Below are 253970 nucleotides of genomic sequence, written 5' to 3' on the forward strand. Positions count from 1 at the left end.
CCGCCACCGCTTAGGTGGTGGACGACCGCTGTAGCGGCGTGCGTCTTTCTCTCCGCCCCGCCGGGGTGATGCTGTGGTAAGACGCCCGACTACTGTCTGGAATACCCGGGTTCGAACCTGACCTCGGCTGCTGCGTTTCGATGGAGGCGAAACGAAGAGGCGTTCGTGTGCTGTGCGATGTCAGCGCACGTTAAAGTTCCCCAGGTGGTCTAAATTTCCGGAGGCCTCCCACTATGGCGTCTCTCATAGCCTCAGTCGCTTTGGGACGTTAAACCCCACAAACCAACCAACCAAGCGTCTTTCTCTCCCTCTTCTTTTCTTTCTTCTCTATTTTCTCTCTTCTGTCGCACGAGGCAGAGGATGTGTGCCCCGCCGGGGTGGTGCAGTGGTAAGACGCCCGACTACTGTGCCGGAGTACCCGGGTTCGAACCCGACCTCGGCGGCTGCGTTTCGATGGAGGCGAAACGGAGAGGCGTCGTGTGCTGTGCGATGTCAGCGCACGTTAAAGATCCCCAGGTGGTCGAAATTACTCCGTAGCCCTCCACTACGGCTCCTCTTTCTCTCTTTCTACTTTCACTCCCATCTTCCTCCCTTCCCTTACGGTGCGGTTGCGGTGTCCACAGAAATCAAGTGAGACAGTTACCGCGCCTTTCCCTTCCTATAAATAAATCAGTTTAAATAAATCAGGCAGAGGATGTGGCTCAGCTACAGAGCCAGTCGTAGGCCAGTGCATTTTGTTTTCCGTCTTCCCGTAGCCACAACAACAGCAGCAGTTATGGTATTTTGCCGGCTTTCTGCTCGTGAATATTGCTGCGAAATAATAATAATAATTATTATTATTAATTCGCAGCAATTTTCACAAGCAGAAAGCCTCCAAAATACTATAACTGCTGCTGTTGTTGTGGCTGTATTATATTTGGGTTTTGTGAGGGACGCGAACTATAATCTACAGTATTGCGAACGCCAACCGCACGCGGACGAGTGTCCCTATGTGCTCCGTACTGCTCAAATGAAATCGACAGGCGCATTCATGCCCTCCGTGCTCATTCGTGACCGGGACGGCTATTAAACATCCCGGTTCGATATTATTCGTGGCTGAAATTATAAAAACGTAACCCAGTAGGCCGAAATTACTGCGTAGCCTTCCACTAAGGCACCTTTTTCTCTCTTTCCAATTTCAATCCCCCCTCCCTCCTTCCAGCGTGATCAGGAACGGTAACGGAACAGGTAACGGAACAAATGCTACAGATACTCCTTTCATCATTATCATCTTCATCGTCATATTCATTCCTTTCCTGTGAACCAATTTGCAGCTGTAAGAAACTTGGATGTTGCTGTGGACGTCACGAGTCCCCTGAGGTGTTGAGGCAACGAAAACGCCATTTACGTCAGAAAGGAACCTATAGCAGCTTATGCTGCGAACGATCCATTTTACATACTTGTAATTGTTTCTTTCTAGACGAATTATTTGCATAATATAGTTTCACCATGCGAGAGGAGAACATAACCACTTCCTCTTCCCGTACTCGATCTGTATGTGTTCCATATCCGCAGCAGGAACCCCGTTGGCAACTCCTTTACTCGGCAAGGAGAGACCTGGGAGTGGCCGACCTGACCACGGCCTCTATGGCGAAGTTAGCTCATCAGATATCCCGCTCACCGCACCTGTTGTCACGATACATCAGTCTCAGCTCGTCCCTCAAGGACTCCGGACCATGCGATAGCGCCTGCCGGCAGACCATGCTCTGCGCCATTCTGGGTTCCCGCCGTGCTTCACATGCGGCTTGCCTCGCCATGGGTGAAGGCAGCAGGGTAGAAGGCATGCGGCCTCATGGTCTGTGGCACAGCGACCCCGCTAAACCCGGCCCAGATCTGCGAGACCTGATCGTCGGACTATCCATATCTGCGGGAGTGGTCGCAGGAATCGTAATGCTCGCGCGCGCCAAGAGATCTCGAATGATGCAAGGCCCCCGCTACGGACGCTTCTAGTGATCGGTGGCTTGCAGTGGATGGTTGGGGAGTGCAAGATATGATTTTGCCACGCTTCATGCACGAATACTAATATACTCACGTTTAATATCAAAAAGATGTAATTTACCAACGTCCTACATTCATGCTTGTCTAATTACTGTCCGCTGATTAATCGACTCGTTGTGTGCTGTGGGTGGTTTCATGATGGAGCGCCTTTGTTTGTGCTGTTAAATAAATGAGTACTTTTTATGTTACCTTGATATTTTTGGGTATTTGGTTTGGTGATGGGATGAGAATTAAAGGCAGTGCGGCAGTATTATGGTTTCCGTTGCGCAGTAAATGTTTTTTTTTTTTTTTTTTTAACACAAATATGCGACACTCGTGACGGTCAGCTTATTTAGTTGTTGGCTCGCTTCAAGCGCACTATTGCATAGAATCTATCTCTTTACCGTTTTAACTTCGTTATTAGAGGTCACATAAATGCAGTGTATTGCGGAGGGAGGCGTATGGGGCGTAATTTCTATCACCGTCGCCACAAAATAGAATTAAATTTGCGAATACATAGGTAAATACAACTGAGGCATATTTTAGGAAGCTTTCGATTTTATGAAATCAACACCGATACTCATAAGCTTTCAACAATATCAGGTAAAGTGTCATTGAACATAAATTTTCAGATATTGTGGAACTGCAAAATATATGTGGATAATTTGAAGATCCTCCCTCTGAAGCATGTATTTTGTTAGTTGGTCATTCCATACGAAACGTCCCACACACCAAAATCTACCGCCGCCTATTCTTCCGAGAAAGTAGCAATTGTGTGACATGTCTTTCGCCGAAGCATTTTTCTCAAGCAAAGTTTTTGCTAATATTTCACATTTTCTACAGTCATTGAAAATTCATGAAATGTAGCGTTTTAGAGACATTTCACAGTAGGCTCATTGCCACTTGAGCCAAACCAATTTCTTGCGTTTTTTTTCAGGCTTCTGTAGCAAATGTTAAATTAAATTAAGCTTTCTGAAAGAAGTTTTCAAACCAATTTGTTCCAAGTTCCAAAATAAGGGACTTTTTCGTAATATTCAGTCCTATATAGGGAATCAAGGCACTTCAGACAAAAACGCTTGAGATGGCTTCTAATGCACATCAGCGTCGTAGATTTAATTAGAAGGTTTTATTCGCGTAAATCTTGTTTGACGGGAGAAATTATTTCTTCAAGTCCGAAACTAGCAGCAGTGGCAGGCATCGCCAAATTGTGATCACTGCAAAGCTCGTACATGTGAACGAATAATATCAAGGTTCTGATATTTAGTTAGAGCCAGTTTCTACAAGTCGTGAGTCCACAGATAAAAAGGCTCAAGAGGAGGCTAATTTCTCGCTGATTTAAAATTTTATACGTTATGTATATTAATATTTCTGAGACCAATACTCGCGGGCCAACGGAAACAACAATTTCCGAAATCTAAGCAACTTATTATTTTTTTACAGGGCTACATCAAAACAAACTACAAAGAGTAATTTTGTAACTTCAACTTGACGAAAGGTAATAGCGCTCGAGAAGACACACACATTAAAGAATGAACGACACAGGACAGCGTGTGTCCGGTGTCGTTCATTCTTTAATGTGTGTGTGTCTATTACCTTTCGTCAAGTCGCAATGCAGCATGTAGCCCGACTTCAAGTTTTGTTAAACTATCTTTGACCTCTGTTGTCATGAAGGCAACCGCAATTTATTGGCAGAATAGAAGTTCTTCAGCCCCGACGAAGTGGAGCAGTGGTTACGGCGTTCGAATACTGTACCCAAGGATGCGGGATCGAATCCCGGCCTCGGCGGCCACTTTTCAGCGGAGGCGAAAGGCAAGGCGCCCGTGTGCTGTGCGATGTCAGTGCTCGGTAAAGAGCCCCAGGTGGTCAAAATTTCTGGAGCCCTCCACTACGGCGTTTCTCATAGCGTGAATCGCTTTGAGACGTTTAAACCTCACAAATGAAATCAGAATTTATTTAGAATTTCATGAAACAAAGGGCACTGGACGTTTTCTGCTGCAACTTGAAAGGTGTGGCAATAAGTGCAAGCTTGCACAGGTAATATCATTACTGGTCTAAATCACAAGAGAGTGTGTTTGCTTGAGCCAGAAATTATGCAAAGCAAATTACAGTCCTAGCTGCAAAAAATAAGAAAAGAGTGTTGCCTTCCACATTCGGTGCGGTGATTGCAGTCATAGTTCGCACCAGTTCATCCACTTCAGACCAGCTGCCATTTAATACTTTATTCTGTAATTCTATAGTACTAAATTGCTCAAGACATTCGTAAAGAAGCTTACACGAGTGCTTGGGTGGCCTTACTTTGTATGTCGCTAACGATATAGGCGTTGTAAGGTTCAAACTTGAGTTGGTGAGAAAACGGAAGGCTAAGGAGACGAGCATCATAAAAATCAAGTTTGTAGGCAATGATTGCCTGCTATAGTCCACCGTGAACCCCATGAAGCACGGCATTACTTCTGCTTTGAAGCAGGTGCGAAATTATTCTGCCTCCACATCATGCAAAATTTATAAAGGCTTCAAACCACTAGAAAATGCTCACGCCAACGCTGCGCTGACTTAACACAGCGCCTCGAGCCTTGGAAATGAGGTGTGGCAACCTGACAAAAATATGTCGCTTGGGACGCATTTGCATTGATGTGAAGTGACACAGCCACTCTTTCATTACGTAAACAGCACGAGTGCATTAAATGCGAAGCATAATAGTGATCAGTGAAATGTACGTGTTCTCAAATGAGGTCATATATAGTTCGGCACTGCCTGCTAATTTGGCTGGTTGAGGACCTGAACAAATACCTTTTCCCACCAATTATAATTTACTGTCATTAAATCTTCTAGATAAATACTAAGACCTTCATGTGTAATACGAGCCTTCTCAAGTGTTTTTAATCTAGAGAATCTTCATTCCTATACACGCCTCAATATCAAGAAAAAAAAATAGTTTTTTTGGAGTTTGGAACAAAGTGTTTTAAAACCTGCTACCTTCAAGAAGGTAAAATGAATTTTAGATTGAAGTAAAGAAATACGTGAAAGAAAAAAGAAAATAGGCTGAAACGTTAATGCGGCTAAAGTAAAAAAAAAAAAACCTCAAATACCCCATCTTTTGCAATTTTACTCGCCCAAGAAAATGCAAAAAAAAGTCGCACTAATTACTCGTGAACTCACTTGATATAACAACGCAAATGAAATATTCCAAAATAATAACTATCATTGCATCTTTTTTCACGCATGATCTAAACATTCCTTTTTTTTTTTCTTGAATCAACTTCGTGGGAACTTGAGAGCGCTTACGTCAGCAAATTATTTCTCTTGAGAAAAATATTACCACGTGTGACCTTTCGCGCAATATTCAACACGCTAAATTTGTTTTGCTAGGATTGAAGGTGGTTGCTTTTGGAATCTGGAACGTCTTGCATAGAATAATCCTATTGTCATAAACGCGCCACGTTTGTTTTTCTCTGCCAGTCCTACGTATGCGCTCTGAGTACCGGGAAAAGTTAAGGAGCGAAATTTTTTCTATGCTTTCGAACAGTAGTCCTATACCCTTACTATGTTCACAATGGTTACAACTTCCTCCGGCTACCTGAGTATTTTAGTGCCAAAGACCTCCTCCGTTGGTTTTCAATGGAATTTCTGACTACTTGACGCTGGCGCAGGAACATAATAGGGCCGTAATAGGAGCATAATAGGGAAGGAACATAATACGAACATGATAGGGAGTAATTACTCTCTTAGAAGAATTAAAAAGCACATTTTGCTACCCATTGGGAACCCAACCCATTCCCATCCCCTTATGCATAACAGTATTTCACAATGTTCTCACAATTATTAGGCCTACGAGGGAAGCTATCGCCCACACATTTAAAGGTAAAAAGTTACGGTATTAATGGCTGCCGTCTTCAGCTGCCCCTGCTGATCTCCATTCGAGAACATGCATTTGTCCGTTCGCTTAATCATTAATCTGTTGCCTTCTGTTCCTATTATGGGAAGCACATAGACTGTAGCATACAACTTTAACAAACACATTAGAACCATTTTGTAACCTACACCCACTACACTAGTGTAGAAAAAAATACATTGGAGGTGTAGCTACATCTGCTGCACTGGTGTAGCTGGCGTTGGTTAAAAAAGGGTCCTATTATGTAAAATATCGCCCCTAGATTGATATATTAAACAAGCCGTACAAATATCCATTCGTGGAATAGGGTTAGCTTGTCCGACTCGCGATCTAAGTGCCCCGGGTTCGTTTCTCATCTGATCATGCCAATCCAAATAAGTTACACGATTGGCGGCTCTTGCTAACGCAGCCATCTCGTATGACCGCATGATGTCACACACATCTTCGACCAATCAGTTCCGGCGGCCATGTCACAGCTGTCAGAAGCATGTTCGTGATTTTGCGGCCACAACTTCGACAACAAAAACGGCGCCGAAGCAGGGTATTCTGCATAACGCTGCCTTAACGTTATCGCCTTAAGATGTGTGGAGAGCGTTCACAGGAATGGGGTCGTCGACTTCCTTTGATTCAGTATGTTAACGGTATGACTTCAATGTGCTCATGTGCACATCTGTATAGCAGAGGACTGGTGCTTTGCACGTCTCGGCATGTTTCTAGCAAACGTTGCGGATGTTTGTTCTGTTCACCTCATCAGTCCTACTTGGGAAGTTTGTCAATCTTAGCGCGCGCGAAGGCCTACTAACGTACGAGTGAGAGTGTTGCGAGTGGGCGTAAACCAATAAAGCTCGCCCCATCATCTTGCCATCGGTCGAGCTCTGCACTAAATGGGTTGCGTTGCATTAGACGCGTTCCGTTATAAATCAATTGACGCAGTAGGTCACGGAGGGGAAGCGGCGCGTCCTGTTCGTAGCACACCACTATTTCACAATCTCCTGGGGCGTCTAACGACCCAAGATACGGTTTGCTCAATGCGAACGGTGAACCATACTCTAAGCTCGCTAGCGATAGCGGCGCCTATCCTTGAAGCCTACGAAAGAGTACTCAGCGTCTCAGCGGCAATACTTTCCAAAGAACTGTTTATCACGCATTCCCCCTTTCCGGCGTCGCAGCTCGACGTTTCTGCAATAAATGTAGCTGAGGGTGCTGAATTGGAGGAGAAGGGGTGCTACTGCAGTGTAGTTGTCCGTTTCACATGGAGTAATCTTTGCTTTCTGAACGGCCGATTTCCATCTGCCAACGACTAGATAGAGAGAACATCGATCTATTCGCGTAGCGCTTGCGACGCGTATCCGTTAGGTTAGTCGTTAGTCTCTACGCTTCTGTGCACGGTATCTTTGCGGCTGTCTGATGGGTGGATTGGTGCCATCGTATCTAGGGCACGTGAATTGCACCTAATTTGCAGCCAAATCGGATAAAATCAAATAGTGAAAAGACAGAGCTGGATCGCACGTGAACCTAATATTTTCGTCAGCGGGGTGGCGCAATGGTTACGGCACTCGACTACTATTCTCCAGGATGCGGGATCGAATCCCGGCCTCGGCGGCCGCTTTTCAAGGGAGGCGAAATGCAAGGTGCCTGTGTGCTGTGCGACGTCAGTACACGTTAAAGAACCCCAGGTGGTCGAAATTTCTGGAGTCCTCCACTACGGCGTCTCTCATAGCCTTAGTCGCTTTGGGACGTTAAATCCCACAAACCAAACCAAACCAAACCATTATCTGCTGCCTACGCGAAGGCTGTTTCGAAAAGAATATTATTTAGAATCGACCAAGATGTTAAAGGAGATTCTATACTTTATGGCATTAAAATTGTAGCCATCAAAAGACGCAATAGGGATGTTCATTAGAAGGCAGTAAGCATGAAGTCCATGCAATACTCATTCTTATATATTGCCATTTTTCGGCTTCACTGACGGCACTGGCGAAAGAAGCGTCACTTATCAGTTCATGAGAGAAATAACTGCTACAAGTTAAAAACCGCTTGGCCTCCGATATGAGGCCCGAAGCTGTACATGATTTGCTGCATCTTTTCAGTTAGTCTTAGAGGTCATGCGTTTGAGAATTATGAAAGGTGCTACACGAATTGGAAGCGTCGAAGGACTTAACTCTTTCACCAATTGTGGCAGAGTATATTGAGGCGCCACAGTTGTACCTGTTATCATAACAGTCGTCGAAACTTCGCGTCTCTTATTGGGAAACTATTCCGAAACTTGAGACCACATTTGATTCGTTTTGAATAATATTTAAAACGTACTATTTGATTCGTTCAGATATTGTTTTGCAAGACATTCATTTTGATATATGAATATTTAGAATGGTAGCATGCTGTAAGTCATTTCACGTGCGGTCACGTGGAAGTTCATGGCAAGTGCAGCGCCGTGTGGCAAAACTCGCATAGTATGTAGCTGCACCTGCGTGTCATTCTCACTGAAATAGCAGAGCATGCATTGCATGTTTAAGCCTCATTGCAAAAGCACTTTTATACTATGCTACGGCGGGTTTAAATCTTTCGGAGATAGACGTAATGTCCCTTCATCTTCTCCCCTTCTTCGTTGTTTCTGAGTGTTTTATTACTCCTGCATGTCTTCCTTCTCCTCTTCATCATGCGTATCTCTCCCATCTCGGATTATGTTTTCATCGCATTTCTCTTCTTCTTTCGTTTGGCTACACATTTTTCTTGTTCATCTTCTTTTACTCTTTCTCAACTTCGCTGGTTTCCTCCCTATTGTAACAGTTTGTTATACCAGGTTCGAAAAAATATCGATCATCCAGCTAGTCCGCTGGTCAGCTGTCGCTAGCGGAGCCTTAGACTAAAGGCATCGGCCAGTCAACAACTGCAAATTCTTCTTTTCACCAATAAATCCCTCCCTCCCTCCCTCCCTCCCTCCCTCCCTCCCTCTTTGTTCGTGTCCGTTTTTCTCTTCTCCAGCTGCCTTTATTGTCTTGTCTTGGCTCTCGGTCTGACTTTCTTTGGCTTGACCGAACTTGTTTACATGCAAGGGGGGTAGAAGCTAAGCTTAGTCTTGCTATGTCATTATGATAATGATTATGGCTTTTTGGGGGCGAAAGGGCAGCTCCGGCTAAAGAGCGCCATGTCACAACTTATTGATGTAAATACCACTCTGTGCAAAGCCAATTATTTCTTCGCTGCTCTTTTGGCTTGGCTCTAGGATTGGCTTGCTTTGGTCTGGGAATTTCCACGCCATGTACATGTTAAATGGACTTCTCTTGCCCGCTTACTAAAGGCGGGACTCTACAAAGAGCTTTCGCTAGGAAATCGTAATCTGAGATCAGCGAGTGCACCGCTCTATTATTTTTTGTTTCGCTATGATCTCATTATCCTAAACGCCTTCACATGGCGGAGGGCGAGACCCTTTTTGGAGATGGCTCCTGTTTCGCCAAAAAGGCCGTTTAAGACTTGAAAGTACGCGTATGGCCTTCGTGGTAAAATATTTCGGGCTGTATTATTCAAACTGTCGTTTCAGATCACTACATTTGGGGGCGGGGTTTACACTGACGAAAGCGCCAGGCCAGGGATAGGCCGTATGATCTCGGCTCCATCATTATCACCCTACAACCGCGGCATCCCATCTGGACGAATCACGTCGTCGTTAATCTCCAAAGGCATCGTACTACGATTGCGCAGTTTGCTTGCCGAGACGCGCAACAGCTGCTAAAACTCGTGGCGCGTAAACAACACCACGATTGTTGGTGTTGTTTACGCGCCACGAGGTTTAGCAGCTCTTGCGCGTCTCGGCAAGCAACAACGAAGCGACATATGACAAAGGGTTGTTCGGGGGCAGACGCGCTGCTGCTAAGTGCTTAATTCTCGTCGGTTTTTATGCCGGGAAAACCAACGAGGGGGGAATATATGCCTCTGCATTTTGGGAGTTGCAGGAGTGAGGGTAACCCAGACCTGGATCCTACGAGACAACCTTTTCTTCAGGGGTAAGACCGCGGAGGAGAGTTACCGAACAATGAGGGACAACAGCAACAGAATTGACAAAGATTTGCGCACTCAGCTGGTCATGTGGGGCCCACTCAAACCGAATGAGTTGCGAGGTGCGAGCCGCCAGTCAATGTATGATCTGGCACACTCTGGGCTGTGACTGATGTGTCGGAGTAGGCGCGTTGAAAATGAAGGGAGTGGATGATAATGTGGACCGTAGGAAGCAAAGCAAAGCCGGTTACAGAACGAAGCGCTTCTTGGACAGTAACCAGCTCAGCACAGAAGGAAGAAGGAGATTACGCGAATTGAAGCCTGGACGTCTTATTAGGTGCAAGCATGCCAGCTGCAAGCATGCATGCAAGCTTCAGTTGTCGTTCGCCAGCTCTAGATGTTGACATCTATATATGCAATAATCGAGTCGCGGGGCAGGCGGTATCTTGTTTCGTCAATCGCCCGCGAAGCGAAGATGGCGCGTATGATGACGTTGGTCTACAAAGATGGGCAGGTTTGTTGCTCAGTTGGAAAATATTAGATGAAGGAAGAACTGACGGTTGCGGCAACCATATAAGCAAATGCCCGGAGTGCTCGTAGAGAATGCAAAAGGGTGGCCTTAAGGCTACAAATATAATGGTGCTGCTCAACTAGGTCATCGAATGTGCCAAGCTGAGCGTTGTCTGGAAGTGCCGCTGTCGGTCTCATGGGGGAAGGCAAGCTATGGTTCTCATAGCCTGGCTTTCAGACGAAGCGGAATCCATTTAGCTGTGCTAAGTAGAGTGTGCTAAGTGCTGGAACTGTGCTTGATAAACGAGGCGCTGTTGCAGAACTGCTCTCGCCGACTGTCGTGTGACGTGAGAATGGGCGCCACCGGTACTAGGAGCAATGCTTCTCAGTAGCCTCAAGGTCTGGGTCGCGTATACGTCTTAGCCTGGGAAAGCCAGGCAGTCGCCGTTCCCGGAGGATGGAGTGAAACATCGAATTTTTAATCTTGATCATTCTTAAAGTGGGGTTTCAGATAGTTGGAGACGTATTGGCATAGCAGCAAGCTTAGAGCAACTCCAGGTGTTAGCGACTGACGTGAACATAGTTTTACGAAGCTGTAAGCCAGTAGGTATAGCATAAGTGGTAGTAATAAACAAGGCTAACTTTTGGGCTGCCACATAATTGTGCAAATCATCGTGAGTGCTCCACTCCATGATATCATTATCATATAGTGATCACTGAACGTAATGCCGCTGAAGAGAAGTGAGGGCGATATTAAATAACGTTGCTGACATCACGGAGCCCTAGGGTGCACCATGAAGAGGAAACGATATGTGATGGAGTCGCCACTGAGGCGTATTGCAGATCTTCTACCCTCTTCTACATTTTGCTGGTATTCTCGCGCGTATATGCAATTCTAGGAGAACTAACAAGCACATACATTATGCTTTATTTTCCTTCCGAACGAAGAGTACTAAATGCTGACCGATCGCGCTCTCAAAGGCTCGGATAGCATACGATAAAAGGCAGCGCTTTCAGAGATTATTGCTCGGCATTGAATTTGTTCCACTCTTGGAGGCCATGTTAAAGGAGCTCGTTCTCCCACAAGGCGGCTCTCAAGGTCATGGCAGCGGCATTGTCGCTCAAGTACAGCGGCATCCGTAGACGGAATCGTACTATAGCGATTTCAAAGGCTGTCGTGTCACAATCGAAAATTTGTTTCACTGCAATCACTTATGTGCACTTATGGATATTTGTTCGCCTTGCATGAATATTGGTATGTGGTAGAAAGCACGCTTTGTTACTTTCCATACCACGGGACCCATTCGCATGGTATCGCTCGCAGTGGGCGAAATTCAAGCTTCCTTGTAACACAGTTTAGGTGACTGAATTACACTAATATGCAGAAATAATTCCTTCCTGTACACTCACCACCTATAAAGTAAGAATAAAATAATTTTTCTGTCTGACTGAACATAATACAGACTAAAAATGTGTGCACTTGGGAGGGAATCATCCAGCTGTGTACGAAGCTCGCGTATAGGCTGCTGTTTACGCTCACAGCTGCATATGCTTCGTTGGGCTCAGCAGTGGATTTTGTGAAAAATATTTTGCAAAAGAAAACGAAAAACATAAACAATGCCTGTAGTAAGTATGCACTACCCCTTTTTCAGCATGCTTAAGTAATATGCGCTCCAAGCGCTTGGTAGTATTTTAGGTCGTCCGCAAGGGGCCATGCCAGGTTATATGGAAGATAAATATAATTGCGTATTTACTGAGGGTGACAATTTTTTGAAGGTAAGAATAATGGGTACGAATACTAAATAGTGCTGCATATCGTGCTGGATCTGCATATGGCTAAAGCACGAATTGAAGCAAAAACTGCACAGAAACGGGCAGCTCCCCAACGATTCCTATAGTAGAGAGCCCGGCTGGAAAGGACGCTTTTGCCCACCAAGCCTGTTTTACTACGGTGCGCCCCCCTCGTCAAGTGCCTCCTTGACGTCACATTGTTTGCAAACTGGAAGAGGGCTATTGGTTATATGGTGCCATTCGAGACATTTCATGTGCTTATACCTCTTAGGAGCAATTTGGTCCGTACATTGACTGTGGCAAAGACATCAAGGTAGCTCTTTTAAATCGCGAAGAATCCTTTGAAGGCACATAGGCTCCACCTTCAAGGATCTGGGAAAACAGGTTAATAGCTTCCGTTTGCCAGCGCACCTTACGGACCTTCGTTCGCATGTATGTCCTTCACTATTAGCTTAGTCACTAATCCCTAAATTTGCCCTTCCGTTACCTCACACATACATACCACGCAGTCGTAAGCTAACACGTTATATCAAAGTCTAAGTGACTTAGCTATAAAGCCATGCTTTAACTAAGGGCAACAAACTTGACTGCGAGGTCTACGAGTAGTGTGCTTCAATCGGAATCGAATTCTTGAAGGGTTACATTCCCATTTTAAATTATTTCACGCCAAATCATCCGTGCCACGGGGCACCGTGACGTCACAGAACCCATAGACGAATCAGTGCCACACTTTGTGACCGGCCTACGATCTTTGGCGAGAGAAATGCTAGGAAGGTTTCTGTCAGCGCTGACAGCAATGATGCGTGAGTTTCTTGAGAACGGAAACTAGACGGTTATTCTGTTTCAGGTGGGAGCTGGGGCTGAAATATTATTTTCTGAAGCTCTGGCCTATCCTGAATTGGCCGCAGTCATATATCATTGGAAATGAGTGGCTGCAACGATCGCGCTTTCACTGCGTTAGCAGTTTGAACGACATCCGTTCCCCCCATTCGGCGAAGTGGCTAACTTCTTTTCAGAAGGTCGGCGCACAGACCTACCCACTCTAACCCTGGAATATCCTTCAACCAAATGAAGTGGACATTGCGAATCCGAAGCTTCAGTGAAAAAGCCAGAGTAGCCCATACGCTACCATGCACCACTCACATTCGAGAAGTCTCCACAGGAATTTTATACAGCAGTGGAACAGAACAGTAACGGTGAAATGCATTCAGAGACACAATGGAATGACAATGCGTTACTGATAATGTATATTTCGCTGATCTTATTGCACAATTTAAATTACTTTTGCTCTTTTCCTTCGTTACAACTTTGTAAAGCGCTGGTTGTTGAGAGCATCCTTTGTATTACTGCGCTAAAAAAAAAAAAATAAAAAATACGCTTTTGGCTTTATGCAATAAGGTCTGCCTTATGGAACTGCCACCTGCGGGCCAGTCCGCTTGTCTAATCTAGAACAAGACGGCTTAAGAACACAGGCGTAATTGACTCATTACAGCTCGAGCCGGTTACCACGCCGCCGAGCAGACACCATAGTCCAGTGCGTTTAAGGATATTCCCCGGGATAGAGCAAGATTGAAATAATGGGATCCTTAATAGGGAAGAATTGGAGTAAGGGAGTAATAGTGATGGACTATTTTATGTAATAAGGCGATGATACTGGGCTCAAGTGTTTGACGAAGTAAAAGTTATTTCAGTATTTCAGTCCTGTATTCCTGCAGTGGTGAATGTATGTCAGTGCGCTAAAAGGTCTCTCTGGAAGCCTAAAGGAACCAGCAATGACATCCTGTAATCACCCAGCTGTTTATAACTTGTGCCTCAAAACATTCGTAAATATGTTTTTTTGCATTTATATTTGGTAGCCCTTGGAAAGGTAGAAGAAGAAAACGAAGATGGCTGTTCTGACTCGGCTTCCTGTACCTCAGCTCAGCTTCGTGTAAGTAACCACGAAACCACGAATAACGGAATCAAAGCTAGGGATTACTGAGCTAGCTTCCAAGTCCCCATACCTGCCACATATATAGCAGCACTTTTGGGGTCTTTTTCCTATCGGCCGGTGCACGGCACTTTCACACTGTTTCTGCATCATTTTGAGTAAACCATGTAACTCTAGGTTGTTGCTACATGCCAGCTCACCTGTGAAACTCGCTGAGTGAGAATTGTACCGACACGCAGTCCACTGCTTCGCTGGAAAGCAGTACTGGTCCTTGCCCTGCTGCTCTGTGCTCGGACGTCCCTTGCCCAGGACGAAGGAGACGACCTAAGGAAGCCAATGTCTCACACAGGTTCGTGGACCAGCGCGTACTCGTCGCCACAGAAGCGAAATAAATCTTTTATAAAACCTAACATATGTTACCACTAACACTAATGCTGATGCAAATGCTACTATTCCTACTCTCTTTAGCGTATATACAGAAAAGTTACGACAGGTGGTATTGCAGCATTCAGTTACGGACTGAAGCGTAACTGCTTCCCGAAATTGCGTCCACTACTATACAAAGTAAGAAAATTATAACGGTGGACTTAACTGATACAATACACCTTCATTTCCAACTCATTGTACGGTTATATGATCCGCGTAATACTCTAATCTGCACGACCGGTGCCATTTATATTAATTATTGTTGCATAATATAGGTACCAAGATTGTCGGAAGCTTTAGTACCACAATAGCTGGCACCTCCAGAATTCTTCTTTCCTTGATTAGTGCACTATTGATGCTACCACTGATTGAGTGTCTGTACAGTGTTTGCCCGGCCACCCTCTGGCAGCTGTTTCTTTACTACTGCAATGTCATTATTGCCATTAGTATTGCCGCAACACATTGTGTACCATACTTTTGCTGTTCAATATTGTTTCGCCTTTCGTGCATGCAAAATGCTAATGCCGTATTAGATATTGTGCTACATTAAACAGCATGCTTTTGTTGTGAAAATGGCATTGTCACTACTTCTCCTTATGCCAAAGATCCTGATGGCTTTGTTCCGTTATACTACGACTAATCCTTACAGAAGCTAATAATCTGCCGTCTCTAAGAGGTTAATTTGCGCTACTTATGTCCCATATTCTTGCGCGGACATATTAGTTGCTGCTGGCTTTTCTGTGTGAATGCGCGCAGGACATGGAGCAGACAAAACGGAAGCCCGTTGAACTGTGGCTTGCTTCCTTTGCGAGGGTTTTGCATTGCCAACGGTGTGGCGCCGATAAGCATGCGCAAACGAGCAAAGACCTCGGCGTGTTGCCGCGACTGTCTCGCCTATTTGTCATTGACGAGGCCGGCCAGATACTGTGAAAGCAGATACTGCGCCCTCGAACCTCTCTTTAAATATTTCTCTCTTATGTGCACTCGCTACAATTAACAAATCAAGACGAAAAATGAAGAATCTAAAAGCGTCGTGAGTTGGGGTCCTAGCTGCGCTCATTTAGCAGCTGATATTGCTAAGAACTGCGAGGAAAGAAAAGACAGCGCTTATAAAACGCGGGAGCTGTTCTGAATAAATTGTGTATCTGCCGCGAAGTGCTCTTCGGGGTTGAAAATTAGCACACTCGTGACCATTTGCGCACACTACAGCGTCCACAACGTGTCCCGAGAAGATCCCCGTGTGGCAGTGCCTACGCCTCAGCTGGTCAGCGCCTCCGTGCCGCACAAACTTCGACTGCGCCATGCCGTTCCCCTGCTGCGTCACCTGGTGCCGGAATTTCTGCGCCAACGACTTCCGCGCCTGACGAAGGGTCCTCTACACCCACCGAACACTAGCCCCATAATCGCCTCGACACCGGGTGGCAAACACCGCGCCGCGACTTTGAATCAGGAGCCCAGTGTGGTGCCTGCTCCGGGATTTACTGAACCTTGCGTTTGCATTTTTATCCGCTGTACGTTGTCGCTCAGAACAAATGACCAGATAAATGAGAAATTACCAGAGGCTTATGTCACGACTACAGCTTCGGGTTACCATGTGTAAAGCCTTTGTGAAAAATAGGCAGCAGGGGTGGATTTTTTTTAAAATCTTGCTACCAGGTGCCCGTTAACGCCCTGTAGATGAGAAGGGCGGTATTTATTATTCCCTCCAAGGAAATTACAGAAAGCCGGGGCTTGGAAAGGCGTCCCATTGCATTCTCCAGAGGAAAAACATCTGGGTTGTGTATTTTTGACGAAGGCATTTCTTGAATACTGGTGTAATGCGGCATCGTGTTTCGTGTGACGAAAGCTACTTTCTGAAGTACCTCACAAAATAAGCAGCATGTACAAATTCCTGTATATGTTCGATTGTGTGTCAAGGGTTTGGAGTGTGTTAACATTGCTTCATCTCTGTCATCCTCACCGGCAGTAACATCTGTTGCATGACGAGAATAATACATTAATTTACTGTTTATGAGTGGCTCCTCTAACTTTCAAATTGACTGTAATTCTGACGGGATGGGCGGCAAACTGTAGTGGAAGAGAACTGCTCTTTATAGCTAATGCTGCTGCAGCTTCACCCCAGTGTGGTGTATATGTGTCTGAGTGGTCTTTCTCCCTTTGGTTAAAAGTATACAACTAACGTTCTGTCAAAGAAACACTGTAATGAAGAATTGAATGGAAATGTGTTAACACTTATTTACCTTGAAGTGGGTCCAAAGTTTTAAAGATAACGCACGTCAAACGTTTTAATGGGGGGACGGAAAACTTGCTTTTTGTTGTAAAATGGTTCCATTAGCCCCAACACCTGCTTGCAATTGCCAACATTGTGTAGGTAAGAAACGCATGGGCATGTTATGCTGGTAAATACATGAAATACTAAAGCCTAAATTCAAACTATAACGAATAAGTGTTAAGGGGGAGCCTGAACCCACTAGCCAGTGCTTCGGCAAGTGGACGTTTCTTCATGTGGGACAAATTGTCTTTTAGTAACGACAGATGACGGCTTTGAATTAAAATGTTCTGCAAGTTAGACGTCGAAATGCTTTGAGACAAACTACTGGTGTGCTCAGAGAAATCTCCGTAAACTCTTGCTACCAATAGTATATACAAATCAAGCTCATTAAACGCATTCAGGTAACATTTAATACGAATGCACAACAGCATGCAATGTTTCTGCGGTTCGCTTAGTGAATAACGAACGCTTAAATTTAAAAATAAGCAAGCAATTGAGGAGGTTCCGAGACTTGGTCAGATTGTCTCTTGGGCGCGTCGTTCTATGCTGGACTACAATTTCATAAATGAGCTAGCTGTGTGCCCTGTCTCCCCCACTTTTCGCTCCTTAGCACAACACGTATTTGCTAGTGTGAACTCAATTTATTTACATGTCTATGTTTTTATCACGTGTAATGTAATGTTGCTTCAGACTGGTATTCTTTAAAGCTTCGTCGAGAAAAATTGCCGTTACAGATTCAGTAAAATATCAGAGATTCACCCCCGAAAGAATCCACTGTGTCCAGAGCAGTTTGCGGCTCAGTGTCGGGTGGGTTCCAAAGAAACGTAATTGAAATAGACAACGATTCGACGAGTTCACAATGAATGTCTCATAGCACAGTGACACAGAGAATACAAAATATGGACCGTTCGCAATACGGGATGCAATCATGCCTTCTAAATTATGTAAAAGGGGTTTGCGAGACCAGATATGGCGGCATATGTGGTTGCCTACAATTGTCTCTTACGGTGTAACCGGCGCACTGCATGGGCATTTTATATTTAACCGTGAATGGGAGCTGTACATCTTCCGGCAATCATGACGGCCTCTGCACAGTTTCTCGATGTTACTTGTAACCTGCAATGAAAAGTGGTGCCTACCACAATTCATTCATTCTCTAAGTAGGGGCACAGTAGTGCTAGAAAAATACATTTTAACGTTTAGTTTGGTTGCGTAAGCGCGAATCCCGCAGCAGTGCAGATGTCGTCGAAGGAAGGCTTAAATAAAAGCTATAAAAGTTTTGATAAAAACCTAAAGCAAAGATTTCACTTGCATTAGATTTGTAAAACTGAAAAATACACTTCTATGTAATTGGTTCACAGGAAGGGAAAGGCGCAGTCTCTGTCACACTTGCTCTGTGGACGCCTGCACCGCGCCGTAACGGAAGGGAGGAATGTGGGAGTGAAAGGGGAAAGAGAGAAAGGGGAGCCGTAGTTAAAATTAAATTGGTTCACAGGAAGGGAAGGGCGCAGTAACTGTCACACTTGCTCTGTGGACACCCGAACCGCGCCGTAAGGGAAGGGAGGAAGGTGGGAATGAAAGTGGACAGAGAGAAAGAGGAGCCGTAGTGGAGGGCTACGGAGTAATTTCGACCACCTGGGGATCTTTAACGTGCGCTGACATCGCACAGCACACGGACGCCTCTTCGTTTCGCCTCCATCGAAACGCAGCCGCCGAGGCCGGGATTCGATCCCGGGAACTCCGGCACAGTAGTCGGGCGTCTTACCACTGCGCCACCCCGGCGGGGCGGGAGCCGTAGTGGAGGCTACGGAGTAATTTCGACCACCTGGGGATCTTTAAGTGCGCTGCCATCGCACAGCACACGGACGCCTCTTCGTTTCGCCTCCATTGAAACGCAGCAGCCGAGGTCGGGATCGAGCCCGGGTACTCCGGTATGGTAGTCGGGCGCCTTACCACTGCACCACCTCGGCATGCACGCGATTTTTCACTCACTAGGCCGCCAGTGCAGAACAGCGCCGGATATTCTGCAGGAGGAGGTCTTTAACGATATATTGTAAAAATGGGGAGCCTTGCGACTGTAGGCTAACAACTAGGTGTCAGAAATGGGAGGCAGAAATAACTTTTCTATTTCGACATAAAACATAATGCTAAGGATGCACGCAAAAAAAGGATACGACTGGCTTAACAGAGGCGTACATCTCTAAATACTGAGAAAGCGGCAGTAACGGAGCAAGGGAGGAACAACAACCTAAGATAAAGTCAAAATAAAAATAAAACAATTGGACAATCTAAATGCTACCACTGAATTCTCTCGCAAGGAACTAAATAAGTTATAATGATAAAAATACGGAAGTACGTAAAGGCGGAATATACACATTTAGTCTCTGACGAAAATGCGCAGGAGGCGAAATTGCTTTGCGGATATTTAGTGTACGTCCTATTTTCATTCTATTATGAGGGCAAGGCTGGTCGACGAACACTTCATTTCAAGGCAAAGTCAGTCTGCTCGTCTGTAATTCTCTATGCCGTTGTCCCTGACTATCTGCTATTACTGTATCTCGCGTTGAATGCGGGTGGTATGGAAAACTAATTCATCATCCAAGACGTATATGTCTAGCTCTTGGTTGAGTCTATTGTCTGGCGCTCATGCCGCATATAATATTGGAAAGAAGTTAAGTCATGCTTTGTTGACACTGCAGTTTTGTACCGTGCTTAATGGGGCTGCCCCAACATGCTCAATCCCGTGATATTTGCAGTGTTCTAGGATGCATCCAAACATAGTATGTTGGCTTATCTTTTGAATGCACATGAGATATTTAAAATTGAGAATTATGGTTTTAGCCTTCCTTTGACAATGATTACGGAATTGGCAGCGCATGTTTAGGGTGACACAACATGCACGATGATTGAGGAAGTTCTGCACAGACGTTGCGAATGTCTTCCCAAAGAGCAAGATTTGGAGAAGCTGCGCGGTACTGCATTGCATATTTCATACGTGAACTGGGGATATATCCCCTATGGGTTTAGTCAGTGTGCCAGTTAAGAACCAAGCCGTCGACCCCTATAGTAAGTGTCAGGTACCTTGCGCTTTCTCTGTTCGAAAGCTCATTTGGGCACACGGTTCGTTAGTGGGGTAGAAGACGGCAGCGAATGACACAAGAAATCTTTAGTCTTGTATTGGGAAGCACGTCCCCAACCAAGAACGCTTGTAGCTTTTGCTCAAACTGGTAACTTGATACGATGCGAAGTATCTTTTGGGCCGATTATCTTTTCATCTTACACCTGAGATTAGGGTATCTGGATAAATAGAATGGTATTCATAAATGGCATGTAACTCACTCTAACAGTTAGCAGCAGTGCGCCAGTCGTCGTTGAGCAATGATAGCTATAGCATAAAAAAAAGGTCAGGGGACATTTAAGCTCGCCCCGCCGGGGTGGTGCAGTGGTAAGACGCCCGACCACTGTGCCGGAGTTCCCGGGATCGAATCCCGGCCTCGGCGGCTGCGTTTCGATGGAGGCGAAACGAAGAGGCGTCCGTGTGCTGTGCGATGTCAGCGCACGTTAAAGATCCCCAGGTGGTCGAAATTACTCCGTAGCCCTCCACTACACCCCCCCCCCCTTCTCTCTCTATCCACTTTCACTCCCACCTTCATCCCTTCCCTTACGGCGTGGTTCAGGTGTCCACAGAGCAAGTGTGACAGATACTGCGCCTTTCCCTTCCTATGAACCAACCAACCATTTAAGCTCCCTCTTCAAAGGAGTGACTGTTAATGACCCCCGACTAAGAGTCCTCTTGAGGATCCACATTTACGCACAGGGTCGTGCATTCTTAGTGCAAACAAGCGTGCTCTCTTCAGGCCGCCATTGCCTTCGATTTGGCTAGTCATTGAGGCAAAGTCATTAACTATACGAAGCTCCGCCTACTGGTCGCTTTGAGTCTGCGCCGCGTTGCTTCGATCTGCGGCCGCCTCGGAGCTGTGAAGTAAGCATGCTTGTTCCAACTAAGAGTGGACGACCTTGTACATGAATTCTGTCATGCGCCTAATCAGTAACTCATTCATTTGAGCATCTATTGTATCGTACATTATAATTTGCCAGCAATCGAAACTTCGTTGGACATGCTAAAAACAGGGATTTATGTCTATATCGTGCGGTCACATATAATGTGGAAACTTACGTTTGGTTTGGTTTGTTTTGTGGGGTTTAACGTCCCAAAGCGACTCAGGCTATGAGAGATGCCATAGTGGAGGACTCCGGAAATTTCGACCACCTGGGGTTCTTTAACGTGCACTGACATTGCACAGCACACGGGCGCCTTGCATTGCGACGTCAGTGCACGTTAAAGAACCCCAGGTGGAAACTTACGGACTTATGCTAAAAAGTATGTATGAGATAGTAGAGAGGACATAATAAATGGTTTGTCAATGAGCGAGTAGCAAATCGAATAGACGCGAACGAGGATACAGAAAGTGAGTGGGCAGACGTGTGCTATTAGTGGTGCCGTCGCGTAACACCATTGGAAGCGGTGCTTTGTGTCCCTCAACTTGTTTGACATCAATTGCTGATATTAATTAAGCTTTCACTCCTGCGCGTATGTGTGTTATAGGAGCCGTACCGTTTCCACGAGTATATGTTAAGCTAGTCGCGCATTGATAGTGAGATTTAGTAGGAAGAAATTGCACCGGTTTTGAAAACTGTTCAAGCCCCTCCGTTGGGGCTTCTGTTTTTTTTTTTTTTTTTTTTTCATAACGCAAAATTATTCATTCAAAGTAGACCCACCGATTTGTTCTTTAAAGATTTGACTAACCAAAACACACTGGCCACTATCGTGATTGTCTTCTCTACGATATTTGCTTTTCCTAATTATTAAATAAAGCAATTAGGAACGGCCTATCAATTTTAATGAAAAGTGAGTGAATGGGAGTTGAATATTTGCGGTTAGATAGCAGCGAAATGACCAGATGCCCTAAGCGGCAGTGCTTTAGAAGTTCTCGATCTTGTATTTAAAGACAGGAGGAAAATGTTGAAAATAACACTAGTTTTTCTATATTTCTAAAGCTATCCAGAAAGAACGGTAGGACTAAAATCTGCTTGCTCATCTTGACACTTTGAACAAAATAAAAAAGAAACCACAAACTTTGGTCTTTAGAAAAAAAAAAGGACATAGTTTGATGCTTTCTGTTTGTATATTTCACCATATTGAAAAGGACTTCGCAGTCTATGAGATTGCCCTTAGTGACAAGCAGACTGTTTTCTAGCTCTTATATTCAATGTGGATAAACACAGTTAGGTTCTTTACAAAATTTGAACCATGTTGTCTAGGTCCGACCAGCGCCAAAGCTCTTGCAAGAAATCAAATTCTTCTCACGCAAATTTTGAATGAGACGATGCACATTTTAAAACACTCGCAAAGTAAATTTTAGCATTCGGGACATAAAAAGGGGCCAGAAAGGAACTTGAAATTTCTTAGCAGTCGAGTTGCTTGGCGAGTATCATTCACTCCAGGATCTACATACGGGTTACAATCTGGGTGTTTTATCTCAGCCGCAGTTTACCAGGCGAGTGTTTGGTCGCGGGTTAAGCAACTCGCTCATTTCGATCTCAGATCTATGCGAAAACATACTGCACGGCGTGTGGGGTAAAAAAAACAACCGCCATCGAGGGCTAACTTTCTTACTCGCGCTTCTGCGAGCGAACAAGCTAGCGTGTGCAACGACAGAGCCGTTCTCAAGTCGCGATAGGCGTCGAGATCCGCATCCGCTCGAAGGAAGTCGGCTGTCCCTGCCGCTCATTATGGTCTCCCGCAGGAAACATGAAAAGGGGCCGATAGGCGAGCACCCGTTGCAGCCATCATGCTCAAAAAACGCTCCAGGATTGCATATAGCGTTAAAACGCGTACGGTACATCAGTGAGAGGAAACAAAAGCGAAAGGAAGGGCAAGACAGAGAGAGTGGTTGTTACGACGATGACGACAACCGCGGACGACGACGTCTTGACACGTGATCGTCGGAGGCGACGGTAGTAGAAGACGTGCCGCCGGCCTCGACCTTGCTGCATTTGAGCCCCGGGCTTCTCTCGGGGAGGTTGTACTTCGGGACAGCTCTTCACTGGAGGCCTGTTGTCCTGCGGTGTTGGGATCGAGTAGCAGAGTGTGCACGCTTCTGGGGAGACATGGCGGCGGCTGCCGTCCCTGGACGGCTGTCCATTGGGGTCATCCTTGTCTTGACCAGCGTCACCTTTGCCGGTACCGAGGCCAGGAAGGGGTAAGCGTCTCAGAGGACGGAAGAAAGCAGTGTACCTAATGCTTGCCTTTTACTTTATTTCTCAAATTCTTGATAGAGGCCGTCATTTGTATTGTAGACCAAGTTTCATCAATGATGAACAACGATTGTTGCTTTATTTAGGGTATAAATTAGAAGGTATTGCAGCGAATAGAACGCTTTCTAGCGACAGCAGGCTTTCATTTCAGATATGTATTTCATCTCGTAGGTGCGCATTAAAATAAATAGATCCTTGCACACTGCATGATATACGGGCAGTCCTATGTTAGCATTTTGGGTTATGCGACTCCAAAAAACGCTCAGCTTTGGAAACAACGTTCGATTCTATGAGTTTCTTGAGGGTATAGCAGGGTGCAGTACACTAAGTTTATTGAAGACTAATATACATTATCTGTTTTCGCCAGGATTCCTTCAACATGGCACAAATTTACCAATTTTGCATAATTCCACAGCAATGTTAAAAAAGAAAATCATGCATCACGTAACCGTCTGAACTTCGACAGTTTTTACTCCAGCTGGACTGGAAATGTGCTTACGTAGCTGCATACATGTGTGTTGAAAACACGAAAGTTGTCTTTATGCATACTTAAGACCGCCTTACTGCCGAAGTCGCAATATCCACTCAAGGAATTGCCAAATGCCCGGAATGTTCGAACTGAGAATGCCTCAAAGCTACGCCGGGCATTCTGATTAAGTAGCATTAGTACAGGAGATTGCCATTCTTTTCTGTTAGTCTTCAGCATGTCGTCCTCCAGGCCTACCGACATTTTTAAGGGGCCCAGATGGCATTGACATACCAGTTTTGACATAACGCGCTTTTCTTTCGATTGGTTCCACGCAACCGTGCTACAAAAATGACATTTCTCTGATAAATCAAATTGTTGAAGTAGCAAGGCCAAATCCTTTCTGCACAACGGTATTTGAGAAATGTGCTCCTTTTCTCCTGTTCAACCCTGCAATATAAGCGTGCTCTACTGGGATGGCAACAGAAAACATTTTATATCTCTTGAGATGCATTTGTCTTCGGTCCAGCTCCAAATATTATTTGACATCATATCAACCAAACGTCTTCGAATAATCTACAGAAAAGAAATTCAAATGGAAGGGAAGTAACCATATCATGCACAGGCAATGTGAGAATTGTAGATAAGATCTGAACTTCAGAAGTGTCAACTCTAATGGTCATTTCACTGCAGAAATTCCAAATACTGAGGCGCACCTTAACGAAAACCATTCATAAAGTTAGGTAACAATGCTTTCTGAATGCATGAAGATCATAAAGCTGCTCATTACTACGCAGGTGCATATGATAAGTCAAAAGAAAAATAAACGCTGTTGAATCATTTGTTGTTGTGGCTGTAGGAAGAAGGAAACGAAAATGCACAGGCCTGCTACTGGCTCTGTAGCTGAGCGACCTTCGCTGCCTCGTGCGGAGAGAAGACGCGCGCCGCAACAACAGCCGTCGTCCACCACAGAAGCAGCGGCGGGTGCGATTACGGCCTGCAACAGATAAAATTCGCTGGCAGGCTAGCCCCGCCGCAGGCGGCTGTGACCTACCTGTCCCAGCCCTATCAGGGCCAGGAGTAGCCAACCTGCTGGCTCCTTATTGCACACCCGAATCATTTTTCAAAATTTCATTACGAGCTAGGTTTTGGGAAAAGGAAAGCGAGTTAGACTTTAGGGCGGACACCATGGCATCGTGGACACCCACACTTAATTAGGTCAATATCACTTGAAGACCAAATTAAGCGCTGCGCGTAGTCCGGCTCTACCTAGTATGGTCAAGTTGTCGCTTCAATTGTAAGTTGGCTTATAAGAAAGGAAAGGCGTAGTATCTGCCAAGGTCACTTGAAGGTCAAATTTTATAACACACAAAGCGTGGCTCTACCTAGCGTAGTGAAGCTTTCGCTTCATCAGCTGCCTGTCGAGGGCTCCAGGATAATTTCGACCATCCGAGGATCTTTAATCTGCACTGACATCATTTCATACGCCCCCGTGTTCGAACGCGACCGCTGCAGCCGCGAGGAACGCAAAGGCATCCGTGTGTTCTGTGATGTCTGTGCAATGGGAGGAGGGTGGCTGCTCCTTGCACTGCAAGGCTGGGACAGGTAGATCACTGCCGCTTAATTGCGGCAGGGGTTGCCTCCTACCAGATTTGTGTCTGTTGTAGGCCGTCATTGCACCCGCCATCGCTTCGGTGGTGGACGACGGCTGTTTCGACACGTGTCTTCACTCCCTCTTCTTTTCCCTTTCTTCTCTACTTTCTCTCTTCAGTCTGTGCGAGGCAGCGGAGGTGGCTCAGCTACAAAGCCAGTAGCACGCCCGTGCATTTTCTTTTCCTCCTTCCTACAGTCGCAATAACAACAACAATGTCTGTACACGTTAATGATTTCCAGGTCGTCGAAAGAATTCGCTAGGCCTCCATTACAGTAGCTCTTTTTATTCTTACATCCCTCCTTACTGCCTTTCCTTACCGCGCGGTCAAGTGACCATCCAGAAGTGTGACAGTTACCTCGCCTTTTCTTCACGTGGTATGCGCTGTTGTTTTGAGATGGAGTCACGCCGTTTCCATAGCGACCGCCATTTGTTTACAATTCCCGGAATAACGCGACCTTGGCGCAGCTGAGCAGAAGAGCTAACGCTCTAAAAGAGATCAAAGGTAGCACGCTCCCTTGTCTCCTGCATCTAGCAATTTATTTTGTCGTTCTGTTCATGTCCTCAATATCATGATTATTAAAATATTCCTGCAACCATAATCGAGTCTTGCTTCGAAATACAAAGACTCTGTCTGTTAACAACGACACTGCGAGCTGTGTGAGAATTTAGGACTCCATGTGCCTTCTCAGAAATCATTCCTCATACGTCCACGCAGCTTTATTGATATTCGGAAATACGTCCTTGGACACTACCGCTCCTTTATCGCCGGGGCGTCCTCCTGTTATCAAGGCGCTCAGCGTGCTGGAACATTTATCGCTACCACATGCCAGTAGCTGAGCGCTTAATCGGATGTGAGTTTTCCGGCGACAATCTAGAGAAAGCGCCTCATAGTAGCGATAACGTTTCTACGTATGGTGACAAAACCGTGAAGAAGTCGAAGACACAGATACGAAAAAACCTGAGCAGTGAATGAGAGTGCGGAAGATGCTTTAAAGCGAATTGAGTGACAATGCTCCAGAATGGGGTTTTAACCAACCCACATGTAACGGATGCAGTGGGTGAAAGGGACCATACCACGTGGATAGATTATAAGAGGACAAGGGACCATACCACGTGGATAGATTATACATGCAGCAGTGACAGCGTGGTGTATCATGGTCCTGTAATTCACCAGTCATTCGAGTTGTATATGTGTCTTAATGTCACACGAGTAAATCGCAACTCTCTCGAACTTCCTTCCTATAATGGACCATTAGAGAGTTCCTCCCAAATGGAGTTGTCGCTGTTTCACACGGCCAACCACAAGCTTTCGAGAGGGGCACAGTACACGCTGATCACATTGTACATGCGCATACACGATTCAGTTGAGAACGTCTCAGATGTTTTACCTACTTTTCTCGAACATCTAAATTTATAAAGGTTTTTTCTTTCAAAATGAAAATTCTTTGCACTCAACTTTACTAATACAGCGCTTTTTGTGGGCTTGGTTGACCACAATCTGCTCCTACTTTCAGTGTGGACCTTAGCCTTTCTATTCTATTTTCTCCCTCTCTTACTTAGAACAATTTATTCGGGATTATATAGTTTATATGTATAATGTGTCGAGGTAAAATATTATACTTTCTATTAAAATAATATAAACGCTAACGCTTAACCTCAAAATTCAGAAGCAACTGTCACTAAGATGAAGAGCATTGCCTTCGCCTGCTCGAGGGAGATGAGCGAACTTTAGATTGAATCTAGGAACCTCGCGAAAATTCCTTTCTTAAATTGCTGTTGTGTAACTCGGCACGCATCTCCATCTGAATACAGTCGATCTTGGCTCACAGGAGTTGAAAGAACTTCAGCTGCTGTGTGTTCGTGTGATTTGGGTATTATATACGAACAATTATTGGTTTCCTCTGACTTATTAAAACTAATGCAATTCTGCTCAGCTGATGATCAGAAACTTGAAGATCTTCTACTCCGTGCGGTAACAGACATCAGGCAGTATCTGCAGTTTTTTTTTTTTGTTTCAGAACAACGTTACAGACAGCTACTTAAAAGAGCGTAGGCGGGCGGTGATGCAGTATACTTCAGGTGGCATTCTGAATATTCTGGATTTACGAGTTGTACACACTAAGACATCGTGGGCGGGCAACTGATAGAAGTGTTGCAAAAGGGTCCGGGTGACAAAGTAAAAAGCTCCTACTGATAACGCGATAGGCAAATTAGTTTTCTGTTTGTGAACTGTCGTTGAGAAAAATAAAAACACAGCAGCGCTTGGCTCGAAGTTCAAATTGCAGCTATAATTATAATGGTTTTCATATCAATCACTTTTTTGCCGACCTGCATGGAGATTTTGCTCCAGGAATATCAGAGGTGGTCACCTGGGCTCAATATTAAGGCCACATGTAACATGTCGTGCTTCCACTCCGATAAAATTCATCATAAATAAAAATTTCTGCAAACATTCCTCTCGTCTCATTACACAGGAATACTGAACTCCAGGGATGTGTGAGAGCGGAGGAATTAATTCATCTTAGGCGACTGATTCCATGAAGCAGCTTCTGAAACGTTTGGCTCCGTGGTGAGGGCTGGGGTCGGGAACAGTTGTCTATCAAATATCCGTTTATCTTGACGAATACTGATGAAAAGAGGGAAACGGATACTGCAGCCAGCTAGAAACATTGTCAGTCAGCGTCACTTTTAGGCTTGACAACTTGACAGTGTGAGAAACAAGTCTTTTCTGAAGTATTTTTATGAGTGTGTCTGCTATTACGCATATTTGGAGAATTCATTGAGATTTGCGTTTGACAGCATTGATGCTACGAACCAACCTAAAGATGCCGGTAAATATGTTTATCTTTTTGCAGGTTGTTCAGGAGTATGAGAAAACTGTCAGGGATTGACCCCGTTTGTTATTTTCAGAGTTCATATCTCTTTCATTGCGAATTTATTTATGCACGATGAAAACAGATCCTTTGGACTAGTTGACATTCCCGCATGAAGTCTGACTAAAGGAATGCAGAAGTGCTCTATATTCTTTAGTCAGCGCTATGCGAGTCTGTTTTCGTTGACTGTGCATTTCGCTTTCTTCTCGCTCCTTCTTTCTCTCTCTCTCTCTCTCTGTCTCTCTGGCGTGTCATCAAAGGCCTGGAGGACTAAGGTCGAAAACGGCAGGAAGTACTAACCTAGCTAGCACCCCGCAATAATCTTAATCTTGTCTCGACGGACAGTCTCAAAAACCTCATGCCAGTCTTGGGGATCGCCCTCAATAACCTCATAATAATTCCGCCTTTGACTTATAGCAAACACGGACTGTCCTGTCTGTGAACCTGCCGAAACTTCAGTGTATTGAATAATTTATAAAGACCTCACGTTATTCACTCTAGTGGATCTTTGGTGAGACCCACTTCGTTGGTGAGACCAACTTCAATCTCTTTCCATTGGTTGCACTAGTGGCTCTCCGCCCCCCCCCCCCCCACTACCGCCCTCCCCCCTCCTTCATCATGTTAGCTCCGCTAGTAACAAGAAAGAACTTCTACCTCCACTGTCGGCTTTCACGTGTGCAAAACATGAATTGATCTCATGCATTTCGAGCTCCTGCGAAATGTGATTCCATTTGTATAATTCAGAAAGTAACTTTGTCATACCACGTGTAATGCAATCTTCAGCTTGCCATTAGAAACCCAAAAAACCTTCAGACACTTTTAGTTTTTGTGGCTGTACGTAACCATGAACAGAGTAACGCTTGAAACTCGGAATCACCGCAGGAACCTGGGATGCTGTGCACGCCGCAGCGTCTTTTCATTGTAGCGGAACAGGCCGACGTGAGCACTCGAGGCATTTTTTCGGTCCCATTTTCTATTCAAGAAATGTGTTCGGAGAATATTTTTTATTTTGTTCGAGCACAATATCGCCGCGCATTTTAAAATTTCTCAAAATGACAAGTTAAAAATATTTCCTTTCAGTTGCATCTTTTGTATAGAGGATGGCATTATGTGGCATTAATTACGGTCGTCAAGGAAAGCTCAGCTTGTGCCCATGCCAGCATCTTTATCTATAGTTGATTTCCCATGTGTGCAAACAATGTTCCAGCTAAAATGTGCGCCAGACTTCTGCTTCTCTCTCCTTCGTATCCGAAATGAAAAGAAAACTGCGTGCCTCTTTCTATGCTCTCAACTTTATCGCTGTATGCGCTTTAAGATTAGTCTAAAAAAGAACGACACTCCCGCCTCGCTCTAGGCTAAGAGAGTCGGCCGGGATTAGAGAAGCTTTCACATCTCGGGTGAAGGCGCTTCATTAATCTGCAGTAACAGAGCTTAGGGGCAAAGAATGTACCGGAGACAAAACCTCTTTGGCGTAATACCCTTAAGATCCGCTTTCTCTCGCTGCTGAAGAGCAGTCACGAGACATGGCGTGGGAGGCGACTTAAGAAGATTGTCTGCTTTTGAATATGAGTGGTTCTTGCTTGTCCTGCCGTTTTATTCCATAATATTCTGGCACGCTTAAAATACTTGGGATGAGAGAAAGCAAAACTGTATTTGTAGAAAACCAAGAACAGGACAGCTATTTCCTTGAATGCTGGTGCCAAGAGAAGTATCTTCTTGAGTCGAGTCAGGTTGAGAGGACACAAAGCCGACAGATGATCAATCCATGCGGGCGAAAGAAGTACCAAAGAATTATCATTCTAAAAAAGGACCTTATAGTTTTATGAATGTAATCCGGAGAGAGAACAGGTGGAATTGTCTAAACGAATTTGTTAAAGCATCCAACATAAATCTCAGGAATGCCGGGATGAGGACGTTTCAAATTTCGCTTGGCGGGCAATAATCCAAAACTTAAATCTGTAGTGGTGTAGGAAAACGTCTAAATAGGCTTTACTTGATGCATGATGAATTCTTGTGACTGCGAACTGCTAATTTCTTTGTTTAATACACTTAACGGCCATTAATATTTGAATATTTGACTCCTATATGATACAACGCAGTATGTGTTGTAGGCAGAACAACAGGAGAAATGAATCATTGTACCTCCGTCCACGTTTTTCCGAACGGGTGGGGGTGGGGGTGGGGGGGGGGGGGGCAATTCGAATAAGGTATCTAAACTCCCTTGCACTTCTGTGCTTGAGCGCGAGCAATAAACTTCCGCAGCATCTCGGTTGCCTTTCTGGTAAGTATAGATATATTCAGGAAACGTACTAAATAAGCCACAACGAAAATAAATAATGCGGGTCTCTTGCGCCTCTTGATAACAGCATGATATTTGTTTCTTTTCCAGCATTAAAACGAACATCTACGGCCCGGGCGTCAAGAGCCCTGTCATGGAAAGGCTGGAAATGAGAAAAAACGGTAATTATTTAGTGCTTTCTCGAAGTTTACCGCGTGGTCACTGCTACAACACACGTCATTACATGAAAATGCGATAAAGTGGAAGTGAACGCTATTGCCTGTCCTCTATACTTACTTGTTTATGTCATTTATGGCCCTTGACTTTTATCTTCAGAATCAACTTATATTAGGACCATCGAAAACTGTTGTCATATCAGCTGAACTGCTATTATTAGCCACCAGCTGTAACGACGAAACTTGTTTGAATGGCTGTTCTCGCAAAACCAAGTGCAAATTTTCTGTGATAAATATAGCCGCGATTCTCTGCAAAATATACTTGATTTCAGCTGTTTTCAATAACGACCGTCAAAGGTGTGGCTATAGATATAAAATTTGAGATCCTTAACTGTGATCTCTTGCCCACCATATCTCGTTGACCGAGGTTCGTTTGGTCTCGCCGTTCTATAGTTTCATTTGGCCCAAACTCCTCCTCTGTGTGCGGTGGCCTTCAAAAGTTGCACATTTCAATCGCTCAGCATCTTGACCAACTTATCAAACGAAGTCAAAAAGAGGCAAGATTAAAATCAACAAGGATTGAGGGAAAACCACAGCTTTTTTAGCCAAAGCTTCAACACGAGTATATTTTGACCAAAAGCAGGTCATCTTATGGAAATGTTGATTTAAAATCTAATCAGCCCCTTCATCTCTGTTGACTTTGTTCGCGTCTTCTGAACATTCTTCTTTCTTTTTTTTTTTCTTGGCCTTTCTTCACGCGGAGGCCATGAGATAAGGGACAAACAGATGGCTAGGGCAGGTTTTGTCTGCCTTCGCTTTCCCTTGACCAATCGCAATAGTAGAGGTGCTACACAATGACAACCAACATTTCAATTTTAGAGGATTGGCTAGTAGTGTTAATTTTCAAATAATATTATCGGTCCCTCACCAGTTTGCATTGCAAATGTTGTTTACTACAATTTGAGCATTTCTTCTATTCTAACATGTTCTCGCTATGTTCATTTTCTGTAGCTAGCGCATGGTGTGACAAGCCACCCAATCCAAATGCGGCGTCCACGAAATGCCAGATGAAGCCAGGCAGCATGTGAGTAGACATTTCTTTCTTCTTTTTTTATTATTATGGAGGAAGTACAAAATTCATTGTTTGAAAAGTGACCTCGATTTCTGTCTCTCGGATTAAAGCAATAATTTTGCTATAATTGGGGCATGCCGGTCTACAGACGTCGTTAAAGTTCGTTTATCAATTCTTGCCTGGTAGCGCTTACAATATCTTGTAAAAGGTATCTTTTTACGAGGCACAGCAAGTCGTAAATTGATATATATATATATGCTTCTTTAGGGGTGGTGCAATGGGCAATCAAAGCAACGCGTGTAAACAGGTTCAGCCACATCATCAACAAGTGTACACCTGTCACAAACTTTGACTTTGGTACCAGAGCTCTTGACTAATATTAGTAAACGAAACTCCTGTTCAGAATTTGCGTACTTATCAAAAACAGTTTTGGAGGAAAAAAGAAACGATTTTTTTTTCAAATCATGGGGTGATTGTTGGATGAAGTCTCTAGTCCGGTATGAACGTGGCTGCCACGTTTGTCCAGGCTCAGCCCACGAGGGCTCGTTTGTCTCCAAGGAGCAATGTGCACAGGACATCCGCACACCTCACTATAGCTGGCGCAGTCATTGTGAGACTTTCAGTTGGCTCGACAGATCCACATCGTACGGTGCAGGTCAGCCATCTGCGCTTATTACATGCATTTCGGGTTGAAGGACCCAACATGATGTGATGAAGTCGTACGAGCTGTTGTATACGCACTGTTTTGTAGGCTTCGTAGACGAACCTTTTCTACTTCAGTCGAGCCCTTCGCAGGGGGCGGACATTTTCTTCCAGATAGTCGCAAGTGTTGTTGTCTTTCCGCATAGGTGGCCAGGGGGCCGGATTGGGATGGAAGTTGAGTTTAGTTAATCCCACCTGTAGCATACAACAACTCAACTCAGTTCAATGGAATGGGTCAGGATGCAGGAGGGGGGGTCCCGGATTCTGGCAACATCGCAGTACGTTACATTCCTCCGATAGGCAAAAAAAAAAAAAAAGACAAGAACTCCAAGGTGGAGAGTGAATACGAAGTTCTAAGGAGCGAAGCAGTCAACGGGAAACGAAGAGATGCCACCTGTCATGTAAGTTAGCATTCACGTATGGCAAAAGCCTTCGGTAGCTAAAGCCCCTAATGCAACGATCATACTCGCCTGGGCTGTGCAGAGTGAAACCATTGGTTCATTCTAGGCACACATTTTTTTTAGCAAATCGAGCCGCGAGGTAGTCAATAGAACGTTTTACAAAATCGGAAAATAGAAGTAAGTTAGGGAAGATCCAGGATGAAAAAGTATAAGTGAGTGGTTGCCGACTATGGAAAAAAAAAAAACAAAATGCGCCTTTGTGAGCCTCAATTGAGCTTGCAACAACAAAAAACGTTTTTTTTTTTCTCATCTTGAAATCAAAGACAGTGAGCTAACGCGGGTATGAAATATGTCTAGCCGTGCTTGACAGAAGCGGGCGCCGAGTGCAGTCGTGGCAAAAGCGAAACCGGTAGCGTACGTAGGCGTGAGTGTGTGTGAAAGAACGTTCACATCGACTCGGTTTCCGACGTGCGGATACGCCATATCTGCGGGAAAGGCATGGCAATACGGAGGAAATCCAGCTGACGGAAGCCGGTTATTTTATAGTGGAAACATTTTTCTGCTCTTCCGTGGTTTTATCGCTACGGAAATAGCAACAGTGGTTGGTGCTCTGGTTGCTTTTGGAAGGACAGCTTATGGATCTTTGAAACGCGTTTTCAACGTCAAAGACAGACGGAAGAAGCAAAGGAGAATAAACGTGGGGCTCTGGTTGCTTTTGGAAGGACAGATTATGGATCTTTGAAACGCGTTATCAACATCAAAGACAGACGGAAGAAGCAAAGGAGAATAAGCGTGGGGCCATTAGAAACCTTTATATTGCCATTTGCTTCTTGTGCTCCAAACGTTTTAGGTACCTGCAGAATTCTCTTATAAAGGGACGATATGAGCAAACTGAAGTTCGTCTATATTTATCGATTACCGCACAGTAAGTACAGACGTAACTTTTAAGGAAAACTGTGGGTATATAGAAGTGGATAAAAATAGAAACGGAGTAGAAATGGATATCCATCAAGGCATGTTTTGAACGTAAACTGCAGTGTTTAAAAATTTGTCCACGCAATCTCGAGATACTTGGGTATCCCACCGTCAATAAAAAAAAAATGTGATTACTGAGTCGTGGTTTGTGGGAGCGATACTAGTTCATAATTAGGCAGAAAAGTTTTAAAATCTTAGTTTTTTTTTTCACTAATATCTGCATTACTTTCTGAGCGAACACATAACGTTGAGGAAGAGCCATAGAATTGATTTTAAATGTGCATATAAACTGCGAATAAATATTTTCTGTGCCGCATTACCCAGCTGACGCGCTCAGATGTAAACATGGTGTAGCATAACTGAAAATCACGTACACAACATGACAGGGGGAAGCCACTCAGCAAGAGCGCTCTCTTCTCTTTGTTCTGCTCTGCGCGGGATTTTAATTTATGCTAAACTAACGAACTATCCCAGCTTCATAATTTGGCGTACATGGTTACCAAGAATTAAGCTTTCGTGAATGGATATTCAGAAGTCCCAAGACCGCCAAGCCTGTGAGCATCTACGTGACGGCGCCACCATGCATGAAATAATCATTCACGTTCCTGTCGGTACCGCGTCGCTTCCGTGACGCCTATATCAGGTGCCCATGAAGAAAGTGTGACATCTGCTGCCACCCTATTTTCCTATAAACCAATTTATCTTTTATTCTTTACTTTCATATAAATGCTTGCTGTTAAGGTATACATAGAAGAAGAGCACGGCCTCCTTGCTTTCTAAGCAGGGCACACCAGCATTATCTTGCACCCAAGAACAGCCGTCCTCATCACAAATAAAAGTCCCACTCGGTGGAAAGAATGATACGACCTAATGCAACATATGCGCATCGTAATGTTGGTTGCGTATTTCGCATCAAGAACTATAGCTATCCTTTTCCATTGGATGTGAGGATTTTATCTTCTAGAGAACTGCTCCTGGAATGTAAAACAATAGTTTCTTTATTGACGTTGCTCTATTGCACTAGTTGCAACTTATTTAGACTGCATTTAAAAGCAGCCTGAGCAGTAGGTTAATATGCAGCGCAATGCGCTCCTTTAGTGAGACATGCAAACAATCGTAGGTGTGCCATTAATGGCTGAGGCAGTGATGACCTTCGGATCTAGCAACCGAAATTAAATATTTAATTCAATGACATGACTCACTCAGCGTGGCTACTCCGCTTTAAATGGCCCATACTAGTTTGTGCCAAGAGTTCAGTTCAACCGTACCTAAAAGGGAATCCAATTTATTTAACTGATTTTTGAAATCCGCCTAAAAAATCTTCTTTCTCTTACCCGCAGGAGCTGCACAGCAAACTGCATGACTGGCTTCCAGTTTCCGGATGGAAAGCGTCACTTAACTTTGCACTGTAACCTCAATACCCGCCAGTGGAGGCCACTAGCGCGTTTTCCGGACTGCGAAGGTACGCAGCCGTTTTCATCCAGTGGGCAGTGGTAGAATGTACAGGCAGCTCCATGATTAAAGGGAACCGTCAGTATTTCAACGTATTTGCCCCCAAAACCTTTGCGGCTTGCGGGAAATGAGGTGATATTTCCTTCGTCACTATCGCAAGTAAGCTGCTATACCTGCTAATAAGTCTGTCCGTTACCAAATTTGTGTGGATGAAAAAAATTTTGAGTGAAAGAACAAAATTATATCTAATCAATCAATGGAAGAACATTTAAGAAGTATTTAGCTTGATGTAGTTTTATAGAAACAAGATATATCAACGTTGTATATTGGTCGTCGCGAATCAATTGTTTTCAGTCGGGGCGTTGATAACCTTTACAAAACATAAATTAGAGACACTCTCCCCTTTTCATGGCTACAGTGCAACATACAGGACGCTGGAGTAACCGCAGAGCCACGGAATACGCGAGCCTACTGAGCTTGCTTCTCTTCCAGACATTTGTTATATAATGCTAAGCTCAGCAGAAAACAACATTATACCACATTTTGTTGATTTACCTCATAATATTAGAAAGTTGACCTCCCAATAGCGAGAGAACCGAAATAAAAAAATAAAAAGGTCATCATGGTTTCTCCGCACTTTTTACAGGCGTGTGCCAACCAGCCTGCCTCCATGGAGGTCGGTGCTACGGCAACAACCACTGCGTCTGCTCGAACCAGTACAGGGGAGACCATTGCCAATACCGTGAGTATGATGGTCTTTGAAGTACTAGCAAGGAGAAAGCGGATGCTGTGAGTGCGGCAGGTGAACGGAATACGGAGAAGATTGAACATAATTTTATAATGACTTGTTAGGTGCTTTTACCATGCCATCCTAGACGTTACCTTGTTGGAGGCGCTAGGCTTCGCTTTCGGGCAACCGCAAGGAGGCGATGCGGCTAACAGGGTAGTGTTGGGGGCGTTGATGTCACGTTAGGACAGACTCCGAAAGTCAGGACTTGGCTAGGACTTTTCATTGTCCACTCGTTATAAAGGGGAAAGCCTCACAACCAATCCAGGTGAAACTTCCAATAGTTTTCTTACAATTTTCTTGCAAGGGCGGCCGTGCATGCAAAGTAGGGAATCGGGTAAATTGTTATTATTCTTTACTGGCAGCTGCTGGCCCCTGATTGTAACCGTCGAGAACGCAGATCTGAAACCGTATTTGCAAACGTAAAATAGAAAAATGTTAATCCTAAACGACGTGACATAAAATAGTTATGCATATCAGTTGCTGCCTTGAACCAAAATGCATGTCTGTGCTAAATTAAATAACATAAACGGGTAGGACTTGCAAATATTTTGATATTACCATTCTGCTGTGGTGTACCCCAGTTTGTAGGGCAAAATAGCTTCCCGACTCGCCTGGTAGAAAAACAAATGATACGAAGCCTGCGGGGCTGTAGTCACGTTCAACTCTGGAGAAAACAAACCGGATTGTAAACAGACGCATTTAATTCGGCTATCCTAAAAACGTGCTAAACAGGAGCTCGAAAAGAGCTCGAAACGCACTTTTTGAGATGGTGGTGGCAGTGATATCAAGGGACAGGAAAAGGTAACCACAGAAGTAGCCCAAGAGACGTAACCTTCTCTTGTGTGCCATGGGCTAAACAAAAATAATGCTCACTCTTGTCATTGCCTTTGAAGGTAAATTCTCTCTAGGAATTCTTGAAGTATAACATTATAGAGAAGGCAGTGTTGCCGACGCGTCACAGATACGCACAGTGCGAGATTGAAGAAACCTGCTGATATTTTCACATCTAGTTTGAAAGATATACTTTAATTTGATAATTTACTGTGCCATATAAATCAATAATCAGTCAATCAATCAAATTAGCGTCATTTCGCAATTTTACAAAGCTGAAAATGTAGCCCGGGAAAAGGTGTGTTGCTGCAGCGTGACTGCGCTCCATCCACCCATCAGCAGCGAAAACTCATTACATTCAACTTCACTACGAGCTATATGCGAACCACTCCCAATTAATCATAACAAATATAAATATACTACACATGACCTGAAATAGTAGAAATGCATACGTATACATAGAACTGAAAAATCGCACGGATGTCGGAATGGAAAATCTAAGTGCTCATGACAGAATTGTCTTTGAAAAAAAAATTAAAAAGTGCACTCATAAAAAATGATTGAAAGGTGACAATCAGGTTCACACGTGACACTGCATAGCTTGATAAAAATACTAGTTCTAATGGCGCTCAAGTCTATATGAAATAATGGTGATCCTAGCCGGCGCATACCACTGTTCTTTGCACCCGCAGCCATAAGTCTCTGCGACACCCACATGCTGGGGGCCGGAGGATCGTCGTGGCAGTGCAACCACACGCACCTGGAGACCCGGTGCGAGGTGTCCTGTCCAGCTGGCTTCGTCTTCCAGGAGCCAGGAGCGGCTCGAATATATCGCTGCAGTATCGAGGGAGTCTGGAACCCGCCGTCTGTACCGCCCTGCATTCCCGGTAAGCTAATCACTTGTCGTTAGGAAAGCGAGTTCATTCATTTCAACCAGCCATGAAAGGGAGGGCTTAGTAGACGTCCTATCCAAATAAATGAAGATTGTAAAGATGCAGCAGATAATAAAAGACGGCTAAAACTCAAAAAAGGAAAATAATAAATGAAAACACAAGGAAATGCTTCTTCTTATTGCTCTTGACCAGCGTGTCTATTTGCGAATAAATGGACGGTTTGTACAAAACTGCATTGTGACACCTAAAAGCATCATGTACTGACATCATGCACTGGCATCCCGTCAGTATTACTAGCTCTCGTGGCTTTGTACCGAAGTTTGCGTTATTCTTTCATGGTTGTGTCTGCGAACCCACGGACGTCTTTTTTGCGAACAAAACAAATGTATTTCGGATATTCGCGTAGTTATAGCTCGTGGTTATCAGCTTCCCCGAACGTATTATGAATTGTCAGTACAAATGTATCAAAGGTACATCGAAACGCGCAATTATCCCCTCTCTGGTTATGTCACTTCTAATCTGATGACGTCCGTTCCCTCTATCCAGTTTAGATTACCAGTCCTCGTGACGTCAATTTCCTCCACTCAATGAAATAATCTTACGACTAACAGCGAGCTCGTTCCTCGATGAGGCTTATAATGCTATAGCACTAAAATCCGAGTGGTGAGTGTTTAGACAGCTGCTGTCACTGTCACCCCTGTCACTATCTGCGCCTTCACCAGTACCATTACCATTATATGTTGTCGTGATGTGCTGCTCCAACGATGCCCATACCACTCTTGGCACCAACTTAGAAACTCAAAACTCCTTCACTGTAAAATGTAGGTTTCCATGCAGTGCAGGCAAGCAAGGATATACAAACTGATTAAGACGATCACCAATTCGATCGCTGAATCGAATCTTATTCATTATCAGAAAGCGCGCATTTTCATTGGCATTTTATTCAGTAACGCATCTTGTGACACACTCGCTCTCTGTGTTGCACTTTGTCGCCTACATCAACAGCCATCTGTGCGTGAAATTCCTAGCACGTACTCCTTAGTTTCACAACGTTAATACTTGCGAATCTTTTTCGAATCACTCCGTTCACGTTTAAAACACAGCAGGTAACGCCGTATTTTGTGTATTGTATGATGGAGGAAGAGTTAAGGCGGCTTTGGTGATTAAAGTCTTTACCTGGAAGAATTATTTTTGACGTTTAGGGTTAAGAATCACATTCCAGAAGAATACAATTTAATAAATGCGTATTTGTCTATTTTCTATTTGGGCGATCCTTCATTTCGCGATATATTATTACGCTTCTAAATTCAAAATACGTTAAGGACGGCAATATGATATCAAGGTCTATAAATATCGATACATTGAATCTGTTCATACCCTGAACGCGATCAATTTTCGCGCGGAAGTTGCGGTGTGGCACAAGGAAAGAATGAGAGAAAATTAATTTAGAATGTCCTCTTCACACTGCACAAGATGCTATTTCGAGGGATTGAAAACGGCTGAACTGAGATTACTTTCCTTCATGCATCACCTACGCTAAGATGATAGCAGACACACAACAAAATGACTAGAGACGTGTAACTTAGTAACGCCATTCATTCCAGCGTATTATAACTTTTTGTACACTATCGAAACTCTTAAAGAGATTAACTTTTCTATGGGACAATCACTCAGCTGCACAAAAAAGAAACTCAAAATTATAAGCGATCCTTCTTCTAGCGGTGTAACACGTAAACAGCTTATATACTAAGTTAGTGAGTTTTTTTTCAAAAACGAAGAAAAGAAAGCATCATTTTCTTTTTTTTTTTTTTCGAAAAACAAACAAGGAAGAAGATATTTTCCAGCCCTCTGCTTAGAAAACAGAGTGTCTAAGCAGAAAGCATGGGTGATTGTGTGACTCTTGTTGGAGAAGCCATTTAAACATCGTGTACTTGCTGGCAGTCATTGAAGAACAGCCATAAAATGCGCTCCTTAATCTGTTAAATTGAAAGAGTGGTTTGGAAGATTTTTGAAAAATTAATACAGGACAACACATGACAGCGATGGAGAAAGAAAGTTAATACGCTTAGAGTTATTTTAAGATACTTCCAGTGATCACTTGGCTGCCGTGGCTAAATTAATACGGTGAATTGCTATGTTATTCCTTTCTTTAACAAAATATTAGCGTGCGCTACATTATCTGCGTTCTATGGGAAATCATTTATTTTCAATGCTGGTATTTTGAATACCACAAATCTTTACAAAAGAATGGATTGTACTCCCAGCACAGTACACATAGTCAATAACAGTCCGCTACGGTGATCTTCGCGCTCCACTGATCAGCTCCAATCGATTTTCGAAGCTAACCGCTGCGAGTGCGTTTCGATGAAGATGTAGAGAAAACCCTTGAACCAATGGTGGTATAATAAGGCGGAGCCTAGCACAGAGGACAGTTGGATATCAAAGGAGACATTCCTGTTTCAGGCTTTCAATAAGTTATTGATTAATTATTACTTCTTTAATTTGTTGATGAACAATTCATTCAATCAACTCTATATTATCTTTGTCAGTTAATCAAAAACAGAAAGCTCGCCAATGCACCCCATAATCACGGTACGGCCCAAGTATTCTATTGTTTTTGAGAAGGTATCTGTCTAGTGGACGAAATGCTGCCCTCAGCGGTTACACTTCAAAGGCCACGAAACTACCATTTTCTGCCCTGTAATAAAACAAAAACGGTATTTATTTCAGCGCACTTACTTCATACGTCATGATGTGTTTCCATTGAGTCTTACTCGCCACCGACAATGTAGAATGATACATAGAGGAAGCTTTGACTAGTTGGAAACTAGCAACCACCTGAAGCAGTTGAAGAGTTATAAGAAGGTTCTACATCTGTGGCTGAGCTTCTCAAGTGAGGAATATTTGGGCCTTGGAGCGTTTTTTTTTTATATAAAAATCAGAGTTTTTCTTCCTTTTGATAAGTAAACGTTGTGTAAGAACTCCTCGAAATGAATGTTCAGGTAAGTTTAGCTAATCTGAACAAAACCTGTTTCTAGTTTTCTTTCATTATTACATGCTTTACATCTTCATATTCCCGTGTACACATCCGCCAAGATTCTCATAAAGTTTGTCGCTCCTCATATCTTCCTCTAGCTAATATAACGTTTATAAAATTTTTAAACTGCATTACAAAACAGCGTCTCCTTATTCGAGAGGCTTCTGTAGTTCAGAAGGATAAAAATATGGAAGCTTACCGCGCACCAATTTTGCTCACAGCCATCCTTCAAGATACGATTTTACAGGTTGACAACCTTGTGACATAATCAGCTTATAAAGGATTGCACGGTAAGTAGCTAAGGCGATTTCGCCCGCGCCTCTTCAGGCTTCGCGAATCAGGGTCCGCGAGTTCTCATATAGCGCCAGCGCCTAAGTCTCCCACCGTTACTTTTCCAACTTTTAGCTTTCGGAAACTAGTCTGTGACAAAAATGCCACCTGTGCACCCCCATAACGTTTTGTTCGTTGATTGTGTGAAAGTAAGGTAAGAATAAAGCACGTGGAACAGGTAGCTCTTTGTACGGACTTGCAGTAGTTCAAGCGGCCGGGATTAGGCTTTTCCGCTCAAAAATGTTTATATAGTATTGACTAGATCTTTAAAAAATAATTTCAACTTGAGAAGAAGCGACGAGTTGAAAACGTGCTGAGTTGAAATGATCGAAAATGTATTTTTATTTGTATCCCTCGTTGAAACGGTGGCCGTGTTTCGATGGAGGCGAAATTCAAAACGCGCACACGAGCTTTACATCAGTGCGCGGTAAAAACCTGCAGGTTCAACAATTCCCTCCTTATTTCTTCCACGCCATCATTTTTTCTCGAACAGCACGGTTCAGATGTTCAGAGAGAAGTCGGACAGTTCCTGAACAAAGTTTTATCTTCAATCATTATTTGCTGCGAATTTTGTGCGGCAAATGGTCGGTTAAACTACGCGGTATTCTCAAACAGAAGAGATTAGGTAGGCGGCTGCTCCGGACTTAGCTGATGCACCCGATGCCGCGGAGGCTCCTGGCCACTAGGGTGTCTCTTTTGCATACCGTCATCGCACTCGCCGCCGCATCGATGGAAGATGACGGCAGTTGCGACGCGCGTTCTCCCCTGTCAGCCTCTCTTCTCGCATCTATTTAAACGCTTCTCTGTTCACATGAGGCAGCGGTGGTGGCTCAGATGGAGCCAGTTGGCAGTCCCGTGCACATTCTGCTCCTTCTTTCTTCAGTCAGGACAACAATAACAACAATCTCAAACTGGCGCAAAATCGCAACGCCTTTTTGCGGAATTGCTGACGTATGGGTATAGTGACCGTAAAACATAGTGCTCGCCGGTTTCTCGTGCCACAAATATTGATTTCATGTATATATGCAACAGGATATAGCGCGGGAAGTATTTGTCGTTCACAACAAATATGTGTCATATATTTGTTTATTCTCATTGCAACGACAAATTCCTATTTGCACATTAATACAGAACAGGACGACATTTGCGCACAAGGTCTATTCGTTGTTTTTTTTTTTTGTTGTTGTTTCTACAAGCTCTCCCTTTATATATTTAGTTCTTACAGCCAAATGCTATGGCACAGTGGCTAAAACGCTAGCTATATTACTGAATCTGGGAACCTTGCTGTGTCGTCCAGTTTCAAAAGTTACATGTGAAAATGCTGCGAATATTGAGAATTGAATGAACCGTCCGGCGGTGCTGAATCTTCCTTTCCGTGCAGAGCGATCGTGGCAGCGCAGGCGCTGCTTCTAAGCAGTCGACGAAGTAGCCGCAGCTCACCTGATTCGCGCGTCATGGAAGTTATTTGAACGGCGTTCGAAATCACTGGTTTAATAAAATGAACATTTGCTTTGTTATTCGTTTGAAGGATCGGTTAAAAGAATATTGAAGTCGTTGATCAAAGTTTTCAGATAGCGCCACGCACCCCCTTTTGTGAAATCTGGGTATTCGATTCGTCAGTAATTAATAAACAAATTTTCGTTGAGCGCTGTAAAAGGACTTAAATCAGTGCCTTATTGTGCAGAAAGAGGATGTCTCACTGAAATTTGTAAGGGAAATAACTGATAGAACTGCTGAAAAAGTTCATTTAGAGATAAGTTGGGCACCTTATCACTGGATTCTTGAACCATAGCGTGGGTGACCACGTCGTCTCATTCATGATTGCAGCGATGGAGTCATCCATGAACGGTCGCTGTGGTCAGATCCCAACATTCGGGGCACTTCTGCATTGTTTACAGCGTTCGTACCTTGAAGGGAGAAACCTGCTTAACCAAGCAACTATCTAGAACCGTACTACGACTGAACAACTGTATCCTGGGAGGCGATGCTTGGGAGTGAGGTAATAGCCTGTTTGATTGCAGGAGCTTGTATACGGCAAAGCCTCAAGATTCGCATCCAAGCTAGTAATCAGACAGTACTTAATAGCCATTTAAATACAGCGCGCATGTCAATAGTGCTGTCCTTTCTTTTCAACAGAAAATTAGTTTCTACACTTTTTGTCGCTTTTTGTTGGTTTAAATCAAAATGCCCACGCACTAGGTTTAACAAATTCATTCTCTCTTCCGTGCCTCTTTTCTTTGACGCGCAGACCACTCGGGTGCCTCTCAGCGGAACGCGACGCATGGCGATTACCACCAGGGACAGCAGACCATTACGGAAGTGGACGAACATGGTGGGCAGCAGCCGGTGGACGTCGGCGATCACGTCATCGAGGTCACGGCCCCGAAGAACGTCACCAGCGGCTCGCTTGTCCACAACGGAGCCGACCTACCGCCTCAGCAGGTGTGTGCACTCGTCACAGGCAGAGCTATCATGATGCCTACTCTGAATTGGAAAACTGATTTCACAGCAGGAGCAGGCTGTATGTGGCCCTGTGGAGTTTCATCTTTACCTTTCTTTGCTGTGCTTTTTCACAGCTCTGTCAATTGTAATTAAAAAGTCCTGGGGGGTGACAAGATTCAGCTATCGGTTAATGAATTAAGATTCTGCTGTTATTCCTCATGTTTCTGCCTGATGTTTCTGAAGGTTTCGTTTCTCTTGACAGACGTACACTTCAGACATCCAGACCTTTTTGTCTGGATGTCTGGATGGCTGCCTGATCACCGCATTGAAATGAATGCCCTCGCATTGAATCCTAAGCGATAAACGCTAAAGATCGGTCGAGGATGTCGATGCACTATTTACGGTTTCGGTCTTTCGCAGCTAGTTGTGAAGCCTATACACAGAATACGTACAGCTTGCCTACATCAGTAACCCATAGATGGACTGTATAGTGTGACAAAATGTGATAGTGCTACTCGCAGCGGGTCTCTTTTCCTTTTTCATTTCCCCATTCCTTCTCCCCTGTAAAAGGCACAAACCGTGACAGCCTTACAGTTACCATCTTTGTTTCCTCCTTGTCTATCTTTCTCTGCCTATCTTGGTTTGTTGCATGGTGTGTGAATGGTATAGCGGCTCTATTGTAGACATAATCGGAGAATGGTGATAGAATTGCATATAATAAGCTCAGTAGAATTTGTTGCATGAATCCTGGCTGTTATTAACCGAGGGTTTTTTTTTTTCCTCTCCATTTTCCAGATTCCTGGAGAGAATGGTAAGTGGCCGCGCTTTATATACTTTCTATTTCCTGAATAACGTTTAAAAATTAGGACGAATGTTCCAACTTACAATAAAACAAATCAAATGAGAAATTATGTATTAGCAGGTGCCTGAGCACTAGCATACAGTTTCAAATAAACGCCACGCAGATTTCTGATTTTTGTCGAAGTTGAACAAAAATTAATCCATGTCAGATCTAAGAATCATTTCTCTGTCTACAAAAATGCTTGGAGAGCTACATGCAAACTTTTAACCCCCTGCTCATGCTTAAATTCATATATTTTCAACTTTAAAATATTAAACTTAATACGAAAACTTTTTCAGGACCATAAGAAGCTCCTGATTTCTAAAGATCAACGCTGATGTTCACGAATGCAATTTTTCATCCGTCCTTCAAAAACTTGAGTGCTCGTCATTACTGAAAGCTTTCACAGGCTGTAAACAGTATTTATACAAACATGCAAAGCATACACCAGAGACCGAATTCGAACGTGGTAAGTATGCGCCGTACTGAATTAGAAGGTTAATGTTTTATGTGTGAGTCAGGGTTCTAAAAAAATTTAAATATCCTTATTCTGGAAACTGCGGCAATGACTGATCGACCTTTGATTTGCAGAAAAATTAGTTGACAGTTCTGAGCGAACTTCTTCAACAAAAACATAAACGTCTCCTCTCTTATAAACATAGGAGAAAAAAAAACAACACAATATTTGGCTGAAATTCTAATACTGTGCAAAAGTAGCTTTGCGTATTTGTCGCGTACCTATGTGCAGTTGCCTAGAATAATACACACATTCTTAACTAATAAGATATCTTCCTTTATCGATTGGCTGCGTGACTGCAGCGCCATGGTGCTGGCTTTGCCGTTGCCTCGGCAATGTTTTGGCATGGAGCTGTTTCGTAGTTGCTGTGCTTAGCCACGCTTTGCTAAACAGTTTTTGACCAATTACAGGCGCCTCATAAGCAAGACAAAATTTTGGTCGGGTTAGTTGCCTCCGGGTTAGTGCTCTAGCATAAAATTTGTAAACCAGTTCAGCGGCTAATAGCAAACCACCAAAACCACGATGCCTGAAAAGAAACTAAAAAGAAAGAACGTTATTTCTAAAAAACAAGTTGGTCAGTGAGCAAGCGCGGCGTTTTTCGCAAGCAGAATGAACCGGTCAAGGAGTTAGAACATCGGCCCACGCGGCTTGCGTATTGGTTTCGCAGAGCTTTCGCCCCCGTCGACCGGCGTTTGCAGCACTTGGGGGCGGTTCCAGTTCAAGAGCTTCGACGGCACGCTGTTCCGCTTCGCCGGTGCCTGCACCTACATCCTGCTCAAGGACTGCGCCCTCTCGGAGTCCTCCTCTTCGGCGCGCTTCTCCCTGGAGCTACGGCACTCGGAGGGCTGCCCCGACTCGGCCAACTGCTCACGCACCCTGGAGCTGGTCGAAACGGGCTCCGCGGGAGTCGGTTCTAATGGCGCGACCGACCGCGTCAGCCTGCCACTTGGAAGGCCACTTCCCCAGGACCCCCAGCCACTGACGGATGCCATTCCAGGACTGAGCGCCCAGTACGCTGGAAAGTACCTGGTACTCCAGAGTCCGAAGGGGTACACTGTGTGGATTGATGAGGTGCGTGGCGCGCTATTATCATCACTGCGCGTCATTATCATAATCATCTGCACATTTACGCTCTATGGAGGTCAAATTATTTTCACTTTGACCAGCAATTAACACAGTTCGTTGCCAAGTGAAGTCACATTACCATCGTCAGTTCTATATTCTCATCCATTCACGTGAACATCCGCCATCTTTGCCTTGGCTGCATTTCCTTGAATCTACATCGTTAACCACCGGCTATCTTGCCTTCGCATTACACAACGTTCCCATGTACAAAATGTCACCGCACATCTCCTATTGTTGCTTCTGATCGGGACATCCATTGAAAGGGCAAACAATGCGGGGATGAATTGTCGTAGACTTCTAATCGATTCTACCTTGGGTATCATTAGGTACACGCCCCATCCTGCGCTCAGCGGCTACAAAATGACTCTCGTTTATTCTCTAGCCATGAAAATCTAGCTGTGTTCCAAGACGCCACGTTGCTGAAGAAGATCTGTTTAGTAGTATGGCAGGGATCATGATATTCAATATAACATAATGGTCAAGAAATAACGTCCTACAGCCTTTCTATAGTAAAAGCCTGCTTAGGTAAATGCCATAATGCACGAATAAGTAGATGCACGCTCTTTGACGTATGTCGGTAAGTTTTCGTGAAAAGTGAAAAGAGTAGTCCTGGTCATCTGAACATTGATTAGTCGCACGGTGCAGCCAGGCGCTGCTGGGGTAAGTCATAAAGCTGATCTTAAAGGAATCAGAACAGGTTTGGGGTGCCAAAAGGTAATAGGGAATGTCTCTTTCCTGAAAAGGACGATATCCGGATAAATAAGCACTCTATGTTGTTCAAAGGAGAAGCCCAAGAAGAAATACCGGAAACACTGTCGCTGAAGAATGTGCTGAAAGTTTCGTTCGTGACTTGGACCTGTTGTTCGCTAAAGTTTTGCTTAGGACTTCTAGCTCTACAACACATTTAAAGTAAATTTTGGTTTGATTATATGCAGTATGCAGACTACAAATTTCACGAATCCCGGTCTTAGAGATCGGACAGGATATATAAGAGGTCTTCATATAATGCAAGTACGACGGATGCTCTCGAGCGAACAAACCTAAATGATCCCCATTAGAAGCAACAAATAATGATATTTCTGTCATTACACGATAGAATAAAAAGGCGAGAACTTCACTGGAAGGGCTGGTAAAGCGTGTTGAAGTTGAAGTTGAAAGTTTATTTTTACATCAAAAAACAAGGTACAATAATATAAAATGAGAGGTCCCATGGTACAAGACCGCAGGTGGGACCTCCCATGGTCACTCAGCAACGTACACCGATAAAAACCCCGCACAAGCACTCTAAAACAGACAACTTAGTTTCTAAACAAGGACACGGTTTCATTTATTTCATCTCCATAGAATTAAATAGCGCTCAAAGAACCATGTGTCCCAATGAGAGCTACCATAAAGCAATTAGAAAATATCGACGCCTTCTTATGCAGCGCTCAATGATTATCGTTCGATATTGTAATGCCTACCTTTCGCCAATGCTTATAGACTGCCACAGATTTAAGCCCGACAGAGGTCGAGGCAATTTTAGCTGCCACACGATTCCAGCCGAAGAACGTCCACGTGCCTAACGTTGTTCACGAGGTGGCAGGGTTTGGTTGATTAACTGACTGCGAATCCAGCTTCACCAAACGACCCGTGGTTGACGATCTACATTGTGAATTCGTTTAGACGGACACACAACAGCTTCTCATTTAAAAGGGATTTCATTTCCCTGCTTAATTTAGAGAGCTGGCGGTTTTCCTTGTTATTCAGGACGTCTGCACAAATTTGTAATTTCCGCTCTTTATTTTGGCGGTCGCAGGAGTCGGTTCAGATCCGGGTGACGCCCGCTCTTCGAGAGACAGCCTGCGGCCTGTGTGGCCGCTATGATGGAGAGCCGTCAAACGACTTGATGGTTCTGGATGCAAGGACTGCGCTAGCTTCGCGGGACTTTGGAATCTCGTGGGTGGTTGAAAGAGGTAACATGAGTGTACAATGTATTCGTGAGACCACGTGATTTGTACTTCAAAGCGTCTTAATATTTGTGCTGTGCACATAGCTGACCAGTGCGCTGTAAATGTTATTTTAAACACTGCACTATTCGTGATGGCCTCACTGGTCTCTGCGTATTTCATGTGTTAATTTTCACCTACAACGTATCTGAAGTATGCGGCCTTTGCGTTACCGTTGGCACAACCTGCCCACAATGCTGTTATTTTTAAGCATACAGTGGGGGGGGGGGGGGGGGGGGGGGGGGGGGGGGGGGGGCTTCGGTAATGACACCCTTGTAAATAGGTGAACTGAGCGCAACGTACACAATGAAGTTACGAGTCACAATGCAGCAACCTCAAACGTAGTGAAGAAAATTGAAAATGTAAGTAATGGGCAAATGTTATTGTACTTACCATGGTCAACAACTAGCGCTGAATCGCGTGTAATGCATTGGCGCTCGTCATGTGACTTCCTTTTTTTTTTTGTACTACATAATATTTTAAGCTCCGCCTAAAGAACGAACGTCAAATAGGATTAGCTCACTGTTTAGCGAGCTTCAAACCTTGAAAATGCTGCAAAAGGATGCGAGCAAATAAATCACTGTAATCTGCATTTTTATATGTAATTTTTGAAATAAATAATTTATAATTTATATAATCCTGAGTCGTAACAGCGACGAAAAAACCACATGCACAATACCAAAAAACATACAAGGACGGGCACGGCTGTTATGACTCAAAACTTCGAGCAATTCGCCAGTAGGCTAGTTTGACTGATGTTGCGTTTGCGTCTTTAGAATCGCAAATTGTCGCACTCTGTTACTCTGAGACACATGTACCAACAAGTTCGCCTTAATATTGCTCAGCAACCTCACCACTGATACACCTAGTCACTTAGTTGGAGGTAAGCTTTGCCGGCAAACAGCTTACAGACAACATCAAGTCCACACTTCTTGGGGGAGAAAAAAAGCAACAGAACTATGTTAAAAATACAACTGTATCGAAGTTTTGAAATAGCGGCAGATGTTTTCTTGTTTGTTAGTATGGTTTTGTATGACAGTAGTGTATTTTTTCTGTAATCTGTGTTGGTTTTCAGTACAATTATGTGGTTCGTCCTCATATTTATTTGCTTGGTACAAAACTTTCATTCGTTACTGCAGGGTCGCGGCCAGAAACAAAACCAAAATCGTGCTTTGACGACAGAATATTTTTGTGCTATTTTGGATCTAGGAGCTGTGGAATATGACAACGTGCTTTATGGAAGTATTTGTGAAAGGTCTAATCTATTGACGGGTAGAAAAATCTTTCAAGGGTTGCCCTTCGGTCGAATAAAATAATCATGAGCGGCGTACAAAACCGGTGTGGAGCGTTCTTGATGGTAGAAAAAGGTTAATAGTGAAAAATAATGAGGCACACGAGGGCAGACTTGCGGATACATTGACTGTTGTAGTGAATTTTACTATACGCGAAACACTGCATTGATAAATCACATCGCGTTGAAGCAGGACGTCTAGACTTTTGCTATGAAACAGCTACATTGTTCGGTAGATCACTTTGCGTAGACTCTGCATGCGGCCTGTTGGAGTACAATGTAAGTGAGGCATCTCCATTTATCTTCGCAGACTGCATTCACAGCGGCCTTGAGAAGGATGCCTGCGCCATCCAGTCTAGCGCCGACAAGAACGTCTCCTTGACAGCTTTCGACCGCTGCTCCATCATCTTCAACGACATCTATCGAGAGTGTCATACGGTGAGTAAAGATATACACACTGTATTATTTAGCTCTCCTCGGAGTTTAGGGCTGGTGTTATACGTGGAGAAAAATACTCACACGATGAGGCATAGTATTATCTGCATGCGGAGTCAGCTTTTAAAGGAGCAAAAAAAATTAACACACCGGCAGGAAAGTTGTAAAAGTGCTCTGGATTTAAGATTAGGACGCCATGAAAGTGTTTATTACTGCTCCCCGCTCGTTTCTAGGTGCTTAACCCGAAGCGTTTCTTCGAGGCGTGCAAAGAGGACTGCTGTGACAGGAGGTCACCCTCGGGCTGCGAGTGCGCTACGCTGGACGAATACTTCCGAGAGTGTCAGCGTCTCGGCGTTCAGATGGCTGACACCTGGAGAAGAGACACCGTCTGCCGTGAGTTGCAAACATTCGTTCTTATTCATGTTACACGTTATAAATGCAGTCTCAGATATCGAGGATAGTGAAAAGCGGATACCCGGATTTTTTTCTCCTAGTGCACTCCGTGATTTACTCATACCACACTGTAGTTAGGCTCAAAACCAGAGCGAAATTTAAAGACCCTACATTATTGTTTTCTTATGATTTCAAAGACATTTCAACTGAAAGAAGGAGCACAGATGATGCCCAGGGAGACGATAATGGAAATTTACAGTCCAGTGCAAAAAAAGAAAAGCCTCCTCAATTATTACTATAATTAGTCACTAAATTACAGGTATACGTCATATTTTGTGGAAGAAAAGCGAAACTCACCTATCTGCTGTACTCAAACTCTGATTAACTCATATCTAGGTCATGTCTTTTGAACAGATCGTTCAAACGTTTTATAGCCCTTTGCGCGTTGCAAACACAGTGAGATACATTCCCTAAAAGGCAACAGATAATTGTAATTAACAATGAATCTATGAAAAGTAGAGCGTAATGTTTCGCCGAAGGAAAAGACTGGTGCGGCAGTTTTGTAATGTTTTCGCTTTGACAGTAAATTTGTATATCTTTGGAACTTCATAAGAGAGGCAATACTTATCTGTTCAAGGTGTTTCGGTTTCAATTCGGCTTTTGTAGCGACAGATTTGAGGCGACCGTTTCCTGGGTTTCGATTTATTGTAGTAGCAAGAGTACAGCATACCTAGAAGGCTGTTGCCATGATCACCAGTCAAAGCTATGTTAGCGTAAAAGCAGGCTGAGAGTTACTGTGATCTTACAAAACGCATTGTAACTCATTGACAACCTGAAATCTCCAGAGACGTTTGTGATCAATCAGCTTGCAGACATAAAAAAAACCACGTGGTTGTTTTCATCACATCACAGCATGTAAGACGCCATAGTGTAGTTAATATATTGACATCCCTCGCTTTCAGTTACTGGCACATTAGCACACAAATTTCACAAGTTTATTTCATAAACTGCAATATACCTTTCTACAGCCAGAGCCTTCCATCTGCCTCTTCTCACTTTCCGCTTACTTTTTTAGCTCTTTGAATGTACAGTGCCTACATGGTTTCACGGATACTTCTAACCACATTCTGAAAGAATCTGCATGTTTCCGTACTCATTGGATGGCAGCAGTGTAAGTTGAGGCAATTACTAAGAGCGCATTCTAACATTCGAGCATACGCAATTGCCCCTCTTTTATTGTTTTTCGTGTTTCCCTTGGAATTGTTCTTTGATAAATGTCTTGTTATATTTTTCACGCGTTGTTATGTATTTCGATATTCAGTACAAACATATGGAATATGCCGTGCACAAATGTTGAAATGCCTGAACGGCGACCTGTAGTAATCGATGAACATTACTAAGTGTTCGTGGGCCATCCCCCTGGGCTCTTCCATGGTATCATTTTCTCCTTTATTCGTTTAATAAAGCAAGCATATATTCGACCAAGAAAGGTATATTAAAAGTAAGAGTACTCAGCTGTTGCATCATGTAAAATGATTTCATTTCCATTTCATTTTTGTTTATCTTCTCTTCCTCAAGAGCTGAAGCAGCGACATTCAATAAATCTGAATAAGAATACCCAACATATTTGGCGCAAAAACATTACGCACGCAATACGACGTAATCTTTGTACTAAACGTGAAATGTTTTATTGTGACGCTGCGCTTCTTACCATGTAGTAAAATATTTCATTCATCTCACTCTCTTTCTCGCGCTCTCAATGGACGGGTAACTAGAGTAACACAGACCATACTTGGAGGGAGAAAATTGACAGGCTTCCTTCTACTTTGCCTTATGTTGGGCTTCGACAGCGCACACCTGCGACAGTGGAACTGAGTACCGCGAGTGCGGCCCCGCTTGCCGTGCTACGTGCTCCGACCGCGAGCCCACGTGCGCCGTGACCCAGTGCGCATCAGGATGTCACTGCCCAGACGGAACGCTGTGGGACAACGGACGGTGCGTCGCACCCGGAAAATGTGGCTGCACCTACAGGGGGCGCACCTACCAGGCCGGAGAGCAAGTCGACCAGGACTGCAACACATGGTGCGTGTTCGGAAGACATAGAGAAAGAGGGTGGGCGACAGGCGGACTCAGCGACGAGCTTGAACTTAATTGCCAGAGATGTTGCCCAATAACAATCGATCCGTGACGTCATATAACATGGAGTCGCTCAGGATGAGACTCATGGAGCGGCGCTGAAATTCTAAAGAATTCGGGGTGATGTTAGCAGCTTTAACTAACAGTATATAAGTGGGCACATAACCTAGTAAATTGTAGGAATATGGGAGATGACTGTGCCTTGCATTAGGCACAGTCGGGCTGTTGATGATGATAACAGTGAACATCACATACCAACCCTTCAGAGATGATCCCACATATCTGCACGAGTAACTTAATTCGCATAAAAAACTTTGTAACTATCGGCCAACGCAGCAGAATAAAACTAGCGGAAGGGTCGCAGGTGCAAAAGCTTAAAGCTCAATATTTACAAAGAGTACAAACTGTACATCCACGAAGTTATTTATTACCAAAGGTGATAATGAGACGTCGTTGTCCTAAGTGTCCCTTCAAGTGACATCAGCTGTATAAGCGTGTGTGCTGTGTGTCTGACGCAGCGTGTGCGATGACGGTCGGTGGCAGTGTACCAAGGCCATCTGCGACGCCACCTGCTCGGTGCTGCTGGGCAGCATCTACAACACCTTCGATGGTGGCCGCTTCCAGGCGCGCGGGCACTGCGGGTTTATTCTTCTCCAGGCGGAGGGAATCCGAGTTATCCAGAACAGGCGGGCCTGCGCTGGTCTCCCTCCGGACGCTGTCTGCCTGGGAGACGTGCACGTACAGATCGGCGAGAAAGTCCTCGTCTCCATCAACCGGGAGCTTCAGGTGAAGGATTCTGGTAGTGAAAGAGCTGTGACTGTGCGAAGCTGCTTCCTTTATAATGTCCCCATGATTCCCGGAGATTTTATGCGCTGAACCGAAAGTGGAGGGTGGCGCTTTTATCAGGGAAAAAGCACTGCTGTTTCGTACACTGTTGTATAGCTTTATCTGTTAATCCTAGTGCCTCCCTTGTATTTACTTTAGGCATGAGTCTCTTAGCACTGGGATGCTTTAAACTCTTAATTAGAGGATCTGTTGTTAACCGTTGATCCTTTCAAGGTACAACGTTTTGTAGACGTGTGCAACGTTAGTTGTAAAAATTAATTTATTTGATATAAAATGTATTCGTTCAGTCGGCATATGATTCTCTCTCCAAATAAGCAGGTTCACTAAGAAACCGCTCGCGTCACTGCAGAGTCGAAGAAAGCTTTGTATGATAATAACAGCTCTTTTCAAGCCCAAGGAAGTTCGTTGCCTTCTCTGTGCAAAGGCGCTACAAATCATGATAGCAAAGAAGGTGCTTCCCAGATCATAAGAGCCCATCAGAATCACTAGGGCATCGCGAATCGCTGCACATGCTAAAGAAAAAGTGTCCTTGAAAGTCTGCAATTACAGGGCTTCGTTTTTACTCAGCAATCGATATCTCTTATTAGCTCCCGCTTTGTCGTACATTAAGAAACGAGTGAAGTTATGGCTTGTTTCCTTCTGTGTAGACCGGGGCTCAATTCCGTTTAACGTTATTTCGTTCAACTTTATTCCGTTGTTGAATGCATCTTAACGCTGCATCTTCAGGAAAACAAGAAACCTAAATCGGCGAAGCAAAGGTTAACAATGAAGGCACAATGATGTCAGTGACCTCCAGGGCTACCGAGACATTTTTACATCACCTAAGAATTGTCTTTCTCTTTTCAGGTGCTCATCAATGGCCGAGAGCTAACATCGCTCCCAGCCGTGCTTCCCAAAGTGACCATTACAAAGCCAACATCATTCTTCATTGAGGTTGGTGCTTAGATTTCGAGTCTGTAGTCTTTAACTGGGAATGACAAATAATGAAACATATGTGTCTCTGTTTCAGGTGGAAACCGAGGGTATGACACTACTCACAGATGGGAAGAGCCGCCTTGTAATGACAGCCACCGAGGGCCTCTACACAAAGACGATGGGCCTCTGCGGCACCTTCAACCATAACAAGCAGGACGACTTCCTGTGCCCCGGAGGAGATGTTGACTACCAGGTGAACGCGATAACTAACCAATGTAACGAGCAGCAATGGTGACCTCATTCGGTGGTTTGTGGGGTGTAACGTCCCAAAGCAACTCAGGCTATGGTGACCTCATTCGCTTTTTCAGTGTCACTTTTCATAAACGCCGCAGTCTTTGTCACAGTGGCGGGTCCTTCCATCGTGAACTGCCATATAGCGTTCTTTCAGTCATTTTTACACTTCGGCACATCTTTTGACAGTGAATGGAATGCTGTAAAACCGAAACACACTGTATCTTCCTACTCAGTGGGATATAATGTCTTGTTACATTTAAGTGTTTTCTCTTAATAATATGCAATAATAATATTCGCTATTAAAGCATATTTCTATAATAACTGTGTATTTCAGTATTAAAGTGTCACGACAAAAGCATTTAGTTTCATTAGAACCGAGCTTCTGGACTCCTGCGTTAATCAGTCGATATTGTCGACCATAAACCATGACTGCTCATTGGAGCGTCAAATGCTAAAGTTAAAGCTCAGTTACTTTGTTCATGTGATGAGAAGAGAGGAGTCGCTGGAGAAAGATTTGATGTTGGAAAGGTTGAGGGTCGCCGGAGAAGGGGTAGGCAGCGAACGCGATGGTTAGATTGCATCCTCGAGGCACTGCAGATGAAGTTATGTGATGTTAGGAAGATAGTGAGAGACCGGAAAGCGTGGCGTGACATGGTCCATAGCGTCACGAAGAGTCGGACACGACTGAACGACTGAACTGAACTGAACTGAAAGAACGGCAGCGAAAAAGCGAAGCAACCGCCAAGCGAGCAATGTGCTAAACGGCCAGCCGCACCGTCCAAACTCGAACTATGTACGGGCTTTTTGGCCCTGTCGCTTTCTGCTCATCGCCAAACCAAATCGCTGTGCGTAGTACCGCACTTCAAAAAGGAATTGAAGCAGCATTGAAGGCATGTTGCCCGTCTATCAGTTCGGAGAAAGCGGATTAAACGAAAGAAATAAAATGAAATTTTCTACTGCTTGATGGTTGGAAGGCTAGAAAGGTTGGTTGGTTAGAAAGGTAGGCTTGAAAATCAATATGCAGAAGACTAAGGTAATGTTCAACAGCCTCGGGAAGAAACAGCAGTTTACATTAGGTAGCGAAGTACTGGGAGTAGTGGGCGAATATGTCTACTTAGGACAGGTAGTAACCGCAGATGCGGACCATGAAAATGAAATAACAAGAATAAGATTGGGATGGAGCGCATTTGGCAAGCATTCGCAGATTATGACTAGCAGCTTACCAGTATCGCTAAAGAGGAACGTATATAACAGTTACATCTTCCCTGTACTCACCTATGGGGCTGAAACGTGGAGGCTAACCAAGAGAGTTCTGCTTAAGTTGAGGACAACCCAGATGGCTATGGAACGAAAAATGGTAGGGGTAACATTAAGAGATAGGAAGTGTGCAGAGTGGGTCAGAGAAATAACTCAAATTACCGACATTCTAGTGGAAATGAGGAAGAAATGGACATGGGCAGGACATGTAGTGCAAAGAGAGGACAACCGATGGTCGCTGAGGGTAACAAGCTGGATTCCAAGGGAAGGAAAGCGTAGCAGGGGGCGGCAGAAAGTTAGGTGGGCGGATGAGATTAAGAAGTTCGCAGGGGTCAAGTGGATGCAGCTAGCACAGAACCGGGTTAAGTGGAGAAATACGGGAGAGGCATTCGCCCTGCAGTGGGTATAATCAGGCTGATGATGATGATGATGGTTGGAAACAGCTCAGCTACTAAGTCGAAAGAAGGTTAGTATAGGAGCTTTAAGTTACGCAGCCTGCGAGTGAGACTACCCTCATTGCAAAGTGATGATTGATGCCTCTAAACGTAATCTCAATCTGAACCTGTATTTCCTTTCTTTTGCGTGTCCCTCGGACATCACCAGGTGGAGTCGTTCGTGAAGCAGTGGGCGGACGGCGAGTGTGACAGCGTCGAGTTGGTCAACGCTCAGTGCGACCACGACTCCCTCTTGTGGCCGGAAACCAAACACACGTGCAGGCAGCTCTATCAGGGAGCATTCACGGGTGAGTTACACATGCCGCGTGCTTTTCTGTTCCTTCTAAGCTTAGCTGTGGCTGATGACGGAGCACAATAAAAAATATAGCCGGGGATTCACTTCGCTCGTGTCGATGAAGCCGTGGGAATGCATTGTTTGGCATGGTTTTGCTTGTCGATTTACAACTGTGATATTGGCACAAAGGTTGGAAGTGTTAGGCGTCTTTATTGCATGTGGTAGTATGCAATAGGAATTCGAACCAACAACCTATCTGCCTTCAATTGCATGGCATGCAATTGAAGGCAGATAGGTTGTTGGTTCGAATTCCTATTGCATACTACCACCAAAATTGACCAGCAGATAAGGCTAAGTGAAAGCAAAATGGTATGGCACAACCTGAACGCTGCACGCAGAAGAGTTGCGTGACAATTTTGAAGTGAAAGAAGGGAAATGTTGCGTCACTTTGATTAATAATGTCGTACGAGAAAACGGACGCCAGGCGCGATGGGAGGATTGGAGGGGGGCGGGAATGGGATCTAGAACGGGAATATCCGCTGTGCATGTTTTCGGTCCCTGGCCGCTCAACAGCGCTGGGCATCACAGTTGCTGTAGCAACCAGCGAGGCACAAGCATGATTCTTTCTCGGCCCGGACGATCGTTCGTGTGCTTTCAAACTAACAGACAATCATATGTAAAAGCTGAACCACATTTCGCTAACCAGCAATGTTTCTACGGCTGGTCACGTTCTGTGTTAACGTAAAAAATTGTAATTTAGTCTATGGAATGATTTTTGCAATAAATGAGCTAAACTCACTCACTAGGAAGACAGCTGTAAAGCAGTGCGGTGGGAGTTTGTGGCCGCCAGTCTTTTTTAAGTCTTCGCAACGATTACCTGCCTGCTTGCCGCGGCTGCATATATTCTAAAGCGTGTTTCTCAAGCTTCTGCCTAATAAGCTATTGTCGGATTCGTAACAACGGCAAAGGAAGCCGATCGAGAAATTGTGGCACGCCGTCAAGTGCATTTTGCCCAAAGTTCACTCTGTGTCATGTGAAATCTAAAAGTATTGGCGGAATATCGTAATCAGTTGTCACAACATCTCAGGTGTTGTGTCTTCACAACAGTTCAGTGCAATTAATTGACTTTTTCCCCTCAAGGCGGATATAGCGGCTCCCGCTTCAGTTGTCCCCACTTCCTACAACACCACTGCGCACACATTAAGAATGTTTTAAATAAACTTTCCTCTATAAAACAATACCTGTTTGGAATGCCTGCTGTAAGCTTGACGCTTTAGAGCGACACATGACCATAATTTGCTGATACCTCACCTATTTGCACCCATGGATAAAATACATCGAAACTTTTGTCTTTATTTGCGCAGCTTGCCACCATTCGGTGAATCCTGATTCGTATTTCGAGCTCTGCATCCAGGCGTCGTGTAGCTGCCGAGGGGAGTCGGCAGAGTGCCTCTGCCCGGTGTTCTCTCACTACGCGCATGCGTGTTCCGTCAAGGGTCACGTGATTGATTGGAGGCCACAGGTGCCCATCTGCGGTGAGTACGGAACCCACGTGACTGAATGCCAAAGGTCAGGCACTGTGAAAGAATGAACAGTTTGTTGCACATTTAAATCTGCCAAATTAAAGCTTGTATTCAGTCAATATCTCTTCTTTATATTTTCATTAAAATATTTTCTTTTGAATTACATAAAATTGAGCACTCTTGACGACAGCGGAAAAAAATACGCCACGAAATGCCTCATAAGAAAAGACTCAGCTCGGACATCACATTGACTTTCGATCATTTTTTTTTCTTTCCTCACACTTTCGCTGCTATCTATTTACATCGGATCGTGCTTGTTTACTGCAGGCGTGTACTGCGAGCACGGACAGACGTACCAGAGCTGCGCGCCCGTGTGCGACTCGAGCTGCGCCCTCATCGGACGCAACACTTCGTGTGGTGGCCGCTGCGTCGAAGGCTGCGCTTGCGAGCCCGGCTACAGCCTGGACCGTCGTGGCCGATGCGTTCCTGTGAGTCAGTGCGGCTGCCTCTTCGCAGGACACGAGTACCCGGCGGGATTTAAGCAGCGCAGACACGACAAGCACTGGTATACCTTATTTTCTTTTCCTTCCTACCGTCAAGTACAATGGGGTGACTTTGTCTAATCCGATTATTAGTGTGTGCTACGAGAGGTACTGGGATCTATACTCAGCAATAACGCCAAACAAATATGTCATGATACAGAAGAAACAAGCCATCATTCAACACCGTTGCACTTCCGAGACTGCGAGAATTCTCCTTTTCTTTCAAAACGTGATCGTCTCCAGGGGCCACACGATGACACCAGGGGGAAGTACAGCCAATAATCCTAGGGATATGATGACCGATACATGCTAGATGATTCGTGAAGGGATCAAACATAATCCTTACGTCATGTACGACTGCCATTTCCGTATAATGTACAATAAACAAACACAATTGTCTGCTATATCCTACGTGTGATGGGGCGTATTCGGAGCTAAAGGCAGGTAGTACACCTTGCATCATGGTCTGAGATAGGACCTCTGGTTCGAACTAGGTTATGCAAGTTGGCGGTCGGCCGACGATGAGACCAGGATAGAGAGGTCCGTAAAGTACCCCTTCCTGAATAAAATTTTTACATCTATGTCTATAGCTATCTATCAGTATGCAGCGGTCGGAGGCATGTGGACAGGACGCTGACGGCACCGGCAGGACACTAAGAACACAAATCTATGAAACTACGTTAGCACTTCAAGAGGTGAAAATATTTGCAGAAGTAAATTAATCCTCACGTACCATTTCTTTATTTACTTTACATACTACGCCATACCATCTCATTATATACCATTGTATACCATACAATACTCTACCGTAACGTAACATACCGGATACGAATCCATACAAAACCACGCGCAGCAAACCCTACCATAAAATAGCGCACTGAAAAATGGTCTCTTCTCTTAAGCTCATATGAATTTCGGCCGTCAGCTGTCTGTTTCAGGTAGATGGGAAGAATACAACCGAGATACGTTGCTCTGTTGTTCCGTTTCGGTATATAATTTCATCGTTGACAACCAAAGTATTTAGTTACTGAGGTCATTAATGTAAATTACTTTGGCGTGAGTCATGTACCCACATCTTCCATGACTGGCAGTCATGGGAACCTACTTTGTGATAACGTGATTTACTCGGCCGAATTTAGTAAAACCTCAGGGAAAGGACATTTCTGTCTTTAATAACATATTTAGTAAGATATAAGCTGCAAGGCGAGCACCATACAATATGCCAAGTGTTGTGGATTTTATTGACTATTTATTGACCGGTAGTGACATTCTTGCTGTCCTGCACTGTCACTTAGGTGAGCGGCTGTTTCATTCGAAGTCAGGTAATTGTCTAACCTCTTCCTATCAATGCGCCTCGTCGCACTGCGCAGCGAGTGCTTGGCTGGCCAGTGGCAGTGCCGACCGGCCAGTGGCGACGAGGTAATCCTAGTGCCTCCTGTCGGCGAGTGCGGAGCCAACGAGGAGTACACTGAGTGCAAGTCCAACTGCCCGGCGACATGCGCAACCTTACACAGCCCACCGGCACCTGGAAGCTGCGCCGTGGACGTTTGTCAGGCCGGATGTCAGTGAGTGCACTACCGAACATTGCTGACTGATCTATTTTCTTGCAAGCATCAACCAAAGTTCCGTGTTTCGTTGAATGATAACGCGGCATTCAAATTTATTCATGGCAACTTTTGCTTCTTGCGCCAATCATTCGTCTCTGCAGTCATCGTCGCTGTGAACAGCAGATAGCGATGATTTGCTTGTGAATGGTTTAGCGCTGTTTCTGTGTAAAGCGGAAGTAACCTTCTTAGTTAACTGAGTACAAGATGTTAAGCACGTGTTCATTACTTCCGCCGAAAGAACTATTGCAAACTTTATTTCATCGCATGCTCTCTTGAGATACTTATCATGCGCCAATGCATATTAAGTCAAATTCGGATAAAATCGCTCATGCAGTATTGACCATTCTTTTGTTTTCCTTTTGCTACTCCCATTCTGGATCTAATTTAACTAGTCGAGCTCTACACATTACTGATGGTTGCTGTATTCACCATCTGATTTCCCGCAATATGTATTGCAAGCATTAAAATTATCACTTATTTTAAAAATTTCGCATCGTAATTGTTCAACCTCTGTCTCTAAGATACTTCTGACAAGAAGGCTGTAGCGCAATGTTCTGAATAAATATTTCTCTCCGCAGTTTACAGTATATTGAAGAGTATAAAGCAAAAAAAAGAAAAAAAACTTTTGCTGACATACAGACCAACATAACAAATGTATTTATGCCCAAAGTAAAACAAACCGCTTGCTCATGGTTGCTGATTGGTACGTCAACAAATGAGTAATACAACGTTTTGTTTTAAAAATGTGTAGCTTTGTAAACTCTGCTCATGAGCTGCTAGTCTCCAACGAATTTGTACAGTTTAAATGAAGCGCGAATGTAGTAGCAGTGTTCTGTAATAATTGTTTCCAGAATCACAAATCATTCTTTCGCTCATTGGCAACCGCTACATGCGACATATTGGAAAGCAACTTGAGTGGCTAGCTCTCTTTCGATATACAAAGCGCAAACAAGCATCCGGAATAGCAGTCATTGCAAAACATAGCCAGAACGCTAGCCTCCTCACACACTGCCACCCGCGGCGGCAATCATCGAATTGTAATACAGGCCTGCCGGCGTACATAGAAAGAATGTCCAAGCGAATCTGCTCTGAACGCATGTCGGTGTGGCAACAGGCTCTATCAACACGTCTAGGGACGCTGGGAGCAGTGTACGTGACTGGAATGCCTCTCCAACTTCTCACAATTCACGCCTCTGTTCCGCGCAGATGCCGCGCGGGCTTCGTGCGTGACGAGAGGACCGGATCCTGCGTGCCCCCCACCTCGTGTCCGTGTCAGCATGGACTACGCAGCTACGCCGACGGTGACAAGATTGACATCGAATGCAATCAATGGTGCGTAAGCATACACTCTGGCGCGAACTCCTTGCGGGTGACGATGCAGGGACTACTTTTCTGAGCGCATGAAAAACGCCAGCTGCCACTTTTGAATGTCAATATGATGGATGTATGTGTATGCCTGTCAGTGCGAAGTAGTTTTTGCACCAGCTTGTCTGCGCCGGTATTCATGCGTAGTGTTTGCCTGCCTGCCTTATTGCCTGCCGGACAACGACGCATGAAAAAGGACCATGGATAGCTAGCATACTGCAACTAGATGCTGCGATAGAAAAACAAGCTCACATAATCTGAATGTTCTGTTACTGGAGACAACGTGATTTGCTTAGCAGTAATGTATACATTGAGAAACATTTTTTTTTTTTTGTGTGTGTAGGATGAATATTATGATGTCGTTAAGGTGAAAAAAGGTGAAAAATTTTGTCGTAAAGGTGAAATTATTCCTTTCGTCATGTATAATATCCCCTTTACTTCTTACAGCTGGGAACTTTTCAGAATCATGACTTCCTTACGTAACAAAACATTAAGCTGGAGTTGTGGCTCTGTCCCTCGTTCCGTTCGCCGACTTCTTCGTGAGCCAGCAGACCGGAACAAATTCTTTAGGTGGCTGTGTCGTCACAGAAGGTTGTTTAGAAGCCTTGCCTCACTATATTTCCTAAAAGGGGCCTCAGCTTTGTATTCCGGTATCGTACACCAAATAACCGAGCTTGAATCATGAACGACAGAAATATACAAGTACCTTTGTTAGGCTTACTAGGACACAAAAGCTACCACATTATGCAGGCTCCCACGCGCAGTTTCATCGCGAACGAGTCGGCGATAAAGGCGGGACTATTTTTAATTGTCACTAAGATAACGATGTATGACTGGGTATATTTTTATTTACTGGAGCCTCTTCTCCATGCGACTATTTTTGTTTCAACTTTATTACGTGACAAATCTTTTGTTTTGAGTAGTGACGGGTTGGTCGCCTTCTTGCAGCAAATGTGAGCGTGGCCGATGGCTATGCACTCAGTACGAATGCGCCGGCACATGCGTCCTCTGGGGCGACTCCCACGTCCGCACCTTCGACGGGTTGGCGTTCGACTTCAGCGGAACCTGCGACTACGTGCTCGCCAAGGGCCGCCTCTCAGGAAACGAGAGCGTCAGCGTGGTCGTGCAGAACGTGCCCTGCGGTAGCAAGTCTTCGTGCGCCAAGACAGTCACAGTCATCGCAGGTACGCTGTTGTCTATTGCAATTGGGAGACGGGGCTGCTGCCGTTTTCTGTAACAACGTCGTGTGGTTAGACTACTAAGTGCGCGTTACACTTTTATGGCGTTCGGAGGTAGTTTTAGAGGAGTGGACTGCTATATGCAGCGAACATGACCAGTGTAGGACGGTAGATGGCGATGGAAGGCCAAGGTCCCTGAGAGAACTCCTGCACGCTCGAGTGGTGTTGACTGAGCACGGAAAGTTTAGTTCAGCTTTTCCGGCGCTTGATAAATCAAGCAGGTCTAAAGCTCTGAACAAGAACGAGCTAAGTTAATTGGGGCTGCGCAGACATAACGATCGGACATTGGTTGTAAAGTGGTAGTGGCATACGTTTTTATCCGAGGCAAATCTTTGCGAAAACTGTTGCTGAGGTGAAAACGGTGAGGATGGAGTTACTTGTTAGAAAGAGTCTACGTACAGGTACTTGGAGTGTCTTATTGCGCCCACCTTTCTTGCAGCATAAACTACACTTACTGCAATAACAGGGCATAATCCCAGGTAATTAAAATGTCAAATAACGCTAAATTGACCCTGTCGCGTTTCAAAGATCCTACATTGCGTAACTGAATAACAAGTTCAATTTATTGAGACCATTGGCATTACTGAACAAGTGAAATAAGACTTGCTTTCTGAATGTAAAGGTGATAAATTTCCAATACGTCTATGTGCATAAACATAATTACTAAAGTTCGCAATTGCCTTATAAAATCCAGATGAATTAATGCTGCCGTTTAATATTCAGGATGTTTTAAAGGTAACTTTAGGTTTTCTTATCCGGGACTTTTCAACAACACATCTTTATCGCCGACTTGCCTGCAGATCGGAGTTTCAGTGTGACTTGATAAATGAGCTCGAAAGGGTGGTTTCCGCGGAACTGAGAGAATATATGACATGATTCTACGAATGTAAATGAGAACTGTCGGCACTTTTCCAGCTTCTGTCGAGCATGATGTGCCTGGAACTACACTATGAAGGTGATAGCGAAAGCTTAGCAGTTTGAAGCCGTGTCGAGTCTTGTATATTCTACATTGCTTAAATCTGCAGCGCGATCTTGCATAACTGCTTTCGCCATTGCCAATTGTTGTCTCAGTTATCATACGCGCTGTATTAGCGTGTTATAGCTCAACTTTCCGACAGCTATATTTCACGATTATACGGACTTTCACGTCGGAAAATGAGGAGAAAAAGAACCATGATACACTCTCTATCCCCTTCGGTGCAGGTTCGGAAGAGCCTCTGGTGTTGACCGAGGGTCACCCGGTGCCTCCTGTCGCCGAAGGCAGTGCACTGACCGTGCGCACTATCGGCCTGTTTGTTGCCGTCTACGTCCGCGGCAGCCTAAGCGTCTACTGGGACAAGCATACACGCGTCTACGTGGTCGCCGGACCTACCTGGGCTGGAAAGGTGCGGGCAGAAACCAATAACGCCCTCGCGTTTCCCCGATTTGAAGTTTTAACACCCAGAACCTATTCTGGATGGTGTACGCTTGATTCGCGGCTCTGTCCCTCGTTCAGTTCGACGATTTCTTCGTGAGCCAGAACACCGGAACAAATTCTTTAGCTTGCGGCTGTCCTTACTGAGGCTTGTATAGAAGCGTCACTGGTCTGGCCTGAGCTAAAGTGCACTCAAATGTGGTAAACACATGCAGAATCAATCACAGATCGAAGTGCGCAGCCTTATGAAAACGTTTTAACACACATAACACTACAGTCCTGCAAGAAAATTGTATCGCAGAAATAGTTTAGATGACAAACGTCGAAGTGCTCTTTTGACAGTGTACTTTTTAAGCACAGTTCAAGGGATAACACGACCTGGACCATACCAGAGATGTCAGGATTAAATTTATAGTGAAATTAGAGTACTTTATATAGGGTATATATATGGATGCGAGAGCTGGACTGTGGAGAAGACTGACCGCCGAAGAATTGACGCGTTTGAATTGTGGTGCTGGCGGAGACTGTTGAGAGTTTCTTGGACTGCCAGAAGATCAAATCAGGCGATTATGTCGACTATAAACCCTGACAGCTCATTGGAGGGTCAAATTCTGAAGTTAAAACTAAGCTACCTTGGCCATCTGATGAGACCAGAGGAGTCGCTGGAGGAAGATATGTTGGGAAAGGTTGAGGGTCACCGGAGAAGGGGTAGGCAGCAAACTCGATGGTTAGATGGCATCCTCGAGGCGCTGCAGATAAAGTTATGTTATGTTAGGAAGATAGTGAAAGACCGGAAAGCGTGGCGTGATATGGTCTATAGGATCACGAAGAGTCGGACACTACTGAACTGAATTGATATAGGGTGTCAATTAATTATCAGTTTATAAACATACACACTTTTCTTTGCTTTTAAAAATGCGATGAATTGCTTGAATGGAATAAACACAGGAGGTATAAATGTCCGTTTTAGAATTGTTTTTTTGTTTAAAAAGTCACCACTGCTCTTCGCGCTTCCTATACGTCACTAATATGTGAACGCTGAGCAGTTAGAATTTTTCGAACAGCCAAGGTCGAACAACCAAGTTCAGTTTTCATTTATACAGTAAAAATATAGCAACCTAAATACTTAGTTATAGTGGTCCTCGCTATATTTGTTTGTATGCGTGAGCACCAAACGTATCTGAAGATAATTGCATCCCTTGTGACGACAAAGCGCTGTGTGATTTCATTAATTGTATGAGCAGTGATTATTAATATATTGTAAGTACTCTTCAAGGCAATTTCTGGTAGATTATTGGGGAGGGAGCACCGTAATGCCGCGGTCGTGTGGTTTTTTACCCGTCCTCCTCCATGATGGCATGCCCGAAATAAATAAAGACTAAAGTCTAAATATTTATTGTTCTCTCTTCTAATTGTACATGATGGCGGTAGCCACCTTGCAAAAGTAACTAAAAGGACCTCTTAACTTACTTCGAGTTTTTTTAGAAATTGAGCCCTGTTCTCATTCATTTGAATGTGTATCATTTCATTATGACTGCGGCCGAGCCCTACAGTGGACTGAATGGCTGTTTTTATTTTTTGTACCTTTAAAATATTACGCCCTGTTCTGGCCCCTTCCTGTGTAATTAATCCTGCATGCTCTTCTCTGTAGCTGAGCGGTCTGTGCGGAAACTTCAACAACGATGGCACGGACGAGTTGGTTCCTCCTTCTGGCGGTCCCGCGCTGCCAAAGGCCGAGGAATTCGTGGACGCCTGGCGCCTGCACCCGTACTGTGCACCCGCACAGGAACCACAGCACGGATGCGTGGTTAGGCCCGAGCGGCGGGAGTGGGCCGCCGCCCGCTGCGGAGCGCTCATGGAACACCCCTTCCGCGAATGTCACAGTGAAGTCGACGTACAACTCTACTACGACAGGTCAGGAAGCATGCCTTAGAAGACGTTATCTTTACCACTATCACAACGGAATAGTTAAGGTCGCATTCGCAGCATCTAAATCTGTCTAGTGCAGGTAACAACCCAATACAGCGCAACACAATATGACAGGGCGCGTTACCATATTATACGATAGACGACAAGACACAATACTTTACAATACAAAACGATATGATACGATACGACATGGTATAGAAGAATAAGATAAAACATGGTAAAATACAATTTCATGCGTTATCGTACAATTAACCGGAAAACAAAATGATACAATGCGTTTAAATATTTCTTTCGAGTAAAGAAAATATACTAATGTCTGGCCTGCGAAAGACTCCAACAAGTGGCTGACAATGTGCTAAATTAGAAAGAAACAAAATTCCCGCTAACATTCTCGCAAAATACAATTTAAGAGTACACGAAAAGAACAATTTCTCGAAAGTACGAAGGTAAAATTGGCAGAAAAAAGTGTGTCATTCAATTGTAAACCAGGCAAATTTACATATAAACACTTAATGCATACAGCTCGCCAGTACAGGTTCGTTAGGCGATCACTTTGAGGACTACTGACAGGTGAAAGATAGAGAGAAGGAGAAGGGCTGCAGTGGAAGGTGGTGCAGACTGTGAAAACGGTCTGTACCACCGTCAGCAGCAGTAAACGTCATGTCACTTGTGCGAGCTTCACTGGACACGGCTATTGCGACCTGTATTTCTCTTATTTCTTTTTCATACCCAGTGGCATAGGACAACGATTTCTGTTCTATTTCAGTAAAAAAAGGGTAGTATATACTCATTTTCAACAGCACAAGAGGCGCCTGTACACATGGACTTCACCGGACGGTCTGTACAGGAATCAGATCGATTATATTATTTGCCGGCAGAGATGGAGAAGCGCTATACAAGCAGTAAAAACAAGGCCTGGGGCCGATTGTGGCACCGATCATCAGCTTCTTGTTGCCAAGATTAAGCTTCGATTGAGGAAAACGCAGGAAACTAGAAGGCCTTTCAGGTATAATCTGGATCAAGTTCCATTAGAATATGCTGTGGAAGTGAGGAATCGATTTCAAGAATTAGATCTAGAAGACAAAGAGCCCGAAGAGATGTGGTCTGATGTTCGTGATATAATACAAGAAGTTGCTACTAAGGTAGTTCCAAAGCAAAAGAAATGCAAGAAAGCAAACTGGTTATCTGAAGAGGCTTTGCAAATAGCTGAGGAAAGGAGGATGGCAAAAGTTATGGGGGAAAAAGAAAGATACAAGGTTCTCAATGCGGATTTTCAGAAAATAGCAAGGAGAGATAAGAATGCCTTCTTGAACATACAGTGCCAAGCAGTTGAGGACAACAGCCAATTAAGGAACACAAGAGCTCTGTATAAGACAATCAAAGATATCAAAGGAAACTTCTGTGCTAAGATGGGCGTGATAAAGGACAAACGAGGCAAGGACCTCACTGAAGCCGCAGAGATAAAGAAGAGGTGGCAGGAATACACAGAAGAACTGTACAAGAAGGACTCGAATGTGCAAACCCAACATAAGACGGTTGTGATAACTGATCTTGAGCCGGGCATCCTGAAGAGTGAAGTTGAATGGGCCTTAGCCAGCCTTGCTAAGAACAAAGCTAGCGGAATTGATAGCATTCGAGCTGAGTTGCTTCAAAACCTCAACCATGACGCTGTTAACATTCTGCATACATTATGTCAGAAGATTTGGACAACCCTGCAGTGGCCACAGGATTGGAGGAGGTCAGTTTACATCCCCATTCCAAAGAAAGGCAGTGCCAAGGATTGTTCCAACTACCGCACGATCGCGCTTATTTCGCATGCTAGCAAGGTGATGTTGAAAATCCTCCAAGGTAGGCTGCAGCAGTATGTGGATCGGGAGCTTCCGGACGTGCAAGCTGGGTTTCGCAAGGGCAGAGGAACTAGAGACCAAGTTGCCAACCTTCGCTGGATCATGGAAAAAGCAAGAGAGTTCCAGAAACCCATCTACTTCTGCTTTATTGATTATGCGAAAGCGTTTGACTGCGTAGATCACAGCAGATTGTGGCAAGCTCTCCAAGAGATGGGAGTTCCAATTCACCTCATCTGTCTCCTCAGGAACCTGTATGAAGGGCAAGAGGCCACAGTCAGAACTGGGCATGGTCTTACTGATTGGTTTCCGATTGAGAAAGGAGTGAGGCAAGGCTGCATACTGTCGCCCTGCCTATTTAACCTATATGCAGAGTGCATCATGAGGAAGGCCGGTCTGGACGAGTCTTCAGCTGGAGTGAAGATTGCTGGAAAACGTATCAACAACCTTAGATATGCGGATGATACCACTTTAATTGCAGAAAGTGAAGCGGAACTCAAGAGACTTCTGATGCGCGTACAAGAAGAGAGTGAGAAGTTTGGGCTTAAACTGAACATTAAAAAGACAAAGATCATGGCGTCTTGCCCTATCAAGTCCTGGAGCATCAAGGGACAAGAAGTGGAAGCAGTGACAGATTTTCTCTTCTTGGGCTCCAAGATTACCTCGGAAGGAGACTGCAGCCATGAAATTAGGAGACGCCTGCTTCTGGGAAAGAGAGCAATGGTTAGCCTTGACCGCCTAGTAAAGAGCAGAGACATTAGTCTGCCAACCAAGATCCGTATAACTCGTGCTATGGTCTTTCCAGTTGTGATGTATGGATGCGAGAGTTGGACTGTGAAAAAGGCTGACCGCCGAAGAATTGACGCGTTTGAATTGTGGTGCTGGCGAAGACTCTTGAGAGTTCCTTGGACTGCCAGAAGATCAAATCAGTCAATATTGTCGACCATAAACCCTGACTGCTCATTGGAGGGTCAAATTCTAAAGTTAAAGCTCAGCTACTTTGGTCATCTGATGAGAAGAGAGGAGTCGCTGGAGAAAGATTTGATGTTGGGAAAGGTTGAGGGTTGCCGGAGAAGGGGTAGGCAGCGAACGCGATGGTTAGATGGCATCCTCGAGGCACTGCAGATGAAGTTATGTGATGTTAGGAAGATAGTGAGAGACCGGAAAGCGTGGCGTGACATGGTCAATAGGGTCACGAAGAGTCGGACACGACTGAACGACTGAACTGAACTGAACTGATATACTCTCAAATTCCTATCCTCTTATCCTTTTCTAACGTCCTTCTTTCTTCATTCTCTCGAAGCAGGGGGATAAAGCGTAAACGTTTTGAGAACGAAGGCCTTTGAAAGCTGACCGATGTCTTTCTGAATTCAATGAATCGAACTCTTGCGAGAGGAGAATAACATGCAGGGGACATCTGTTGGAGACTGTAGGATGTAACATCCAGGGAGATGAAAGTTTGAATGAAGGCCGTTTTATGAACGAGCTGCTTGTTATGGAAGATAGCCTTACTTATAAAGCGCTAGATTTTTTTTTTTTTACTTCTAAGACGCGCACGTTCCTCGCGGTTTAACACTCTTTGTCGGCTTAAGTCAGTGTGCATTGTTTGATTCATTATGAATGCAAGTGAGCTCACGCGAACAGCTAATTTTATCACTCTGCATTTCGTCATATTGACATCGTACCCTCATCTTCTCCTAATAACCTTACCGGCGCCAATATTTTATTGCGCAATGACGTAGACGTCAGCCATAGCGAGAAATCAGTCTTACAGTTTTGCAAATGATTCGTTCCTGGTTTTTTTTTTTTTTATCCGTGATCGCGTTATTCTCGTCCGCAGGTGTGTATCGGACACCTGTTCCTGCGACACGGGTGGCGACTGCGAGTGTCTCTGCACGTCCCTGTCCGCCTACGCCCACGAGTGCGCACAGAGAGGAGTACGCGTGCTCTGGAGGTCACAAGAACTGTGTCGTGAGTGCATTTCACTCACCGCTAAATGAAGCACGCATCTCTGCCGCTTTCATTCTGTTCGTAGAGGCTTCGAGCTTCCCGCTACCGTCCCCGGTACAAGCTTCACCCCTAGTACCATCGACATCAACATCATCAGCGAGATTCTCAGTACCAACCAAATCCAATGCAATCCAATACAGTGCGTCTTGTCCGCCTATTAACCATTTATGAGCCCTTTATTTGTTCCCTGACTGCTTATCTCTATCAAATTTTCCAATGTATCTGCCCACGTTTGACTCTTTAGAGACAAAGCCTTGGCTCCCTGATTCGCGGAATCGATTGTGTCAACCAACGTACCTTTAGGTACGCTTTTTATGCATATTCTATCCAGGCACACAAATATATTTTGGTCAACGCTTCTCTGCAATACCACTGAATACAGTTTGCAGTGTTGTTCTAGCTGCTGTCGGTTTCTTTCTTATCTTCGCAGGTATACCATTTGCATTCCTCTATAGGTTGGCCGTAGTCAAATTTCAGTGCTTCGAGAATGGAAGCGTATGGAATGTACAAGAAGTTAGAAATGCTTACGAGATCAGTTTTCTTATTTAGCATAAAGAAGGGCATTCAATTTCTCGCCAAGCATATGCAACTGCAGCGGCTGCAGCAGTTGATTCAAAGTAGAGAACAACGAGAAGATTGACGTAAACAGGAACGCTGTTTTTCTCCTTTCCTGCTCGTTGCCACTAGACACCGAAGAACGTGGGATGCTCTGTCCCAGCAAAACAAGCGTACTAAAACAGAAATCTTATCAGAACACGTAATAACATTCAGAATTCGGCACGTAAACTCGTAGAGTCGGCGTATTCCCGTGTATTTTTGGAAAAGTGTCTTTCGTACGCTTCGTCGCAGCACTCTCTATTCCAGCCATGCCCTACAAAAGTTTTTATTGAAGCTTTTTTGAATTTCTCTCTGTCATGAAAAAGCTGCTTTTACAATTTCCCCTGTTCGTATTGTCCAGCAAATGCTAGCGTCGTGGTTCATTCTCTAAAATGTGCACATGTGGTTAGAAAACATTTTGCTTTCATTTTTTATTTATGGTACTCCCTTTCTCTAAATATACAAAGTTGGTGGCGCAAACAAGAAAAGAAGTTTCCTCGTAATGTTTCTGCATTTATTTTTTTTGTATGCAATTCTTCTCTCAGGCTTATTCAAAGGGCTACTGTCCATTAATATGAAAAAAGAGTTGTTGAAATCCGCGAAGTCTAAAACAGTTACTTTGAATATAAAAAGCAGAAACAAAATGACTCCTACGCATCTTTTCGTTAAGTGTCATCGCAAGAATTCGCAATGTAATGGCAATGCAAATGACGCCAACGAAAGATTGCAGTCGCGTCGAAGGCGGGGACAGAAGCGCTAACATTTTAACTCGGCACAGTGTCAATTAGGTTTCACCTCGCGAACAAATAGAGCGATGTCTGTTTCCAAAGTGCTTCGATCGTTTTCTCACATGACTGTAGCCTTGGAAGCTCCGTGAGTGGCGTGTCAGTCGTTTGGACCACAACAAAGAGTTTTGTAGTGTACTCCGAAGATATTTGTAGCTCCAAGCTCTCTCACTTCGTGTCTATGTTCTCTGAACACTTGTATAGCTGGGAAATTTTACTACTTCCCTACGTAGCCCATGCGTAGCATAGATAAGAAGTGCTCGCATTAAGCTGCCCGAAAATCCCATCGTGCGTCAGTTTAGCACAGTTGCCATAGTAACTGCGAATCCTGCCGTTGTCGAACAACCTAATTTGGGAATGAGGCGATTGGATGCCAAACACCCAAAAGCTAATTTAAACAATTGTCTCGTTATCTGTCTGTTACATTTTGTTTCTTCAACAGTTCCACTCCTTGAAATATTCTTAGTAAGTAAGTAAACGTAGTGAGTGGTTAGTGAAGTGACTGGTAGAACCTTTCTCATAAGCCAAATAGTACCCATAGGACTCGGAAGCGTTTAGAAGGGTGGAAGAAATTGAAAGGCACAGTTTCGTAAATGCGTATATTTTTCTGGAAGACTGAATAAAATAGAGACATGCATGATGTTTTCAGCCCGGATATTCTATTGTGCGTCACTTTTTATAGTTAGTGGGCATCGTATCAGCAAACATTATTGGTCTTCGTACTCTCAAAATGTAAGCAATCGCTGTTATTTTGATTTTAACCTTACCAGTTGCTTTCGGCACTTATATGGTCACTGCTTCAAATAATATCCATATATTGAGCATTGTGCTTCCACGTATGGGACAAATAAGTTCAATGGTGGATGCATCATAACTATCCACGACGTGAACAATATCATCGCAGCGTTGAGAACAACATCCAAGATGGCTCGTGTTGTTAGTTTAATGGATTCTTTTCGAAAGCATAGCATGAACATGCAGTAAGCAAGTTTTCATCTCTCTTGTAAACAAAACCTCGACTCCGTTTGTTTGGCATTATATCGGTTGCACCCCAGACTTAATTCCCTCTTCTGGGAGAAACCCAGCTTTATCTGTACTGTCAATATATACGTCATGCCTATTCCAGTTTATTATGGTAGTTCCAGCACAGGCACCGGTTTCCAACACACGCTGCCTTAATGTATAGAAGAGGAGATACCTCTGCCTTTAATAAACAGCATATTTTACTGCTGTTTGTTGTCTACAATTTGACATGCTTCGAACTGAATGTGTGAGTGCTAAGCAGATTGTGATTTCAGGACGAACTATACCTGCTTCTTTCTTAGAAACAAGAAGTTTTTCGCTGGAAGGCTGTTTTTTCAAGAATGTGCGATTTATAATGTGCCTCTTATAATCTTTTTGTATGTCACTCAAAGAGCATCTGTGAAAGATTTCATATTTTTTGCGCAACAAACAATCGCTAATGATCGCTAGTACTAACAGTCACGAATAAGAAAACTGATGCACATATAGAAAGGTCGGAAAAAGAAGTATCTAACGGCACATCACTGAACTAGGAGTTGGACGAAATTCATAGTCCCGTGACCTATGTGTCGCCTCGTTAGACTAGAGCAGATTTTTTCTTTAATGCTTTTTGTTGATGGTTTCTTAGGCAATTCTGTTTGATTCTTTCCTTAAAGTACTGTAGACTTACCAGAAGACGTAACCCGCACAGAAGGGAGGATAAAACAGTCGAAAAGAATAGTTAGAAAGCAAACCGGAGATCGGAAAAGATACGCTTGACAAGAAGAATTCTAAACAAGCTTCATCTTGCCGTCTTTCGCCCACAGCGGTTCAGTGCGCTACCTGCGACGAGTACTCGGCTTGCGTGAGCGGCTGTGAACCGCCCAACTGCTTGCACCCGGCGACCGAGGAGAACTGTCCCGAAGCTGCCCCGGTGTGCCTCGAGGGCTGCTCTCCGGCGCGCTGCCCCACGGGAGAGGTGCATCGCAACGCGACTGATCACCGCTGCGTACCATACGCCGAGTGCGAGGCACCACCTGAGACCGGTTGTAGCGTCGGCGGAGTGTTGTATAAGGAAGGGGCGAGGGTGGCCACTCCCAACCCCTGTCAGTCATGGTGAGTGAGGTAGTCAAAATGAATCAATCAATCAATCAATCAATCAATCAATCAATCAATCAATCAATCAATCAATCAATCAATCAATCAATCAATCAATCGATCGATCGATCGATCGATCAATTAATCAATCAATAGATCGATCGATGGTGATTAAACGGGTCAGTAAGTAATTTATTTGCTAAGGCTCGGTTACTGCATCACCAACTCGATCGGTTTGCAAAGTACCCTAATCAACAAAAAGAAGGAGGCAAAACGTGGAAATGTCCAGGACATTCCTCGTGTCAATGGAAATAAAATGTCGTCCGCCGTAGCCCGTACTGCATAACTTCTGTCTGCTGTCGACCTCAAAACAATATCTGCTAAGAGAGACTGGTCCGAACATCGTGTGGCAAAACTAACACAAAATTTAGGACTTCACCTCAGGTGTACACGCAACAATATCGTTAACATTTATTTGTCCTTCCGCGTTTTTTTATGTATTTTGTTTTCGTGTAAGTTGGTTCTGGGGGAAAGGTATGCATAGTATTTGTCTTACTTCTCGGCGGGCACTTACACTCCTAATTAACGGCACTGAATTCGAGGAACATTCGGTTCGAAGCCCTCAAACTTCTCCCTAAACTGACTAGTAGATGTATGTTAAATTGCAAGCGATGTCTTACGAACGACCCTGAACGCTGCACAAAGAACGCCCGTGTGCTTAGTGATCTCATTGCACGTTATAGAACCGCAGATGGTTGAAATTTCCGGTGCCCTCCACTACGGAGTCTCTCACAGCTTGAGTCGCTTAGGGACGTTAAATCCCTTAAACCATACCTAACTAACCAACCACAATTTCGATACGATTTCACTAGCGTGTTACCTAGTTGAGTTCGCTCTATAACCACGAGAATGGCAATGCCGGCTTGTCGGCGATACGGGGCCCTTACTCTATATAATGCAAAAGACCTCAGAAGTTTGAATTCGAAGTCTTATTTTGGAAGCGCTGCAGTTTTTTTAGCCGCCAAATTGTAGACTAGTTTTCCATATGGCACGCACGCTGTTTTCTTTTCGGAACTAACACTGCCGCGAGCGAACACGCCTCATCTGCCCTTGTTATGGTTAGGAAACACTTCTTTCCATTCTGCGATGCGGCTTAATTTTCCAAGGCGCAATTAAAGATTTAACAAATCTTTCAACTATCTCCACGCTCGTAAAGCAGTGGTGACAATATGTATAGGCGGCCTTGGGCTAGTTATATCTCTCTTTCCAAGCGCCTGTCGAGGGCAGTATAGGTGACTGCAGGAGTTTTTTCTGTTCTGGGAAGGCTTTATGTGAAATAGTTTCACACACATTATTTAAGTTGTGTAGCGCTAAAGGCAATAACGTCCTTTTGAGATGTTTTATGTAAACCCTGACTGCTCATTGGAGGGTCAAATTCTAAAGTTAAAGCTCAGCTACTTTGGTCATCTGTTGAGAAGAGAGGAGTCGCTGGAGAAAGATTTGATGTTGGGAAAGGTTGAGGGCCGCCGGAGAAGGGGTAGGCAGCGAACGCGATGGTTAGATGGCATCCTCGAGGCACTGCAGATGAAGTTATGTGATGTTAGGAAGATAGTGAGAGACCGGAAAGCGTGGCGTGACATAGTCCACAGGGTCACGAAGAGTTGGACACGACTGAACGACTGAACTGAACTGATGCCCTTTCTAAGCGCCTGACACCGGCGGCACCGGATTAACCATGCATTTATGCATGCTCTGTCGTAGGTTTCAACCTTCTTGAATTCCGTTATTTCATCCTGTAGGGCAGCTTTCTTTCGCACAAATTTTCCCCGAGCCCCAAACTTTAAATATATGTAGCATTTTGCTAGAGCCCCTTTCTTTATCCCTGTGGCCACATTGTTGTGTTTCCCTGCCGGAGTGGTGCAGTGGTTACGGCGCTCGACTACTGTTCCCAAGGATGCGGGATCGAATCGCGGCCTCAGCGGCTGCTTTTCGATAGAGGGGAAACAATAAACATTTGTTTGATTAAGCAGAAACATTTGTTTGTGTCGTTAGGCTTCTTTGCAGACGCTTAGAAAACGGTATTTTTGTTCGAAATGATGTGTATGATACACGAAAAATGTCAAAGCGGGGAGAAGGGGGATTGGGAGTGGGGGGGTGGGGGGTCTGAATTAGTGGGACGAGTACAATCTCGCATGCCTGCCAGATATTTTTTCTGAAACACTTGTAGTAAAGTTGGGAATTGCTTTTTGGGAAAGAATCCCATCGAAGCATTGTTCACAAGCGATTAGGGTTATCACATCATTATTAAGGCGACATAATCAAGGTTCTTCGGCGTGGTTCACGCGGACACGAGGCGTAGCTAGTCAGCAACGCTTCCAAAGCTCTTTCATCTCTGGGTACCTGATTACGCTCAAAATCGCTAACAGGGACGCCTTCGTTAACGCATGTACAGGCTTGGAGAATTAGTTTGCTCGTTGGGTATACCTGAGGGCGAGCAAACTTCGAGTGGCGAGAAGGTATACATCGACCGATCTGTTGAGGAAATCTCAGGTGCACTCGGCGTTCCTTCGCACAATGGCCTAGGAGCTCTGCTTTAATTAACCGCTTTTCCATTACCTCGACCCCATGTCCACTTCCATCACAACCTCCACTGCCGAAGAATTCGCTTTATATATGCGAAGAATGAGCCGGGCGCTCTTGATGGCTTTTGAAATCAGTTTCGAAAATTGCCCCCAACCAGCAGCTGCAAGGAGATTAGGAAACAAGAGACTCTTAAGCATCTACCAGGCTTTGCATAGTTCTGATCCGGAGTTTTCTCCTAATTATGCAGCACCTGCAGGGTTTTCAAATCACCCGCCGGTCGCTCAAAGAGAGCATGCGATGAGGAATAATTTTATGATTAGCTGGTTCCTGCGTGAAGCGGGAGAGTACCACGTCGACGACAGATGACGCGGCTGTACACAGCGTATGCAGAGGTTCGATCGATTACCGAAACGTGTCGCGGGTAGTACACCTGTCTTTCTATCAGAGCTGTTCAAGTGTTTTTTCCTCTACGCGATTACCTAACGCAAACGTCCTCCAGGTGATTGTGAAATGTGCCAAGACATCTGAGGCGCCCACTAAATGCGAGACTGCATAGATTCAATTCAGGCGTAAACTTTTAGAAGCTCACTGCTTTACGCACATTGTGAAATTTCTCATTACGATCTTCACCTTTAGTCCTGTTACAACTGCAAAATGAGCCTGCAAAATCAAACTAGGGCTAACATTCTTGGTGGCACAGGTCAGGTTGTTTCCTTGCAATATCTGTTGCCCGAGGTTAACTTTATATTAGGAGAAGAGATCTTCTGTGTTGCTGTGAGAGCAATTCTACTACGACAGTAGTCAGTACTAGGCTGCTGCAGGCATTATTTGTAGCAATACTAGATTAAACACTAACTTCAGTTGACTATGCGCGCCTTTAACAGGAACAAAAGATGAACGCATGTATCAACTGTGTAACGAGGCCTTCATGTGCCCAGTGTATTTTTTCGTCGAATTCCCGATTAAGTTTGGTTTGAAAATGGCACATTAGTAGTACGCCATTGTTGCAGAGCGCATATTGCAAAATTAGAAAGAAAGGAAATTAGAGCCACTTTTTACCGTACCTCCATTTCTCATTTGAGTAAATTAAAATTCAGAAAAAAGCAGCTGAGTCTGTATTCTGCTCGCTACAGCACAGAACTATCAACAAAGACTCTTGAAGTTATAATTCCAGCTATCGCTCTAAGTTAAGCCTACCTACTGCATTGTATCCTGAAACACACCAGGCAACCACTTATCAGGAATGAAAAAATGCCGTGTCGCACTGATTTCAAATCATGGACAATGCAGAGACAGCCTTTCAATTTCATTATCTTTATCTCTCTCTTCCCTCATCGTTTTTTTTTTTTGTGATTCCAGTTTCTGCCAGAGGGGCAAAATTGAGTGCATCGGTCGACCCTGTCCCATTGAATTGAAGACCTGTAACGAAAGCGGCTGGTCTGACTGGTACAGCATGACTACTCCGCAGTTCCAGGTATGCTGCGCCACTCTGTACTTCAACCGCGGAATTAAATAAGACGACAACAGTGTGGTAGTCCTTGCCAAGTTTTGTATGCTTCAGTCGGGGCCATTCTAATCATACATATTTGCCCCCTGCTAATTATTTGCTAACTGTCTCGCAATGCATCACCGACGTCTAACTAATGAGGTAAGACTACTTTCAAAGGAAGGCAGTTATTAAGGGGGCCTCAGTTTGGAAGCAGTTTGGAAGAATTTAGGTATTCTGCCGAACCCGCTATTCTATCAAGTCTCTGCACTTAAATAAACATTGTCCGTGAACTGTTTATACATGACTGATGGCCAACAATCTAAACAAATTTGATACTGCAATGGGATGCCTGCAGCAAACAGTTGTCTGTAAACTGCGCGTGCAGTGTTGAGCTAATGCGAGACTGAGATTTTCTGTCACACAGTGTTCGAAACCGATTCTCTGAGTACAGTTTACGCGCATGCTAATGGACTTCTGAAGTATACAGCTATCTGAAAATTTATTTCGCGCTTAACTACTCCAAAAGAAATGCGCCGAGAAAACCTGGGTAGCTATTATAGAAGTGTAAAATGGCATGACGGTCTTTTAGACATATTATACCGTTCGTGTGGGAATACTTCAGAGAGAGAACGCATAGTCAGGCCATGTTATTGCGCCTAGATTGTGTACTCTGTACCATTGGTGTTAGAACAAAATGCAAATCATCCCTCATTATTTGCGAACGATATGTTTTAACGCTGACTTTTTTTTCTTGCCATTGTACTCAAGTTTGGCCCGTACAAACACACAAAAGATTCAAATAATTTCATGAATATTAACAGAGAGGGTTATTTTGCAGAAACGATGCCATTTGATGACTGGAGCTATAATACCTCTAAAACAAGTTTTTATCTTACTCTTATGAAATCGACTTCTTGTTTAAAACGGTGACAGATCGCCCCGCGTAGTAAGTCTAAAGTGATAACGCCACGTGGTTTGCGGTGATGAACACAGGGGTAAAGAACACAAACATGAGAGATCTCCGCGGCAATACTGATTTATTTATTTATTTATTTATTTATTTATTTATTTATTTATTTATTTATTTATTTATTTATTTATTTATTTATTTATTTATTTATTTATTTATTTATTTATTTATTTATTTATTTATTTATTTATTTATTTATTTATTTATTTATTTATTTATTTATTTATTTATTTATTTACAGATACTGCTAATCACATTCGGGATTGTTGCAGGTGGGCATATGTTAGTACAGAGAAGTGTATATAGAGCATGTCGATGGCGATGGCGATGACAATGGCCGCGACTGTTCTTCTCTAATTTCACCTCGATGTCATAGAATAAATTACAAAGCACTCGCCTTAAAGGCACCTTTCGACTTCTACTTTACTTGATAAGATTTTAAGAACAGCTCGACCGAACTTTCGAGCTAAGTAACCTTAGATACTTGAGATTATCGTGGTTGTGTTTTGAAAAGGTGCATGTTTTTCTTGTCAAGAATTTGTGAGCTCATACATCTTTTTTCTTTTATTCAGTCGCAGTGATTGGAAGTGGTAAATCTTGCGATGCTGTTGAGTGTACAGTAAAGATAAGTGGTGTGGTCCAGCTTCACAGACAGAAAAAAAAAAAAAAGCTGCCCTTGCCTTCGAGCCACTAATTTTGATGAATCAGCCTGTGGAGAAATAACTGTCTTCAACTGTCTTCAACTGTTTATTCGTTTGGAGCATATGAAATAGTGAGATATTTGACCCTTGAAGACGGCATTCACGTGATATAGACCAGCTTTAAAGCTCGCCTTGCGAGCTCCCTTCAGTAGCGTGTTTCGGTCCCAATCCAAGGGACCATGGGTTCTAATCTCGCCTAACACTGGTTAAGTTCTTGAAATTTCCCCTAAATCTCGCCATGGTCGCTCAGTGGTTAGGGTGACTGCTGAATTCAAGAATGAGAGATCGAATCTCGGCCGCGGCAGGCGTTTCCATGGAGGAAAAATTCAAGGCCCCCGAGGGCTATGAGTGCAGACTGTAGAAGCACCTGTGGCCGAAATTCTCGGAACCTTCCCCTACGGCTTTCCTTCTAACATGAGTCATTTGGGGACGTGAAACCCTATAAAACAAAGTAAACTATCTTTTAAGTGGCAGTATATCCTATAAAACAAAAAAGGTGAAGTTGACCTATATCAACAGATTACCATGGTCTAATCACAAAGACATCAATTTTACTTATAACGCATCTTTATTAGGGTATAAAATAACAAAATTTAATTAAATGTTTCACAATTACCGCCCGATTTCTCAAACGAAGTACACTGCCTGCATACATCTTTACCCCTGCCAATCACTGAGCCCAGGCTACGTTACCATTTACTTTCAAATAACGATCACGGAGTCTTTTTCTACGCATACGTTACTACTCTCGATTTAGTGACTGCTAAAACTTTAAATCCAATATTCTTAGAAGCAAGCGTGTCTTTTGTGTCTGGGAAAAACTTAACACGGCCAGAAAGAGCTGGGATAAATTTTTGCTGGGAACGTAAGTTGGATTTCATTTGCTATAACCTTCCATTAATGCTTGCTAGCTGTTCGTTCTGAAACGCTCTTCTCTTGGTATTGCCCAGCGCGGAAACGACTTCGAGATCTTGCTGGCTCACGCGGACCGCTGCCCCACGGACAACATGGTCCGCGTGGAGTGCCGCACTGTGGACACTCACGTTCCGTGGAACGAGACCGGCGACTCGATGCTCTGCTCGCGGGAGACTGGACTGCGCTGCCTCAAGGAGGACCAGGACGACGGACCCTGCTTGGACTACGAGATGCGCGTCTACTGCCACTGCGGTGAGCTGCTTGTTTGCAATCCGGTCGCATTGAGAGCGCCAACGTGAAGGGTTCCGCAGGACAATTCTTACAATCCCTTATGGCGCCCACACAACCAGCACATGACGTGTGGAATTGATTTATAAGCTGTGTGGATTAAATGCACAGACTTTCAATACTATTATAGACGTTTTTCATAAACAGCACAGAAAGCGCACAGACGCTGCTTTCAAAATATGTGGACTGCGTAGTGCGACTTTTGTCTATAACGCGAGCTCCGTATTTTTAAATGCAGTATAAAAATAAAACTTTCCTCATTTTCCCAATATTTTCTGCGTTCAATTATTAGAAAATGATTCAGCAAAAATCCGAAAGAAGCTGCCGGGAATCCTTCTGAACACTTTGATCGTATCCTGTAGTGATGAACTGCACCCTTGTTACAAATCCCTTATAATCATTCTGAAGTTTTAATGTTTCCGCATGGCTTCTCTATAATTGAGAATAGAGTTTTACGATCTGGAATGCTTCGATCCTCCCCTTTTGACAGAGGTTAAGATTCTTGGAACATATCTGAAGGATGTAGCTCCCTCAAAGACTGCATTACATGGTCTTTCCTTTTTTTTTTTTTTTACTACAGGGCGTCAGATATGCATGAAAAATTTATTTGTCCTGTGCTGTTCACCCCTCCCAAGGTGCAGGGAAGCCAACAGGAACACCCTTCTGGTTTATTTGTCAGGTTCCCATTCTGCCCTTCCTGTCTTGCTGTAGGAGGAATTCACTGAAATTTTTTTGCATGGCTCGGAAGAGCAGTCATGAATATATTTTCTGAATGCGCACAACGCGTGTCGAAAAATAATATATATATTCATACAGCGTGCCGCGTGTTGCTTATCCACATAAATGATGCGAACGTTGGGCGCAAATTTACAACGACGCAAATCGTACGACCTGTGGGCCGACATACATGTTATTCATATCTTCTTTTTGTTCTCTTTTTTATGCACAATAGAGGTCCCCGAGACAACCGCTGCTCCATTGGTACCGACCACCGTAACACGTGAGTGCTTTTCGTGCTTCTGATGCACGATCGTAAAGACGAAATAAATGCGAAAAAGATAGCATTGGAAGCAAATGTTGTTCAGTTAACTGCCATAGCATTTTAGTACCGGCTCCTTCCTATCCGTTATGGCGTCCTTTTGTTATTGACTATTCTCAGTACTCTAAGATCTGCTTGCATGGGGGCGTCGAAGTGCGGCCTTCTTACATTGACAGAACCTACTTTCTATTCACTCAGAACAAGCAGAATTTTTTTTAGGTGAAATGAGCATAAGAAGGTGGGGGTAAGAGTTGAAAGTCCATACCGATAATAAGCTCAGTGCACAGATTACACAAGACGTGAATTAAGATGCCCTAAGGTAAACGCGCTCGGAAACGGTGCCAATTTCACTTTTTTCCACGAGCAAATTAAATCCTAATGCAAACTAATGCAAACTAAAGAGTTAAGTTCATAATTGCAGCCTTCGAAAAAAATACGCGTCACCTTTTCAAGCAACAAAGGTCGTGTCACAGCCGGATTTATTTATTGCTTTTATCCCAGCATATACAATGCGAATACGGAACTTTATTCCTGACTTTCGAGCCAACTAATCGCAGCTTGAGGTCCCCTGTTTTAAAAAAAGAAAAGTTCATCTTTGCATCCGAGAACATCGCACACTTCTCACCTCATGTGTAACCACTCAGTATTAAAAAAAGCATCAAAAGAAACAGAAAATATGAAACGATCTCGAAATATAGCGCGGTGCTTGGAGGATTACGCGCTAAGAGGTAGCGCGAAAGAAAAAAACAATTCGTGCTCTAATAGCAGTGATCATCTTTTTGAGCCGGTTGTCAGCCCATACGCAAATACGTAACCTAGTAGAACATAATGGAATCTATCTGTACACTGTTGCTCCGCGCCACTGTCATAAGAAAGGCGTGCGAAGCAGCCAAAACGGCGTCGCCGATGCTACGTTTTCGTTTAAAGTTAACAAGGACCAACATGTGCGCGCGAGTGAAGGCTTCACTAAGAGTTGCTCAATAGGAATAGCTCTGAAGCGGCAAAGTAACACGAAATAAGCGTCTGTAGCAGTTTAGTAGACGACGCTACTCGCTCCAGCCCTACCCCTCTTTTATATTGTTTCTTATCACGTGCTCGCACAAAGCGTTTATTCGTTAGCCAGTTGTCTTGTGTTCGCATTCCACTGTACATTTGCTTCACACCTGCAGTCTGTAGCCGTATTGCATCATTTGAGGGACGGCCTCTAAGCGTCGCCTACTAGGCGTCTTGTATGTTTCCTAGCGGTTCCTGCATGGCAGTGCCATGCCAAAGCACAGGAGGCGGATTGCGTCTGCCAAGATGACACCTATAAGTAGTCATTACGCCTCCATATCGTGGCACATACCCCTCTTTTATAAATAAAACTATAAGGACGCATAAAGAGCCTGTTGAGAAACGCACGCATACCGGCTGCGTAGGCCGTAAGGTAGTAGGAGTGGGGAGGTAGGACACATTTCTTTTTGTGACACTTCATGCCAGAGCTTTGTCGACCGGAGGATGCAGAACAGGAAAACGCTCCCTCGAAAGGCGTGACTCGAAGGTTGCTCGCAAAATGCGGGAGTCGTGTAGCAATTATCTGTGGAGATACGTTGAGTAATGTCATCTGGAGAAGCGCGCTACATCGTCTTCCGCCTGCTACCTATCCCGGCTTTTCCGGATGAGTGATGAGCTTGCTCGCTGAGGTGGGAAATGGAGAAGTGGGATAACGACAAATATGTTGGGCAGGATTTGGAAGAGGAGACAGCAATACAGCACCAAAAGGCCGAAAGCGAACAATGGTAGGAAGTTAGAAAGAAACAATCTGCGGTAAGGGGGTGCAGTTCTTTGGTTTAAGTAATTATCGGTCTGATAAGGCAGTTTTATGAGTGCCCAAATTCATCTAAATTGCATTATGGCGAGCACAGCAGCCTTCTGGCTAGCATACACCAGCGGAACTTCCCGCACTATGTAGCACCGAACGTGATAGTGTGTGTGTCAGATTGCTAAACAAATTGCGGAGACTTTAATTTGTGACTCTAGCTATGAATAGAATAGCGTTTCTACTCGTTAACGTAATATGTGCAGCGCTTGATGTCGAGTCTCATCATAATAGAGAGGCACACCAAGTACATTACTTGGTGGCACTAAACATTTTCTGTATATTTGAGTCATATAGGTTTCCCTTCTTATCCAGTATAGGCCTTGAGGCTTTCAATGCTAGTTTATTATCACATTTGGAGAGAACCATTTGAATTCTCCCGAATAACCACTTATGCCTGCTTGACTTTTGCGTTATCTGTGTATTTTCTTGTGCATATTTTCTTACGCTAGCTTCCTAGCAGACAGTAGAGGAGGTATATGTCTGCACGATCCACGTTGTCACGATAGGTTGACACTATTTTTACAACTGTTATCCTCTATGACAGCAAAAACAGTAAGAATGAAGAAGAACAGATAAGTTTTTATGGTTTGTGGACTTTGAAAATTCGTGTTTGTTTGACTTAAAATGCCAAAGATAATCAGCCAAAACAATGTATGATACCAATTTTCTTTAGTTTTTCTCTGTACAGCACATTGGGCTCTGTGCTTCAATGTCTTCTTTCCGAATTTATTTTCAACGCGCTCTCCTCCGAAGACGTCTTTTCCTTATCATTCGTGTTCTCTTCGCGGCTTCTTACGTCTGCACCCATTAAAACTTTATCTACTAGCTCAAATATCTTAGAATCTAACGAGTCAGCACAGTCGACACCAGTCGACACACGTGCCTCTCGAGAACCCTGAAAGACAGGAAACTAAGGTGGAACCAACGGTGCACACGAAACACAACGTGACCATATCTAGTACGCCCGTAATCTTCTTTACGTGTTATTCTTCCGTACAAGACACACAAATAAGCACTATGGAGGAAGCTAACAGCGATCCCCCTTTTTTCTCCTTGCTTCTGAGCCGGCCACACACGCAAGTTAAGAGAAAGCATATGTGACGTCTCTGACGTGCAGTTACCGGACCTTACTGCGATGCGTGGACGCCCTGGATCAACCAGGACAGCCCGGCGGACGACGGGGGCGACAACGAGCTGCTGGCGAACCTGCCTCGTTTCTCCGAGATTTGTCCCGAGTTGAAAGCTGTCGAGTGCCTGCCGGTGTATTTCTCGCAGAGCGATGAAGTCGAGGAGGACATCGCCAAGTTGGCCGAACCCTGCAACAGGAAGGGACTACTGTGCCTGCCTGGCACCCCTTGCATCGACTACAAAGTTCGAGCCTACTGCACATGTGAGCACAGAGCAGCTTGATAGTAACGCATGTAGTTACCTTCGGGTACTGCGCTCCTGAGCTTTGCAAAAGCAACGAATAACCTGATACGATAATCGTAAACAGAGCGCTCTGCGATGACAAGTTATTTGTTTATTTAATTATTAATTATTAATTAATTATTTAATTAATTAATTTATTTATTAGGGCCTTAAAGACCCACAAGGGGCGTTACATGAGGGGTGGGCTAACAAAAGGGTAATATTATTTTCTTAAATGAATGATTCGAAGCGCCAGCATTCACGATGACCCACAGCTTCGGCAGGCAAACTGTTTCAGTCTTTGACTGTTCATCCAAAAAAGGCTTCAGGTATGGGGATTGACTGTGCTTCTAATTGTTTACACTGACGTGACGATAAGCAGGGGTGATAGCGGAATGACTAGGGGGTGAATGATGGAATCAACGAAATCGGCAGACTAGTTATATTCCGTCGTGACTCTATAGACTGATAAGGTTAGCTTTATTTTTCAATTCGATAGCTCTTATATGATATGAATACTCTAAAAATGCAAAAAGTACTGCTCTGTTTTGGATCAATTCGAAAGCGTCTGTGATGTTAGTTCGCTGCAGGTCCTAGATTGAGCAGATACATTCAATTTACGGGTGTACTAAGGGTGTACTAAAATGGCAAAGATCATGGCGTCTTGCCCTATCAAGTCCTGGAGCATCAAGGGACAAGAAGTGGAAGCTGTGACAGATGTTCTCTTCTTAGGCTCGAAGATTACCTCGGAAGGAGACTGCAGCCATGAAATTAGGAGACGCCTGCTTCTGGGAAAGAGAGCAATGGTTAGCCTTGACCGCCTAGTAAAGAGCAGAGACATTAGTCTGCCAACCAAGATCCGTATAACTTGTGCTATGGTCTTTCCAGTTGTGATGTATGGATGCGAGAGTTGGACTGTGAAAAAGGCTGACCGCCGAAGAATTGACGCGTTTGAATTGTGGTGCTGGCGAAGACTCCTGAGAGCTCCTTGGACTGCCAGAAGATCAAATCAGTCGATATTGTCGACCATAAACCCTGACTGCTCATTGGAGGGTCAAATGTTAAAGTTAAAGCTCAGCTACTTTGGTCATCTGATGAGAAGAGAGGAGTCGCTGGAGAAAGATTTGATGTTGGGAAAGGTTGAGGGTTGCCGGAGAAGGGGTAGGCAGCGAACGCGATGGTTAGATGGCATCCTCGAGGCACTGCAGATGAAGTTATGTGATGTTAGGAAGATAGTGAGAGACCGGAAAGCTTGGCGTGACATGGTCCATAGGGTCACGAAGAGTCGGACACGACTGAACGCCTGAACTGAACTGAAGGCTAAAATATTTTGTTTTGTTTATTTTGCGGGGTTTAACGTCCAAAAGTGACTCAGGCTATGAGAGATACCGTAGTGGAGGACTCCGGAAATTTCGATCACCTGGGGTTCTTTAACGTGCACTGAGATCGCACAGGACACAGACGCCACTCCGTTTCGTCTCCATTGAAACGCAGTCGCCGAGGCCAGGATTCAATCCCGTTTCTTTGGGCACCGTAGTCGAGAGCCGTAACCACTGCGTCACACCGGCGGGGCGTACTAGGGTTAAAGAGTCTAATAGTTTTACATTGGATGGAGCAAGTCTTATGATGTGTTTCAGAAAACCGAAATCCCGAATAGCTCCATTCTTGATATTTGTGACTTGAGTTGGCCAAAAAAGGTCTTTTTTGTAAATGAGATGCCACGGTATTTATAGGTAGTTGAGTTTAGTATTGGAGCACTACCTGTGGTGTAGTTTGTTGTGGGATATGATGAATGGCGATGAAATATAACTAGAGTATAGTCCTATTTGCATTTAACGACATTAGGCAATTAGTGCACCATGTCTCCACAAGTTGTAAATCATATTGCAAACTATATTAATCCATGCTATTAGTGATTTTCCGGTTGAGAACGCAGTCGTCGGCGAATAAATGAACTGAAGATAAGTTTTTAGGAAGGTCATTAATGTAGATTAATGTAGGAACCGCAGGTTGCGGTACACCAGACGGGACATGGGATATCAAAGACGAGTGGTTATTGGCCTCCACAAACTGTTGGCGGTTAGCCAAGAAATTGCGCAGCCACTCAAATACTAGTGGGTTTAGATTTGTGCGCAATAGCTTATGTAAAAGCCTCCGGTAAGCAACTTTATCCAAAGCCTTTCCGAAGACCAAGAATAATGCGTCTACTGGTGTATTAAAATCCAAGCTAGACCTAACGTCATTAGTAAATGAGGCTAGTTGGACAGAGGAGGAAAGATTTTTCAAAAATCTATGTCGGCAGGGGTGAAAAACACTGACAAACTGCAAGAATTTCATGATGTGTGAAAAAATTGTTTCATTAATTTCACAGTAACTTTTGTCATAGAGTTTTAAACTTAAGTTACGTTCTGAGCGCGTGATAATGACTTTAATAGGTTCAGTGGATTATCGAGTAATCGTCGAGGTCGGGAAGGGGCTTAAATGATGGAATTTTATTAGGATGAGACGCAAACATGTGGTCGAAATCATTAGGCATTTTATTATCTCTTCTTGTGATGGTGACGAGCTGTGATGAACCGAATGTGAGGCACGTGTTAAAGAATTCGCTTTCGATGTTTTGTTTATTTACTGTGCCCGCAATATTATTTCAAGATATGGAAGGAAATTTAGCCATCGATCCGTATAATCGAACTGTCCACATAAAGCAAACAAGAGCGGAAAATTTTATTTGGTCTTTATTTTATACGTTTTCTTTATTTTTCGAAAACAGCCTATCTCTGTGCCGCATGCGAATGATCACGATACGGCCTGCCGTTATGCTTAAGTCCTGCTGTTTTTGAACTAAACCTTGTCAGACTTGGTTAGCACCGCTAACCGAACGCACTTTCCCCGAAATGATGTGGAAGATAGTATGTTTTGTCCTTCGCAAATAAGCCATTGGTCTTGTTGTGGTAGCGTAGTGACAAAATGTTTCCTTAAAAAGCTCGAGTTGGCAGCTTTTGACGACACGTTGACATGAATATAGCATTGTTTACACACTTTGGGAACACGATTTCTTTGAGATGAGGCTTTTGTTTGCATCAGAAAGTAATATTGTAGTGTGTGTGGAACAGAAATGAAATCTTAATTTTAGTCAGTGGTAGACAGAGAAATATGAATACCTCGGGAAAACACGCAAGCTTAAACATAATCGAAGAACAGGATGAAAGGCGTTATCTATCACACGCTGGATTTATAATCTAAGAAATAGGGGTTTATGTAAGCGACATAATCAAATAACGCATTCTAGAATAATGTAAAGGCGCTTAACTGTGGCGGCGATTATTTGAGATTAACTTCGTCGCATCACGGAGTGATAAATTCATCCGACAGTGGCTTCGATTATAAACAAAAATACTATAAAGCTGTCAAAAAATATTTTACCGTCTTTACAGTATATCAGTGCCACAAACACATTTTTTCCAGCACAAAATACTAGTGATCGTTTTCAAAGAATATGCAGAGTTTACCGCATTAACGTTATGGCGCAAAAATTGGCCTCATTTGCGTCATGAAGGGTATAATACCAGAAGCAAGAAAATTATGGCACTATTAGAGAAAGTTGAGAGTACTCTTCGTAGAAAATTGCGCACATAATGTGTCATAGGTAAACAGGGAAATCATGTCACTTTCGAAACAGCGCTAAACGTTGGGTTTACGCTCCGTGTTTGCAGTGTGCTAATGGATAACTAACTATGCCCTGGCACATAACTAGTTTGCCTGAATTAAGAGCTGGTAAAGCAGTAATGAGGTTTATTTGCCATGCAGTGATGCCCACAAGCGCGCGTACGCACGCATGAACACACGCAGACACGTGCGTGAGCAAACGTAAGCATGAACACTTATTGCGTTGCCTCAAATTTTTCAGTACTTACATAACTACATCACAGCTACGGACAGATTCCCTTGCTAATTGCATTCCAAATTTACAAAACTCCAAATTTTTGCTTCATATTTTTTCATTCAATAACTTCTGTGATCTTAAAGCTTATGTTTTTGTTTAGTTGTCAATTACTATAATACATTAATTCAGTTTGTGTAGGACATTTGGCAGTCCACACTGAACCCTGGCCAATCCCCCTTCGTGGGTATGTGCCAAATATCAAGGAAGAAGAAGAAGAAGAAGAAGAAGAAGAAGAAGAAGAAGAAGAAGAAGAAGAAGAAGAAGAAGAAGAAGAAGAAGAAGAAGAAGAAGAAGAAGAAGAAGAAGAAGAAGAAGAAGAAGAAGAAGAAGAAGAAGAAGGAGAAGAAGGAGAAGAAGAAGAAGGAGAAGAAGAAGAAGAAGAAGAAGAAGAAGAAGAAGAAGAAGAAGAAGAAGAAGAAGAAGAAGAAGAAGAAGAAGAAGAAGAAGAAGAAGAAGAAGAAGAAGAAGAAGAAGAATGAACACTTATGCAAATATGCATGCGCTCAAACATTTAGCGCTCACACACGCACGCACATGCACACGCAGGCCAATGCAAACGCAATCACGTATAGACAAAAGTGGCCGGAATAAAAGTCAGTTAGGCTTAATTCCGTTTACCTAACATTCTCTCTTATTTTTTCGCAGGTCCAACCGAGGCACCCACTACCCCACGTTATGAAGTGACCACTGAAATAAGTGAGTCGTCTTATTTTTTCTGTGTTTTTACATTTAAAGCACTTTAGGAGCCTTAGGAAGCTTTAAGCGATAGGGCGTGAAGAAACTTTGCGCTAGTAGCAGTTTTCTTGCTGTGTTGTTTATTGTACATATCGTGTTGCTGCTCCGCTCAACGTTTTGTCGTAGAGATCAGTGAGGCGGCGGTACACTACCGTGAAGGCAGACCTGGCCAAGGATTACATAGACTATTTCACAAGCCACGTATTCGAAACTCTTTAAAAGGTGTCCGTGAGACTGGCGCTTCTTAAGTGTTATTACTGACGTCATCAAGACTTTAGTTAAAGTATTTAATTCCGTCAGGCACTGATTTTCTCCCTTGCCGTGATTCAATATTCATAAGAATAGCGATAAATGGACAGCAGAAGACAATTGAGTAGTTCAGTTTGGTATTTAAAATCTTAAGGGTCACTGTATCAAATGCTTTTTGAATATTAAGAAAAGGTAGCTAATTTTATTTGAGTTCAATATGCCCAAGCTTCTCATACAGCTGGATTGTCTTTAATATAGCCAACGATTTCTTGCCCGAAGGAAATAAAATTTGGACGACACTAAAAAACAAACGAGCAATGGGGCGAAAAAAAAAGGAGATTTTTATTTAATGGCAGCTGATTATACTCGGCTTATTCGTCCGTAACGTATGTTCGCTGCTTTAGTTAAGCCATTTAATCCCGTCAGCCACTGATCTTCCCCCTTGCCGTGTTTCAAAATTCGGCATCCTATTTGACGAAAAAGTGTATGATTTACCAAATGCTGTGCTAGGACAAGGCGTTTAAGCGACACTGACTACCAAGTAAAGTCAAGCTGCAACGGTATACCCCCCCCCCCCCCCCGCCCCCTTTTCATAAGACAGTTGTGCAATTTCACACGAAAAGCGAATGTTTATGAGTTGACAAGAAGGCCAGATGTTCAAACACAAGTGTTACGTTTTTCTGCATGGAAGACTCGGTCATGAAGGCAACTATTCTCCCAAAGAATGTCTCTAACTTTTTTCTTGGCTGCAATTAGGTCTAAAAGATGTGCTGTGGTTTACGTACTTTTTTGAACCGGCGGCCAAGCTACGGCGTCAGTCAGCCGCCGTCTGCTTTTTTTTTTTTCTTTCTTACGCAATGTCTCTTTCTTCAGACCAGGACACATCATATGTATTCATCCGCTGTAAATGTGCTGGCCACCATTACATAATCATCAGCAGCAGCGAGACAGCTGATCATGAGACCCGTTCAGCGTAAGGCAACTCTAGCGGAGTCGCTTTCGGTTCTGATGAGGCGATGTTAAATCAAAAGCCAAGACGATGTCTATTTCGAAGCTTCTCGGAGAAAACTTTGTTTTGCTTGCTAGAAAACTTCGGTATAACAACAGAGACCGAGATATTTAATTTTTACTCAGGGCCGAATTTAGATGAAGATGTCCTCACTGCAAGCTTAGAAGTTATGTGAGGTAAGGTCAGAAGAAGTCCCTTTGTCAGCTCACGTTCAGAAAAGCACCCCATATTATCCAACCGTTGTCTCTATCCACTATTTTTCCTCTCCCGCAATTAAGTAGCTGCGGAGCTCGTTATAGTGAAATACGTATGCAGGCGTGTGTCCTCCGGGTACCCGTTGGTCCGACTGTGGCGTCCGCTGCAATGCCACCTGCGACCACTTCCTGCACGCCCTGCAGTTGGAGGGTTTCTGCGTGGGCGAGGACGCGATCTGCGTGCCTGGATGCTTCGGCGCCGGTTCCCACTGCGAACCGGGTAGCCTGCACTTCGACCGAGACAGTTGTGTGCCCGCCCAGCACTGCCCCTGTGCCTTTCCCGGAAGGGAGGCGCCGCTAGCGGTGAGTGCGTGCTCTGTTCTTATGTAGGAAGCAAAACATCGCAAACGTATGGTAATGTATCGTTGTAAAAATGATGAAACTTTGGGAAAATGGTGATAATGATTGAATACTCACTTTCCTTAATAGTGTACGCTTATGGCAAGTGAAGGAAAAGGAGAGCAGTAAATGCAGAATGCTGATTAATATCCAGAGCAGTTCAAAAACATTAATCAGAAAACAGCCAGTAGTTAAAGAAAAACTGTCAGAAAAGCAAGCTCCTAAGCTTATGCAAGTGAAAAACATTTGATATCTTAAAAAAATGTTTCATGAGCTCTTCTAACGAATAAAAAGCCCAACTGAATAAAGCCGGGCGCAAATAAGTTCAAGAAGTGTCAACGTCTGTTTCTTTTTTTTTTCTTATGGGGACACAGTTTCACCGTAACATTACCTTACGATGCCAGAATTTGGCCTTAGTTATGCACACGCGCAGCACACGGATGCGCTGTTCATTGCTGCCTCGTTAGCAGAATAGTAGACGCTTGTAATAGCTATCAAGTGTGACTCATAGGGCGTACAGGGCATGAATAGCATATTATCAGCGTCAAGAAGCACAACTAACCCTTCATGACATGAATGGAATTTAAGTACATGTTTCGTGAGAGACAAAAAGTACACTTAGGCAGCTTGACATCTAGATAAATCTGGGAAATACATATCTAAAGGAACAGTAAAAGTAAAAAAAAAAAAAGAGAAACCGATATTTTGTCTATTTTGCAGAACAAAATGGTTAAATCATCTTTTGAATATTTTATCCGCGTGAAATATTTGTTCAGAAGGATATAGAGATTCCCCTGGTTGGTTGCTTTCGAAGCGTTATCAAAGAACAGTGCCCGAGGTCGCAGTCGTGTAACTACCATGAGAGTACGTAGGCAGTGACAGTACATCCCTGTTTCCGGTTTAGTTCGGAGGAAGTGATTGCTCTGAAACGGTCGTGGTCCCTTATGAGTTGGAACCTCCGCATTGTCCCTGGCTGCGTCATTTGCTGAGAAATATCGCTATTATTTATGAATCTCTCTCTGCATTGTTACACGTTAATAGCGGCTCGCTCACTCGTCTCTGAAGATACAACATCCCTAGCAATTACGCTTGGTCACATTCGTTCCTTTTGAAATCGTAAAACTGCAGTGGCCATGATGAGAACCGAGAGCTATCTTTGGAAAGATTACAACATCATAGGTTGGAAAACTGCTTTCAGTATCATTTCTTTTTTTTCTTTCAACGACGCTACCTGAAAAATGGAAGACAATAATAAAAAAGAATCGCCAGAGTGTTTCGGCCCAAATCTTAGAGCGCTGCTACAGATTTCGGCGGCGGCAATTTTTGCCGGGACCATGAAAGCCCTCGGCGGGCGACTTTCATTACTGTAATATAGGCCTCGTAAGACCGGCATAATTGTTATCTCTTCTGCTGCACTTTAGCAGCCACTCAGGACAAAGAAACCGCTACGCTGTCATTTTTTTTTTCATTGCTTCCCTATTCTCTTTTTGCTGGTCTTTTATGTTACATGCAACTGATTGAGTTCGAGCTGTGTATTTTGCCTTGGCGCCTGCTGGGTATTTCTTCTCTGCAGGAAGGACTCGTCGGAAAAAAAAAAGTTCATAAAAAAAAACGAAACACAAAGATTAGCACAGGCCAGCTTCGTTTATGAAAAGTAAATATAAAGCATATATAAAACGCTTTAATGTGATGAACTGTTCTGCAATGATAGGCTCAAAAACCAATACCTCTGGATTGGTCTTCCTAATTCAAGAAACTATTCGATCCCTCTGGCGTCACAGATGGCGCTACTTTTCAACTCATTTGCCTCTTCCCTCTGCTTCTCCATTGATTACAGCCTGGCGAAGTGGTGGAGATTGACTGCGAGAAATGCCAGTGTGCGAACAACAAAGTGGCTTGCATTAACATCCCAGGCTGCGGCACCACGGCTCAACCCGAGACAACAAGTATGTTCGTAAAGCGATATCACAATCGCTGACTAAAAGGAAATATGTTCGCTCTTATGAAATGCTGCGTTAGAAATCTAATGATGGTGCAATAAATTACTTTATTGACCTTTTGCGCACAAAACAATAACTGTCTATTCACTAACCATTCGTCAGTACCTTTACTGCCATTTGTTTAGTAATTCGTTTAAAGCAATGAAATTATTTTTCGCACATGCATGCATATGTCTGCAGTCACATACAGTTATCACTGTGGGCCTTTCAGAAGAATTGACCATTGTAACCTCATATTTCTTTCTCTGATTGTTTCAGCAACACAAGCTCTAACGACAGTGTGGTCACGTAAGTCGCTCCTTTTGTCTGCCTCACGGAGATAAGACATTGGTCAGCACTTCGCAATCCCCCGAAATTAACTATATTGAAAAATATTCGCTACGTGGCCCATATGGAACGCCCTAATCAACATTTATCGCTACAGCAGTCGTATCCTCGGGCAGCACATATGCACAAAACCTGGAATAACTCTGAACACTAAAAAGAGCAGAATTAGGGATTAAATAGCGAATAAGTAATAAGAACAGTCCTAGGGATGAAATTGCGAAGAATTGATAAGGGCAGTCTTCACTCGTTGACTTAATTCAACAGGTAAAACAAAAACGCAGATAACACAAATATTCAAGCTTAACGCACTTCTACATCAAGTGGCACTTCTTTGCTTCTTCGCTTTGTGGCCTCAAACCCGGTTCCGATGTCGGGGCTGGGGTGCTGCCAAGAGTTCTGCGCATTTACTTTCTTATATCTTAGGCAGTTAACAGTGGGCTAAAGTGTTAACCGGTTTAGGCGTTTTTCCTTTTCTTGTTGATTGCTTCTCACTATTTTTCTGCAGCAGCCTGATAAAAAAAAAAAAAGGCTATAGGGATTAACCTTAGCGTAAGCTTTGACGGCGAAATCAGTGAGAAGGGTGCAACATTCTACTGAAAGAAGCATCACGCGTCCGTTCAGCATAGCTCATACTTTTCCATTTAAAACCTGGCCCGCTTTTGCCTGAGGCACTGGTCCCGCGTGGTGGTTTCTCCGGATACCTTGTCACAATGAGCACCGTGTCCAACGTCATGTACCACCATTTTTAAATCTCCCTCTTTCTGTACTGCAGCATCGCCCCAAGGTGGTTGTTGGACGCCCTGGCTGAACGACGACATTCCCGAGGGACCCGGCGACTTCGAGGACGTCCGCACTATCCAAGCCGAGGGGAAGGCCTGCGTTCAGCCGGCAGCCATCGAGTGCAGAGCCGTGGCAGGTAAGAAGACTTCGATTTGTGGATTCCAGACCCGTTCCTTGTCTGTCATGATGGTTCAGTGGTGGAGGCTATAGCATTGAGATGCTATAGGAGGCGAGCAGCGAAAGCGCTTGCACACCCTTGTCAAATAGACGGTTTATATTGTCGGCGCTAATGCAAACCCCTCCGCAGATGAAGTGCTCCGTAACTTACTGCGTTTCTTTCATATTGAAATGTACGTTAACCATTCATTACCAAAGCATTTCTTGACCGCTTACGAACAACTTTCCTCCGGATACGCTTAACAGGACAGAAGCCAGTAAGGTTCCGCAAATGTCTACACGGATGCAGAACTGAAAAAAAAATAATGTCAAGGATGGCAATACGTTTGAGTGCAAAGCTCTAATTGTAAACGGGACCTAAAAAGAGGGTTTAGTTGGGCTTGTTCTTTCAAGTTGAACGGAACGACCGAACAGCGCTGACAGACAGGACTGTAGAGGAGCGACCGACACAAGTGATGACGCCATAAGGTTTCTTAGCTGAGAATACTTAGTATAAGTCGCGTAATATAGCTCCTCCGCATTATAAGGAGAGCTTCTGTTGATGCATAACTGGTTTGCAGCTTTATTTTAACATTATTAAGAATTTTGGGACCTGTAGTAACACAGAAGTGTTGATAGCGAGCAGCGTTGCCTAAGTAAATATATCATCATCGAATAGGTCAGTATTTATTTTCTATTTTCTCTGTAAGTTCAGGGGCACAAGCTCAGGCGCATTCAAGTACCTACCTTTCTCCAGGACGTAGTTATAAGGGACTCACGTTGTGTGCACAGAGGTCAACGGAGCACTTCGCACGTTTTCACAACTCTTTTTTTTTTTTTTTTCTGGAACCGTCGACGAAGGTCATTTGGTTTATCGAGCTTAACCTTCCAACTCGACTAGGCCATAAAGGGTGTCATAGTAGAGGGTTTCGGAAATTTCAATCGCCTGCTGTTTTTAAAGTGCCCTGACATGGTGCAGTATACATTCAGTGCCTCCACCAAAAAGCGCCTGCCATGGCTCGGATCAAACCCGCATCTTTAGGCTCAGTCGTCGAGCGCCCTAAACTGTAAAGAACAACGGTGGAGCGTCAAGCTTAACAAGAAGCAGATAAACATCAGACATAAAAGAAATTCAGTTCCCAAACCGATGTTCAAATTTCTTCTAGCAAGTTTTTGCGCAAGTAGCTGACCAACAGAGACCTATTTTATTAATTTATTTCATAAAAAAGCATTATCAAATGCGATAATATAAATTCCAAATTGCCTGAATGAGATTTCAAAGCGGTATAATAATGCGTGAAGACGTGTCCTGACGCAGCGTGTACCCTTCATCAGCCACTTAATACCGAGCATGCGGCTATTTATAGTGTTTTAGTCAAAAGCACGTCATCTCTTTGACGAAATATCTAGAACGTTTTAAGTCCACGTTACCACCACAGCGAGTCGGTGGAGTACTTGGAGTCATGTAGTTACAAAACATTGCCCTTAGAAGCATCGTGTGCTTAGTAAGCTCTTTCATGCTCATCGTGAATGATTTCAAGGCTCATATATTCGGTTCAGTCTTCCTCTCAACTTCTGAATGTTGAGAGGAAGACTGAATTACTGCAGTTCTGAATTACTTCTGAATTACTGAAGTTATACGTGTTTGTATACCTTCCAAAATTCTATCTACCTGTGGAACGTTTACTTCTGGAAACCTGTCAAAATATTTTATATTGTCAAATAAACTCAATACACTTTTGTACTTAATTATTATCGAGATGAAACGAAAACGCTAAACCTTTTTTATGGACGTGTACGCGTGTTAAAAAATTCTTCACTGAGCTGATTCTAAGTGTCCACATCCTTTGTTTGCAGACAAGACGCACTGGATGCAGACAGGTCAGAAAGTGGAGTGCTCCTTGAAGCAGGGACTACGCTGCTGGAACAGTGACAACGGGCCACAAGGATGTTTGGACTACGAAGTGCGCCTCTACTGTCCTTGCGGTGAGAGTTTGCAATTGCCGCTTTCCCAGTAGTCTTAGACCGAGAAAAGAATTCTGTTGTCAGTTCACACCTGTATAAGAAAGTGTTTTGACCTGCAGCAGTAAATTTACAAGAGCAACACATTAGCTGCGAAAGAAGGAGAAAAGAAATGCATGCTTCCACGTTTAAAAGCTTATGCTTGGCGCGCGCATTTCAAAATGAGAACGAGTGAGACAAATTAAGCAATTGCGCGTTTCGTTTGAATTGAAAAAGGTACCTCTTGATAGAAAATCAATTCAACAAAAAAAAAAAAAAGGCGTTTCACACAAGTTGTCATTGTTGATAAGTGTCACGCTGCTGTGTCCCAGTACTTTAATTTTCTCGCAAGAGTCACTAAAAGCATCTTTAGATGACGCACTGCTAAGACTCCCAACCTCTCTGCGTCTGCAGCAACAACAGGAGCAATTGCGAACTACATCGCCTATGTCTCTCGTTGAACGGGTGGAATGAGCCGCGACTTCCTGTCAGGGTCGTTGTTGACTCTCGCGTCGTGTGCGAACACTGAGCAGTGCTGCTGTTCTCGCACTGTCGCGAAACTGGTGCCGATCGAACGACACTTAACGTTAACTGCAGCGAGATGCTCTGCGCAAACAAAGACACTTTGGCGATTACTTCCGCAGAAGAGATCGTCCCGACTACGACGGTGAAGGAAGTTGTGACGCCAGAGTGCCGCCAGGGTTGGAGTTCGTGGATCAACAGCCACCCACTATACGAACTTGGAGACCAGGAGAGCCTGCAATCTGTCCGCGATGCTGGGCTGCTGGAGTGCCCCACACCTACTTCGATCGAATGCAGAGAGGCCGGAACGCAGGTTTGTTATGACGGGTTACGACGACTCTATTGAGTACTCGTTCAGTGCTTAGTTTGCGCCACGTGCGCTTCTGCTTTTGTTTAGGTTTCGGGTTTTGTTTCTATACATTCTTACGCAGCACATTTTCTTTCAGCGGTAAAAGCAGCCTGTTGTCTCCAAGTGTCATGGCTGGAACCTTAGAGGAGGGGAGGCAAAATATCCAATAAACAGAGACACACCGCGCCACTTTTTGGCTGCTCATGCGCTTCAGTCATTGTGCTGCAGAGCGCGGAAACACACGGGGGATCACCTGAAGTCTAAAAGATGTGTTGTTACCAACAGTATTGGAGCTTATTTTTGATGGCAAAAAATAATTCTATCGCTTCACTTTTGTGTGCTCCTGTCTTTACCGGATGAAGCAAACTAGCAATAATTTTTCAAAAGCAGTATTGTTAAAATATTTGTATTTACTGACTTTCCCTCTATTCAATTCCAAATCAAGACTACTGCAGCATAAGTAGCTCCCTGGTCACTTTCGAAAAGTGCCAATGTACCTCAGGCACCCGAGATGAAAAAACGGTGTCACATTTCCGTTAACTTGCACAATGTACATACATCAGTCGCGGTGAGACCGATGTTTTGTTTTTTGGCCTTTTTTTTTCATAAGGGAGCTCCGTTTTATGCGAAAGCCGTATATTTGTTGACAATGAGCGGCAATCTGTCAATAGTGAACAGCGTTAATCTGTCCTCACAGACTCGTTCAGCTACGTGGCATGTTTTCCGGCCTACGCCAAAGCTGGGTAGGTAAAAAGAAAGCCGAGGACTAAGAAGAACTCTAAAATTTGATTATACAGCGCACGTCTCCAGTCTACGAAAGCGGGCGTACAATTAGCTCATCGCATGAGTACATTAATGCAAAACCAAAAAAAAAACTTTTTTTTTTTTATACATTGGCATAGCATGGCATATCTAAATAGAGTGCAAGTGCATGCATAGTGGTTTGAGTTTAATGAAAGAATTACTGGGCTTACGCTCACACAGAAATATCATGAACTTTAGCACAGCTTTTATTTAACATTCCCTATTTCCCCAGGATGTTTTTGTTCCTTCCTGTTGACCCTTCCTCTAGTTACTCTCCGCCTCTTTAGTGTCTTCAGCAGGTCTGAAAACGTTTTCTGCATATGAAACCAGGGATTCTACGCAAATTTTATAAAATATTTGAACTGTAAAAAAGACAGAGGCACTGTACTATACATGGGAGATGAAAGCACAGGTTAAATATGCACTACAAGTGCCATTCTAATAAAACAACCTTTTCTTAGGCAAAGTTTACGCTTAGAAAAAAGAACACACACAGAAGAAACTGGAGTTCACTCACGTAATGCAGATAGCGTCATATAGAAATGCATTAGTCAGTGAATACAACTTAGACAGCTGCAAAAAAAAAAAAGAAAAAAAAAGCTCTCTAGAGGCAGAGCACGTGCAGGTTGCGTGGCGACTAAAGGTTCGGCCGCAGTTAGGATAGCAGCATTCAAATAGGCCGTGTTAGTGGTGACTTATCGTTGGCGATAAAAACAATGAGGCGATCGACGCCCCTCTAGCTTCGAAAAGCCGCTTGAAGCTTCCGGTGTCATTCAGCACACGTTATGGGTGAGTGGTCATACTATTATTATGTGTACCTGAGGAATATCTGGGCGGTCTATTCAAAGCTTTACATTCAAAGAAAATGCGGTCTTTAGCTTGGCTTAAGGTTTCTGTCCTGGCTTATAAAGGTGCCACGCGGCGGAAATGGATTCAGCCACTACGACCTTTCTTAATGGCATACTCTGGTTTAAGAACGAAAAAAAAAAACGGGTTTGCATTTCAATGACCTCTGTCGTGGATCCGCGAAAATTGGTCTCCAAACAAGCGGCACCGTGAGCATAAAAGCGGGCAATTTCCTGTTTTTGATGTGCGGTCGGTTCTGCTATGTGGTAATGACTCCCAGGAGCAAAGTAAAGTTTCTTGCTGTTAATCAGCTTAAGAAAAGAAGTGTGGCACAGAGCAAGCCCTAATACCTCAAATTATTTTTTAAGGCGAAATTCTTCAATGGCTCATGCTGTCGTGAAGAAAGTGTGTCCCGCTTTTGCGGCGTTCTGATTGGCCGAGACGAGTTGCGTCCCTGCCATCTGCAATGCCACTTGAACGCACGCTAAGGAACACCACGCGACAAGAGCTATGGTGTACCGTCCAAACTCACACTTGCCGGAGAAAGTGTGATAGATACTGTGCTTTTTCTTTCCTGAAAACCAATTATAATTATATGTAGCACCGCAACGAATGCCGACAAGAGACTAACGATTGGAGGTAAATTATAGAATAGGAAGAGTTGAGGTTCTTAGAATATTATACGATATATAGATAGAAAGGGTAGGCTTTCACCATTCTCCTCTTAAGAGATATCTAAGAGGCCCTCATTTTTTTTCTTCACAGCTTCCTTTTATCTTGAGCAGAAGGCTGGCTTTGCCGCGGTCTTGGTGCTTGTGCGGCGGAGTACCCTTCGCAGTCTCATAGTTCCTCAGCTTGACCTGAAACGCACAGTGCAAAGCAGATTTCAAAACAGTATCCTAGAAACACCAATTAATCAAAAGGTCGTTCACTGTAATAAAAGCGATCACAATACATGTAACAGTCTTTAGAATAAGCTAAACTATGAATATATCAGAGACGCTATCGTTCTAACCCAATACATTTCGCAGTGTTTATATCACTCTTAAATTGTGCATTTCGCTATGGATGAAATGTTGTCTAAAATTGGTCATTGAATCCATCACTAATGAAGGCCTCAAATTGCATTTCTTCCAAGCAAGTATAACGCATTGCACTAACAGCATAGCGTGTTTCAATGTCACAACAAGTAACAGTGTTGAAGCATATCTGTTCTTCATGTACCCGTTTCTGTCGTCCAGAGCGCAGTACAGATTGCATAGATGAACTAAATCTTCAGAAAGACAATTGTGCATTTTTGTGCTTCCTTGACTAGCTATATCATCGAAATGTTTTTGCTTTTTTTTTCACGGCTAACGCCACCAACACCAAAACAAAAAATGCAGGTACCTTGGGATCAGCTCGGCCTAGTGGGCGTGCGGTGCGACTTGTCATCCGGCCTTGTGTGTCGAAGCCGAGACCAGCCCAAAGGCCGAAGCTGCGTCGACTTTGAGGTGCGGTTCTACTGTGACTGTGGTGAAGCAACCGTACTGCCTCCACGCGTGACGACAGCAGTCGCCGTCACCACGACGCCCCTGCCGACCACTGTGGCTGTCGTCACCACCCAAATGCCTTGCGCCCACTGGTCTGACTGGTTCGACACCAGCCGACCTGGCGCCAAGGGCTACGACGGCGACCGCGAGCCAGGTCTTAGTGGCCACCCTGAGCTTCGCAACTTCTGCCAGCATGTAAGTCTGCTTGTCTCTACAATAGATATAACTTATTAGTAGTACGATCCGAGTAAGCGGGGAAGTACCTTTACTTAAGGGAACATTTATGTTCACCAATATAAAGCAGTTAATGAGGCGGTGAATCTTTATTGGCATCTGTTTCCTACTTTTTTTCAGCCCGTGTAGGTGAATGAAGCATGCGGAGCTCGTGTGGTTGGATCTGATGGATGGCGTTTCGCACTTCATTATTTTGTGAAATTGCGCAAACCTAAATTTATGACACAAATAGTTAATCCAACCAAATGCCATCAACTTTACAACCCCTTAACGCGAGCAATGAAGTTTCATGAAAGGATATGTAGAATTCGTATTGCGGAAAGCGATTGCTTTACAAGTTATATACAACAGCAGAATACTGCTGGGCCCCCAGCCGACAAAGTGTTATGCTCGTAACTATTTAATGCCTACACCAACTTTCAATTACGGGACAGCCAGCAATACTTAATGAAAGCTTGGTGGCTTTTAGTGCTCGTCGTGTAGCTTGGGTTGCGTTAGTGCCAATGAGTAATTATTGAGTTATTACAAATTCACTCCACCTTGGTGGCTTTTCATAAAATATTCAGTTAGGCTTGTAATGTGTATCGACTTTTTAATTTCGTTTTTTTTTTTATTTATATATGTCTGAATGTGTCAAGGTATCAATGCATAAAACACTTTTGCGAAGCTTAACCTAAATGAATGCTTAACATCAAGACAGTAAAGATGCATATTTATTTTAGGTAATTTGTTGGTAGCCGATGTAGACAATGGAGCTGCTAAAGAATGCCTCTCTAAATATGTATTGTCCAAACTCTTTCAGGTTTCTTCTAGCGCCTTTAGAACAGAATGAAAAAGTTTTGTGACAAAGAATAAAATGTTCAAAAATCGCGACCATAAATGATAGAAAGCTAGCGACAAAAATGCGCTCATGTCGGGCATTTCTTTAATTTCGCAGGAGAATGTTTTCTGTGTCCCTAACCCCGTGATTGCGCCAACAGCTTAGCTTTGGGATTCAAAAGCAAGCACCTAAGTGTATTTTGTTACACTCATTTTAGCTTCGTACTTCAGCTGTGATAAACCGATTTTCTTAGAATAAAAGAATCACCAGGGCTTGAAATAGCATCACTTGGCCGAGTCTCGCAGCATGAATTCGTCGGCGGTCTGGTATTGAACATAGATATTGTTACGGACGACAAGGAAGAAGAAGCGGGCAGTGGCGCGGGAAGGAGCGCTCGCGCTAGGCCCGCGAACATTCATTAAACGTCATCTACCATCGTCATCGGTCATGTTCTGTCTCCTGTCTTCATCGGCTTGCCGCTTCGTAACATTTGGTTGGAGGTGCGGCGTGCGACATCCCCATCCTCGCCTTGGAGCATCGAGGCCATCTTCAAGCCGGGACCATCACCGAAGGCCCAGGGACATCGCCGAGCAGCTTCGCCCCAGCCCTCCAAGCCCAGACTTGAACAACTACCACCGCCCAGCCCCCAGCCCGGATCTGAAGACAAGGAGAAAGGACATACGAATCAGAACCGAGACGAAGGACCCGAAAGACCCGAATGACCCGAAGGAACCGATAGACACGAACACGCAACTCCCGCCCAAGCTGCCCGACGTGACCTCGAGCCATCGGTCCCATGGACTCTGGTGACGGATGGTTGACAGCTCCAAGGGAGGCGGATCACCCACGCATCAGACATCGTACCGGCAAGCCGTTCTATTCTTCCTTCTTCCTCTTCTTCTTCAAGCATCCAGACACGCCCATCATCATGCCATAAAATCATTAACATCGCTAAACGTCCTCGTCCACGATCGGGACGATCGCTCGGTGGCCCCGGGTCATGTTACGGACGACAAGGAAGAAGAAGCGGGCAGTGGCGCGGGAAGGAGCGCTCGCGCTAGGCCCGCGAACATTCATTAAACGTCATCTACCATCGTCATCGGTCATGTTCTGTCTCCTGTCTTCATCGGCTTGCCGCTTCGTAACAATATTATATTGAAATTTTATGAAACTTTTTTCTCCACGTTTTACGTCTTTATGCAGATGTTTGTTTTTATATTGGTTTCTCTTGACTGCGCTGCTGAATGTAATTTAGCTGGAATTGTTTCCCAACAGTTTTTCTATAAACGCCAGCCTTTCGAGATATGCTTTGCCACTCTAACACTCTTAATGCGGCAAAGCATGCTTCCAAGGAGTTTAATATTCCCATGCAGACTAGCGCATAGGTTTTGTCGCTGAAATGTCAGTGACGCACGATGACCTGCTAATAACATCTAAGACCTTCCAAACACCGGTAGCGCTTTAGGCTGCGTGTTTCATCTTACTACTTTCGCGACAATTTCGCATTAGAAACGTTAGTAGGGTTGCCAAAGCTCACTCGTAAGCCTGAAATTAAAGGCGGTGGTAATCTGGTGAAGAGAGTAAAGCCTCAAGAAGGCAATTGAGGGCGACATCATTAATCGAGAAAAGATGATCCAAGGTATCGTAATACAGCGATAAAGTTACAGGACTAAACTCAAACATCCGACACGCATCCTTGTGCTATCAAAAAATCAAAGAGCTTTTTTTTTTTTTTTTTTTTTTCTATGGGACGGTTGTTAGAGATTAGAAGAAATAGAATCTCAAGCTCCTCTTGCTCCTAAAGCAATCCGCTGGAGAAAGTATAGCATTGCGGTTTACCACATCTTGCTGTATTCAGTGGCGATTGGCATATACCGCCTGGGATTTTTTTTAAAGTGTTGCATAATTCTGTTATGAACGGCTTGACCCTTGAATAATGATAAGTTGATTTGCCAGAACTTTGGCTGGGGGACTCGACCGTCCACCGGACCTCGTTTAGTTTCTGCTGATGCGTAACATAAGCAGGTACGTCATACAGGCGCTTACTTTTGGTTAAGGATGCTAATAGCAGCGCTTTGAAGTGATTGTTTTTGCTTTTGATAAATCGGCGATCGAAGACGCAGACGACCACGGCGCTACAAAAATGAAAATAGTAATAGATTGACCTGTGTTTTTTTTTTTTGTGTGTGTCTGTAAAAGTGGCAACAATCGAATCGACTACATTAAGCGTTTAGCACGCCTCATTTGTGTGTAGTCACAGGGTGACACTTTCAGGTCTCTAGTGATCATCAGCCAAATGATATTTATTTAGGGTAGTATTGCTTATTTCTCATGCATTGCAGGAGGCTATGTGGCAAGCATGATAAATTTACAAAGTAGAATTTTGACCTTGTATAACGCAACGGCTTTTGCATGCTTTCTTCTTTGTTTCTAATCACCTTCCTTGCTCGACGTCAGTTCTTCGTGCTTGGAAAGAAGGGAATGCGGAACAACACTGTGGTAGTCGGGACAATGAATAAAGGTAATAACTGCAGATTTAAAAGTAGTTGCAGTTGGACACTAATATTGAGCCAGCCCTAGCCTCACATTTTATTTTGCAATCACCTGCGTTAGTAAAGTTTTTTTTTAATTCACGTCGGTTTAATCGGCAATAGAAAATAAATTAGAGGCGAGTTCCAGCACAGTAAGAGGTATCATGACAGACAGAGAGCATAGAGAAATAATCATTCTTGGGTTCACGCTTGATCAAACTCTCCCTTCACGTGCTATCGCTACTCATGAATGCTAATTTAAAGGAAGAAATGTATCGACCACACTGCGGTCCCCGCTTACTATTGCAAATTATGTACAGGGTGTGGCGAGTGAGATACTTATAGGCAAGCAAACGAAGCGACAATGTGAGGCTATCTAACAGTGCATGCCAAAAAGAAAATACACTTGCTGAAAAATGCAGAAAGGGGAAACTGCCCAGGCCAGTTTTATCACTGATTAAACGCGCAGATTGGTGCATTAAATCTTGATGATTGTTTATAAGACAACACTTTTGTACACCTTTGGGAGTTGTGCCGGGGTAATGGCACGTGGAATCGAAAACCGCCCACGGAGTTTATGAACAAGCGTTCTTTTTGTTGTTGCTGCTGTAAATTTAGCGACTTTTCCTTCGCAGTCCAACATTTTATTCCCAACTTTATAGTTGTTTAATGGTGCTTCGATAACACATGTTTATAAATACCGTCTTTTGCGACGACGTTTTTATGTTACAAGATACCTCCTTCGGAGTTTCCTCTTTTACCAATGTTTCACAATCCCAACAGCGTATTAAGGCAGGTAGGTAAATATAGACGATATTTCTTGCACGATTACCGCTTCAATAAGCAGATAAACGCGAACTCGCTGAGCAATAAGGAGAGAAGGAAACGAAATAGGATGGTTCGCCATTTGCAGGGCTTCGTGGCTGCAGTGGACTGCCGCAACGACAAGGATGTCGATTTCAGTAAGACTGGCCAGCTGGGACTTACGTGCTCGCTGGAAAACGGATTCGTCTGCAGTGATGCGGAACAGCCTGCCGGACAGCGGTGCGACAACTACAAGATCCGATTCTACTGCTCCTGCGGTGCGCTTCAAATTTCACGCCCTGTTGCATTCGCGAAATTGTTCACACAAGAAAGGAAAAATGTTTAATATTAAGAAACAGAATAGATAGCCTCAATTTATCTCCTCTCTAGATTTCGCGGCTTTTGTTCCTGCTTCTGGCACAATCTCAGGAAGTTAACAACAGTTTTGTAAATTTATCCGAGTTTTTGCCTTGATTGACTTCATTTGCTCTTCATAATTTATATGCATTCTCCTGGTTTTTGTAACGCTAAAATAATATTCTGTGCTCGGTTCAACTTCAAAATCTTGAAAAGGGCTTATAAGAGCTCGTAAGAGCAGCGCTATATGCTTTAACGACTATCATCAGTCTATGATCTGCTGCAAGTCTTTTTAGCTTTCTGAAACGCACTGTGGTATTTTAAAGAGACTATTTTCTGCGAGTGAATCGAAGCGATCTAAGCTTCAGGGCCGTAACAAAACATTATAGCGTTTTCCTGCGCCCACAACGAGTAGGTAAAATTGCCATAAGAATCTGATGGGCTATGTTTTTTAAAATACATTTTAGGCAACTGTGAATGTTTCGCAATATGCCTTATGAACTTACTAATAACTCTTTTTTGAGCCTCAGACGCAGAGCACAGTTTTACTTCTGAATTTTGTCCTGTGTTCACCGCGAGTAGAGAGGACTGTCAGTAAAACCAAATAGGGTCCGGGTTTAAAAATCAATACAAAGAAAGTACAAGCAGATAGACGAAGGATAGGCAGATATATTGACTGCTATGGTTCCGTTTTTGGTATGAGAAGAAAGTAGGTTAAAAAACAAAACACCTTCCTAGACGTCATTCAAACTCTTTAGGTATGAAGAAGCATTTCGGGATTTTCTGGTACTCTGAGCAAATTATTGGTTTCATAAAGAAAGCTCCTTGTGCATCGCATGTGTAGTGTTAAACAACTAGTTTTGCTTTTGCCGCTTGCTACATTTAGTCAGAAATAATAAAAACAAGAATAATACAGAAGCACGGAAGAAGGCACAAAGGGCTTTTTAGGCCATGTCATCAGACAGTAAGCAGCAATTCTGTTTTTAATACAGCGTTATGGATCGCTAAAAAATGCAGTTGTTTCTGAATCCTGATGTCTACTGCGCGTGTGAGCAAGATTATTGAAGCATTAATTACTGTGGAAAAATCGTCAGCCTCTCCAAAACGTTTTGCTGACTTATTGTCGTTTTTTTTTTTTTGCTTAAAGTGCTACTCCAGAGCTCTATAAATTTGATTTAAAGGGAGTGGGAGGGGAAAACCAAGTTATTCTTAAGATGACGGAAACTATACAAGAACATGAGTCAGTTCCTTGTTTCGTCCTGAAAGAAACAAATGACTTGCTTAACGCAACACGGGGCTTGCCGCTCGAGGAATCTTTATATCTTTTTCGTCCTTCTGCTTAAGTAACGGGATTCAAACTTATGATGCGCCCTATTACATAGACGGGTCACGCAGTATGCAAAGAAAATCTAGCGAAGAGGAGAAGGCATAATGATTTCACGATCTGGAACGGAGGAACATTATGGCTGGAATCATGTTTTCTTTATCGTTGATTTTTTTTACAGAACAGCCAGTGACCACTGAAATTGTCATCGTTCCACCAAAACCAACGCCTCACCGTGAGTGTACATCTACTGTTTTATTGCCCCTCTCATTTTCTTCTCCCGGTCTATCTGCTTTATGTATAATAGCGTCTGTCCATGGTCGTGAACGAAGAAATCTTTTTGAAGATGAAGCTATAAGTATTTTTTCTGATCAGTAACAGAGGATAGGTGTTTTATGCAATGGGAAAAACATTACCCAAGTTCAATACCTAAACGCATTAAAATTCACGCATGAAATGAAATAAAGAGAAAGAGAAAGCGATAAAAGGAACGTCAAAGAACAAACGGGATAACAAAGAACGAATGTGATCAGAGAAGTAAGTTAAGAATTGATATTCAGTTTCAACTAACAAGATAAGGAATACCGTTCAGTAAGGACCAGGATCATTCTGCAGTGAAAAATAATTTTTTTTTTTTTTTTCACAAAAACAGATTTAAGCTTCTTGCCTTCACGCCTTAGCCTCACTTTCTAGTCTTTACATAATACGCATCATGAGGTGCTTCCATGGCTGAAAGATAAAGGAAAGAAAAAGGAAGGGAATCCTTGACGATTTGTTTGTGTGCAGATTGAAACGAATGAACGAGATAATAATAATAAAAAGAAACATACGGGAAGTCAGAAAGCCCCTATGCTTGGACCTGTCTGTGCAGATCAATGTACAAAATTGGCTGCTTGAAAAGAAGTTGTATAAGAAATGGCGCGAACGCGTGTTTTTCCTTCGCGCTGCAAAATTTTATGCAAACACGAAATGTTGAAACGATTATAATGGCAGTTGAGATCAGATGCAATGGAGCATGACTGCACCATTTTGAACTCTCAGTGATTCCAGAAAACAGGTGATTAAACAAGAGCATACCTGTGGTAACCAGTATACACTAAGGGTTCATTAGCTGGGCCGCCTCTATTGCAACGATAGTTGCATGCCCCTCTAGTTTCGTAAAAGGAACTCATTTAACGGGGCCGACTATTTGTCGTAATGTGCTGCTACTCGTTGGAAGCAGTAGTTGTTTTCATAGAGCGAGCTAATTGGCTTGACTGACGAATGCTCTGTTTACAGCGCTACCTGAAGAAGAGAATGCAAATACTTATACTTCGCACATATTTATTAGTGTAAAGTTGCTTACGGGGTGTTTTATCTCCTTTTCTCCTTGTTTCGAAATGCACGGCAACCATGAATGCTAGAGAGTAGGAGGCATCTTGATAGGTCAATGCTGGCTTATCTGGCCGCATTGACTGCGATGGGCTACTGTGACATAGGCCTGCGGAATGAGCGCTGTCACCATCAAACTCCTTCATTCGTGTCCAGCCTCATGCAGTTCATTCGTGCGAGTTATCGACGGCCCAGAGCCCTTGAGCGACTCAAATCTGAAGGCCAGCAGCAGCCTGGATGAGCACAGTGGACCGCAAGCAGCCCGCATCCGCAGCCGTAAGTAAAAACTACCCTGTTCCTTTTACTTTATTAAAAAAAAAAAAGTACAGCAGGCGTCTTTTTACAAATACAATGAACTGAAGAAGAAATACGGAACACTTGAGAACAAGCGTATATAGAGAGCTACTTTCATTTGCATCGATTTGAAGTTTAAACAAAATTATAGTACGATTGTCACAAGACTACTGGGAGCTGAAGACGATCAAAAAGAATTACTGGCACAGCTCCTATTTAGCATCTATTTTGACTTTCACCTCGGACTCCTGTCCTAAGTACACCGAAGAGGGCAGGCATAAAACCGCACACTGTTTTTCAACAAAGACAACGATAAAATTTAAGAGGGCAGCATCGGTGACACCGGAAATTCACGTCATCTGCGGTATATATGACACGTTACTGTGAAATAAATATATCAGAGAAGGCAATGCCGGTTACGGGTATCATTTTCTCCAAAGGGGGAGGTTATGTACATTTCAGGAGGGTTTCTCCTCAATGGCCTGTCTTCATTTTTGGTTTGCATTTTCTTACCTGAAACTAGCTTAAACTCGAGTGGTGTGGCTGCATTAACGGAGGCAATGGTGCCTGTTCGTAATTATTTACTTTTTACTTGCGAGAATAAAACGCGATAAGATTTAACTTTTCAGAGAGACTTCTAAAGCTTCAAAGGTTTTTGAAGGTCACGGTCTTAAGCAACGCCAGATTTGGGGCCTCCGATACAAAGCTGTTATTTAGCCACACTCTTTTTTGTTTCTAACATCACAACCCTGCAACTCACACTAAGGTATACAAACCTCAGAAAATTACGCGGAATAGTTTTGTTTGCTTAACTACAACGCAGAGCGTTTCATCACCTGATACACACTTTACCAGTTGAAGCTTAATCAACGCCAGCTCTATGCCTTACGTAACTACCCATACGTTTTGATAATTGCAGTCTCGTTGCAAGAGTTTCGCAATTTTTTTTGCGCTACCACGAGACTTCTTTCATCCCATACTTGGCCTACGTTTTCATTGCATGTGCAAATTGAACCTTGTAACTCGAGGTACCTAATTCATTTGTTTACTAATACAGACACTCGAGTGTGGGACATTTTAGCAAAGGAGTGGAAAACATATGGATGTGCTTAGCATTTCAGAAACTATAGAAACATTAGTCAATATGAATTCTTTGTTTTAATTTTTGCACTGCAAAAACTGAATATTCGCAGTAATAAAGCGCTTGAAAGTTTCTGGCAGGTTTTGATTATTATTTGCAATGCCAATTGCGTTCACGTCTGAGGTAGGTGACCCGGACAGACCCCAGCTACGGATTGGCTACTCTCTGAAAGCTGCCGGAGCAATTTCGCAAACGCGAACAAAAGAAAGCATTGCTTCGTCTGAGGAGAAACATTCGGCCATGCCAGAAAAGGCGTAAGTTTGCACAAGGCGTGCGAAAAACAGAAAAGCTCCCGCATACGGGGGTTCCAAGAAAGCTTACTTATTTCGCTAGAAAAACGTGTTTGTTTTGTCAAGAAATTTTACTTTTAAAAGGTTAGGGGCATTTCGGGGCCTTGGCATCCTTTTCTTGTTCAACCGAATCGATAATAAAAGATTACGCAACGCAAGAAAATTGGCATCAGAGAGGCGAAACCCTTTGCGCGTCGGCATGATGTAAGAACTTTTTTTGATCGGCCGTTGCACCGTAGCTGGATAGCTAATCATAAGTTCTGACAACCTGATATTTAAGCTTGTTAATTTGCTTTTATTTTTCCGAAAAGCCATAAGTCTATTCTACCTAAGACAACTAACTGTCTGCAAATGTGATCTTATATATAAAACGCGATTCCTGAGAGACAAAATTTCATGGGCTCCGAAATCTTGGGCATTAAAGATCACGGGGCATGCAAAAAAAAGTTGTTTTGCCAAATATTTGTACACAGACAGGACACTACATAGAATATCAGATGGAGGCAGTTCCTAATGCTCGTTTTAACCTCGTGCTCTGTATTAACACAGCCAGCTGTAGCATGCATTTTGAATCAAGGAAAAGTGTTATTACCGTGCTCGGTATCTCTAGTTGTTGCAGTTTATGCCCACAAGATTTTTCTGGTGTCAGATAATTTCAATGTCACTTAAAATTTTCCGGCAAGCTTTAGTGATGCCACATCATAGTATGATTTTTTTTCTCATAGACACCACCGGATATCAATTTTTATAAAAATTTTCAGCTTAATTCCAAGAACTGTTAACTCCTCGGGAAACAATTTCAAGTCTGAAGTATAATCCGGGAACGCCCGCACTGTGGTGGAGTGTGATCTGCAGCTAGATCCTGTATATTACTGATTTGCTCCATGTTATTAAAGGTAACACAAAACAAACCTACATTCTTAAACGACTGCCTTTATTCTGGTGGTGATTGGATCTTTACGTACAACGTTGTTGCTTTCTCCTCGCTACACTATCATTTCAAGGCAGTGCCATTCTCTATACCTTATCTTTGTTGTGTTTTGACGGCTGCTTTAAGGCCTTTTTCTTTTTTTGGGAAATGTGATACACTACAATATATGCCGTTAAAGAAAAGAAAGATGAGGTAGGGATTGAGATTGGGATCAGGATAGAAGGGTCTTCTACACCATTCTTTTATAGCAGATTGAGAGAATGCGAAAAGTAGGTTTACCTAGCTTTACTCCACTGCATGCCCCCTTGACCAATCTCATTTCGTCTGCTTTAGACCTAACGAGGGTCAGTACGTCGAAGAATGTACTCCTCGTCTTACTTTCAACTCTGCCCAGGCAATCACTTCTTTTTTGTTTTCAGACACAGCATTGCGAGGAAAGGCGAGGGGCGTGTAAAATTTCGTACGAAGCTTTCAGCGCAAAATTCGTGGACGACTAAGGAAAGAAAAAATAACAAGACAGGAATACGCCCACGCGGTTGTTACTCAATGCAGATGGTGGGTGAAACTTGAGGTAGGAAAGCGAATGGTCGCCACATTTTGGGGCATTTGTTAACTAATTAGCCTCCGACGTTAATATTTGAGAGAGTAACCAAACATGCTGAAAAAAAAAGCTTTCTACAGGCGCTGTATTGCGCAAATATGCAGAACAAGGCCTGTGAACACGACAACCGACTTAGGCGTTTTATGGAATTATTTATGCATTATCAGCTCTCCACGATGTTTCGTGGAAGCCATCCAGGAAGGAGATTAATTATAGTGTTCCCCCTGAGATCCAATTTCACTGAGCAAGCAAAGTAAGAGTTTCTTGTTTTTGTTTTCTTTAGCCATTCAACACATTTTCTAACACTTTGTGTTCCAAGCCATGGCGCTTCGGGTTTTATGACGCCCTGCCTTCTCTCAGTTCCCGAAAGAGAAAACACAAAATTTGATTTTTTTTTAAATTTTGATCACTCACAATCCAGAAGGGCGTCGCGCCGCCCCGAACTGCAGGCTGACGCTAATATATTTCATTATTAAACACTGATTTTTTAAAAAATCTGCATACCTGACATGCTTGAATAATATTCAGTCTTCAATAAGAGCACTTTACAGGGAGGCTCGTGTTTCGTTTTCGTAGAGTGACTCTTGGAAAGGAGAGACCGAAAATGGGCATTGAATGAAGACCCATCAAAAACGCTGAAAACGCCCAATAGAAAGCGTCTCAGATCATACGCAAATACGTTGTTACTCGGCTGCATCATTCAGACAAGACCATGTACTGAAATATAAAGGAGACGCAATTTTTCTATTCATTTTTTCAACAGGCCTATAGGGCACGGCTGCATTTTGCTCTTTTCGGTAGTACTTCCCTCAATTTCAACTTCATCGAATTTGTGTTGGTGGGGAAATTCACTTATATGGCTTTTATTCTTAAAACGCAATGATGTTCGCTCTGTAGTAAAAGGCGAATATTAAGCTTAAAAACTGTATCTCGAGGTTTGGCCCCACACTATTTAGGCTAGTTACGTCCATGTCGGAAAGATCCTCGTCATGTGAATGGTGGCATATCCTGTTCGCTTAAATCCATGTACAAACCTCTGCCCACATAAGAAATTTCAGCTTCCCACATCAAACAGCGATAGCAAAATATGTTCATCTTCGATCTTTTATATCTCAATGTGGTTTGTGATTTCTATGAGAGAAGGGTCGTTGCTGTTCTATAGCGGTATACTATGAATACAGGCTGACTACAGTTCGGTCTTTAGTTTCCATGAGGGGGAGTATGGGCTCTGGCTTCAGTACAACGCACTAGCTGAGTGTTTGGCTCCACTGAATACAACTGCTTCTCTCGCAGCCGGTTCGTGGGTACCGAAACCGGGCACCGAGAAGGAGTTCATCGAAGTCGACATGGGCAAGACAGCCAACCTGTATGGCATCGAGACCAAAGGCGACGCTGCTCTAGGAGCGTGGGTCACTTCGTTCACACTTATGTACAGTTTGGACGGTGTCGGCTACAGCCAATTGTCGAACGCCGATGGGTCACCAAAGGTACGGACTCGAAAAATTTGAAGGCGAAAGGCAAGCAACCGAAAATATTGAATGTCTTTCAGAGTCAAAAGCTATACCACTTACTCTCATCCCACAAAATCTTTACTAGGTCAGGTGAACAGCATGAAGATGTGTGAGGTTCTCTAACCGATCACTAGTTCTCTCAAAGAGCCTTTGTTAATATTTTTTGCAATTATGGCTGGTGGTTGCAGTAAGCGCTGTTTAAAATACAGTCTATGAGCATCTGGTATTATTTATGTGCTGATTTCAAAGTGTGATAAGGCTGCATCAATGGTGGCCAAACTGCTATACCTTTCCCTATCGTACTTGCATTGATGCCAGCTTGGTCAGATTTTACACTCTCTTCCTTTAACCTCAACATTTTATTATTTTTTATTTTCATACCTTAGCAATAATTTCTCATTATTATTGTAACAGAGCCGCTATAAAGTGCTTGTTATTATAGACATTGCTCAACACTCCGTCTAGGTGTAAATCTCTAATTGTTATCACAGAATCATAGAATAACGCCACAAAATCTCAAAGAAACATGATGCTGATGAGGGTGCGAAACGTTTGTATAAGAATATTTGAACAAGTCCTTCTGCCGCATTCTGGAAGGTATTTCATCTCATTTTCTTTGTCATCCAAGCTTTCGTATTACATATGACTCGGGGCTATCCAACATGCAACTCTGTAAACCACAAAGCACGCAATTCAAACAGTGCTACCAATGCAAACCTCAGTGCCGACCTAAATATCGGAAAACGTTCTGTCCGATTTAGCAAAGAGGACGTAATACGTCGGCGACAAGAAAATTTCAATCTTGTCGTTTTTTGAAATCAAATAATCAAACTCGGCTACTGTAAATCCTCCATACTATATAGTAAAATGTCGGCAGCAATGACCTGAAGTCGTTCAGCGAGCCTAATAGGACCGCAGCGGCAGAGCAGATGACGTTGTGAGTGTGGGCATAGATCACTATTGGCAGCTATGGCCTCGTCTTTCTTATAAAATGTTGTCAACAGTCTTTAGAATCTGTACGAACTTCTTATTGACTCTATCAACGTTGTACCTACTATTAGTCTGTATGAACACGTTTAAATAGGAAGATAATAGAAGCTTGCTGCTTTTTATCATCTTTAGTGAATAAAATACTGTACATAAAGTTGATAGGTGGATATGCTTCCTTGTATATAATCGCGTCAATATACAGCACCTGGAAAACCTGGAAACAATTTCAGATGTCAGAAAGAGTTGTCTAATTTGAATTTGGTTCAATTGCTAGACAGGTCTGCTGAAGCGGCAATAACCTCCATTGCCTATCTGTCAGCAGATGGGTAGTGGAGGTTGAGTCGCCCATTTTGAATAGCGCTTCCTTGGTATTGTATAAACATGGGAGATTTTTATTCTTCCTCCCTTTCCTTAAGTGGGGCCTCAATTCAGGTCCCGCCCCATGCGTGCCCGATTACCACAAATGGAATACTTTGCTCGCCCTGCATTTCTTTAGTGGCACATATACCTTGACCACTATTCGTCATTTCAGGTGATGATATTAAATCAGTAAGTAGAACAGCCCTTGATTTACGGTATCCCTATTTTCTGGCTTTGGACAACCACAAAATGTATTGAATTGCAAATACACTAAAAGAAAAGGGGCACCGTTTCATAGCTGCATAAGTAAGCTAAGGCATGACGTCAATGACCTCTTCTTTATTCAGAGAAAATTTCACTATTATAGGTAAATTACACTGACCGAGCATGGAAAGATATGCTTTTGTATTCAGAAAATCTCTTGATCACACTATTATTCTGAAAGAAGACATACCATTAGAGCATTCTCTGTCCCACAAGCAGTCGTGAAATCGCGAACCGAAATCTTTGTTTTCTTCAGACGAAATAGGCACCGTAGTTCCTATGCCGATCGCAGGTCAACCGCGCTTTATATAAAAGCTCTCAACTGCACCCTAAATCCAGCAAAGGATGGTCTCGAGTCTCATCGTTACATAAAGAAAGGCCTCTGCTTATGGTCAACGTTCGAGCAATGCGTGTCAGAAAACTTTTGCCGAGACAAAGAGCAAGCCTCGGAAGAAAGAAGAAACGGCGCCGAAGAACTCTACGTGAGCGCATCTACTTCGTTTCAAGCGAAACCGGATCGCCGTAAAGTGGACGGCGGAATCCCTACCGGAAGTAAAAAATAAACGTAGAACTCCAAACGAACACGCCACTCGAGTTCAGTGGGCCACTTTAGTCTATTCCATGTCTCCCTTATACTTGCTGAAAACGGCGAAAGAACAGTGCATTACTAAGGAAGGCACAGCGTCGGAGTAGACCACATCGGTAGCGAAACAAAATTATAATTTCACGTGCAACTAAATACTCAGACTGGTCCTCTGTTCCTAGGTTATCCTCTGTCCTGCTAACGTGATTGGCTGCATGAAGGGCAACGGTGCATTTACAATACGTCTGCACCAGAGAGGAATTGTTCAAAACACTGAATCGCTTGAGCGCTACTATGCCCTACGTTGCACAGATTTATCTTAGTGGGCCAAGAGGGTCTGGTTACTCTCAACGATAGCCGCCAGAACGATTCGTTGCTGAGCTCGGTTGTCTGAGATGACACAAGGCGCTACAAGCGTGTGGTCTCGTTTCTCTCACTGGAAAGCAAACGTAACAAGAATATCGGAGCGGCACTGCAGGTTCATGGTCTAAAAGAAGGAAGATCCGGCCATTTGAAGTGCACGCGTCCAGGATGAAAAGGATCCCATTTCTCTACGGCGATCAATATTGCATGCGCGCTCGTCCTAGCCCTAAACGATGGAAAAAGAAATGCAACTGAGAGGGAAGTGCAGAAAGACTTCGACATCTGTTTTTAAATGCCAGGATGTTTTCAGTTCACTGATTGCTTCATGTCTTCATCACCAGAAATTTTTCAAAAAATGCAGGTTTACTTGCTGGCCACAAGAATGTCAAAAGCGCGAAATAAATTCACTGAGGCCCTCCTGCATGCATCGTAGAACGACCAGACCTGTTTACGGTGGTGCGTGCAGTGATGTCTGACAGCGCCCTCCGTCGGTTTGAGTGGAAGTGAAGCAAATGAGTGAATGAGTTAGTTGATCTATTTATAGAACATTCTTTTTTTACTTTTCTTCTATCGAAGGCCGCATAAACTGAGGCTTCTGGGTAGTTAGTAGTACCTCACCCAACCTTTCTTCTCAATTTCTTTTTAGCGGTACCTTTACTGCCTTTCAACCGCCGGTTACGATAATGAGGCTCTGTTTCAAACTTGCGCTGTCTCGTCTAGTTAGCAAGCCACCGCTTTTAGAAAAAGTTAAAGGTCACTTCATGTGACTGCCGGTGACCCAGACCATACAAACATAGGACATACAAGCTACGATTTTTATAACCCCTGCCTGATGCATGCATAATGCTTGCGAACGGTCTCCAGAAAAGTCAATGAGTTACCATGTTTTCGAGAGATGTTATAATTTACAAATTTAAACGCCTGCTATGGTAACGATTAAAAAATCGCAACAAGCAAATTTTATTAAAGCACTGCTGTCGTTCGTGCTCGCACCATGTACTCTGATATCAAGACAGGGCACGGAAATGATATTTATAGTAAATGTGCATAGGTGTAACTGACCAACAAAAGTAACCTCTGATGTCCTGACTTTAATGGCGGAAAAATAAAAGGAGACAAAAAGAAGTCTAATTTGTTAAAGTGACACGAATGACAAAATTATGTTAGTTTAAACCAACTTCAACACCAACGAAGATGCTACATTTCTTGACAGCACCAAAGTAAAAAAAGGATCAAAATGCAGGTGTCGCCACCAACATAGATTTTCGTTACCCATCCCACTGATGTTCACTTGAAAGCAGCTATGAAGAATTTCATACGGATTTAGACGTCACGAAGTGGATGATTTTAGAATGCAGTTTTCCCAACGATAAACGCATCTTTCGGCGCAGAGTAAACATCACCACACACGCAGAGAACCACGGAATAAAAGTTCACTAAGAGAAACAAAATAGCAGAGTTATGTAGCTTTATTCATTCTCCCTTTAAGTGACCATCGAAACCAACCTGACATACGCTTCTTAACACACCAAACCTACTAGCTTCAGATTCTAGCAGAAATATGGTTGTACTTGTCCGGATAATGAAGGTCATTGCTCCCTCCTTGCTAAATGTCATCGGTCATAACTTCCAAGCGACTAGTTAAGCCTGACATGCGCTTCTCTTGGCGTCGGTAACGAAGAGGCGCAGTTACTAATTATGGAGCAGCTCGCACTATCTGTGGCTTAACCCAGTTGCCAGCCTCAGCACCCTCTCTCAAACTTTGTCACGTTCTACTATATTTGATGATGCCGTTTTGTAAAACAAAGATGCCTGTAAAATGCTCGTAAAATGCTCGACGTTTTCTGCTGAAATATAACTTTAATACAGCCGTCGGCATCTGAGCTTCAAATATTCGTAACTACATAACGTAAAAGGCTGATATCCGCTCTACCACAGTGGAAAACGCACAGTGAATACAAATATAATAGGAAATGATTGTTATTGTGTGTGGCGTTTCAGCTCCGATTGGCATCATCTTTAACCCTGAAGAAGTGAAAGTTATTTTGTCAGGAATTATGTGGCATTGTTTAATTGCATGTTCAACGTGTCTGGAAGGTTACCTCACCGCCTAAGTATTTAATGCCTATTTTATTACTCCAATCTGGATTCGTTCAAACTCTGAGTTTACCTCTGTATACATGTCTCTAACGCGTCTTATGTCTTCGCTAGAACTTAGTTCTGCACGTCATTAGCACAAAGCAGGTGTCTTTACCAGCACTGTCAGAGTGCACCAATGAGTTAACTCTATTTCTCTCTATCCTAAGCCCACGGTGCTTGTACTTACACTAATGCAACCAAGTTTTCGACATGACCATATGGTGAACGCTTAGTGAGAAGTTCAAGGTTTGCACAGCGGTGGAGTACGAGCTGAGAGTAAAATTTGCTGAAATCGTGATTGAGAACCTGCACGGTCCTGGCAGTGTAGTTTTTGTTCAGAGGAACAACCCATTGTGAAAGGCGCTCCAAAATCTAATTCCCTGGAGCCCTCGGCAAACTTCTGGAACCATTTGTCTCGATTGAGTTCAAAACTCGATTACGCGGATCGGGGAGCTCAGTAAAAGAAGCGATCCTTTCAGGAAATCGAGTATCGTGCATGAACTTTCAGTTACTGCGTTGTTTCAATTAAACTCAGCTGCTACTGGAACTGAATTTTTTTTAGTAAAGGAATAATTCGACGAGGCCGTGTACCGTACTGGTCATCAACTACACGCCATTTTAATTTGCTCTAATTCTGTCGCATGCATAAGTAACACATCGTTTTTTTTTTTTTTTGTAATAGGGAAATAATTTGAACTGAAGTGCATGTGCGGAAAATACGAGGCTGGACAAATAATGAATTTGCAAGGGAAGGGTGTCGGCATTCGCTTTTATTCCTTACCGAGCGAACACATTAAAAAACATCGAAGAGATAGCGCTGCATATTACTGCTACTATAAATACCCCTTAATCTATAATATAAAGCTCTGTTCTTGAAGACACCATGAAATATTTTATGAACGTGTGTTTTTTTTTTTAGTACAAAGTGCTTTTAAGACGAAAGCTTACATAAACAGTTAGCAATGCGGTTCGGCGGTGGTGAAAAATCCGCGTGACGTCATCAGAACAGTCACGTGCTTGCAGTGTTCCTGCAGATAGCAACTGCAGCAATAACACGTTACTGCTGCTAATTCACCTTTATTCACCTCTTAATATATCTCTGGTTTTCGCATTCAGAACATGTAAGCAATTATTTTTCCTTTCCTCCGTAATGTTTCATGTTTCCAACACGCTAAGCTTCTACGGAAATTACAATAGCTTAGCATGCTTTCATAATAACGGAATTGTTGTGTATGAAAAATTTCATTACACATGTCTTTCTCTACCTAAGTAGGCTGTCTGCTAGGAATTTAAAAGCGAATGATTAAGTATAAGTTTCTCAGTTTGCATTTGTGGAAAACTTGTTTCCCGCCTTCGGCGCGAGCTTTCGATCACGGCCGGATTTGCCTGCAATTATACGAACTACTGAACGCATACATATGGTTGACATGTCGCAGGCTGAAACATGTCTATTAATCACTCGGGGCGAGGTATAAGCTTTTCCAGTCGTACAAGTAAAGTACACATATGTGGAGTGAGATTAGAAAGCGAAGATAATTAGCGATATCACTTTTTTAACAATCATGACGGTACATACATTGAATAAAGTGCTTCGCTTGAATTCTGGTCCACTTTAACTATTTATTTAAGAAACCTGCGGGCATACGTGGCCCAGTAAGGCTTTTTCGCTTTTTGCACTGTTTCTTAATCGCATTCATTCACTTGCCATGAATTCATTCACATACTTGGAGACGTGGTCTCATCAGGTGAGCTTTGTAATAGTGGTAGCTTGTTTCTTGTATTCATCGACATAATAAATTATTCATCACCCCATTTAATAAGCGCATAACTAATGGCACCCCACTCACTCACTCACTCACTCACTCACTCACTCACTCACTCACTCACTCACTCACTCACTCACTCACTCACTCACTCACTCACTCACTCACTCACTCACTCACTCACTCACTCACTCACTCACTCACTCACTCACTCACTCACTCACTCACTCATTCACTCATTTGTCATTTTGTTTATTCTTCAGGTTCTGGGCGCCAACCATGACGCATCGTCTCTGCACCTGCAATACTTCGACAAGCCGTTCGAAGCCCGCTTCGTGCGAGTCCAGCCTGTCAGCTGGGAGAATATGGCGGCGTTTAAAATGGACCTCCTCGCCTGCGCCATTGGTAAGCTTTTGTTCTTTCTCTTTATGTCCTATTTTTTGATGCCACACTCATGCTACGCTCAGGCTTCAACTGCGTGGTTTACACCTACACCAGCGTTGCAGAGATAACCTTTATTTTCTGTTTATTTGCGATACCAATAGGGATTTATTTAGGGATTTACATTAGCAGGGCACAAAGTGACGCAATATGTAAACACGAGTATCCAAATAAACAGTCATAAAGAAGACACTTTCAAAATACTGGAATTTCGTATATTTTCAATGAATGAATTTCATGTATCGAAAAAACGGTACTTTTGTGCGACGCTTAAAAGAAGGGGCGAAAATTTAGAAGCTTTTGATCTGCTAAACGGTAAATGCCGTAAATAAGAGTGGGTGCGGAGCGGAGGGGGCGCCAGTCTTGCGAAATACTTAAGCTGAAGGGCGAACTTGCAAGTGTCGATAGGTGTAAGTACAAATGGAAAATGACAAGTTTTATGCACAACAGTAAGCTCGCCAGTAAAGAAAATGAGAAGAAATGTGTTTTTTGTCAATAACAGCTGCCTTCAATTATGCTACGCAAAGAAAAACGACCACACGAAATCTCCGACATCGCATTCGCTGGAATTTCGGAAACAGTTGTATCGGGATGCATTTTCCTGGAAATCATTTTTATGATACCTTCATGCTCTTAGATCCTCGTATCTCGTGCCTCAGCTATATTCATGCACGTCGCAAGGATAACGGGTGCAGGTTCGAAGATCTGAATGCTGTTCCACATTCTTGAGCGTCTCTCAGTTTTGCCCAAGCAGATATTTTTTCAAATGCGAATGACAAAAACATGCTTATGAAACTTCTGCTATATCAGCCCAAATAAAGCAGCACTGCAGTTCTGAAGGGGGAGTAAAGAAGCATTCACCTTTGTCTGTCAGTATTACACACAAATGCTTGCATTTTCGTTTCATTATTTTTTTTTTTCATTTAATTCCCTGCCTTATACCGTCTTTTCTGAATCTCTGACTTCTTTCTTGCAACAAACACAGCAATGCCGTATGAAATATTTTTTTTTTCTAATTTACATTTGCTTTGCAGAGACGTTCACGGTTAAACCCATTGGAACACCAGGGTCGCACGCAGGTAAGTGACGTCTGGTTATTCCCCTCATTTAAATTATTTTGGCCCGAAAAATAAAGAATTCACCGATAGTGAGGATCGATGAACATTTGCTGATCGGCAATTGTTCAATATTTGCAAAGCAAACGTACCACTGCTGCAAGATGGCCAATGGCACGGTGCGTAAATTGCTTTGAAAAAAGTGGCTAATATTGGCGCTGTTTCGTGTAATGCGTTTATATTTCTTTCTATCGTGGCAATTACCCTACCAGTTTCCTTTCTTTATTATCACATTATTGGCTCATTATTCTACCCTTTCCAGTCCGATATATTAAAACAATCTAGAGAAGGAACATTTATGGAACTAGCTGGATTTATAGCAGACCTCTGTAGTGCGCCTCGCTGAACTAGGCCACAGGAGAATTGCGTAGAGTAACGGCACGCTATAAATTACAGACGCCCAACACGAGAGCCTAATTGCCCAACGGAGGATGCCCCTTGTCCAATAGCAGGAGCAGCCTAGAATGCAAATACTGCGGCAGCAGCTGCGGTGTTGAGGGCTTTCCAGCTCCCAACTCTTTGTTCATCTCCATAGCTACCTTTGAAATTTCCTTTATTCTCCTGGTACAAGAGTTGGCTTTTCGTTTGTTACACCTCGACAACCGCAGCTGTAGCGGATGACCGATTTCGAGCTCGTTGAAATTCCAATAAGCTTCTGTACAAACGCGTGATAACAAAACTCAGCGTGAACGGCAGGGATCAAGGATAAGGATGCTTGTTATGAAGCATAATACATAGACTCTCATGGTAAGCAAGAGCTACCACCGTATCAGCAAAAATGAAGGCCGTCAGGGTGTACTCGTTTCGGACATTTTCCCCTTTAATGAATTTATTCCATGATTATATCATGACGATCGTGAAAAAAAAAAAAGAACTGTTGTAGCGGAAATTATTCATCCTGCTGTACATTTTACGTGGCAATGTGTACAACGTGTACGGTCAAAAAAGCATCGCAGATGCCGTCGCCGTACCCTAGTTTTGGGGGAAAAAAGATTGTTTTGAAAAATATGCACGCGATATCGTATAAAAAAATGTAGTGCGACCATTCTTTGTGCAGCGTCCAGCGTAGTGTCGTAGCACTTCGCTTCCCAAGTTGGAGGCTAGTTTGCTATAAGCATCTGAACCGACGAATTTTACCTTTTATGATTTATTTACCTTTATTTTTATTTAGCTCTAATTGTGTGCCGTCCATTATAAGTACACCGGGGATCTGCCGAGAAGTAGGACTCGTACTACGCCTTCCTCTCCCCGAAAGCCAAACCAACTAATGACATTTAACACTTTGCCAAACGCTGTCCCAGTCTCTCAATACGTTGACGCTCACTTCCCCAGAAGTGAAGCGGTTGAATGTATATTAAAGCTATTTAAGTGCCTATAGTCTGGTAAGAGGTCTCAGAAAGTGTAACTATAAACTTCAATTTAAAGCCGACCAAAATGCCTTCGCATTCATTTCAAAAGAAGTAAATACGAAGGCTGATAATCAGAAAAATAATGATCTGCTTGTCACATGTATTAAGTAGTTGAACGGAACACGCCTAGGTCATAAAATGTTATGTGCACATAAAATAAAAGCTCCGAATACAATTAGTCTGTGTCTACTGGCGCTTATATAAAACTCTACATTACACCACTGCACCTCCGGTTTACTGCCTCCGTTTGATGGGACTATAGTCTCCACAAAAGCGTCTATTGTCGTTGGCCGGAGTTTAGGCTACATTGAGATCAGTTTTGTTATTACGGCTTAAATTTGTGAATTTCGGCACCGATTATATAATTTATACGGGAATTGTTGGCCGAGAACGTGCTTATTGTACTCGTCATCTTCATTATCTCTATGACCGCAGTCTGCCAAGAGCCGATGGGATTGGAGAGCGGCCTCCTGGACGATCAAGCCCTGCACGCTTCTTCCGAGAGAGACGAGCAACACGAGGCCAACGAAGGAAGGCTCGGAGCTCGCGGATGGGTGGCCGGAGTCGCCGACAAGTACCAGTACTTGCAGGTGTGCAAAGAGTTTCTTTCTGGGAGCTCTGGCGGCCCATCCAGCCTGTTCCTTCTATGGCTCTTTTTTAGCTGTTGTCATTGTAGCAATAGCGTATTATTCGAAGGACATTAAAAGTGTATCACTGTTTACTTTCGCAAATCAAGGGGCAAGAAACGAAATTGCAAAAAAATTCTTGAGAAAAGCTGAAAGACAAATAACAAGGTTATTCCCTCCCTGCACACAGCGACAATTCCAAGACTAGGAGGTTTTCAACCCCTACGGAGACTCTCCTCCTTTAAAATTGCGGGAAAGAAAGCGCGAAGGCTCCCGATATTTCGCTCAAATACTTAGTTGGTGTGCATCTTGTTGACGTGTATTCTGCATCTCCCCGTAACTTTCAAATGCACACTAGATGCATGAGCTGGATACGCCACAGTGCATGTCACCGCTTCTTTACTAATCCTGCTCGATCGGGACTCGCTTTCTCACACTACGGAGCGCTTACATTGCAGGTGGACTTTGGGCAGCCACGTGAACTCACCGCGGTGGTGACCCAGGGCCGACAGGAGGCTGAGCAGTGGGTCACCTCCTATCTGGTGCAGCACAGCAACAACGCCCACCGATGGAGCACTGTCAAAGACTCGGACGGAGCCGATATGGTGCGACACCGTAATGAATCACTATAGGCCTTAATGGGAACAGTTTGAGATTCTCTGGTTGCTTTCTGTGGAGTTAAAGACGTCAAACTAATGCAGGAAAGCGCATCAAAAATGCAAGAAGGTGCAGTTCTTACAACATGCGATAACGATGGGCGGGGAAGCGAGATAATTATTACGGTATCCAGCGTTTCGACAAAATCTCTCCCCTTGGCTTAAGGCGAGCCCTTTTCACAAAGTCGGATAGCGAACAGACCGAAACATTTTCTTCGGACAGGACGTATAAGCGCAGCTGCTGAGATTTTTGTTTTTTTGACGTAGCAGATACCGTTCACTGTTCCACTGCATGCGTGGGACGCAATTTTCAGGGGATAGAATGAATAATTAGCGTTTTATCTTTGGCTACAAGTCAATGGCACTCTTTTGGGCAAAGGACACTTCGGCGTAACAAACTGCACAACAAGGAAAGTATGCGAGAGATTCCTTGTCTTCATCGTACGCCTCACAAACCTAAGCTGGCAGGCTTTATGCTCCTCGATGCGTAATTTTATTTCGCCATTCAACAATAAGCAGCAAATTTTTAGTCCGGTATCTTTCCTGCGAATTGTTGATTTACTGTCATCGGCTATTGCAACGCGAGCAAAAAAAGAAGATTCTATAGGAAAGTGCTACCTGTTGGCGCGAAAATACAGTCTGAATTTATGAACACTTTCACGTATTGCGGGTTTTAATTGACAGAAATAAATATCACTCATGTTAAAATGTTTTGTCATTTTGTTGTTCACCTTCCTAACAGCCTAAATCCGATCAGGGATACCTTGGTAATTTGTTTCTTCGCTGTTTCACTCGTTTCTAAAGTAATATGTAGGTAAATTATTTCGACTGAGATTGCAAGCACGCCTTGAAACCACAAACTCGCATACGTCAGCCAGTCTGAGCTCACTTTATCCTTTTGTGCACGGCAGAAATTACCTGGTAATTTCGTTCAATCAAGAAGTAAATGACACGAAGAAAAAAAAAAGAAATCGCATTTATTGCTCATTTCCTTTAAGCCTACAGTGAACAATAAGAGCGAACTGTGTTGTGATATATCAGCAAAGATGATCCACTAGCGGCTCAAACAATGATCCTGCAGACTGATTTGTTTAATCTTGTTTGTTCTATTTCACGACTCCTCGGAAACCTTATTTCACAACATCTCGGTGCGACACAGGTATTTACCGGCAACTTCGACGCCAGCACACGGGTAACGCGTGTGTTCCCGCGGGCGGTCAGCGCACGGTACCTTCGCATCGTGCCCGTCACCTGGAAGAACTGGATTGCCCTCCAACTCGAAGTCCTTGGTTGCGAGCCTGAGCCGAGGCCAACACGTAAGCGTAACGCCATTTCCGTTTCCTCTCCCCTGCCTTCTAGCGGTGGTTCGATTTAAGTTTGGATTACGGGGTCTAACGTCTAAAAGCGATTATGGCCATGACATACACGATAGTGAGGGCTCCAGATAATTTATACGATGTGGTGTTCTTTAACCTGCGGTGGCACCACACAGGACTAGGGCTCTTGGAGTGACGACTCTGTCGCAACGCGGCCGCTGCAGCTGGTATCGAATCCAGGTCACCCTACTGATTAACGAGCGCCCTAACTAACCAGTCACCACAACGGAGCCCACGTGATGCATGTTAGGAGTACACCAAAATTGTGAAGCTTGCTGCGCATTCGTTCGTGTTGAAAACTTCGGCAAAAAAAAAAAAAGGACAAAATTCATGCGCATGCGCGCCTTTGACGTCATGTCCGGGACATGTACGTTACGGTTGGCATGTGTGAGCAGTGTGATAATAAAGCAATAAAGAAATTTTGAAAAGCTATTCAAATACATCTATAATTCAGCTATCCAGAGCCAGATAAAAAAATAGCTCTTTAACGTAAGGTCGCTCGACGACTGGCTGTGTCACGAGAGTCAATCAATCGTAATTGTAAAGAGACAAATGGAAATTTTCACGGACTATGATAAACATAGCGAAATGGAGTACGTGTTTGCCTTAGAGAATATTTTTAAATCCTCATCAACCTGACTATACCCACTGCAGGGCGAAGGCCTCTCCCATATTTCTCCAATTAACCCGGTTCTGTGCTAGCTGCATCCACTTGACCCCTGCAAATTTCTTAACCTCATATTTTTAAATGTAACTTGTTAATCCTCGCGATGCCTTTCAATGCTGCGGCTGCGGTTGAATCCTTCTTTTTTTATTTCAATCAAATATCAGTCACTAATCGTAAAACATGAAGAATAGGGAAATGTTTATTGATTAAGGGTCAGAATAGATGGAGATATGACACATTTTTTTGCGGAGAACTAAATGAAAACATACGTGTGAGAATCCGAAAATGAAAATAACTTGATGAGGGCCTTCGGTTCTCCATGGATATTTATCTCTGTAAATAGTAGGTGCTATTGTTTATCTCAACTACTAAACAGAAAAAAAAAATGGAGTACAGCGAAACATTGATTTATCAAAGGCCGGACTCCTGTATAGTCGTATGACACCTTAATTCACTGGAGAAGAACACGAATAAATTGATTCGTAGGAGAGACCGAAAAATGAAAATTAATTTGACGAGGGCTTTCACTCCACCGTGGCAATTTCTCTGTCTGTAACAGAGAATCTACTTCATAAATAAACTGCTAGCAGTGACGATGATGACAATGACGGTGATAATTACCGCGATCGCGAAGAGACATCGATTGGTTACTATGGCAATAATTTTTCGAAACGCACGTGGACGAAATAAAGGCGGTCGCTTAGTATAACTGCCACCCCGAATTTTTCAATGTGCCCCTTTGGCAGAGGCGATCAGAGGACCTAACTAGGTGAAAAGGTTTAGGGAAATGCGCAGAGAGAGAGCGCTTATTATTCTTATTTTGAGACGCATTCAGTATATGTAGAACGTTTATAATGCCAGAGCTAACCTCCTTTACGAAATAATTACCGTGCGCCGTTAAAACAAATGGTATGCAAGCTATTATCGCTGAACTGCCTGAAGGGAAAGCAAACTGTGAGCACGGTAACATAGTTGAGCCCATTCCTTTCAAGCGAACTCGCCTTCGCGCGTTGTGAAATATCGCTGAAATGCATACCATAAAGTAAACCCACAAGCTCACACTCATTATTCAAACTTTTTCCGGCGGTCGGTACTCCGGTGGTCGGAGAAAACTTCCGGCCATAAATAGATCAAGCTACGCTGTCTGCTCCCGAGCAGTAATGATGTGTTCTTTTCTGCTTTAATCCACGTTTGCTCTGTCTGTTCGCTGCAATTACGGGCTACGGTTATGGACCTTGGAATAGAATGCAAGCTCTCCGAAATTAATGACTTCGCTCTGTAATTAGTCATTTCGCGAAATATCTACGTTGTTATATTCTCGTTAGGGGAAGGATAAACGCTTATATCACGTTTTTCACTCGATAATTTTATAACCGAATAAAAAAAAGAAAGTAGCCAAAAACATCTTAAAAAAGATGGCCTCGAAGAACAGTTTGCATTAATCTGGTTTCATGCTGCCGGTTGTAATTATCACCAAGGGAGCTATGACGATAATCATAGTAATTGGCGGAATGAAAGAGTATAGCGTCACTGCGCTCGTTCAAAGAAGAGTTGTCCCCTTTTTTTATTCAATTTGTCCCTTCACTACGTTAAATGGACGGTTTGCTACTCTCTGCTTGTTCACAGTATACGATTTTATAATGGAGATTAATGACTGCACCTCGCTTTGGATACATCAATTTACTGTGTGCAATTTGAAGTATTTATGCCCAATATATACAGCCCAATCCCACGGTAATGTGTACAAAAAGTAGTATACTTTTAGAAATTTATGCGATCTAGATGTGGAGACTGTTGCGGTATGCGCTCTCTAACGAAACACTAAAACCCGCAATAAATGTCTCATCAATTTTATCACTACCAAGAAAGCTCCAAAAGGAAAACTTGCGTCTTCCTGAGATGATCACAAAATAAATAAATAAATGAGGAAATAGTGAGCGTAAGTGGCGGGATCAATTATTTGACAAAAACGAAGGACGTAGGGGATGTATAGTACATGTTTTTGGCTGATGTAATCATTACTCTCGAAAGAGGTAAAAGATGCCACGATGAAACGCTTTTAATCTTGATTTCATTTACGTTTAAGCTACAACTATGTCGCCCACAGTTAAAATTTACAACTATTACACTCTTACGTCTACTTCCCTGTGACGCTTCACTAAAGCGTGTCTGTGCTGATGGAAATGATTGCAGTAAGCATCAGGTGAGAATCGGCAATCGGCTTAGCCAAACTGGTGCGAAATAGAAAAAAATGTTTTTTTTTTTTTTTTTTTTTTTTTTATTGCTGTTCTGCACTAAACCGTTTTTTAGAAACCAGGGTCAGACGAAGCGTCTAATTCATGGAAGACAGTACCGCTTGAGGAAGCTGGTCGTACAGATTTGAAACCATTGCGAACAAAATCTTATGGAAAATACGCGGGGGGAGAGGAAGGAGGATGAGTAGACGGTCATGGTTGGATAAACAGATGTCTAGAGTTCTATTCTGCATAAACGGCTATAAGTACACATACCCACCCCTAGAGCAGATATTCGTGATATTCGTTAATGAAGACATATTCAGTTTTCGTGGTTGAACATTCGAAATTTACGCAGTTCTCCACTACGGCATCTCTCATACCTTGAGTTTTTTGGGGGGCCGTTAAACCATATAATCCAATCCGTCCAAATTTGGCTTCATGTATTTTCTTGTGCATTTCCACCCGAATGGCGGATAGCCCTAACTGTGAAAGATGCGGCTGCGAAGAGACCACACAGCATCTCCTTTGCGAGTGCCCTGCTTTTTTAAGCGAAAAGTATGCGCTGCGTTCGGCTCAGGACCATCTTGACAGCCGTCCTTTCACAGAGGAGAAAATCCTCGGCCCATGGCCACAGAAGGCGTCTAACGGCAAAGCCTTCAAAGCACTTATGTGTTTTATGAGAGACACAAACTTGATTGAGAAACTGTGACTGTGCTCCTCGCCGCCTTACCTTTCCTATCATTCTCTTCTATCTTTCTCCTTTAAACTCCTCATTCCCCTTCCCTAGTGCAGGGTAGCAAACCGGAAGCTTTCCTGGTTAACCTCTCTGCCTTCTCTCTCTTTCTCTCTCTCTCTCTCCACCCGGTTGTGCTCGCTGGCCTTTCATCACCCGTTTCTACAAATTGTAGCATGAATAATTTATCATCTTTGCAATGTTTAAGCGCATAGCAGGGAACAAAATTTCACATCCATACAAAATAAGATCTCTTCATTGACCCATCGCCACCGAGCGCACCTCATAAGCCCTTTAGAGCTTCGTACTTAAATGCGATTGAGTTCTGGAGAATCCTTGGTTTATTTGTTCTTTACCTAACCTAATGCGCCTTGGAAAACGGCGAGCCACTCTCAATTCTAGACTTCTCTTTGCACAATCTTTCGCGCTTGAAACACTATAGCCTGACTCATGGAGACCAAGCTGTTTTTTTTTATTGCCATGAGAGTGTAGCGCAAAAGGACGAATGACACAGAAAGGGTACACAACACAGCGCCTGTGTTGTGTACCCTTTCTGTGTCATTCGTCCTTACGCGCTCCACTGTCATGTCATGGGTGACCGTTACCCACTAGCACACGCTCCCATCCTTCTGAATTACTTTTTCTTGCACATTTATAAAAGGAATACTTTTCTTACGTTGACTCTTCTCTGGTGTGTATACTATACTAACTGCAGTTTCTTAGGTGTGGTAGTTTTGTTTTTAAACTTAAGTTAGGTGAACCATACTGGCTAAATCTACTGGGACCTCTGGTCCAATATATGCTGTCCAGCAAGAATTTTCTGATGGTGCCCAAGTCCACCTGAAGCTCCACGCTGATGAAAGTTAATTCAAACATCTATAATCTCTCATGAAAAAACGGTGCGAGATTGGAAGACACTCCTGTTATCGGAAGGTGGGACTACCATCGCTGCCGTGGTCAGATACGAGATCCTATCGCTAACCTCATTTTTGGGCAGGCGGCTCTTTCATGGCTTGCCTGTCATTAAGTGGAACCAGCAGTAACTTGCATATCATTGGTGCAATCATTTGTCACCGATATCCAACGCCATTATTGGTTGTTGTTAAGCCCACTCTATTTCGTAGCTTCCCTTACGAATCTGTATCTCTGTGAACAAGCACGAGATACTGCTATCTCGATTCCAGTCCACGAGTGCTTTGACTTAAACGATGCACTATGGACGTAAAATGTGCGTTAAGGCGACTTTCTTACATATGGTACCGGATTGCCCAAAATCAATACAATACTTTAAATATTTTGAAGGAAAACTTTTCCCGCCTTCGGGATGAGACTCGAACTATTAATTCAGCACATCAGCAAATTTTTTCTTAGTCATAAAAATGAACCAGTGCAACTAAATCACCACTAAAATACCCTATAGGTCTAACTACTCATGAAATTTGCATTTAGAAAGGAAGTTGTATTTCTCTTTGGTCAAGAAACTCTGCTTTAGAGTTATCAAAATGATAAGTAGAGAGGTCAGTACCTTGATTGCTGGTTATGAAATTTTTATACTACAAGAGCTCGTGAGTTCTGAAGAAGCATTTTGGTGTGGAAACAAAAAACGCTTTTTGTTTTATTTTATGCTTCCTTAGCGACAACACCAGTGCCAACAACGGTGACCGCGGGGATCCGGGTGCTGGAGTTCCTTTGCCCTGAAGCCAACGGCCTGTTCCCGGACGACCAGGACTGCCGCCGCTTCTACCATTGCTCCAACCACCAGCCGCACCACAAGTGGTGTCCTGGAGAGTTGCATTTCAACCCTACGCTGCTCGTCTGTGACTGGCCACACGCCGCCGGATGCGGTGAGACTGAACCTTCATTCCCTCCGCATGTCCCGAATGGCTCGAGGACAGTAGGGAAGATAAAAATTGTTGGACTTTTCATTTAGACCTCTCTTACGGCGATAACTGTCACTAATACGATTCTTGGCCCTGGGGCGTTACGTTATGGCAACGCTGCTCTGTGCTGAACGCTTATCACGAAGTTTAGCGAACATGACGTCACTCAAACGCTCAATGCTGAGTGCTCCGTATTAAGTGACGCCACGAATAGCTTCTTCGCAATGGGTCACGAAAAAAAATATTATCCGGGGCCTGAAAGCAATGATGTCACGAGTGGAAGCATAGAGCCTTTGCGCGGACTCACCGCCAGAAGACAAAATAAATAGTAAAAAATCGCGTTTATAACCAGCACCTGTCAAGCAGCTCTATCCCAATCTCGATTTATAGAACGGTAAGTACCCTTTGATTTTTTTTATTAGCGATGCCGTTATTTGTAAAAAGGGCGCAGAATAGCTTAGAAATATCTTCATCGAGAGTAACCAAGAGGAGTGAAAGTCGATCACAAGCGCTACTAACAACGCGCTGTATTCTGCAAAAAAAGGCTAGGGACCTTCTGGTAGCACTCATCTTCATATTAACCAGCATAGTAGCCATCTTCGAAGCATTGAAGCATCAAATACATTTCACTTAAGTTGCACTGGAGGAGACAGCAACCATTTCTTCCTCAAACTTTTTGCTCCTAGTTTAACAGGAAGCTGGTATCAATTTATACAATTTATTTATACAAGTACCTGCAGCGCCCAGGGGCATTATAGCAGGGGGGGCAGTAACGGTAAAAAAATACCTAAAATGAGCATGTTACAATACTGAAAGTATACAGTAAAGCACATTTGTTTAACAATAAAAAGAACAACACTGGAAATGTGAGTGCGAGAAACAGGTTTAAAAGGGTGGAAAGCTACTACGACAAATTGGACGCCAGGAAAGACTGAAAATGTTTACCTGTTTTACATAGGAAAGACTGAAAATGTTTACCTGTTTTACATTGTTCTATGCTCTTAGGAAGACTATTCCAAAGTGAAGAAGTGTGAGGAAAAAAAGGAATTACGGAACACATCAGTTCGACATCGCGTTACAAGAACTTTCAGCTTATGGGCGCGGCGTTCAGAGATAAAATGTGGAGGTAGAATGTACAAGCTCTTGTTTATTCCCGTAAGATCAGAGTATATTTGGTAAAAAAGTTCTAATTTTGCGGTTAGTCTCCGGTGAGCCAAAGTTTTCCATCTAAGGTTTTCTTTAATTAATGTGATGCTACTACGGAAGTTATAGTTGCCGGAAATAAACCTGGCAGCGCGGTTTTGGATGCGTTCAAGTTTTTCCACAAGGTAAGAGCTTTGAGGGTCCCATGCCACACAAGCATACTCGAGTATTGAACGGACGTTAGTTACGCATAGCTGTTCTTTTACTTGATAGATAGATCAGTGCTTCTATTCGGGGGTAATTTGAGTGTTCTATAGAAATAACGTTATGTTTAGTCCAAGAAGAATGCTAGAAGCGTACTTTGAGAAGTTTAAAAATGCACGTAAGCAAGCTAACAAATCGGTTTCCACCTTGAAATTTTGTTCTCTTATTTCCTTGTTGGCGTGTACTATATAGAGGGAAAGAGAAAACTGAACCGCCTTTTTACTTCGTCTAATACCATACACAATTTTTCTTTCATGCAGAATTGGTGGAAAAGCTGCCTATAGTGACCACACAAGGTAAGTTGAAAACATTTGATACACTATAAAAAAGTTAAAAAAAAAGAAAACATCCAGCCTATGACGTACTTCACTCAGCAAATGACTATTATTCCTTTCATGTGTTGAGCTAACGTGCAAGTTTACACCACAATAGCTCAAAATCAGACCTGCGTCTATTCAAAACCCCTAAAGAAAGGAAGAAGCAGCCGTTACAAAAGGTTTGTAGCCATATGAAAATTCATCATTACCCTGCGCTATTAGGCTGCAAAAGAATACAGACAAAAGCAATATGACAGAGAACATGCGAGCCCTTGACGATGAAGGGTGACGGCTCCTGTGTCCCTTCTAAGCACTGGAGACACTGAGATTCCTTGGTGTCTGTGTTTGGCAACGCTGTGTCTATTCGTGCTGCCGAGTGTGCTTGTTCGGCGAAAGTCTTGTTTTCTAACCGGAGAAACTTTTATTCAGCGTCGTTACTATCAGAAAAAAATCGCGAGGAGCATTTCTATTGATTAACGGTATTGATTAACGGTATTAAGGTATCTCGCGTCGCAGAATAATTTGATGTCAGCGCTTCTGTCGTTCTCCGTTGTAACGCGAAAACCTGCAAGATCAATGAAATCAAATAATACTTCCGAACGTACGAGGAATCGACCTCCGGCTCTTTATATGGCGAGACAAGCACATAACCAGTACAGCACAGAACTCCTTTTATTTGTTGCCAATGAACCAAAGAACCGTGCTGCTTCTTTCGAGTAAAGGTGCGCCAAGTGTACGCTTCGCCGTACGTTTGTATGCTAGTACACAGCTATGCGATTATAAAGGATCTCTTACACAACTAATGATGAAGCGAGTAACTAAATACATTTCCGTTAATTTTGCGTTTTGTTAATGTGCGTTTTGTTATAGGATAGTGTCAGTATGCGGTACTAGTAGTTAAGGATCGACGCGATTACACTGCGCTGCCGCTGTAAAGTTAGCGCATAAAACGCATAAAAGGTGCGCCTAGAGTGCGCTTCGCCGTACAACTGTATGCTAATGAACACCTCAGTCATCAGGGAGGAAATTCGCGGAATAAACAGGGGGTGTAAAGGGCACTTTACCGTCTACTCTTCAGAGGAAGGTTGAGCGTCCACTTATTTTTTTACTTTTCTTTCTTCTTCTTTGTCGGAGATAGGAATCCAACCTCAACTCTACCTCCTATATTTTATAAATATCAATGACACTACCCCTTGTACAGTTGCAACAGGGCATGCTTACGAGTTTTAGTGCAATCACAGGCAACGACTAGACTGCATTTTCCCTGCATCTGCTGTTCCCTGCCATGTTGCTCGTACCTGTACGTCCGTGTGTTTGATTCTGGACAGGTCAAAGAAATAACTGTTCAGATTCCTCAAAAATAAGCATCAAGCAAGCATAACGTGACGTAAGAAGCGCACGCATCTCTAAAGAGGTTTTCAGTCCATGCGGGTGTGACGATTTATTTCTTTCCTAAGTATTACTCTCTGTACGCTCAGATAACAGATGATTGAACGACGCGATAGTTGTCATTGTCGTCCCACCAACCGTGCGGTATACTTGCGTATTCATGTCGTTACGTCGGATACCTTAGGTGTACTCATTGAGCGAGCAATCAGTTATTTATCTTGTTTCATAAAATTTGTGGCGTGAAGTGCGTCGTAGAGTAGTCCGAAATATCAACTGGGCATGAATGAGTACGAACGCAGCGGGGATGGTCCGGATTAAATGCAAGGGAAGCGAAACAAGAGATACATTTTGCAGCAGATTTCCCAGAACGGCAACTCCGAGATGGTAAAAATTAGTTTTATAATATCCGCGCAACTGAAATAGTGTCGAAAAAATATTTATTCCTAAGAATAACTGCTCCCTTTAAATGCAGCATATGCATGCATAGAAGTAGATCAGATTTATCCTTGTAATGTTCGCGCAAAGTTGGCTGAAGTGTAGCAGAATTCGGTGTAGCAGAATAGGGTACAAGTGAAAGAAAATATCACTCATAAGTATTGGACCAATTTCTTCCAGCAAGAGAGAAGAAATGCGCAGTGTACAGAAATGTCGTTAACCTTTCACTTACCACCAGTGACCGTACTGACACAACATTGCACGGAACTAAACAATTATCGACACCGCTGAACGGCTTCATTTTCTTAAAGTACCTAAGCTACTCCTGTGCCTATTTAACGCTTGAATGTGGGAAGACGCATTTCGGGGATTTGTTCGAAAGGACTTTACCCTGCCGACTTCTCCTTACGCGAGAATACAAGAATGCGAAGTAACTGTCATAACTTCAAGTGTAAATATACACGCAATTTACAGTCAACAGGGTTCAATTTTTCTTTATATTTTCGCTAAACTCGCTACTCATGTTACATGCTGTAGTACTAGTTTGTAGTTCAACGCGGTACATGCATTGAGTCGCGTAGTCATTTTATGCTATATCAGCCAATATTTGAAGGAACGTGTTCTCCCCATAGTTCGCAAAGTGCAAATTTTTTGGCTTCAAACGTTAATATCCTTCTGTTTACCGCAAAATATGGAAATCTTACAACACGTATACATAAACGCCAATCATAGTTGTTAGCCATGACTAAACTAAAACAAAACCCACAAAAAAGAGCAAATATGTTTTTGTGATTTGAAACACAAGCAGTTAAAAGAAAATTTCTTATTCAGTATTCAACGCTTCACTTGGACCGTACTGCGAAAGCTTGTTTAGTTTGCTCAAGGCCTTGGAAAGACGGGGAAAGATGAAGCGTTAACGGTGAGCTGCTCTGCTTGAGTGAAAAGTGCATGGAACGCAGCGCAAATAAGAGCCGCACAAAGAAAACCTGGAGTTGCTGACAGCTGATTCGGGGCAAATATTGTCTTTAGGAGTCTTTATCTTCCCCGTCTTTGTTATTCTACTTTGCTTCTTATCCGTCCTCCTTTCTTACATTGGTCGAACTCTCGAGCGCTGTTCTGGCTTGCTTCGGGAGGGGCAGAGTACTATGAAGGGTCCCTGGCGATAGAGGGCGGTGGCAATTGCGTACAGTAAAGGCGTAGGGCTCTTGCTTTGTACATTTAAGCACGACGCGTGGTACTAGTGTTTGCGCTCCGTTTTCTGCATCTCGGTTTAGTTCTTGCTTTTTCTCAAAGCTAGTTCTTGAGCCAGTAAACCTGCATCTTAATCAAAACCACAATGGCTTGATTGCGAGCAGCGTCTAACACCATAAGATCAGTACGTTAACATTACTACGAAGGCGAAATTCTTCGCCAAATGATGATCTTGTTTGGGAAGACTATTCATAAAATCTTCATTTCTCTCAAAGGCACTGGAAAATTTAAAAAAGAGGAAACAGTGACCTAAAGATTTGTTTCGAGAATTGCTTCTGGGATTGATGAGCTCCATCCACAACCTGACATTTTGGACAAGGGAAATTGTTTAGGAAAGTAATTTTCTTACCGTAAGGTTATGCAGTAACAATCAATATATCGGCTGGCCTTTCTTACTGCGCTTGTAGCTTTCTTGCTATTTATTGTTCAGAACATAATCAGCCTTAACTATTCATTGCAATACTTCTAGTGCTGGACGAACATTAAAATGTAAACTTTGTTACGCATTACTCGATTATGCCGTTCTTATGAACATGCCCGTGATAGTAATACTGCATAATTCGCGCTCACTTCAAAAATAAATGTGATGTTCAAGAATGTTCGGCTCACAAACTTACTAGATTTGTGGTCAGACTTCCAAGACTCCAGAGGGAAAATGAACAGTTGTTGATTTCCTTTAATAGACAAAAAACGAAGACTTACCTAATACCTAAACAGCGCAAACTAGCTCACTGTCTTACTAACTATCTAATGAAGATAGTGTTGCTGCTATATTCCTAAATTACAGCGTTGCATGAATATTAAGAAAGCGATCATATGGACCGAGTACGAGCAGAGCGCGACTGATCGGAGTAGATTCTAGCACATCGACAAAATTGGAACCACGCTGCTTTTAACTATCAGAACAAATAAAGCAGTAAACCATGGCAGCCTCAATTTGATGGTCAAATTTTTTTCATTCGCCATCCAAAAAGTATTCAATATTTAATTATTTGCTAGGCAATATTTTAACCTAAATAGTCGCCTACTTTCGTCTGCTTTTCTAAGAGGAATGTTCATGTTACGGATTCTACCAAAATAATTTGATTAGCATAGAAGCTGATAATAAAGTGCTGTCAGTGATCATATATTTATCTATTTCAGATACTGGTGAATCTCCATTGGTATTTTTACAGGATGCGCATATAATTGAACGCAGACGGTAATAATGGCGATACAAATGTTACAAATACATGAATATCGAAGAAAAACAGTTAGCAGGCAATAAGCAATGTTATGCACAGCCTATCTGCTAGGTAATAATGCAATTATACATGGTACATAATGCAGTAATACAATAGATTTCTTTAACAGTAATGTAAGGGGCCTGTTATATTTGGTTCGACATGGTTTACGCATTGTGTAGTAGTTCTTCTATAAGGGTTACAAATTTCGGAAACGAAGTGCTATTAGTGACGCGTGGATGCAAACCATTCCGTTCTATAAATGCACATGGAAAAAATGAATATCATATATATAGCGTATATAACTGTATATCTCATAAACAATGATATACTTCTCGCTGAACCATGTTTCAATTCATGCGACACGAACACAAACCATGCCGCCGCGCGATGGTAATCTGCGCGTGTACTCCTGAATAAGTTTTTATTTTATTAAATGCCCAATTGCATAGTGTACCCAGGAATGAAGATATTTCTTTGAAAGAGCAAGACCCATCAATAAACAAATACTAGGCCCAAGACCTTTTACTTGAAAGGCTTCCGAGAAGCTACTCGAATGCCGGAATTACGTTCTAGCAGGAAAACGCAACTCAGAAAATAATAATAAGATGTTAAAAACGTTTGAGTGCTTTTCTGACATTTTGTTGATATTTTGCGAGCCTCTGCACTCGCGCCACTTTCTTATGTCTTTTCCCATGGCAGGCAGGCTTCTGTCCGGTAATGAGAGATAACTTTTGGCCATCTTACTGATGTTTCGCATTAGAATGTACTGTTTTGAGATATCAATGATAATGAAGTAACAGGTGGAGTAATTACTTCGACATGAACACCGCCGCGCTTTAAGAAGAGGAGATATCATAATAAGCGACGACAACATAATTTTAAAATTATGCAGTTATAGGCGACTTAAAGTTTTGCGCTTCCTCAAGTCTGTCAGCCACGTGTAAACATGAAGCGAAAGTATAACATTTTGGCTGGACTCAATCAAAGCCTCCTAACATGAATTGAACCAGAATGCTTTTTATTCCTTCGAGTACCTGTCATAATCTCGACCCTAGTAACGACATGCTCACACATCCAAATATACCATGGCATAACAGTTTTACTAAGCATGCTTAATGCAGACCAATGTCAAGCGTACCAAATCTCCAAGGCAAATCTGGCGCTCTGGACGCATACTGTACGCCTTTCCCAACTTTCTCGCAGCCCTCCCCACCATGGAGAGCTACTCCCACTCTCGTTCGAATCACAAATTTCTTAATAACCACCTGATCATCGCCGACGTAAAATCCGGAGTTTTTTCACTAACAATCTTCCTACTCCGGGTGTCATCTGTTTGGAATTCAATAGGAACCTCTACTAGCCTAGAAATTTTATACAAACACACCGAGAGAGACAATTAAGCTCCGTACACGAAAATGCAGCACTAGATTCATGTAGGTGGCCATCAAAATTTACAGCGGGAATTCAGAATAATCGGTACACGCTCACCAATTTTCTATGCCTGGCAATGCTCTCTGGCGTTTGTGTTACTTTTCGTTCAGTGTTAGTTATTGGCGGCCGAGAGATGATGGCAGGTGGAGATATTTAATGGTGAACAGATGCATTAACGTAACTAACAAATTTGTGAGGCAGCTGTATTTGATCAAATGAACAAACTTCTGGGCATCTTCAGATAGAAGCAGAGAGTTTCTGTATCAGAGGATGTACGTGCGAGCGTTGTCTTCCACGTTTTAGGTGTGGAAGCCTACGTAACCCCTTGCAATATTAGAATTGAAGGGTGGACCGTGAAACAATTCTCTCTTTCTGCCACGGGCCATTCAGTGCCGACGACGGAAGAGGTGTTGGAGCCATGCGTGGCGTTCGGGCCGTGGGTGAGTACGAGCGAGCCGACGCCAGAGTCCGGAGGGGACGTCGAGGACGTGGCCCGCGTGGTGGCCGAGTCGGGTCTCTGCCTCTACCCTCTCGGCATCGAGTGTCGGGAGTACGCGACCAACGCCGACTACCGCAAGACAGGACAGCACGTCATCTGCGACCTGGAGCGAGGCCTGCGTTGCGTAGACAGCGACCAGCCAGATGGCCGGACCTGCCTCAACTACAAAGTGCGCGTCAAGTGCTGGACATGTCGTGAGTGCTCATTTGCAGCCTTTGAGATCCATAGAGGTTTGCTCTTTTGGCCTCGTATGTAGCGGATCTCCGTTCTCCTATTTCCAAGATAACGCCAACGTATCGCCAGGAAGTGTGGAAGGCGTCGCCAAAATGGTATCAGAGTATTATCAAAATATTACCATATGCTGGCACAGGGTCTCAATTTGCTGCCAGTGTACTGCTGTAGCACTGCCATAGTTTTACATGGTTTTACAATTCATACATGTATTCTAGGCACACGTGATGAACACGATGGTATTTTGGGAATCATTTTATTAAAACTTTACTTCCAAAGCATTATCACGTCTTCCCCATTTCATGGCTTATAGGAATTATCCCTAAGAGACCGCATATCTATTTCGACTATTACAGGCCATTTCCTGTCAGCTGTATTCTTTGAGGAGGGCTCTGCACTCGGGTATCCCGATACCACTTTAGCGCATTGTCTTATCTCGACTTCAAAAGCACCGTCAAAATTGCTTGTAAGCACCAGAGAGCAGAAAAATTCAGTTACAGAGCCGTCGCCTGCACGCTTAGTTTCTACCCAGCGTCTAGCTTGTCCTTTTCTGTGCATTTCCCACCATTTTTAGGCATTTCGTGCTTTCTTTTTACAGCAATAATTCATGCGTGAAACGTCAGTCATTTTTCAGATTGTGAAAAAAAGCTTGCCTCCTGGTACGTATCGTGACTACGAAGTCAATAGTTTTAGGTTCTTTGAGAATTTTCCGCACTTTGACGCACGTTTGTGTACAGGGAAGGAAAGGACGCGACAGTTGTTATATGGCTAAACTTTCAAAGCGTGAAACGGCATCACGTCCTATATTATACTGTAAGATTGTTCGTTTTATATAGCTCCCTTGAATATTATTTCTAAAGCTGCACTGTGATTCTGGTGAGCAATGTGCACTAGCAATTGCCAGCGGCGCTTTCAGACGTAGGTGATTGAGTCCATCTTAATTTTAAAACTAGAGCTGTTATTTCTATTCCCATTCTGCGTCATTTATCATCGTTAGCACTGTAACCTAGTAGGAGCAGCGTAGCTTTCGACTTGAGTGGACTGACGTCACATATGACGTCCAGACGATTGGCAAAGCGATTAGCCAGAGAGAGTTACGTCACGCACAACGTGATGGAACACGCCACGCTGACCTGCAAAACGATTCCCTCAGCATAATAAAGCAGAAAGCCGAGCTTGGCTTCCTTTTTCACGATCTCAATTATTTCTTGACACACATTGGCGCAGCGCCCCCGACGACGACTGAGCTTCCGACCGTGCCGCCTACTGTTCCGTGTCCCGAGGTGGAGGTGACCGACAACGCCACCTTCTGCCCACAGGGATGCGCCCAGGGATTCGCCTGCGACGGCGAGCAGTGCGTGCATGTAGCCGACTGCCCCTGCGTCAGAGACGGAAAGCGCTTCCCGGTGAGGCTGGAATGTGGAAAAATTTGAAAGAAGGAATAGTTTCGGCATATAAACATTAGAAGAAGAATGCATATACGTACCAAGAATTAAACATTCCTGGACGAGAGCGTACATATAATGGTGCATTTAAACGCATTGGTGCGTTCGAGTACTGGGCGTTTTGAAGCTTCACCGGCAGTTTCTACCCCAATAATTGTTCCATTTCATGATTGCCATGGTTATCGATGAGTCCTCGGTGTGTACAGTGGCTGGGATCTTACGTTTACTTTATTAATTTCATCGTGATTTAAATCTCCCTTGCACAACTATTGTCTTATAGTCACATGTTCACCGGGTGCCGTAGCGGAATTCTTAGGGCGCTAGAATGCTGTACGCAAGGATGCGGTTCTGCACGCGCCACAGGGCCCGGTTTACGGTGAAGACGATCGAGAAACAGCACGCCCGTGTACTGTGCTATGTCGATGAAAGTTAAAGAACACCAGTTCATCGAAATTTCTGGAGCCGTTAATGCTTCGTTCCTCATAACCTGAGTCACTTTGGGATCAATTATTTTTGTTCACGTTTCGCCGACAGCCTATATATACAGTTAAATTTCTTCTGGTTTAGGAAAATCAGGGACAGCTTGTGCCAGCGATGTTTATGTGTTAATATCTTGAGTAAATAACACTACTGCTGCTTTTTCTTGTTTAGGGAGTGCTGACCCATGTCTCATTGGCGCTATTACAAATTTCAGGTTGGCGGCATTCTGGAGACAAGGACCTGCCACGAGTGCCAGTGCCAGCTGGGAGGCCGGTCGAGCTGTCTGCCCAAGACGTGTCCCGCTTGCCCCAAGGTGAACTCCGTTTATAGGCGATAGCTTTAGATGCCCTTTTCTGCAGAAAACGCTGCGTCGACGTTGTAGTAGTTGAAGCAAACAAAAAATTACAGGTGTCCGCTCAGGTCTTCTTGAAAGCGAAAATAGCGCATGCCGCTTTACTGTACAGTTTTTATTAACTGCATCGCCATTGTCATAGCTACTATTATTATCGTTACTATCACTGATGTGATGATTATGAACTAAATGCATCGTCATTGTTATCGCTGTTGTCATCATGATCACTAACTGCAGCTTCACTATCTTCGCTACTGTAGTTATTGCGCTAGAAAACGAGATGATCCGTCTCAGGAACCCGCCGTGGCTTAATGTTTTGCGCGTTCGGCTGCAGGTTCGATTCCCGGTGGAGACATTTTTTTTATTGCGAAAACAATACTACTCTAGGTTTCGAGCCTTCAGCGTACCGCGGGTCTCTCGTTTCACGTCTTACCCACGTGAAGCTATGACGCCACACCTCACGTGACACTAGGGTGAAAGCTTGGCTACCAACTTAAGCGATCGGAGTAGCGCGGCGGTAGCTACGTCTTACGCACGTGAGGCGGTGACGTCACACACCACGTGACACAAAAGCAAGAGATGGGCTCCCAACTCAAGCGGTCGGCGTGGCGGCGACCCAAGTTGGTAGGATCTGCCAACTTGGGTCTGTCGTTTCATATGGGACGGTTATGTCAGAATCAGCCTGCTAGGATTCTGGCATTCACATTACCCCTATAAGCCCCTAAGGCACGTTCATACGGCTTGGTTAAAGCGAGGATTTATATGTGGGCTGAGGAAGAAGAAAAAGAGAAGAAGAATGCTCGGTCACCCGCAGCTGATGCTTTCGCTCAATACTTGGTTCAGCAGCGTTGAACTCTTGTAATATTTTTCTTAATTGCCACTGCAACGAACGTGTTTTGATCACAATTTCTGCGGACGCCACGCATGAGCGAAGAAAGGAAAATTACGAATATGTCACTGGCAGGTGCTAGTGGGCAAATGACATGGCGGAACACTGATTATTCAGCACGTTTCGTGGCTTCGCGAGACGACATAACAGCACCGAACTCATAGAAGATGCGAAGTTATGCAGCTTCTGTGAGATCCGAATCAAACCCTTCTTATTTCTTATTCAGAAATAAGTGGCTGAACTTGACACCGCGAAGCTCCACCAACCGACAGCGATCGCCATGTTGAAATACTTGATGACATCACAGACCGACACCGGTCACATCGTCGTCTGCTGCTGTGTCGGCGCAGATAAGCTGCCGACAGACTGTACGGGGTTCGCGCTTCTAAAAGACCAGCATGACTCCCAATAAACGCACTCAGCAAGTTTCTGAAAACAGAACACAGACTGTAGTGAAGCGCGATTTAGTTCTCGCCCAGACATCCAGGGTCGGAGTGACCACCGCCATTGTCCGATAGCAGAATTATGGGCAGGGCCGGTTAGCCCTTGTGAAATAGTGCATTTGCACTAAAAGGCAACTTTGCTCACGCATGCGCTGTTCTTGCTGCAGCACAGCCAGTAGTCACTAGGGTGTAGCCCATGGAATTTTATTTCAATTCGTGTTCTGTTCAGGTTTGGTGTCGTGTTCTGCTCGAAGGTTTGGCAAAAAAGGGCACTGAATACATTTCGTCTTTCAAACAATCAGATCAGTTATACTTCTTTTGTTTTCGCTGACTTTTCGCTTCGCTCGTATTTCTGTTATAATGAGTCACTTACTGCCTTGCCAATGTCTGCTCATCCACTATTAAAATAAGATTTATTTATGAATACTTTAATCACTAAACTGCACTCGCGACAATTTTGTATCTAAATAAATAGTAGTATTATGTCAGCTAAAATATATGCAAAAAATACACTGCCACAGCAATTGCGTAAAAAATGTGTGTAGCTGAGGCAACGAAAGATTGTAAAATATATAAAAACGAGAGGTGTATTTGCCTGCCCCAGGGTTCCGTCTTCAGTTGACACAGATGTAATACGTCAGTTGCAAAACAACGCTCGCCATCAATTTAGAATATCTTATTGCATCCACGTGCTATCATTATTTATTGCGTGATGCTGCTGCGGTGCTGTCAAGAGTGCTTCAGTACTGACACGTGATCCTTTCTCTCGCTTTTTTTATCTGTAGAGTTTTTTCATGGCCTTCCCCTATTTGAGATTTTCAAAGACCTTCAGAATCTAGAATCTGAATAAAGCCGGGAGTTTTGCTGAAAAACATGAGCTCTTAGGTAAGCTGTACAGCTTCGAAAATAAGTGTGTTGAGATGGAAATATATCCTTCATGTGCTCGCATTTGGGCAATCATTGATACACTTACGTCGGCATGAAAGGCACTCGCGATTGCCGTGGCGTTTGATACGTGCTGTCAAGACAAGATCAAAGTCGATCTAACCTGGAATTTCATCGAGTGCTTGTGTACTTTTCTTCATTGCATCGCCCCGTGTTTGCAGCATTTTAACGCAATAACTTCAAGGCCTTCTTCACCGAAAAACCCACGCCGCCTTGACGTTATCGGCGTCCTGGATGCGATAACACATCATGCACCTGGCAGGTTGTAATTGGCAGGTGATATGTTCCAGCACTGATTGGTCAGTAGTTTATGAGATATCACTCGACCGCACAGCGTGGTAAAGTTGGTAAGCATTGCCAACTCGGGTGGCTATTTTGATACGGGAATGACAGATGGGAAATGAACACTCCGTGGTTCACGGTTTCATAGCGGCAGGCACGCAACCCTGCGTCAAGCAGGAGTTTATGTATACGCACAGATCGTTAAAGCAGGCCTTCATATTTTTTGCTGTACGTAGCCTCTAGACAGCGAGGACGCTGTCCTGGCGCGGTGTGTTCAATAGCGACGACATTGAAGCAAGGCTGCATTTTTGCGGGAATGTATTCATGACGGCGAACTGTCCAATCAGTATAATATATATTGTGAACGAAAGCCAGGTCGAGACGCCAAAGTCGTGACGGCAAGGCAAGGTACGCCGTGTCAGCGTTTTAATCTGATGGAGAACCCAGGCGCGTGCTGGAGCCGGCGCCGCGGGACGATGACGATGGTATGTACAAAAGAAAGAAGATTATGGCATGTACAAATGAAAGAAGATCCGTGGAAGGCTCACACAACCATCCCGGGGGGTCGGAAGCGGCCAGCCTGGCCGCTCTTAACCAACCGATGCACCGCGGCGCACAAACGGCTTCAAGCGGGAGACATGAACAATTTCAGTTCCACGGTGGCGTCGATCGGCTGGGGGATCAACAGGTGTGACTTGGTAGTTCACGGGGGAAGTTTGGTTTATGATCTTGTAGGGACCAAGATAGCGACGCTGAAATTTATCACTAAGGCCCGGGGCGCGCAGTGGTGTGTAAAGCAGGACTTCGTCACCGGGACGAAAAGAGACCGCACGATGCGTAGAATCGTAGCGACTCTTGCGGTCTTCCTGACGCGCTTCTGTGTTGAGGCGGGCAATATGACGGCATCTGGCCACACGGGATAAGAACTGGGCTGGTACTGATGAGGAGTAGTCGGGCGTAGAGAAGAAGAAAGTGTCGAGCATTGTAGTGGGAGGACGGCCAAAAACGAGGAAAAACGGAGAGTAACCGGTAGTCCGCTGTACTGCTGTATTGTAGGCGAATGTGACGAATGGTAGAATAGTGTCCCAATTTCGGTGATCCGGTGTGATGTACATGGATATCACATCGGATAGAGTGCGATGAAATCGCTCAGTAAGACCGTTAGTCTGGGGATGGTAGCTTGAGGTTGTCTTATGAAGAGTGGATGACGCATGAAGAACTTCGGCAACCACTGTCGATAAGAAGGCCATCCCGCGGTCACTTAGAAGCACCCGAGGAGCGCCATGACGCAGGACAATTGATCGCAAAAAAAAATTAGCTACCTCTTCGGCAGAACCAGTCGGTACAGGGGCTGTTTCAGCGTAGCGTGTAAGGTGGTCAACGGCTGTTATAATCCAATGGTTACCCCCATCGGAGAGAGGTAGGGGACCATATAAGTCGATGCCGACTACGTCGAATGGCGTGGCGGGACATGGAAGAGGCTGTAAAAGGCCAGCGGGCGAAGAAGTAGGCCGCTTGCGGCGTTGGCACAGATGGCAGGAAGCGACGTATTTAGTTACGGTAGAAGATAGGCCAGGCCAAAAGAATAATCTTTTCACGCGGTCATATGTTTTGTCAAAACCAAGGTGACCTGCAGTAGCGTCATCGTGGAAAGCCGCCAGTATACGTGGGCGAAGCGCACGCGGCGCGACAGGGAGCCAACGAGTTCCATCAGGGCAATACACGTAGCGGCGTAGTATGCCATCTTCAAGTTTGAAATTGCGAAGCTGTCGGCGAAGCCTAGCATTGGGCGGGTTCGAAGCGCCGTTAAGGCGGTCGATGATGGGCCGACAGTAGGCATCAGCTAATTGCTGCGAGCGGAGTGCGTGTTTATGCTCAGAATCGTCAAAAGAAACTGTTGTGATATGCGTCGGGGGAAGAGATGGTCGGCTGTGGTCAGAGGTTGAAATTCGTTGCGAAGAAAAACAGCAGGCTGATTCCGTAAGTGGGCAGCGAGAAAGAGCGTCGGCGTCTTGGTGTTGGCGACCCAATTTATAAACGACGTCAAAATTATATTCTTGCAGGCGTAGAATCCAGCGGCCAAGTCGGCCTGTTAAATTTTTCAGTGAAGACAACCAGCAAAGAGCATGGTGATCGGTCACAACTGTGAAGTGCCGACCATAGAGGTAGGGGCGAAACTTTTGAACAGCCCAGACGACGGCAAGACATTCCTTCTCGGTAATGGTGTAGTTTTTCTCAGCTGGAGTCAAGGTCCGACTGGCAAAGGCAATCACTTTCTCACGCGATGTTGCATCACGCTGCAGAAGGACAGCGCCAAGACCGTGACCACTGGCATCAGTGTGCAGGATGGTAGGAACGCTGTCGCTGAAGTGGCCAAGGACGGGATCTGATGTGAGGGCGTGCTTTAGGTCGGTAAAAGCAGTGTTGCACTGTTCAGTCCACACGAAAGAGCTGCGCGCTTTAAGTAGTTCATGAAGTGGCGCAGCAATAGTTGCAAAATGCCATATGAAACGCCGGAAATATGACGCCAGACCGAGGAAACTGCGCAAATCTGCAGTCCGTTGCGGACGAGGAAAGTTCAAGACCGCGCTGATTTTATCTGGGTCTGGACGAATGCCGTCACTGCTAACCAGATGTCCCAATATTTTAATTTCCTTTTGTGCAAAGTGGCACTTCTTGGTGTTGAGCTGAAGGCCCGCTGACGAAAGGCACGTCAGGACTTCATTCAGGCTCTTGAGATGGTCGTTAAAATTTGCCAAGAAGATAACAATGTCGTCTAAGTAACATAAGCAGGTTCTCCATTTTAGGCCACGAAGTACCGTATCAATCATTTTTTCAAATGTCGCTGGTGCGTTACACAGGCCAAAGGGCATAACATTAAACTCGTAAAGTCCATCGGGAGTTGCGAAAGCGGTTTTCTCTTTGTCGCCCTCATGCATTGGTATTTGCCAATAACCTGAGCGGAGATCCAAGGTCGAGAAATATTCGGCGCCTTGGGGAGAGTCAAGGGCGTCATCTATTCGCGGCATCGGGTAGACATCTTTACGGGTAATTTTGTTTAGTGCCAAAACACAAATAGCAAAAAATATTCTTGAACTTTCCTCGTCCGCAACGGACTGCAGATTTGCGCAGTTTCCTCGGTCTGGCGTCATATTTCCGGCGTTTCATAAGGCATTTTGCAACTATTGCTGCGCCACTTCATGAACTACTTAAAGCGCGCAGCTCTTTCGTGTGGACTGAACAGTGCAACACTGCTTTTACCGAATATTTCTCGACCTTGGATCTCCGCTCAGGTTATTGGCAAATACCAATGCATGAGGGCGACAAAGAGAAAACCGCTTTCGCAACTCCCGATGGACTTTACGAGTTTAATGTTATGCCCTTTGGCCAAATAGATCACAGCAGATTGTGGCAAGCTCTCCAAGAGATGGGAGTTCCAATTCACCTCATCTGTCTCCTCAGGAACCTTTATGAAGGGCAAGAGGCCACAGTCAGAACTGGGCATGGTCTTACTGATTGGTTTCCGATTGAGAAAGGGGTGAGGCAAGGCTGCATACTGTCGCCCTGCCTATTTAACCTATATGGAGAGTGCATCATGAGAAAGGCCGGTCTGGACGAGTCTTCAGCTGGAGTGAAGATTGCTGGAAAACGTATCAACAACCTTAGATATGCGGATGATACCACTTTAATGGCAGAAAGTGAAGTGGAACTCAAGAGACTTCTGATGCGCGTACAAGAAGAGAGAAGTTTGGGCTTAAACTGAACATTAAAAAGACGAAGATCATGGCGTCTTGCCCTATCAAGTCCTGGAGCATCAATGGACAAGAAGTGGAAGCTGTGACAGACTTTCTGTTCTTGGGCGCCAAGATTACCTCGGAAGGAGACTGCAGCCATGAAATTAGGAGACGCCTGCTTCTGGGAAAGAGAGCAATGGTTAGCCTTGACCACCTATTAATGAGCAGATACATTAGTCTGCCAACCAAGAGCCGTATAACCCGTGCTATGGTCTTTCCAGTTGTGATGTATGGATGCGAGAGTTGAACTGTGAAAAAGGCTGACCGCCGAAGAATTGACGCGTTTGAATTGTGGTGCTGGCGAAGACTCTTAAGAGTTCCTTGGACTGCCAGAAGATCAAATCAGTCGATATTGTCGACCATAAACCCTGACTGCTCATTGGAGGGTAAAATTCTCAAGTTAAAGCTCAGCTACTTTGGTCATCTGATGAGAAGAGAGGAGTCGCTGGAGAAAGATTTGATGTTGGGAAAGGTTGAGGGTCGCCGGAGAAGGGGTAGGCAGCGAACGCGATGGTTAGATGGCATTCTCGAGGTATTGCAGATGAAGCTATGTGATGTTAAGAAGATAGTGAGAGACCGGAAAGCGTGGCGTGACATGGTCCATAGGGTCACGAAGAGTCGGACACGACTGAACGCCTGAACTGAACTGAACTTGTTTAGTGCGCGATAATCAACACAAAATCGTACCGATCCGTCCTTTTTTTAACTAAAACTACTGGGGAAGACCATTGGCTTGTTGATGGACAAATAATATCACGACGGAGCATGTCATTCACATTTCCTTCGATTACTTTTCGTTCCGAGAGAGAAACCCGATAAGGTCGTCAGCGTACGATCGAGTTACCTTCAGTAATGATGCGGTGGTGTGCAACACTAGTCCGTCCCAGTGGAGGGGAAGTGGCATCGAAAATGGCTTGATGGGCTTGAAGCAATTTCAGCAATTCTTTGCGTTGGTGCGGCGTGAGGTCCGGACTGATTGTCTTCGACAGCATCGGAAGAGAGACGTGCGATGAATCACGTTGCTGAGGTAGCGGGGCGGTGAGCACCATAATGGACTTAGGGTGAGCATCCACTATGCATGGCAGGGAAGTTCCTTCAGTCAGGACGATGGATTCACGGGATGTGTTCGTGGCAGCTACTATCGCTGAGCCGCTGCAGAATCGTACAAGACTTGATGGGAAGGCGATTCCACGTGCAAGATGACGATGAGATGGTGCGATAAGTAGTACATCCCCGTCAGTGATGTGTTCCGAAACACCGGTAACAAGTTTTTCGCACTGTGGAGTCAATACTGTGTCAACTGCGGCAATAAGGGAATGACGTCCTTCAGACATGTCAGATGAAAAATCACTGTCTGTCATATGAATGACACGGTCGCCGCAAGAAATTAACGCTGACGCGGTCGACAAAAAATCCCATCCAAAAATCATCTGATGCGCACACGGTGAAAGCACAGCAAACTGCACATGGTGGCGGACGCCGTCTGTAACAATTCGAACTGTACGCTTTGCTGAAGGATGTAGAGGGACGTCATTTGCTCCACGAAGTTCAGGTCCATCATATGGTGTCGTTACTTTCCGCAAACGGTGGCATAAATCAGCGCGAATAACAGAAATTGCAGCCCCTGTGTCAATCAAAGCTTCGACCGGTAATCCTTCAGCTAAAACGGAAATCATATTGTACGGGAGATGAGGAGGACTTTTGGTAAGTTCGCAGAGTGCAGTTTCACCTCCGGAAACTGCATCGCTTAGTTTTCCGAATGACGGACAGGAACAGTTGTTGCTGGTCGAAGTGGAGAAACAGAGCGGCGGTATGGGGAAACGGACCGGCGTCGGGAAACATGGGCGCCACTTGGTTCAGACGAGGATACCGGTGGTGGAGAGGATCGACGAGGTGAGCTGTGAATAGATCGTCGCTGATAATATGCGGGTACGTCATTTTCGAAGGCGTCGTAACCACGCCGCTCGTTCTGAATGCGTCGACGACAGAAGCGGGAAATATGTCCTCTGATTCCACAGTAGTAGCACACTGGGCGAGAAGGGCGCCAAGGTGCGTAATAGGGCGGCGTAGGCTGAGCCGTCGTCACGGCATTGATGTGGTTGTAGGGTGGTGCTTGTCGTGGGGGGGGGGGACCAAAAGGAGGAGGGGATGCAGCAACGTGAGCATAAGTCGGCACTGTACGAGGTGCAGGAGGGTCAGGTGCGACAGGGTGGGTAATAGTTGCCAATTCTTCTTTAATGATGGTGCGGAGGCTGGCGTCATTAGAAGAAGAGTGATCACACCCGTGCCGGCAGAAAGGGCTCAAGGCTTGGAGCTCTTCGCGGATTATCGCTCGAATTAGGGTTCGTAGATCGAAGTCAGTAGAGGGGGGGGGGGGGGGGGGGGCAGTAGAGAAGTCTGGCTGCAATCGGGAGGACTGCAGCTGTTCGAGTCGTTGACAGGTCGTAATAATGGAATCAACACTTGGTGGATTCTGGGCGAGTAGGGTGTTATAAGCCACAGAATTGATTCCTTTCATGACATGGTGCACGCGTTCAGGTTCAGGCATGGTGGGGCTAATACGCCGGCAGAGTGCAAGTATGGCCTCTATGTAAGAGGCATACGACTCATCGGGACCTTGACGACGGGAAGCGAGCTTGTTCCTCGCGATCTTAGTCTGAACTGCGGGGTCGGCGAAGTATTGGCGGAACTGCTGTTTGAAGGTGGGCCAGTTAGTGGTGTGGGGCTCGCGGTTGATAAACCAATTCCTGGCGACCTCAATCAGGTAGAAGGAAACGTTGAGGAATTTTAAAGCGTCATCCCACCGGTTGTAGGCACTGCAGCGTTCATAAGTGTCAAGCCAGTCATCCACGTCCTCGTCGCGACGACCGGCGAACAGCGGCGGGTCGCGTTGTCGTGTGGGCACAGTGGGCACAGTGGGAGGCGGCGGTGTAGCCGAGGTAGAGGGTCCGGCCGGGTCGGGACTGCTCTCGGTTGACATAACGATGGTGGTTGTTGCCAAACGGCGACCGGAACGTAGCTCCAGCGAAAGGCAGGGCACAAGGCAGTAAGGGGATCAAATTTCACCTCCACCACGTGTGAAAGAAGGCCAGGTTGAGACGCCAAAGTCGTGACGGCAAGGCAAGGTACGCCGTGTCAGCGTTTTAATCTGATGGAGAACCCAGGCGCGTGCTGGAGCCGGCGCCGCGGGACGATGACGATGGTATGTACAAATGAAAGAAGATCCGTGGAAGGCTCACAATATATATTTTTTTTTATTTCAATGAAAAGGGATATTTTTTCTGTATTTTGTAGCTATATTTATGCTTGTTCAGCAGCAGTGTTCATGAATAATGTTCGGGCAATTTTATAGAAAAATTGAACGACTTTTTCCCGACATTCCACTCAAAATCTTAATGTCAATACCGAGAAGCACTCCCTAATCTCTGTGTTGAACTGTATTACTGGAATGCAGTCTGGTATTAAACGTATTGTATATAGGTTGTCGTTAAGTCAGCACAGTTTGCCTTTGAGAAAGGTCGGTGGTGGCGACACTTGAATTTAAGTTTTTGCTCTTTACAATTTGTAAAGCTTGTGTCTTCAATGAAAGTAGAGCCTTTGTGCTTTTAACGCTGTAATCAGTCAGTACAGGCCAGTTCAGTTAGGCCTCAGTGTTGGTTTTAAGTGGGTTCTGGAAAACTTGGCCTGGTTGCAAAGGATTCAAGCATATTTTTTTTACGTTTGTAATGACCTCATTGCTTCGCAAATGAATTAGCTTTTATTTCCTCCCTTCATCACCCCCCCCCCCCCTCCCTTCTTGATTTTTGTAAGGGGCTCAGTGCGCCCACTAACGATGCATTTTCTTGCAGGGTCGGCCTCAGACTATGAGTCCCGACTGCACCTGCGACTGCGGAAGCTGCCCCGAAGGCCACCGACTCTGTCCGACATCTGAGGAGTGCATCGCTGAGGAACTCTGGTGCAACGGAGTACTGAACTGCCCCGACGACGAGACCGCATGCGAAGGTATTCAAATGTGGTAATTTCTGAGGTCACTCGCCCAAGGGGCTATAAAAGTCATTTATCGTTACAACTTTAAGACAAACGCGAAATTATTCGATAATGCACATGTGCTGCAAATGTCAAGAAAAGATTTAAAGAACGCCAGGTAGATAGAAATTTTTCAGCCGCTCTCTACTACAGCTTCCCTAAGTGTTTCACCTGAAGGTTAAACGCCAAGTATCGGAGAGCATCATTTTCGAACATAAAAACCGTTCTCCACGAACCGACTGCAAAAGTCACCTGTTCAATTCGCAACCATATAAGGCGGCGCTTTGATGGAGTAAGTAGCGAGGAACATCCTTCCGTTGAGAATATTATTATGTGGCCACTTTACGCTCTTCAAGTACTTGCGCTCACATATTGTTTTTGCCGACTAGAATATATTTATGAAAAAGGCAGTACTAGTTATTTTTGCAGTGCAATTCTTTCGACCACTTAGATGAAAAGGGCTATAGAGAACTTCGGAGTTATATCTATGGCGAAAGCGTTTCCCCTCCTTCACCTAAGTTAAAAAAAAAATGAGGGACTTGTATTTATTCCGTATGCGCGAGCACAAGCCAAGGTTGTTGTTGTTGTTGTGGCTGTAGGAAGAAGGGAAAGAAAATGCACTGGCCTCCTATTGGCTCTGTAACTAGAGTCACTAGAAGTATTTGCTAGTCTGCCGTCCGAGCGGGGTTCCCTACGGAACCGGTTGGCCGCTTCCCGGATGAAAGCGCAGGGGGCACTGCACGCATTCGGAGCGCGGTCGCGTTCTGTGCGTGGTGCTGTGGCGGTTGTGCCGTACCAATTCTAGCTCACTTTAATAATAATAATAATAATAATAATAATAATAATAATAATAATAATAATAATAATAATAATAATAATAATAATAATAATAATAATAATAATAATAATAATAATAATAATAATAATAATAATAATAATATTTGGTTCACTGGAAGGGAAAGGCGCGGTAACTGTCTCACTCGTTTTCTGTTGACACCTGAACCACGCCGTGAGGGAAGGGAGGAAGGTGGGAGTGAAAGTGGATAGAGAGAAAGAGGAGCCGTAGTGGAGGGCTACGGAGTAATTTCGACCACCTGGGGATCTTTAACGTGCGCTGACATCGCACAGCACACGGACGCCTCTTCGTTTCGCCTCCATCGAAACGCAGCCGCCGATGTCGGGTTCGAACCCGGGAATTCCGGCACAGTAGTCGGGCGTCTTACCACTGTGCCACCCCGGCGGGGCTAGCCCACTTTAGCCGTACTGCGAGTCTGCGCCGCGCTGATCCGTTGGTGCCGTGGCAAGGCTCGTGCACCACGTGCACTTCTTTTCGCTCGCGAGCCGGAATGCGCGCAAATTAGCTAGCATGTATGCAAGTGTGCCTTTTTTATGGATGTGTGATCGCATCATGTCCAGAAAACGGGGTAAGCGTGATAGCACGTGTTTTTTGCCCGGGTGCAAGAGCGGGCAGCGCTCGTGCAAGGTGAAATGCTCTCTCTTCAGGACACCGAAAGACAGAAAGGAATATGTAACACGAAAATTAAAAGGCGTAATAAATGAAAGAAAATAGGTTGCCTCTGTTCTAATAAAGTTCAAAAAAGAGAACGATGATAAGGCCTTGCCGATATTGTCGGCTTCAGTGGCGGGCAAACCCACAAGGGGTGAATATCTTCCTCATTATTTTGTGAGTTGCAGACAGGAAATCCTGGAAATTGATATAAATATCGGAGGATCCGGATCGGGGTTGCCCTGACATTACTGTAACACGAACAAGCTAGTGTCGACGTCTGTGAGCGACACTTCAAACCCTGCTTATATTGAGCAAGTACAGGTAAAGGTAATTGAGATTCCCCGGGATGTTACGCAACTCACGAAGGATACTATCTGAACGCTGTTTCCTGACACTCCAAAATACTTGTTGAAACTCCTGCCTCTCAAGAGAAAGGAGCGCAACTTGCGCGAGCAAAAACAGTCAGCAGGGAGACACTCCAAAATACTTGTTGAAACTCCTGCCTCTCAAGAGAAAGGAGCGCAACTTGCGCGAGCAAAAACAGTCAGCAGGGAGACCTGCAGAAAAAGAAAAAAAGCGCACTGATCCTGAAGCATCAGTGGAGCCAGTTGAAGAATACAGCGGTGGTGGGTCATGTGACGTGAGCCTGCTCCAGGAATGCAGAAAGCTGCATGCCACTGCCACTGGGGACAAATGTCGATTTTTCTGATGTTGAGCAATTAAAATTCGCATAGTGCCACTCAAGCGAGGACGAATCTCCGGAGGCAATCTACGCAAATCGGCGAGTTCTGTTTCATCGCAGTGATTCAGGTGAAGCTGCCATGAATGCTGCTGTGTGCATTCGAGGAATCAAAGTCAAGAAGGTAGCTGTAAAGTCGACAGAAGAGGTAATTAATCTTCTTCAGGACATTGCGAAACTCAGCTTGTGCCCTGGCTGCTGCGGATTGGAGCCTATTGCCAAGACCTTCCCCTCTTAGAATGGGCGTTACTTTGCGACGAACTGTACCATTATTTCTGATGCAGCATGCATATAGCCTGCAAATACTTGCAAAAGTGAACTCAGAACATCCGGTCAAGAAGAAAAAAAAATTAAGAAACAGACTTCTAAGTTTCGAGCAGTTTGTCGTACGAAGAACAAGGTGGCAAAGCTGGTAAAAGCTCTAGGTAAAATGAAAATGAACACCTTTCAAGGACTGAGTTTGAAAGAAGTGTTAGTGCCCTTCCTCTCAACTAACAGCTGGCTGTTAAAATATGTTTTAGAGGTTGCAAAAGGCAAGTCAACAAAAGTGATGGCATACTCTGATGAGTGGCTACTAGGCTTCCTAAGCACCAAAGAATGCCTATCAGCAGTTTGCCTGAAGCGCGGTGCGATTTGAAGTGCTCGGGTTCCCATCTTGCGTGCTTTAATTGTGCATGCATCCGAAAGTTTCTAGTTCTACATACGTGTTATAACTTAGCTAAACGTCCGAAGAAGTTAAGATGAAACTATAGCGTGAATGAAAACGCCGGCGACAGCGCTCTGTTGCTCGCACACAAGCATGGTCCTTGGAGCCTAGAATGTGCGTCTAGTATAGTCGTCCATGCAAGCGCAATTTTTTGTACAAAATCCTCAGAAGCCTTCATTACAATACGGCACCGCGGTAGCTTTAGCAGGATAATAGGGTATAAAAAGCAGCTTCGTTTCTACATCGGCTCAGGGGCATACTCACGAAAAAAAAAAGAACTCGTATCCTTGGTTATGCCAACAACTCGGCTGCGAATTCAATATTACGACTAAACTGAACTCAAAGACTTAAGAGCGGCATCGCATGTACAAGGCACCTAAGCATGCAGCGAATGCATTTCGAAGCGCACGGGCGCGTCGTCTGCTCCGTCGGCAGTGGCACTCCGCTTCACCGCAGCGCCGCCGCAGCGATCATTCAGCCCCCGCCTCCGTCGCGGCCGGCGGACGAGAGACTAGCAATATTGCTAGGAACCCTACTGTTGCTGAGCCACCTCCGATGCCTCGCGCGGACAGAATAGAAAATATACAAGGAAGAAAAAGAAGAGAGAGAAAAAGACGCACGTCGCAACAGCTGTCGTTCACCACCGAAACGGTAGAAAATCATGGTCTACAACAGACAAAAATATGGTGTCAGGCTGGCCCCCGCTGCAAGCGGCAGTGACCTACCTGTGCAGCCCCGTAGGGCCAGGAACAGCCACCCTCCGTGGTGGTGGTGGTGAAAAACTTTATATTTGGGAGCCTTAAGGGATTACATTCTAATGACGGGTCGGCTCTTGGCTGCGTGTTGTGGCCGAAAGCTGGTGCTTCACAGCGACACCCAAAGCCCAGTCTGTCAGCCGCTTTTGAACGGCCGGGTCAGAGCTGGACACCGCAGTCTCCCATCGCTCGAGGTCGGAGAGTTGCCAAGTGGCTGGAGGGTGGAATTCCCAGCATTTGATCATAGCATGTTCAAAATCAGCTTTAGGGGCCCCACACAGGGTGCACTGCGGCGAGAACAGTCCTGGATGGATCAAAGATAAGAAAGCAGAGGATGGGAATGTGCGGGACTGAAGCTGGCGCCACGTCACCTGTTGTATCTTAGTCATAGATTTATGAGGAGGAGGGTAGATGGTTCGTTGATCACGGTAATGGAGAGAGATTTCATGGTAGGATACCATGCGCTCGCGAGCATCTCCCCAGGCAGTGGCAGTCCCTGCTCGGCTGACGTATCCTCGAGCAAAAGAGTGAGCTGCTTCGTTGCCTGGGTGACCCGTGTGAGCGGGCACCCATATTAGTTGAATAGGGTGTTCGGGTGGGGAGAGGGAGGCGAGGAACCGGAAGGCTGGGGTAGAGATCCGACCGCGGGCGAAGTTCCGTACGGCGGATTTAGAATCGCTAAAGATGGTTGTGGCTCGGGTGGTAGCTATGGCGAGGGCAACCGCCGCCTCCTCCGCCTCCAGGGAAGTGGAGGCAAAAGTTGTACCGGCCGCGACCAGTTGCAAAGAGTTGGAAACAGCGCTGAGGGCGAACGCTGGGCGGGAGGGGTATGAGGCAGCGTCTACGTAAACGGTCTCTGGCTGGAAGCCATAGTTTTTGTGAAGAGCTTCTGCGCGTGCCTTGCGGCGATCGACATGGTGCTCTGGGTGCATATTCTTTGGCAGGGGATGCACCTTAAGAACGCGGTGTATCGCAGGGGGAAGTGTATGTTGTGTAGAGCAGTGACCGGGAGGTGAGAGATGGATGCGAGCAAGGATGTTCCGGCCGGTGAGGGTAGATGATAATCGCTCCAACTGGGCTGAGCGGTGGGCTTCTGTGAGCTCAGCTAGGGAGTTATGGATGCCCATGTGAAGAAGGCGTTCATTGGAAGTGTAGCGGGGTAAGTTGAGGGCGGCCTTGTACGCCTGTCGGATAAGGGCGTTAACCTTGTCTTCCTCCACCCGCGTGAGGAAAAGGTAGGGGAGCGAGTACACAACACGGCTCAGGACAAATTCCTGTACCAGGCGTCTGAGGTCATGCTCGCGCATGCCGCGATGGCGATTGGCTATGCGACGAATGAGGCGGATTGTTTGATGAACCATCACCGTCAGCTTAGTGATGGTTGCGGTATTCTTGCCATTGTTTTGTATCAGAATACCAAGAATCCTGATGTTGTCCACTTCTGGTATCCGGGTGTTGTCAATTGTCAAGAAGATGGGGGGAGGAGGGCCTTTGTCTGTACGACACCTAGGAGGTCGGAGTATGAGAAGCTCCGATTTGGTAGGGGAACAAGCCAAGCCGACATTTGCTGCAAAAGATACAACAATGTCTGCTCCGGCCTGTAATGTATCTTCCATGGCGCCAATGCTACCTGTGGTGGTCCACAGTGTAATATCATCGGCGTATAAGGAGTGGGACAGGGCAGGGATTTGGTTGAGGGCGTGTGCCATGGGGATAAGGGTAATATTAAAAAGCAGTGGAGAGAGGACAGAACCCTGTGGGGTGCCAATGCTGCCGAGTTTGTCAGCGCACGTTAAAGATGCCCAGGTGGTCGAAATTACTCCGTAGCCCTCCACTACGGCTCCTCTTTCTCTCTTTTCACTTTCCCTCCCAACCTCCTCTCTTCCCTTACGGCGCGGTTCAGGTGTCCGCAGAAACAAGTGACAGATACTTCGCCTTTCCCTTCCTGTGAACCAATTATTATTATTATTATTATTATTATTATTATTATTATTATTATTATTATTATTATTATTATTATTATTATTATTATTATTATTATTATTAATTGTAAGTGTAGGTGTCCACCCAAAAAGTAAGACAGATAAAGCGCCTTTCCTTTACTCGAAAATCGGTGCACGTTAAAGATCTCCAGGTGGGCGAGATTACTCCGTAGCCCTCCACTACGGCTCCTCTTTCTCTCTTTCCACTTTCACCACCACTTTCCTCTCTTCCCGTACCGCGCGGTTAAGGCGCCTTCCTCCCTTCCCTTACGGCACGGTTGTGGTTTCCACAGAAAACAAGTGAGACAGTTACTGCGCCTTTCCCTTCCCATAAATAAATAAATAAATAAATAAAATAAATAAGCCCACAGAAACAACTGCGACAGGTACTTTGTCTTTCTCTTCCTGTAAACCGATTATTATTATTATTATTATTATTATTATTATTATTATTATTATTATTATTATTATTATTATTATTATTATTATTATTATTATTATTATTATTATTATTATTATTATTATTATTGTAAGGTAACGCGAAGGTCGGACTTGGGGAATCAGGCTTTATTACAGACCTGAAGCCTTGGTCGCACACTGCAGCCAAACACACTCCGCGATGACGATGGGTATCTACAAGAGGGAGCAGGATGAAGATGAAGCAGCACGTTCAGCAGTGTGGAAGATGAAGCGCCACACAGTGCTCACACTATTTCGCCCGCGCAGTTCAAGCGGCCAGCCTGGCCGCAATTAGTCCGCAGGAATGCGCCGAACAAAAGGTTTCATACGTGAAACGTGGACAACTTCAGTGCCACGGTAACGACAGTCCGGAGGAGGGTAAACAGGGGAGACGCGATAGTTGACCGGGGAGGTTTTTGCAAGAACTGTGTAAGGACCAATGTAACGGTGCTGTAACTTGTCACAAAGGCCAGGAGTGCGTAATGGGGTCCAAAGTAACACCTCGTCGCCGGGACGGAACGAAACTTGGCGATGGGTTGCATCATAGCGGTACTTGCGGTCTTCCTGGCTAGCTTCCGTGTTGACGCGAGCAAGCCGGCGTGATTTGGCCACTCGGGAAAGGAACTGGTCAGGAAGAGAGGATGAGGAACTGGCATGTGTAGAAAGAAAAGAGGCGTCAAGAAAGGTAGCGGGAGAACGGCCGTAAACGAGGAAAAACGGGGTGTAACCTGTGGTCCGCTGTACAGCCGTATTGTAGGCGAACGTAACAAAAGGAAGTATTATGTCCCAGTTTCGGTGGTCCTGGTCGACATACATAGACAACATGTCAGAAAGCGTGCGGTGGAACCGCTCAGTCAACCCATTGGTCTGCGGGTGATAGCTGGAGGTCAATTTGTGATGTGTGGTTGAGGCTTCAATAACTTCGGCTACAATCTTCGACAGAAATGTCCGACCACGATCGCTGAGAAGCACTTGAGGGGCCCCATGGCGCAGTACGAGCGATTCCAAAAAGAAGGTCGCGACCTCATGTGCTGAGCCATTAGGCAGGGAAGCGGTCTCAGCGTAGCGTGTTAGGTGGTCGACGGCGGTGACGATCCAGCGATTACCTCGTGCGGACAATGGAAGTGGCCCGTATAAGTCTATGCCAACAACGGCAAAAGGAGTAGCAGGGCAAGGTAGCGGCTGTAGTAGGCCAGCAGGAGGAGAAGTGGGCCGTTTGCGGCGCTGACATGGCAGACAAGAGGCGACGTATTTTGCCACACTTGAGGCGAGGCCTGGCCAGAAGAAACGGGCTTTCACGCGGTGGTAAGTTTTATGAAAGCCTAAGTGACCGGCTGTAGCATCATCGTGGAAAGCCGCCAGGATACGGGTGCGAAGCGCTCTCGGAATAACGGGGACCCAACGGGTGCCTTCGGAGCAATAAATATAACGGGAGAGCACGCCGTTGTCAAGTTTGAACTTTTGGAGTTGCCTGCGCATCCTAGCGGTAGGAGGGTGAGAAGCACCGGTGAGAAGGTTGATTAGGGAAATACAGTAGGGATCTGCTCGCTGGTTTGAAATAATGGCGTAGCGATCTGGAGCAGCGGCAAGAGTAGCACAGGTTAAGGTTGGGGCTCTGGACGACATTGGGACGTCGAGGGTGCACGCAGGAAGGCTCGAGGAAGCACTAGGTGGCGATTCTGATAGCGGGCAGCGGGAAAGAGCATCGGCATCTCGATGTTTGCGTCCCGATTTGAATATGACATCAAAGTGGTACTCCTGCAAACGCAGAATCCAACGGCCCAGGCGTCCAGTCAAATTTTTGAGGGTTGATAACCAGCACAGAGCGTGGTGATCGGTAACGATCGTGAAATGGCGGCCGTAGAGGTAGGGGCGGAATTTCTGAACTGCCCAAACGACGGCTAGGCACTCTTGCTCAGTGATGGTGTAGTTGCGTTCCGCTAGTGTTAGAGTTCGACTGGCAAACGCAATTACCTTTTCCCGAGAAGCGGTATCACGTTGCAGAAGTATGGCGCCGATACCGAGGCTGCTGGCATCGGTGTGAAGAATGGTGGCAGCAGTGTCGTCGAAGTGAGCGAGAACAGGGTCCGAAGTGAGGGCATTCTTTAGGGTTTGGAAAGCTTTTTCGCATTCTTCGGACCAATTGAAAGTAGTACGGTCTGTAAGGAGGCGGTGGAGCGGTGCAGCAATGGTAGCGAAATTTCGAATGAAACGGCGAAAGTACGAAGACAGGCCAAGGAAACTGCGTAGTTCCTTAGTCCGCTGAGGGCGTGCAAAGTTCAAAACTGCAGCAAGCTTGTCAGGGTCGGGTCGAATGCCATCGCGGCTGACGAGGTGGCCCAGAATCTTGATTTCTTTCTTGGCGAAATTACACTTTTTTGTGTTCAGCTGGAGACCGGCGGATGCCAGGCACGTTAATACTTGATCAAGGCGGCATAAATGATCAGAAAAAGTCGCAGAGAAAATAACTATGTCGTCCAGGTAGCACAAGCATGTTTTCCACTTAAGTCCTCTAAGAACAGTGTCAATCATGCGCTCAAACGTAGCGGGGGCATTACAAAGTCCAAAAGGCATGACATTGAATTCGTAAAGCCCATCGGGAGTAGCGAATGCGGTTTTTTCTTTGTCGGCTTCGTGCATCGGTATCTGCCAGTAACCGGAACGCAAATCCAAAGTGGAGAAATATTCGGCGCCCTGAAGACAGTCGAGGGAGTCGTCAATTCGTGGCATAGGGTAAACATCTTTTCGAGTGACTTTGTTAAGTGCGCGGTAATCAACGCAAAAACGCACGGACCCATCCTTTTTTTTGACCAAGACGACCGGAGATGACCAGGGGCTAGCTGATGGCCGAATAATGTCTCGCCGGAGCATATCATTCACATTATCTTCTATGATTTTACGTTCTGATAAGGAAACACGGTAAGGGCGGCGGCTAACAATAGAAGTACCTTCTGTAATAATGCGGTGCTGTGCAGAAGACGTTCGGCCCAAGGTCGGAGAAGTGACATCAAAGGAGGCTTGGTGTTTTCGAAGTAATTCCTGCAAAGCTTGGCGGTGAGTCGCAGGAAGGTCAGGATTGATGGTGCCAAAGAGAACACAGAGAGAAGCATCGGAAGAAGCTGCTGGTGAGGAAGAGGGGGCGGTAAGGGTGGTGAGGGACACCGGGTGAATGTCCAGGACACAAGGAAAACATGTCCCTTTAGTCAGCACAATGGGCTCTGGGGAAGTGTTCGAAGCAGCGACAAGCGCTGTGCCATGCTCAAACCGAACAAGACTTGGTGGTAGCGCGATTCCGCGGGTCAGATGGCGATCAGAAGGCACGATTAGCACATCTCCGTTATCAATGTCAGCAGAAGTAAGCGCGACAAGTTGTTCGCATCCAGGGGGCAACACTGAGTTAGTAGCGGCAAGCAGGCGATAACAGGGCTCGGGATGTTCAGAAGACGGATCGCTCTCGTTCATGTAAATGATCCTGTCGCGACACGAAATGCTGGCTGATGCGGCAGACAGAAAATCCCAGCCTAAAATAATTGGGTGAGCGCACGGTGACATCACGGCAAATTGTACATGGTGGCGGACACCGTCAACAAAAACTCGCACAGTACACTTAGCAGAAGGCCGAATTATTGCACCATTAGCTCCACGGAGTTCAGGTCCATCATAAGGCGTTTTCACTTTTCGCAAGCGGGAGCACAAGTCAGTGTGTATCACAGAAACAGCGGCGCCCGTGTCAACCAAAGCTTCAACAGATAATCCTTCAACCCGCACTAAAATAATATTCCAGGGACGTTCCGGAGGATTTTTGGGATGGCCGAAGAGTGCAGTTTTCCCTCCTAAAACTGCAGTGGTCAGTTTTCCGACAGGCGGGGGGTCGTCAGAGAAGCTTGACGGAGAGGCGAGGCTGAGCGGCGAAAAGGCGAAAGAGAACGGCGTCTTGAAGGCCTGTAACCAGCAGGCGGAGCGGGGCTTTCTGGCGGGGGTGATGAACGTCGGGGATAATCGGGGAATGAACGGTGGTTAGAGCCGGAAAAGCGAGGAGGGTAGTCTGCTTCAAATGATTCGTAGCCGCGGCGTTCATTCTGGAGCCTGCGACGACAGAAGCGGGAAATATGGCCTCGGTACCCGCAGTAATAACACACAGGGCGGGCTGGGCGCCAGTTGGGGTAGTATGTCGGCGCTGCGGCAGGTGGTGCCAATGCAGCGACATGAGCAGTGGTAGGCGCCGGTGGCGTAGGCGCTCCAACTGCGGGCGGCAAGGACGTGATCTGGGCGTACGTTGGCACCTGACAAATGGTAGGAGCGACCGATGTTGGCGGGGAATAGGTCATTGAGGCCAGCTCTTCTTTAACAATGCTACGCAGGCCGGCACTTGAATTATGTGGCTCAGATGCAGGGCGGCACAAATTACCTTGAGCCGAGAGCTCTTCACGAATTAATTCGCGAATAAGCACACGGAGGTCAGCTTCGGCAGTGAAACCAAATGAAGTGGGATCAGGCTGCAGGCGTATTGACTGTAGTTCGTCAAGGCGTTGACAAGTGGATATGATGGCATCGATTGTGGTAGGGTTCTGCACGGCCAGGGCGTTGTAGGCGAGTGGCCCAATACCTTTAAGGACGTGCCGAACCCGCTCGGCCTCTGGCATTGTGTCATTGATGCGCCGACAAAGTGAAAGTACATCTTCTATATAAGAGGTGTAGGTCTCATTAGGCCGCTGAAGTCGGGCTTCTAGCTTCTTCTTGGCGGACTCCGTGCGAACAGTAGGAGCGCAGAAAATCTGGCGTAACTTTTGTTTAAAGGTAGCCCAGTCCGGAATCGTCGACTCATGATTTAGAAACCACGTTTTGGCCACATCCGTCAAATAAAAGGACACATTAATTAATTTAAGAGAATCGTCCCATCGGTTGAAAGCACTGACCCGGTCGTAGCTGTCGAGCCAGTCATCAGCGTCGTCGCCGCGGAGACCGGCGAACATCTGCGGGTCGCGCTGACGGCTACTGACAGTCCAAGTGGCAAGGGGAGCTGGAGTCGAGTTGGTAGCAGCCGGAATAGCGGAGTGGCCCTCTTGTGTCATGACGATGGTGGTCGGGGTCAAACGGCGGCCAGAACGAAGCTCCAGGTGGATGCAGGTGACGAAGCAGCGGGGAAATCAAGGCGCACCTCCACCACGTGTAAGGTAACGCGAAGGTCGGACTTGGGGAATCAGGCTTTATTACAGACCTGAAGCCTTGGTCGCACACTGCAGCCAAACACACTCCGCGATGACGATGGGTATCTACAAGAGGGAGCAGGATGAAGATGAAGCAGCACGTTCAGCAGTGTGGAAGATGAAGCGCCACACAGTGCTCACATTATTATTATTATTATTATTATTATTATTATTATTATTATTATTATTATTATTATTATTATTATTAACACGTTTTACACTTTCTCGAACTCTGTGCCAGTTTCTTAATGATAAATCGTCAATCAAAACTATATCAAACCATGCCAAATAGCGTTTTCACACGCCTTAATCCTTTTAAGAGGAGATAAGCTATGGCAATTTTTATTTGTTGTATTCAAATCATAAGCGATTTGCAAGACCGTTGATTTCCCTTGAATATTGGGAGTTCAAAGAAATGCTCGTGGCGCGCAGTGACTACGACCGTGGCGCCATGCCCTCCGCTGGTGAAGAAGTTCTGCGCCGAGGGAGAGACCCTGGTTGTCATCAAGGACGAGCTAGGCTGCGAGCAGCATGCATGCGGTAAGGCCACTGCCCTTGGCGCCATTTTGCCTCGCGCCATTTCAGAACGCTTCCGGCCACTCAGTATATTTGGTGTCACTGTTCTACAAAAGTAGGCTGCGTTATTTTGAGCTAACAAAATAAAGCTGATCTGGAAAGTTCGCTTCAGATTGCCGCAGCTTTAATGCGATAGGCGAAACTGAATAAAGAAGCCACAACATAGCATTAACGACTTTAATTACTGTTTTTGCCATAGCAGCCACACGTGATATTTAGAGGAAAATGAAAGCACCGTCAATTTTTTTAAAGAATTGCTTTGAAAATTCACGATGTGTATTTACTGCGGGAGATAAGATATCCAGAAAACCTTCGAAGCTGAAAAAACAAGGCAAAGGGCGTTTGAGGAATGAGTAGGTATTCCGGTCCAAATTACATTTTAAGTAAAAAATGTTCACTTTTCTAGGCGCTTTCCATGCTCGCCTGGAACATGGTCGTTTTATCTTAAACTTGCCCGTATATCACTAATAGTAGTCAACAATCCTGTTGAAAGAGAGCTCGTCTACAGTGTACCTATAGCGCATCTTATAGCATTTAGTGCGGAGCCCAGTCGCAACAGGTTCTTAAACTGCATACTTAGACGCTTGTGTTGGGAAAGCTCTTGTTATCGCGTTATTTTTATTGCTTATCGTATTCATATAGCTAATCATGCCTATCGGACACTTACACTGTAGGTAACGTATATTAGTATTGACATTAGACTGGCTTTGGTATGCGAGGGAACTTGCTAACGTCAACTGTTGTTGCCAGCAGCATGGCCGCCCAAAGACACGATTGTGACTATTCTCGAAAGAGGAAACACAAATCAACGTATTTCAAAATCTAATATCAGGGGAGCGTTCAATTTATGCGTAAATATGCGACATATCCAAATGACCGCCGTAAAAAAATTAAGCACGCATATTTATCACAAATATCATTTTCTTCTTGTGTTTCCTTTACACCCGTTTCTTTTTGGTTGGTCACGGCTAATTTAGCACATCGCCAATAAAACGTTCACTTGCCAGTGATACGTCATCGATACAGCCAATTGGTGTGCTCTCCTTTAGTGATTTCGAAAAATACGAAGATTACGTATGCTGTGATCAACGTCCTTTTTGAAACAGCGACAAGCTCTGCATGAAAGCGCTCCGGGACGAATAAATATTTCCAAGTTTGCGATCTAGTATTTGAAGCAGTTCCTTACTACGTCGATATTTACCTCTTGCGTCCACAATAGTCCCACCTAGCGCATGCAGAGCTTTTGAATCACACCAGATGGAAAACTGGTATGAAAAGTGACTGAATTTAGTACGCATATTTCGGGTGTCTATAAATTGTCGCGCCATCTAGAAGCGGTCAATATAAGCCTTCTGCTATTGCTGTAATTGATTTCTGGAAATCATCCTTTTTCTTTCTTATTTTCCATCTTAATTACCGGTAAAACATGTCCAAGAATTTTTGCTACTGCAACTCTTGAACATATTTTAATTTCTTGGTCATCGTGCATTTAACAACAATCTACAAGTTTGCAATATAGACACAGTTTCCTTTAACTGCCGTGGGCGCCGCCACTATTCGTAAACACCCAACTTTTGATCAATCGAAACCGCCGTTTTTAGTCCATGGGTCCCATGGGAATTTTCGCAACTGGTAATGTAAATAAGTATCGACTGCACCACATTTAAGAGTTGCCTGAACTCACCACAACCATTGGGTGATTGCGCTGGCCTTGTAAATCCAAGGCAAACCCGCCGTGGTGGCGCAGTGTGTAAAATAATTAACTACTGTACCCAAGGGTACCGGATAGAATCACTGCCGCGGTGGACGGTTTTCGTTGGAGGCAAAAAACCTAAACACCCTTATGCTGTGCGATGTCAGCCAACGCTAACCCCAGAGCAGCAAAGGAGGCGCTGCCCAAAAGGTCGAAATTTTGGAGTCCTCCACTACGGCGTGTCTCATAGCCTGAGTCGCTTTGGGACGTTGAACGTCTTAAACAAACAGGATCCAGGGCAGTGTGCAGGGTAATTTAAAATAACACTTTTTGCCCTCAGGAGCAATAAAATTGAAACATATAAGGACATGAAAATATTTGCATAAAATTAGAATGAAAACTAGCTTGAATTTAATACGATGTACGAACATAACAGGAACAAACCCCGCGCAATAAGTTTTGCAAATATTTCCGTATCAATGTTCTAACGCTATTGACTGGCAGAAAGTGCCATAAATGTACAATGCTTGACGACTGGCGCCGCTTTCTTCCTCGGCTAGGCTGCGGAATACCGATCTATCGAGCTATCGTTTATTGCTTGTCTTTATCATTATAGCGATAAGAACAGCACTCTTTTTTTTTTCTTTATTCGTTTTTAGAAGAAAAACAAAGAATGAAGACATCGTATTTCCTTTGCCCGGAACGCTTTAGTGAACATTCTCACGTCTTTGTCCCTATGAGGTGCCAGTGAATATTCGCGAAGCTCAATGTTCCCATTGAAAAAAAAAAAAAAATGACGCTGGGTATGACAAAACGTGTCATTTTACTAGTGCCGCTGAACTTAAAAACAAAATTTAAAGGTGCCCATAAAGCTGCGGTAAAAACTATTCTTAGTTCGAAGCTGAAACTTCGTGTTATCTTCCGTACCATTCATAATGCTTGCCTTATTAGCAACTTCTATTTTTGCTGCGGGCTTTACAAGTATTCTTTACGGTGACCAATGCGTTCCAAGTGACTGCTCAGTATTTTGTTTTCATTTGCTTATCAAAATAAGAGGATGAGACACTGTTACAGGTTTGAGCAGTTTTGCCGTACTTCTTGAGGAAACATGTCAGGAAAAGAGGGCGAAGCCTCAAAAAGGCGTTTAACAACTGCGAAGGTTTCGTAAAAAGGACACAATCAATTAGTCGCTTCAAGAGGATAGTCTATCTTAAGGGCATGGCTATGCTTTTGGTGTTGTGTACATAACATTGTCATTTAAATGTTTGAAACAAATGCACGTGCTGCACTAAATAAGATAAGTCAGGACGAAAGAAAAAGATTGCGCATGCTCGTTTACTCAATGATTTACGCAGTAGCTATGATTTTAACATTAGGACTGTTTGAGAGGTTTTAAAATTATATTTGAAAAATATATGGCCAAGAACTTTTATTTTCGATGCACAATGTTCGAAACGAATTCCACGGACAACGTGTGTATCTTGATAACTTCTTGTACAGAATGCTTCTCGTGCTTATTCTCTTGAATATTCTTGTGATGGGTGCACACACGACGACAAGAAAGCATTTGCTCGATTTGAAAGTCGCTATGCCGGATGGTAAATTTGCACCACTAGTAATGATTCTGGTGGCTGAAGAAAAAGAAAACTGCTCGCGAGAATCATATAAAAAAAAACCATAATCAATTTGTTTTAGAAAGAAAATCAACCTCCGAGTTGCTTCGTGGAAGTCCGGTAAACATGATTATGAAGCTTAAAGAGATCGTTCTTATTGCATCAATAAACGTGATAGAGCCATCGGGCCTAAAGAGGCAAAAACAATAATTATTGAGGTTCAATGCTTTTGCTACAGTCCATATCGTTAGGGAGTCCGCGTGAGGGCACCTGTGCACATGCTTTCTTTTTCTCTCCAAACCTGGTTTCTTGCAAGGACAGCTGACGCTTTCTGAACCGTATATATTGCGCCTGTGTGAACAGCAACTTGTTTTTTTATTTGATTTCCTCAAAAAAACGTTGCTGATGAATATCTCATCGTTGAAAATTCGTGTTAATAAAAGGATAGTTTTTTCCTTAGTATTACCGAAACGAACAGCATACATTCCTTCCCTTCATCCGAAATCATCGGAGGTAACCACCACGGGTATTACTATTTTTTTTTTTCAGGGCGCGAAATTTGCTATTCTTTCGTTCGTTCCTTCCAGTGCGCCAAACAATTCTTTGCGTGAAGCTTTTCTTTCTTTCTCGGTTCAGCGGTTTGAATTGCGCGAACCGGCCTAGACCAATGATGTAAAAATGGCCTTAACAAAGTCAATGCTGCAGGCATGGGTCCATCTTAACTGCTGTTCTTAAAACGCAACCCTATTTTGATAGCACAAAGAAAAGAAGTTACTATTTCTAAATGAGGAATTTTGTGGTAATCGCCTGCATAACCAAGATTAGTGTGAAACGTCTCTCCCATCTGTGATTCACTTGTTGGTGTTTAAGGTAAGGAAAGAACTGCTCTTATCTCTGAACGTGGGTTAGCTTGTAAAACAAGATTGGAGCTATAAGTAAAAATACAAGGCAGTAAATGTTAATCAAGGTGCCTAATTGTATTTAAGAGCCAGCAAATCTCTTATACCGGGCTTAAATCTGTCAGCTGTCTCACTTGCTCACACAGACGAAGACGGTACTGTTTATGTTGCAGAGTCCGAGTATCCGCCACCTGCGACAGCACCGCCTCCAATCAGTAAGTGTTTTACGTATATTTGGCTCATAAACAATGTTCTTGCTCTCATTAAAAGTATTCCAAATCAAAGTGGTTATCAAAGCGCAAGAATCGAATTGAGACTTATGTCACTTTAAAAAATGTTGGAAATAAAGAAATCACATTAATAACACGTAACCCAAAACTATCGCAGGTTAGTGCGAGGTATTTAATTTTTAAGGTTTCAAATTTGTATCCTTCAGTCAGCTAAAATTCAAGCTATGCAGAAATAAGGAAGGGTCTAGAAGCTAAGCTTAGGCTGTTCCTTGATAAAACGATATGAATAACGACAGAATTCGGCTTAACAACACGCAGAAAAGTTCAGCTGATGCACGCTGGATTAAAAATATTGCTTATTTCACAGATAACAAGTGCGAACTTAGAAAAAGTATCTTCCGACATGCGCAGGTGGGCGTTGGCATAAAAGGAAGACTAAAATGTTTCTACTCAAACAATAACACAGTAGAAAACAAATTATATGTCAGTGTCTTATATAAGTTTTTTGGCAGCTACCGAGCTACTACGGCAGTAAAGTTTTTAGCTGCCTCAATATTTCAGTACTTGTTTGGGAAAAATAAAAGCTTCTTTCGTTTCGCAAAGTATTCAAATTATTAAGAAGGCCAAGAAAGGGCTAAGAAGGTCATAGAAGATGGCTGCGTTGCCGCTGTAAAGTGTGCGTTTTCAGATTAATAACCCTTAGTGATACAAAGTCATCTTTACAATTATACAACATGGCAGGCTGTAGTTAGCAGCTGACCACCGATTGTTTCCAGCACGGGTTTGGTTTGACCACTGTTTTAGCTACCTTAAGAGAACAACCGATATTGTATAGTAAACCGTGAAAACGCGAGACACGACAGCACTCAGGAGAAAGATCCCCGAGTGTTGCGATGGTTGGCAAATTGGAATTCTCGCGCCCTACGTGCTTTCAGCCGAGTCCGAGTGCGAGTTGGTGGGCCACCATTTCAAGACGTTCGACGGGCGTGAGTTTCACTACAGCTACTGCGACCACGTTCTCGTGAGAGATGCCGCCACTGGAAACGTCACCATCTCGGGTACGTCACCAGCTTTCTGATAACCATTACGGACAACTTGCTTGAGTTACTTGTTTGTTCTTTCACTTGCGTCAGATCCATATATATGTAGATTTCACGCATAGAGGTCACCGTCTTTTGCTTGCGCACTCCTATGATTATGGCGTAAAGGTAATAAATATTTTAGCCAATACGCTGTATTCTCTAAACCACTTGTTTACTGATGTCGGCAACGGTGAGGCCGTTATAATAATAAAAAAAAAAGAACTCAGAACGTACGAAGCTATCATACACAATGTAAAACCTCTGAGAGAACAAGGGAGTAGACACTGGTCAAGAGAAGGGCAGATAATCTGAGCAGATAAAACTCTTGCACAAATCAAAGTTCCTTGTTCACAATAAAGTGCTTAACGTAACGGCCACATTTACAATGTCTACTGAGCACCGCAGAGAACATGCTTGCACTTCAGGTAGGAGGCTCCCATGCATCTACATGCATTGGTTGATTCAAAATTACCTTATTCAAGAAACAGACGTCATGACTGTTTTTTCTGTGGCTGTGATTGGGGGCTTGGGGTTACGTATCTCAAAATTTTGTTCTATCATTCTATGCTGTTCCAAGGTGTTATGAGCGATGTGCCCTGAAGGGGTATAGCTTCGGCTTTGTTTTCTATTACACCATGTATTTTCGTCTTCATTCAGGTTAGCTTGACTTACAAGGCACAATGCAATGAGCGGCTAAAAACATCAGTCACATATAAATAACGCTGCATCTAGTCAAGGTAACTACCGGCAGCATAACAGTGACGTCTGTGCCCGCGTTCTTCCCGTAGTGCACAGAAGCTGCGAGCTGGAGGACGAGACGACGTGCCCAAAGCGGATCACGATCGAGCACCTGAGTCATCGCATCGTGCTGGGCACCGACCTGTCGGTGCGCGTGGATGACTACGAGTACAGCGCCAAGCAGCTGCCGCTTCTGGCGGAGCGCATACCCGAGTTTGTCATCGAGAACGTGGGCGAGCAGCTCTATTTCCGCTCCCGCCTCTACAAGCTCGAGCTCAGGGTCGACGTCCGCGGAAGGATTAGCGTCAAGGTGAGGAAGAGTTCACATGGATTAACCAGAGGCATACTCGGGGAAATTTATGACTCAGGAGCCATATTTTTTGGCAACTTATTTTCAGCGCCGTTTTACCTGAGCCAGGATTCTTTTAATACGTAATATCAGTAAAACTTACGTGCGGGCTAGTTGGTTAGATAAATCTGATTACTTCTGGCACTGCATTGTCTACCATATACACACATACTCTAGAGATTACCACAAGGCGTCCACACCGATGATCCGTATCATCTGTGTGTACGTCCTGCTGTAATCTCTTGTGTATGTGTGTATGTGGTGGACAATGCAGCTTCATAAGTCATCAGACAGTACGCCCACTCTCATTTGTGCTCGGGTCAACTAGTCGGATCGGCTTTTATTAACGCAGAATGATTGGTGAGTAGTGTGGCTGGTTAAGCATCTAGAGAAAATAACAAGAATCGAATTTAAGTTCATAGACGTGTTCATTGCAGCTCTTAAGGAAACATCTTTGCAGTGAATACAGAGTCTGGTTATTAAAACGTTGCTTTCGACTTCTGTAGAATGACAAACTTTATCTGAGTGGATCTAGAACAGGCACTCTGCAGCTGAAGATTGCCTTGCGCCATCACATAGACGCATGAAGAGCTGGTCGCGTTAGTAGACAACGGTGCTCTGCACAAGATAAGAGAGCGCAACTAAATATTGCATGATTATTGTACTAACCGAAGAGCAGATTACATTGACAGTGCTAATGAAAAATAAGAATTAATGAGTAAGCATCCCTTCAAGTCATGTTTGAATGTTTAGCTTGCGATGAGCAAAAAGTAAAGACTAGTAGCACAAGCTTGATCACCCGTGACAGACTTGTCAGACTGACGCAATCTGAAGAATATTTTCGGTTTTTTTGGGAGGTTGGACACAATTTTCTACTATGAATTGAAATGGTTCTTGAACACCCAAGCTTCTTATGTTTGTGTAACAAACGGGAGACGGTTTTCGGTAAAATCTGTTGCTATGTTTTCCACTAACCGTAGGTGGACACTTCGCTGAGCGGCTCCCTCGCCGGTTTGTGCGGTTTCTTCAACGGCGAACCCACCGACGACTTCGTGACACCATCCGGAGAGCACGTGACTACTGCGTCAGAGTTCGGCGACAGCTGGCCGACGCCTGGCACAGAACAGAATTGTCGCCCTCTGGAGTGCCCCAAGGAAACCCTCATTGCGGCCGCCGTCATCTGCAACAAACTGAGGTTCTTAGCACTACCCATTATATTTCTCGGAAACAAACAAAGAATGAAAAATTAATTTATTAGTCAAGCTAATCTTTCTGTGGTACTTGTGACGAGAGGACGGTTTAATTAAAATGAAATGTGCGTAAATAAATACTTATCACATGAACGACAGTATCAAATAAACGTAATTCCTGCCGCAGAAGGTCGATATTCCCTTATCCCCCTTGTCTTCAAGTTTGGGTAAGTACTGACGGAATTAAAAGCCCGATATCTATATCACTATATGCAGAGATTGAAAGAGCGAAAATGGCGACATACATAAGCCTGGTTTAATACCAGCTATGGTTGCGGACAACGTAATGTGATCGAAACAATATGCGCTCGAGATCACAGCGTCGCAATTCGCCATAATAGAGCGTTTTAGTTTACCGTAATCCGTGATCCGCTACCGTGGTCCACCACCACGGGTTGCACTGCGCATGCCTAGACTCCCTTGTCGCCGATAGATGGCACCACATACTGGATGTCGGCCCATAGACCTGCTGCGTCGTGACCAATCAGCTTGTGTGTCCCAATCACGAGCGGTAGGGGGTCACGGTGGCAGGATCGCGGATCACGGTAAGCTAAATCTTTCGATTAGAGAGTTTTATTTACTAACATTCAGTATAGCGCCACATACTGAATGTTAGTAAATAGACCTGCCCCGTCAGGACCAATCATCTTGTGCGCTTTGCCCACGCGCAGTAGAAGGTCACGGTGGCGGATCGCGGATCACGGTAAGCTGAATCTCTCTAATATCAAGTATTGCAGATATCCTTGCTCGAGCAGCGTCCTTGGCATCACTACAAACTAGAGCCTGAAGTTATCAGCGTAGTCAGTGCTTTAATATTTTTCAATGCTATAAGATATACCTAGCAGTACGTCAAGTCGTCTCTTTGGTAAGCAATACCATATATATAATTAACATCCGTGCCTTTCAATACGGCTTTACATGGGTCGCTTAATATGGCCTATCTTTCAAACTTTCATTGGTGTTAGATAGCGGTAGATGTAGTCATAAGCCGAATTTTCTTGCTTACTTTCGAGTGATTTCTTAACACATAGCAATATGGTTTTGCGATTGACTGACTGCAGCGGTAGCTTGACGTCTTTTTTCCACCCGTTCTTTCAGGGAGGAACCACTGTCCGTGTGCCCCGGTCTCGATACGCAACTGTCCAACTGCCTCAGCGCCACGTGCGAATGTCTACAGCGCAACGGTACAAGCCAGGCAGAGTGCGCATGCGCGGCTTTCCTCGATGCAGTCACCCAGTGCGACATCGAGAACCGAGACGAGACGCTGCAAGGATGGAGGTTGCGCTACGGCTGCGGTGCGTCTCACTACATGAACCTCTTATTAGGCCATCGTCTCCTCTAGAAAGATGTCTGTGGCATCTTTCGCTTACCCATTGGACTCTGTGTGCCTTCAGTTGCGCGCGATCGTCAAGAGATGGCGCCAGATACGCCTATATCTTAGTAAAGGGGGTTGGGGTGGTGCGGTGTCGAAGCGGTAATGACTGTCCGGAAAGCGCATGCGCAAGTGCGTGTTGCAGGCGGGCGCCATTAGGATCGCTAGGTACCACCTCATGCAGAAAGGAGAAAAAGGAAAAGGTAAGGGCAGCAGGTTTTTGGAACATACAGCAGGCATTTTTCTAGAGGAGGCGATGGCTAGGGCTAACGCTGAGCCTAGCTCTAGGCCTAGTGTTAGCCTTGTTAAAATGATTACGAACAGTTTGGGGTCAGTTCCTATCTATTTTGCATAGTGCGAGTTTTGCCTAGACAACGTATTCTGAGAAGCAGCCAACGAAACAGATAAGGGTAAAAACAAGGAAACTGGACGCCTAAGTGTATTTTTAAATGAACAAGACTGACAGGCTTCTTTTCTTTTTTTAGTACTTAGTCGTTAGCGGTTCGCCCCAGTTTTCAATCGACAAATTTGCTATTTAGCGTAAGCTATTGCAAGGGTGTTTCGGCGTGTCAAGCAGTGAAGAGACGACGGTAGAAAAGACAGAGGGCGGCAAGGTGGCACTCTTTTAAGTGTTTTGCTTTTCAACGTCTGCTCTTTGCTTGCAGCGCTCTGCAGTTGAGCCTCGCTATGCGTGAGCTCACCACTGAATTAACAAGGTTCAGCAAATGTAGAAGTAGGGCGAGCTGGTACTTTTCCATAGTTATGACCAGTACAAAAGGTGAGGACAGATGGGGGTGCAGAGGGCGAATGTCATGTAATTTGTCTCAACAGTGCTTGGCTTTGGCTTTGTCTGCCCTCTTGCTGTTGTGGCTCTTGTGAAATTAGCCTGGTAGTAATGATGTACGTTGATGTCAGGAGAATTAGTGAGCGAGTGGAATTAGCTCGTAAAGTTAATGCGTCGAGTTTGTGGAGGTAGTGAGGGGAAGCAGTAGAGTTGGCGAGTGATGTGACGCGTTGATCTGCAAAACATTTACTGTCCATTTGGTCGATCATAAATGCTTGCTCGGTAGACGATAACGGGATTTGGTGTATATGAGGAAGTGTAAAGTAATGCGATGCTGGCTCAGTTGGCTTGGCGCAGAGTCTCGGAGTAACGTAGCCAATTTTTCTCCATGTTGTTTTCTGATTCATATGGCACTACTGGAGACTAAACATGCCGAGCGCAATGCCTCCGTCGTAGTCTTATCGGAGTGCGATGTTTCAGTAGATATATATGCGGCAAAAATATGCCTAAACTTAAAATTTGTATTTTTAGGAACTGGAGTACATACCTGCATCGAAATAAACGCATGAATCTCAAAGCGTTACTTGTTAAACGCAAATGGAAACGCTTTCTGTTAGCTTTTCCGACGAGCCGTCTTCTTAGTTTTAGTAATGAAGATTAACTACTGCGCTACAAATCTGTCTCTCTGGATAAAAGTAATTCCATTTTGCTGTCCACGTTGTAACTGCGTTTTTCACTGTTTCATTTCTACTCTCAGAGCCGTGCACACTGCTGTTCTTCGCATTAGTTGTAAGCATAAAAAAAAAATATAGCGTCACCTGCTCTGTTCTGCTAAATGAAGTTTTCTTTCAACCTGCAGTGCCGGACTGCCCGCCGGAAATGCAATGGCTTGATTGCGGACCCGACTGCCAGCTTACATGCCAGAACTTTTTGAACGGAGAAGTGGGCTGCGCCACCAAGAAGGCCTGCAACCCCGGATGCTTCTGCCCTCCCGGAACCGTACTCGACGGAGATGTCTGCAGGAACCCCGACGAGTGTGCTGACAGTATGTCACCCAATCTCGTTTTAGTTCGTTTTGTTCTTTTCTTTGGAGAGCGACAGGAACAGGGCAAAGTGCTGTGCAGTGTTTCCGCGATAGCTTTCTGAAGTCCTGTTAATGTGCGCCAAACAGAAGAAGCAAATTGCAAAAAAAAAGGTGCTCTAAGGAAAGGACAGTTGAAAACAGTCGACATGACACACATTCCATTTCCTCTCTCCGTTCCTGTCAGTTGCTTTTTTTTTTCTTCTCGAAACTCTCCTTATTCGCTTCTAACGTATATTGTTGAAAATATACAAAACTTGGTTCACTCTCGTCTTAGTTCCTTGAGTAAATTTTATCAAAATAAATTTGTGCGATATGATATGTTTCCTCGTTGTGAGGCTTGAAGGATCTACTAAGATTGCACTAAAACCAAACGGCCCTAGCGCAAAACACTCGCCTCTCTTGGTATCTCACGTGGTCTAACGTCTTGCAATCCACTGAAAACATATGGTGCATATTGATAGTGCATGTACTCCAGCAGCGTCTCTGACTTTTTAATGTTTCCAAGTATTTAATGCTAATATATTGCCACCGTAAAAATTTCCCATAATGCTTTACCTGCATTCACCTTCTTGTTTAATGCATCGCTGTTACTCTCTGTTTGTTACTTACGTTGCATAGCATGTTTCGTGAATTTAATATCTCGCTGTTATGCTCTGTGTATTACGCACGTTGCATAGAACATGTATCTTGAGCTTAATCCCTCGCTGTAATTTTCTGTATGTTACGCACGTTGCATAGACCATGTATGGTGACATCAGTTGTTATTACTGTGTTTCCTGATAGGCGACCGCTTCATTCGAACGCTGAAGTGCTACATCTTGTGGTGCGGTACCAAAATTAACCTAAACAAATACGCCTTCTTGTGGAGTCCGCATACGATGTTGAGGTGTGTATTCTGGTGCACGGCGCGCGCTGCAGAGTTGTGCACGGGCTACGGCGACCCAACGATCGAGACTTTCGACGGCTGGAAGTTCCAGCTGCAGTCGAGCGGCCACTTCGAACTCGTCTCGGACTCCGAGGGCCGCTTCACCGTGGACGGTGTGACCGGCAAGTGCGAAGAGAGACTCACCTGCATATTGGGTCTTAACGTCGCGCACAACCAACATGTTGCACGGATCAGGAGAAACAAACCGGTAAGATAGGTGATTTCTCTGTGATGACGATGATGATTGCAAGCTTGAACTAGCCCCATGGAGGCAAAAAACCTAAGGATAGAGCATTACGCCACGCGGCCAACCTTTGCAAGCGAAGGGCTGAGGAAGCCGTTCCCTCCCCCGTTGTTTCGCTGTCCGAATCAGTTCCTAATGTTTTGATGTGGGTGCGTTTTAGTGCACGCGTCTGCCCCGGCGCGGGAGCGCGGCTATCTGCAGTAGCGAAGCGAGTATGGGACCGCGTCGATTCCCCGGTGCTGCGCGCACGCTGCGGACCTCGCGCGGAGCCGATTCGCGCACGCGAGCGCGCGCACCGGTATTTGATATCACCATGGAGGAATAAAAGTTTTTCTCCGGCCTTCTCCGTTCGGCAGACTCTGCATTTGTCTGTAGGGTGCGTCTCGGGATACATTCTATGCATCAACGACGGGCTGGGGAGTGAGCCCGTCTGTAGCTGTCTGAATAAAATGGCTTGCTCTCGACTGAGCCCCGGGCAAGGGGGTGGAAGAGTTCTGCGAGCTAGGCGGAACACCTTGGTTATTTCGTTGTGGAATTGTACCAAGTACCAGGAAGAAGCTAAGTCTGGGAGGATCCCGCCGCGACTGGAAGCAGCCGCAGGGAGCGACAATCAAGAGGAGCAACTCTGGGCCGTCCAGCAGGTCGTCAAGGCGCTGGCCCGGCAGGGAACCAGCGAGCCGGCCACGGCGAGCGGGTACCCATGCCGCGCGGCCGGTGCCCAGAGGACGACGTAGGCCCCGACCGGAGCGCGCTCGCTCGAGCGGGCGCGCTGCAGGCCTCGAATAAACGTTTTACCAATCCAACCAATTCCTCTATGGATATCACCGCATGCTATCACGCGGCCTAATCACAGCCGACTCGCTCCCTCTTATTTTTTATGACTAGGCTTCAAGGGTATTGCCGCACGCTCGCTCCATGACTAGCGCCATTTATCTATCGCTAATAGCGGATTGCCAGCTTCAACAACTAGCGCCTTCTGTCTATCGCTAATAGCAGATTGCTAGTTTGATCAACTAGCGCCATCTGTTTATCGCTAATAGCGGTCACCGCAAAACTCCAGGAAGATATTTTCACTAGAAATCTGTACAACGCGATGTCGTGCTAGCGTGCTAGTAACTGTAATAACGGCCTATGAACTCTTCAATCGGTGGCCCGTTTTAAATTTGGGATTCGTGTTCTGCAGGCATGACCTTGCTGTCCACTGCCGTTGCAGTGGATATAAGTTGTCTGCACTAAGCAACCGGATCATTGTCTCACTGGCAACAGGACCTAACCATTTGTTGCCTATCACGGTCCTTGGTGAGCTCGTGTGTGTTGCGGAGGCATCATACGGAAAGTTGAGCTAGTTGGTACATGATTGCAAATTACGAGCGCTGCGACGGAGAACAACAACGAGAGAGTAAAGACAAGGACAGGCGCTGACCCAACTTGAGGATTTCCTGAAACTTCTTTGGCACCGGCTGATCGCCCAAAACCAAGAGCTTCCCTTCAGAGCCCGGAGACGTTCCTTTGGAGGGTAACCAGGGACGGGCGGAGTACCAAAGGAAGTCAGTGTGCTTCTTCGCTTGTTCGCACCACGCACGGAAGTTCCGCACACGGAGCCTGTTCTTCCCACACGCCACCCAGAGGCAGTCCTTGTAGTAACGATGCTGTCGCCACCACTCCGAAGCCACAATCCTGCAGATCCTGCGATTGTGCCCAGTGGACGGGAGCAAACCACCACACAACACCTGGACCTCAACGGGGCAAAGAGCACGTCTAGCATGCCACGAAGCTAACCGAGCCTTGAAGGCACAAACTGCGATTAGAGAAGCCAGTGCAGCCTGGTTGTCAAAAGGAGCGGGATTAGGACATAAAACAGAGCTCATTGTACTAGAAATAAATTGCAGTAATACGGAAAGTTGAGCTAGTTGGTACATGATTGCAAATTACGAGCGCTGCGACGGAGAACAACAACGAGAGAGTAAAGACAAGGACAGGCGCTGACCCAACTTGAGGATTTCCTGAAACTTCTTTGGCACCGGCTGATCGCCCAAAACCAAGAGCTTCCCTTCAGAGCCCGGAGACGTTCCTTTGGAGGGTAACCAGGGACGGGCGGAGTACCAAAGGAAGTCAGTGTGCTTCTTCCAGTGTGGAGGCATCATCTAACGTGTTAATTTCTGCTTGACTCTGCGCATTACTATCGCTTAATGCCAAATGAAATGAAAAATGGTATAATGAACCCTTATAAAAAATAAAACGGCAGCGATTTCTAAAATTGTTCGTGTGCGGTACAAGAGTGGTGTGCATAACATATCTAAACTTATTGCGTACGTAGTAAACCCTATTCAGCTTTGGTTGACGGGGTCGGCAGTCCAGCAAAATAAGATGTACGTACATTTTATGAGGTTAGAAGACAATTCTCGAATATCAGTCTGATGGCTGCTTAGCCCCAGTAATCGGGTTTCCTAGTGTCAACTCACGTAAACTCAGTTCAGCAATTAGAAAATAAATATCAGGGAGTAAAATTACTTTAACGCTGATTTAGAAATTGAAGGAATAGTTTGACTTCGGGGACAAAGGGTTCATGCTCAAAGCAGATCTTTCGTGAGCCGGAGTAGACCATAGCCGTTTGTTTTCTGCATTTTAGGAGACAAAAGGGCGCATTAACCGCCTCTATTCTCGGTGAACACCTGAACCCGCTTTGAGAGAAATAATGGGAAAATAAGGGTGTGAGGAAACGGCGCTATACTCGTGAGTCCCGAACGCTTTTCATCACCTGCAGCTCCTTAAAGTTCACTGAAATCAAAAGGTAAAATAGATAATCGCGATCGGCGCGTTGTTAGTGAGAATGCCGAGGTTAAAAGCTTTACTGAGTATCATCAGCCACGGCTTTCGTAGTATCGGGACATGTGAGGTCATGGTGATGTGTGCTTGTCTTTCATAGCTTTTGGCTTGTGTATATTTGAATAACGATGTGTGTTATGCCTTTGCGGACGTCTTTGTTTACGCGCACCATAAACCCTAGGTAAATATACTACCCTTTATCGAGGTTCACTAACGTGATGACCCTCTCCACAATTACATTAAATCAAAGTTACATTAAACAGAAGCTGGTTAATTGGAGAAATATGGGAGAGGCCTTCGCCCTGCAGCGGGTATAGTCAGGCTGATGATGATGGTGATGATGATGATCTCTACATAAATTTTATTTACAGTTGTAATAGCGTGAATCCGGTGGTTATATTACGGATTGCCTAAGAGTCGGGCGCGAAGGATTTTCGTTTCCTGTGCAAAACAAATGCTCTTTGTGGACTGGTTGAATCAGCGATGAGCAATAAGCCCTTACTGACTGGCATCTAGAGGCACTCCAGAGAAGGGCATCGTGCACTTCACCAGTTCGCGAAAAACATTAGCGACGCAACTTCTAACTGAGCGTGCCTACACGCGTGGAGCAGTCTACTGCTCATTACCCACGCTCCTGACTTTCATTCTCCATTTTCGCCCAAAACATAGGTAATTAATAAATGTATTCATGTAGTACAAGAAAAGGCATAGAAAATTTCTTGTGGTCAAATATTTTCTTATCGCACCGTAAAAATAGTGACCACGGTGTACGCGTAGTGAGCTTTGAAGTTGAGAAGATGTAATTCTATATCAGATATCAATGTGCTTAATATACTAATATCGCAAATGTCCATGAAGGCGGATTTCATAATAATGCAAATTAGTCAACGCATTCACGAGGGGCAGTAAATGTTCTAATTGCGTCAACACAAATGCGTACGTGCCACTAGTGACGTTTTGAAAAAAAAAAAAGAAAAACATTACGCTGCTGTCGAGCTTACCTTCAAGAACTCAGGCAACGGCAATAACAGAAACAGTTTATCGTGCCTGTGCGGGAGATGGCGCACTAGCTCGATTTTGAGGAATCCCCTGTGAGCAATCTTCCTTTAAATGCTTTCGTTGGAAGCAATGTCTAGATAAAAAAAAAATAAATCTTTAGACCTAAAACATGGCCTTTTATATGAGGCCGTTCGCCGCTGTGTTGCACGTGACCAGGTTGGCCATTAGGTTTCCACGAGTAGAATTACGCGAGCGCGAGAGTTGAATTACACGCGAAGGCCCGTATACAAAAGGGGGTCGTTCGCAACGGCATCACGTCTCGCCCTAAAGGCCCTTTAATGGCTTGTGCGCAGGGAGCGATGAACCTCGACTGCGATTAAGCCCTGGCACGACTATTGAAGTGCTCCAAAGCGCGTGGTTTGGCGCAGTAATGAATGCGGGCAAGGATTTAGAGCTCGAAAGCTACAGAGGCGGCTTTCATTTAAAACCAGAGGCCCACTCATGGGTCGGCTACAAGAATGGGCGGTGTGGGTACTGCGAGCTTAGCGGGAGTTCAGAACAGCGCACAACTACGAGGGACGCCGTAGTGTAGGGTTGTGGCACAATTTTCACCTCCTGCTTTGCCTTACTGTGCTGCTGGCATTACAGAGTAGACGGGTGTATTCTGTATTTAGTTTCCATCGTAATCTGGTTTTCACGGTCGAGATTCGATTCCTGTATTTTAGGCTCGCCCGACGAACCCCTTGGCCTGACAAAGGCCACAAGAGCCCACCGTGTTGTCTCAGTAATTAGGGCACTGTAATTAGTCTGCCAACCAAGATCCGTATAACTTGTGCTATGGTCTTTCCAGTTGTGATGTATGGATGCGAGAGCTGGACTGTGAAAAAGGCTGACTGCCGAAGAATTGACGCGTTTGAATTGTGGTGCTGGCGAAGACTCTTGAGAGTTCCTTGGACTGCCAGAATATCAAATCAGTCGATATTGTCGACCATAAACCCTGACTGCTCATTGGAGGGTCAAATTCTAAAGTTAAAGCTCAGCTACTTTGGTCATCTGATGAGAAGAGAGGAGTCGCTGGAGAAAGATTTGATGTTGGGAAAGGTTGAGGGTCGCCGTAGAAGGGGTAGGCAGCGAACGCGATGGTTAGATGGCATCCTCGAGGCACTGCAGATGAAGTTATGTGATGTTAGGAAGATAGTGGGAGACCGGAAAGCGTGGCGTGACATGGTCCATAGGGTCACGAAGAGTCGGACACGACTGAACTGAACTGAATGCTGTACTCAACGTCGCGTGGTCGAATTCCATGCCTCGGCGACTGCTTTTTGCTGGAGGCAAAAAGCAAGGCACACGAGTGCTGTGCGATGTCAGTGCAGGTTTAAGAACTCCAGGTCACCAAAATTTCCGGAGAACTCCACTACGGCGTCTCTGAAGCCTGAGTCGCTTTGGGACGTGAAACCCCGTTATCAAAACCAGACGTGCTACAAGAATGCTGTAAACAAGGTTTCAAGACTATAAACTATGGGAGTCACAACTCAGATATTAGGCTAAGTAACACAAGGAGAATAACGACTGTTCCGAGAAGACTTAGCCTATGCCTTCAAGGGATCATATAGGTTCTTAATTGTCGATAACGCAAGCTTCGTTAGCCATCTTTCAAGTAATTTAGAGAAATGAAAGTGGTGTAATGGGAGAATTCTGGCCGTTAAACCCCGCGTTTTAAATTTGAGACCCTCTGCTGAGGTTTCTGTGCTGCTTAGGTTAACAAAGGTGGAGCTTCAAAGCAGCTACCTTAATATTTTCACTATTGCGACTACGTGATCCTGAGTACATAAAAGGTACCAAGTAATAAAATAATACGTAGATCGATGGAGCCGAGATTTCGGAACATATATACGAGTCGATAATGTAAGAACGAAGCGAATGAAGAGATATAATAGCACGTTTGATTAGTAGGAAGGTGCACGTCACTGCCTTTCACCTTTTGATGAACAATGCTTTCGATTGTGTTCCACTCCATAACCTAGTTTACTTAATTCTTTTGTCGCATCAGACATAAGTGCCCCACTTACGAACGGTTTGTGTGTGTATGCGCGCGAGAACGAGGTTTCATTGACGCGAATTCCTAAGCAAGCCTTTAGAAAGGAGACATTTATCACAACAGGGACTCAATATCATTGAATAACCGGCTGTCTTCGGCCACAGCATGTGCACCGCGTGCGGGAAACAGCTGCTGCGCCTGCACCATAATGCTCCTATGCTATGCCAAAACTCTCCATTTGAGCTTGCCTGTTAGGTGTCATCGTTGGCGTATACCAGGTTCCCATGCCCTGTTTACATGGACCCGACAGCGGAGGCCGAATTGGGGATTTGCGTTGAGTGGACTAGACCCTACCGGGTTTACATGAACCCGACCCGACGAGTGCAGAATCCGCCCTGGACTAGCGGCAATTACGGCGCCACCTCGGCGTATAACTAGCAGATGGCGTCCGATTCCGGTTTTTCTCCCCGCTCAGCTGTAGCGTTTTTCGTACTGTTCTTCTCTTCTACTGTGTCCCGACTCAACCCGACAGCATTTACATGCTTCCTGCAGCGGGGTCGAGTCCAGTCAACCCACACCCACTGAGCGTAAGTTAATTGGACTCGACCCGTCGTCTTCTCAACTCGACCCAACGGGGTTTACATGAACCCGATAACCAGTTTTAGACCAGATACCTCGACTCAACCCACTCCTGTCGGGTCCATGTAAACATCGCTGCAGATACTGGCGTAGTTTTCGGAGCACGTACGCGCTTCTTAGCAGCGCAGTCCTGAGTAAGTCGACGCAAATCCGTCTTCGCTAAGCGAAAACTCCCCATTCATTGATGTATAAGGACACCGTAGCGGCATAGCTTCTGCTGCAAAGAATTTAGTTCAGGTCAGTATTGTGGAACGCTACGGAATCTTTAGTCCCTTTAATGAACTCAGCGTGGCGCTAGGTGTGCGATATCGTGCAGAAGGGTGGGCGGCCCAGAAGCGCTGTGGAATTTATGTACCAGCGTGGAAACCGCGTCTGTCACATGTGAATATCAGAATGCTGTCACTCCAACGCATCTTCCTCCTTGCTCAGGCGGTGATCGACGGCAAGCAGTACGAGGCCAGCGATCTGCCATGGAACGGGGACGGTCTCACGGTATTCGCCATACCGGGAGAGCAGGTGACCGTGGTGCTTTTCCGAGAGTTGGGTGTTCAGGTGCGCTACAACGAGATCAGCGCCGCCTTCTCAATCCACGTGCCTTCAAAGAACTTCTTCAACCGAACCGAGGGACTCTGCGGTAAGAATACTGCGTACGCCGACTGATATGCGGCACGTTGCGATTACGAAATGGGTGTTTAGATATTTCGGTATAAGGGTAGCGAAATCGTGGCGTTACTTGCACGGGACGGCTTTTCAATAGAGACTTTTAGTTTAGCGCTGCCCCTTACCGCTACCGTCTACCGCTAACGCGCGAGCGACAATACGCATGCGTAGATCACCCAGAGGGCGACAGATTGCGCCAAGTTCCTGTCAAATTCCGGCGGATTTCGCCCGCAGGTAGTAATCAATGCCTGCTGTGCCGATGGTGCGCAGAGCGGCAGACGACCGCGGTAAGCGGCAGTGGTAAACCAAAAGTATCTATTAGAGAGATTTAGCTTACCGTGATCAGCGATCCGCCACCGTGGATCTCTACCGCCCGTGGGCGGGCGGTCAAGCTGATTGGTCCCGACGCGGCAGGTCTGTGCGCCGACATCTAGTATGTGGCGCCATCTATCGGCGTCAAGGGATCTGGGCATGCGCAGTGGAACGCGCGGTGGCGGATCCCGGTAGCGGATCGCGGATCACGGTAAGCTAAATCTCTCTATTGTGTACTGCTTTCATGTCTGACATCCCGTGTAGAGTTAATGAGTTCGTTCACATTGTCCTGATGGGGCGATGACAGAGAAAGTAGTAAATAGAGAGAGAGAAGGCTGATTAACACGAATATTTCTTAATTAAAGTGCCTTTAAAATCTGCTACGGTAAGCAGGCATTTTGTTTTTCAACCGGGAGACAGTGTGCGATTGTCAATGAATTAGCGGCACATTCAGGTTTGTCCCTTGGGCGGTTGGGATAAAACACAGGAATGGAGCCACGGGGCTTAATAGCGGAACGTGGAGAGTTTCACCCTCTAGTTTACTTTTTTGGTGCTATGCAATGAAATCTCCAATGATTTGCCGGCCAAACCTGATACGGAAAGGAGGAAAGGCAAAAGATGAAACGAAAATAAAAGCTACAAGAGTGAAAGTTTCTCGTCCGTATGAAACCTCCGTCCTTGGCCGTCACACAGTTGCTACCATATCCTGTGACTAGCACTATTTAGATGCATTTATGCTTGATTCACAGGCAACAACCCGCAATAGTGCAGGTGAGAGAGAGCGAAATGAGAAATAACATTGTCCAGAACCCGCTACCAAGCCCATCTGCAGTCGCAGTAGAATCACCCGATTCCTTTCGCTATCGCAGGTAACTGCAACGGTCAGCCTGACGACGATGTAACGAAAAAAGATGGCAACATCACTGACGACATCATCGACTTCATCTGCAGCTGGGATGTGCAGCTGTCACACGATGAGTGCGTCATGAACTTCACTGGCGTCGTAAGTATCCCGATTCAAGTGTACGCGGCATACATTGCGTTTGGAGGCACTAGAAGCAATGAAAGGAGGGTTTGTTCTGGTATAACCTGAATCAAAACTTCCGGTTTCCAGTGCGTTAACATATCACTCAACACTCTTTATGGGGCTGCTCTGTTAACTTTGGGCAAACAAAATGTATGTAGCACTTAACTGTCTTCTAAATTACCGCAGCACGCCGATTTTATGTGCTGTTTTCGTCATCATTACGGCAGCTAGTTTGTAGAGAGGCCGACGAGTGTATTAGCCATTTTCCAATGATATTGCAATTTATATATTTATTTAGGAAAGAAATGGGGCTACCAAACCTAGTATTCCTTTTGTACACAGAGCCTCCGGAGTGTAGCGCTCCTTAACATGTCGACTGCATACTGAAGACGTTTTCATTAAATATTTTTGTTTTCCGGCAAAAAGATCGGTTCTCGGCCACTTTTTGCTTTAGAGATGAATTTTCGGTGACAAGAGACGAAATTCTTACCAAGCATATATAGCATTAAAAATTCTCAGCAATCGGCTAAAACCTTCTGTTTACACCGGAACGTTCTCCGTTGTCTGCGTTTGCAAGTGAAAGGCGCTGTAACCAAGTCTCTGGGATCATCATCATCATCATCATCATCATCATCATCATCATCATCATCATCAGCCTGACTATACCCACTGCAGGGCGAAGGCTTCTCCCATATTTCTCCACTTAACCCTGTTCTGTGCTAGCTGCATCCACTTGACCCCTGCGAACTTCTTAATCTCATCCGCCCACCTAACTTTCTGCCGCCCCCTGCTACGCTTTCCTTCCCTTGGAATCCAGTTTGTTACCCTAAGCGACCATCGGTTATCCTCTCTTCGAACTACATGTCCTGCCCATGTCCATTTCTTTTTCTTAATTTCCACTAGAATGTCGGTAACTTGAGTTATTTCTCTGACCCACTCTGCACGCTTCCTATCTCTTAATGTTATCCCTACCATTTTTCGTTCCATAGCCCTCTGGGTTGTCCTCAACTTAAGTAGAACTCTCTTGGTTAGCCTCCACGTTTCAGCGCCATAGGTGAGTACAGGTAAGATGCAACTGTTATATACTTTCCTCTTTAGCGATACCGGTAAGCTGCTAGTCATAATCTGCGAGTGCGAGTGCGCTGGGATAAGTCCGCAAAAACATTTTCCGACGTATAACGGTTGATCCATACAAAAATGCTTATGGAAGAGCTTTGGTTTCACTTATTGACTTTCGAAATCTTATTCTAGGTTCGTTTTTATTTTTTTAATTTATTATGGCCCTTTTACCTTTGTAGTCACATATTCTGTCGATACGAGAAAGATTGAGTTTGTCGTCATTACGCCTATAACACCGCGATATTTGAGGCGTAATCACCGTCCAGTTTTTGCTCATCATGGGGACAGCACTTGAGAAGAATGTGCGCGCTTAGAAAGCTACAAGGAAACGAGAAGAGATGTACCGATCCTCTCTTTAAGCTCTCGTTACTGCATTGCGAGCTGCGCGCACTTGATCTCCATTCCAGCCATAGCATGCGGAGAATTACAGCGAGTGCCCGCCGCGGTTCTTAACAGATCTAGCCTTCTAAGCTTCCTGTCTCACTAATGAATTTGCCAACGTCTCCTCTCATATAATCTTGTTTTCTTCGTGGTCATTTAATTAGGTCGCTAAATTAGCGGCGTGAACTGATGGGTCTGCTCATAAGCCTCTATTCAGTCGACTGGCAGTGCTGTGCGAAAATGCGGCCGCCAGACTAGGAAGCATAGTAATGAACATAGACCGCAGAGATGGGCCTGGTCTTTTCCAATTCGACGTGCGCGGCTGGGATTAAGAAAAATCTCCCTTTGTTTTTACGCTGAAAAAGAATCTTACGTAGTCAGAGCATGCTCGGCTTAATTGAATGAACGAATTAAAGCCCTTCCCGTGAGGCCGGGTCTTTACTTAATTTATTATTTCGAGTCTGCTTCGTCTTATTCCGCTCATTTCTTGAAGTCGCGTTTCCTAACGTCTTTATATACGCGATATAGCTTTTTGGATACGTGAACGCACGTCATTTCCGGCATGCCTTTGTAAGAACGCCTATAGAGATTGTCTCAATGTTAATACAAGGCGGATTGATTCGGTGAACTGGAAGCCAAATTTTGCAAGAAAAGAGACCTTTTTTCAAAATTTGGGACACGAGAACACGCCTAATTCTCGGTTTTCTGCGTGAGACAAGAAGAAACAGCAAAGCATTTGGCACTGCGCTAGGCGAGAAAACGGCTCTAAATTTGGAGCGACTGTTAACGCAGTATTTAGATTTCTTAACGCTTCAGTTTCTTATGCCTGTCCATCCCCCCTTTAGCCAAAATACACATATTTCTTTGGTGTCGTAGGTGCGAGAAGGCGGCCACCTAAATCACATGCAGAATGGGAATGAATGGCTATTGAGGCACATATGGTGGCGGCATCTCGGGACGTGAAATGCAAGCTTCCGAGACTTTCTGGAGAGGCAAGAACGAAACACGTCACGGAACCGCGTTTTAACGGGTTCTCCACGTGTCTAAGTGCTATTGGTCCGACTCGCTATGGTAGTCAGTATAAAGCGGGAGGCATGGTATGCTCATTAGGATAATAATGTAGCCAGCTACAATATGGCTGGCAGCATGCAAATAGTTCCAACGCAACGGAGTGCCACAAGCCGTTAGTGTCTATTGTGCATTAAATAGCCACAGTGCGGGCATCCTGCATTAGCGGTCCCTTCTGTGAGAATCGTTCTTTGTAAGCAATAGCTGTTAATAGTGCCCTCGGAGCTCTCTTGTGGGAAGCCGAAAGCTACCACATGATCTTGCGGACCAACAAAAATGTTCCACCGAAAGAAAAAAATGGAAGACTAAAACAGGGCAGGGCCTGTGTGCGCGTTGAAGGGGTTGGTGTAAAAGATTTCGAAAGGGAGCAATAAGTAGACTCTAGGCTGTTCTTACTAGCCACAGAAGCGTTAAATTCCACTGGTTTTTCTTTCATGCCCCCTATTCTGGCCGCAACTTTTTGGGAGTTCATTGGGAGGTTGCAGCTCGCCGTGCTCGTTGCAGGAGGAGCCTCCCAAGCCTCCGCCTCCGGGCGCCTGCTCGGAGATGCTGGACCGGTCAGTGTTCGGCGAGTGCCCGAACCTGGTGGACGTGTCCAAGTACCTGGATCAGTGTCGACACGACACGTCTCTCAGCGTCAAGGAGAACTCGGCCACGTGCGCATCGCTGGTCGAGTACGCTCATGCCTGCTGCCGCGCCGGAGTGCACGTCGACGACGGTTACATACAGAGATACTGCAGTGAGCACTGAACTGCCCTTCCTACACTACTCTTTACACCTAGGGAGCGTTGAACGTGGGCAGGGAGCGGTACATTCATTGGCAGCTGCACTGTGAGGTAGCGTGGCATATTTCTGGAAGCTTTCGTATTTAGGCTGGTAACTAGATCACGCACTTTTAAGGCGAAAGCATTTGATGACTCATGCTGTCGTGGACAAAATATGCCCCGCTTTTGCGGCGGCTCTGATTGGCCGAGGTGGGATGACGTCATAGAGGTCTCGACCAATCACAGAGCACCACCACAGTATGCGGGAATGCGTGCCTTATAGGGCCATATGTCAATGATCAACTACTAATTAATTAGCATATAATGAAATCATTGAGTAATTGTTAATTGATGACTAATAGGTAATGTGCCAATTAACTAATTGAGGTATAATAAAATAATCAAATAAATAATTACTTGCGTGAATTTTACCTATCTAATAATTAGTACCTAATTAAAATTTAATTAATTACTTACTAATCTGTGCAGTTGCGTAGGAGAATGCGGCACTCAGGCTTCCGCCTTTCTCTACTTTAGTCGCTAAAGACTCTCGTAACCTCTTTTTAAGGTTCTAAATGCAAGAAGATAACTTGAACCACCACCATGTGTATGCGTTTTTGCCAATACACGCATTAAAATGTAGCTTCCGCAATGCAAGGAATGCCAATCAGGGTAGGTGACACGGACAAGCACATTATTTATGCCGTCTAACCCTTTACCATATGTTTCAGCTGAAGTAAACAGCCTTTAGTTTACCACTAGTATTTCAAATAATAAATTTACCACAGAAGTCAACTATTATACCAGTCAATAGTTTCTCAGTTTGGGATTGCACCAATCAACTGCGCCTTGAGAATTTGTGTGAGCGCATCCCCGGTGAGACTACAAGTTCATCGGTGTTGTTTCATCGATGTTCATCAATGTCCTACAAGCGATGTTCTTTTTCGGTCTGCGCAGACATCTCATGCCCTGGTGACACCGCGTACATGAGCTGTCACGACGGGTGTCCGCAGACTTGCGATGCTGAGCACCATTCAGAGCAAGTTGCCAAAGGTGGAGCCGTTAAGAGCCACTACCACAAGGCCGACTGCAAAAACCTTCTGGTGGAGGGATGCTTCTGTCCAGAGGGCTCAGTCTTCATCGACGGACAATGCCAGCCTCGCGACGTTTGTGGTATGTCACTGTGTACTATTTTCATCCGTTTGTTAGCACCATATATATAAGCAAGCAGATATCCCATGTTGCTACACTCCTAGGCAGCTCGCACTCATCGCCTGGAAGTCTACATATTAGTAGTCTGACGTCAGTACTTCTGAACAACTACACGTACACGTTAATGCAATAATCTTAAACCAGACCTATACATCGAGCGAAAAACCGAAACTTGCAAACATAAGATAGAAAACGCGGACGTGTTCTTTTTTTTTTTTTTTCCTGTTTTTGCGTGTGTGCTACCATACTTCACACATACCTTAACCAATAAGCGCACGATGTCATCCTTGTTTTTCTAGAGTCCGGGAAGCATCGGGAGTCGAGTCAATTCGAATGAGTAGACTTTTGTGATTGAAAACTTCTTCCAGATTTTTTAAAATAAAAATAATCCAAAATCCAGAATAAGTCTGAAACCTCAAAAAATACGAGTGTTGCTGAAAATACACATTATACCATCTTTGGTTATTCCTTCAGATACAGTTGCTGAACACATTAACTGTGGAACGTTCTTTGACGAGAACGTTCACAGTTCTTGAACCCCTAAACCTATGTGCGCAAATGCAGTATGGGAAACTCAAACCGAGGAGCATTTTCTTGTTCTGAATATTTGGTGTATTTAATATCTTTCGAATTGTTTTTCTGAGGCGCGATTTTCACAAACACATGCAACTTAGCGTGTTGTATCGGAAGTCAGCGAGCTATTTGTATCGGAAGTCTTCTCGGTTATGAAATTACACCACTATGACCCCTGGTTTTGCTTCGAAGAACCTGAAGAGTTGCATCCTGTTTGTTTTTTGTCTCCTGACGAGAAGGATGGAGACTGTGTGTCATCGATATACTAACGGTAACATTCCGTTCTTTCCAGATCTTTGCGATGACGAGGGACATAAGGTGAGTCAGCTTTTTTTCATATCTTAGCTCTTTAATGTCTCTAACTGATCTCGTTCTGCTATAAATTTTCTGAAGCATCATTTGCAACATTTATACTTGCGTTGTTACAGAAAACCGGTTGGCAATGCTGGAATATAGTAAATCTGACTCATAAGCTCGCTTACAAATGCAATTGCTGATGGACTGTACATGTATACTATATAAGGCCTGTATAATAATACCATTGCAACGCGGTAATGTTGGTTCCAATCGCCTGAAAAACGTATGCGGAGATTTGATAAATGTCAAGGACCCACTTCACGCTTTTAAAGAACATTTTTCCGCCTTTCCTCAAGTTCGCTCCGTTAGCAATGAATCTATCCTTTCAATCTCTTAAAACTTTTAAACGTCACCAAACGACTGGCCTGAAAGCAAGGACAAATTTACCGCAAAAATAAAAGGCAGGGACAAATGCTCGCTTTTTTCGTTGCCGACACAAACTCTTCGTTGACAGGCGTCGTCATTCGGGCCTCGCGCGATGTAAAAAGCACTCGCGTGTTTGTGGTAGAAGAGGGCAGGACGCTTGACACAACAAAAGGCTCGCGCTCTCAACGTCCAATTTCTCGACAAACCCGCCGGCACTTTACGCAAGTGTCGACGAATGGCCTTTCAGGGAACGTCGGAAGCTATAACGCGCGACCAAGCGAGCGGACGAAAGCAGGCGCGCAGCCGCGTATGCAGCGTATAGTCGAGATGCATTCTCCGAGCACGCGACACAGACGGGATCAACAACGACAACAGCATAGAGTGCAGTGTCGAAGCTTAAAAGCGCGAAAGCCGGCTCTGCGACCGTGTTCCAACGTGCACTGCTGCTGTTGGTAAAGGAAACAGAAAGAAAAAATAGTAAAACTGGCGCCTCCTCAAGAGCCACGTTTCACAGAAAGCACGACCTTTCATACGGTACGAGGAATGGAGCCCCGAAATATGCTGCTTTTGCGGGGGCCCCAACAGCTGCCAGCGAGGAGTTAACATTGCGAATGACAGAAGCGGCTTTAAAAAAATGTTTTCTTTTCAGTAGGTAGAGCGTTTTTTGACGATAAGCTACTTTTCGCTGTCGTTTCTTTTTTTTTTTTTCTCTCGCACAGCATTCGCGCAGGTCGCTTTTGGCGAATGTTTCGAGTTTTTGGTAGGGTAAGTCGGTTTGCATAGAATACATTTTAAGGAGAACTCTTTTACCACTTTTCTCTCTGGCGGTTTATGGAGTTAGTGAGTGCACGTCTACCATCGCCTCGACTTTTGTTATACCCAGCACGAAGGGTACGGCTTAGGTCAAGAAACATCAGCCTACGCGACGCTTTGAAAACAAGAGCCGGATATATAAGCGTGTTCAGTGGTTCCAACAAAAAAACCCGAATTTTAGATCTTAACACAAGCATAAGACACGGAAGAATAATCGAGGCAGGAACTGGCTCAAAGTGACTCGGTTTCAGTCTCCATTACCGAAGCACTCCCAGAAAAAATTAGGACTAGCGTGTGGGAGTTTGGTAAAAATCACTGGCTGCTATGGAAGCAAAATCGAATTCCTTCTTGACAATTATAATTTTTTTTTTTGCGTTTTTGTTTTTAATTTCGCAATGCTTCGTTGATAGGCAAGGCCACAGGAACGTGAACGGTTTCGAAGTCACCGACTGAGCGAACGCTTGTAACATGTTCGAAGCACGCGGATCAGAGATGGATAGGCGTTTCGATTTACATGAAGTCTTCTGAGCTGATTTCGCTAGTGAAAATACTTTTTTGGGGGGGTTTGGGTGTATTGCGTTTAATCTCAACATTCCTTTCTTCAGCTTTAAAGGCCCGAAGGTCTGCAAGAAACTACCTGTAAAGGGTCTTCAGACTCTCTTAGATTTCAGTCTCTTAACGTTATTCGTTGAAACAGTTATCAAAAGTTAGTCTGACCAACGGCGGAGGATTGTAAACAAAGAGAATAGCTTTCGGGCGATTTTACTTAATTACACACAAACTGTTTGTATTTAGAGCTTCGGTTCGGACTTACTGCTCATGTATAACGGTCGAAAGAAACATGACTGTACTGTCTGAATAAGTTGCTCATATGTAGTTTTTCTTTTATTCTCGTGCTTCAATTTTTTATTTGTGAATAGAAAACAACGCTTTTATTTTCTTACTAAAAGAAACATAAAGGGTTCTTCAGGATTCATTCATTTAAATACTAGCTTTTTTATTAAAATTTACTCATTGCCCGTTTCTCAAGACGTCAGTACGCATACGTGGCCTCTCCAGCAAGAAGTCCACACAGACGAAGCCATAAGTTTAACCTAAAATATTCGTTTTTTTTTTTCTTTTTTTTTTTTTTTACGGATTTTCTAAAATGCCCTTAGCCATTGTCCTTTCATGCTCCTGAAAGCATTTCTAGGTCGTTGACGTATTTATCAGATCGCCCCGCACTCTCCGCTACTTGAAATTCGAAACAGGTTAATCTGTAATACGGTCTAACCGTCTCTACTTCCTCCGCATCGAGATTGCCTATCGCATTTTATCAGCTCTTGTGCACCGCGAAGAGAAATTTTAATCTATTTGATCTGTAAACAGTTTAGGTTCCATTTCCATGCCCTCCTCGGATCCATTCGTTTCCATAATTTTATGAGATCCTGTCTTCGGCTACGTTTTACAAGCGACATTCAAGTATTTGTTGTTGATAAAGAATTCGTGTCTTATGCTAGCTGCCATTCCTATCTGCATTGAAAAACAGATATCAGAGCCTATGTGCTCCAGAAAAGAGATATTCACCCAACAGCATTGAGAATAAACTCAGATGACTCCATGGCTGAAATCGTCTAGAAACTAATTAGCGGCAAGGTTTTCAGCAGATCGCGCTATTAACAAATTAGAGGTTTGCAGTTATTTAATAACCAATTGAATATCCTCCTACTCGATTTGCTGGCTCAGTTATATAAGAAGTGCAGCAAGTAATTTTAAAGTATTGTAATATTCGCTACAGTTTTTCAGGATTGTTGTAACAAATGGTCGTACGCCAGGCTTTTATCCGACTGTTGTTTCGGTAACTCCAGTAGCGCAAAGTTTGTTGTTGACGCCCAGGTCGCGTTTTTCATTTCCCGAGATCTGGAGCTAGTTTGTTTGTTCGCGTCATTCACTTTTAACAAAATATACCTTCAAATAAACGGCACTCATTTATTATTAGTTAACGGATGAGATGATTAGTTGCCTATGCCTTAACGATGTTGCATCCCTAAAACTGAACAATTATCGCGTATTTTCGAACTTACAGCTCTCACTCCACGCGTTCAAGCGCTATATACCGCAGCGCAACCTTTAGCCCCTCTGTATTTCACAGCTCTTTTTGGTGTTATTAGGAAGACGGAAGATTCTGAGGAAGATGCGAATACTTTATTCAGAAATTTTGCACCTATCATACTGTTTTGCGGTTGTTGTTTACTATGTAGTTAAAAAAATGCAATTTTTGCACTACTAAATATCCTAATATCTCACATGCCTCGCCATCACTGGAAGCGACTTCTATTTCTTCGCGTGGGCGCGAATTTACGTATAATATTTCTCAAACTTAAAAAAAAAAAAGGGGGACTAACAAAGAGCGCATTAGCTTGTGATACGACACAAAGACCTTGGACCTACTCCCCAAGGCTAACAGCTCCTTTATGTTTCCTCCTGTTCTTTGAAGCTGCGCAGAAGAGGATTACTGCATTACGAGGCAGGCGGCGCCTAGTGTGCTTCCTTGGCTGCTGCCTCAGCAGCGGCTCGTCTCACAAAGCCGCAATTGTTATGCGTCGCTTTGAGAGCAGGTCGGAAGAGGGCCATTGTTCGGAGCTATTGTGCTGCTCCGGGCGGCGTATAGGCCGAAACCGGATGGAGTAAAAAAAAAAAAAGAAAACTAGATCCTGCATTTAGAGAACTGGAGTCGTTGTTTTCGCGCGGCGGTTTTTCATACCGCATAAATTGGAGCCCACGAAAGAAAATAACACGAGCACGGGGAATTGGTTGGAGTAGAAGTGTAGGGTTAGGATGCATGTGGAAGGTAGGGGGGATGAGAATACGGGCTCTCCTGAAAATGCATTACAAATGTTTGGATAAAGAGCTCGGGTGAGGTGATCCTCTACACATTCCTGGTTCAGGTTAGGTGTGTTTCTGTAATGACATTGTATAACGAGAAAATGAAAAGGCCGTTGTAAAAGAAGGCAGCATTGCAAAACATCGATCGTAGAAAAATTAAGACGCCCAGAAAGGAGAGCGTTTGAAGATCCTGCTCGCGCGAGATGCACTACGTACTATTTCATGAATATCGCGTTAGAAATGACGACACTGACAGCGCAGGGAAGGCTCGTGCTATGATATTATTAAAATCTCGTCGACTTGATGCAGTGGTTAGGGCGCTTGAATTCTGTCGCAAAGAATGAAGGATCGAAGTCCGTGGACTGTGCAATGTCAGTGCAGTTAAAGAACCCTAGGCGGTCAAAATTTCCCGGGCCCTTCACTATGGTGTCTCTCACAGACTGAGTCGACTTAGGAGGTTAAACCCCATAAGCCAAACCGAACCAGCTATTATTAAAAAAGCTTTGAGTACCCCATAGGCCTCGAATACCATCGTCGGTGTGTAGGAGAAGCGGCACTGACAACCCGTTGACGTCATAGCCACATGGCCACCATTGAGAATGTCCTACTTCTCGTAAAGATTGCGTTAAACGTGACGTCACGCATATCACGAAAGGGAATAAATGTTTTCATGGAAGGCGAATTGAAGCCATCCGCATGGCTCAAATCATATATCTTTGTAAAATGAGTTCTAGTAACATTTCAGGCTATCGGTCGGATTCGAACCTAGGACCATTTGGTTCAGAGGCTTACACCCTACCGACTTGGTTTTGCAAAGCACACTTGCCCTGATTGGGAAAAAAAGCGGACTGTATGTATATGTTGTGCATTCAATGAGCACAGTAACTGTACACACGGTAGGTTATTAGATTTCGTTTGATTTATAGGGTTTAACTTCTCAAAGCGGCTAAGAGAGGCGCCTTATTTGAAGGCTTCGAAAGTTTTAACCACCTGCTTTCTTTTTTTTTTTTTACATCCGTCGATATCATACAGTACACGGGCGCATTGGGTTTTGCTTAAATCGAAAAGCGGCTGTTGTGGCCAGATAGAATACGTTGCATTATGCTTTCACATTCGAAGCACGCAAGTGATCTTAGGTGTCCTGCGTAACGCCTTGCGTCCTTGCCATTTGCAGGGTCGGTAAAGCCAGAAAAATAATTAGCGCTCGAGTGGTACTGTGTAATTAATAAGGTAAAAAATTACAGGTTTGCCTTACGTTTGCTTGTGTGCAGAAATGCGAAAACATTGCGAATTCAGTGCATAGTTCCGGTATAAGTACGGAGTTTCCTTGCTTAGTATCGTTGCTTAGTTGCCGTTTCTATTGGAGAAATTCGGACGAAGTCAAATTTCGAGGGCCAAAGGACTAAACTTTGGGGGCGGTCCACCCAAATTTGGAAGCCACCATTAGGTCTGCCGCTCTAAAATTAGATTAGAAAACAATTATTCTTTGAATTGGGATGAAGTCAACTTCAACGGTCCCGGGAAGCCAAATTTTCATGTTAGCTCACCTAATATGCTAGTCACCACTGACTTGGTCACACTCAAATTAGGTTAGACAACATTTGTGATTAAATTCGAATGAAATCAAATTCTGGAAGTGGTCTATCCAAATTTGGAGGTCACCACTGAATTGGCTATACTTGAATTATTTAGAGATTGATTTACGTCAAATTCTTACGAGATTAATCTTGGAGGTCCACGGGGCCAATGTTGGGAAGTGACTTTTTCCCGGCATTGTTTTTTGACCATCGCTGCAGGGCCGGAAATGGTTCGCATGTCTTTTGTTATCTGCTATTCCTATTTTTCCTCGCCAAAGCATCTTAATAAAGACCGTTCGTCTCTCATTCGTATACAAACGAAAAGTCAAAGCTATAAAAAAATTACCTCAAGACAGCAGTGCGAAAATTTATCTTGATGAGCTCGCAGAGGTAGTTTAGTGAAAGATGACAAATGGGGACCCGTTGACTTGAGAACTTTCTAAGATACTCACGGTCAACTAAAATTTAAAATATAGTTTATCCCCGCCTCTGGCATTGAAGTTTTTTCATGAAGAATTATTTGAGAATTATTCAGTGTCGATTGTTGATCTAATAACGGCAATGAAGTCAGTTGAATTTTGTCCGTATAATATTTCGAAAGTATATTTTGCCTCTGAAATTTTTGGGCTGTCAGCATGGCACGCTTAGACTTTTTTTTATTACCTTGTTTGAACTCGCGCTGTCGTGTGCTTCGTTTTAGTGTTTTTTTAAATTTATAGGAAGTGCGAGTAAATATAGGCTTCCTACCTCTCTAGAGTTTCCCGGCATAATAGCGCTAATTGCTGCATTACGAGAGAGGTTTTTGTAGTATGCGCTGACAAAAATACAATTAAAAGCCCCGGTTTGTTTGTTACGATAAACAGAATAATTAGGAATGCTCTTTTTATACGCATAAGACACCTGCTTAATAAATCCATTGCAAAATGTCTCGAATAGACCTGAAGCTATTTATATCTCATTTGCCTAAGGCATATTTACCATATGAATACTGAGGTGCGGTTGCAGCAAGAATAAACGTTTAAATTCACTGCTCGACATCTAATATTTCTTCTTTTTAAATAATAATGGTCCTTCATAGCTTTGTCGCTTTCGAATATTAGACACTTTAAACCTAACCTTTTATCATCATTTTATTTTCCGCAGCACCGGCACCCTAGGCATTTACTTTTCTTCCTAGGTGTAGCTACATTTTAGGATGCGTTCTGAGGAGCTTTCTCATGAAACAAATCTTGTCACGTGGTCTCGTTTCTAGGCGCAGTCCATACTAGCCCATACGCAACTGAGGAGCGATTGTATCCCTTGCCTAACTATCGCAAACAATCGGAAAATGGCGCCATCTGTTAGTCACCTGTAGATAACGGCACGTTACTCAGTAAGGATAATAAGAAACTCGTAGATTTTATAAACCTAGAGACTCCAGAGAGATTCTGCGCAAGCTTAAAGATCAAACAACTTAATCTTCCGCCACATTCCAAGAGAGTCCCACTTAAGTTGAGGACAACCCAGAGGGCTATGGAACGAAAAATGGTAGGGGTAACATTAAGAGATATATGAAGCGTGCAGAGTGGGTCAGAGAAATAACTCAAGTTAGCGACATTCTAGTGGAAATTACGAAGAAGAAATGGACATGGGCAGGACATGTAGTGCGAAGAGAGGATAACCGATGGTCGCTGAGGGTAACAAACTGGATCCCAATGGAAGGAAAGCGTAGCAGGGGGCGGCAGAAAGTTAGGTGGGCGGATGAGATTAAGAAGTTCGCAGGGGTCAAGTGGATGCAGCTAGCACAGAACCGGGTTAAGCGGAGAAATATGGGAGAGGCCTTCGCCCTGCAGTGGGTATAATCAGGTTGATGATGATGATGATGATGACATTTCAAAATCTCACCTCTAGAATACTTTCTGCGCACTGCTCGAATATTTATGGCGGTAATCAAAAATATATCTATGTTTAACTCTTGTAAACCTAAGTACGAAATGGGAGCTCTGTTTAAATTGGTTACACTTGTTGTTGACCTTCCATGTGAAAGGTCGAAGTCGTTGGAGTAATCGGTGGACGCAATGTTAGGGGCCTACTTTAAACCAAGCTCTTGTCTTCAAGGTCAACTTGTCCCACCGGATGACCATAGCGAAACCTGGCATCATAAAGCTTACCCTCAAAATTTCAACGAATATATCCAACATTATAAAATTCGGTTGAGTGTTCGAGTGCCCGGCGTATGGTGACAGTCGTAGCAAATAGGATTGTTTGTCCAGATAACATGGGTTTGCCTGGTTTTTTCCTTCGGTGCTATTTGGAAACTAGCCAGTTTTGGGCGTTTATCACATCCTTGACAATTCTTCGCTTCGAATTTCAATGCGGTGACATTAACAGGAGCAGATAAGTTTCATAGGTGCAATTTAGCAATCTCTAAGTGCGACTCCAGCGCTGATAAGGGATTCTAAAATGAGCGTGACAGGGCAACAGCGGTGACGTTAATGTTTACGTGACGTGTACTGCACACAAGCGATATAACCGGTTTTGGTCAAGTTCTGTAAACAGTGATTGATGTCTCGCAATAAAAGCGAATTTTGAGCTACTTATCCGTCATTTTAACCATTTTTCGTAATATGCCACATCTTCCTGTCAACACGACGTAACGGATGCTGCGCTCACCATATTGGTTGCAGGACAACGAAGATTTCTACAGCGCATCAAAAAATAGCCGGTGGATACTCAGCTTGAATTTTTCATTTTGTTCGGACTAAATTTTTAACTGGATTGCTTTTCCCGCTCGCAATATATTTTTCTCCTTCTCATCAACCTGGCCGGATTGCGCTGCAGGTAGGCGACGAGTGGCAGAAGGACAGATGCACGCGCTGCACGTGCAAGAAGGGTGGCCGCGCCGACTGCCAGGTGGAGGTGTGCCCCTCGGACCCGGTGTGCCACGAGAACCAGAAGCTGGTGCGTGTCGCCGACGAAGACCGCTGCTGCGATGACAAGTACTGCCGTGAGTATAGAGCGGCTGCTTGCATATTTGAACATTGCTACCATGACGCTGCATGGTGTCTGTCTGGCGTTACCGGCGGTTCCAGTTTCCGCTAGCTACCTGAAAGTGCCGTGCAAGATCAAGAAACAAATTAATATTTCGTCCTATTCTATTACGTCCTGAGTGTTTGAGGAAGAAAAAAAAACGAGGGCTCGAAAGAAACCTCCTGGCTCAAGGAGGTTGCTTCTGAGTCTCCTGCAAGCCTCCTCTTTTTGTGCGTCCTGAGGGGCCACAAGCCTTGAGAAAGTGAAAGTGTATCGTCTTCTGAATCCTTCCAAGCTGCACTGATAGATATCCTAAGAAACCATAAAAACCTTAGAAGCAAACTCGCTGGGCTGTATACTTTTGACAGGGGTTGTACAGTGTCGTAGTATGTGGTATTTACATTTAATAAACCAGATTTTACGCGACTAGTCAGCAACCATACCGCTGACACGTAGTTCTTCGCGGGCTGGTCCGATAGACGTCTTAATACTTGTTTCTGCGCGCCCTTTCGTGATTTATTGAGACCCAAAATTTCTCCCGTTTTCCATATTTATCCACGCTTTATTTCTCTAATAATATTTCAGCTTTACTATAGTGTATTCTTTCTGAATAAAGGGGAGGAATGGGGTCCTAGTTCCACTCTGCCTTCAAAAACACAGAGCGAGACAGCTTGAACGAAAATTCAGAGAAAAGCTAGAAAGTTAAGCGCACATTTAGAACCTCAGCGCTCGCGTCGATAGAATGAAGAAAAAAATGTGAACAACTAGAGCGCAGCGCAGCTGCGAAAAAGCGGCTTCGCCGTATTTGCCCTGCCTTGTAACTCCTTTTCACACGAATCCTGGAAGAAAACGTTCTGAAGGAAGACGAGCAAACTGCTGACGGCCGACTCTTTCGCAGAACCACGCCAGAGATGTGTTTGATTTTTTGCTATAAAGCTGATATAGGGCTTGGCACGCTCAGTCACTTGCGCTGCAGCCGGCCCTTTGTCGGGCCCGAGTCGTCTAAGGGGCACTTTAAGAGTGGCACCCCCTTATTCACCGAGAATAACGGATATTTTGTAAATGATCAGTCTATACACAAGCAGTAGAGTGTGAATTATTCTCTTCTTCTTCTTCTTACTCTGCTCATTAAAAAAATACAACTCTGCAAAAAAAGCAAGAAAGTAAAGAACGCCTGAAAGCGGGTGTCTCCATCCTTCGTGTAATACATCTGCTTTGTTGGGAGCACGGCCCAGCTTGAATTGCGCCATGATTGCAACGGAGGCGTTCGTTCACCTAATGACGTAATTACGGTGTTGTCGCCAAGCTTCCGTCTATTATCTTTTCTTGGTGGAATGGAGATGATAGAAAAGCAAGATACAAACCTGATGTTGGGGAGGAGTGTCAGCGTCCACGGCACAGGAGGAGGCAGGGCTTTCACGTGAGGCGATGTCTGACTGCGCACAGTACATGCGACATCTGCGTTATTCGAAGAAGGTATCCGTACCAAGAAACGTTTATTCCTCATTGATCAGCCCGTAATATCTAGGTCTCTACCTCCGTGCTGCTTTTCTTTCTTCACGCTCTCCTGCAATCGGCGAGGCCATTTTCAGGGTCCCATTTGAATGGCGCGCCCCCTATTGGTTCAGGCGAACCCTACCATCTGCTTCGTAGAAGTTTAGACGCTTTTTGGAATGTTTGAAGAGGGTACGTTAAGGCATCAGCGGTCAAGTTCGGAATGTTCAGGCCTCTTAGGTGTTAGAAGTCACGAGAACCAACGAAACATTGGAGACTAATGAAGCCCACCGGCACCTCGCCAGACATTCGTACACACAAAGCTGTATTTTACTTATTTGCGGGAAGAAAGGGTTCATTGTCCCACTCTGTATTTGTACAATCATGGATATGTCAATGAAGATGTTTAGTACACACGCGAGTATTGTAGCAGAAGACACAGGACAAAAATTAGGAGTAGGATCAAGTTCCGCAATATGAGTAGATACATTCAGTTCAGTTCAGGCGTTCAGTCGTGTCCGACTCTTCGTGACCCTATGGACCATGTCACGCCACGCTTTCCGGTCTCTCACTATCTTCTTAACATCACATAGCTTCATCTGCAATGCCTCGAGAATGCCATCTAACCATCGCGTTCGCTGCCTACCCCTTCTCCGGCGACCCTCAACCTTTCCCAACATCAAATCTTTCTCCAGCGACTCCTCTCTTCTCATCAGATGACCAAAGTAGCTGAGCTTTAACTTTAGAATTTGACCCTCCAATGAGCAGTCAGGGTTTATGGTCGACAATATCGACTGATTTGATCTTCTGGCAGTCCAAGGAACTCTTAAGAGTCTTCGCCAGCACCACAATTCAAACGCGTCAATTCTTCGGCGGTCAGCCTTTTTCACAGTCCAACTCTCGCATCCATACATCACAACTGGAAAGACCATAGCACGGGTTATACGGATCTTGGTTGGCAGACTAATGTCTCTGCTCTTTACTAGGCGGTCAAGGCTAACCATTGCTCTCTTTCCCAGAAGCAGGCGTCTCCTAATTTCATGGCTGCAGTCTCCTTCCGAGGTAATCTTGGCGCCCAAGAACAGAAAATCTGTCACAGCTTCCACTTCTTGTCCATTGATGCTCCAGGACTTGATAGGGCAAGACGCCATGATCTTCGTCTTTTTAATGTTCAGTTTAAGCCCAAACTTCTCACTCTCTTCTTGTACGCGCATCAGAAGTCTCTTGAGTTCCACTTCACTTTCTGCCATTAAAGTGGTATCATCCGCATATCTAAGGTTGTTGATACGTTTCCCAGCAATCTTCACTCCAGCTGAAGACTCGTCCAGACCGGCCTTTCTCATGATGCACTCTGCATATAGGTTAAATAGGCAGGGCGACAATATGCAGCCTTGCCTCACCCCTTTCTCAATCGGAAACCAATCAGTAAGACCATGCCCAGTTCTGACTGTGGCCTCTTGCCCTTCATAAAGGTTCCTGAGGAGACAGATGAGGTGAATTGGAACTCCCATCTCTTGGAGAGCTTGCCACAATCTGCTGTGATCTACGCAGTCAAACGCTTTCGCATAATCAATAAAGCAGAAGTAAATGGGTTTCTGGAACTCTCTTGCTTTTTCCATGATCCAGCGAAGGTTGGCAATTTGGTCTCTAGTTCCTCTGCCCTTGCGAAACCCAGCTTGCACGTCCGGAAGCTCCCGATCCACATACTGCTGCAGCCTACCTTGCAGGATTTTTAACATCACCTTGCTAGCATGCGAAATAAGCGCGATCGTGCGGTAGTTGGAACAATCTTTGGCACTGCCTTTCTTTGGAATGGGGATGTAAACTGACCTCCTCCAATCCTGTGGCCACTGCAGGGTTGTCCAAATCTTTTGACATAATGTATGCAGTGTGTTAACAGCGTCGTGGTTGAGGTTTTGAAGCAACTCAGCTGGAATACCATCCATTCCGCTAGCTTTGTTCTTAGCAAGGCTGGCTAAGGCCCATTCAACTTCACTCTTCAGGATGCCCGGCTCGAGATCAGTAATCACAACCGGCTTATGTTGGGTTTGCACATCCGGGTCCTTCTTGTACAGTTCTTCTGTGTATTCCTGCCACCTCTTCTTTATCTCTGAGGCTTCAGTGAGGTCCTTGCCTCGTTTGTCCTTTATCACGCCCAGCTTAGCACAGAAGCTTCCTTTGATATCTTTGATTGTCTTATACAAAGCTCTTGTGTTCCTTAATTTGCTGTTGTCCTCAACTGCTTGACACTGTATGTTCAGGAAGGCATTCTTATCTCTCCTTGCTATTTTCTGAAAATCCGCATTGAGAACCTTGTATCTTTCTCTTTCCCCCATACCTTTTGCCATCCTCCTTTCCTGAGCTATTTGCAAAGCCTCTTCAGATAACCAGTTTGCTTTTTTGCATTTCTTTTGCTTTGGAACTACCTTAGTAGCAACTTCTTGTATTATATCACGAACATCAGTCCACATCTCTTCGGGCTCTTTGTCTTCTAGATCTAATTCTTGAAATCGATTCCTCACTTCCACAGCATATTCTAATGGAATCTGATCCAGATCATACCTGAAAGGACTTCTAGTTTTCTGCGTTTTCCTCAATCGAAGCTTAATTTTGGCAACAAGAAGCTGATGATCGGTGCCACAATCGGCCCCAGGCCTTGTTTTTACTGCTTGTATAGCGCTTCTCCATCTCTGCCGGCAAATAATATAATCGATCTGATTCCTGTACAGACCATCCGGTGAAATCCATGTGTACAGGCGCCTCTTGTGCTGTTGAAAATGAGTATTCGCTATGGTCAGGTTGTTTTCTTGACAGAACTCTACTAGCCTCTGCCCAGCTTCATTTGGCTCACCAAGACCGAACTTGCCTGTAATTCCGGATATTTCTTCACTCCCGACCTTAGCATTCCAGTCTCCTATGAGAAAAACGACGTCTGATGATGGGGTGCGGTCTAAAAGGCATTGTAGGTCCGCATAAAATTTCTCAACGTCAGCTTCTTCAGCAGCAGTGGTCGGTGCATAGACTTGGATAACTGTTATGTTGAAAGGGTGACCTTGGATCCGAAGTGAAATCATTCGGTCGTTTTTGGGGTTGTACCCTAGCACTGCTTTGCCCATTCTTGTGTTTACTATGAGAGCGACCCCATTCCTTCTCTTGGATTCGTGCCCACAATAAAAGACATAATGGTCGCCGGAGTTAAATTCTCCCATTCCGGTCCACTTGAGTTCGCTGATACCCAAGATATAAATGTTCAATCTGTCCATTTCTCGCTTGACGATATCCAGTTTACCTTGCGTCATAGATCTTACATTCCATGTTGCTATGTGATATATCTCCTTGCAACATCGGACTTTCCGGTCGCTTCCCGACACATCCACAACTGAGCGTCCTTTTGGCTTTAGCCCAGCCGCTTCATTCGTCCTGGAGCTACTAGGAATCGCCCTTTGTTCATCCCCAGTAACATGTGGGACGCCTTCCAACCTGGGGGGCTCATCTTCCGGTGCCATATCGATAATGGTATTGTGACTGGCCATAGGGTTTTCTTGGCAGGAAATACTGGAGTGGGTTGCCATTACCTTCTCCAGTGAATCACATTTTGTCAGAACTCTCTGCCGTGACCTGTCTATCTTGGGTGGCCCTACACAGCAGAGCTCACGACTTCATCGAGTTTCGCAAGCCCCTCCGCCACGACAAGGCAGTGATCCATGAAGGGGGAGTAGATACATAGCGCCTTCTAATACCGCCTTTTCATTCCGTGAAGTTTTTAAAGCTTTTCTTCTTTAACGTATACAATCTTTAAAACATTATTACATTAACGTCCGTACACATCCCAAGCACGGATTAGTACGTGACAAGCCCCAAGACGTGTTCACTAAGCGCCTTTCTAACACTCTTGGAACCAACCACCCTTCATTGCCTCTACGTTACGTGCCCGCTTGGTATGCAAAGGGCCTGGCTTCCAACACTAATGACGACAAGCTTATTTTATTGAATTTCTCCCGTTTTCTGAAGTACCACCATTAAAGGAACCTTCTAGCCAATTTTGCCTTCATGTTAGACCTCCTCAGTTCGGCGGCTTTATTTGAATAGGGGGGATTTGAAATTCCCGCGTAATCTTATGTGGTTTAGACGTCATGACCCTGTCAACGAAGTAGGATTTTTCACGCCCGCCGTCTGCATGGGAAGCGGCTTTTCGGCGGCATGAGCTATATTTGACATCGCGTAAAAATGCAGTTTTGTCTGAAATTAGTATATCGGGCTAAAGTAGTGCTGCAGAGATGTTGCTATTCTGTCTTCTGTCCTCACATTTGTCACCAATCAAATATATTCCTTTATTGATTGGATGTGCAACTAGAGCGCCACAAAACAGAACTTGTCGCATCGGTAAAGCATTGCTTTGGAGCGGTTATGCAGTTGGCATCCGAAGGAACAGGTTCCTGCTCGGTTGCACGTCGTTGCTATGCAGCCGTTGTTATTTAGCTGTTTCTATGCAGCTTTCCACCAATCGCAGCTGCTCCACACGCAAGACTGGATTTCTGTCGGTGTAGTAGCCTCTGCATCAGCGCTTTCTTCTTTTTCTTTTGCCTCAGATGACGTGGCACACAGCCAGTGGGCGATTGGCGAGGATTTGGTGCACAGTTCGCAAAAATAGCATTGTAGGCTCCACCTTCGATCTTTCTTTGCGGTCGAGCCGGCTAATGAAGTTGTAATGTAAAAGTAAAAAGAATGATAGAATAAACGAACCAGAGAGGACACGCAAAAAGGAAGAAAGGAATTGATGGAAGGGATCAATGGAATCGAAGTAGATGGGTAGAGGAGAAAAGTGCAAAATAAAGAAAGACGAAAAGAAACAAAGGAAAAAAAAAAGAAAATACATGCAAAAGCAATTAAAGTAGAAACCCGGTAAAAGGAACTACGGTTTGGTTTGTGGGGTTTAACGTCCCTATGAGAGACGCCGTAGTGGAGGACTCCGAAAATTTCGACCACCTGGGGTTCTTTAACGTGCACTGACATCGCACAGCACACGGGCGCCTTGCTTTTCGCCTCCATTGAAAAGCGGCCGCCGAGGACGGGATTCGATGTCGCGTCCTTGGGAACAGTAGTCGAGCGCCGTAACCACTGCGCCACCCCGGCGGACCAAATGAACTATGGAAACAGAAATAAGAAAGATAGCAAATCAATTCAAATTGATGTAAAATGTGCAAACGTGGTGGAGAAAAACACAGATCTTTGATTTGATGTGGTATTTTGGATGAAACCGGACGCCGCGTAGGGACGTGATGAAGGCAGGAGTGGAGACGGAGGCTGGAGTTGCGCAATAATTGCTAACAAAAACGCTGCCAAAGCGCGTTTCAGAAGCGGAGCGCCGGCGGGAATGCTGCATGTTCCAAATGTGATCGTGTTCTCAGCATTTCGGATCGTTACAGAAAATGCTTTTTGAAGGCGATTGAGTAATGCTTTCAGCTTAAGCGAGAGCGTTGCGCAAATTTCAGGGGAGCATCAAAGCGAAATAGATTTTGTACGTCGAGTTTGGTGCCACTTCTAAAATAGTTTCGGGCTTAGTTGCAAACTGATGTATTAAGCGGTGATTCGAATTGTTAGCCCGCCTATTTCAGTTCACTTGCTCGTTAAGGGCATTGTGCAAACATAACGCGTGTGGAACAAGAAATATGGAAAAAGAGGACATTGAAACAGATTTCAATGGCTAATGGGGTTTCGGGGTGATGAAAGAAGCCCTCCTTTATAAACGTCAGCGCAAACTATAGGCCATGACTGCCGCCACAAGCGATTATTTATTACTTTCCCACGATTGTAGCCACCCTGATTCTATTTTCAAGTTTGCAAGTTTCGATCGCAATTTCAAGGTCATCGACTTTCCTATCTTATAGCCGCTATTTGTTTTGATCAGTAGTGAGAATACTGACTTTTCGAACAAATATTCCGCATTGCGGATTGCTTAGGACGTGTGATGGGTCGGATATGGCTTCTGCCTCGTCCTCTTCTTTCAGGCGCGCTGAAGTCAAGTTAGGTTAGTTTCTGTCGATCGCTTACTGCTTTATAATTCAGAACCCAATTTTTCACAAAAGAATATGGGGATTTCGTGCGCTAAAAAATATCTTAAAAGCGAAGTACAGCTATTGCCGCCTTCTGCCGACTCCGTAAATGAACTGCGGGGAGGCGAGACACTTAATTCGGCCCACATCATGGAGGCCAGCCTTGCCAGCCTACCTTTTATAATACATCTCCATAAGCCCAAGAAACCACGTAATCAAAATTTTCTTCTTCGACAGTTGACATGAGCTGATCCGCTGCGTCGTCTCTTCTTTTTTTTTTTAATCTTCAAAAAATACTTTGCTTCAGCCATTATGTGCTGAGGGAGTTATATAGGTATTACAATTCTCATTCAGGCTCACGTTTCGACATTTTGTCCGCTCGTGCTATACGTGCGTGCGATTATGCATTGAGAGAAATTGGTCGAAAGTAATCAGCTGTCTGAAGACTCGCTTTTGAGTAGAGTTAGGCCCGAAATAGACTATTGGCTTTCTAGAACAGCGCTGTAACAAAACCACTAAGATTCAGGGAGAAATAAAGAAAATCATGTGCTATGTCTGCTCGTAACAGTTTGAAATATACTGAGACCTTCTCTGCTCAAATGCATTGCATAATGGCCTTCATACACATTACCTCTGTCGGCGTTCAAACTTGTTTCCTTTTTCTCACCACGGGGAGAGAGTCTATAAATTTCATTGTCCCATACTTTTGGGTGGGATTACATTGAGCCGAATAAAGTGCATTTTAACAGCGCAGGAACATAATCTGGGGGACTGTTATCCCGTTTCCATCTCCCTTTGTGGATATTCGTTCATGTGGATGCACTTTGGTTCTCACTTACCTATTATCGGCGCAATTTGTGCCTCTGTTATACCTCACACGTACTCGTTGGCATACAGTCATAAGCTACCATATTATGGGTAAGGCCAGCCAAAGTCTATATATAAAGCCCCGTTTTAACCAGGCCACATCGACGTGATCAACGGGCACGCGGGGCCTAGGGGCCTGTTTCGGATTTAAAACCCAATCTCCTCGAGTCATAGGCCCATCTGCTGCTAACTTAGCCATGACGTGCAGTCTTGTGACGTCACGCAATGCTCCCACCAATCAGTGCCGGGCCTTATATCACCGGCCACCTAACAATTGCCGGAGGCAAGCTCGTTTCTCGCTGACGTCGACAACACCGACTCCGAGGTTCCTGTATAACGGTGTTTCTAACGCTCACGCGTCAAAATGAGGGCAGCGAGAACATTTTTCTCTTGATAGTGTTGGTCCGGGATTCAAGTTTCTTTATTAATATTTGCGCGAATACTGCGTGCTGCCGTCCGCTCACTCCCAGTGGAATTGCATGTTACTGCCTGTCCTACCGTGCGCCTAACGGTTTTACTTCAGAGAGAGGAAGAGAGAGAGAGAGTTAGAGAAGGTCCCTTTTAAAGTGCGATACCTGCCTGGAAGGCTTAGCCAGCACACTACCTGTCGTTTTGTTTTTTCGCTTTTGGCGCACAAATCGTTCCGCGACGACGAACTGACGACTCAGCTTATTTGTGCCGGATGCACGGACGAAGAGGGCGGTTTCGAGGACGTTAGGGAACGCTGCAGTGCAGCGAAAAAGAGCTGACGTGGTAGGCTGCTTCGAGGGGAGCACTCGTCGTTTTGTATGCCTGGGGAGCTTTTCCGCGCATGGAAAGTAAAGGTACCTTCGTAATGAAGCGAGCCAAAGAAAGAGAAAGATCACCGGTGGCAGAGAGCCTATGCCACATATGAGGTCGTCCCTCGGGGACAGTACTTCATGCTTCGTTAACATCACAAACCCCACCATTGGCCAAGCTCTTTTCCATTTATGTGCCTCATAAGTGCTGACAAATTTCTTCGAAAATGGCGCGCTGACGTAGAATGTAGAAGCAATGTCTACAGTGGAATTGATAAAGCGCCAAACTTGGTTGGTCCTGCAAACAGGAATGATTCGTAACGGGCTACCACCTTAACTGTCGTATTATTTTCTCGTTATTATATAGAGAGCTTGCATGAAGGGATGCATGCTGGGTAATCCGCCATGATGTCGTCGCTGGCAGCAGGCAGCGCAGCCAGGCTGAATTGAGCAAGTGCCTTGTCTTTTTCGACGCTCCACCGAAAATATACGCAGCTTTTCGTGCGCTGCCATTACGTGCGTGCAATTGTCCGCAGATTACTGAGGAACGTACGCATCGACGCAGTGCCCGAAAAATCATGCGCGCTATTAAGAAATCCTAAGCAGTGCGACGTACGTGGGCCTGTTCAAGCTAGGCGAGATCGACTGACTGCACTATGCATCTGTACCTGGCCGCCCGTCGACATCACCGACTGTCATGGTTTCTAGTTCTAGCAAGTAGTTTGATACATGCCCTGATTGGCGTCAACCTTGCGTGTTTTGGTCCATGCCAGCCGTTCGCATCGGCGTCGCTAGAGGAATCCCTTGCCTTCTCGCCCTCGTGCAGACATATTTTTGGAATCGTGAAGACCTCGCAGTCGACCTGTCCGATGGCGCCAGCATCTTCTGTTCGCACTACGCGACTATGTAGCCGAGGCTGTGTGGCAGTGCCGTGTTGCTTCGTCTGCTGTCAACGACAGCATCATGGCGATTTACCCAGCATGCATTACTTCATGCAAGCTCCCTATACCTTTAACTAACGGGGAGGTAGAGGACACAAGCGTTTCTAAATGCCATTAGGTTTTCCCCTTCAACATGTGTTCATAAGAGAGAAAAAATTTTAGACAGAGAATGGCTGACAACGCGTAAACGCCCGATTTCCTTAACTTGCAATGTGCAGGCTAAGGCGACAATTAGCTGTAAAATAATAGGCGTCTTACCTGAAAAGCAAATAAAGGCATGTATTTGAGTCATAACCATGTGGGCGTAATTATGGCGAGCCTAAGATGTGACTGCGCCCTATCGGGACTAGCTCTACGTTGATTTCGATCTTTGTAAAAAAGCAAGCAAACATTCATAGCAGAGTGCGGACGTTTTAGTTTACGACAAAGCTTTTAGTGTCATTCTGTGCCAATTAGCAATGAGGATCTGCTCCCTTAAAAGATGCGGGACATAACCGGAGATTGTTAAAGCGGTAACAATGGTAACTGAGCAGTAGACACCACAAAGATGCCAGATAAACCATCTAAAATGGAAGATAAATGCCCCGAAACGCCAGGTTCGAAAAAACCGTTCTCTCAATTCAATTCCCAAACACAGACGATGCTGCACCTTTTCCCCGAAGCTGAAGGGGCTGAATGGTAATTGTGTTTAGATTAACGACAAATTTCATCCGGTGGAAGCCTTAGTTTACACTGTAAGAGTTGTTTTTTATTTACCTTCGAACATCTGCCATATCTCATAATTTGGAGTTACTGTAGGATAATGTTAAAGTATATGCGTGCTTTCTTATAGCGTGCACGCGTAGATTCGTGCAATGTCTTGGTGACATATCCTCCGTATACCTGTTTTTATAAGCATCTACTAGCTAAATGTTAGATAAAGTGAGCACTCAAAATTTTCCGGCAACTTCTGCCCTTGAGAGTGGAACGCAGGGCGGTATTAACCTTTGGTTCGTTAACGCGACCAAAGTGGGTTCGGAGCCCTGCACAGCTGTATGTCTTTCGTAATTGAAAACAGGGCAATGACACAGCTTACGTGCAATTGTCTCTTCACATTCACATCTCTCACATTTCTTGACTATCCCAACCTGCGATATGTGTTGTTTTGCAAAACCCCATCATTAGAGAAAAAGGAGATAATCCTGACAGGTACGAAATTTCCGATGCCAACCCTTTCATGACTAATTTCTAGAAGTTAACATGAAATGACGCTTCCTATGAGTCGGTCAGCAATTGGCTATACAATACACCTGTAAGCTTTGTTCTCCCACTTTGTGCTTAGCCTTTGGGGAGCGGTGAAGAATTTCTCTAATCGAACGTACGCGGCGCGACAATCTGACAGCCTCATGTTTCGGGCCAATCGTAGCCCAAATTTAGATACATCGATCTTAACAGAGTTTTTATACTAGTCTAATGAACGGTGGTATGGTATGATATGTGGAGTTTAGCGTCCAGCAGCAGCTCCGTTTATAGTGGACACCGTAGTCAGGGTGCCACGTAGTCATTTCTCTCTCGGATGTCCGAAAGAACACGGGTAGCGTATTTAACATCATTAATTTGTCGATTCTTTGACAGTTCAATTTACGTACGTCGATCACTTTATGTACGTCGACCACTTTATGTACGTCGTTCATTTAAAACGATTCTCTCTTCGCCTCTTACCTCGGGCATCACAAATGACACGATCAATGTGACAGCCGAGAATAGACGCACTGGAAAGCCAGTCGTGACGGCACTGCCCTTCATCTTTTCGTATCTGTCCTTGAAGGAGAGTAAGCAAACATTCAAAAAGCAGAGCTGGCCGACGTAAACAAATAGCCTGATTTCTTGTGACCTCGTCCTGCATGCGGCCTTGTATGAGAACGCGGATGAGCCGACGTGGTGAAGATTCCAATTCAATATCGTCCGGCGGCGGCCATCGCTATGCTCACTGCCCTGCTCAATACCGTGCGACATTGTCGAAGCTCGGACTTGGGCTGCACTGAAGCAGGCCAGAACAGTTGTGGTAGCTCTCGAAATTGGTAATGCGCAGCCTGTAATCTACGCAGTTTCTGACTTTCAAAATAATCGCTATAAGAGTATCATGTAATGGGAATCAATTTAAGTATCAATGTAACGCGCGAGCCACCTTTCTTCACTGTGTTCCTCGATTAAAGGATCCCTGTTGTAGCTTTCGCTAAGCTGCACGGATTTAGTGTGCCAAAATGTAGCGGTGGCACGAGCCAGAAAAGAAGCACGCCGTTAACTGCACGCTGTGTGGGCTCGTTACCCCGTCTCGGTCTCCTAGCCGACCCTTAGCCCACCCTCTCTCTCCCTAGCTTCTTCCCTGATACGACCTTCCTCGATAACAACCCTCGAGTGCTCGATGTAATCGAATGCCACTGAACTGCTCTGTTCCGCTGATTGCCCGGACATCGGCAATAATCCTCCCGTCCTAGAAGGAGCTGCTTTGCACACGGTGGAAAACGCGTGCGTCTCCAACCATGAATGCCTGAACGAGACGCGGTTTACTGTAAGCAGTGTTGTAGTATACGACGCAAAAGTCTACATGGGCTTTTTGTGTCCTGCGCGAAGAAACCGCAGTGATCCGCGGTTTCTTGCACTGGGCATGCTCTACAGGCCTGCCACTGTACAAACCAGTTAGCGTCGTGCACTTTGTCTTCCCACATCGTTCTCTTGCTGCATGAAGGAATGTTTTCAGCTTTTAAGTGAGATAGATTGTCGAGGAAATAATTTACCGTAGTTTTCCTCCAGAAGCCCCGTTCCCACCTGAACAAAGCCTAAGCTGAACCATTCAGCGAACCCTTTCTGGCACTCGCGATGCAATCAAATTCCGCAGGTGAATCAATCAATCAATCAATCAATCAATCAATCAATCAATCAATCAATCAATCAATCAATCAATCAATCAATCAGTCAATCAATAAAACCATGAAACGGCTGAATATCGATGAAGTATTCACTCAAATCTTTACTCATTTATTGATCAATCAATTATTCTGTAAATAAGAATAAGGTAGGATGCGTTGATTGCTTTCTGAAGCGTGGTAACGTCGTATATGTAGCCGCGTCTTGCAATGTGAACAGATGGGAGTTTTTGCTAGGTTTAGCTTAGTTTAGCTCGTGGCACAGACTGGAAAACAATTACCTGCAAGAAATTAGTGAGTTAGCTAAAATCAAGAAGAGCGTGGTGGAAAGGGAGGAGCTGCACAACTGTCCAATCCCGCTTGATGGTATTTCTTAAACACGATGTTTTAAAATGAACGAACACAGAGGGCACCACCAGCAACTGCGCGAGGGGGAGGGGGGCGTAATCAGTGCCGTTGGCACAGATACGTCGTAAGATGGTTGGAAACACGACATATACTCCACTTATGAGTACACAAACTATGAACAAGCACCATATGCCACGGAGTTAGTGCCCACTCTTATTCAATCTGGAGTTTCTGCCGTCATTATTTCAGAGGACGTGGTTGAGCAGTGCCCGGAACTGAGCCTGCCCAAGTGCAAGAAGGGTGACGTCGCCAAGACCAGGACGGACGCAAATGGCTGTCCCGAGTACTTCTGCGGTAAGATATATTAAAAAAAAGCGAAATGCCGCTCCTTTTATGTGTTGCAAGCTCTCTCTTATATTCATCTTCATTTGCGCTGTGCAAGTTCCATTGATGTTGTAAGATGGCGGCATTGTTTTTTTGTTTCATAATATAAGTCCCGCATAAAAACTAAAGCCGACACATATGATGACTGTATCCGGAAAGAAAAGAATTAAAATTATTCAGTGTTGAAACGACAGCATTTAAGTCACAAAAATTTAAAAGCACGCCCGTTGATTGCCATGGCTTAAGCCCTATAGATACAGCGAAATAATGAAAATGCTTAACTTGAGAGATTTCGCCCACAATCGACACGCCGCCTTGTGCGGAACAGCGCCCTTGCAATGCGTCAGCGTGAGAGTGCAAACATTAGGTCCAACTTTTGCATTGCTGAAGCAAGCATTAGTGCTTAAGCAGTGTTGATATTTGTTTAAGGAATGTATTTACCCTAGTGGTTTGTTATAAAAGCAAAGCATGGTGGGCTCGAAAGCGTTTGAAATTATCTAGCTTGCTTTCTTTCTTTTTCGTTAGTAGTGTGAAAACACCAAACAAAGCAAAGAGGAAAGAAATTTATTTGCGAGCAATATATAGGGCATTTCTGCGCTCTCAGTCGGAGTTTAATTAACTTAATTAAGAAGTAATAGAAACGTCAGCAACCACATGGTTCCCAGTCCGCGCCTCGTTAAAGGCTCGCTCATCTTTCTAAATCGGCATTCTTCTACATGCTTGCCCTCCCAATTCCTTTTATCGAATCTGTTATCAGACAGGCTGCCCATCACAAGACACATTGTAAATTAGTTGGTACTGTGCAGCAGCATGCTAGCATAAGCCGCCATCCAGCCAGTGGGAGCCTAATTCACAGTCTTTAAGAGCTTTAAACTCGCCTGCTGTGTTTAATAACAATGAAAGTGGTGACCAATTTTAAAATTATCACCGTGAAATGTTTACCTTGGGTCATCACCATCATCACAAAACTCATCGGGCGAGTTAACCATTAACTTTACGAACCTAATGATGATGATGAATGTGGACGATGAATTTGGAATGGAATGGTGATGATGGACGTGATGTTGCAGCGGTTCGCGCTTTTCAACATCCATTACTATCATTACTATAGTCACCCCTCGCCACTATCATACTCATCGTCAAACTCATGAAGTGAGCTGATCGTCAACATTGTCATTCTGTGTAGTGTACTGCAGACTTAGTTTCCCCCACATACTAGCAGAGAACGAGATAATGGTTGTTCGTTGCTTCACTCGTTGTCTGTGCGTAGAATGCGACCCGGCGCTGTGTCCTCCCGTTGTGTGGCCCACGGACCTGGAGATCGGACAAGAGGTGGTGATGACTCCTGTGGGCTGCTGCGCCACCCTTGAAACAGTGTGCTACCCAGAGAAATGTCCCCCGGAGCCGCAGTGTCCTCCCGGCACTCAGTTGGTCGCCACGGCGGGAGCCTGTTGCAAAAACTACAAGTGCAGTGAGTGAAGCTGACTCTTCTTTATTAGTTAGGTCGCATTCAAAGCAGTGTGGGCAAAAGAATGCACTGTCTTTACAAAGAAAATTTACAGGAAACGGAGGGAAACGTCGCATTTGCTATTATAAATGAACTCTTATCACCGGAACGTGTAAACTGTAGGTATGTAATTGTACCTGGATGGTCTGATCAGGTGGCAACAATGAAAATATTGTCACGTACACGGTGACTAAGGATGCCAATGAGAGCAGGGGGTAGCCCAGACACAAGAACACAGCAGCACAGACGCAAACGTGCAAGCGACACTTTTTCGTCCTCTTCAACTTCGTCCTCCTTTCACACCTCAGTCATGCGCCACCTGGCAACGCTAGGTGGCATTACCCCCTCCCTCCGAAAAAAAATGAGAAGGGCCGGTAAAAATGGTGTGAAAAGCAAGAGAGTGGTCACAGCGGGTGGCCATACGCTATCGGTGGTAGTACGGCTTCAGTCGCACAATGTGCACAATGTCCGAGCTGTGCTTTCGACGTTTTGGTTGTGTGGCACCGTCTGGGATAACTTCATAACTGAGGTCACTCACACGGCGCTACACTTTGTACGGCCCGAAGTAGCGGGAAAGGAGTTTCTCTGACAAGCCTGGACGGCGAACTGGTGTCCATACCCAGACTTGGTCTCCAGGCTTGTAGTCAACCTGGCGGTGCCGGAGGTTGTAACGGTGCGCGTCAGTGGTCTGCTGCTGCCCAATGTGCACACGGGCGAGCTGGCGGGCTTCCTCAGCGCGGATGGCATATTACTGGGCATCTGAGGATAGCTGGTCATCATCTGGGCACGGGAGCATGGAATCGAGCATGCTCTGAACTTCGCGTCCGTAAACAAGTCGAAATGGTGTGAAGCGCGTTGTCTCTTGTAAGGCTGTTATATACGCAAATGTAACGTACGGCAGCACCTCGTCCCAGGTCTTGTGCTGCACATCGACGTACATTGCCAACATGTCCGCAATCGTCTTATTCAATCTTTCTGTAAGGCCATTGCTTTGTGGATGGTACGCTGTGGTTTTGCGATGGGTCGTGCAACTCAGCTCAAATATGCGGTCGATCAGCTGTGAAGTGAAAGCTGTCCCTCTGTCGGTAATGACGTAGGAAGGGGCGCCATGCCGCAAGACTATGTTGTGCATGAAAAACTCTGCTACTTCGGAAGCTGTGGCATGAGGGATTGCCTTTGTCTCAGCGTATCGAGTCAGGTAGTCAGTAGCGACTACTATCCATTTGTTTCCGGCCTGCGACAAAGGGAAAGGGCCAAGGTTGATCTATTCCAATTTGGTCGAACGGAATGCGGGGTACCTTAACGGGCTTGAGAAATCCGGCAGGCTTCTGGGGCGGTGTTTTACGGCGCTGGCATTCGCGACAGCTTCGTACATAGCATTTCACTGCTGCGGAAAGTCCTGGCCAGTAATACATGTTGCGCACTCGAGCAAGAGTCCGTGAGCAACCCAAATGACCAGACGTTGGTTCATCATGGCAAGCAAGGAGAATATCCTCACGGAGCTCGCATGGCACTACCAGAAGGTAAGTTCTGTCTTGGCTCTGGGAGTTTCTTTTATACAAGACGCCTTGCCGTATGCAGAAGGAACCAAGGTGCCGAGATAGATGTCGAGGCAGAATCGTACCACGCCCTTCCAGATAATCGATGAGTGGAAGGATGTCTGGATCAGCTCTTTGTCGATCCCTGAGCTCAGATGCGCTGAGGGCTCCTAGAAAACCGCTATCGTCATCGGCTGTAGTATCGCCAGTGTCAACGGGTGCTCGTGACAGCGTGTCGGCGTCTTCGTGTTTGCGGCCGGACTTGTAAACAATGGTTATGTCAAACTCCTGAAGCCGTAAACTCCAGCGTGCAAGTCGTTCAGATGGGTCTCGCAGATTTGCCAGCCAGCACAAACAATGATGGTCGGTGACGACTTTAAATGGCCGGCCGTAAAGATAGGGACGAAACTTCATAGTAGCCCATACGACCGCCAGGCATTCCTTTTCTGAGGTGGAATAGTTCATTTCGGCACGAGAGAGAGTGCGGCTAGCATAGGCTATTACTCGCTCAAACCCGTCTTGATGCTGAACAAGGACCGCGCCAAGACCGATACTACTGGCGTCAGTGTGTACCTCAGTGTCAGCCGCTTCATCGAAGTGCGCCAGAACAGGGGATGTTTGAAGGCGCTCACGAAGCAAAGAGAAGGCCATCTGCTGCTCAGAGTTCCACACAAAGGAGGTGTCCTTCCTTGTAAGGCGCGTCAGAGGTTCTGCGATCTGAGAAAAGTCCGCAATGAAACGCCGATAATATGCGCACAGGCCGAGGAAGCGCTGAACAGCCTTCTTATTAGCTGGAACGGGAAATCGTGCGACGGCAGCAGTCTTATCGGGATCCGGGCGCACCTCATCAGCGCTTACAACATGGCCGAGGAACTTGAGTTCTGTATACCCGAAGTGGCATTTCTGGGGTTTCAGCGTGAGATCAGCAGAACGGAGGGCTTCCAGGACAGCTCGAAGGCGTTCGAGGTGTTGATCAAATGTTTCGGAAAAAACAACTACATCGTCCAAGTACACAAGACAGATCTGCCACTTAAGGCCAATGAGGACGGTGTCCATCATCCTTTGGAATGTAGCTGGGGCAGAGCACAATCCAAATGGGAGTACTTTGAATTCATATAGGCCATCTGGAGTGACAAATGCGGTTTTTTCTCGGTCTCTTTCGTCTACTTCGATTTGCCAATAGCCGCTTTTTAAATCAATAGATGAAAAATGCTTCGCACGTCGCAATCTGTCCAGTGCGTCATCGATGCGCGGCAACGGGTATACATCTTTCTTTGTCACATTATTCAATTTCCGATAGTCGACGCAAAATCGAAGAGTGCCGTCTTTCTTTTTGACAAGGACTACTGGTGAAGACCACGGACTTTGTGAAGGCTGCACAACACCATCATCCAGCATCTCCTGAACTTGCGTCTGGATCACTTCTCGTTCTTTGGCAGACACACGATAAGGCTGCTGTCGTATTGGGCGAGCGTCGTCATAAGTAATGATGCGATGTTGTGTGATGGGCGTTTGACGAACCTTCGAGGAAGAAGCAAAGCAGTGCTTAAAGTCTAGCAGCAGTTGCTCTAAAGCCCGCCGTTTCTCCTTTGACAAGTGACAGTTAATGTCGATGTTGTCAAGAGATGGCTCGTTAGTTTCTACTGCCGTGGATGCAAAACAGACCGGATCGTGCGCAACATGGTCAGCAAAAGCGATAGCAGTCCCCGGGAACAAGTGTCGGTACTCATTAGAAAAATTTGTGACAAGGAGTGCAGCCCGGCCATTGTGAAACGACAATAAACTTCGGGGAGCGCAAATGCCATGAGCAAGCAGGAGTGTATGGTTCGCCTCCGCTACAGCATCACCGGTACGGAAATCGTCACAGGTAACTTCCACGAGAGCACTGCTTCGCGGCGGCAGCGAGACGCTCTCAGCGGAAACAAGAAGTGCGGTATTGCAAGGACTGCTACTATCTGGTTCGGTAGATTGTCCCATCGAAAACGTGACGAGTCTATTTCGCAGGTCGATAACTGCTCCGTACTCCCGCAGAAAGTCAATGCCGAGGATAAGGTCACGGGAGCAGTCACACAAAACAACGCAACTAACGACGAACATACGTCCGTGGCCTAATCTGAATGCGAGCCGTGCACATCCCCTTTGGAGTAACTATATGACCGCCGGCGTTTCGGAGGTACACACCTGGCCAAGCAGTGAGCACCTTCCTCAATACAGTCGCCATGCGACCACTCAAAATTGAATAATCGGCACCGGTGTCCACTAATGCATTGACCGTAGTGCGACCGTCTAAAATAACCGGAATGTCCAGAGAAACGCTTTTTGCTTCCCTAGGTGACGGTACCAGCAGCTCGCGGTCGGATCGAAGCGGCGGCGACGGGAGGTCTTCAACGCAGCGACTACCAGCGGCCTCGCCCCCGAAGGTCGCTGTTTTCAGTTTTCCCGATGAGGGCTAGACGAGCGGCGCCTTGGTCCTCTCGCGAGGAACCGTGGGTGGACGAGGAGGAGCGCCTTGGCGAAGGGGAGCGGGGCTGACGCTGCGAACGAGATGAAGAACGCTGCTCCTCCAGGTACTCCTCAATAACTCGGGGTCGATGACCAAACCGGGGAGGAGGCGAGTCGATGCGGAAGCCGTGGAGACCGAGGCGTCGATATGGACAATCCCGGAAGAGATGTCCTGGTTCACCGCAGTGGAAGCAAAGCGGACGGCGGTCAGGCGTGCGCCAAATGTCGGCTTTGCGTCGGGGCAGCGGACGATTGTCGAAGTTCTGCATTGGCTGCACCGAGGGCAGCGGAACTGTAGGTGACGCGAGAATGGGCGGTGGTGAAGGGGGAGCCTGACTCTGCAGAACTTCCGCATATGTGGGACGATTGTCGGTCCCCGACAGCAATGGCGGGCTCGGAACTACAGGCGAAAGAGGGCTCTTGAGTGCCTGCCGCACCTCCTCCCGCACTATAGCAGAAACGGAAGATGGCGATTGCTGCAGAGGACTTCAGAACTTGCTTAGTTCTTCGCGCACGACGCTGCGAATCAGTTCGCGCAATGCATCGGGATGCCGCTCTGAAGATGCAAATGATTCCGCGATTGTGCTTGTATGAAAAGGTCGGTCATAAGCCACGGCACGTTGGTGTAGCACCTTTTCCATGGTGGTGGCCTCCGCAAGGAATCCGTTTACAGTCGACGGTGGGTTTCGCACAAGGCCTGCGAACAACTGCTCTTTCAAACCCTGCATCAAGTGCCTGACCTTTTTGTCCTCGGACATGGCGGGATCGGCTCGCCTGAAGAGGCGCGTCATGTCCTCGACGTATGCTTGGACACTGTCATTCGGCCTTTGGATGCGAGAGTGAATGGCACGTTCTGCATGCTCGCGACGATCTGCGCTAGTGTAAGCCTCGAGCAGTTGACGACGGAATTCCCGCCACGAAGTTAATGCTTGCTCTCGGTTCTCGAACCAGATACGGGCGCCGTCCTCAAGGCTGAAGTAGACGTTCCTTAGTTTGGCAGCATCGTCCCACTGGTTGAATGCAGCGACACGTTCAAACTGAAGGAACCAGTCCTCCACATCCTCAAAGAGGTCCCCATGGAAAGTCTTCGGTACCCGAGGGGCCTGCAAGGTGTAGTTACAGGCCGGTGCGACGCCCGTCACCTGCTGCGCAGGAGCACTAGATGTCATTGCGGCGGGTGATGGCTGAAACTCCGGAGACAGTCCCTGGAGCCGTCGACATGGAGCGATGCACGGGGGTGTCCAATGGTACAGGGCTGGCGCGACGTCTTGTAGATGGAGATTCTTGCATAGGCGATCGTTTTTCCCAGCAGCTCCACCAGAATGTCACGTACACGGTGACTAAGGATGCCAATGATAGCAGGGGGTAGCCCAGACACAAGAACACAGCAGCACAGACGCAAACGTGCAAGCGACACTTTTTCGTCCTCTTCAACTTCGTCCTCCTTTCACACCTCAGTCATGCGCCACCTGGCAACGCTAGGTGGCAATATGATTTCTAATTTCTTGCAGCAACGAGTCATCTATTATCTCAAATTATGGACGCTCTGTCTTAAACACCCATGAGGTGGGAAGTGCTTAAATGCATTTTGCAGCGGACGGACTAACCTGGAGGGAACTACGATATTGCTTTTTCTCCCGGCCAAATGACCCCCTCGACAGTCAGGATCCTGACTGCCGAGGGTGTTATTTGGCCGGGAGAAAAATCATCATGTCATTTGGCCGGGAGATCTGCGCATCTCAAACCCAAGCAATTCACTGCATCTCAACCATGCTTTCTTTTCCCTCTGCTTTCCTTTCGACAGAGGCCCCCGAGGGAGTGTGCCTCTACACGCACCAGTATGAAGTGAGCGAGGAAGGCCGGGAAGTTCCTGTCGCCGTGGACCAACAGAATGTCTCTTTCTACCAGGTACGATGCGAGCGCCTTGAGGAGCTTGCTACCACAAGGATAATTGCGACTCCCGGATGTGGCGCAGGGAACATTGTGTTCCCTTTTTTTCTTTAAAGGGACCCTAAAATTCTACTGCAAGCAATTCTTATATGTAGTGTTTGCGAGTGTTCGAATCATATTTAAAAGCTCGGCGTGGAACTTTTACTTTATAGATAATTTTTAAGGTGTTCCTGGCCACAGCGTGCGGCTATTTAGGGTTACGTTAGTAGCCGCAGCAATCACGTTGACGTCGGTTCGGCTTTTTGGATTCGCCTTTTCGTCGGGCGCTGCCACGTGACGTGAGTGAGACGGGGTGCGATGAGGCGCCGTTGCGACCTGTTTTCTTAAATATTTTATCTTGATCCGGAGATAAAGAGCATCTTTTCTATTTACTGATATTTTCAAGGTTAGCGAAGCTAGCTTGCAATGTTTTGCTTCGCAGAGAGGAGTAATGGAATAGTAATCGTTCGTGCTCGTTTTCTAGTTTCAATAGTTTTCATGCTCCCTTCAAAGAGGGCGCCCTGAGATATAGACACAGCCGAATCATGAAAGGCGAGCCATCTGGTTAGAATGAAAGCTGATGTGTTTATCGAGACAGGAAATGAAAACAATGAGCTTTTTCTATCATCATAATCATCATCATCAGCCTGACTATACCCACTGCAGGGCGAAGGCCTCTCCCATATTTCTCCACTTAACCCGGTTCTGTGCTAGCTGCATCCACTTGACCCTTGCGAACTTCCTAATCTCATCCGCCCACCTAACTTTCTGCCGCCCCCTGCTACGCTTTCCTTCCCTTGGAATCTATATAAACTATATTTGGCAGCTGGTACTCCTTATGAGATATGTAACGCACGTTTAGAACAACTTGTGACATAAAAAAGGCCATTGGCAGGTGCAATTAACAACTGCGTGATTCAGCTCCAAATGAGATTGCGTACAATTTATTGCATGCGGACTAAGAGACAAGACAAACAAAACTTGATTTCGTGTCTCAAAACTGGACTATGAATAAAATATTTCCAAGAATTCACAATCAACCGAATATGAATTTGAGAGAAGAGCGATTAACTGCGAGCAGAAAGCTTCTTAAGTTGATAAGCTTCTAGTTGAAGTGTAAACTTCTATTAGAAATCTAACCTGCCAACTTGCACTTCTTCCTAAGATCTTCTCTTCAAATCGTGTCGTACACATGCTTACGCCCACATACAAGAACAAACGGGACAGTTGCACCCGTGAGCATCGTATGCTTGGTTTGTTTGTTCTGTCTTATTTGATCTAAGTTGTTTTAAGCAAACACTACCAACACCGCCCATGAACATTTTATAGGGCTAGATGCTGCTGCGAGCATCATTGATTGAAACATGCGAATGCGTTTCACTGCCGGCTGGTAACAGATGTTTTAAAAACTGGAGGCGCTTCTTCTCTCCGCCGGTGCTTCGTTTGCGACTAATTGTCAAAACATGACGGCTCTGTAATGAGCCGCCTTGTGCCACAAATTCTTAGAGCTGCCACGTAGGAGCGCCTAATATTTGGCCCATATTTTTCGCAAGTTTGCGTGCTCCCTTATTTTTCGTGCGCGGCCAGTGGTGTTGCTAGAACTCGCCCAATGGGTCATACACGTACCAAACAAAAATTGCGAAATGTTTTCTTTCGTGGTTAGCAACTATGTGCTTTTCCGAGAGAAGCGTATCAGAATGTGCGGTTGCTTCTTTTGATGGTCTGTTTTTTTCACTCTGAGAAACGTCCGGCGAGTTGTCCTTTATTCCTGTCGCTATAAGCTTTGATGCTCTTTTCTGCTTGACAGGCTGACACCATCTGGGGTGACGGTCTGTGCCGGAACTGTTCCTGTGACGGCTCCGGCTCACAGTTCATGGCGCGATGTACGCACGAAACGTGTTATGACACCGCCGAACTGCCCGACGACAAGGTGGGTGGACGATTAATACTTGACCCATTGATACGAAGGGAGAGTTGTCCGAGACATTCAGCTAACAATCAGCGAGGCGAAATCCAGACAGCATCGCTTATTTGCTCTCGCCCAAACTCTGCCCATTTCGATGTACTGAAGGGAAGACAGGGTCTTGTCAGTCATTCAATGTATATTATATTATTTGTGCCAGAATGGACCCACGATAGACCCGGAGAACGATATAGACAGCGTAGAACCTGTGGGCACCTTGAGAGACGTCATACAGGTCTGGGCCAATCACAGAGCACCACCACAGTATGCGCGAATGCCTGCCTTATATGGCCATATGTCAATCAATGGCCAATTACTAATAAGAATTAAATAAACAAGTAAATAATTATTTACCCATTAGTGACATATAAGTAAGTAATAATAAATAAGTAGGATATTATTAATAAAAAATAGTACCTAAGTACGCAATTACTAATTAATGCCTGATTAAGTATTTAGGTTTTGATTAAATAATTTCCTGCTTCATGATTAATCAATAACGCCTATTTATTAATTAAACAAATAATTACTAATCAGTGTAAGTAGAAGAATGCGGCACTCAAGCTTTCGCCTTTCACTTTTTAGTCGCTAGAGTCCGTTGTACTGTTTTGTTCTGTGCTGCAATTGTTCCGACCTCTCATGCAAAGATGTAAAAAAGCGAAGAAAAGAAAGAAAGGCGAACCGATTAGTAAGATATTTGTGCTTGTGTGTAGGTCAAGAGAGGTAGCCTTCTGCGAAATCATGGTAAAGATCTCTGTCGGGGCCTACTGCTACACTCGCCTAAAATTTTCCGTGTTTCTGGCGCATTCATATTTTTGCTAAAATGTTTCCAAAATATAGCAGGAAAACATAGAGCTGGTCAGTGTAATGTAATATTAATAATCATATTCTTGACCATCAGTGAAAGTAACGAGAAGTGGGCATGTGTTAGCCTCCAGCGCCTTGAGCCATTTGATACAGTAAAGCCGGCAGACTAACGTTCGATATTGAATTGAATGTCAGCCCAAATAAAGGGATTAGTTTGGTGTATGGTGTTTAAAATCACAAAACCGACTATGAGAGACGCTGTAGGAGAGAGCTCCGGATAGTTTCGAGAACCTGAGGCTCTCGCACAGCAAGTTGGTTCCGTAGGACGAACAGGTCGGGAAAATCGACAGCATGAAGGAAGTATGAGTGAGGTACAAAGAATGATCAGGTATATATCATATCAATAAATATAAAATATTAATCAGTACTTTATTAGATCTTAGTGAAAGAAGCCCGTCAGAGTGAGCAAATCATGCATCGTAATGTCTTTCTCTCTGGTGTTTAAAAAAACTACTTAGAAAACCATTCGGAATACCTAGAACATGAATATAGCTGTCAGATTCATGCCTTTTTCAATATACGTTTTATGTAACGAATACCATAACCCTTATGCCCTGATCTATAAACCATAGTAAGTAAATATATGATGGTCCTGATTTAATGAGTGGCGCCAAGAAACTGCTAATGATATCTACGTTAACATTATACTCGTATAAACAGTGGTTATTTCAAGATGATAAAGCAAAACAGAAAATAAGTAGCCACAAAATCAGCCTCTTAAAAAAATTGCAGGTGTGAACGGAAGATCGGGGCACAAATTTAGAGTTTTCAATATAACTTGGTTTCAGTAAAGAAAAATTCACGTTTTTAATTTTGTGGGATTGTGACCCCATAACCATTATGAGCTGAGCAATACAGATTGCACAAAATGTTACGGTCATCAGCCCCTTCTTTCTTTTTGAGGGGGGAGGAGGAGCGTTTTGGGATATATTGCACTGTTGTTTCTTGTATGGGAGGCAATCGCTGATCTCTTCATATATGTTTAATTTACGAGTGCCAATAATCACTTGCTCGTTCTCTATACCAGAGTTGTGCAGGGCACGCTAAAGTCGTAAAGCCGTCTATTATAGTTACCAATAATTCACTTCGCATTTCACCAAGTTTTCAATACATAATCACTGTGCACATCCATGCTTACTTGAGGGTGCTACTAAAGATATTGCAATTACAATAGGCTCCAGTAAAATACCATATGCTCCAATCCACCGTTCAAAAAATAATTTAATCTTTACTTCCTTGAATTCCTATCTTCCGAGGTATTATATAAACGGTGGTACACATTCCTAAATGCCACAGTTCGTGACGATTTGTTATGAGAGTGATAAATAGCATTTACCTCGGCACGTTAAGTTGACCGCACAAGTTATTTATACAGTGCCGTCATGAAGGATGTTTCACTGTTTCCCAGGACCGGATTTCTTTTGTATTATCACCTCTTCTACGTCAAGACGCAACAATGGTTTTTGTTTAGTGCTCATCATTTTTCCATGCCTTTTTTCTTCAGGACTACTACCTGACCATGGTAGACGTGCCTTTCCGTTGTTGCCCGACCATGGTTCGCCTCTTCTGCAAGGACGAGTACGGCCAAATACGCGAGGTAACTGAAAGGAATTTCTGCTGCTCCTCTGGTTGGGGCAGACCAAGGACAGGAAGGACAGGGTGTAAAATTTTAGTTTTCAAAATGGTAAATTACGACTTTTCGACCTCCACTAAACGAGTAAGTGACAAAAATAGCAGCAAAACTCAATATTAACCTCCTTGTTAAGATAAAAGTGTCTGCCAAGCTGGAAGTGTCCTTAACTAGTACCATGCCGGATTATAAATGGCATATTCCCTTCGGTCATAAAATGGCGATATCTGAGGTGCGAAGTACTGCATTAGAATGACCTTATTTCAAAGTTTCCGTACGTTCGAACTGATATTTTCTTGCTTCAATGTGAAGGTTATTAAGAAAATGTTCGGTCATCTTATACTTGAATTCTCGAGATTAGGCACTAGGTGTAGTGCAATGACGGCTAAGTTTGCGTTATCTTGCTCGATGAGATGTCGGTACGAATAAAATAATAACGAAAGAGAAACAAATAATGTGAAAGAAAATGACTTGAAATGTTTTGTGTATTTCATTGTATAATGCTTGCGTAAAGGTATCCGACAAACAGGAAATTGAGGCCGGAGTACATACGTGTGCCCGTTTTCACACAGACAAAAGCGCGGCTACGTTAACGACAGCAGACACTGCGTAAAGAGACGTTTATGTTCTCCTTTCTTTCTTTTCACCAAATAAATGGACAGACATTCTATTGTCTGCACTAAATACCCGGTAAAAAAAAGATTACATTACGCACACACTGGAACAGAAATCTCGCCGGACAGATCAGGTCTAACGTGGTAGCGTAAACCTGGCGCCTGCGTTTCCCCGCGTGATTTGGACAACAAAAAATTTATTAGGGCCTTTTGCCTTCGTCTTAAGAGTATGCACGGCGATGTATTCAACACCGCCCTTCTATTCCGCAATTTTTGACATGGGGAGACTGGCACAGAATTTGACAAAGTGTTAAACGTTTGAAAGGGAGGTGCAGCACCTGCCTCATTTTCCAGCGGACATTTACAATTGATGGCATACGATTAGCGATAGATATGTAGTCGGTTCAAATCCGAATCGTAAAGTAGCCTCCAACTTAACTAGCAGATAGAGGCTAATTTAGAAGCGTACAAATATGACAACACTCTTGAACACCGCAGAAGTAAAATTTTGATCCGAAACCATGTGCATATTTTTTGACACTTGTTTCCCGAATCTGGTTAGGACGACGGAGACGCCCGAATAACCGAACGAGCTGTATATTGTTCGCTTAAAGGTGTTTGATATTCACAGCGTCTGTCAGTTTGACATCTGAAAATCTTGCAGGAGGGTCAAGGTCTAATAGACTTCTGTTCGTGCTGTTCGCTGAAACAAAACAAAACAAAAAAAAAACAAAAACAAAAAAAGACACTTCGCCTCTGTATTTTTGCGCTGATGGGTGCGAATTCAACGCAAAATAAGAAACATGTAAGGTGGTAAAATATTTGATAGTCATAAAGTAATAATACAACTGAGTCGAGCAGAGTACAATAGAAAATTGTGACGTGTTGCCGGAAATGAGACTTACCTAGATATTCGATTCACCTACATATAAACAAATTTAATCATGTCAATTCCCTTATCATTTATAAATTACTGGTCTCAAACAAAAAAGAGAAACATTCTCCTTTTTTTTCATTGCCCAGTGAAACTGTCTTTGATCTCGTGCTAGTAAATCGCTATGGCTTTAATAACAGTAAGATGAAAAAGGGTCTACAAAGTTTCTTAGCGCAATATTGATCTTTCGGTCTTTAGTGACATTGATGGAGGAGCGGAACTTAGGGCTTCGAAAAACGGAAATGCAGCCGCTCAACTCGGTTTATATATGCAAACTCTTCGGTCGTGTGCATAGCAGCATTCGAAAATTGACGGATGGCCATATTGAAGGCCTAAACGAATTCCTTGGCATTCTAGAAATTGTGGCCAAATTTAGAGACGCTTTTCTAATTATCCCTTGTTTAGTTGAAAAAGAACTTTTCACTTCGTTTATTAAAACGTAAATTAGCACGCTCATAGTGTCAACGCAGCATAACCATTTATAACGGAATACCTTGCAGGGTGGGGAACTAAGAATCAAATCGACAAGAAAAAAAATGGAGGTTATGTCAAGATAAAGTTGCCGAAAGTGCATTGTGTAATTGCAAAAAGGTTTGGAATATAGAATAAATGAAGGAAGATATTGAAGCGCTCTGTCTGAAGATCAAGAGAAAAAACTGAAGCTACTAAACATTACTACAGCGTTTATAAGACTGTTCTAGTAACGTTACTGGTGAAAAGTGACTGGAGCGTTTATCATTTGAAGGAGGCATGCCTCTTGTTGAGTGTGTGTGATTATACCATGCTCTCCTTGCAGCCGGGTGACGAGTGGCAGTCCCGCGAGAACCCCTGCCAGTCTCACGTGTGCGAGAGGACAAGCGCGGGAGAAGTGCACAAGGTTATGCGCTCCATCATCTGTCCCAAGTGTCCTGAGGTGAGGAGCTTGCTGGAGTGCATGGTGGGTTGTTCGCCGCCTCTCGCTATCATTGAGTGTTCGCACTAGAGGTGCATTAGTATGAAGGAGCCAACCTTCAGGTGCCAAAGTCGACAGAGAGAGGAAATTTCTTCTCTACTTGTGGAGAGATGAGGAGGGTAGGAAGGCTGCCCGCAGAAGAACCTCAGAAATTGACAATGCAAGATTGATAATACTAAGAATTAGTCAGCACAAATTGACATGACAAAGAAAAAAAATTATGTGTGGTTTAGCTTATGGTTAAACCTGGAGTTACGCGAAAGCAATATGAATGGCTACGCTTAGGTTCGACCTCAAAGTAAAGCATTGGCTTTTGAGCATCATAGTTTATTATATGGTTTCAGCCTTATTTATGCCATAGGAAAATAACTTCACGTATCAGCACCCCCTGCCTTTCGTCGTTGATCATTCTCATTCGGGTGTAGAAGACTTTTATTGGTATGACATCGTCTCTGCGTCGAACTACGGGGTATACCGCCGTCACAACGCTCGAACGAATGGTGTCCTAGCAACACGCTGTTGTCGTTCGCCTGTAGCAACTACCGAGTTATCTTTCTTCTTCTTCTTTTTTTGCTTATTCCTCTTCGCCTTTTTCTTTCTTCCTCTTCTTCTTATTTTGTAGCGAAAGCTACACTGCGGTAGTTTGTCAAGCTATCGGCTTGGCACCGTGTTACCATAGCACCTTGGAAGACGAAGTAGAAGAAGGAAAAGAAGAAAAAGAAAATGAAGAAGAGTGGAGAAAAAGATGCTAATAATATAATAAAATATTCTAAGAAGAAGGAGAAAAAGAGAAAGGAAATGAAGAAGAAAAGAAAGAAAAATGCAAAGAAGAAGGAGAAGAAGAAGAAGAAGAAGAAGTAGTAAAACAAGAAAAAGAAGAAGAAAAATAACTGGGTAGTTGGCAGAGGTATAGTGTAGTAGAGGCGAACGACAACAGCGAGTTGCTAGGACAGAAGGTTCATCCGAACGTTGTGACAACGGTGTGCCCCAGAGCTCGACGAAGAGAGGATGTCATACCACTAGAAGTCTACACACGTATGAGAATGGTCAACTAAGAGAGGCAAGGGGTGTTCATAGTGAAGTTACTCCCCTATGGCATAAATAAAACCGAAACTATAGAGTAAACTACTATGTGCAAAAGCCATGTCTTTACTTTCAAGCCGAACCTAAGTGTAGCCACGCAGATTGCTTTCACCTAACTCCATTTTTAACCACAACCTAAACAGCAGCTAATTTGTTTCTTCGTCTTCTTTTACTTCTTGTTCTTACTCTTCTTCTTCTTCTTTTTCTCCTTTTTTTTTTCTTCTTCGTCTTGTTCTTTGTTTTCCACGGAGCCACGGTAACACGGTGGCACGCCGACGGCTTGAAAACCTACCGCAGTGTAGCTTTCGCTGGAAAATGAGAAGGGTTCAACCCTGTTGAACAGAATATAGAGCGAAAGTATTATCTGCGGGTGACCGAGCGTTCTTCTTCTTCATCCCCCACGGTGCTATGGTGCCACGCCGACGGCTTCAAAACCTAGCGCAGTGTAGCTTTCGCTACAATAACTCCACAAAGAGCAAGAATGAAGCCTTTCAAAGTGTCCTTAGCAAAATTAAGCGAATAACCTGTCTTGAGCAAAAATAGATAAAAAACATAATCAAGTATGATCAGAATATGAAAAGTATAGGAAAGAAATATAAGACGAAGAACAGGCCTAAGGCTAAATTATTTAATTGTATATGAATAATTAAGCTACGTAATTTATCGAGGCTGTAATATGATTCTAATGGCCGACAGATTTCTAAGGAAGAAAAAATCTTCGAAAATGACACGTCGTGTTCTCCACAACGTGCGTGCTAGGGAATCCAATGCATTTCGATTATATCGGATTGACCACAGACGTTGCGGTATAGGATGTATTTAGTTGAGCAGTGTTATGCGGGTGCAGAGAAACGTTAATCTGGCAGTCGTTCACGTGAAATAACTGGTGTCGTGAATCAAAAATCTGAAATGTTTTACGGTTTAGTCCATGAGTGTCCATTAAATATTTTACAAAGCCGAAATCTGGCAAATCAACACGGAAATTGCGCTAGGGATCTCCAAGCTAATCCATATCAGCACATGATGATAATGAACACTATTACAGAAAATTTAAAGTTAGTATAGAAAAGAGCGAAACAAAAATCCCAACAAAAATAAACAGAGCAGTGCGCATAAGCTGATATAAGTTTCATAAACGTACTAATAGTACATGTGTTTGAAGTGCCTATTTGTATGAGCGAAACGATGTATTTGAAGCGGCAATGTAAGATAACAGATTTCGCAGCTATTCAATGCAGTCTTTGCAGAAACAATCCTAACTTAAACTCTAACCTTCCTCTCAATAACTACGTTTTGTAAACTTTATTAGTGCTTGAATAAATGAACAAAAATGAACGCGAAACTATACTACCTGACGCAGGCTCTCAATAACTACGTTTTGTAAACTTTATTAGTGCTTGAATAAATGAACAAAAATGAACGCGAAACTATACTACCTGACGCAGGGCCAGCCCATCACGTCTTACCATTTCTTGAAAGCAGTCATGGGCTGCCTTAACTTTAATGGGCCGGATACCATGCCCAACCTGCATACAAACGGGAAGCAGTATTTTAGCATAAATATTAGTGAGAAAGGGGCAAAAAGTTACCGACGTGAGCATACAGCCAAACGGTATCACATACGTTGCAAAAACTACCCAGCCTGCCACTGCTGCAAGGATTTATAACCTGGTGCATTTTTAGTAGCAACTAGAAGAGGTCAGAGAGACTCGGAGTTAACTTTGCATACAATCAATCTTATGTTCAAAGCACAGAGCTGAACCTAACAAGAGAACGCATGCAGAGAAGACAACAAAGTAGAAATATCCGTTGATGATAAGAAACATAGTCAGTGCAGGTCTTTGGCAATGGAAAACACATTTCACCGCTTCAAACTAGCCAAATGTATGTGGTCAACCGATGTCGCCGCCGGCTTCCAACAGAATGCGCAGGAAATGCCTCCAGCTCCGGGCGAGTGCTGCTCCCGATGTCAGGTGGTGGCTTGCGACGAGGCCGGCGTGCTCCACCCCGTGGGCAGCCGATGGAACTCGACCACCCACCCATGCTACGTGGCCTCGTGTGAGCAGCACGGAGACGCGGTGCGCATCATCTACAACAGCCCTTCGTGTCCGCCGGTGCCTAAACGTTGTCCCAAGGTCAGTACAGCTAGATATTTATGTGTGCCATTGAGGGGGCGGGGGGCGTAGCTTGAACAAAGTGCAGCTCTCGTTCCATTGCTGCTGATGTTGGCCCCTTTATTATTGTGCCCGTACCATTTTTCCCTAAAACAATGAGGAATGGATTCAGCCAAGACATGCCAAGCATCCATTGGTCAACCCGTTGGCTATTAAAACGACCGAGGCAGTAGGAAGTGGTGGCATAAACAGTAGAAACAATTTTGTGAAATGAAGATGTATGACAGCAGAGTGCGGTATAGGACCAAATATAGAAAAAGTACCTTTTTGCAAATTTCTAAACACAAGTAGTCTATACTGCTTGTTATACATTTCTACTACAACCTCTTGCCCTTTTATCACTAGACCTATAGTGCCAGACGTTAATAATAATTAAAAACTAGGCGGTACTTGACACGCAGTAATTTTTTTAGACCGTGTTTTAGGCATGTGATAAAAACTCGATTTGCGCACACTCCAGCATGACTGTATAATCATGCAATGTTATATTTTTTTTATGTTATCCGCGTTTCCCCCGAGCACAGGAATACGTTTTGAACAGTATTTTTAAAGGTCTTAGGCATGGTAGAACGTTTCCCAGCAAAATTGTTCCGAGGGATTAACCTTATGTTTCACTCGTGATATGCATGTGTGAGGCTGGAATAGGCATTTAGCTCTCAGCCATATCGCCGTGTTTTCAAATTATGTTCCGTCTTTAACGACTGCGGAAGCAAAAGAAAAGTTAACAAATTTCCATTTTTAATGACAAATCAAAGCAAAATCTGCACGGCATTCTCTCTTTATCTAGTGTGCCATCATGGGCCGCTTTTCGATTTGCCAAACGCTTCTGACATCAAACCTACCGCGATTTATCTCTCTGGGGTGAATTGTTGCGCCACTTGAGGCTCTTTTACAAAAACCTGCTTGCAGACTTTCATTTTGTAAGGACAGTCTTGGAAATTTCCTTTAATATTCACGCTCAAGTTGCATGTGGCAAGCGCCGCTACTGAAAAACGAGCATATTAAGTGAACATGAATAAAATATAAATTAAGTATTAAGTTTTTTCTGTAGCCAGCGGATGAGGTGCTGTTGGTTGGTATCTGGTATCGAATTTAGCAAACTCCAGTCACGCAGAAAATATCTGACATTTTTTTCGTGCAATATGTTCGCACTCAAACACTCTTTATATTCTGTGTCCCCGCTCTCTCTCTCGGCACACCACACCCTGGCCGTAGCAGATTTTGTCTTTCCCTAAATAAGTGAGATGCATAAGTGAAGACCCACTTTTCCTTCTACAGGATCAGGTCGTATGGGATGAGGGACATTGCTGCCAAAAATGCAACATTACTACAGGTAAGAGGAGGTTTTTAATATTTCGCATATGTGTCGTTTTGTCTTTCGCATAAATGGAGGTTGCACTATTCTTTAGTGTTATGAAAAAAAGAGAAAAATATAGGAAAATGAAGATAGCGCTCACTTTTCACTATACTAAGAGGTGTGCGCAGGCGCAGCAGAAGGGAACGAAAGAGGAAGGGAATGTAAGGTCATTTTGGTAGAGTACAGAACCAACACAAACATCCTGGCTTAAATGACGAGACGTGCTGCGATTTATTTAAGACGAAATCTCTTTAAATAAATGAAGGAGAAAGAAAAAGAACAGTGTCATGCTTGCACAGCACGAAAACGGTAGTGTCGTCTATGTAATTCTAATAGCTTGTTTCTTTCTCAAAACCGCCGTTCGTAGTAAAAATAAACAACTGAACTTTTTCTGGAGATGCGGACCAACCTTGAGATGAGGAGTTTGTTAAACGCCCATAAATTCTGTGTCCTTCAGCGAGATAAATTCTCGGGTCGAATAATTCAGTTTCACCATTCTGCAGCCATCACGTATTTTGTCTTTGTAACAACGTTCTTCGCAAGCTTTGCTTTTGGCCTCGACAGATGACAAATATAGCAGGGCAGGATCTGGCATTTACACGTAAATGTTACTGTCCACAATAATTTGGGCTTCAAGCACAGGATCAGCATAATTCTTATGCACAATGACCTTTTTTTGTTAAAGCCAATTTATCATACGCTAGAAATGGGAGATGTAGACTTTTTAAAAAATTATATTTAATATAAGAACATTTTGTTAAGAAAACTTCAGGTTCCATACCTAGCACATTATAGCTGTAGAGATATTAAAGTAACAAGAAATCTAAACAATTCGGATTTATACTTTCTGGTAAATTCTAGTTGGGGGTTTAGGGGAAAGTGGCTGCCTAGCCCTACGTCAGGCATATGGACGTGTATACTGCACAACAAGCTGTCCTACGCAACACATATCATCCGAAGATACATACAGGGTCATCCACTTCTAGCTATAACATGGTCACCGCTTTCAAAGCAACATTGCGTCGCACGCAGGCTCATATCGAAGCAAAGAGATACATGCACAGGGGGACCAGCAGGTGGTGCTTTGCATGGCGTGCCATTTGGCTTTATTAGGTGGCTGGGTGAGATGCCACGGCGCTTTGAAAGCAGTGACCGTGTTATAGCTAGAAGTTGACGGCCCTGTACGTAAAGCTGGTAGGCTAAGAAATTTGACGGCTCTTTTCTTTGAAAACGTGCGCAACGAGGCTTGGTGAAGCCTTCACGTCAATGAGTGCATGACAAATTCTTACAAGATTCTATCGTAAGAGTAACAGGTAAACTAAGCGGAAAAAGCGGAACAGATTACTTACTGTCCGGCTGTCTAAATGTCGATAAGGAGCCGATGAGAAGTGGTGGCGACGACGCCTCAGGCAATAAATCGCACCTGACCTCCTTGCCGACATGAGCAAAGGGAGCAGACTGCCGTATAATTCAAACTTATGTGTTGAATATTACATTTTGTCTACAAAAAGATTGTGCCTTTTGGAAACAAGCTGTAGTTTGTATTTATTTCTCGCTCAGTAAAATTCGCAGCGTAACTCACGGTCAGATACTTTTGTTTTCGCATTCCCAGAACGTAAGTCATTATAACTTCCCTCCGTAAAGTGCTTTAAGAGCGCAACACCGCGGAATACTGAAATTGCCTTATATATAAAGGCGAAAGCCTTTCTTGGCTCATGGCGGAAGTTTCATGTTCAAGAGATGTGTCCATGATATTCCGCGAGATGCGCCCTTTAGACGTCGCAATAGGTTCTGACGTCAACATAATTTCCCCTTCCTGCTTGTTAGGCCTAGTTCCTATAAAAAGCCCCGTAGGGCCACGTGTAAGTCAGTTCAGTTTCGCATATCGAGGAGAGGAGCCTGAGATTCCGATGTCTCAGGCGATGAAATCATTGAAAAGAAGGAAAAAAAAACAATGAAAGCATAACACGTACGCAAACACGCAAAATAGAGGTAGAAGAGAAGATAAAGAAGAGATGAAGGGGAAAAAGCTCTCCCTATTATTCTCTTAAGCTAAGCTAAGCGCAATTCTCTAGCGTTTTGCACGAAACCCTGGGCAGTGAAATCTGCAGTCCAATTCTAGTTCCACAAATTACAGAAGCGTGGCATTGCAGCTGAACAATGATATTCAGGTGCAAAACAATTTTTATTCCACCGAAGTCACTGTCCACATCCTTGTGATGACGGCTGGACTCTTACTAAAGCAGCACTTATGTGTCAACACAGTAAACGGTACACAGGAGTGCCGCTTCCTGACATTGTTATCAATAACAGGCAGCTATGAAAGGCAGCTACGATAATTTTCTCGTCTGCTTATTTCCACAGTATCCGAAGAAGTCTGCTCACCGGCACCACTGGAGCCTCAAGATACACTCAGGTTGTTTTCGTTCCGGCATACCAGATGGGGACTCTGCATAAACACGGAACCCGTGCAAGGAATGATGGAATGCGCCGGAAACTGCGAGTCACACGCCTATTTCTCAACTGGTAATTATGGCTGTCGGAAGCTATACACTACACGTCATCTTGTCTACCTTGAAGAGTTGCAGTACTAAGTGTAGTCTTGGCAGCTGTCTCTGACGCGTAAGCAGAAAAATATTAATTAATGTGTCATTTTAGTATGCATTCCTTTGGCAGCTATTCGGTAACCAAATAGTATCTAGTTGCGACAGAAGCCCATTTTAGCAGGGCATGAAGTATCTTATTTGAAGATTCGCTCCCAAGGAACTTGAAAAGCGCCAAATCCTCAATGTATTTGAGTGAAGTGACCGATGATATGATTTCGGCAAGCAAAATTCAAACCAAACCATGAATTATATAGTAAGAGGTTTATAAACCAATTTCCTGCATGCAGTGGTTCTTCACACTAGCATGATAACTAGAACAGTCTGTCGTTGATTTTATATCATTTGAGCAAATAGATGGTTGCTGCTTTGTTTTTAGAGCGTGTGTGCATTGTTTAGAAACATATTTATCGCATTTCAAATTTTGAATTTAAGCAATTTAACATGGAACGCAACAATTTATATCAAATTATTTTTGTTGTCGCAGGTGAATCCGAAGCGCTTTATTCAAGCTGCAAATGTTGCACTCCTGCAAAGTCGAAGAATGTGAGAATACAACTTAGATGTCAAAACGGAAGAACTATAGCGAAGACATTTAAACAGCCTGAGGCGTGTTCCTGTACGCCGTGCGTGGCACACGAAAGAGAACGCGAGGAGTTACCAGGCATAAAGGACCACGTAGGCTTGAAAGTCCCTTTTACAAGAGAGACCGAATACAAAACAATGCAAGGAGATCAGCCATTCAGGGAAGGTCCAGAACAGAAACCAAGCATTCAAACGAAAGCGAAGGGGAAAGATATTGCTCTAGGCCAAGACACCTTCAGGCCGGAAGATGAGACTCGTGAACCACCGCTCTTCGAACCATTTAGCCAGGTGGCCCAGGAGCCTTACAGACCTGAGGAGGAATTGAATTCGATTCCATCAACACCAGCTAAACCAATTGCACAAGAGCCGCTTCACCCAGATGAAGGAATAGACAAAAAACCGTGGCTCGAACCAATTCAGCACATTGCGCAAAAGCCCTACAATCCCGAAGATGAGTCTGAACCAAGTCCACCTAAACCTGCATTCCCAATTGCTCAAGAGCCTTTCAGACTCGAAGACGAGACGGAACCACCAAAACAGCTTGAACCAATGAGTCAGGTGGTGCAAGAGCCATACCGACCAGAGGACGTTCCAGAACAGAATCCACCGAAGCCATCAGGGCCGATAGCTCAAGAACCATTCAGGCCAGAAGACGTGACGGAACCACCAAAACAGCTTAAGCCAATAAGTCAGGTGGTGCAAGAGCCTTACCGACCAGAGGACATTGCAGAACAGAACCCGCCGAAGCCATCAGAGCCAATGGCTCAAGAACCATTCAGGCCTGAAGATGAGACGGAAGCACCAAAATCGCTTGAGCCAGTGAGTCAAACTGTGCAAGAGCCCTACCAGCCAGATGACGCCCCAGAACCAAACCCGCCAATGCCATCAGGGCCAATCACTCAAGAACCCTTCAGGCCCGAAGGCGTGACGGAGCCACCAAAACAACTAGAGCCAATGAGTCAAGTTGAGCAAGAGCCTTACCGACCAGAAGATGTTACAGAACAGAATCCGCCGAAGCCATCAGTGCCAACTGCTCAAGAACCATTCAGGCCTGAAGATGTGACGGAAGAACCAAAACTGCTTGAGCCATTGAGTCAAGTTGTGCAAGAGCCTTACCGACCAGAAGACGTTTCTGAACAGAACCCGCCGAAGCCATCAGGACCAATCGCTCAAGAACCCTTCAGGCCCGAAGACGTAACGGAACCACCAAAACAGCGTGAACCAATGAGCCAGGTGGTGCAAGAGCCTTACCGACCAGAGGACGTTCCAGAACAGAATCCACCGAAGTCATCAGGGCCGATAGCTCAAGAACCATTCAGGCCAGAAGACGTGACGGAACCACCAAAACAGCTTGAGCCAATAAGTCAGGTGGTGCAAGAACCTTACCGACCAGAGGACGTTGCAGAACAGAACCCGCCGAAGCCATCAGAGCCAATTGCTCAAGAGCCATTCAGGCCTGAAGATGAGACGGAAGCACCAAAACCGCTTGAGCCAGTGAGTCAAGTTGTGCAAGAGCCCTACCGACCAGATGACGTCCCAGAGCCAAACCCGCCAATGCCATCAGGGCCAATCACTCAAGAACCCTTCAGGCCCGAAGGCGTGACAGAACTACCTAAACAGCTAGAGCCAATGAGTCAAGTTGAGCAAGAGCCTTACCGACCAGAAGACGTTACAGAACATAATCCGCCGAAGGCATCAGTGCCAATTGCTCAAGAACCATTCAGGCCTGAAGATGTGACGGAAGAACCAAAACCACTTGAGCCATTGAGCCAAGTTGTGCAAGAGCCTTACCGACCAGGGGACGTTTCTGAACAGAACCCGCCGAAGTCATCAGGACCAATCGCTCAAGAACCATTCAGGCCCGAAGACGTGACGGAACCACTAAAACAGCTTGAACCAATGAGTCAGGCAGTGCAAGAGCCTTACCGACCAGAGGACGTTCCAGAACAAAACCCACCGACGCCAACAGGACCAATAGCTCAAAAACCATTTAAGCCCGAAGACGTGACAGAACCACCAAAACAGCTTGAACCGGTAAGTCAGGTTGTGCAAGAGCCTTACCGACCAGAGGACGTTCCAGAAAACAACCCACCGAAGCCAACAGGCCCGATCGCTCAAGAGCCATTCAGGCCCGAAGACGTGACAGAACAACCAAATCACGTTGATCCGGCCAGCAAATTTTTGCAAGAACCGCACAGGCCAGGGAGCTTCGCGACACGCAACGAAACGAATCTAGGAGTTGCGGCCGGTCAACAGCCATTAAGTCCTGGCGATATCCAGGAGAATGTACCGAAGTTTGAACCTCTGAGCGAGATGGTGCAGCAGCCGTATAATCCAGAAGACGCCTCCAATACTTACCCGCCGAAGCCAGTACAGCCTATCGCTCAAGAACCTTATAGGCCCGAAGACAGGACTGATGATATATCAAAACCTGCGCCAATAGCCCAAGAGCCATACAAGCCAGAAGATTCTGAGCACTCTGAGAGTGGTAGTCCTTTCGGACCAATTTCCCAGACACCATATAGGCCTGAAGATGCCTCGGAAACTGTTCCTCCTCACAGCAATGGACCAATTGCCCAAGAGCCTTACCAACCCGGCATTGAACTCTCAGGCGATCGAAGCAACCTTGCCCAAAGCCAGGGTGGCACTCAAACCGGCATAAACACCGCCATGCATGGTGGCCTTGGAATCAACAGCGGACACAACATTGGCTTCGGCGCTGGTCTTAATGGTGGTCTCGGTATCGGTGGTGATCATAGCGTTGGCGTTGACTCAGGCCTTCAAGGCGATCTTGGTGCTGTTGGAGGCCATGACCGACAAAGTGGTTTTAGAGCTGGCGGTGACCATGGTGCTGCCTCTGGCGCAGATCTTGTCGGAGGCGTCGGTAACGGCGGTGGCCATGATTTCGGTATTGGCGCCGGTCTTCACGGTGGCTTCGGCATCGGCGGTGGGCACGGTGTCGGCCTTGGTTCAGGCCTTCATGGTGGTGTGGATGCCGGCGTTGGTCATGAGGCGGGCACTGGTGGCGGCCTTAACCTCGGATTTGGTGTTGGCGGTGGTCACGAAGCTGGTAATGGCGCTGGCCTTCACACTAGCTTTGGCTTCAGCGGCGGCCAGAAAGCTGGTCTTGGTGCAGGCCTTCATGGCGTTGGCGGCGGTCACGGTGTTGAGGCTGGCGGTGGCCTCCATACTGGCTTTGGTGTCGGCGGCGGCCACGGTGTTGTCCTTGGTGCAGGACTTCACGGTGGCCTGGGCGCCAACGTTGGTCATGAGATTGGCACTGGCGCCGGCCTTAACTTTGGCTTTGGCGTCGGTGCCGGTCATGATGCTGGCGCTGGCCTTCACGCTGGCTTTGGCTTCGGCGACGGCCACAGTGCTGGTCTTGGTGCGGGCCTTCATAGGGTTGAGACTGGCGCTGGTCTCCACTCTGGCTTTGGCGTCGGTGGCGGCCACGACGTTGGCCTTGGCACAGATCTTCATGGAGGTCTTGGAGTTGGTGGCTCACATGGTCTTGGTTTTGGTGCCGGCCTTCAAGGTGGTTTCGGTGGCTTTGGAAGCCATGGTGCCCACGTTGGTGCCGGCGGCAATGGTGGTGGCCTTCATGGAGGCTTAGGCGGTGGCCTCATACCTGACATCGCACATGGGGTGATACAACAGGCTCAGCACGTCGTTAATCACGGGGTTAACGCTGCCTTGGGACATCATCAGGGTGGACCGGAGCACAGAGGTCAACAGCCATACAGACCAGAGGATGTAGAGAAGCATGCAGGTTTTGACATCGGTCCATTCGGCATTCATGTCTAGTAGCCGTCCCATGCGATATGCGAGCCCATGAAGCAATCGTATTGATCACCTTCACAAAACGCAAAGGATATGTGTGACGAATTTTGAAAGGAGAAGGAAAATGTTTTCACACTTCGCTTTTGAGTTCACCTTTGCATCCCATCGCAGCTTCTGAGAATAATCAAAAAGTCTTTTTGGCATATTTTTTTCCTAAACTGACAGTGCCTCTTGAGAAATAAAATTCTTTCTGTGTTATCATTCGTGTCGCTTTTATGTTTGTCTTTCTGGTAATCTTTCTATCATCGGGCACATGTGGTGGCTTGATTGAATAACTCAGACGTCTACTAGATCAGCACTTTGGAGCTGTAGATCTCTGAACAGCTTTTTTAAGCCTTAATGTTCTGCAGTGGACGCTGGTAAACTTAAATTGGTGGCCACTGTTAGGCAGCAAGCCTGACAAATTATGAAGGTATCTCGAGACATTTTGCACAGGACTGAGCCACTAGTCATTTTCTGGCCAGGCTAAGGATTTGTCCCTATTTCTCATTACACCTAGGCTTATCTAGGTGCGCCAGAATTTGCAGTTGCAGTCGGAAACCCTTCAATATGCTTCTTGCTGGGAAAGAGACTTCAACTGGAGCTTTAAAACATCGCATAAGGTTAACTTCATTGGGAAAGCCCTAATTTATATTGTAAATTTGTGGCATTTAATGTTTGTTCGATCGCAGCACGCAATGCGGGAAGAAATGACATCATAGGTAGGCGCGCTGAACTTTCACCCAAGACGATTCACTAAAACAAGACAAGACTGGTACATGCGTGAAATGATAATTTCAAGCGCTGAGAACGCCGTTGAGGGCAACCCTACTTAGCATATATAGTGTGTAATAACTTATGGTCTCCCGAATTGTAATTTGAGGAGCGGTGGTCTAGTAATTAGCTCTATTAGGCTCGGTATGTGGAAATGCAGAGTTCGGTATTCAATGCCTCCGGGCTATCCGCAAGATAAGCCGAGAGTGGCAGCCATCAACGCTGTCCCCTAAGTCCCTTAAAGGAGAGCTTCAATTGTTTCATGCATTTTGTTTACTTTGGTATTTGTGTTGGCTTGTGCAACATATTACCTTATTTTTACGACACAGATAGATAGATGGATTTATTGAAAGGAAAAGGCAGAGAGGTTGGCCCGAATAATTCAAATCTGGCCTGCTACTCTGTACTGGGAAAGGGGAAGGAGAAAGAAGTTCATGATGGGTGACGATGTGGGAGAAGGCATATGAAATATATATACAGACACAGCAGCTTGCTTTACAAGCGCGAATCAAGTCCGCTGGCGCTCAAGTAACGGCAAAGAGCACGCACTGCCTGGACACCCTTCCCCTTGTCCTGCCAAGCGCCCAGCAGCAGTTCCTCCGACAGAGGCCTCTTGTCTAAACGCTCCAAGGAAGCAGCTAGCTACGACACAGCTACTCTACTGAGGATGCGTCAATTTTAATTCTCGTATATACCTTATACTAAAATATTTAGTAAGACTCACCGTATGCTCTTTGATATCAGTAGTACATAATCGGTGTTAACCGGATCGTATTTGATGTTTTTAAGGCGGCCTCACATAGTGCACAATCATAATCTGCGTGTTCATACTTCTACATTGATCAGATTCTAAAATGTCCTTACTTAGCCAGGAATATAAGGGTGCGCTGTTCTTTAAATATCTTAGGGTATTCTCGGTCGGATTTAGATTTTTACTGCTCTGTCTTAATGCATTGATACTTTTCCTCCAATTTCTTGCCTCCGATTAGCCGACTTCATTTCACGGGCATTCCCATTGCTACTCTAGATAACTTCCTTTTTTGTTTTTTTTGGTAATGCTACACATCAAATATGTAGAGTACTGTAGAATATGTCAGCTTCTCGGAAAGAAAATCAATGTTAGGCTTATAATTTAAATGCAGAACACTAAGATAATGCTCAACAACCTCGGACAGGAACAACCGTTTACAATAGGCAACAAAGCACTGAAAGTGGTAGGGGGTATCTCTACTTCGGACAGGTAGTAAGCGCAGATCCGGATCATGAAACGGAAATAACTGGGAGAATAAGATTGGGACGGAGAGCATTTGGCAAGTACTCTCCGAAGATGACAAGCAGCTTACCAGTATCTCTTGAGTGGAAAGTGTATAACAGTTGCATATTACCGGTACTCACCTAAGCAGCTGAAATGTGGAGGCGAACGAAAAGGGCTCTACCTAAGTTGAGGACAATGCAGATAGCTATGGAACGGAAAATGGTAGGTGTAACTTAAGAGATAGGAAGCGTGTATCCTCGAAATGCCTTTAGTTAATGATATCCCAGTCGAAATCAAAACGACGAAATGGGAATTCGGCAGTACATGCAATGCGAACAGAGGATAACCGATGGTAGCTAAGGGTAACAAATTGGATTTCAAGGCTAGCAATAGAAGGGTAGCAGGGGCGGCAGAAAGTTAGGTGGACGGATAAGTTCAGGGAATTTTCGGGGGTGAAGTGGATGCAGCTAGCACAGGAACGGGTAAATTGGAGGAAAATGGCAGAGGCCTTCACTTTGCAGAGGGTATAGTCTCTCTGATGATGATGGCGATGATAATATATAATTTTATCTCCTCTCATATGTCTACTTTTTTCTACACGATATTCAACATCTCTGTTTTGATACTGTTAAATGTAATTATATTTTTTTCAACACTGGATTGGACTTCAGTGTTTTCCACTACATTCCAGATACATCTGAGAGTAGTAGTTGTTCCCTACAGCAACGTGTAAGACGTATCCCCTCGTCTACATACACTAAAGATATAAACTATTAAGATACTGTTAGCTTGATTCAACTATACTCTAAATAAAGCAGCTCTATTTACTTGTAGCGTGCGTTCCATCCTTGTTACCTAAACCATAAACAACTGTGGCGTAAACCCTCTGTCATGTTCATCTTAATCGTAATGTTGAGCCCTTGGCATATCTTCCCTATAAATATCCTTTTAAGCTACCTTTACAGGCTGCACTTCATTGGCATCTCCTCTTTTCCTCAGAATGTCTCCCAGTTCCCAATTCACATTGCCATCTTGTGTTTCGACAGTCTGCTCTTCAAACGACTGCGCTCCTTAAAACCATTTTGCAGCACTTCCAGTATCGGCTGTTCTCACTCAGGGAAAAGATTAGGTATTTTCAAATAAAGTTCTTAAGCTACACTTGTCCTTCTAGTGCGCTTTGAGAGTAACATTGTGCCATAAAAGAGTTCCATCTGGTAAGTAGCCGACCAGTTGGCGCGCATTTTCGAACTTTTTAATTATTGCGGATAGGTGCTTTGTTGCAACGAAAACATTAGAGACAATCATCAGTGTACCTGATATTAAAGATTAGAGCTCCTAAAATGTGATTACCTGCGGTGCTAGCGCGCTCTGATTCGAACCCTTTTGCCTCGGACACCTACTCCAAACGACCGCAGAGCTCCTGAAAGATACGCCCATCTGCTGATAAAAGCACGACCCACCATATCTGACTTTAGAATTTCTCAAACTGAAACCATGGAAAGCGGCGTACCGTGCGGTGCCACCTGCGCCAACCTTAATTCTAGCCCAAATTTGACTTGCCTAAATTTGGCACCGCTGCAGCGACTCATAAATGTGTCGTGTGGCGAGATATTTTTTTTTCTTGTAGTGAGGTTTATGACGTTCGTTTTCCTTTAGAAACTTGAGAACACTCTTTTCTGCGAGAAACTGACATCCGATTCTTTACAGGGGTTCGGCATCAAATGAAAATCACTGAGTTCCTGGTTGTTTAAAGTTGGCAACGGGCTTTTTGTGTCAGCTGAGGGCGAGCAGTGGTAAATTGGAACTTTATGCTTGCAAGCAAAACAGTGAAAGAAAATTTTCACACTTCACGATACAATCACCTCGGCGGCTTTTCGTTAATGGTTGGCGAGTACTTTGATCAAGAGAGTGAAAAAGTCTGGTATGTCTATCGAAGCTTTCTTTACAAACTCTGAACGTAAGGCCTACTGGAAACCCGAACGTATACGACGCATTCTTCTCATGTACTCTAATATGTTGCCATAAGCGTTTTATCAGCTCCTAGATACACTAGTTCGAACTAGATAGCTTGGAAGGCTTTAAACCAAAAAATGTTCTGAAGCTGCTTGATCAGTTCAGTTCAGTCGTTCAGTCGTGTCCGACTCTTCGTGACCCTATGGACCATTTCACGCCACGCTTTCCGGTCTCTCACTATCTTCCTAACATCACATAACTTCATTTGCAGTGCCTCGAGGATGCCATCTAACCATCGCGTTCGCTGCCTACCCCTTCTCCGGCGACCGTCAACCTTTCCCAGCATCAAATCTTTCTCCAGCGACTCCTCTCTTCTCATCAGATGACCAAAGTAGCTGAGTTTTAACTTTAGAATTTGACCCTCCAATGAGCAGTCAGGGTTTATGGTCGACAATATCGACTGATTTGATCTTCTGGCAGTCCAAGGAACTCTCAAGAGTCTTCGCCAGCACCACAATTCAAACGCGTCAATTCTTCGGCGGTCAGCCTTTTTCACAGTCCAACTCTCGCATCCATACATCACAACTGGAAAGACCATAGCACGAGTTACACGGATCTTGGTTGGCAGACTAATGTCTCTGCTCTTTACTAGGCGGTCAAGGCTAACCATTGCTCTCTTTCCCAGGAGCAGGCGTCTCCTAATTTCATGGCTGCAGTCTCCTTCCGAGGTAATCTTGGAGCCCAAGAAGAGAAACTCTGTCACAGCTTCCACTTCTTGTCCATTGATGCTCCAAGACTTGATAGGGCAAGACGCCATGATCTTTGTCTTTTTGATGTTCAGTTTAAGCCCAAACTTCTCACTCTCTTCTTTTACGCGCATCAGAAGTCTCCTGAGTTCCACTTCACTTTCTGCCATTAAAGTGGTATCATCCGCATATCTGCTTGATAAGTGAACTAAAATGAACAGCGCACTGCACGAGGCGGTACCCAACACTGCCTCCGCGTTTTAATCTTCCCACTTGTACCTACAACGTAAACATACACATAAACTAGAAGCATACAGAAACATGCATGTTTATATAAACATAAACATACATAAACATAAACATGCATAACATAAACTAGTACATAAACATACGACGATAGCCTATGCACTTGGTAGCATTAAATTAATATTTATATCTTACTAAGTTTGTATTCTCTCTGTTAAATTCGATCACACTAGTAGTAACAGTTCTTTACTCAATCATGTTCAACGGGTGGTCAAGAAAGCAATGAATAGGGGGGGGGGGGGGGGGGGGCGATAAAAGAAGGGAAGAGTAGGGACAGAAACTAGATGACGCTGTCGCTAACAGCGAGATAGAAAAAGCAAAAAAAAAAAAAAGATCAACCAATGCGGCCTTCTCCTTCATTGCTTCAATCCACCGCGTCGAGCTCGCAGGGGTTCTTATCGCTGACAGAAGTGACGCTAAAGGTACATTGATCTCGGGCCTTGCTATCACGCTCCTAGCCTTGTGTCTTAGCCTCTCCCTCACTCGGCTGAGCGGCTGCAAGTCTAAAGCGAAAGTGATCGACGAGAGTCAATTCATCGAAGATTGCCTGAGCGTGCTACCGGAAAAACAAAATAATAAAGCAAAATACCGCAGTATGCAGATTTTTCACTACGGTGCCTGGACATTCATGATGAGATCGCGCTTGGAACGCTGCGAAGACGGGGGTAGAATTAAGTATACCAACGGCGTCTTTATGGCATTCCTTATATGAACCAAATTCAGCGGCAATAGTCCGAGTTGCATTCTCAGGAAACGTGTCGATCCATCAGACAACTCACTCGAAAACATTTCTGTGTGGCCCAGCAAATGTTTGTAGTGGCGAACACCGCCCCCAGCTCGCCCTTGGTCGCCATCCTTTGGTACCGTGACTGATTTTGCAGCAGCTGCTGTCCCGCAGTGCTACGTGTGATGCGTAGTACGCCTCGCCGTCGAGTATGGGAGACCCGACGGTGGCGTATATAATATCAAGTTGTGTCCTTTGAAGAGCGAGGAGCTCTTCAAGGACACAACTTGATATCCGGCGGCGTAGCGAGACCCCAGGTGCAGTGGCCACGAGTGCGGAGTCGGCGACAACACGTGTATGACGGAGCTTGAACGTTCGAAACTCTCGTCTCGGACGAAGAACGCCCTAGGAGGGTCGTGCTAGATAGAGACCATAAAAAGCGTAAAAACTATATCTCGCTACATAGTTTGTCCTATTTTTAACTCGACCGCGTTAAAGGCTTCACTCTCCAGAAAATCCGACATTGCAGTTGTCGGTGTTATCGGAGTTGTGAGCGAAAATTCATTCCCCGCCCTTGTTTTGTGTGTGTAATGCTTTTATTATATCGAGATGGGTATCCCTCTGACAGGTAACAGCTGGCAGCTGACTCAGTCGGACACTGATTTGTCTTAGTGTTATGCGACGTCATGTGACCACGTGAGATGATTGGTTTAGCAGGAGGTGTCAACCAGGGCTTCTGAATCCGCCTTTTTCACAAAATGTGGCGCCCTCTGGGAGCGGTTCAAAATTCGTCTGCTGCTGGTTGAAAACGTCCTTGGAAGGCACAGCCGCCTGAGAAATGGGGATGTGGGTACTTGAAAGCTACAGCCACCTGTTGCATACGCCTGTCAGGAATATGAACTGCGCATGGCCCCCGAGATCAGTTCCGGCTGCGCCGATCGCGGAGGCCAAGAACAGCGCATGTGCAGCTGGGGCTATAGGTTCGTTTTCAACCAGGAGAGAGGCGCGCACGCACATAGCGGCTTTTTGAAAAAGGTGGATTGTGATGGAAGGGTGAAAGTATCGAACCCTCCAGGACCTTGCGTTTAAGTCAGAGAGAGAGAGACAGTCAGGCATGCTACGTCTAGGTCCTGCAGCCACGTGCACACAGCTTGGCTAAGCGAGGCTTTTTCACGTAATATGGTAGCTTAACGACTCTATACTACAAAGTATGTACCGGAAAAATGAGGGACAATTTAAGGAATTCGAGATTAAGAGAGTTCAGAAGTGCATTTCACAAATAAGGATGAGCAAGAAAAACAGCGGACTGGAGCCATGAACCTGCTTTGTGATAATCGTAAAAGGCACCTCCATCGATTTTTTGGTGCTCCCAAATATCGACGAAATTTGCACCAGACGTTTTCTCAACATCAAGATTACGTATGCCAAAAACACAGTTGACGACGGCCTAATTTTCCCACAAAGCAATTTTAAAGATACCGCTCGAGACTCGGTACTTTCGCTGCGGAACAGGTAATTTTTACGGCCAACACGGTATTTCATGACGTCACAGTCGTGAAGGAGCGTCAAGCAGACGACAGCGACGATGCAGCGGCCCTACTGGGCGCGCCTTATCCTGACATGCAACGATCTTAATCCTGGCATGGGAAAGGAACGTCAGCGCTACTCAGAAACAGCCTGACACACCGCAGACATGATCGACAGCTTGTTTGCAAATAGCATCGTTCATGGAATCATTGTCTAGCACTTTGAACTCACACTTATAATGCATTCCTTGCAGCAATGGGTGGTATGTTATGTTGAGGGATTCACGAATTTAATAGGACACAATAATTAGCAATGAGTTCCTAAGGACAAGGAGCTTAGCGATAATTGAATCCAGCGATCCGGCACCCACCCTCTCTGGATCTGAGAACGCATGTGTGCTTAGTACGCATCCCACCCTGATACCGAGGATGCTTCTGATAAAGGAGTTTGGCGTCGTGAGTACCAGGTGATGGCTTAAATTCGAGGCTGTGTCGACAACTTTTCCGTGCACGACATAAGCTAATCCGCCTGCCACAGTCGGCGCTGATACGGTGGATCCTTTGCGAGACACCGTCAGAACAAAAACACGCTATAATTGGTTGGTCTGTTAAAAAAATACGAGCTTGGATAAAGGAATGTCAAAAACTAGCCAATACATGCTGAGGATCGCTGATCTTCAACCAGACTCTGGAGTTGACTGCCATACAAGCAAATCTATCTCCCGCATGCGCATCTGCTGGTGTGGTTCATCCGATCTCTTACTCTAGCTCCGCTGCAAAGACGTCACCGAAATTACGGTTTTCTTTTACTGTGAGGCATTTTGATTTACGGTAAGGAAGTTTTACGAATAGACCATTTACTATAGCGCTTACCAATCGCAAAGCGCCGCCCGCTGCTGTTTCGATGTTAAACAGAGTTTGGCCTAGCGACTACTATAGGGCGTAAAGGGAACAACGCTGCATGTTGTCCGCCGCTCTCGCCGGCAGCACCATTGCGGTAAGCTCGCGGTACCCGGTGCGGCAGGCGTTACGAATTGGTCGTCTACATTCTCTATGCGGCTGGGGTCGGTCATTTTTCGACGTACCGCTCACACGGGCGGCGGCGGTGGTGGAAGGGATCTTGACTTATCTGCTCTCTTTTGGCCTATCCAGACTTCATATGCTGCGGCGACTGCGGAACTGCCCCCTGTTTGACGTCACGGAACTCGTGGAGGTGTTGTCGTGTTTCTGGTGCCGGAACCTGCCTTTTGCGCGAGTTCTATGCGCATGCGCGAAGCCCCAGCGGCGACTGATGGAAACATATTGGACGGCGTCGACGGCGTTTCTCGTCGCCGCCAGTGCACGGGAGCTGGCGGCACGGTGACCATCGCAGGCTTGGCAAAGCGATGCAAACCACATCTGCCGCGTACGGTTGCCACTCTCGAGGTGTGCCGGGGTGCAAGACGCGGTTTATCAGGTTCACTTCGGCGAGCCGCGACCAAACGTGAAGCTTGAATTAGGGCCACCAAGCATCAAGATGTGAATGGGCGACCTCAGCAACCGACTACATGCTCTCGACTGTGCGAAAAGCCCTTCGTTACAGGTATGTATGCATCCAAAGGAAATGTGCATGATGAAAAGTACTTACTGAAGTTAGTACCAAGCCTGTAACCCAACAGTGATAGCCGCAATGAGGATTTGCTAGGTGCGTGTTTGGTTTATGAGCGACGGGGCCTGATCGCGATGTATTTCGTCGTTTGTTTTCTTTATGTGTGAAGGGGCCGGGTAGCACAAGGCAGCTATGTGCGCTAGACCGTAATATTTAGCATGTTTTATCGCGACTTTTTTATGATGCCCCGCCTTTCGCGAGCTGAGTGGTTGAGCTGGTCATGAGGCTCGCGAACGGCGGTGCATCACAACAAACGCCATGTTTTTTTCTTGTTAGTCAGGCGGCAGTCACAATAAAACATGTTAAATATTACGGTCTAGCACACTCAGCCGCCTGTGATATCTGCTCTATCTGGACCTTTGGCACATAAAGAAAACAAACGACAAAATACATCGCCATCAGCCAGCGTCGCACATGAAGCAAACACGCACCGAACAAATCCTCATTGCAGCTATCAGTGCTGCATTTACAGGCTGGGTGCGAGCTCCAGAGGTACTTTTCATCATGCATATTTCATTTAGAGGCATAAATACCTGTAGTATTTTTGTTTTTGCCGCTCGAAGCATATTTATTTATTTACTTAGTAATACTGCGGAGTTATTTGACTCCAAGCAGGGGTGAGCAAAGATACAATCAAAAAATGTACAACAAAGTTACACGAGCTTCATGGAAGGGAAAACAGATGATTTAAAAAACAAACAAAGTTTCACATGCGTGAGGCTCTCAAGTTATCAATAAACATTTCCACATTCGGCAGATTATTCCACTCTGCTATTGTTTTGACAAAAAAAAAGAATGATTAATTGTATTAGAGTATGCTCGCATTTATTCTAGCATTTTTCCGTGATTAAAACGCGTACTTGCGCGCGAAACAGGAGTAATGTAATCATGGGAGTTAATTTTAATCAGACTGTTGTATATTAGGTACAAAAATTTCAACCTTGCTTCAGTGTGCCTTGCCTGAAGGGATTCTAAACCTAGGGAGTTGATCATGTCTGAAACACTATCCGGGCGCTTGAATCTGTTGACGCACTTCGCACTCTTGCACGACGCACAGCGTTACTTTTTTCTCTTACAAGCTCGCCTTCGTTCTCGCCAAAGCATTCGGATTTTTTTCCTTCGGTGTACGCAATCAGCTGCACTTTACTAGGGAGCTTGAAAGTCGTCATCCTCGTCCAAACGTCTGCAATGGCACAGAAACCACCAGGCATAAATGAGTTTCCTGGAAGGTTCATGCTCGTTCACTTGCGGAGTGGAGCGTTCTGGACGTAGAACAGCGTTGGTTCCTGACCGACATGCGCATCCGATGTGCAGGAGATGCGCATGTGTCATCATGCAGTCGTTGATTCCGCAGAAATCGCTGCGGAATCTCATTCTCAGTGCATTGAGAACCTTTTCACCACTGCGACCATATCTGTTCTGGGAGCAGAAACCGGCTACAGCTCTGAATTATCCATTGCCAGAAAAATGCCGCGCGTTTCTTTCCTGCAGGTGTGCATTCCGGCCGGGACAATGTCCTGTTCAGGGGGTGTGGATAAGTGCCTCTCTGCTGAGCTTCGTAGATGAAATACAAGCTGCACGCTTGTAGATGACGCGAGGAGGAAGCGACGCCCATTGCACCATGCTGGCGCCGCGGTGACCGCATTGTGCTCGGAACTCAACACACCCCGCACTCGTACGTCGCAGGAGACGATTCCACCGAGCTCTGCAGCATCAACAAACCCTTGGCTGCTTTGCCTTTTGAAATCCCTCTCTCTCTGCCTCCACGCTATTCTTTCGATTGTTCTTTTACAATAAATTTAAGTCGGTCTTGAATCTGCACGCTGAAAGAGTCTCATTCTGTCAAGTCGAACATAGCCCTCGCCAGGGCCCGCGCTACTCGCTTTTACAACACGAATACAGTATATGCATGTGCTGTGAGTGGATAGTAAAAACGCTGAAACATTCCCCAATACTGCGTGATCACGAAACTGCAATCACTATTACTAATTTCCGCCTCAAAGGGGGGAAAAAAAAAGAGGGATCTTTCGCTTTCTACCTGCGTTGGCGTGCCCATTTCGCATGGTGTTCCTTCGTGTCGTCTGCTACACTGCCGTCCAATGTGTTTCCCACCGCTTCCCGCATGATGGCGCCACATCCGCCCGCAGAAGGCGGATTGCAACTGGGCACACGGGCGGCGGCAGCGGTGGTGGACGGGCTCTTGGCTTATCTGCTCTCTTTTTGCCTATCCAGGTCGATAAATTCACTTACTGCCCTGATAAATGCTGCTTCGCTACTATCGCCGTCGCCACCGTGTTTCGTGATTTTGCTCTGTGCTGTTTGCTACATGCAGTAAGTTTTGTTAAACTGAGTGCTACGGGGCGTATCTGGAGCAAGCGCCATGGAAAACACATGCCAGTCCTGCGACGAGCCCATGCCAGACGACAGACGCTTCTTCAAGTGCATCGAATGTGAGTCTTCTTACCATATCGGTAGTCGTTCTGGCTCGTCAGAGACAACATTTAGGACTAAAGGCGAGAGCGGCTGCAGGGCATGACGATGTGCAGCTTGCCGTTCAAAAGCCAAATGTGGGGACAAAACGAACCCTGATTCTGAGCTGTTTTTCTGGCAGACTTGACTCGAAGGCTCGATGCTTTTGCTGGGCTGCCTACTCAGGTTAGCGAGATTAAGGACTCAACTGAGTTATTGTCCGAGAAGTACGATGACATCTTGATCGGCAGATTAAACAGCAAAACGACATCAGTGGTATGAACAGCCGTGTAGGCAAATTAGAGGCGGCATGCGCTTCCTCCGACAGTCAACTGAAACTGACTGTTAACGATCTTGAGTTCCGTAGCCGGAAGCTAAACATAGAAGTGCATGGCGTCCAAGCTTCGCCAAACGAGGACTTGATCGCTAAGTTGAATAATGTGGTTAAGGCGGTAAACCTGCCATACCTGACCGGTAATGACATTAGCGCTGTGCACAGGTTCCCATCAAAGTCAAACGAAGTGCCAGGAATTATTGTTCGATTTTCCCAGCAGTCAACCAGGGATAAGTGTGTGAAAAAGCGGAAAGCTCTCAGAAATAATTCATCGAGTGTTTCAATTACTGAAAACATGACCCAGCAAAACAGAGAGCTGCTTCGCTGCGCAAAAGAACGGGCAGAGAACAATGACTACCGTTTTACTTGGCATTGCAATGGCAAGATTCTTGTAAGGAAAAGAGAGGGTGCGTGCACATTCGTTGTGCTGATGACCTCGATAAGCGCTGACACTGTTTCACTTGACAGTGCCTTCTGATCTCTCTTTTGGTTTCCTTTCATCATGTCTCCTTTTTCAACTGAACTAGTAGATGTCACGAACCTTAAAAACTTGTATGACTCTGATCGCCGAAAGTGCCTCAGTTGTGTTCATTTTAACCCTAGATCGGGTAGAAATAAGCAGGATGAACTCGATCATTTTTTCGGTGAAGCGCAAGTACGCTTTGATGTGGTCATGTTTTCAGAAACATGGTTTGCCTCTGAAGAAGATCTGTTTGCATTTCCAACGTACAAATCTTACTGCGCACAGGAAAGAGAGGTGGTGGCGTAGCAATGTCGATCGCAAACTCAATACATTCTGAATTAATGTCTGAATTCTGCTTCATCACACCCGTTTATGAGACACTCGCTGTACGATGTGGTGCATCTTTTGTGTTTGTTACCGACCTCCCTCAATTAATGTCAGTTTGTTCTTTTCTTTTTTTAGATTCTCGTTTAGAATTCATCAGTGAAAGAAAATATGCACTATTTATAGGTGGCGACTTCATCATTAACATATTAGCAGGTAGCAAGGCTAAGATAGAACTAGAAGCACTACTAAACTCTCATTCCTGTCAAATCTACATAATGTCCCCTACGCGGATCACCCCGCAATCAACAACACTTCTATATCTGTTTATAACCAACTTAGATTATTCCATTGTTAGTGCTGGAACCTTAAATAACAATATTAGTGACCACCTGCCAATGTTTATGGTTGTCAAGTTATTAACACACCTAAAAAGCTGCGTTCGGAATATTCATAGACTTATCACACCTGAAACGCTAACTGCTTTTAGAGACTGCGTAAGCCGCGCGTTTGCAGTGATCGACCCCAATTTGGCATAAGATATATTTATGGAAAAGTTCTCTGAAATTACTTGTTTGTGCTGTTGTGAATAAGCTGCTTGTTTTCTGTTGAAGACATTAAAAACATGGGAAAAAAATCGGAAACCATGGATAAATAGAGAAAGCATCAAACTTATAAAAAAGAAACATCAACTGTTCAAAGCATTTATAGTCAGCAAATCCCCCGAAGCGTTAAGAGTACAAAAAACACAGAAATTTTGTAACCAATCACCTTCGTAATACAAAAAAGCATGATTATTCTAACCTGTTTAACTCTACAGAGGGATGCCGTGACAATTTTTGGAAGGCACGTAACAGTGTATTTAACAGTATATCCGAATCTGTTATTAAAATTGTTGAAGATAGTGTAGAAATTCAAGGCGCTGAGTTAGCCAACGCATTCAATGACTTCTTTCTTTCAGTCGATGGCACTACCACCTACAGCTCTGACCTAAATTATATGAATGAACGCAGTAACTGAACCATATTTTAAGAACCAGTTTCAAATAGTGAGGTTTTAGTGACATTTTTAGCCCTGAACAATAGTAACGCCGTAGATGCCTGCAATATTCAAATAAGGCCTGTAAAGCACGCAATCGATATACTAGCACCTTGTCTTACACATATTTTTAATATTTGTTTGTCGACAGAACATTTTCCCCGCAGTATGCAAATAGCAAAGGTAACTGTTGTATTTAAAAAGGGTGATAAAAATGACATGTCCAACTACCGACCTATACTATTTTACCCGTATTTTCCAAAGGTTGGGAGAAAATAATTTTGAAATGCCGGACTTCTTTCAGTGACCGCTTCAACTTGATAAATTCTTCACTGTATGGTTTCCGCAAAAACAAATCTACAGAACTTTCATTACTTAACCAAAAGAAATACATTTTAGAATGCTTTGAATGCAGAAATATGGTGGGTAGGCTTTTTCTGGATTTTTCAAAAGCCTTTGACCTAATTAATCATAAAATAAATCATAAAATCACTAATTAATTATAAAATCCTACTTGCAATATAGTTCTCAATTTGTCACCATAGGAGGAGAACATTCCTGGATAAAATACATTAAAACAGCTGTCCCTCAGGGAAGCATTTTCGGACCGTTTCTATTCATCCTCTACATCAATGAGATAGTCCGCATTGAAGAAACCGCACATTGCATAATTTATGCTGATGACACTAGTTTTTTTTTTTTTTTTCATGTAGATCATGTGTAGATTTAGGTAGTCAATCCAATAGCGCGCTTTCAAAAATTAATGCATGGGCTCAAATGAACTGCCTAAAACTAAACAATAATAAAACGAAAGCTGTTTTATTTCACCCTCGCCACACACATGCACAATTGCCGCATATTTTGTTCAATAACACTGAAATCGAAGTGGTTGAAAACTTTAAATCCCTCGGAATGTACTTCTCACAAAATATGACATGCGATGATCATGGGAACTACAGTATTAACAAACTGTCGAGGACAATCGGCATTATGCGCAGCCACTGCTACTTCTTCCCTACCTCTGTTAACATTCTCATATCCATTTCTTTATTCTCTTCTTTATTAAGTCACGCGTTTCTGGTTTGGTCAACAACAACAGCGGGAAACATTAGCAAACTAGCTGTCTTCCGAAAAAGAGCTTTCCGCCTAGCGTGTAAAGTTTCATATCGTTTTCACACTGCAGGTTTATTTAGGAACCACAACATAATTCCTGTTTCATCAATGTATGATTACAAGCTATGCCGCATGTATAAACTTGGTGTATTAAAAAATAATAATTCCATAACAAGCCTCGCACGGCTAACAGAAAACTTCCCCCTTTATAATGTACGCCATCCTGAAAGGTGGCATGTAGCAAAATGTAGAACAAATGATGGGCATCAGATGTTGAAATTCCAATTACCCACATTTCTAAATCGAATAATTCAAGAAACTGACACTAACATCTATCGTATACCGCCAAGAGAACTGCGCTCAATATTTGTACAATGATGTAACATAGCGATTTCACTTTCTTTGCTTTAAAATGTTCATCTTTTAAGCGATGTTCCATGAATCCTGTATGCTTTCGTCATCATACTGTTTTCCTGTAGCCGCACGCTCCTCTGCTGCCCATGTGGTTGGGGGTCAGGGCTCCTCAAGGTGTTCTGACAGCTTTTTTCCTGTCCTCCATGTAAACTTTTGTTTGCAGAATAAAATTGGAATTTGAATATATTACGCCAATCAAACTATTCTGCGAGGAAGGGGAAGTGCTGTATGCTGCACCGCAGGGCGCGTACTCGAAGGCTGTACACATCGGACGGCACTCTACTATCTCTATGCGACTTGTGGCTCTTGAAACTTGATTTAGGGTGCCAAATGTACAGTCGCGATCAATGTGAAGGTGATCGCGCGAGCGGCGACCAGCGGGTCTTTCGAGATGCATAGCGGCCGATATCGGAACTGCTACGATAAAGAGTGCGTTGTCTTCTTTCCCTCGTAGGCTCTTCCGGGCTACAACCGTCACCCCTATGACTACGTGGTCACCTTTTTCCTGTGTTTGTTCTCTGGGCTTCGGTTTATCTGCATTGTATATCATTTCGTTTTAATTTTTGCCAATATAGCAGGGGCGGGTCTTTCTGGCGTCACAGGTTGTGATAACACTGTCACTGTTTCTACGGCCCACATGTGCCGGACTGGTAATGCATAGAAAAAAGTCACCGGCCGTCCTCCCAAGATTACGACACCGCGTATCTGTTTGCTGACTCGTAAAAAAATAACGAAATTCGGAACTTGCTAGAAGGGAGTGACAGCAAGTCAAGGAATATAAATTAAGGTGAGGCTACCCCCCCCCCCCCCCCCAAAAAAAAAAAAAAAACATAAAATAATGTGCCTCTGGCCGTGCCACTAGGTATAACGGGCTGTGAAAAGAGAGAGGGAAGCTACTCTGATGTTCCCCTTGCCACGGAGGGTGATGACGTAACGTGGCGCTGCTCCTTGCCTCGGTCGCCGCTCGAGCGATCATCTTCATATTGGTCGCCACTGTACGTAGTGAAAACTGCGTGGCCAGCCCGCGCGCTTTAAAATTTGTTACCCGGGCTCGGCGCACCTTCCGTACCCGTCCGTAAACAAACGCAGACACCACTGCTGCACTTCGTAATGGATATTCGTAATCAGTAGGTTGGTTGCATGGCATGAAAGACGCGAACAGGAATTTGATAGCTGCTTTCGTTAAGAGCGCAATCATTTTCGCCATATCGAAGACCCACCAAATTTTTGTGTGTGCTCTAATTTCTCATCCATCG

The 253970-nt window shown here is 44.7% G+C and overlaps 3 protein-coding genes across 5 annotated transcripts in view; all 3 read left to right on the forward strand.

Moving 5' to 3' along the window:
• Positions 1 to 2224, forward strand: part of LOC146179544 (acid sphingomyelinase-like phosphodiesterase 3b) — a 29104-nt gene extending 26880 nt beyond the window's left edge. The window contains exon 7 of the mRNA XM_084579894.1: positions 1555 to 2224. Coding sequence (XP_084436020.1) covers positions 1555 to 1989 — 435 coding nt within the window. The 3' untranslated portion in view covers positions 1990 to 2224. The remainder of the gene's footprint in view (positions 1 to 1554) is intronic.
• Positions 2225 to 10376: 8152 nt separating this feature from the next.
• LOC146179545 (uncharacterized) lies at positions 10377 to 16115 on the forward strand. Its single transcript, XM_084580206.1, has 4 exons — positions 10377 to 10415; positions 10556 to 10617; positions 14372 to 14481; positions 15768 to 16115. The coding sequence occupies exons 1-4, from the start codon at positions 10377 to 10379 to the stop codon at positions 15920 to 15922; spliced, it is 366 nt and encodes a 121-aa protein (XP_084436332.1). The 3' UTR covers positions 15923 to 16115.
• A 6754-nt stretch (positions 16116 to 22869) lies between these two features.
• Positions 22870 to 237849, forward strand: LOC146179546 (uncharacterized). 3 transcript variants are annotated; one of them, XM_084579198.1, is made up of 77 exons: positions 22870 to 23093; positions 30531 to 30601; positions 31607 to 31679; positions 35086 to 35207; positions 35844 to 35939; positions 37511 to 37705; positions 43327 to 43520; positions 44316 to 44331; positions 45546 to 45949; positions 47802 to 47958; positions 49593 to 49720; positions 49951 to 50110; positions 51961 to 52192; positions 52765 to 53032; positions 53939 to 54025; positions 54102 to 54260; positions 56162 to 56300; positions 57652 to 57822; positions 58138 to 58375; positions 59723 to 59917; positions 61166 to 61291; positions 62273 to 62508; positions 63766 to 63947; positions 65628 to 65890; positions 69590 to 69720; positions 72971 to 73259; positions 77184 to 77298; positions 79935 to 80151; positions 81140 to 81187; positions 84205 to 84477; positions 89086 to 89136; positions 90749 to 90990; positions 92864 to 92972; positions 93285 to 93314; positions 94126 to 94269; positions 96147 to 96275; positions 96935 to 97125; positions 100197 to 100538; positions 104842 to 105010; positions 106595 to 106648; positions 107941 to 108060; positions 112335 to 112528; positions 119278 to 119419; positions 120490 to 120534; positions 122415 to 122569; positions 123064 to 123210; positions 124421 to 124583; positions 129909 to 130118; positions 131822 to 131857; positions 138001 to 138303; positions 139568 to 139746; positions 140480 to 140578; positions 150819 to 150972; positions 162787 to 162894; positions 167309 to 167350; positions 168301 to 168423; positions 169236 to 169495; positions 170515 to 170729; positions 171883 to 172079; positions 173800 to 173985; positions 174943 to 175157; positions 182125 to 182329; positions 183537 to 183670; positions 186767 to 187001; positions 187984 to 188199; positions 189104 to 189129; positions 197610 to 197775; positions 211436 to 211540; positions 212841 to 213041; positions 218922 to 219025; positions 220854 to 220976; positions 223381 to 223473; positions 225851 to 225967; positions 229012 to 229224; positions 230542 to 230596; positions 232985 to 233146; positions 233711 to 237849. In XM_084579198.1, the coding sequence occupies exons 1-77, from the start codon at positions 23002 to 23004 to the stop codon at positions 237610 to 237612; spliced, it is 15888 nt and encodes a 5295-aa protein (XP_084435324.1). In that variant the 5' UTR covers positions 22870 to 23001; the 3' UTR covers positions 237613 to 237849. The 3 variants fall into 3 exon arrangements, with proteins under 3 accessions (XP_084435324.1, XP_084435325.1, XP_084435326.1); XM_084579199.1 differs by having other exon boundaries at positions 124421 to 124577; XM_084579200.1 differs by lacking the exon at positions 131822 to 131857.
• Positions 237850 to 253970: the final 16121 nt, after the last annotated feature.

Source organism: Amblyomma maculatum, chromosome 9 (assembly GCF_055883805.1).
Source record: "Amblyomma maculatum isolate TAMU_Amacu chromosome 9, ASM5588380v1, whole genome shotgun sequence".
Taxonomy (NCBI): domain Eukaryota; kingdom Metazoa; phylum Arthropoda; class Arachnida; order Ixodida; family Ixodidae; genus Amblyomma; species Amblyomma maculatum.

Excerpts from the sequence above, each read along its gene's own strand:
- LOC146179546 (XM_084579198.1), top strand. The coding sequence starts at position 23,002 with ATGGCGGCGGCTGCCGTCCCTGGACGGCTGTCCATTGGGGTCATCCTT. Across the intron at positions 61,292-62,272 it reads GACATCGAATGCAATCAATG|CAAATGTGAGCGTGGCCGAT; the intron begins GTGCGTAAGCAT and ends GCCTTCTTGCAG. Across the intron at positions 173,986-174,942 it reads CCCCGACGAGTGTGCTGACA|AGTTGTGCACGGGCTACGGC; the intron begins GTATGTCACCCA and ends CGCGCGCTGCAG.
- LOC146179545 (XM_084580206.1), top strand. The coding sequence starts at position 10,377 with ATGGCGCGTATGATGACGTTGGTCTACAAAGATGGGCAG. Across the intron at positions 10,416-10,555 it reads TGGTCTACAAAGATGGGCAG|GTCATCGAATGTGCCAAGCT; the intron begins GTTTGTTGCTCA and ends CTGCTCAACTAG. Across the intron at positions 14,482-15,767 it reads GAAGCCAATGTCTCACACAG|CGTCCACAACGTGTCCCGAG; the intron begins GTTCGTGGACCA and ends CGCACACTACAG.